This window comes from Dryobates pubescens, chromosome Z (assembly GCF_014839835.1).
Source record: "Dryobates pubescens isolate bDryPub1 chromosome Z, bDryPub1.pri, whole genome shotgun sequence".
In the NCBI taxonomy this organism is placed as follows: domain Eukaryota; kingdom Metazoa; phylum Chordata; class Aves; order Piciformes; family Picidae; genus Dryobates; species Dryobates pubescens.
This window is the reverse complement of record NC_071657.1, coordinates 45,024,706-45,313,063: the sequence shown is the minus strand read 5'-3', so window position 1 is coordinate 45,313,063 and position 288,358 is coordinate 45,024,706. Positions and strand designations below refer to the sequence as shown.

The 288,358-nt window shown below is 42.3% G+C and overlaps 5 protein-coding genes across 6 annotated transcripts; 4 read left to right on the top strand and 1 right to left on the bottom strand.

The window, feature by feature from the left end:
- Positions 1 to 65,629: 65,629 nt before the first annotated feature.
- OSTF1 (osteoclast stimulating factor 1) lies at positions 65,630 to 99,168 on the bottom strand. Its single transcript, XM_054178836.1, has 10 exons — positions 99,044 to 99,168; positions 81,799 to 81,845; positions 81,125 to 81,175; positions 80,978 to 81,041; positions 70,747 to 70,800; positions 70,236 to 70,343; positions 69,732 to 69,781; positions 69,537 to 69,615; positions 68,964 to 69,062; positions 65,630 to 66,151 (listed from the first exon to the last, which is right to left on the bottom strand). Exons 1-10 carry the CDS (start codon positions 99,075 to 99,077, stop codon positions 66,093 to 66,095), a joined length of 645 nt encoding a protein of 214 aa, XP_054034811.1. The 5' UTR covers positions 99,078 to 99,168; the 3' UTR covers positions 65,630 to 66,092.
- Positions 99,169 to 101,917: 2,749 nt separating this feature from the next.
- Positions 101,918 to 108,114, top strand: NMRK1 (nicotinamide riboside kinase 1). Its single transcript, XM_054178045.1, has 8 exons — positions 101,918 to 102,074; positions 102,465 to 102,555; positions 103,094 to 103,142; positions 104,474 to 104,642; positions 104,731 to 104,802; positions 105,931 to 106,037; positions 107,080 to 107,169; positions 107,530 to 108,114. The coding sequence occupies exons 1-8, from the start codon at positions 102,046 to 102,048 to the stop codon at positions 107,547 to 107,549; spliced, it is 627 nt and encodes a 208-aa protein (XP_054034020.1). The 5' UTR covers positions 101,918 to 102,045; the 3' UTR covers positions 107,550 to 108,114.
- Positions 108,115 to 111,283: 3,169 nt separating this feature from the next.
- On the top strand, positions 111,284 to 130,346 carry CARNMT1 (carnosine N-methyltransferase 1). Of its 2 annotated transcripts, none has more exons than XR_008463095.1 (8): positions 111,284 to 111,704; positions 113,991 to 114,186; positions 115,233 to 115,396; positions 122,587 to 122,727; positions 127,270 to 127,448; positions 128,964 to 129,073; positions 129,888 to 129,991; positions 130,242 to 130,346. XR_008463095.1 is itself a non-coding variant. In XM_009901876.2 (8 exons), the coding sequence occupies exons 1-8, from the start codon at positions 111,370 to 111,372 to the stop codon at positions 130,341 to 130,343; spliced, it is 1,335 nt and encodes a 444-aa protein (XP_009900178.2). In that variant the 5' UTR covers positions 111,284 to 111,369. The 2 variants fall into 2 exon arrangements, 1 of the variants encoding a protein (XP_009900178.2); XM_009901876.2 differs by having other exon boundaries at positions 128,964 to 129,077; positions 130,242 to 130,343.
- Positions 130,347 to 134,645: 4,299 nt separating this feature from the next.
- On the top strand, positions 134,646 to 137,830 carry CZH9orf40 (chromosome Z C9orf40 homolog). The gene is made up of 2 exons (XM_009901879.2): positions 134,646 to 135,010; positions 137,362 to 137,830. The coding sequence occupies exons 1-2, from the start codon at positions 134,684 to 134,686 to the stop codon at positions 137,518 to 137,520; spliced, it is 486 nt and encodes a 161-aa protein (XP_009900181.2). The 5' UTR covers positions 134,646 to 134,683; the 3' UTR covers positions 137,521 to 137,830.
- Positions 137,831 to 157,247: 19,417 nt separating this feature from the next.
- TRPM6 (transient receptor potential cation channel subfamily M member 6) lies at positions 157,248 to 267,275 on the top strand. Its single transcript, XM_054177767.1, has 40 exons — positions 157,248 to 157,253; positions 158,446 to 158,529; positions 168,183 to 168,262; positions 169,086 to 169,124; positions 180,460 to 180,640; positions 180,995 to 181,208; positions 182,001 to 182,125; positions 182,897 to 183,068; positions 184,315 to 184,489; positions 185,050 to 185,173; positions 188,420 to 188,492; positions 188,613 to 188,713; positions 205,516 to 205,650; positions 206,152 to 206,205; positions 208,253 to 208,393; positions 211,230 to 211,364; positions 211,897 to 212,177; positions 212,927 to 213,155; positions 213,706 to 213,861; positions 217,141 to 217,275; positions 218,221 to 218,349; positions 223,215 to 223,466; positions 224,409 to 224,583; positions 225,798 to 225,912; positions 228,174 to 228,373; positions 231,507 to 231,639; positions 233,376 to 234,514; positions 235,219 to 235,331; positions 236,662 to 236,788; positions 237,585 to 237,682; positions 239,022 to 239,080; positions 240,575 to 240,600; positions 244,334 to 244,384; positions 246,579 to 246,644; positions 255,044 to 255,330; positions 255,560 to 255,642; positions 256,174 to 256,379; positions 258,260 to 258,311; positions 263,938 to 264,044; positions 266,909 to 267,275. Exons 1-40 carry the CDS (start codon positions 157,248 to 157,250, stop codon positions 267,028 to 267,030), a joined length of 6,180 nt encoding a protein of 2,059 aa, XP_054033742.1. The 3' UTR covers positions 267,031 to 267,275.
- Positions 267,276 to 288,358: the final 21,083 nt, after the last annotated feature.

Here is a 288,358-nt window from a genome sequence, read left to right as displayed (position 1 = left end):
TGTAGAAAGGAATCAAAAAGGAATCAAAAATTTGAAGTGCTTGTCTCTGGTTTATATTTAATAAAAGTAACATTGAATGGTGGCTGTGTTGACATGAAATATCAAAATACTGCCTTGAAATCTGCTTTATTAAATAGCTTGCATGTGGGCAGGGTGTATGTAATTTTTAGTGTTTTTAAAGAATTTTCTTTCTATTAAATTTTTCAAGTACAATAAGATGTGTCATTATGTTATCATTTTCAAGTAATGATAGCCTCTTTCCCTTGGGCACTAGTGGTTCATAAAACTCTTAAGCTAAGACTTGATATATTTTCATAACTAAGGCCCTATCCTATATTCTTTGACATTCTCACCTCAAATTGCCTTTGGTAAGAATTTTAGATACATGGACAATCTGCTATGGAGCATATAGTAATAGTGAAAAATGTGAGGTGGCTCTTTCCTTATCTGCAGCTGTGTACACCATTAAAACAAAGTCTGAAAGGTGCAATTTACTTAGTCATGGATTATATGTTTAGTGTTTTATATGCTTTATATATATATTATAGAAAAGTATAGTTCACTTATATTAAAGACAAGCATATAGAATCATAGAATCAATAAAGTTGGAAAAGGCCTCAAAGATCATCAAGTTCAACCTGTCACCCAACACCTCATGACTACTAAACCATGGCTTCAAGTGCCACATCCAATCCCTTTTCTCACACCTCCAGGAATGGTGATTCCCCACCTCCCTGGGCAGCACATTTTAATGGCTAATCACTCTTTCTGTGAAGAGCTTTCTCCTCACCTCAAGCCTAAACTTCCCCTGGTGCAGCTTGAGACTGTGTCCTCTTGTTCTGGTGCTGTTAGCCTGGGAGAAGAGACCAACCCCCTCCTGGCTAGAACCTCCTTTCAGGTAGTTGTAGACAGCAATAAGGTCTCCCCTGAGCCTCCTCTTCTCCAGGCTTTAGCCAATCCCAGTTCCCTCAGCCTCTCCTTATAGGTCTTGTGCTCCAAAGCCCTCAGGGGCCCAAAACTGGATAGAGTACTCAAGGTGTGGCCTAACCAGTGCTGAGTACAGGGGCACAATGACTTCACTGCTCCTACTGGCCACACTATTTCTGATGCAGGCAAGGATGCCATTGGCCTCCTTGGCCACCTGGGCACACTGCTGGTCTATGTTCAGCTGGCTGTCAATCAGTACCCCCAGGTCCCTTTCTGTTTGGCAGCTCTCCAGCCACTCTGACCCCAGCCTGTAGCACTGCATGGGGTTGTTGTGACCAAAGTGCAGCACCTGGCACTTGGACTTCTTGAATGTCATAAGGCTGTTGGGCTCTACCCATCGGTCCAGCCTGCCAAGGTCCTTCTACAGAGCCCTTCTACTCTCTAACGGATCAACACCTGCTCCCACCTTGGTGTTGTCTGCAAATTTAATGATGATGGACTCAAACTGAGGGGCCCAGAACTGGACACAGGACTCAAGGTGAGGCCTAACCAATGCAGAGTACAGGGGCACAATGACCTCCCTGCTCCTGCTGGCCACACTATTCCTAATGCAGGCCTGTGGTGGGTTGAGAGAGGGCCTAGCTCTCCCTCCCCCACAGAGTAAGAAACCACGGCTAACCCAGTCGGAGAAGCAAAGCTATATTTACAAGCATATATAGGAAGCAAATTATATACAACACAATATATACAGGTATTTTATATATATATATATATATATAAATATATATATATATATATAAATAAATATAAATATACAGCAAAGGAAAATAACACAAGATTCCCTCCTCGAGAGGAGGGTTTCCCTCCCTGTAACCCCCCTCTGTCCCCCCACTACCTCCCTTTTTTCCCAAAAAGGGGTTAGAGAGAAAGAAAGGCATGTTATTAAGGAAAAGAGTTGTTATTAAGCTTCTAAAGCCCATGCAGGATTAGTTTTTGCTTATCTCAAGGTCAGCTCCAGCTAGTTTGCTGAGAAGCAGGCAGGCAGAACAGGCTGAAACCCAGACTCCCAAACTGAGAAAAAATTCCAACTGCCCTACAGTTTAAAGTTGCATTCTGCCCCTCCACCAATGAAATTTGTTAAGAATATCAGAGTGTTTTAGTTCTAGTACCGAAAACATTCAGCCAGTGTCCCCGCACTGTCTGTTTCTTAAAGGCACAGCGTCAAAAGGTCACAAGGCCAGATGCCATTGGCCCTCTTGGCCACCTGGGCACACTGCTGGCTCATATTCAGCCTACCATCGACCAGCACCCCCAGGTCCCTGTAAGAGTCTACTCCTGGTGTGACTCAACAAAGATAAAATCACTTGCTGCTTGCCCAGACAGTACCAATCCTGGATGCAAATCACCTTGTGATTGCATAGTGATAACACTGGACTGCAGCTGGCCTATAACAATGACCCAAGGACCCAGCCATCACGCCTTCAAGACAGCTATCAGATACCCCCAGGAAGGGAGGGTGATGAGTCAATGGACTCTCCACCCGTCTCCTGATGTGTGATAAGTGGGTAGGCAGGGAGATGGAGAGGAAGGAGGCGGAGGCCCCCCCCCACTCCATCCAGACCACTGTCCAAACTCACATGAATACACAAAAAAGACTTCCTGGGGAACGATATCTGGATACTTATGATTTCCTGGCTCCTGAATTCCTGAGGGACAATGCTCGGTCACATACCTAAGGACTAAAAACTGTATAAAAGACTTGACCACTACTGGCTCTGGAGGAACAAAACCGCAATGGAAGGAAGAAAAATACAGAGAGAAAAATGCTGAAGGAGGACCATGCTGCTGAGAAGGAAGGAAGCAGACTGAACCCTCTCTCCGTGTCCCAAGTCCCGCTTGCTGCCACTCATGGAGCTGACTCACACTGCCCAGAGGGACCTCATCTGTTCTCCAGCCAAAGCCTCAGCACCCTTTCTCTACAGACCCAGGCTGCCCAGAGGGATCACATCGCATCTCCAGACAAAGCCTCAGCACCCTTTCTCTACAAACCCAGCACCTTTCCTCCACAGACTCAAACTGTCCTGGGGTGGGTGAGGGGTGTGGTAATATGATTCCTTTCCTCTTCTCTCTCTCTCTTCTCTCTCTCCCTCTCTATCTTCTCCCTCTCCCCTTCTTATTTCCATTTTCTCTATGTAATAAATAGTCTAGCTGTTGATATTTTGGCCTCGTTTGTGCCTATTAATTTCACAACACAGGAATATTCAAATGAACTAGTCTCCTTCCCTCTCCGGACCAAGACATTCCCTCTCTGTTTGGGAGCTCTCCAGCCACTCTAACCCCAGCCTATAGCTCTGCATGGGGTTGCTGTGGCCAAAGTGCAGCACCCAGCACTTGGTCTTGTTAAATGCCATGCCACTGGACTCTGCCCATCTGTCAGTCGGTCGAGGTCCCTCTGCAGACCCCTTCTACCCTCTAACTGACCAACATCTGCTCCTAACTTGGTGTCATCTGCAAACTTGCTGATGACTGACTCAACCCCCTCATCCAGATCATCAATGAAGTTGTTAAAGAGGATGGGGCCCAGCACTGATCCCTGGGGGATGCCACTGGTGACTGGCCACCAGCTGGATGTGGCACCATTCACCACCACTCTCTGGGCTTGGCCCTCCAGCCAGTTCCTAACCCAGCACAGAGTGTTGTGGTCCAAGCCACGAGCTGACAGCTTAGCCAGCAGTTTACTGTGGGGGACGGTGTCAAAGGCCTTGCTGAAGTCCAGGTAGACCACATCCACAGGCCTCCCCACGTCCACCAGATGGGTCACCTGATCATAGAAGGAGATCAGGTTGGAGAGGCAGGACCTGCCCTTCCTAAATCTATGTTGGCTGGACCCATGCCCTTGGCCATCCTTCAAGTGCGCAGTTATTGCCGCCAGGATAATCTGCTCCATCACTTTCCCTGGCACTGAGGTCAGGCTGACTGGCCTGTAGTTTCCAGGTTCCTCCATCCGACCCTTCTTGTGGATGGGGACCACAATGGCCTTGGGCCTAGCCAGGCCCAAAAGGCCGTGAGCCAACTCCCGCAGCGTAGCAGCGAGGGAAGAAAAGAGGAAGTGCAGGACCCCCACTGATATCTTATAGGAGAGCAGGGCATTATAGGATGAAATACCTGGCTTCCTGTGTCCACCCACTGGGCTGGACTCCTTTGTGACACAGGAGGTGTTTCTCATGTGGACACAGCAGGGGGCATCTGGCCCAAATTGCTGCACAGTTGCATCAAGAATCTGTCCTCCATACATTCTAAGAACGTCTGGACTGCTTCCTCTCTGCTGAATTAAGTTCCCAGCAGATATCTGGCAGGTTAAAGTCACCCACAAGGACAAAATCTGATGAGACAGCCTCCAGTTGCTTGTAGAATATTTCATCTGCCTCCTCATCCTGTTTGGGTGGTCTATAACAGACTCCAACCAGGATGTCAGTTTTGTTAGCCCTCCCTTTGATTTTAACCCACAGGCATTCAATCCTTTCATCTGCAACCTCAAGCTCTGAGCCATGAAAAGATTCCCTAATATACAGGGGCACCCCTCCTCCTCTTCTCCCTCACCTGCCCCTCCTAAAGAGCTTGTAACGCCCCAGTGCAGTACTCCAATCCTGTGAATCATCCCACCATGTTTCTGTAATGGCAACTACGTCATAGTTTTCCTGGTGGACCAAGAATCCCATTTCCTCTTTTTTGTTACCCATACTGCGTGCTTTGGTGTACATGCACTTCAGCTGGGCTGCTGATTTCTCATCTAACTAGTTTATGTCCTTCTATGTCCTCTCCAGAGAGACTGGTTTCCTCACCCCCTTCAGACCTAGTTTAAAGCCCACCCAATGAGCCTTGCCAACTCTAGTGCTAGGTGCTGCAGGAGATGTTGGGTTTGTAGAGAACGGGTGCTGAGGCTTTGGCTGGAGAAGAGATGTGGTCCTCTGAGCAGCCTCTTCAGCTCCGTGAGCTGCAGCAGGCCGAACTTTGGACACGGAGAGAGGGTTCAGTCTGCTTCTTCCAGGCTCCACGGCCTCTTTTCTCCGGAGCAGCATTGTCCTGGGCTTTTCCCTCTCTTGTGTTTTCCTTCTCAGTGGCATGGTCCTTTTGTGTTTTCCTTCATCTTCGTTTTTCTTCTGCCAAGCCAGTAGTGGCTCAAGTTTTTAGTCCTTAGGTATGTGTCCAAGTATTGTCCCTCAGGAATTCAGGGGCCAGGAAATCATCCTTAGGTAAATATCCAGGTATCGTTCCCCAGGAAATCTTTCTGTGCATTCCTGTGTCTTTGGGTAGGGGTCTGGATGGAAGGGGGGGGGGGGGCTCCGCCTCCTCCTTCTCCATCTACATGCCCCCACACTCATTACACATCAGGAAACAGGTGGTGAATCCATTGTCTCACCCTTTCCAGGGTACTTGATGGGTGGAGATTATCTTGTTTTATGCATATTCCCAAAGGTGGCCTTGGTCCATTGTTGTGAGGCCAGCTGTGGTCCAGTGATTGATGTTATCTTTGCACCTTCATTCCAGTGCCTCTGCCCAACACATATCAGCTATTGTCTGGGCAAGCAGCAAGTGATTTTATCTTTGTTGAGTCACACAAGGAGTTTAGTCTCTCACAGTACCCTCTTGCTCTTTCTAGATAAATTCACCCCGTCAAGGTCCAGCAGTTCAGGTGCAGTAAAAGTTGCCACTTGATCAAAGAACCCAAAATTCTGCTGCTGGCACCATCCCTTGAGCCAATTGTTGATGGGATGGGCTCTCCTGTTCCTCTCAATGTACACCCCTGCCACTGAGGGAACTGAGCAGAACACCACTTGAGCTCCTGCCCCACCAATCAGTTGTCTGAGGGACTTGAATTCCTTTTTGATTGTCCTGGTGCCCTTCTTATCAATCTCATTACTTCCAGCTTGGATTACCAGCAATGGGTAATAGTCAGAGGGCTGGTATGGGTGGCAGAGGTGATTGGAATCAATACAGCTGATGAAATATGATCTAGTATTGATCCTTTATTGTTCCAGTATTGCAGGCCTATGGCACAGGCCTATGGTGAGTATAGCACAGTAAAGTAAAGCAAGAAGAAGAGGGGATAGGAAAGGCAGAAGTGCATAGCAAGGGAACTTCCACAACTTATATAAACTCAGAGTGCCTTGTTGGCATGGACTCATTGGTTCCCTATGAGTGACCACACATCACACTATTATAGATTATTGGTCCAACTACTGATGACACGTGAGGTTTGTTGATGCAGGTGCATGTCCTGTTGTCCCAAGATAACTCACTGTGTTTATAGCTACCAGTGCCTTGTTTTAGTTACATGCTGCAAGACAGCACTGTTTGGTACACTGATAGCTGGCTCTGCATTTATGCTGATCATGGCCTACCACCATGTCAGGCTCTAGGCCTGCACTGCCAGATTGCTCACACTGCTCGTCGCTGGCATTGCCACAGGCTGGATTAGTTTTGGTAGCCTCCTGGTGATGTCCCTTATCCAGGCCCCAGGTAGGCATCAGACTTCCCTTTGGGATGGGTCAGGATGACCAATAAGACCCTCTGTTCCCCTCAGGAGAGAGTCTCCAACAACAATTACCCTCCTCTTTCTCTTTATGGCACTAATCCTAATGGTTGGTGGGGACTGCTTTGCTTTAGGCACCTCCTTAGGTGGTTCCTCTTCAGTCATCTCATCCACACTGCCCTCAACTGCCAGGGCCTCATACTTACTATGCAAGGGTAATGGGGGAGGGGAAGAGGGCTGGGATGGATTCCCCATGCTTCTCCTAAGAGGGACCTGTATCCATTCTCCCCTGTTTCTGAAGACACTTCCCTTAAGAGGGTTGGTCTGTAAAGCCTGCTCCCACATATCTAACTCCCTTTTTCATTCCCTTATACTCCTGAGCCTTGCTACTTCATCCTTTAGCTCAGCCATTTCATCCTTAAGCTCAGCCACTGGGTTGAGGAGATAATTCACCTGGTCATACCTGACACAGGTTTTGTCTCCTTCACCCTCCATTCGAAGTGCTGGGCTCCAGCACTCTCTGCAGCTAGCAGCCTGGTCACCTGTGTGCTTGTGCACCAACTCTGTTTGGGTGCCTACTGTTTTGTAGTAGCTTTGGTCAAGTTGTTACCATGGCGAGATCCCTTAAGTTTAGATTAAGTTTAGGGGGTTTATTGTTTGTTGTTTAAAATACATATTCCACCTAACTACTATATTTTGTCCAAGTTACCACAGAGGCCTCTGTACTCTGTTGGCTGACCCAGTACCTGTGATCGGGTGAGAAGGCTCTCTAGCCACAATGGCATCGCATGGCTCAACCCTGCCAGGTTTTAAATTTCCCGTGGCTGATGTCACAATCTCAAGCAGGCACACGGGAAGATGACTCTGATTGCAGAGGTTCTGCCATCTTAAAAAAACCCAGAAAAAAAAAAAAATAGAAAGGTCTCAGCTCAAGCACACTGGTCCCAGTGGCAGTCCCGAGTCAGCTCTCTAGCCAAAATGGCCAACATAAATAAACAAGAAGAGTATAAATGCTGCATAAGTAGTTCAACAGGTTTGCAACATTGCAAATATCACTCGTTTCAACTATTCTGAGTGTATGTCATGGATTTGTGGCAGATTTTTGTTCTTGGCCCCAAGCTTTCTTATGCCTGGTTAAATTACTCTTGAAAGAGAATCATGATGCGTCTTTTGTGTACACTGTCTTTTGACTCAGAGGTGGTTTTAAATCTCAGTGGTTTTGTTTAAGACTATCTTATCAAGGGAAAAAGCTAAATTTGCTTTGACGTTTACCCACTCTGTGAAGTTCAGGGATATGACACAGGCAAAGGAGGACACGTTCATCAAACCCATACAAAGCAACACCAACTTCATGCTTGCACAATTCCTGCCAGAGACAGAGAAAGCAACTATTAAATGGGTTTTTTTCTGAAATTTCTCAAGCAACTGTGGTCTCTAAAAAACCACATCTTATCTAGATAGTCACTGAGTCTTTTCATCTTTAACTATTCTTTAATGATCTAATTTCTTTGAAATAGCTAATTCTGTAACAGACTTTTATGTCATCTTGTCACTTTCACATACCTATGTTTGGACTGCAGAGCAGACCAAAAGACTAAGATACATAAAACTATTTGTTGCAGTTCACAACATTCATTCTGTACTTGCAGGTCTTGTGAAGTGGAGGAAATGCCAGTACACCAAATTCTCAGTGGAAAAAACAACACTGTGAATTGCAGTTCAACAGTGACCATTAATTCAGAATGTTACCACCACTGTAGCATCTACTGTGCTGCTTGGAAAGCAAGCAACCAATTTTGCTTTTGAATAGTCCATGTCCAGGAATATAAAAAATTCAGCTGAAAATAATTCCTGAGACATTAAGATGAAGAACAAAAGACTGAAATAGGATTAGAGTATTCATCTCTGTAGGCATCCAAACCCCACACGGCCATGTTCCTGTGTGATCCTGCCCTGGCAGGGTGTCTCGGTGCAGAGAGGGAAAGAGACTCAGTTCTTTTGAATACTCCTGTGTTATGAAATTAGAGGCACAAACAAGGCCAAAATATCAACAGCAAGGTTATTTATTAACAGAACAACAAAAGGAGGAAGAGACAGAGAGAGAGGGGGAAGAAATAGAAACAGGGAGAAGAGGGAGAGAGCAGGAAAGGGATTATATTACCGACAGTCAGAGGTGGAAAGAGAGTTTTTGGAGTCCAAGATCTGTTGTGTTGCCCCGTGATGTTTCCAATGTGTGGTGTCATCTTCTTTCGTCTGTCTTGCCAGTATCACTCAAGTCTTTTTATACAGTTTTTTATTGCTTAGGTATATGTCCAGGTATTGTCCCCCAGCAAATCATTCTTAGGTATGTGTCCAGGTATTGTTCCCCAGGAAATCTTCCTGTATATTCCTCGTGTTTAGACAGAAGTCTGGAGGATGGGGTGGCCTCCACCTCCTCCTTCTCCATTTACCTGCCTACACACCCAATACACATCAGGGGCCAGGTGGTGAATCCATTGTCTCACCATCCTCCCTTTCCAGGGTACCTAATGGGTGGAGATGATCTTGTTTTATGCATATTCCCAAGCAGTGGTCTTGGCCCATTGTTTTCAGGGCATCTGCAGTCCAGTGGGCAATCTTTATCCTTTGTTGGGGCATATCTCAATTCATGATACAATCACAAGGTGATTTGCATCCAGGATTTGTAGACAGGATTCCTACACAGGGGAACTGGAATTGATGATCTTCAGAGGCCCCTTCCAACCTTTAATATTCTCTGATCCTGTGATTTAAATCAGCCCCATCAAACAGAGCTAGATGAATAATTTTACTTCAGCAAATAAGAGCTCACCTCTGATGGGCACAGTTGCCTGCACTGTGCCAACAAGGGACAGCTCTGCTCGTCCTGGGATCTTCTGAAGACCATGTTGAACAGCATCCATTGGTGGTGTGGTGGGTTGAAATTTCCCCAGCATTAAAATTCAGCCAGACCAACTCAGTTAGAAGCAGATGAAGCTGTATTTACAAGCAAAAACTACACTCTACAATGGAGTTCAATAAATATGTACAAAATATACAGTATTGACAATATTATACAAATATTTAAAATTAGCAAACAACATGAAAAAACATGATATAAAGACCAGAGAACCCTGTTCCACTGCTCCCCCAAATCCCGCTGTCCCAAGAGAGAGAAAGGAGTTGAGAGAAAGCAGTGGATTAGACTTTTCCCAAGGTCAGCTAGAAGCACGTTATCCCAAGGCCAGAAGAGAAGTGAAAAGGAATGGGAATGGAAATGTGAAGAATTGTTATGATACAGCTTCTCTTATCCCAGACATTTATCCAAAGAATTTCTTTAGAATAATATTTTGTTTTCCTTTTTACACCCAATTTTATTTATATTCTTCTACTTTTCTGCTCAAAATCTGCAGCTAAATTTTAAAGGCATAACCTAAAACTACCACAGGAGGACAGGCCCTGAAGGCATAACCCTATCTGGAAGGTGGATTTTAAACCTTGTTACAGACAGATAACCCATTTCTTCCACTGAAACCGGCCTTGCTGGAGTTTTTCGTTGTACTCATGTGTCATTGAGTACAGTGGAGCACAAGGAAGCAAAGCTTCTTTCTAACACAGCCAACCAGACTGCTTGGGATGGATTGAGGTGGTGTTTCTCTGGATATCCAGTTCAGAAGCCAGGAAACTTTGTCAGTGTTTCTCCTTTGCTCATTTTGCTGTTGGATATAGTCCTTCCCCCAAAGCCCTTATTACCTTGAGTCTCCTCTGGCCACAGCCTTGAATGCTTTTGAACTGCCCTGAGCAGCAGAGAATAGATGAAGGAGAATGATTCCATTTGGGTGAGAGTGGAGGCTGCCACAGCATGCTGGGGAGATGAGCAGTATAGTGCAGTGATGGGTGTGGTTCCTATAGCTTGTCCTGTGCACAGTGAGTATGCACATGAGGGTAACAGAGTTGTGAAGATTGACTGAGATATCTTGGTAGTTAAGACATTTGTCGAAGAGCTGGGAGATGATTCAGAGTGAGTGCCAAACCCAGGGTTTTTCTAAACCCATTGTAGCTGACCTGAAAACCTAGGCTCTAATTGGTGTTCACAAACTTTCCTAAAAGGAAGGGGGTTTGTTTTAAGTGAAATGGAACGTCTGTTTCAACACAAAATACGTTTCTCTCTCTCTCTCTTTTATCCTTTTTTTTTTTTTTTTGGGGGGGGGGGGGGTGGGATGGGGGGGGGGGGGGTTGCTGTTTGTTGTCATTGGTTGTGGGTTTATTCCCTTCATTTTGTACCAGGGGTGGAAAAAAATTACCTCAATGTAAATGTAGAGTTTTCTGTGGTTTTCTCCTTACCTATCTGTTTCAGAAAATAAACCTAGAAATAAACCTAGAAAATAAATTAATTTATTCACAAACCCCTTGTCAAATTAAGAAGCACTTGCCATATAGTTCCTTGCTGACAGGAGAATAAGGTGACTTGGTTTAATCCCCTTTATTGTTTTATTTAATAGTAGTGGTACATTTTTACCATTAAAGGAGACAAGAAGAATCCTTAAAGATATGCTGCAATTGTGGGATAAAAGTAATTCTGATCAGTCCTAGGATTTCCTGCTTCTGATCTGAAATAAACAATTGCTTCTGAGCAACAGAGGAAGACAAAAATGAAAGCAGAGAATATGACTCTAGGAATAAAAATAAACTTGCAAAAATGAACCAGTATCTTCATTGACCTGGCACAACCCACAGGAGTCTAGGAACTTGTTAACAAGGCTGTCAGTGCTCCAAAGTTTGGACATCACTCTTTATAAAATAAAGTAGGTGGAGGTATACGTTCCAGAATCAGAACAATTGCTGATATGTGAAAACAGCCCTGGGTAGTTCATAACTCCTGGTTTATTACAAAAGCTGTAATTCAACCCAGAGGCATAACTGTAAGAGCACACGTCAGAGGGCCACAAAAATTAAATTGCAAGAAACATTCCTGAGAGTACATCTTAGTTCTTTCTTTTCAGTTGACAGCAAAGATGATGATGATGATGATGATTATTACTACTGTATTGATATTTATGAGGACCTCATGCAGCAAGGATAGATTATTGCAGAGGGAGATAAAAGTGACAATAACTTGAAGAGTGTAGTGATGACAAATCCACATTACAAGCAATGAATCAAAATTTTGGACTGTAGCAGAAAATGAAAGTACTCTCAGCATTTTATCTGCAATTAAAGCTACAATTTTTCCATATATATATTTTTTTTTAGATCATGGGTCATATTTCTTTGTCATTTTGGGCATTCTGGACACACCTGAACAAACTTTTTTTACAGGCTGATGCCTCCAGGGATCAGCCCCTGTTAATTTCAGGCCCCTGCACGAAGCAACCAAACTGCAGCAAAACCACTGTAAGGCATTTTCAGCCTAGGCCAACCATTATCATGTCTACTAACCTCATCCTTGGAAATTGCTGCCCAGATTTCAGTGCAATGTTACAAAACAAAACAACAACAAAAAAAAAAACACCACCACACACAAACAAACAAAAATCCACCCCCCCACCCCCCCAACCCCTCCAAAAAAAAACCACCAAACAAACAAACAACAACACTTTGGCCCCATGCAGAGACCTAGGTCAGAAAATTTCGGCTTAGAATGCTTCAAATACTGCCAAATTAAAAGCAACTGAAAAGTGGATCATATAACCAAAAGTTCTTGGCAGTGTTAAATATAAGATTTGATGCCATTACCCATAATAGAGGCATGGCTAAATATTTAATTTTGGCAGAAATTTCTCACATGACTGGCATGCAAGACAAAAACTTTTTCCTTCCAAACATGGGGTGTATGCTCAAGAAAGACATCTGCTAAGTTAAACCAGTGGTGACTGAATACAGAATACAAAATTAACCAGGTTGAAGAGGACCGTCGAGATCGTTGAGTCCCAACCTATCACCCAGCACCATCTAATCAACTGAACCATGGCATTAAGTGCCTCGTCCGGTCTCTTCTTGGGCACTTCCAGTGATGGTGACTCCGCCACCTCCCTGGGCAGCCCATTCCAGTGGCCAATCTCTCTTTCTTTGAAGAGCTTCTTTCTAACATCCAGCCTAGAACTCCCCCGATGCAGCTTGGGGCTGTGTCTTCTTGTTCTGGTACTGGTTGTCTGGGAGAGGAGACCAATCCCCACCTGGCTGTGGCCTCCCTTCAGGTGGTTGTGGACAGCAATAAGGTCTCCCCTGAGCCTCCTCCTCTCCAGGCTGGGCAGCCCTGGCTCCCTCAACCTCTCCCCTTACAGGGCTGTGATCCAAACCCCTCACCAGCTTTGTTGCCCTGTATGCAAACTGTTACACAAGCTGAGTTTTTTACATTGCTTGAAGTTCACCAGTCTCTTCATTGAAGTGTTGTATGGTCCCAGACTGAACCCACCAGTAGTGGATGCATTGGTGAGATAAGACATCAGCTTGACCCATGGTGAAAAGCCCCATGAGGAGAGGCTGAAGGAGCTGGGGTTGTTTGGCCTGGAGAGGGGGAGGCTCAGATCTTGTTACTGTCTACTGCTACCTGAGGGAGGGTTGTAGACAGGGGGGGTTGGTCTCTTCTCCCAGGTGGCCAGCACTGGAGTGGGAGAATGCGGTCTCGAGCTGCATCAGGGGAAGTTTGGGTTCGAGGTGATGAGAAAGCTCTTTGCAGAAAGAGTAGTTGGCCATTGGGGTGTGCTGCCCAGGGAGGTGGTGGAGTCACCGTCCCTGGAGGTGTTCAGGAGGGGATAGGATGTGGCACTTGAAGCCATGGTTGGTCATGAGGTGTTGGGTGATAGGTTGGACTTGATGATCTCTGAGGTCTTTTCCAACATTATTGATTCTATGATTCTATGATTCAAATAACTTAATGGCAAGCATTTTGGCAGCTTTGTTGTTGAAGGCAGAGTTTCATCAGTGATGCAGAGAAGAGGACATTGATACTGGATGCATATTGGGAATGTAAACTGGGTGACTCATGTTAGTATAAAGCCTAACCAAATTATGGCTCAATTGATGCAAAAAGCTAAGCATATTGTAGCATGGCCAACAAACTTCCAACACTCTATCTGCCATGAAGTTTGAAAAGAAATAAACTATCAAATAGTCTATGAAAATGAAATGTAAGGGGACTGTGTCTCTGACCCAAGAGCTCATTATTTTTCTAGGTGACCTTGAGCTGAAGCTCCACCTGTGTGTGCCAAAGTGATAGAGGGATCTGAAGGAGATGGAATTATGTCAGGCTTTTTGAAGTTGCAGTTTTTCAGCTAAATGCAAATACTGCTTAAATTTTTCCATGTTTGATAACACTTATCTTTTATTTCTTCTATTTTTTTTTTTTAATATTTCTTTCTTACACCAGGCATGTATTCTTTATGTCCACATGCATGGATCACTGTGCTTAGCCATATATTCATGTTATGGAAGACAAAGATGCTTGGTATGGTAGGCTTGTTGCCTGCTAACACATAGTGCCATGTAGAGTTACAGCCTTAACTCCTGGAAGCAGCATTAAGACATCATGGACTGTCATGAAGACATCTTTGAACTGTATTGCCTCTGTATTTGGAATGACTAGTTATTCTGGTGGCAATGGTAAGGGCCAAGCTGCTGCTTGTTGGCTTCAGGACTGGGACATAAATGTGTTCCCTGGGGAACACATCCAGTAACACCATCAACATCAAAATGCAACAGCAAGTCAAATGCACAAAAAAGACTCAAGATTGTGAAAAGAGATCAGTGTGCATGTATTTAGCTAAATAAATGATACTAACCTCAAAGGAGTGATATCACTAGCACCATCTTCATACTGACTCATGAAAATCATATTTAGATCAAAACTGAAGGTAGGCAGCTGATATTGGCAGTTTTCCCTTGCCGGCTCTACACTTGTGTTTTGGGGTGCACACACGTGCATGCACACAACCCACTATATTAATGCATGGGCATCTTGTGTAGATCCTTTTTCATTCCTGCAATATAGTGGATGAACTGGAAAACTTACTAAACTACACAAGTTTCACTTTTCCTGAAAATATCTTTTACCTTGAAGTTACTGAGATTTTTGCTGTTGTCAGCCTGAATCTGCTCACCAAAAATCCAGCACAAAAAAGGGTGTTTCTTTTGTGTAAATTCATTCACATGAATGAGTGAAACATACATACCACACAATAACTGTGCTCAGTGACTGAAAGAGCCATATCCTGCTAATGGAATTGCACACAGAATCATAGAATGGTAGGGGTAGGGAGCGACCTCCTGAGATCATCTAGTCCAACTGCCCTGCCAAAGCAGGATCACCAAGGGCAGGCAACAGATGGGTCTTGAAGGAGACTCCACAATCTCTCTGGTCATCCTCTTCCAGTGCTCCAAGAAATGTCTTACAAGAAAGACATTTTTCCTGAGGTTAATGTGAAACTTCGTGTGTTCCAGTTTGTGTCTATTGCCCCCGTTCTATCTCAGTATGACACAGAGTAGCACTGAAAAGAAACTGGCCCCTTCTTTTTGACACCCACCTTTCAGATAGTTGTAAAAATTAATAAGATCCCCTCTCAATCTTCTCTTCTCCATACCAAGCAGCCCCAGGTCTCTCAGTCTTTCCTTGTAAGACAGATGTTCCATTCCCTTAATCATCCTTGTAGCTCCCTCTAGCATATCCCTGTCCCTCTTGAATTGGGGAGCCTGGAACTGGACACAGTACCCCAGATGTGGTTTCACAAGGGCAGAGCAGAGGTGGGAGGAAAACCTCCCTTGACCTCCTGGCCCCACTCTTCTTAATGCACCCAGTATACCACTAGCCTTCTCAGCCACAAGGGCGCATTGCTGTCCCATGGATAACTTGTCGTACACTAAAACTCCAAGGCCCTTCTCCACGGAGCTGTTCTCCAGCAGGGCAATCCCTAATCTGCACTGGTGCATGGTGTTGTTTCTGATCCATCAGGAACAGTCTCCTCATCAGATGCTAAGCCCTGGCATATCTGATTTGTATATGTTTTAAAAAGTGGCATAGTTTTAGCAATGAGAAGCAAACTACTCATGTTCTTAGTCCCAAAGTTTCAATTACAAGATGACATACATTTTCTGACTCATTCATGATAAAAGATCATTTGGTTGATGTATATGCACTATATACAAAACACTGGAGTTGGTTCTGCTCTAATTTTTAAGGAGAGATGAAAGAAAATGCAAAGATAAAATACAGGATTGCTGTCTCTAACATATTTTGTCAATTTGTCATGCCAGAAATTAGTGTACAAATCACCTTGTAGCAGTGCTGTGCTCTCAGCTTCATACTGTGCAGCCCTTTTGGTATCAGTAGTGCTGCATGACGTAAGTCAAGGAACAGTTAAAGTGCTCTGGGAATGTGATGTCCATATGACTAGGTACAACACTTCTGGTCCTAAAACTTCTACATTCTGCAGAGTGATGGTACAGATTAAGCTGACTGGAGGATGCCTTTCACTAGCTCAGACTTGTGGGTGAAGAATCTGGAAAACATAGTTCAAAGTAAAAGAGATAAGTTTTAAATTAAACATATTGAAAGTCAGCCACCAAACATTCCAGCACCTTCCCAGCATCAGGGCCTTCACTGACTCCTTTGCCTGAATATATTACTGCTCAATGCAAAACAATCTTGTGTCTTCTTGGGGACAAATAAAACCCTTGCTGGAATGGAAGGAATGCTGCAGTTGGCTTCCTGTAGGTGTAGAACAAATGTGTCACTGAGTTAAGCACCCACCCAGGCCAATAGCTATTTGTTGAATTTTTTTGCATCCACAAAAGTATTTAAAGTATTTTGTATTATGGAAGAAAATTATAACTGCCTTGTTTGTTTTGGTTTGGTTTGGTTTGGTTTGTCTGTTTGTTTGTTTTTAACATGGCAAATCAGAGTGAAACTTCTACTTTTCACAAGCATGACAGCTGAAAATTGGACTTTTTGCAAGGCATGCACTGGGTAGTACTAATAGATCATCAACATGTTGCCTAGTCAAACTGAAAGTATCTTTTTGATTTTTGTTTATTTGTGTTTGGTTGGTTAGTCTTGGTTTTTTTTCTGCTAGAGTTATACCAAATTGTTTCACAAACCTCACCTAGTACAATCTGATGATCTGAAATGGCCAGAAAGGGAAGGGATTCTTCATTTGTTACATTTGGTATTGTCCTTTGGACAGTTGTAGATGCTGATCTCATTCAACAACATTAATTCAGTTACTGTGACCTTTTTCAGAACCAGAACTGGAGGTGATCAACATTTTAAAGTCCTGTAGAAATGAAGATGCAAATTATTTACATTACTCATTCCAACTTTTTATGACAGAAACAGAAGCTAGAATTTTACTAGCTGAAATAATCAGCCACACATTTAATAGGACATTAGCTCTGTTTTCCCCACCAAATGCCACAAGTGTAAAACAAAATGTACATTCCAGAAATGACAAGTTTTATTGGATATGTCAAAATAACATCTAGAGAATAAGTGTGTAAAGGGGGAAACAGAGAAAAATCATATCCACTTCGTATGATCATGCAAACACTTAGAACACTATATTTTGTAAATCCACTCTGTCTCCATTCAGAACACTGAAAGAGTTCCGTCCACTGAAACTGGGAGAGAAATTTGGAACAGAAAGTAAATGTGAAGTTATATAATAGAACAACTGAGGTGGCACAGCTTTTAACAACATTTACTACCTTCAGAACACTACATATCTTGGCTGTCAGGAGTTATTCTTCAAATAAAGAGGGGTAAGATGGGAAATTAATAAGAATATAAACTATTTATTAATTTAGTTTTGCCACCTATGTACCTATATACAAAAGTTATTAAATATTATACAGGTTCATGTGTTGAGTTGAGAATATCTTCAGAATAGAAGAATGGTTACAAATAGTTTGAGAAAACAGCATTTGGAAAAGATAAATCCAAAAGGGGTATGTTACCCCTACTAGCAAAAAGCTGGTATTTCCTGGAGGCTCTAGGAATATTCCAGTTTACTCACAATGCTGCTTGCTGATTATGGGAATTTCTCTGGTGTCACCTTTTATCAGAAAATGCCCCTGGAACTTCTCCTGCTTATAATCCATGTGTGGGGTGTGTGTGTGCACGCACGCGTGAAAAACCCAAGATAGAGCGTGGGCAAGAGCTCTGCAGTTCACCCATTTTATACATCCACTTTAATTTGTGTTGTAGAAGTACCAGAGAGAATGTCACAAAAGCTGAAAAGGGCAGAAGACTGATAATCATCAGTTCTCTGCTTAAACGTACCCAGGCTTGCCCTGGCATGAGGGTCTGTGCCTGCCACATGACTTGGGGTGAAACCCCATGTGCACCCACCAACCACAGCCTTGGGGAGGAAGAGGTACTTCCCCTGCTCCCTCATTCCACACTTCTCTGCTTTTCCCCCATCTGAGCTCTGGGGAATAGAGGACGGATTTTGGATGTACTGCGACAGTTACAAATTGAATATTCCTCCTCCCCACCCCACCCTGTACTGCAGAAAGTGAAAAGCAGAAATATGAAAGAGATGTTGAAGATGATCTAGAGAAGTGGAAGAAGAAATTAGAAATCGCAAGTTCTTTTGCCTGTACTTGGATTATGGTCTCCATGTGAGACATAGTTACTTGTGAGGTACAAACAAAACCAATATAGTCCATTGGTTCAAACTACATGGGATTTGTTTGTTTCTGTATTTTGGGAAACCTATCCAGTTTTCATGTAGTTAACACACAGTGAAGGCACTTACTGAGACAGTAGAGGAGTAATGAATTAAGGACAAACAGCAACAGAGAAACAGAAAGGCTAAATGAATGCACTTCCAGATGCCTTCTTTGGAGAAGCCAATGGTAATTAAAAAGCATTTTAACTAAAAGATGTGTGCCTTGTAGATGTTGTTGAAGATAAGAAACAAGTCAAATACAAATAAGGAATAAGGTCAGAGGAAGTTTTCTAATGTGACTACAATCCCAATGTCTTACCGATAACTAATGGGGTTTCAGTTCATTAACACGTAAATATCTGGAGAAAGCGGGGAAGGAGAGAGGAGAGGTGGGGTATTAGAGCAAAATAATGGGGGATGAATGTCCTTATTTCCTCTATGACAGTTCTAAACCAATTTGAAAATCGTGCCTGGAGTCTGAATGGACCTGCAACTGGTAGTTCAGATGAAGTTGCAGTGTATATATAGCACATACAAGGCAAATTGGAATGAACAAGAGGATGTATGAAACTCACCCTTAATGACTGACTGTATGTGGTGGAAATGAACACTTATTTTGCAAGGGGCACTGAGCCAGAAGAAATAGCTTGGTAATCAAAGGTTATGGGTCCTCTTCAGAAGTGAAAGAGGTTAAATAATTTCCCACTTATTGTTCTGCTGATTTCCTCGTCATGCAAGACATTGTGTTTGTTGAGACAAAGCAGTTTGTGTGCAGGTGTACAGTACAGTTCATAACTGCATTACTTGCCCTGGGGGCAGGATCTGTGGAAGCTTTTATGTGGCTTGGGTAAGAAAAATCTGCAAATACTCTCTTTGGGAGTTCAAAGTCTAGACTGAATCTCATCTTCCAAATCAGCTTTTAGAAGATCTCCTTTACAGACAAAACCTCAAGAGCTTCAGTTATAGTCGTGCAGTTTAAACTTTCATCCTGATATGCTGACAGCATTAGTAGCATGTGTGAGCAAAAACACTTCTGGGGCTGGTAGCCTGCAGCTGCCAGAGCTGATGCTGAATGGCATTTCACAGTATCACAGTATCACTAAGGCTGGAAGAGACCTCGAGGATCATTGAGTCCAACCTGTCACCACAGACCTCATGACTAGACCATGGCACCAAGTGCCACATCCAATCTCCTCTTGAACACCTCCAGGGACGGTGACTCCACCACCTCCCTGGGCAGCACATTCCAATGATGGACGACTCGCTCAGTGAAGAGCTTTCTCCTTACTTCAAGTCTAAACCTCCCCTGGCGCAGCTTGAGACTGTGTCCCCTTGTTCTGGTGCTGGTTGCTAGAGAGAAGAGACCAACCCCTGCCTGGCTACAACCACCCTTCAGGTAGTTGTAGGGGGCAATGAGGTCACCCCTGAGCCTCCTCTTCTCTAGGCTAAACAATCCCAGCTCCCTCAGCCTCTCCTCATAGGGCTTGTGCTCAAGGCCTCTCACCAGCCTTGTTGCCCTCCTCTGGACACGTTCAAGTGTTTCAATGTCCTTATTAAACTGAGGGGCCCAGAACTGGACACAGTACTCAAGGTGAAGCCTAACCAATGCAGAGTCCAGGGGCACAATGACTTCCCTGCTCCTGCTGGCCACACTATTCCTAATGCAGGCCAGGATGCCGTTGGCCTTCTTGGCCTTCTTGCTTGTAAATACAGCTTTCATTAGTTTCCAACTGATCTAGTCTGGCAAATTTAATGTTGGGGGGGAATTTCCAACCCACCACAGTGAGGAACAGTCTTCTGAAAATCTTTTGGTTGGGTGGGGTTTTTTTGTTGTGTTTGTTCGGTTTTTTGTTTGCTTGTTTGTTTTGTGTTGTGTTTTTCTTGCCAGTGCAATTCAGAGCAAAATAATACCAAAGCCAGCTGCTGGTTTTCATTGTATTTAGGTGGATTACTGATAAACTTCAAGCAAACTCTGAAAGCACCTAACTGTCCTCTTTTATTGATGCCTGGTCATTACTTTTGGTAGGAATATTTGACTGTAACCTTATGAAGAAATGTTGAGGTTGACACTGTGTGGGACCACAGCCTTAGAGTTAAGTACGTTATTGCAGGAACTTGGATAGTTAAGGCACTCTGAGGTCTCTTCTTTCCCTTTTCCTACTTTTCAGCCATTGGAAATTAAGAATGATTGAACTAATCTCCTGAGCATGAAAGCAACATAAAGCTTCCATCAGTCTTCTAAGTCGTGTACCACTGATACTCTGCAAGAATTAAAGACTGCTATCCAAATCTAGAGCATCTCCAGTCTACATTTTACTAAAAACATGAGAAAAGGTTTGATGATTATCCACTGCCTTGGTAGAAGCATTACTGGAAATACATAAGTGAATGGACATTGAAAGAAATAAATGCATGCCACTATTTAAGGGGTTACACATCAGGTTTGTTTCTGACTCATCCTTCCTGGCCCTTCTGAACCCCTTCAGCAATGCTGTGATACAAATATCAAACAAGTAATTATTCTGGGGACTTCCAGGCCAATTCACAACTCTGTGAATACACTTTTCTACAAAAGAGTATGTAGAAATCAATTCATGAGTCTTCTGTCAGCTATTCTGAAAAATAATTCTTGCATATAAGAATCAAGTATGATATTAGCTGCAGCCATCTCAGTCGTAGTGAAGTATCATCTTAATGGAGATTATACCAGTTAGACCAGGCATGTAAGTATCAATTTATTTATTTTATAACCTCAAGGGAAGAGAAGACACCTTCCAGAGGGAAATTACTTTTTTCTCTCCACACTCTGCATGAATATCAAAATTATCAGAAGGGAATGTGAGATCACAGAAATAGGGAGAATTTAAATGCCACAAAGCAAGTAGAAATTTGACAGAGGTGAGAATGAGACATGACAGATTGAGGCAGAGATGCAATATATTTCAATAAGCATATGCTGGCTTTGTCTGGGATAGGGTTAATTTTCTTAGTTTGTATGGTTATTTGTTTTGGAGTTGTTCTGAAAACAACATTGGTAGCACAGAGATATTTTCATTAATGCTGAGCAGTGCTTACACACAGCCAGAGACTTTTCTGCTCCTCATACCACCTCTTCAGCACACAGATGGGTGTGCACAAGAAGATGGGAGAGCACACAGCTGGGACAGCTGACCCCAGCCAACTAAAGGGACATTCCATACTTTATGATGTTATGCTCATAATGCAAAGCATTTGTTTTCCCAAGAAACTGCTACTTCTGATGGAACCCTGCTTTCCTGGAGATGGCTGAACACCTGCTGCCTGATTACAGGTACTGGGGCCACTCTCAGTAAGTTTGAAGATGACACCAAGCTGGGTGGCTGTGTCAATCTGCTAGATGGTAGGGAAGTTTTGCAGCAGGATCTGGACAGGTTAGACTGATGGGCCAAGGCTAATCATATGAAGTTTAATAAGGCCAAGTGGCAGCTCCTGCACCTGGGTCACAATAACCCCATAGCAAGCTACAGACTTGGCAATGTGTGGTTGGAAATCTGAAACTGGGAAAGAGACCTATTGGAGCTATTGGGTGGTAGTTGAATATGAGTCAGCAGTGTGTCTCGCTTGTATTAGAAACATAGTGGCCATCAGGAACAGGAAGCTGATCATCCACCTGTACTCATCAGTAATGAGGCCACACTTCAAGCACTGCATTAAATTTTGGCCCCCTCACTATGGGAAGGATATTGCAGTGCTGGAGCATGTCCAGAGGCTTGTGAAGGGTCTGGAGCAAATATCCTATGAGGAGAAACTTCACAGTGAGAGTGAAAGTCCCCTGCACTAGAGTTGGCAGGGCTCATTAAGAGGGCTTCAAATTAGGTCTGAAGGGGGTGGGTGAGTAAATCAGTTCCTCTGCAGAGGAAAGAGTAGGGCACAAATTAGGGTTAATTGAGAAGTCGGGAGCCCAGCTGAAGTGCATGTACACCAATGCATGCATCATGGGCAATAAGCAAGAGGAGCTGGAAGTCCTGGTCCACCAGGGTGACTATGATATAGTCGCCATCTCAGAAACATGGTGGGATAACACACGCGATTGGAGTGCTATGCTGGGGGGTTACAGGCTCTTTAGGAGAGACAGGCGAGGGAGAAGAGGAGAAGGGGTGGCACTATATATTAGGGAGTCACACTCTGCCACAGAACTTGAGGTGGAAAATGGAAGGATTGAGAGCCTGTGGGTTAAAATCAGAGGGCAGCCTAACAGATCTGACATCCTGGTTGGAGGTAGATGAATTATTCTATACGCAACTGGAGGCTGTCTCAAGATCATCAGGTCTTGTCCTTGTGGGTGACTTCAACCTGCCAGATATCTAATGGGAACTAAATTTAGCAGAGAGGAGGCAGTCCAGAAGATTCCTGGAGCAAATGGAGGACTGCTTCCTGACGCAGCTGTTAAGTGAGCATACCAGGGGACAGGCTCTGCTTGACCTGCTGCTCTCCAATAGGGAAGGGCTGGTGGGAGATGTGACCGTGGGAGGCTGCCTAGGGTGCAGTGACCACGAGATAGTGAAGTTTTCAATATGCAGGGAGATAGGGAGGAGCACCAACAGAACCTTCACCTTGGACTTCCAGAGGGCAAACTTCAGCCAGTTTAAGAAACTTATTTGTAAAGTTCCCTGGGTACCAACCCTCATGAACTGAGGGGTCCAGGATGGTTGGACCTACTTCAAACAGGAGCTCTTGAAGGCACAGGAACTGGCAGTTCCCATGTGCTGAAAGATGAGCCGGCGGGGAAGGCGACCGGCCTGGATGAGAAAGCAGCTCCTGGAGGATTTAAGGGAAAAAAAGAGGCTGTATCACCTTTGGAAGGAGGGGAAGGCTTCTTGAGGTATGTTCAAGGAAGTGGTTAGATTATGTAGGAATAAAATTAGAGAGGCAAAGGCCCAGTTGGAACTGAAGCTGGCCACCTCTGTGAAAGACAATAAAAAGCATTTTTACAAATATATTAACACTAAAAAAGAAAGGCAAGAAGAACCTGCACTCCTTATTGGACCTGGAGGGGAACAATGTGACTGAAGATGAGGAAAAGGCTGAGGTCCTGAACACCTTCTTTGCCTCAATCTTTAACAGCAAGGCAGGAGTTCAGGACGAGTGGCCTCCTAAGCTGGGCGATGGGGTCAGGCAGCAGTGTAATGCCCCGGAAATCCTTGAGGAATTAGTTCGGGACCTGCTGAGCCACTTGGACACTCACAAGTCCATGGGACTGGATGGGATCCATCCTAGGGTGCTGAGAGAGCTGGCAGATGAGCTGGCCAAGCCGCTCTCCATCATTTTCCTCCAGTCCTGGCTCACTGGAGAGGTCCCAGATGACTGGAAACTGGCCAGTGTGATCCCCATCCACAAGAAGGGACGGATGGAGGAACCCGGAAACTCCAGGCCAGTCAGCCTGACCTCAGTGCCAGGGAAAATTATGGAGCAGATTATCTTGGCAGCAATAACTGCGCACCTGAAGGATGGCCAAGGGCTCAGGTCCAGCCAGGATGGATTTAGGAAGGGCAGGTCCTGCCTCTCCAACCTGATCTCCTTCTAGGATCAGGTGACCCACCTGGTGGATGTGGGGAGGCCTGTGGATGTAATCTACTTGGACTTCAGCAAGGCCTTTGACACCATCCCCCACAGTAAACTGCTGGCTAAGCTGTCAGCTCGTGGTTTGGACCGCAACACTCTGTGCTGGGTTAGGAACTGGCTGGAGAGCAGAGCCCAAAGTGGTGGTGAATGGTGCCACATCCAGCTGGCGGCCAGTCACCAGTGGTGTCGCCCAGGGATCAGTGCTGGGCCCTGTCCTCTTTAACATCTTCATTGATGGTCTGGATGAGGGGATTGAGTCAGTCATCAGCAGATGACACCAAGTTAGGAGCAGATGTTGGTCAGTTAGAGGGCAGAAGGGCTCTGCAGAGGGACCTCAACTGACTGGACAGCTGGGCGGAATCCAATGGGATGGCATTTAACAAGTCCAAGTGCCGGGTGCTGGACTTTGGCCACAGCAACCCAATGCAGTGCTACAGGCTGGGGTCAGAGTGGCTGAAAAGCAGCCAGACAGAAAGGGACCTGGGGGTGCTGATTGACAGCTGCCTGAACATGAGCCAGCAGTGTGTCCAGGTGGCCGAGAAAGCCAATGGCATCCTGGCCTGCATTAGGAATAGTGTGGCCAGCAGGAGCACTTGAATGTGTCCAGAGAAGGGCAACAAGGCTGGGGAGAGGCCTTGAGCACAAGCCCTGTGAGGAGTGGCTGGGGGAGCTGGGATTTTTTAGCCTAGAGAAGAGGAGGCTCAGGGGTGACCTCATTGCCCTCTACAACTACCTGAAAGGTGGTTGTAGCCAGGAAGGGGTTGGTCTCTTCTCCCAGGCAACCAGCACCAGAACAAGGGGACACAGTCTCAAGCTGCGCCAGGGGAGGTTTAGGCTGGAGGTGAGGAGAAAGCTCTTCACCAAGAGAATAATTCGTCATTGGAATGGGTTGCCCAGGGAGGTGGTGGCATCACTGTCCCTGGAGGTGTTCAAGAGGGGATTGGATGTGGCACTTGGTGCCATGGTCTAGTCATGAGGTCTGTGATGTCAGGTTGGACTCAATGATCTTTGAGATCTCTTCCAGCCTTAGTGATACTGTGATACTGTCTCTTGCCATGCCAGGTGCACAAGAGCACCTCACAACCTTACCAGCTGATATACAGCAGCAGCACCCACACTACTTGGGTAGAACTCATTTGTGAGTAATTGATTTATTGCCTTCTTTGTTTCGAGGTTTCATGTTAGGTCTCCCCCTATGGTTGTATTGTGTCAGGGATTCTCTTTCCATTAGTCTTCCAGTTTGCTCAAAATGGTTTAAATTGTTAAATATTGCCTAAATAGCATACATATAAATATGTAAATATATATTCCAGCAGTACAATGAACCTATTTGATATGTTTTTTGTAATTTTCCATATTAATAAAAACCCAGCCAGCACAGTTTCAGGAAGGGCAGGTCCTGCCTCTCCAACCTGATCGCCTTCTATGATCAGGTGACCCACCTGGTGGATGTGGGGAGGCATGTGGATGTAGTCTACCTGGACCTCAGCAAGGCCTTTGACACTGTCCCCCACACCAAACTCCTGGCCAAGCTGGCAGCCCATGGCTTGGATGGGAGCACACTGCGATGGGTTGGGAACTGGCTGGAGGGCCGAGCCCAGAGAGTGGTGGTGAATGGTGCCACATCCAGCTGGCAGCCAGTCACTAGTGGTGTGCCCCAAGGATTAGTGCTGGGCCCCATGCTCTTTAACATCTTTATTGATGATCTGGATGAGGGCATTGAGTCCATCATCAGTAAATTTGCTGATGACACCAAGCTGGGGGCAGGAGTTGATCTGCTGGAGGGTAGAGAGGCTCTGCAGAGGGACCTCGACAGGCTGGACAGATGGGCAGAGTCCAACGGCATGAGATTTAACACGTCCAAGTGCCGGGTTCTGCACATTGGCCACAACAACCCCATGCAGTGCTACAGGCTGGGGTCAGTGTGGCTGGAGAGTAGCCAGGTGGAGAGGGACCTGGGGGTGCTGGTTGATGGTAGGCTGAACATGAGCCTGCAGTGTGCCCAGGAAGCCAGGAGGGCCAATGGTATCCTGGCCTGCATCAGGAACAGTATGGCCAGCAGGAGCAGGGAGGATATCCTGCCCCTGTACACTGCTCTGGTTAGGCCACACCTTGAGTACCATGTCCAGTTCTGTGCTCCTCAGTTTAGGAAGGATGTGGACTTGTTGGAGCGTGTCCAGAGAAGGGCAACAAAGTTGGTGAAGTGCTTGGAACACAAGCCCTGTGAGGAGAGACTGAGGGAGACGGGGTTACTTAGCCTGGAGAGAAGGAGACTCAGGGGTGACCTTATTGCTGTCTACAACTACCTGAAGGGAGGTTGTAGTCAGGCAGAGGTTGGTCTCTTCTCCCAGGCAACCAGTACCAGAACAAGAGGACACAGTCTCAGGCTGCACCAGGGGAGGTTTAGGCTGGAGGTTAGGAGGAAGTTTTACATTGAGAGAGTGATTGCCCATTGGAATGGGCTGCCTGAGGAGGTGGTGGGGTCGCCGTCGCTGGGGGTGTTCAGGAGGAGAATTGACAGGATGCTTGGTTTCATGGATTAGTTGATTAGGTGGTGTTGCATGATAGGTTGGACATGATGATCTTGAAGGTCTCTTCCAACCTGGTCTATTCTATTCTATTCTATTCTATTCTATTCTATTCTATTCTATTCTATTCTATTCTATTCTATTCTATTCTATTCTATTCTATTCTATTCTATTCTACCTGATTAATATTTATAGATCCATAAATTCATATCAGGGTTGTGGAATGTCCTTCTCTGGAGACTTTCAAAACCCACCTGGATGCATTCCTGTGTGGACTACCGTAATTGATACTGCTTTTGGCAGGGGCTTGGACTTGATGATCTCTGAAGGTCCGTTCCAACTTCCAACTTTCTGTGATTCTGTGATTCTGTGTCAGAGGGAGCTGTGGTTGTTCAGTCTAGAGAAGAGGAGGCTGAGAGGAGACCTTATTGATCTCTACAACTACCTGGAAGGAAATTGGATTGAGGAGGGGGCCAGCCTCTTCTCCTTGGTGGGAAGCAACAGGACTAGAAATTATTTCAGGCTCCGCCAGGGGAGGTATAAGCTTGAGTATTAGGAAATGTTTCTTCACTGAAAGCATTATCAAACATTGGAATGGCCTGCCCTCAGCAGCGTTGGAGTCACCTTCCCTGGGGGTGTTTGGTGTCAACTCTTCAGTGCTGGGTTGAGGGTCGGGCCACATAATGTTCAAGGTCTCTTCCAACCTCAATATTCTGAAATTCTGTGATTCTGTGTGAATGGGTGAATGAATCCCTTGTATTGCTTTGTTTGTTCACATGGCTTTTTCTTCCCCTATTAGACTGCCTTTATCTCAACCTACAAATTTTCTCACTTTTGCTCTTCCACTTCTCTCCTCCATCCCATTGACAAGGAGTGAGCAAGATGCTGTGAGGGGCTTAGCTGACAGTTGGTATTAAACCATGACAGATCATTATCATGCTGCTCTAAAACTAGAAATATAAAATTTAAGTTTCCCCCTGTGGAGTGACACAGTGAGCAGGATTAGATCTTATATATGAACAGTGCACTAATAGATGAGGTCTTAGGTATATATATATGTATATATTGGGACTCTGCATGTATGTGTACATGCTCCTTATGAATATGATGCTGCAGATACCTTCTGATGTACTAGTGATACAGCGAGGCTCAGGATCCCTGTGCCATCTGCTACTCCTATAGGCAGACAAGTCCCTCAAGGTATTCCATTTGATTTAGACAAATAACTCATTTAAAGAAGAGCATGGACACCAATGACATATGCACATATATATGTGTATGGACAAAATATACTGGCAGTTAAGTCACTCTCTGTGATCAGAGGGGTGAGGAACAGAAGAGTGGAAGGATTCACATGCTAACAGCATTTAAAGTCTACATAACTAGCAGCCTAAATAAAGCTACCTTCATCCTTAATGACTGATAGGAAGACAAGTGCTGCCTGAGTTATTCCATTTTCTGACATGACTTCTCCACAGACAGAAACATACTCAGATACATATTTTATCATAGTGCCTACCTCTCAGATGCATGTTGGGGAAAAAAAATATTGGCAAAAGGGGATAACAGCATTGGGTATCTAGCTATGCCAGTAAAACAATTGCACTAGAAAGCTACCTTTGACAAATGCAGCAGGATGGTTATTCAAGGAAGGAATACATGCAATACAAACAGGGAAAGTAATGTGGCACCAAGAGAATGAGGTTCACTTTGTTCTGGTTTTGGTCCCATGCTCTCTTTCTCTGTAGCTGAAGCGTTCCTATTAATCAAAACATTCCTATGTCATTCTTTGAGAAGCACTCAGCAGTTGTTTAGCCAGAGGCTATGGTTACTCAGTCACTTCAATTCAATATAGATCCTAGAGTTCTAGGAGAAGCAATGCTGCTTCACCGCCACTCATTGCTCATTCTGACCCAGGCACTTGTGAGGCCATGTGTCAGGCAGAGTTAAGGAAATTATTTGTCTGAAAATGATTGGTGTGTGACAGCCAGGACAGCCAGGGCTAAAGCTCTGGTCAAACTGGGGTTCAGCTAAGAAATGTTCAGTGTATGGACAAGAGTACAAGGTAGGGAATTTAACCATATAGACTTAGCTGTGGGTGCTAGGTGACAAACAATAGCAAGAAAAATGCCTCTGCCCAGAGACTACATTTTGCCATGTGGAATAGTCATGGATTTCTACAAGTCTTGATGGTCTCTCAGCAGTCTCACACATCCAGTTGGGAAGTGTGTCTTAATTTTTGCTTTAATGCATGCAATTAGTAACTGTAACACATGCAATGTGTGCAAAGGGATTAATTATCAATAAACAATATAATTATTTTTTTTAATGGCAATGAGAGAACAGCAATAGTTGCTTGAGGAGACTATTTACTTTTTGCCAATATTTTGTGGATTACAAAAATACTTCCATGTTTTTACTTTTAAAAATTATTGGCAAATAAATACCATTTTTTCCCGTAGTTTTAGCTTTAGGTTTGTACTTTTTCTGCTTTCCAGAGGGTTTTTCTGTTATGAGGACTAGAAATGTCTGAAGTCTCTATAAAACATGCACTGAGGTTCTTATATAATATTTTGATTTCTTGCAGCCCAGGTGTAAAAGCAAAAACTCCAAATAACACAGAACTTGCATTAAAATTAAGATATCTGACAAAGTTATAAGGGGTGTCATCATTGTATTTTTCTTTCTGGTTTTCTATACTTCTACTTGCAGTTTTTTGTGGATTTTTATCTCCCATCTGCAAACTTATTTCAAAGAAATAAACCATATTATTAAAGTGAAAGAAATAATGGGAATTAAGAAGAAAATTAATAGGAAAAGATAGGACATATGGGATTGTGATTTAATAAAGGAGTTAACAAAAATTAAATTCTGTCTTAGAAAACAGTGATTCAGAACAAGCCAGAATATAGCTTCAAATCCTCCCCCAGGTTATGTTTGTTTGTGTGTTTGTTGCTTTGTTAGGATTTTTTTGTTTGGTTGGTTTTGTGGGTAAAGTAATTTTAAATGTATCTGTTAAACTCTTGACCTCTGGTTGTTATCAGGTAAGAATCTTATCAGTCACCATGAATGTAATCACACTGCTTTTGATATTAGGCAGAAAATAACACAAAGCAAAACTTGTGCTTCTTATCTACTTCTAAACCTTGAAAACAGATTTTTTTCCCCTTTTTTTGTCTGTAAAGACAAAGAATGCTTAAATCCTTTTTTAGAAAGGATTTAAGAACACTCAGTATTATTCCTGATAAAAGCTTTTATTCCCCTTTTTCTTTTTTTCTTTTTTTTTTTTCTTATTTTCCATCTTCTCCCAGGAGAAATGCCTGCTGATTTCTTTCCTTGAAGATTAACACTTTAATATTCTTAAATGATTGTTGTTATTTTAGTTGAAAATAAGTTTTGGCTATCATTCAATTCACAGGATCAAGCCCTGTTGATGTATTCACAGAGGGATTTCCCTGGTCTCTCTGCTGTGTCACAGAGAGGGAATTAAAATCTTAACCAAATTATGCCTCTCAGTTTTTCCAGATTTCACATTTCAGTCTGACATGGTCTTCTTGTTACATCTAGACACTGTCTTTAACCTGTTATCTTGAACCTTATTCAGGTTTCTGACCCAGGAGCAGCTTTTGTGGTCATTTATTTACTGAAAATATCAATCTGACTAGGCATAAGAATGAGATCTGCTCTTTATTAATTATCTAGGTGTTGGCTTAATGTTGGACTCTGTTCATGGTTAGCTACTACCTGTGCACTGCTCTGAGGTTTTCCATTCTACATTGCTAGTTTCTGGTAGTAAACTCTGGCCCAGGTAGTTCTGTCAGGCCTTGTACTGTGTTGTTCTTCGTTTTCACAGTTGAATGCATGATTTGTGACATGTGACTTGTAGATAAAAATTTAAATTAATTTTCTGAATTATATAAAAAAAGAAATCTTAAATTAATTGACTTGACTGTACTGAGTAAAACAGAGGAAGTTTCCTCTGAAATTGCAACAAAAGATCTTTACCTGAATCTAGGTGAGGCAAAGCCACTGCTAGAAACTTTTCTATGAGCAGTGCACTGCCCTTACTGCCTTTATTTTAATCCTCCTTAAATTTCAGATATATAGAGAAAGTATGAATCAGTTGTCTCATAAGAATTGGGAATAGAATGTTCTCACAAAACTAGAGTTTCTAAATCTCTTAGTGGTCACATTGCCTGGGCAGTTGGATGGTTTCCAGTGAGGACAAGCTGATGCTCTGTCCAAAGATTTGAGGGCATCAACAGGGAATCATGTGCCAGTTTTTTGCTAACACTTTGCTCATGCAGAGGTAGCAACTGCCATGACATTTCCCCTCCCCCACAAAAAAAGATCTTTTGCAGTATTAAAGTAATGTTTGCGTTTATCTTTTACAGGAGAAAAAAAGCATTAGAAAAAAACTCTTGAACAGGAATCTTTGTTATCTGCTACAGTATCATGAAATTAAACTGCTGGGTATTAAATTGGTAGCCCAGCTGTTATATTCCAAACAATTTGCTACAAGTCACAAAGATGGTAAAACTATTGTTTTACCTACCCAACAAGCAACAATGATGGACTCTGGAAAATTCTTTGTCAGTCTTACCTAAGGAACCTTAGAAATGCTTATTAAAAACCAAATAAAAGTAACATGGTCAAAGAATCATAGAATCATAGATTTAATAAGGTTGGAAAAGACCTCAGAGATCATCAAGTCCAACCTATCACCTAACACCTCATGACTAACTAAACTCTGGCTTCAAGTGCCACATCCAATCCCTTTTTGAGATTCGGCGCTGCAGTTTCCCCACGTGGTTGCTGCTTGGCATTGCTCGGGCTCGCTATGTTACTGGCCATGGCGCTTTTAAAGCCGCCGATCGCTCACGGGGGGCTTCATCTCAGCCTGGCTTCTCGCTCAGACACGCGCGCCACCGTACTTTTCCTAAAACTTTGTCCAGTAGGTCTCGTGGGCAGGGCTGGCCATGGTGGTAACTCAGTGCAATAACTCCTTTAAAAAATCAGTCTCGACTCAGACTGAGGGGGAATATATGCAGGTAGGAAGGTGCATAAGCTGCAAAGAGTGCTGGAGCCTGGCACTTGAGATGCAGGGCAGTGGGGGCAACACTTGCATAAGGCGTGAGCAGATTGACTATCTGCTTAACCTGGTAGCCAGACTGAAGTATGAGGTTGCTAGTCCTAGAGATGAAAGGGAATGTAGGAAAGAGATGAACCAGAGGAGGGAAGAGATGAACCAGGGGAGGAAAGAGATGAGCCAGAGTAAGCAGGCTCTGCAGGCTCCCCCAGCAGAGGCTGGTTATCCAAAAAGCAGAGGGGAATGGACGCAGGTTCCTCTCAGAAGACACAAAGTAAAAACCTCCTTGCCTCCCCTCACCTTCCCCACTGCTCTTGGAAAACAGGTATGGAGCACTGGAGATCAAGGGTGAGGTGATCCTGATGCCAGAGGACACACCATCTGGGGTTCTCCCTGAGGCCAAACAGCCTAAGGTTAAACAGCCTAAGGCAAAGCAGGCTAAGGTTAAGCAGCCTTCCCCTGGCATCAGGACCTGCTCCCTCAAAAAAAAGAGGAGGGTAATTGTTATTGGTGATTCCCTTCTGAGGGGAACAGAGGGCCCCATTTGTCAGCCAGACCCATCTCATAGGGAACTCTGTTGTCTGCCAGGAGCCCAAGTTAATGATGTTACCAGAAGGCTACATAGCCTCGTGCAACCCTCTGACTACTACCCCTTACTAGTTATGCAGTTAGAGAATGATGATGTTGCAACCAGAACTCTCGGGGCTGTCAAAAATTACGTCAGGGCACTGGGGGATCTGGTTGAGGGGTCAGGCGCACAAATAATTTTTTCTTCAATACCTTTAGTTGCAGGAGGGAATACCAGAAGGAACAGGTCAGCAGCCACAGTCAACAAGTGGCTTAGAGGCTGGTGCAATCAAAAGAATTTTGGTTTTTTTGATCTTGGTAAACTTTCTACTGCACCAGGTCAGCTGTCAACAGATGGAGACCATCTGTCCCAGAGAAGGGGAAAGGTCACAGTATATGAGAATGGCCTGTCCCTCAAAGGTAAAAAGATTCTGGGGAGGGAACTGGCAGGGCTCATTGACAGGGCTTTAAACTAGTTTCGAAGGGGGAAGGGGCTGAAACTAGTCCCCTCAGGCAAGAGTCTGGGGGCAGTAAGCTAGGGTCAGAGGCCAAACCAGCAGCCCAGCTGCAGTGTATGTACACTAATGCACGAAGCATGGGCAACAAACAAGAGGAGCTGGAAGCCTTGTTGCAGCAGGAAAGTTATGATGTTGTTGCCATCACAGAGACATGGTGGGACGACTCACATGACTGGAGCACTGCAATTGACGGCTACAGGCTCTTCAGGAGAGACAGGCAAGGAAGAAGGGGTGGAGGGGTAGCCCTGTACATCAGGGAGGCACTAGATGCCATTGAGATGGAGATTAGGGACGATCAGGTTGAGTGCCTGTGGGTAAGAATTAGAGGGAAGACCAGCAGAGCAGACATCCTGGTTGGAGTCTGTTATAGACCACCCAACCAGGAGGAAGATGTTGATGAGTCATTCTATAGGCAGCTTAAGGCTGTCTCAAGATCTCCTGACCTTGTTCTCATGGGTGACTTCAACCTGCCTGATATCTGCTGGGATCGCAACACAGCAGAGAGGAGACAGTCTAGGAGGTTCTTAGAGTGCATGGAGGACAGCTTCTTATCCCAGGTGCTGTGAGAGTCTACCAGGGGCAAGGCTATGCTTGAGCTCCTCTTCACCAGCAGGGAAGGGCTGGTGGGTGATGTGGTGGTCGGAGGCTGTTTAGGGTCCAGTGACCACGAGATAATTGAATTTTCAGTATTCAGTCAAGCTAAGAGAGGCAGCAAGAAGACCTCCACTCTGGACTTCCGGAGGGTGGACTTCAGGTTACTCAAGGAACTAATTCAGAGGGTTCCTTGGGATAAAGCCCTTAAAAATAAAGGGGTCCAGGAGGGCTGGACCTGCTTCAAGGAAGAATTGTTGAAGGTGCAGGAACAGGCTGTGCCAATGTGCTGGAAGATGAGCTGCTAGGGCAGATGGCCAGCCTGGATGGGTAATGAACTTCCAATAGAACTAAGGGGAAAAAAGAAGGTGTATCATCTTTGGAAGAAAGGTGAGGCAACCCATGGAATGTTTAAGGATGTTGCCAAATCATACAGGAAGAAAATTAGGGAGGCAAAAGCACATTTGGAGCTTAAACTGGCCTCTGCTGTGAAGGACAACAAAAAGTCCTTCTACAAATATATTAATAGCAAGAGAAAGGGCAAGGACAACCTCCACTCCTCGGTGGACATGGAGGGGAACATTGTAACAAAGGATGAGGAAAAGGCAGAGTTACTTAACACCTTCTTCACCTCAATTTTTACTAGAAGGACACATCTTCCAGACAGCTGGCCTGCAGAGCTGCCAGAAGGAGTCAGGGACCTGCACAGTTTCCCTATGTTCCATGAGCAGGTTATTAGAACTCTCCTCAGCCGCTTGGATCCCCACAAGTCCATGGCACAAGATGGGATCCATCCTAGGGTGCTGAGAGAGCTGGAAGATGAGCTGACCAAGCCACCCTCTATCATTTTTCAGCAGTCCTGGCTCACTGGAGAGGTTCCAGAGGACTGGAGACTGGCCAATGTGGTGACCATGCACAAGAGGGGCCAGTTGGGTGAGCCAGGAAAATGTGGGCCTGTCAGCCTGACCTCAGTGCCAGGCAAGATTAGGGAACAGGTCATCCTGAGTGCAATCACACAGCACTTAGAGGATGGCCAAGGGATCAGACCCAGCCAACATGGATTTAGGAAGGGCAGTTCATGCCTGACCGACCTGATCTCCTTCTATGATCAGGTGACCCACCTGGTGGATGTGGGGAGGTCTCTGGATGTGGTCTACCTGGAGCTCAGCAAGGCCTTTGACACTGTCCCCCATAGCAAACTCCTGGCCAAGCTGTCAGCCCATGGCTTGGATGGGAGCACACTGCATTGGGTTAGGAACTGGCTGGAAGGCTGAGCCCAGAGAGTGGTGGTGAATGGTGCCACATCCAGCTGGCAGCCAGTCACTAGTGGTGTGCCCCAAGGATCAGTGCTGGGCCCTGTGCTCTTTAACATCTTTTTTGATGATCTGGATGAGGGCATTGAGTCCATCATCAGTAAATTTGCTGATGACACCAAGCTGGGGGCAGGAGTTGATCTGCTGGAGGGTAGAGAGGCTCTGCAGAGGGACCTCGACAGGTTGGACAGATGGGCAGAGTCCAACGGCATGAGATTTAACACATCCAAGTGCCGGGTTCTGCACATTGGCCACAACAACCCCATGCAGAGCTACAAGCTGGGATAAGTGTGGCTGGAGAGCAGCCAGGTGGAGAGGGACCTGGGGGTACTGGTTGATGTTAGGCTGAACATGAGCCTGCAGTGTGCCCAGGCAGCCAAGAGGGCCAATGGTATCCTGGCCTGCATCAGGAACAGTGTGGCCAGCAGGAGCAGGGAAGTCATTCTGCCCCTGTACACTGCTCTGGTTAGGCCACACCTCGAGTACTGTGTCCAGTTCTGGGCCCCTCAGTTTAGGAAGGATGTTGACTTGCTGGAGCGTGTCCAGAGAAGGGCAACAAAGTTGGTGAGGGGTTTGGAACACAAGCCCTATGATGAAAGACTGAGGGAGCTGGGGTTGCTTAACCTGGAGAGATGGAGACTCAGGGGTGACCTTATTACTCTCTACAACTGCCTGAAAGGAGGTTGTAGACAGATGGATGATGGTCTCTTCTCCCAGGCAGCCAGTACCAGAACAAGAGGACACAGTCTCAGGCTGCACCAGGGGAGGTTCAGGTTGGATGTGAGGAAGAAGTTCTATACAGAGAGAGTGATTGCCCATTGGAATGGGCTGCCTGGGGAGGTGGTGGAGTCGACATCATTGGAGGTTTTCAGGAGGAGACTTGATGGGGTGCTTGGTGCCATGGGTTAGTTGTTTAGGTGGGTTGGATTGGTTGATGGGTTGGACATGATGATTTTGAAGATCTCTTCCAACCCGGTCTATTCTATTCTATTCTAGTCTAGTCTAGTCTAGTCTAGTCTAGTCTATTCTCTTTACCCCAGGGATGGTGACTCCACCAGTGGATAATATCAACAGTTGGTTAAAACTTGCTACACCCACGACTGGCCTCCAAGGGCTCGCGCTTGTTTTTTCCCATTCAAAGGGCCTGGTTGGTCACTCTGAAGCATGATGTTGTGATGCCAGTGGGGATCAGCTGTGCTAAAGAATTCCAAAGAGTAACAGTGAATACCTGAGACTGAAAATCCTATGTTTTAATGAAACAGAAAATGCCTTACAGTCATTGATTAATTCTGGCTATGTGCTAAGGAAAGACTGATAAAGCAGAGTTTATGCAGTCACAAATTCAGATTTGGAGGACAGAATAGATGTTTCAATTACAAAGGTTTTCACATTAAACCTAACAGGTGTTATTTTAAGACTTTAAGATTATTTTAAAGCATAATTCAAACAAATCAGAAGCAAGGTTTGAAAGATATTGTAGGTCATGCTACTGCTTTTTAAATAAAACATAGTTCTAACACATTGGATTTCCACCATACCATGCATATAAACTTCAAACTCCTATGGTCACAGACTTTGGAATCCTGATGTTTCTGCATCTGAATCTGCACTTCCACGAATTTCAATACTCTAAGCATCTACAAGGGAGGGAGAGGAACCTTGTGATATATAGTGCAATGTCTACATGAAGGCTGAAATATGTGTTATTTTGGAAAGGAAATTATCTTCCAGATCCATAACTTGCTATTTCTCAAAATTAAAGGTGTTAAGATTTTAATAGAAATTAGTATTACCACTTTAACTGAATTATTTTCTCTCCCCCCAAAACTGACATTGAATGGACTGTATGTTAAGCCAGCTTTACCAAAAAATGACATCTTTCACTGATCTTGTTTTATATTTTTAATATTGTATTTTGCAGAATGAATATGCTCATTGCTCTTATATTTTGTCAGACAAACATTTCCAGTCAAATCATGTTTATACGTGTGCCAGAAGTGTACGTCTAGTCAGTGTTGTGCTGTATGTTGGCACACACGATGTTCCAACTTTTAAACAGGATTTTTATATCCTGTGGAAAGAGGTATCATTTAACAGCTGGATTTTTTTGCTATTCTGTAGGGATAATGAAATTTGGTGTGCTTTTTTTTTTTCATCTGATACAAGAGCTGTTTCAGGCATGCAAAGACTGATTTGTTCAAAATACGTTAGCATTAGAATAGAAAGAGCAACTCGAGTAGTTTAGTTCCACCAGCATATTAGTGCAGTTTGGTTGGTGGCCTAGTCATCTACAAGAGATGCTGGTCCTACATTTGGTTAGTTATGCAGTGTCAGAGAGTACACCTTGTGAGGGAGACCAGCTCCTTCCTAATCTCCCTAATAATGAATGTATCCTTCTGTAACAATGATGTAGACCCAAACAACTGGGGTTTACACTTTACCTGAAATTTTAGATCCACTTTATACTTTAGCATTCAAAACACCCTCCATGTTGGTTTTGTTTTATTTGGCTTTTCAATACAATTGCATGTAGGAAGCTGACTAAGCTGAAGGAGCATTTGTATATTCAAGTGAACCAGTCCACATCTCGCAGTGAACAGACAAAAGAGATTGAAGAACAACAAACAGAAGACTACAAAATAAAACAAAACAAACACAAACAAACAAACAAACACAAACAACCCAAAAAGAGGACCTTGATGGTTTTTTATGGTGCTATAGCTGAGTGGAAGATCAAAACATAGTTGGTAACAAATTGAAGTGCTAATCTGTATATGGTAAGCATCGAGTATTTCCATAAAATAGATTTTGGGTGTTCTTGTACAGCCTGAATCATGATCATGTACTATCACCAGTTCTGTGGCTTTCCATAGCATGAATATTGCTAGAATAGCATATAATTTGGACTGAAGAGCATTTAGCAAAGGTATTTCAAAATAGTTCACAGGATCACAGCTAATTTTATTAGTGGAAATCTCCTTTTAATGCCTATAGCTAATTCAGAAATCTATGGAAAGTGAATTAGTGTTTCACTCGGGAATGTGAATTTGTGCCATAGGTTAAAAGAAGCAACTAATATTAAAAATAGCTCTAGCAGCCACATAAACTTGTGATTTTTGTTCTAAGCAAGCAAATTTTCAACCATAAATTATGATCAGCTTTGAATCATTGCTGTGTGTATTTACAACATGTGGTGGGAAAAGCCTGCCTTAAAGAACTTGTTGTTCACTGAGGATATGTTTGTGAAACAATTTGTGGTGCTTCCATGTTAGGGAAAAAAGGAGCTGTGAGAAGATAATGGAATTAGAAAGACACTCCCTTCATCTCAATTTTCTCTATAGCTTTCATAATAATTCCAGAGCATAATACTTCTACACTTTGGATTGTGTCTGTGGAGCAATGCTAAAAATAGGCTGACGCAGCAGAAGAATTCCAGGTGCAGTGAAATATATCCACATGTGATTTACCTAGTAAGCAGACCTAGAGATAAATTGAACTATGTTTCAGCTCTTTCATAGCAATGCAACCGTTTTCAGTTTATATTGTGCCTTACAGTTCATACTTGCATTTGCAGATTTTGCCAGACTTATTTGTAAAGAAAAGTATAAAATGTGGTTAAAGCTTACACACTCAAGTCCTAAAGAAACACAGGTGACAAATAGCATCTACATCTTGTCATTTGTCCTAATGAGACTCTTAATAGATTACTTGGTGACTTCAAGAAGTGGGTTTTCCTTCTGGGTCTTCCTCTCTTTCCAGGGAGGTGGTGGAAGCCCCATCTCTCGGTGCTTTTAAAGCCAGGCTGGATGTGGCTCTGGTCAACCTATCTAGTGGAAAGTGTCCCTGCCCATGTCAGGGGGGTTGGAACTAAATGATCCTCTATGTCCCTTCCAACCCTGACAATTCTGTGATTCTGTGAAATCATACTGTTGGTAAATCTGCCTGCTCCTTTCATTTCCCACTCTTTGAACAGAGATAAGAGCAATTCCCTGGAATTCATTCCTAGCAATAAAATTTCTGATGACTACTGAGCAGGAACATGAGGGACAGATAGGACTAGAAATCAGTGTGCACAAAATATCTGGCATCCAGCCACATCCAGCTGGCAGCCAGTCACCAGTGGTGTGCCCCAAGGATTAGTGCTGGGCCCCATGCTCTTTAACATCTTTATTGATGATCTGGATGAGGGCATCGAGTCCATCATCAGTAAATTTGCTGATGATACCAAGCTGGGGGCAGGAGTTGATCTGCTGGAGGGTAGAGAGGCTCTGCAGAGGGACCTCGACAGGCTGGGCAGATGGGCAGAGTCCAACAGCATGAGATTTAACACATCCAAGTGCTAGGTTCTGCACATTGGCCACAGCAACCCCATGCAGTGCTACAAGCTGGGGTCAGAGTGGCTGGAGAGCAGTCAGGCCGAGAGAGACCTGGGGGTGCTGGTTGATGGTAGGCTGAACATGAGCCTGCAGTGCGCCCAGGCAGCCAGGAGGGCCAGTGGCATCCTGGCCTGCATCAGGAACAGTATGGTCAGCAGGAGCAGGGAGGTCATTCTGCCCCTGTACACTGCACTGCTTAGGCCGCACCTTGAGTACTGTGTCCAGTTCTGGGCCCCTCAGTTTAGGAAGGATGTTGACTTGCTGGAGCGTGTCCAGAAAAGGGCAACAAGGTTGGTGAGGGGCTTGGAGCACAAGCCCTATGAGGAGAGATTGAGGGAGCTGGGGTTGCTTAGTCTGGAGAAGAGGAGACTCAGGGGTGACCTTATTGCTCTCTACAACTACCTGAAGGGGGGTTGTAGTGAGGCGGAGGTTGGTCTCTTCTCCCAGGCAACCAGTACCAGAACAAGAGGACACAGTCTCAGGCTGCGCCAGGGGAGGTTTAGGCTGGAGGTTAGGAGGAAGTTTTACACAGAGAGAGTGATTGCCCACTGGAATGGGCTGCCTGAGGAGGTGGTGGGGTCGCCGTCGCTGGGGGTGTTCAGGGCGAGGCTTGACAGGATGCTTGGTTGCATGGTTTAGTTGATTAGGTAGTGTTGGATGATAGGTTGGACATGATGATCTCGAAGGTCTCTTCCAACCTGGTTAATTCTATTCTATTCTATTCTATTCTATTCTATTCTATTCTATTCTATTCTATTCTATTCTATTCTATTCTATTCTATTCTACTCTATAATGAATTGTAATGAATTGTTGTAGGACAAGGTGGGGAGGTGAGGACAGCTAATGGTTGCAAAGACTGTGATGAAATGCACTCAGCTAAAGCTGATTTAGAAATGAAAGCAATCTGATGCATATGAAGGAACATGAAGACCTTGTCTAAGGACATTTCTACCACACTTACATGTACTCTCATTTTCTTTCTAAGCCTGAATTTCAATTGTCCATCACCACACAATCATCTACTTTTAAATTATTACTTTCTATGCTGATGATACAATAAAATCTGTTTGCTACATTTAAATCTTCCCTTGCTTTCTTCTTAAGACTACATGTATGGCTCTAGATGTGACCAACAGGCATTGACTCTTATTTTGACTCTCAGCCTCAGCACAAGCAGTATTTACAGGTCTCCATGCTCTGTTTATGTTTGGTTTACAGAAAGGAAATACTGTTTCCATCTATCCAGTAAGATAAGAGAGATTTAATAGTTTTCATGCACTTTATCATAGATTTTGCTTTTCTCTAATTCTTAAATCATTGTCCAGTTTCCTATTATAATAATTTTGAAGCATTTACACACTTTAGTGAACCTTTCATAACCAGTCCTCCACCAGCTTTGGATCTTTGTGTTCAAGCTTTTAAGAAGTTCAGTAGACACCTTGTGCTTTACCATGTTTTCAAATTTCCTTAAAAGGAAGTTTCAGGAAAAGTGATCTAAGAGATCATGGTAGAACTGTGTCTCTTTGGCAGGCTGTTGTCCATCTCACATGTCATGACAAGATTCCAAGGCATCTCCTTTGCATTAGATACAGAAAACTCATTAACAACTACTGTCATGATTGCTTGTTCAAATAAAATCATCACTTCAAAAGTGTGCTCTATGTTTGGATGGCAAGTTATCTCTATTGTCACAGTCTCTTCCCATGCCTGGGGATGGGAGAAAGACAGAAGACAAGTTCACAGAGCCATGTCTGGACTTGAAATGTTCGTAGCCAAACTAGAATTGTTTTTTATTATTTCTCCTTGGTAAGAAAATTAATTCCTGCATGTTTAAAATTGATAAATTGAGATTATTTTTCAAGGTAACAGAGCAGAAATAACTAAAGCTGAAATGACAAGAGATTTGAGAAAACAAGAGTATATTCAGGTAAGAAAGTGACCCGAGTCAGAGCCAGTGAATAGCTTCCTACTTGCTCAGTATTTTCTCTCCAGGGAATGGGGCAAGTACAGAAGGGAGAGTTAGGAAGAAGGAAGAACTATGATGCCAGAAGGAGCATGAAAAGATATTTTTTTCCCAGACCAAGTTCCAAACAAAATTAACTTTTTTCTTTTCTTATTTTCTTAATGTCATTCTGTGACAGTTTTAGGTATGCCTTTAAGAAGGACAGCTACTGAAACAGTCTGGCTGAGTGTTTTGGTGTAAAAAGGAAAACAAAGATAATCCTAAACGAATTTCAGAGGGAAGGTAACTTTAGGATTTTTAGTTTTAGCACAGTCTGTCTGTTTCAGTCTTGGTCTGGACAGCTGTTTCTCCTTCTGCTGTGCTTGGCGCTGACCTTGAACTAATGAGGTAAGTGTGGTGGGTTGAGAGAGAAGGCCCAGCTTTCCCTCCCCCACTAAGAAAGAATAACCACAGCTAACTCAGTCAGTGAAGCAAAAGGAATGCTGTATTTACAAAGCAATATAGGATGCAGGGAATTTATGTACACAAATATACAAAATTTACAATATATACAGAAATATACAGCAAGGAAACAAGAACAGAAACAAACCCCCCAGAAGAGGGGGTTTCCCCCTGCACCCCCTTCACCCCCCTACCTCCCTGTTTCCCCAAAGAGGGTTAGAAAGAGAAAAGGGGAGTTAACGAGGCAGAGGCCTAGTGCAGGATTAATGCTTATCTGTTATTTGGCTAGAAGCCCAGAAGAAGACAGTGAAGAGGAGCACACAGGAGCAGGAACACACCCACACTGACTGAGATTCTAACTGCACCAAAAACTTAAAACTGCACTCCCACCTATCTACCAATTAAATTCGTTTAGAATACCAATATATTTACAAAACATTTAGCCAGCACTGTCCCTTTCTTAAAGGCACAGCCTCAAAGGGTCACAATAAGAAATAATTATTTTCTTCCCTAACATACACTTTGAACTAACAGAACTCTCCTTAATAATTCCTTTCTCTCTCTAACCCTTTTTGGGAAAAAAGGGAGGAAGGGGGAAACGGGGAGTTTGGGGGGAGACTCTCCTCTCTCAAGGGAAGGGGCAGGTTTTTCTGTGTTACATTCCTTCCTGTATATTTTTGTATATACTGTAAATACTGTATATTGTGTATATATTCATTGCATTTCATCCTGCTTGTAAAATATAGCCTTTTCCATCTGCTCCTCCAACTGAATTAGCCATGGTTTCTCTGTGAGGGGGGAGAACTGAACTTCTCTCACCAGCACACAGTTCTTCAACCTTTCTGGTACTGAAGAGATACCAAACACCTTAGAAGACATAAGTCATCCAATGGACAGTGGTCTTGTGGGAACAAAGATGGAAACTTGTTTGCAGTTTTAAACCACTGTATCAGATTGGCACCTGACAAAGCGTACTCACCAAATCTTTGCAATAAAACAATACCACTGCACACGTTGGACCAGGCTTTGCCAAAACATTTGCAGTGTCATTTAGGAAAGGTTTTCAGAAGTGTCATTCCTTGTAATCCAGCTTCTTTACTTCAGTTGCAAGGTTCATAAGAGAGTAATTTATTTGAACAGGTGGATTTTTAAACAGAAAAATGCAGGTCTGATTTTATGAAGGATTTTTTTAAATTGCAATTCTTCTCCACTTTAAGAGTACAAAAAAGGCCCCAAAAAGCATTATTACTGCTTTGTGCATGCTATTTGTTAAAATAGAGGGTATTTTTTCAATCAGGTTTTACACCAAGAGCAAGATATAATAAAAAATTACACTGTTTAGTGTGGCACTGTTTTTTGTTCTGCTTTGTCACTCATGTAACCCAAAGAATGTAAGTAGATCTTAATATAAGGGATTCTATGATTCTATGAATGGTCACAGTAACTTAATGTGAAATTAAAATTGCAGGTATGTCCCTTAGAGCAATTCTAAAACATGATAGAAATCTGATACCATTAAGATAAATATGTTTGAGATCAAAAAGGACATCTTCTCTTGCAGTACTTAAGCACTGCTGAATGCTCTTCAAATGTTCAGAAAATAATTCTAAAGTCACTTTAAAGTGTTGCAGACATCAACTTCTAATTTGACATCAACTTTTAATTTTACAGAGGAATTCAGTAGGCTACACAGCTCTGAAAGGAAACTTGTCTTTCAGATCATTCATATTCAAGTTATCAAGTTTTCAGAAGCACATCAGCTCTTGCAATAAGGCAAAAAATGGAATGGAATGGAATGGAATGGAATGGAATGGAATGGAAAAGAAAAGAAAAGAAAAGAAAAGAAAAGAAAAGAAAAGAAAAGAAAAGAAAAGAAAAGAAAAGAAAAGAAAAGAAAAGAAAAGAAAAGAAAAGAAAAGAAAAGAAAAGAAAAGAAAAGAAAAGAAAAGAAAAGATAAAATAGAATTAACCAGGTTGGAAAAGAACTTTGAGAGCGAGTCAAACCTATCATCCAACACTATCTAAACAACTAAACCATGGCACAAAGCACCCCATTCAGTCTCTTTTTAAACACCGCCAGTGATGGTGAGTCTACCACCACCCCAGGCAGCCCGTTCCAATGGCCAATCACTCTTTCTGTAAAGAACTTCTTCCTAACATCCAGCATAAACCTCCCCTTTGTGCAGCTTGAGACTGTGTCCTCTTGTTCTGGTGCTGGATGCCTGGGAGAAGAGACCAAGCCCCACATGGCTACAACCTCCCTTCAGGTAGCTGTAAAACAGCAATAAGGTCTTCCCTGAGCCCACTCTTCTCCAGGCTAAGCAACCCCAGCTCCCTCAGCCTCTCCTCACAGGGCTTGTGCTCCACAACCCCTCACCAGCTTTGTTGCCCTTCTCTGGACATGCTCCAGCAAGTCAACCTCTTTCCTAAACTGAGGGGCCCAGAACTGGACACAGTACTCGAGGTGTGGCCTAACCAATGCAGAGTACAGGGGCACAATGACCTCCCTGCTGCTGCTGGCCATACTGTTTCTGATACAGGCCAGGAAGCCATTAGCCTTCTTGGCCACCTGGGCACACTGCTGGCTCATGTTCAGCTGGATGCATCCTGGCCTGTATTAGGAATAGTGTGGCCAGCAGGAGCAGGGAGGTCATTGTGCCCCTGTACTCTGCATTGGTTAGGCCGCACCTTGAGTCCTGTGTCCAGTTCTGGGCCCCTCAGTTTAAGAAGGACATCGAGACACTTGAACGTGTCCAGAGAAGGGCAACAAGGCTGGGGAGAGGCCTTGAGCACAAGCCCTATGAGAAGAGGTTGAGGGAGCTGGGATTGTTTAGCCTGGAGAAGAGAAGGATCAGAGGTGATCTCAATGCTCTCTACAACTACCTGAAGGGTGGTTGTAGCCAGGAAGGGGTTGGTCTCTTCTCCCAGGCAACCAGCACCAGAACAAGGGGACACAGTCTCAAGCTGTGCCAGGGGAGGTTTAGACTTGAGGTGAGGAAAAAGTTCTTCACTGAGCGAGTCATTCGTCATTGGAATGGGCTGCCCAGGGAGGTGGTGGAGTCACCGTCCCTGGAGGTGTTCAAGGGGAGGTTGGACGTGGCACTTGGTGCCATGGTCTAGTCATGAGGTCTGTTGGGACAGGTTGGACTTGATGATCCTTGGGGTCTCTTCCAACATTGGTTATACTGTGATAGTGTGATACTGTGATGTCATCCAGTACCCCCCCAGTCCCTTTCTGCCTGACCACTGTCCAGCCACTCTGACCCCAGCCTGTAGCACTGCATGGGGTTGCTGTGGCCAATGTGTAGAACCCAGCACTGTGATGCGTTAAACTTCATGCCGTTGGACTCTGCCTATCTGTCCAGCCTGTCAAGGTCCCTCTGCAGAGCTCTGCTACCCTCTAACAGATCAACTCCTGCCCCAAACTTGGTGTCATCAGCAAATTTAATGGTGGTGGACTCAATCCCCTCATCCAGATCATCAATAAAGATATTGAACAGGATGGGGCCCAGCACTGAACCATGGGGAACACCACTAGTGACTGGCTGCTAGCTGGATGTGGCACCATTCACCACCACTCTCTGGCCTCAGCCTTCCTGCCAGTTCCTAACACAGCACAGAATGCTGCTGTCCAAGCCATGGGCTGCCAGCTTGGCCAGGAGTTTGCTGTGGGGGATGGTATCAAAGGCCTTGCTGAAGTCCAGGTAGACTACATCCACAGCCTTCCCCAAATCCACCAGGTGGGTCACCTGATCATAGAAGGAGATCAGGTTGGTCAGGCAGGACCTTTCCTTCCTAAATCCATGCTGTCTGGGCCTGATCCCTTGGTTATCCTGTAAGTGCTGTGTGATTGCACTCGAGATCTCAAGATGACCTGTTCCATAATCTTGCCTGGCACTGAGGTCAGGCTGACAGGTCTGGAATTCCCTGGCTCATCCAACCGGGCCTTCTTGTGGATGGGCATCACGTTGGCCAGCTTCCAGCACTCTGGGACCTCTCTCCAGTGAGCCAGGATTGCTGAAAAATGATGGAGAGTGGCTTGGTCAGCTCATCTGCCAGCTCTCTCAGCACCCTAGGATGGATCCCATCGGATTCCATGGACTTCTGGGGATCCAAGCAGATAAGGAGGTCTCTAACTTCTTCCTCTTGGATCACAGGGGAACTATACTGACTCCATCTGCCAGCTCAGGAGGCCAGTTGTCCAGAAGACAACCTCTCCTGCTATTAAAATTTGAAGCAAAGAAGTGTTAAGTACCTCTGCCTTTTTCTCATCTTTCGTTACTATGTTTCCCTCCTTGTCCACCAAGGAGTGGAGGTTGTCCTGGATTATGATTCTTTTTATTTTTACCCCTGTTGTGTTTTTTTTTTTATAAATTAGTTTCTACTTGAATGCTTAAACCATGTACTGTAATGCTGGAAAGTTTGTTTGTTTTATTACTAAAGCATTTTTGTTATTTTAAAAATTATTATTTTTCAAACAACACATTGTAGAAAATGAAATTCTTATACATGTTTGGAACTGCAATACTATGGCAACTAAAAAGCCATTGAGCAAAAGGCACAGTATCACAGTATCACAGTATAACTAAGGCTGGAAGAGACCCCAAGGATCAGAGTCCAACCTGTCACCACAGACCTCATGACTAGACCATGGCACCAAGTGCCACGTCCAATCTCCTCTTGAACACCTCCAGGGACGGTGACTCCACCACCTCCCTGGGCAGACCATTCCAATGATGAAAGACTCGCTCAGTGAAGAACTTTCTCCTCACTTCGAGTCTAAACCTCCCCTGGCACAGCTTGAGACTGTGTCCCCTGTACTGTAGATACTAAATAAAATATTGGTAAACATATTTCAATCATCTTCCTGAGCAGCTTTATTTTTTTTTTAATGACCACTGATGTTGTGTAAGTAGATAACAAATTTAATATGAAAATAATGGCTGCTATGAAATGTGTCATAGTTCTTCTTTCTGTCTGCAATAAGATGAGAGAAAACTGTTAGTCTTCTTCCACCTTTATTTTTTCTAAGGAAGTTATTAATACTTGGTCAAGGAATAAATTCTATAAAAACTGAAAAGGGCCCTCATAGATAACAGCAGTTCAAAGAGAATATGCTTTAAGTCTAAGAAAAGTGCTAAAATTGAATTATGTCAACATACTGGACGCGATGATCTTGAAGGTCTCTTCCAACCTGGTTTATTCTATGTATTCTATGTATGTATGTATTCTACTTATTCCTGCTCCTTTATTGCTGCTGGAATTTTGTACAAGTCTTGACAGAAAAAGTCACTTCCAGAAGTCTGATTTTCTCATAATTAACTACATTTGTAAGCCTTTTCTGACCTTGTAGGGATCAATTTCATAACACCTGAGAACGCGGTTAGCCTAGAAGCCTTGGAACTCAGCTAAAGGAGAAAACTAAACATTTGTGCTGTAACATTTAGTGCTGGGAAGAAGAAAAACAAACAACAGTTGTGAAAAGGTCACAAGAACTAAAACCCTTCAGTGAGGGCAGAAAACTTCATTTCTGAATTGAGACAGATGTTAAAGGATGGGAAGTGAAACAGGGAGACAGGAAAGATGCCTGCCCATCACAGTTATAATGATTGAGCTTTCTTGAGCCAAATACATATAAACATATGAAAAACAAGAACTTCTGAAATTAGTATTTTCTTTGCTGCATTACCAGCAGGTGAAGAGGACAGAATGAGGGAAATTTCCATTTCTTTCCTTACTACTGAGCATAGTGAGGGCGCACAGGGCCCTCTTAATAGGTCAAGTTCAGGTCTAGCTAGACAAGGAGAGCAAAAGCCAAGTCGCTCACAGAAAGTAAATTAATAAATTCTGTATGCCAGAGGCTTGTTAAGCAGATCATTTGGCTGTATTTTTTTTGAGAGAAAGTTTTCAGTATGTTTGAGCAGTGAAAACTAGAACATCTAAGGAAAGATTTGTTGCACTTTAAGCTGCCTTGTTTTTATGAGACTGACCATGGACATGCAAGATCACACCTTCCCACAAGTGTGTTAATAATACCTACAATGTAGCAATAACTGTCTGAACCTTCATTTAGAAGGATGAATGTGCAGACAGCACACTTGGAGTGTGTGCTCTTAGGAAGACCAGAAAAGTAGGGAAAGAGCACGTGATGGACATTAACACATGCGACCATCAGAATAGAAGCATTCAAAAATGCCCACTTTACCAAACAAAAATATTCTGTAAGATGTCATTAACATGTCCTGACCTAACACCTCAGAAATTTTCCATTTTCTGACACCCTTCATGTTCTAGACAGTAGTTTTCTTTGTTTCTTTTTAACTAGTATTTAACCAAGTGTGTCTTCAGTAGTGCACAAAGTTTTAGTGTCTTCTCTCCTTCATACAGCAGATAACAGCACTTGCAAATGGGAACAAAACATGGTAAATGGAAAAATGTTAAAGCAGGGTGGAAAATGTTACCCTACCTGTAGCCTGGGTTGCCATCAATAAATAGCAACTGCTTGCAAAGACAATTGAGTATGCATGGATTTATTAGCAGGACAAATGCATTTACATGGTCCCTACTGTCACTCATGGTGATTCCAAATGTCAGGTCAAACCAGAGGCCCATACCTTAGCTGGCACAAGCACTCCTGAAGAGTGTTTGGTTCACCATTTCTCCTGGCTCAGTCAATAAAGGTCATACAGGTGGGAAAAATTTTTTGCCTTCTGCTTGTAGACTGCTTTAGTCAAAATAGAGCATCCTGCAAAGGCTTTCCAGCCTGTTGGAATGCCAAAACAGCCTTTTCCCCCACAGCCTTCTGGGGCCTTCTGGGCCCTTCTTTTTGTCAGTTCACGTGAAAATGATGCATATTAACATTATTTACCCATCTTGAATGAAAGGGATGTAGTAGTATAACTATAAATTCACTCAGAACTTATTTCCTTGAAAACAAAGAAATTTAGATACCACCTTGGTAAGCTATAAATAAAAAAGACTTTTATTCCTTGTGTACAGTTGTATACATTTCAGTGATCATCTATTTTGCTTTTCTTTATAGTTTTTTTATAAGTAAGCATAGCCCAATGTCAGCAAGGGATTTTAGAATAGAATAGAATTAACCAGGTTGGAAGAGACCTTCGAGATCATCATGTCCCACCTATCATCCGACACCACCCAATCAACTAAACCATACAACCAAGCATCCTGTCAAGCCTCGCCCTGAACACCCCCAGCGTTGGCGACCCCACCACCTCCTCAGGCAGCCCATAACAGTCAGCAGGTTTAACAGTGTTGATATTCAATGAATAAGCTCAATGAATAAGCTCATCTACTACACCTTAGGCTTCACATTTGACCAGAAGTACCTTTGTATTGCTTTTAATAGTCTATGAATCCTCTTGTTTGCAAAATTTGAATCTTTAAGTTTTGTTTTCTTTTTCTTTACTTTTTTTTTTTCTCTCCTGTTTTCTTAATCTTTGGGCCTTTAAATTTCCAGCATGTACAGACACTGTAGTCAGTACAATAAACATTCAATTATCATTACCTACATGCCCTTGTAAGTACTCAGTTATACAAGATCAGTTTCTAACTCTGGTTTACTTCATATACAGCAGAGATGTTTAAGAAGAGCAGAATTAAAAGAATTGACATTTTTAATTCACTGTTGAATGAAAATAAAGTTGTCTGAGTAGAAAGGCTTTGCTTCAGCCAAACACATGTAGTATTAATAAAGCTGAGGGTAACAAAGATAGAATTTGGGTTTGTGGGTAACAAAGATAGAATTTGGGTTTACATAGGAATGCCAGTAGATCAACATCTAATTTGAAGAAAAACTCTAACAGCTCTGTGCTGTTCTTTCAAAGAGCTCATAAAATAGAATGAGAACAGACAGGGAATCTGATCTACAAAATACATAAGGACATACATGTCTGCTGCCAAGAGTGAAGCATAAAGATGCACAGTTTCTCAAACACTGTAACATCTTGCTCAACTCAACTGCCAAGCACTCAAAATCTTGTCAAAGTAAGTGATGCCTGTCCATGTAAAATGATGAGCTGCACAAGAGGGAGCACCCTCAACTTTCTTAAATCATTATTTTAGTTTTATTCCTCTATCGCATCAGGCATCTGGCTGTACATTCATGTGCAATTCTGAAAGTGGCAGGGGAGACTGCTTACATGTCCTTGCTGCTACATGTATGGTGCTGTCTCTTTGGAAACCTTATTCTCACATATTTTGCAGTATAAAGCTAGAGAGCAAAGTCATGTTTGTTCATTTGATTTCTTATTTTTCCTAAAAAAAAAAAAAAAAAAAAAAAAGTTTCATTTCCACATCCATTTATTCCTAGCACCTCACTGAAGCTTGGCCTGTGATATGTTGCTGTGGTATGTTACAGGTGTTACAGTAAGACAAATGACAAATCAAGCACTATGTTAAAGTCCCAGTGAAGCAAAGTGGTTTACCATATTCTCATACCTAGGATACTTTTGAGCTTGTTTCTATGATGGGTTAGTGATGGGCAACCAAACATTTTCATGTAACACTTTTTGTACAACCTGGCTTATCTGGTTGGATGAGGGCACTCCTGATGATACACTAATACAAATTATAGCTTGTAAAAGGTAATGTTGCCAGAGTACAAGGTTATCTGCAAAAGACAATATTTACTGGAGAAAAATCAGTTTTGACAAGTACTTGCAGAGAAGTTTCATAAAAGTGTGTCTTTCTGTCTATTCTTGGTAAAATTTTGTCAGGTGATGGGAGCCCTATCGGGCAGAAAGGCTAACTGAAAATCAACTTCTTACACTTTATATGTAAGTGCTTTGAGATTAAAAACCAAACTAAAACAAAATTTAAAACAAACAAACAAACCAAAAAAAAACCCCACCTTTAGCTCTTCCTCAGTTAAAGAGGAAGAGATGAGTGCTGGGCCAGGGTTTTCATGCTGTGGGTCACCCACATCATGTTCCTGTTTTCTGAAAACATATCACACAGTATCACAGTAACTAAGGTTGGAAGAGACCCCAAGGATCATCAAGTCCAACCTGTTCCAACAGACCTCACAACTAGATCATAGCACCAAGCGCCACGTCCAGTCTCCCCTTGAACACCTCCAGGGACGGCGACTCCACCACCTCCCTGGGCAGCCCATTCCAATGACGAATGACTCGCTCAGTGAAGAACTTTTTCCTCACCTCGAGTCTAAACCTCCCCTGGCACAGCTTGAGACTGTGTCCCCTTGTTCTGGTGCTGATTGCCTGGGAGAAGAGACCAACCCCCACCTGGCTACAACCACCCTTCAGGTAGTTGTAGAGGGCAATGAGGTCGCCTCTGATCCTTCTCTTCTCCAGGCTAAACAATCCCAGCTCCCTCAGCCTCTCCTCATAGGGCTTGTGCTCAAGGCCTCTCACCAGCCTTGTTGCCCTTCTCTGGACACGTTCAAGTGTCTCGATGTCCTTCCTAAACTGAGGGGCCCAGAACTGGACACAGTACTCAAGGTGTGGCCTAACCAATGCAGAGTACAGGGGCACAATGACCTCCCTGCTCCTGCTGGCCACACTATTCCTAATACAGGCCAGGATGCCATTGGCCTTCTTGGCCACCTGGGCACACTGCTGGCTCATGTTTAGGCGGGTGTCAATCAGCACCCCCAGGTCCCTCTCCGTTTGGCAGCTCTCCAGCCACTCTGACCCCAGCCTGTAGCTCTGCATGGGGTTGCCGTGGCCAAAGTGCAGCACCCGGCACTTAGACTTATTAAATGCCATCCCATTGGACTCTGCCCATCTGTCCAGTCGGTCAAGGTCCCTCTGCAGAGCCTTTCTACCCTCTAACTGACTAACATCTGTTCCCAACTTGGTGTCATCTGCAAACTTGCTGATGACTGACTCAACCCCCTCATCCAGATCATCAATGAAGATGTTAAAGAGGATGGGGCCCAGCACTGATCCCTGGGGGACGCCACTGGTGACTGGCCGCCAGCCGGATGTGGCACCATTCACCACCACTCTCTGGGCTCGGCCCTCCAGCCAGTTCCTAACCCAGCACAGAGTGTTGCGGTCCAAACCACGAGCTGACAGCTTAGCCAGCAGTTTACTGTGGGGGATGGTGTCAAAGGCCTTGCTGAAGTCCAGATAGACTACATCCACAGGCCTCCCCACATCCACCAGACGGGTCACCTGATCCTAGAAGGAGATCAGGTTGGAGAGGCAGGACCTGCCCTTCCTAAATCCATGTTGGCTGGACCTGAGCCCTTGGCCATCCTTCAGGTGCGCAGTTATTGCCGCCAGGATAATCTGCTCCATCACTTTCCCTGGCACTGAGGTCAGGCTGACTGGTCTGTAGTTTCCAGGCTCCTCCATCCGACCCTTCTTGTGGATGGGGACCACATTGGCCAGTTTCCAGTCACCTGGGACCTCTCCAGTGAGCCAGGACTGGAGGAAAATGATGGAGAGCGGCTTGGCCAGCTCATCTGCCAGCTCTCTCAGCACCCTAGGATGGATCCCATCCGGTCCCACGGACTTATGGGTGTCCAAGTGGCTCAGCAGGTCCCGGACTAATTCCTCATGGATTTCTGGGGCATTACACTGCTCCCCGACCCTATTACCCAGCTCAGGAGGCCACTCATCCTGGACTCCTACCTTGCTGTTAAACATTGAGGCAAAGAAGGCGTTCAGGACCTCAGCCTTTTCCTCATCTTTGGTCACCATGTTCCCCTCCAGGTCCAGTAAGGAGTGGAGGTTCTTCTTGCCCTTCTTTTTAGCATTGATATATTTGTAAAATTGCTTTTTATTATCTTTCACAGAGGTGGCCAGCTTCAGTTCCAACTGGGCCTTTGCCTCTCTAATTTTATTCCTACATAATCTAACCACTTCCTTAAACATACCTCGAGAAGCCTTCCCCTCCTTCCAAAGGTGATACAGCCTCTTTTTTTCCCTTAAATCCTTCAGGAGCTGCTTGTCCATCCAGGCCGGTCCCCTTCCCCGCCGGCTCATCTTTCGGCACATGGGAACCGCCAGTTCCTGTGCCTTCAAGAGCTCCTGTTTGAAGTAGGTCCAACCCTCCTGGACCCCTCGGTTCATGAGGGTTGGTACCCAGGGAACTTTACAAATAAGTTTCTTAAAGAGGCTGAAGTTTGCCCTCTGGAAGTCCAAGGTGAAGGTTCTGTTGGTGCTCCTCCCTATCTCCCTGCATATTGAAAACTTCACTATCTCGTGGTCACTGCACCCTAGGCAGCCTCCCACGGTCACATCTCCCACTAGCCCTTCCCTATTGGAGAGCAGCAAGTCAAGCAGAGCCTGTCCCCTGGTAAGCTCACTTAACAGCTTAACATGAGAGAGGTTTCATTTAGATTGTAGTTCAAACAGAGGAAAAGTTGAAATAAGCAAAACTCTAATAAAATTAAGCTTGCTTTCCAGATAGTTTCACTGAAATCAATATGGCATCCTTGTGCTGAAAAGACTTTGACCACTGCTAGCATTTTACAAATAAACATCTGAGGATTTGCAGAAAGGCTGCTTGCTGTGTGCCCACTGTGGACCTGTGCACGGCTCGCTCCAATGCTAACAGGAGCACACAAGGCATGCTTAGCTTCATTTTAGGCTGCGGGCGATGCCCAGCTACTGAAAGCACAGGGTATAAGAGGTAGAGGGAGAACATGGAGACTGGAAACCTGGGCGCTGTTTTAAGCACTGTTACCAGTGACCTCTTGTGACTCAGATACTGCTGTGTAGAGAGTTTGTTCCGCCTGGACCAAGATGGGAATCTGCACAGAAACTGTCTTATCTGTTGCTCTGCATATGTTGTTGCCTGCTTCCCCCACTCTGTCCTCCAGCGACAGCATATGAATTGTAAGCTTGCATGTACATTGAATCTCTCCTTCTAAGCCACGACTGAGGAGAAAGAGTAAGTTACATAGGAGATAGATTTATATGCTACTAAAATTTTGGGATTTCATTCTACCATGGTTTCTACCTAGACACTTCTCAGTCAGTCCCTTCTGGAGGCTGGTGGCTTTTGGCCACCATAAATTCAAACCACTGCTGTTAACAGAATTTTTCCATGAAGCCTGCCCCAGTTTATGTACCAAATTTCTGGAAAACCATGTGAAAGAGACAGAGAGTTAGTTGTTGGGTTTTCTGTTTGGGTATTTTGTTTGTTGGCTAGGTCTGATCCCTTGGCCATCCTGTAAGTGCTGTGTGATTGCACCCAAGATCACCTGTTCCATAATCTTGCCTGGCACTGAGGTCAGGCTGACAGGCTTATAATTCCCTGGCTCATCCAACCAGCCCTTCTTGTGGATGGGCACCACATTGGCCAGTCTCCAGTCTTCTGGGACCTCTCCAGTGAGCCAGGACTGCTGAAATATGATGGAGAGCAGCTTGGCCAGCTCATCGGCCAGCTCTCTCAGCACCCTAGGATGGATCCCATCTGGTGCCATGGACTTGTGGGGATCCAAGCGGCTGAGGAGATCTCTAACTACCCCATCCTGCAACAGTGGGAAACTATACTGCTCCCTGGCTCCATCTGCCAGTTCTGCAGGCCAGCTGTCTGGAATACAACCTATCCTGCTATTAAAATTTGAGGCAAAGGAGGTGTTAAGTACCTCTGCCTTTTCCTCATCTTTTGTTGCAATGTTCCCCTCTGTGTCCACCAAGGAGTGGAGGTTGTCCTTGCCCTTTCTCTTGCTATTAATATATTTATAAAAGGATTTTTTGTTGTTCTTCACAGCAGAGGCCAGTCTAAGCTCCAAACGGGCTTTTGCCTCTCTAATTTTCTTCCTACAAGACCTAGCAACATCCTTAAACATTCCATGGGTTGCCTCACCTTTCTTCCAAAGATGATACACCCTCTTTTTTTACCCTTAGTGGTTTTAGAAGTTCATTGCCCATCCAGGCTGGCTGTCTGCCACAGCAGCTCATCTTCCAGCACATTGGCGCAGCCTGATCCTGCGCCTTCAAGAGTTCTTTCTTGAAGTAGGTCCAGCCCTCCTGGACCCCTTTAAGTGCTGTTTCCCAAGGTACCTTCTGAGTTAGTTCCTTGAGTAACCTGAAGTCTGCTCTCCGGAAGTCCAGAGTGGAGGTCTTCTTGCTGCCCCTCTTAGCTTGACCGAATACTGAAAATTCAATTATCTCATGGTCACTGGACCCTAAACAGCCTCCGACCACCACATCACCCACCAGCCCTTCCCTATTGGTGAAGAGGTCAAGCATAGCCTTACCCCTGGTACGCTCACACAGCACCTGGGATAAGAAGCTGTCCTCCATGCACTCTAAGAACCTCCTAGACTGTCTCCTCTCTGCTGAGATCCCAGCAGATGTCAGGCAGGTTGATGTCACCAAGGAGAACAAGGTCTGGTGATCTTGAGACAGCCTTTAGCTGCCTATAGAATGATTCATCAACATCTTCATCCCGGTTGGGTGGTCTGTAACAGACTCCAACCAGGATGTCTGCTCTGTTGGTCTTTCCTCTAATTCTTACCCACAAGCACTCAACCCGATCGTCCCTGATGTCCAGCTCAATGGCATCTAGTGCCTCTCTGATGTACAGGGCCACCCCTCCACCCCTTCTTCCTCACCTGTCTGCCCTGAAGAGCCTGTAGCCGTCAATTGCAGCGCTCCAGTAATGTGAGTCGTCCCACCATGTCTCTGTGATGGCAACTACATCACAACTCTCCTGCTGCAACAAGGCTTCCAGCTCCTCTTGTTTGTTACCCATATTTAGTGCATTAGTATACATTCACTTCAGCTGGGCTGCTGATTTCATCCCTGGCTCCAGCTTATCACCCCCAGACTCCTGCCTGGGGGGACTGGTTTCAGTCCCTTCCCTCTTCAAATTGAGCTCCAACCACCTCCCTGGGCAACCTGTTCCAGTGTTCCACAACCCTCATAGTGAAGAACTTGCTCCTGGTATCCAATCTAAATCTGCCCTTCTCCAGTTTAAAGCCTTTGCTCCTTGTCCTGTCACCACAGGCCCTTGTAAACAATCTCTCTCCATCCTTCTTGCAGGCCCCCTTCTGGTACTGGAAGACTGCTCTTAGGTCTCCCTGGAGCCTCCTCTTCTCCAGGCTGAACAACCTCAGGTCCCTCAGCCTATCCTCATAGCAGACGTGCTCCAACATCCTGATCATTTTTGTGGCCCTCTTCTTGACCTTCTCCATCAGGTCCATGTCCTTCCAGCTCAGGATGTGATTTGCCTTCTGGGCTGCAAGCTCACACAGCCTGCTCATGTCCAGCTTCTTCTCCATCAGCACCCCCAAGTCCTTTTCCACAGGCCTGCTTTTTATCAACTCATCCCCCAGCCTGTACTGATAGTGGGGATTGTTCTGGCCCAGGTGCAGAACCCTGCACTTGCTCTTGTTGAAACTCATGAGGTTCACCTGGGCCTATCTCTCCAGCTTGTCCAGACCCATCCCTCTGGTGCATCAACACCACCGCTCAGCTGGTGTCATCTGCAAACTTGCTGATGGTACACTTGATCCCACTGTCTATAAACAGTGATATAGACAGTCCCAGTTACAGATCCCTGAGAGACACCACTTGTCACTGCTCTCCATCTGGACTTCAAGCCATCAAGCACCACCCTCTGGAAGTGACAATTTAGCCAATTCCTTATCCACTGAAGAGTCCACCCATCAAATCCATATCTCTCCAACTTGGTGAGCAGGATGTTGTGGGGGACTGTGTCAAAGGCCTTGCAGATGTCCAAATAGATCATATCCATAGGTTGTTCCTTATCTACTGATATAGTTACTTTATCATAGAAAGCCAGAAGGTTGGTCAGGCAGGATATGCCCCTAGTAAAGCCATCCTGGCTGTCTTAAATCACCTTCCCATCCTCCATGTGCCTCAGCATGGCATCTAGGAGGATCTGTTCATCTGTTCCATGATCTTCCTAGGCATGGATGCAATGCTGACAGGTTGGTAGTTTCCAGGGTCCTCCTTTCTACCCTTTTGAAAATGGGTGTGATGTTTCCTTTCTTCCAGTCCCCAGGGACCCCACCCGACTATCAGGACTTCTCAAACATCATGGAGAGTAGCCCAGCAACCACATCAGCCAGTTCTTTCAGGACTCTGGGATGCATTTCATCAGGCACCATGGACTTTTATATCTTCATATTCCTCAGATGATTATGTACCTTGTCTTCACTTAAGAGTGGGATGAATCATGTCACCCTGGTCTCCAACTTGTGGTCTATCAACATGAAAGCCATGGGGAGAGGGATTGCCAGTGAAGACCGAGGGAAAAAGTTGCTGAGAATCTCTGCTTTCTCCTCATCTATTGATACAAGTTCCCCACTGCTGCTCATCAGGTGGGTTATTATTTCTTTAACCTTCTTGTTCTGGTTAATGTACCTGTAGAAGCCTTTCTTGTTTTTCTTTACATCCCTTGCCAAGTTCAGTTCCAGCTGAGCCTTGGCCTTCCTGACCTCATCCCTACACAGCCAGGCAATGTCCTTCTGCTCTTCCCAGGATGCCCATCCCTCCTTCCATTTCCTGTGTAGTCGCAACTTGCCCTTTAGTTTGACCGAAAGGTCATGACTCAGCCATGGTGATCTCTTGCCTTCCTTGCCCTATTTCTTACAACTGGGGATTAAGATCTCTTGTGCTCTATAGAGAGCATCCTTAAAGATCTGCCAGCTCTGTTCCACTCCCTTGACTTTGAGGACTGTTTCCCATTGGGTCCTCTCTACTAACTCCTTGAAAAAATAGAATTTCGCTTTCCTAAAATTTAGGGTCCTAACTGTGCTTCTTATGGGCTCTGTACTCCTTAGGACAGTGAACTGCACTAGCACATGATCACTGCAGCCCAGGCTGCCTTTGACTTGGATATCCCTGGTGACTTCACTTGCATTTGTGACCAACAGGTCCAACAATGCATCTCCTCATGTAGGACTGTTAATTTCTTAAGAAATTGTCATCTAGGCACTCTAGGAACCTCCTGGATTGCCTGCAGCCAGCTGTGTTGCTTTTCCAACAGATGTCAGGGTGATTAAAATACCCAAGGATAAGAGCCTATGATCACAATGTCTCCTTGAGCTGGGTTAAGAAGGCTTCAATAGGCACCACTTGATTGGACAGCCTGTAGTAGACTCCTACCACAAGGCTCCCTTTGTTGTCCCAATCCCTAATACCTACCCATAAGCTTTCAACCTGCTCATGGTTATTCTTTAGTAACAACTCTGCACTCTATTCACTTCTTTACATAGAGGGCAACACCTTCACCTGTCCTTTCTGAACAGCTTATAGCCATTGACAATTCGTAGGATTCAACCCATCAAGTTTCTGTAATTGCCACCATGTCATAATTTTCCTGTAGCAGGATAGCTTCCAACTCCTCTGGCTTGTTGCCTATGTTGTTTGCATTGGTGTAGAGTCACTTCAGCTGTGCTGCTGGCCATGTCATCTTCTTAGAGGGGCACCCCACTGTTCCCCCAAGGCACTTTGTGGCAGTTACCCTCCTGTGTCCTCTTACCTCAGAGGCCCTTGGTCCAGCTCTGTAAGACCTTGTTGCAGTGTTCACAGCATGCTTCAGGGCAGCAGGTTGAAGGCACTATCACCCTACCCTTCCAACCCTGATGTGTCATCCTGCCACTTGCCACAATTTTGATATTGTCACCATCTCTCACCTCAAGTGAAATGGCAGACTGAAGGTTATCCTTATTGCATGTGTTTTTAATCTACTCTCTTTGAGCCTAGTTAAAAGCCCTTTCAATGAGCCCTGCCAGCTCATGCATCAGGATCTTTTCCCTGCTTTGAAACAGATGTACTCCATCTGTTGCTAGCAGACCTGGTGCCATGTAAAGTTCCCCAACATCAAGAAAACCAAAATCCTGTTGTTGCCACCAGCCTCTGAGCCACTTACCATACCTGATTTCCTGTTCCTTTCAGTATTCCTTCCTGCAACTAAGGGTATTAAAAAAATCACCTGAGCCCCCCAATCCCTCAACTAGTTTCCCCAGTGCCTTGAAGTGCCTTAAAGTCCCTTTTGATTGCTTTTGGACTTCTGGTTTTCACCTCATCACTTTCCTGCATAACTAGCAAGGGATAGTACTCAGAGGACTGTACCAGACTAGGCAGCCAGAAAGGCAGCAGAATTCTCTGTTGGAAGGATCAGGCTGACATAACTTGCCTTTAGATGATCCCTCACACTCTAGCCTAATTACAGCTTCTTGATGAACAGCATAGCATAGAATAGAATTAACCAGGTTGGAAAAGACCTTTGAGATCAAGTCCATCCCATCACCCAACACCATCCAATCAACTAAATCAAGCGCCCCATCCAGTCTCTTTTTAAACACTTCCAGTGATGGTGACTCCACCACCTTCCTGGGCAGCCCATTCCAATGGCAAATCACTCTTTCTGTGAAGAACTTCCTAACATCCAGCCTAAACCTCCCCTGGCACAGCTTGAGACTGTGTCCTCTTGTTCTGGTTGCCTGAGGGAAGAGACCATCCCCCACCTGGCTGCAATCTCCCTTCAGGTAGTTGTAGACATGTGAGAGTCTAAATTCCTTGTATGACTCAACAAAGATAAAATCACTTGCTGCTTGCCCAGACAATACCAATCCTGGATGCAAATCACCTTGCGATTGCATCGTGGTAACACTGGACTGCAGCTGGCCTACAACAATGGCCCAAGGACCCAGCCATCATGCCTTCAGGACAAGATCATTTCCAGGAAGGGAGGATGGCAAGACAATGGGTGTAATGGGTGTGTGGGCAGGTTAGATGGAGAAGGGGAAGGTGGAGGCCCTCCCCCCCTCCATCTAGACCCCTACCTAAACACACAGGATTACACAAAAAGATTTCCTGGGGAACGATACCTGGATATTTACAGGAGGATTTCCTGGCTCCTGAATTCCTGAGGGACAATGCTTGGACACATACCTAAGGACTGTACAAAAGACTTGACCACTACTAGCTCAGGAGGAAGAAAAGTGCAGGAGAAGAAAAACGCAGAAGAAGGACCATGCTGCTGAGGAGGAAGGAAAAGCCCAGGACAATGCTGCTCCAGAGAAAAGAGGCCGTGGAGCCTGGGAGAAGCAGACTGAACCCTTTCTCCATGTCCTAAGTCCCGCTTGCTGCCACTCATGGAGCTGAAGAAGCTGCCCAGAGGGACCTCATCTATTCTCCAAAGCCTCAGCACCCTTTCTCTACAGACCCAGGCTGCCCAGAGGGATCACATCTCTTCTCCAGCCAAAGCCTCAGCACCCTTTCTCTACAAACCCAGCATCTCCTGCAGCACCTTTCCTCCACAGACTCAAACTGCCTTGGGTGGGGGGTGAGTGGTGTGGTAATATAACTCCTTTCCTCTTCTCTCTCGCTTCTTTCTCTCCCTATCTTCTCCCTCTCCCCTTCTTATTTCCATTTTATTTATGTAATAAATAGTCTAGCTGTTGATATTTTGGCTTCACTTGTGCCGTTAATTTCACAACACAGGAATATTCAAAAGAACTGAGTCTCCTTCCCTCTCTGGACCGAGACAGGCATTCAACAAATCCAAGTGCCAGGTGCTGCATTTTGGCCACAACAACCCCATACAGAGCCACAGGCTGGGGTCAGAGTGGCTGGAGAGCAGCCAAACAGAAAGGACCTGGAGGTGCTGATTGACAGCTGCCTAAACATGAGTCAGCAGTGTTCCCCGGTGGCTAAGAAGGCCAATGGCATCCTGGCCTACATTAAGAATAGTGTGGCCAGCAGGAGCAGGGAGGTCATTGTGCCCCTGTACTCTGCATTGGTTAGGCCACACCTTGAGTCCTGAGTCCAGTTCTGGGCACCTCAGTTTAAGAAGGACATCAAGACACTTGAACGTGTCAAGAGAAGGGCAGTGAGGCTGGTGAGAGGCCTTGAGCACAAGCCCTGTGAGGAGATGCTGAGAGAGCTGGGATTGTTTAGCCTGGAGAAGAGGAGGCTCAGGGGAGACCTCATTGCTCTCTACAGCTACCTGAAGGGTGGTTGTAGTTAGGAAGGGGTTAGTCTCTTCTCTCTAGCAATCAGCACCAGAACAAGAGGACACAGTCTCAAGCTGCACCAGGGGAATTTTAGGCTGGAGGTGAGGAGAAAGCTCTTCACCGAGAGAGTAATTCATCTTTGGAATGTGCTGCCCAGGGAGGTGGTGGAGTCACCGTCCCTGGAGGTGTTCAAGAGGGGATTGGACATGGCACTTGGTGCCATGGTCTAGTCATGACGTCTGTGGTGACAGGTTGGACTCGATGATCTTTGAAGGCTCTTCCAATCTTTGTGATACTGTGATACTGTTACTTTTCCAATGGATGCTGGGGTTGTTGAAATCCCCCAGCATGATGAGGGACTGTAGGTATGATGCCTCCTGCAGCTGGAGTAAGAATGCTTTGTCAGTAGGCTCTCCTTGATCAGGTGGCTTGTAGCAGACGCCAATCACAAGGTTCCCATTGTTTACTTCGTCTCTAACTTCTACCCATAAACTTTTGACTTGCTCATGGCTATTCTTTAGGGACATCTCTTCACATTTTATAAATTTCTTAACAGTAAGCATCACCTTCTGCCCTCCTTTCTCCTGTCCCTTCTTAGCAGCATGTATCCATTGATGAGGTACACTCCAGTCACAGGATTCATCCCATCAAGTTTCAGTAATGGCCACTATGTCACAGCTTTCTAACATCACAGTAGCTCCTGTTTGTTGCCCATGCTGCTTGCATTTCTGTAGAGGCACTTCAACTGGGCCATGTCACCTTCTTACAGAAACACCCATTAATGTGCTTCAAGGATCTTTCTCTGAAGGCTTCTACTACCTCAGGAGTCCCTGGATCAGCTCCTTAGGACTGACTGTGCTGCAGCATTCCCAGCATGGTTAAGCACAACAAGCAGAAGACCCTTACTAGCACACAATCCTCTTACTCTGGTGTGTCATCCCACTACCTGCCACAGGAAAGTCTGGTATTGTTATTCCCCTCCCCCTTCACATTGATATTAAAGCCTTGTCCATCAGCCCCAAACTCTTAAGCTAAGACTCTCTTCCAACTTTGAGAAAGGTTTCTTCCATTTGGTGCCAGCAAGCCTGGTGCCGTGTAGGCCATCCCATGGTACAAAAAACCCAAACCAACCATCCAACCAACTGAAAACCCAAACCAAAGTTGTGGTTTAAACAGAAATCTTAGGGAAAAGTGTAAACTAGCTTTAGTAGAGAAGCAGAAATTTATAGACTGAGAAGGAAATGTCCTACTCTGTCATGAACTCCAGATTGTGTGACATGTGCTGTAACTTTACCTACATCTGGGAAATTATATGAGAAGACAAAATGAAAAGCTTAAATTGAAAAAGGCTGGAGTATATTACTGAGACCCTGGAACCTCCTGTCTTATAGAAATCTGCTGAACAGGAAACACACACTAAAACTGGATGCACATTTTGAGGATTTAATTATGATTTTATGATTAATGTTTCCAAAGATGATTAATTTCAGTATGTCCAGATAGACATGCAATCAATAGGAGCTATGACTGCAAAAACACAAGGTATTAAGCAACATGAATCACGAAACCAAAAATAGGTTTCCACTGAGCTTAAAGACAGAAGTCATCCATTTCCCATATATCTTCACTGATTTACAGAGGCTGTCTTCACACCTTCTAATAAAATTACAATACTTTTGAACACCCCATTTGCATGTGGTACTTGAGGTCTTCACATCTGTTTTATGTTAAATCTCATGTAAGTTCTTTAAGAGTTAGTCATTGGAGAGAAGAGGAAGAAGAAATATGGAGTTTCAAGTTAAGTAGAACATACTTCAAATAATCCATCTCTAGAAGGAAAAGCTCTCAAGTGATGATGGAGAACAGATCCTTTGATGTGTGCTTCAGGGTTTCAGTGAAAGACGCAACACTTAGGAAGAAGATAAATTATGGAATGCCTAAACCTAATGCTCTTGGAACAGATGGGTACTGGTACATCGATTTAAATTACCTTTGCAAGAGGCTCCTTCAACCTCTGACCTTAGGAGTGGCTCCACAGCCAATTGCCTCTACTTGTTTACCCGAGGGTGAACATTGGCTGGACCACACTATTTTTCCCAGAGAAGCTTCTTGTGGGTCTGCTGAAGATTTGTCTCACGTAACTCTCTCTTCCAGCATAGCTCTCTGCTCTGCAGAGCCCGAGGGAGGGCCGCTAAGCCTGACAGAAGGATAAAGTAGTCATGAAGCTTTCTAGGAGTGGCTGCACACTGGATACATCATTTACAGCATCAACTGGGGAAGAGCAGCCAACAGGAAAATGGGTACCTGGTAGATTTTCCTTCCCCTAAACAGACACTATCACCAATCCAGATTCTGCCCCAGAACTTATGATGTAGTTCTATTTTTATGAACAGGTTTAGCACTATTGGTTTTAGTTTCTCTGCCATTTTTTAAAATTGTGTAGCTTTAAGAAAAGAAAAAAAAAAAAAACCAAACACCAGCTGTTGACTTTTCATCTCTTCAGCAAATGAGTATACTGGTTTTGTGCCAAATTAATTTCTGTGGAAGAATCCTGTTTCAAGTTCTTCAAGTCTATTTCTGCTTGCTTCCATCTCCTGATATGATCAAAGTACAGTACAACTAACCATGTCCTGAAACACTATTTGTAACTTCAAGAAGCAACGGATTGATGGCCTGGTAAATTTTATTCTGTACTATGTTCCATTTCAGTGTCTTTGTTAGAAGGTGGCAATGGCTGAAACTAAATCTTTACTTCAGTGACGTTTGCTACATGCTTAAACATCTGACTTTGCAGCACCTGACTGAAACAATGGCAAGGTCAAGCTAACATACTTTTGGCAATCTTTGGTCCTTGATATAAAACCCAAAGATGAGAAACATGATGCTGTCTTTAGAAGTCATGACACAGGGGGAGGGAGGGTTCTCTGTTGGAAAGTGTGTCAGAAAATGGGTCACAGGAATTTAAATATTTAATGTGACCTGAACTGTTTTAAGCAAAGTACATTTCAGGTACTGGGCTATGCAGGAGTTGCATATAGTAAGCTGGGTTTTTATTTAGTAAAACAGTGTAATAATTTGCAGATTAGCCATAGGAACAGTCTATGAACTATAATGAAGTTAGTTTAAGAAATGTCCCACTTTCTCTTCTAGAAAACAGAAAATTTATTGGTTTAGCTTGAACAAGCCTCAAATAAATCAGAACAATTTATGTCTCCTAACAGTACAGCACAACTGACTTCCAATAAAAGATATACACACAATTCAATCACAAGCAAAAAACTATTTTTCTTATTGTTACTAGATTGAATATAGCTGTCTTTGGAAAGAGTCTTGAATTTATCTAAATGACTGTAGTGCCACATGCACTGGAGAAAAGTAATGGCAGTAAGTTAGTTTGTGTAACTAGTAAGATACAGTATCATCTTACTCCAGCTCTAGTTCCTTCTAGCTGTGTAAGACTTTCATGCTGTTTCATTTTTGGATGGATTTTGTGGTTTTGTTTCTCTTTCTTTTCTGTTAAATCAAAACTTAGCATCTGCAGTTAGACAAGAAGTAATTTATTGCCCCAGTTTTCACAGTGGTTTGTATTTCACAAGGTGAGTAGACAATTGCAAGAAGAAAAACAAAGCTGTGGGGGGGAAAACCCAAACACCAAACAACAGTATTTTTGGTTGTAGAAGTAGCAGTAGCTACCTGCCTTTCAATGTAAATGTGCCTCCTTCAGGACACTGCAGTAAGAACTGCAGAGGCAATCTTTGGGCCCAGCTTGCACTTCTCTGACCATTCTTCCTTGCAAGACCTACATCTGTCTGCAGAAGAACACAAGGTCTTCTGGCAGTAGCTAATTCCACAGATGTGAGGATAATATTAAATTTTTAAATCAAGTATTGCAATTAACTTGCAGGATGTTGAACCCATGGCAGCAGAAGATAGCGCATTAAAACCTACTTATGAACACAAACTCTGCCACCAAAGCTTGGTAAGGGAAAACAGTGACTTGGGAAGAGTTTTCTCCATGTTCTGTGACACTGAAGAATTTTAAGCTTGTGAGCTTTGTGTATGAAGGGAAGAAACTCATGTAACAGATGTAAGAATCTCCTTGCTTCTCTGGCCTGTTACAGGTCCTTTCTTGCTTGCAGTGTGAAATTGCACCACATTAACAGCATGAAGCATAAATATGTGGCTTGACTGTGGTGAAAGTCTGAGCGAGCAAAAATAACTGACTGCTAAAATGCAAAGCAAGAGCCTCTGTTTATTATGAGTCATGTTCAAGAGCTGTTCTAATGAAAGCTTGAAAGAAAAAATTTGGTGGCTTTTTTTTTTTTCTTCCAGTCTAGGATCTTCAAGTTCACACAAAATAAAATATCAGTGCTCAGTTGACCGTAGTATTTCAAAGGGATGAAAGATTTGTTTGCTGGTTTTAATATTTTAACTGTTCAGAATTCTATCTACAGATGACTGTGCAATGCCTCCAGCTTAAAACAGTTCTGGGCCATGAAATGCTATCTTCTTTGGTGAGTGCTCATTGAAAAAGCCTTAACAGTATCTGTTTTTTTCCAGGATAGTAAAACTACAAAAATGTAGTTTGATGTGTTTTTAAAAGGGGGAACGCTAGGGTGCTCTAGATTTCATTTAATCTCCAGAATACCTAGTGTGACTTTCACTTATCCCCAATCTTTTCCAAGAGCTTTTCATTTATCCCCAGTCCTTCACAAGAGCTTTACACTTATCCCCAATGTTTCATAAAAAAAGTCTTTGTCTTCTCCCTGTTTCCCGCCTCCCCTTTCTTCTAAGCATGATAGTGACTGCTGTGTTGGGGCCGAATCTAAGCTGCTACTAGAGAGGTTAGCAACAAAATTCAGAATGAGATTGTACCTCAAATATTTGTAACATTTTCTTACCATCAAAGGAAGGAAGAGTCAATCCCTCAGTAGGGTATAATATTTGATTGCAACTATTTGAGCAATCTGAAGAACTATTTCTTTAACCCTGGTAGGGAAGCCTGAAAGTGTCTCTTTTTTTTTTTTTTTTTTCAGTTCTCTTTAATTCACAGGAAGAAGCAGTGTGTTTTTAAAATGGTTATTAATCTTCAGATATCACTTCTAAAGACACCAGTGCACCTTGTGTTAATTTGATGTACATCTTCCCTCATTCCTTCAAACACAATTAAGCTTTGAGGTAACTCAGGACAAAATACAGAACACTTGTTAAATGTAAAAGCAAGAGATATGTAAAAAAATTTAGGCAGGATAAATAGAAAAATAGTCTATCTTACCTTCAATATGAATAGTTTCAGCATAATGGACTTCAAAAAGCAAAATAATCAAGTCATTAAATCCAAAATGGAGTGTCTTTCTCAAGAAAAACTGACTTAAACATTTCACCTGAGTTTACATTTCAGGGATTGAGCCCATAGCAATAGAGAAGACAAAGCATGGAGGGCCGATTGTCCTATGTCATTCTACCCCTTAGAGTGGTACAGAAAGAAATGAAGGTAAACAAATTGTCAAAAAAATACAAGAAGAATTATCAAATCAAACCCTGTCTTGCTGGCTTCATGTGGGCAAAAGATGATCACCCTACCCTGCATGACAGCACTTCCATTCATGCTTGTCAGACAGTACTTACTCTGCCAGTATTATTTGCACAAAGTAACCTATATCCAGGGAGATCTGGAGAAATGTTAGCAATGGTGTCCTGCTGTTGTAGAGGAAGTTTTCAGTTTGAGGAGCAGATATGTAAGGCACTTACTGAGAAGGCCTGAGAAGAAACCCATGAGTTTCAAAGACGGTTCTCTGCCCATTCAATGAGGAGGGTCATACTTCCTCTCCAAAATAATTCCAAAGGAACTCTAATTTAAAATATGACATCTTCTGGCATACATAAAGATTATTCCTTTGGAAAGCATGATTTCACTCTCAGTCATTCATATGCCACATTGGAAGACTGCAATACTCTAAGTAACACATTTTTACAGTTGTAAAGGTATGTTTTGGGAATGACATAGGCAACGTAAGTTATAGTTCTTTCAGCTAAACAACAAAAAAAAACTAATCGGAGTCTTCATCATCAAGGTACTCCTCTGCATTACTTAATGTTCGGACTGTACCTGTAAAGAAACAAAATTCACTCTTAATCCAGGATAAAATCAGAAAAAGCCTCACACTTGCAATGCTTGCAAACCACAGAATCACCAAGGTTGGAAGAGACCTCAAAGATCAAGTCCAACCTGTCACCACAGACATCATGACTAAACAATGGCACCAAGTGCCACATCCAATCCCCTATTGAACACCTCCAGTGTCTAAGAAACTTCATCCTCTGTCATTTAGAGAAGTTAGAGCTACACAGATGGGGCTGTAATACAGATCTCAAAGGAAGGGCTAAACCAGTAATCACATCTCCTACATGAAAGATTTTGTCTTTTCATGAACTGGAAAAGCCATCTTCTGGCTCCTTGGAACCTGTACAGAAAAGCTGAAACTCTTCAGTTGTGTATTCTGTATATGTTACCTTTAAATTGAAAGGAAAAGATGGGTGAGTTAGTGGAAGAGTCTGTATGGTTTTATTCTGAGTGCTTAGCTGGCTGCCGTTTTCTGCTGAAAATCAAATGTAGTCTCTCCTCTTACTAGTTTCTCATGAATAAGTATTATTTAAATCTAATTAATGAGCTTCTGTAAGACAGTAATCAGAAAACAGGAGTAATACGATATATCCACAGATGTGCAGCAGCATCTGGAGATCTGCATCTACTTTTGGGACTAAAGATAACACAGTGTATGCTTTTTGTGATAGGTGATTATTGAAATCTGTAGCCAACAGATTTTCAAATATATGGGAATGGGAATACAGATGTATGTAAAGTATACTACACTGTACTGCTGAGATCCACAAACCGTAAGATCCTTGTCAGTCATAGCCTTGCAGTAACATATTAAAACAAAGTATTAGAAGTATCGGATGCAGACATAGTAAGACTGGCACAGAAGTGACAGCATGTTATCCTAGACTTCTGGAAGGACAAAAAGGAGTAAATTTCAAATTGTATTCTGGTAAAAGAAATGCAAGAGGACTTTTTTATCCTTTTTGAGTAAAGAAGCAACAAAAGAAGAAAGGAAAGAAAAGAAAGACTTTTTAAAGCTCTGTGTTTAAGGGATCGTAATTTGAGAAAGGCTAAATCCTGTTTCTTCAGTGTAACAATTGTTCCCTCATTCAGGAGCACAAATAACAATCTTTTTGCATTTATATGACAGGATTTTAATAACTTTCATTTCTTTGAATACACTTCAGCAATTGTGACATTTCAATGTGTGAGTACAAACATAAACCACAAAATTAACATTCAAGTGAGGAACAGTAAGCTTCCTTGGCAAGATAAAATGTTTTATAGATGGACTATAATATAAGACATCTCTCAAGAGGAACATACTTGAAAATAAGGATAAAACTACTGAAATGGGACTGAACCTCTGAAAAAGAAAACCATTTAAGTCACAGATATTGGAAATACTGAAATCTAGGATCGGTTGACATAGATTAATGAAACTAATAAAAATAACAAACAAAACAAAAAAATATAAGGAAAGTATACAGATCAGTGATGTCTGGGAGACTATAAAAGGCTAAATTAAAACAGAAAAACAAACAAGAAAGCTAACACTGAAATTGCAGTTAGACTGAGAAAACCAGCTCTGGTATGAGGGCAAACAAGAAAAAATATTGTGCATTATCAAAGACTGGTGATAGCTTGACTAAAGATGAAAAAGCAGTCAACTATGAGACAGAATTTAGAGAGAGGGAAGCAAATGCACCAGAAGTGATAGTTACCTATTATCAGAAAATATGAAACATTAATGCAATTATTAGGGACATTACAATAGGGAATACTCTTGAATTGGGTGACAGGCAAAGATGAACAAATATACAGAAAAAGGATAAATTCTGCCTTTTGTTGCAACTCTCTTCTTCAGAGTCAAAACTGATGGGAAAAAATTGTCAATTTTCTGTTAAGTCCTGATATTACCTGTTAGACAGTATTTTTGCTTTAACTGCTCTTCTTGGCGTTCTACAGCTGCAGTCAGCTATTCTACCATTTAATTCCCACAACCACTAACCACAGCATTCCCTCTGTTCTTGCTACCCCACTAACAATACAGCTGCTAGACTGCACATCTCACGCGTATAAGCAGTAATTCTGCCGGTTAATAATTTCTCCTTTCCTGTCTAAGTCATTTAGGATTTCCACTCTAACTGCAGCCTCCTGAAAGCTTAAGGCAGCACTAATTATGTGATACTAAACATAAGCACTTCAGTCTTGGATCAGCTTTTTCCAATAGCCTGGTATCTCTAACCCTTTTGTTTAAGGACACTGTTATTAGTGGAGATGGAGGTGTGAGACAGTCAGACAACTTTCATAAATATCTGAGAACATTATTTCCTTGTTTCTCTAACAGTCACTCAGAGAGATACAGGAGTAAGAAGTTTTTAAAAATCAGTATCTGTTGGTGTTTGGCTTAGTCTGAAGGAAGTGACAGGAGTAAGAGGGAATGTACCGTATAATTTTACTTTCATACCCTGTCTCTTGTGAGATTCTGTTCTTAAAGTAGTTTCCACCCTTGCTTTCTTTCTGTCTCTCCACTCTAAGGGGCCTGTTTTCCATTTCCTTCTCTTCTGTTACTATTTCCACATCTTCTGAACTCTTTTGCCTCTTGCTGACAGAAGATGGCATTTCATGTGGAGCTCAGCTACACTGAATGTGGTAAAACACTGATGTCTACTAAAGCTGTGCTGAAACCCTCCAAATATAACTTCTAGTCCATGTAGCTCTCAAGTGATTTTTATGCCTATCAGCACATTGGTATTTGATATAACTATTAAGTTTCCTCTAAAAAATGAAATATATATTAGCATAAGAGAAATACCTGCACTCTGTTTTTTCTTCAGGAGGGAAGCACAAGCTGCATTGGTTGCCATGTCTAAAGCCAGCTTCTTCTCATTGTTCTTCAGATCTATTCTTGCCCCTTTGTAATACAAAATTTTCACCATGAATCATTGTCCTGGCTATTCTGGAGCAATAGTATTATGATATGAATTTCAGTAGCATGGGTACAAAAGTAATGGACAGGGGAATCTCATCAATGGACTGCTATGAAGCAGACTAATAATTATGGATGTTCTCACATAGCTACATTTGGCTATGAAACATAGTGGCTGCTCTCCCTTTCCAGGCAGCAGATGTTATTACTTTTCTGGGGTTAAGTGCCTAATTTTATCTGCAAAGCAGGATGAAATTATTCTTGAGCAGGTGAGAAGTCTACTTTCCAAACAGCTGCCAAAATTTTTTGCAAGGCCTACAAAGTCAGGCAGGTGAGCAGGCTAAGGACTGCACATGGGTTATAGGAAGACATTAAAAAAACCCCAACAAAATAGATTAATAAACATTCAGGAATCTAGCCTGTCACACAAATTGTTGAAATCTTGGTGAAGATCTTTACCCTTTGCCAGCAGCACCTCTACAATATCTGCATAACCTTTCCATGCAGCAGCATGCAAAGCTGTGTCTCCCAATTTGTTCTGTGGAGTTAGAGGGAAAAGCAACAGGATTAAAATACAGCAAAAACACCTTTCAGCTAGTACCAAGGATGACTAACACCACACCTTTACTGATAGGGCCTGTTAGTTTAACCTACCTGCTGGTTTAACTCAAGGTTTGCCTGGGTAAACAGAACATCCACTATATCTGCAGAATACAAGGTTGGGTGGGGTAGGAGGAACAAAGAGAAATAATTACTGGAAACATAAAAGGCTTTTTTTGCATTGTAGTATAAGTTTTGTTTAATATTTAATGAGGGACTGATCCAATTGGTTAATGAAAGTCTGTAACAGTGAGACTGCATTGAGCAAACCACCACTAGTCATCACAAAGGAATGCTACTGCATAAAATATCCAAAACAATACAAGACTTCTTTTTGGTTTGTCCTTACTCCCACTCAGCTTCTGACAGTTACATTGGTTAGAATTTCTGCTTCAACAGCAACAACAAAGCAGAGAGCATCTGATAGAACTTAACATCCCTTCTATCTTTATTTTAAAATGACATTTAAAAAGTCTGGCTTTATTATTTAGTACTGCAATTTTATCAGTCTAACACACAAATCTAGAGAACAGTCATTTTACATTAATCTCTTGATACCTTTATGGCCTCCATGGCATGCCCAATACAGAGCTGTGTTTCCAGCTTTGTCTAAGCCATTGACCCCGACCCGATTATCCAAACACTCTCTCAACCAGCTCAGGTTGCCTGAAAGGCAAATTCAGTTTTTATTTAAGTTAACAGAACCACATAGTTCTTTCTGATGACTGTCAGTCCTCCTATGAACTCACAAGAAGAAAAAGTGATTAACAGCAACACTTGTAATTCATGAAACAACCAGCCCAAATCATACTGCAGATCTTTTCTTATACTCCCAGAAGATCTTTAAATCTCTGGATAGTACCAATACTTTTTTCTATGTATACAGAGATTCTACAGGCTTGTAAACCATCCCAGCTTCTGAAAGCTACAAAACTTACTAGATAAACTTGTTCAAGACACCAGACAATCAAGAACATGCAGAACATCTTCATTCTAAATATATTATTTTGCCAGAAAACAAAAAAATAATCTTTCAGCATTACACAACTAAAACCCACTTCACACTCACCACGTTTGGCAGCTTCGTGCAGTGGATTATCAATAGATTCAGCTTGCTCTGCCACTGAAATGGAACAGAGAGTTAATTCTAACTACTTCTGAACAGATATTTGACACCTATGTGTAAATAAGTTTGATTTATTCCAGAAGAACCAACATGTATTTGATTCTGATATGAAAAGGGAGTTGTGAGTGATGTCAGATACACTTCAATTCCCTGTGTATGGAAAAGCATTTCCAAGGACAGCTTGTGAAAATGACCAGCGGCTGCATGCCACTAGGAATCGGATAATACTTCATCTTGGTTGTTACTTCCCTTTATAAACTTTTAAGATAGTTTTGAGCAGTTGTGGGTGGCTAGATTTTCTACGTAGAGCTTGCCATGTGTACTTATGAAAGAATTACTGTCAGCAGACTTCCTATTTGTTTTATAGAGACTTTTTCTTTTCTCTGGAAGACTTACAGGAGGTCTGCAAATCAAAACCAGTTAAACAATGAACATAGTGATGGGCATATTGAAGTAAAAGCTTCTATAGACCTTTTCTTCATATTGCAAGCTTTAGGTTTTACCAGACAGTAGCAGCAAGTAGTTTCTGGTCACTGTGCTGTTGCAACAGCAGAAATATAGAACAGTATGGCATAGAACAGGTGGAAAAAAAACTTTGAGATCATGAACTCCAACCTATCACCCAACACCATCCAATCAACTTAACCATGGCAATGGCACCAAGCACCCCACTAAGTCTCTTCCTGAACACCTCCAGTGACGGTGACCCCACCACCTCCCCGGGTAGCCCATTCCAATAGCCAATCACTCTTCAGTGAAGAATTTCTTCCCAACATCCAGCCTAATCCTCCCCTGGCACAGCTTGAGATTGTGTCCTCTTGTTCTGGTACTGGTTGCCTGGGAGTAGAGACCAAGCCCCACCTGGCTACAACCTCCCTTCAGGTAGTCGCAGACAGCAATAAGGTCTCCCCTGAGTCTCCTCCAGGCTAAGCAACCCCAGCTCCCTCAGCCTCTCCTTATAGGTCTCGTGCTCCAAACCCCTCCCCAGCTTTGTTGCCCTTCTCTGGACACGTTCCAGCAAGTCAACATCTTTCTTAAACTGAGGGGCTCAGAACTGGACACACCACGCAAGGTGTGGCCTAACCAGAGGCAGAGCCTTCCCTGCTCCTGCTGGCCACACTAATCCTGAAACTGGCCAGGATGCCATTGGCCTTCTGGGCCACCTGGGCACACTGATGGTTCATGTTGAGCTGGCTGTCTAACAGTACTCCCCAGGTCCCTTTCTGCCTGGCCGCTCTCCAGCCACTCTGACTCCAGCCTGCAGCACTGCATGGGGCTGCTGTGACCAAAGTGTAGAACCCAGCACTTAATGTGCTAAAACTTACACTGTTGGACTCTGCCTATCTGTCCAGCCTGTCAAGGTCCCTCTACAGAGCTCTCCTACCCTGTAACAGATCAACTCCCACACCCAGCTTGGTGTCATCTGTAAATTTAATGATGATCGGACTCAATGCCCTCACCCAGATCATCAGTGAAGGTATTAAAGAGCATGGGGCCCAACACTGATCCCTGGGGGACACCACTAGTGCCTGGCTGCCAGCTGGATGTGGCACCATTCACCACCACACTCTGGGCTCAGCCCTCCAGCCACTTCCTAGCCCAATGCAGTGTGCTCCCGTCCAAGCCATGGGCTGACAGCTTGGCCAGGAGTTTGCTGTGGGGACAGTGTCAAAAGCCTTGCTGAAGTCCAGGTAGACTACATCCACAGCCTTCCCTACTGTGACCGTTTGCGGCTCTGCCTTAAAGAAAGGGCCAGTGCTGGGACACTCTAGAATACCATATTTACAAAACATTCAGCCAAACTAATTTCATTGGTAGATTGGTAGAATGTAGCTTTAAGTTTTAGTGCAGCTGGAATTTTCCTCAGTTCCTGTGTGTTCTCTTCGCTCACCCTTTCCAGCCTGTCTGCTTCTGGGCACCTAGCCAGAACGATAACAGATAAGCACTAATCCTGCACTAGGCCTAACAAAAAGTTTCCTCCTTATTAACTCCCCTTTTCTCCCTCTAACCCTCTTTGGGGAAAAAGGGAGGTGGGGGAGTGAAGGGGGTACAGGGGGAACCCCCCCTCTTCCAGAGGTGGGGGTCTTGTTCCTGTATTTTTCCTTGCTGTATATTTCTGTATATATATTGTAAATACTGTGTATGTTCTGTACATATATACCCAGTGTCTCACATTGCTTTGTAAATACAGCATCTCCTTTGCTTCTCCGGCTGAGTTAGCTGTGGTTTTTTATTTCTTCTTAGTGGGGGAGGGAAAGCTGGGCCTTCTCTCTCAACCCACCACACCCACATCCACTAGGCAGGTCACCTGATCATAGAAGGAGATCAGGTTGGTCAGGCAGGACCTGCCCTTCCTAAATCCATGCTGGCTGGAGAGGTTTAGACTGGATGTTAGGAAGAAGTTCTTCACAGAAAGAACTGGAATGGGCTGCCCAGGGAGGTGGTGGAGTTGCCATCACTGGAGGTGTTTAGGAGGAGACTTGATAAGGTGCTTGGTTGCATGGTTTAGTAGGTTAGGTTGTGTTACATGATGGGTTGGACGCAGTGATCTTGAAGGTCTCTTCCAACCTGATTTATTCTATTCTATTACACTCAAGATAATCTTGCCTGGCACTGAGGTCAGGCTGACAGGCCTGGAATTCCTTGGCTCCTTTATCAGGCCCTTCTTGTGGATGGGCACAACATTGGCCAGCTTCCAGTCTTCTGGGACCTCTCCAGTGAGCCAGGACTGCTGAAAAATGATGGAGAGTGGCTTGGCCAGCTCATCTGCCAGCTCTCTCAGCACCCTAGGATGGATCCCATCTGTTCCCATGGACTTGTGGGGATCCAACTGGCTGAGCAGGTCTCTAACCGCTTCCTCCTGGAACATAGGGGAACTATACTGCTACGTGACTCCAACTGGTTCAGAAGGCTGGTTGTCCAGAATACAGCCTATCCTGCTATTTGAGGCAAAGAAGGTGTTAAATACCTCTGCCTTTTCCTCATCTTTTGTTACGATGTTACCCTCCATGTCCTTCCCCCTCCTTTTGCCACTAATATATGTGTAGAAGGATTTTTGTTGTCCTTCACAGCAGAGGCTAGTCTAAGCTCTAAATGGGCTTTTGCCTCTAATTTTTTCCTACATGACCTAGCAACATCCTTAAACATTTCAGGGGTTGCCTCTCCTTCCTTCCAAAGATGATACACTCTCTTTTTTCCCGTTAATTCATTTGGAAGCTCAGTGCCCATCCAGGCCAGACATCGACCCTGTTGGCTCATCTGGCACACTGGCACAGCCTGTTCCTGCACCTTCAAGAATTCTTTCTTGAAGTAGGTCGAGCACCTCCTGGATCCCTTTGTTTTTAAGGGCTGTTTCCCACAGTTAGTTACTTGAGTAACCTGAAGTCTGCCCTCTGGAAGTCCAGAGTAGAGGTTTTGTTGCTGCCCCTCTCAGCTTGACTGCATATTGAAAACTCAATCTCATGGTGACTGGACCCCAGACAGCCTCCAACCACCACATCTCCCACCAGCCTTTCTCTGTTTGTAAAAAAGAAGATCAAGCAAAGCCTTACCCCTGGTAGGCTCTCACAGCAGTTGTGATAAGAAGCTGTCCTCCATACACTTTTAGAACCTTCTAGACTGCCTCCTCTCTGCTGTGTTAAGTTCCCAGCAGATATCTGGCAGGTTAAAATCTCCCATAAGAACAAGGTCTGGTGATCTTGAGACAGCCTCTAGCTGCCTATAAAATAATTCATCAACCTTTTCATCCTGGTTGGGTGGTCCATATCAGACTCCAGCCAGGATGTCAGCCTTGTTAGCCTTCCTTCTAATTCTCACCCACAGGCACTACCTGAAGGGAGGTTGTAGACAGACAGATGTTGGTCTCTTCTCCCAGGCAAGCAGTACCAGAACAAGAGGACACAGTCTCAGGCTGCGCCAGAGGAGGTTCAGGCTGGATGTTAGAAAAAAGTTCTATACAGAAAGAGTGATTGCCCATTGGAATGGGTTGCCTGGGGAGGTGGTGGAGTCGCCATCACTGGAGGTTTTTAGGAGGAGACTTGACGGGGTGCTTGGTGCCGTGGGTTAGTTGTTTGGGCGGTGTTGGATTGGTTAATGGGTTGGACACGATGATCTTGAAGGTCTCTTCCAACCTGGTTTACTCTATGTATTCTATGCACTCAACCTGATCATCCTTGATCTCTACTTTCACGGCATCTAGAGCCTCCCTGATGTACAGGGCCACCCCTCTACCCCTTCTCCCTCACCTGTCTCCTGAACAGCCTGCAACCACTGATTACAGTGCTCCAGTCACACGAGTCATCCCACCATGTTTCTGTGATGGGAACTACATCATAACATTCCTCCTATAACATTGGCTTCCAGTTCCTCTTTTGTTACCCATGCTGCGTGCATTAGTGTACATGCACTTCATCTGGGCTGCTGGTTTCACCCTGGACTCCAGCTTACCACACCCAGACTCCTGTCTGGGAGGACTGGGTTTCAGCCCCTTCCCTCTTCGAATCTATTTTAAAACCCTGTCAATGAGTCCTGCCAACTCCTTTCCTAGAACCCTTTTACCTCTGTAGGATAGGCTATTCTCATGTATCTTTCTCCCCCTCTGGGATGGATGTACTCCATCTGCTGCTAGCTGATCCGGTGCTATGAAAGTTCCCCAAGATCAAAAACCCCAAAATTCTGTTGGTGGCACCAACCTCTGTGCCACTTGTTAGTTACACCTGCTTTCCTGTTCCTTTCAGTATTGCTTCCTGCAACTAAGGGTATCGATAAAAAAAATTATCTGTGCCCCTGACTCCTCAACCAGCTTTCCCAGAGCCTTGAAGTCCTTTTTGATTGCCTTTGGACCTCTGGTTTCCACATCATCATTCCCTACCTGCATAACTGTCAAGGGATAGTAATCAGAGGACTGTACCAGACTAGGCAGCCTTCTGGTAACATCTCTGACCTGGGCTCCAGGGAGGCAGCAGACTTCCCTGTGGGAAGGATCCAGACAACATATGGGGTCCTCTGTTCCCCTCAGGAGGGAATCACCAATAACAATTATCCTCCTCTGTTTTTTGAGGGAACAAGTCCTGATGCAGGGGGCAGGCTGTTTGGCTTTAGGCAACACCTCAGATGGTGTGTCTTCTGTCTTCTCATTCACCTCACCCTCAACTTCCAGTGCCCCCTATTTGTTTTGCAAGGGCAGCTGGGAAGGTGAGGGGAGATGTGAAGGTTTTACTTTGCCTCACCTAACAGGGACCTGTATTCATTTCCTGCTGCATCTTGAGTCACCTCCCTCTGCTAGGGGACCCTGCAGAGCCTGGTTCCTCAAATCCAACTCCCTTTCACTTTCCCTTACAGTCTTAAGTCTAGCAACTTCTTCCTTCAGTTCAGCCACTAGATTAAGCAGATAATCAAGCTGCTCACACCTCATGCAGGTGTTATCTCCATTGTCCTCCATTTCAGGTGCCAGGCTCCAGCACCCTCTGCAGCCAGTTGCCTGGACACCTGCCTGCTTAAGTTCAACCTCAGTGTGGGTCAGCACAGATTTTCTGAAGACAGCTTTGCGGCGAGTTGCCACCATCCCCGTCCCTGGGCACGAGACCTAACTGGAGAACAATTCAGGAGTGAGTGCACGTGACTCAGCACCTCCCTCCCTCTGGTGAAAGCACCACCACCGCAGCAGTCTCCGCCCATGTCGTGCCACCCCCTCAGGAGAGAAAAGACTGGCTCAGAGGGGTGGGGGGGACATGCCGCTCCGCACGGTGGGTGCCTGGGTCCTGCCTCGGTGCGCTGCAGTTGCAGCTACAATTGGAAGTGGGACCATGATCTTTAAACTCTTTTTGAAAATTTCATTCATAAAATGGAAAACCCTGTGACTGCTAAGGGTTCAGGCATGAGACAAGTATGGTCTCTGGGCCCTTTCACTATGACTTGTTACAGGAAGCAGGTTTCATCAGATCAAACTATTACTGTCATGAGTCTCAAGACTCTTGTGGCCTATCTATTCTTCTCTTCAGTGCATATTCCTCCCATAACACCTGTAATTGCAAGATTTCACAACTTCAGCTACCAGCAAAACAAAATGCAAACACTAGGTTCTGATATTTCAGTTTAAAAAAAATAAAATTGTGCTAACAGTGAACAGAATCTTAAAGGCCAGCTGAAGAAGCCAGTTCAGTGTAGTCACCCATAACATAAGCAGGACATGTAAGCCACTTTGAGCAGTGCCTGTTTTGCACAGCAGAAAACATTCATACTAACATCTGTCTCAAGAGCCTAAAAATAACTTTGTCTTTTAAAAATTGTCAGAAGTTCAACAATAAGTAATTTTAATGCAGGTAACACTGATTCTGTGCTCATTAGCATTTCCATTCACATTCTAAAACATGTTCCTTTAAGCCCAGCAGATGGAGCACAAGACCTGACAGGACACAGTAGTTTCAGGTGTCTCTCCACCTATTGCAAAAAGGTTATAGAAGATCACAGGAGACTACAGTCTTTCAATAGCTAAGACAGAACCTAGGCAGTCCTAATGGTGGCAACCAGCATAAGACGATCTCTGGGGATTTTGCACTTTGTCTAAGTCAGAAGACACGTTCATGGCAGTCTCTGTTTTTAAGGTATGCAGAGGCTTCTCTTCTGCTTACATGTGAAATTTCTGCACATGTGCAGGCAGAACATCACTGACCCCTATCCTCCCACTTGGCATAAAACAGACATTACAACTGTTGCTCAGATAAAATTTCAGTAAAGCACTCTAGAAGCAATTTTTCCAAATTATCCCACAGGGAACATAAACTGAACTAGTAAATTGCTGCATTTATTTTGCATAGAACACATTTCAATGCTTGAAAGAAACCTAAATGTAGGTAAGCATATATAAGTTACTCTCTATTAATATATGTAAGTGACCACCTCTTGCACACTGCAAGAATAGAATCAGCCTGAAAGTCACAAATTAAAGTGAAATTTGATGTCATGGTCTCAGTGGCTGCACTGAAGGCTCTAATTCATGTATTTCTACTAATTACATGTCAGGACTGGGAATCACACCATAATGTGCCCTAGTGAAAAAGGGACAACATGGAACAAGCACAGTTACTAATGTACTAGCAATCTGTATGTGATCTGTCATGCGATGCTGCTACTCTGCATACATTTCACAGAATGTCAGGGGCTGGAAGGGACCTTGAAAGATCCAGTCCAACTGCCCTGCCAGAGCAGGTTCACCTACACCAGATTACACTGGAACTCATCCAGGCAGGTCTTGAATGTCTCCAGAGAGAGACACTACAACCTCCCTGGGCAGCCTGTTCCAGTGTTCTGTCACCCTCACAGGGAAATAATTATTCCTCCTGTTTTCATGGAACTTCAACTTCCATCCATTGCTCCTTGTCCTGTCATTGGGCATCACCAATAAGAGCCTGGCTCCATCCTCTTGGCACTCACCCTTTATGTATTTATAAATATTAATGAGGTCATCCCTTAGTCTCCTCTTCTTCAAACTAAAGAGACCCAGCTCCCTCAGTCTCTCCTCATCAGGAAGATGTTCCATTCCCCTAAGTGTTTTTGTGGCTCTACACTGGACTCTTTCAAACAGTTCCCTGTCCTTCTTGAACTGAGGGGCCCCAAACTGGACACAAGATTCCAGATGTGGCCTCACCAGGGCAGAGTAGAGGGGGAGGACAGCCTCTCTCAACCTACTAACTACAGCCCTTCTAATGCAATCCAGAACGGCATTGGACTTCTTGGTCACAAGAGCACATTGCTGGCTCATGGTCAACCTTCCATCCACTAGGACCCCCACGTCCATTATTCCTTTGCTGCTCTCTCAGCAGCTCTGTCCCCACCATGTTGTGATACCTGGGGGTGTTCTTTCCTATGTGCAAGACTCTACACTTGCCCTCACTGAACTTCATTAAATTTCTCCCTGCCCAGCTGCCTAGCCTATCCAAGTCTCACTGAATGGCAGTACAACCCTCTGGTGTGTCAGCCACTCCACCAAGTTCAGTGTCATCAGCAAACTTGCTGACAGTGCTCTCTGCTCCCTCATCCAGGTCATTTATGAATATATTGACTAGTACTGGTGCCAGTATTGACCCCTGAGGGACTCCAATAGAACAGAGCCTAGCTGAAGGCCTGTGTCTAGTGACCACAACTCTCCGATTTCTTTCCTTCAACAAGTTCTCAGTACACCTCACTACTCGATGCTGTGGGAGACTGTCAAATGCTTTACTGAAATCAACATAAACCACATCCACTGCTCTACCACCATCTATCCACCTGGTTATGTGCTCATAAAAGGCTATCAGGTTGGTCAAACATGCCTTCCCTCTGGGTAAGACCATGTTGACTGCTCCTAATGAGTCTCTTGTCCTTGATATGCCTAAGCACAACACTGATGATGAGTTGCCCCAATAGCTTTCCAGGGATGGAGGTGAAGCTGACTGGTCTGTAGTTACCTGGGTCCTCCTTCTTATGCTGTTTGAAGACTTGAGTGGTATCTGCCCCCTCCAGTTTCCAGGCACCTCTCCCATCTGCCATGATCTACCAAAGATGATGGACAGTGGTCTGGCAACGACCTCTGCCAGCACCCTCAGCACCCTTGGGTGTATCCCATTAGGACCCATGGCTTTTTGGATGTCCAGATGACTTAACTGCTCTCTAAGCCAGACCTCATGAACCAAGGAAAATTTCTCATTTGCCCAGCCTTTCTCTGGGGCCTCAAGCTTCCGACGACAGCTTCCAGCAGTACAGACAGAGACAAAGAAGGCATTTAGCAACTCTGCCTTCTCTATTTCCCAGGAAGACTTGGGAAAACTGTGCCATCTTGTCTGTACTCGTGGCTTTTCAAAGTGATTTTAGTTTAATATGAAAAAGCAATGTCTATTCAGTCCAAAAATGCATAAGAATGTGATGAAAACCACTGGTTGATTGCTAGTGATTTATGCTTCTTTTGTGACATATGTATGACTACCAGTGAAAGATGTAGCTTAAACAAAATATAGTTACTAGTGAGGATGAAATGCCATGAATACATTCTCAGTTTTCCTTATTTAGAGGTAGACCATCAAAGCCATGAAGCCAGATGTCTGGCCTTGTGAAGGTAGCATGTGGTCAAAGCCAAACAGATAGAGACACTCCCTTGGATTCTCCCTGACCCCCAGCCAGACTGTGGGGAGAATCCAAGGAAGACGAAGTCAGATGTTTGCACATATGAAGTCACAAACTAGTTTATTCAAAAATACAAAGAGCTGGATGCTCTTGCAGTGACTTTGGAGACCACCTACAGGTGGACACACTGTGCAGGCTCTTCCAACTGCTGGGAAAGATTCTCTGAATCCTCTAGTGGGGTCAGTCAGCTTAAACTAATACACAGGGGCTCCCCAGTGGGCAACTGGTGATGTATCTTTCTTAATCACTGTATCTCGCCACATATAGTAATGATAAGGTGCATTACCTTACTGTATTATTGTTTTGTTTATTCTTCTAAGTCTTTCACTTGGATATAAAGCAAAGTTTACTAATTTAACTTGGCATTTGTGTCCCTTGCACTGACCTTGTCAATTTGCAATGCAGATATTTAATGTGGTGCCATCCCTAAGAAAACAATTTTATGTACCTGAATATATTAATTCAAAGGTAACAAATAGCAAACAATAGTCCCATGTCTTAAGAGAAAAAGATTATTTAAAAAAAAAAGAAAAAATCAAAGGAGGTCTTCAAAATTGCCCACAATCTGTTTTAGCTTCCTGTTCCTGTGCAGACTTACTTAACAAATCCAGTATTGATTATCTGTTGCTGTAAGAAGCCACCTCACCCTGTGTCCAACTTCTTGATCTCAAAGATACTAAATGCTGGCGAATCAGTTTCATGTCCCATCTGTAAGATCGTATTTCAGTGAAAGTGTTCTTTCCCTCAAAACTGAGAACTGTTTGTTACATGCAGATCCAAAAGTATGAATACTCTGCAAACTCAAGACACCTCTAGCTTATAAAAACATACAATAGCCTGCCCCCTGCTGGTGTACACTGATGACTGATATTCCACACATTCTGAAATGCTATGGTTAAGGCATGTTCAACGCCAATATTGCAATCAGTTTTTGAAAGTAAGTGTATTGGTTATTTTCATTTAGTGATTTCCTGCCATTGTCAATGATCATACAAAATGAAAATATTCCAGAAATTACCATAGTTGCTTGGAATTAGTCCAGTTCTCCCTTTGCAAGTTCCTTTCCACCAATTTGTGTCGCTCTACAGAGAAAATGGAAAATATTTTAGAAGGGATGTGCTGCATCTGAGAAGTATTCAGTGTGTATGGGATGTCTTAGACTCACCATGTCTGAAATGTAAATGATATCTCCTTCCTCAAAGTACAGCTCATCTGGCTTTAAAAAACAAACAAACAAAAACAAAACAAAAGCAGCAGAAACAAAAACATGAACTTGTGTACTTAGGTAAAACAAATACCTGGATAAAGCAGAATACATGCAGCTCTTCTCTCAAAAGAGTAAAACAATAAAGAACAACAATACAGATTCTCTAGCAAATACACAACCACCTAAGTCTTTCATACCAGAGTTCGACTTGCCTGCAACTACCTTTTCCAATTGGTGTCCTTCCGGAAACTAAATAAAAAGATTGCGGCATTTCTAGTAGAACACTGTGCAACAACAGCAGTGAAATACATCTTATGTTTGTTAACCTCCTCCCCTTTTCGGGTGGTCCCAGTTCATCAAGTCTCTTAGTTCTCAATTATCTTAGATTGCAGGTGAGACTGATACTAGAGATGAAAGCATGCTGCTTTTTAGAAGAGCTGGACTTGAAAAATGAGAGTGATGACTAATCAGGCAGTTTTAGTCTCATTAAGAACTGATAGCCATCAATAAGCTTTTTCACTGTAAACACTACAGTAAGTCTAATAGGCCAGCCCTAGCAGAACTGACAAAATTCTATTATAGATAGCATTATAATTAAGCTTCTCAAAATCCTAAAATCTAGATGTACTTACCGTTCTGGGCTCAAATGTATACAGGGCCCTGAACACTTTAACCTGCCCTAAAAAAAAAAAAAAGAAAAAAAGGGGGGGTGGGGAAGAAAAAAACAAAAGCTATCAGTATCATACCTTCTAAATACACCACATACATACAGCCCCAAAATCCAAATAAATTCCTTAAACCTTAAAGCAGCATGCTCAATGAATTTGTGCTATGCCTGGGTAAATCAAAATCATAATGAGAAGACTCAAAGCAGAAGCACGGGCTCTGAAAGAAATGGACCAACTGATAATCTAAATATAAGCTGTCTCCTGTGCAAATTTAACATGGCATGTAGAATATCATTTCCTGGCACAGTTGGTGAGCTGGACAGGTGCCTTCCTGGACATGCTGGATAGCAGAGGAGGACTTGTAGGAGAGTTAAAAGTTGCAGGCCATTTTGGGCTTAGTGATCATGAAATAATAAGAGCATTCAATTCTCCGAGAAGTAAGAAGGGGCTTAGAAATGCCACCTTGGACTTCTGTAGGGCAGACTGGCCTGTTCAGAAGACTGATTGGCAGTGTCCCTTGGGAGGCTGCATTGAAAGACAGAGTTAAGAAGGGCCAGGCACTCTTCAAGAAGTAGTTAGACAGTTAAATAATAGTTGGACTTGAGTATCTTTGAGGTCTTTTCCAACCATCGTGATTCTGTGATTCATAGTTCCCTGTGTTAAGTCAACTAAGTGCTGCGATGGATTTCTAAGGTAAATTACAGTTTCAGTCATATACACACACCCCTCAGAGTCATGTATGTAACAGATACCATTAATAGTATCAGATTTGACAAATGATATTGAAGTAAAAAAAAAAAAAAAAAGATATAAAACTATGACCAATGCCTGCAACATTCTCATACTTAGTTGTAGTCATTTCCAATTAAGAATAATGCAGCAGCAGTCATTGCACTTAAGAAAAAATGAGAAATGGTCACCAAGCTCTATTTACAGAATGCACAGCTGACAGTGTTCAGTTCAGATGTCTAAAATAGGATATAGTGTTTACAATTCCAGTAAGCGTACAAGGTTTATTTTCATAGTGCAGTTTTAAAGACCGTCAGCAGCACTCAAGCCAAGAAAAGATAACCTTAATGCAGAGACGTGCAATTGCATAAACTAAAACACAAAAAGCAACAGAAAACAAGACCTCAACAACAAAAAACATCCACAAAAAACAATAAAAAACACCCCAAACATCCCTACATGCATTTTTTTAAAAATAAAATGGGTACATTTCAAGAACACCTAGTAGAAACCAGAAGATGACTACAGGAAAAGAAATGTGTATCTTACCTAATCATAATCCTCAGTAAGTTAAAAAATCTGCACTTACACTGTGGCCAGCAGGAACACAGAGGTGATCACCCCCCTGTACTCAGTACTGGTGCGGCCATACCTCAAGTATCATGTTGTTCTGGTGCTGGAGCACGTCCAATTGAAGGGCAATGAGGAATGTGAAGGGCCTGGAGCACATGACCTATGGGAAGTGTCTGAAGGAGCTGGGGTTGTTCAGTCTGGAGAAAAGGAGACTGAGGGGAGACATTACTGCATTCTACAACTACCTGAAGGGAGGTGAAAGCAAGGAGGACAAGCAACTAGAGGAAATGGTTTCAAGCTGCAGGGGGGGTGCAGTTTAAGATACATACCAGGAAATACTTCTTCACTGAAAGGGTTATCAAACACTGGAATGGTCTGCCCAAGACAGTGGTATAGTTACCGTCCCTGGGGGTGTTCAAGCACTGTGTGGACCTGGCACTTAGGGATATGGTTTAGTGTTGACCCTTCAGTACTGGGTTGAGGGTTGGACTGCATGATCTTCACGGCTCTTCCAAATAGACGTATTTTGGAATTCTGTATTAGTTGAACTGCTGAAGTCCACTGAACTCAGTGAAGAACTATATTAAGTAGACTGCCCTGTATTGCTCACTTTTAATCATAGAATCAATAAGGCTGGAAAAGATGTCAAAGATCATCAAGTCCAACCTGTCATCCAAGACCTCATGACTACTAAACCATGGCTTCAAGTGCCATGTCTAATCCCTTTCTGAACACCTCCAGGGACAGTGACTCCACCACCTCTCTCCGCAGCCCATTTCAATGGCTAACAACTCTGTGAAGAACCTTCTCCTCACCTCAAGCCTAAGCCTCCCCTGATGCAGTTTTGAGACTGTGTCCTCTTGTTCTGGTGCTGGTTGCCTGGGAGAAGAGACCAGCCCCCACCTAGCTACAACCTCCCTTCAGGTAGTTGTAGACAGCCATAAGGTCTCCCCCAAGCCTCCTCTTCTCCAAGCTAAACAACCCCAGCTCCCCCAACCTCTCCTCATAGTGCTTATGCTCCAGACCTCTCACCAGCCTCATTGCCCTTCTCTGGACATGTTCAAGAGTCTCAATGACCTTCTTAAATTGAGGGGCCCAGAACTGGGCACAGTATTCAGTGTGTGGCCTAACCAGTGCTAATATCTGAAGTCTTAAGTATGTAGGTTTCTTCACTTTTAAATATCTAAGTATGCAATTAATTTCATGTTCTTACACTAAATTTTACATATTTGTATAGATTAACTTGTGACTGAAGCAGCATTTGGTCCAACAGGACATCACATTACTTAAACACCTAGCCCAGTTGTATCCTCAGAGAAACTGATGACCTTACTACCAAAGGTTCATGCTGTACAATACAATGTGTATATGTAAACTCTTGTCTACTGCATTATATGGAAAGAACTTAGTAATGAGAAAGTAGGTTTCCCTATGTCCTTAAGCCTTTACCTTTCTGTAAATAACTATTGCTGAAAAGTTTTTTGCCAGATGTTATCTTTGTTACCCAAAAGCCTACCCTAAACAGCAATCATTTCAGAAAGTTAATGTAAGAGCTTTAGAAATGTCTGTCTAAATGTACATATGCTGACAGTCTTGAGAAAGAAGGATTGTGCTCAACTATATTAGCTGCCATTTTGCAGCATACCCCACAGTCCTGTGGTGGTTCTTAACAGATGTTTTCAAATCCTTCTGGGTATTCTGTAGCAAATGCCCTGCCACAACACTTGTTTAGAAAGCCATATTTACCAAGGCATAACAACTAAGCAAAATAATTTTGTAGTTCTGTGTCTCAGGTTTTTCTGGGGCTATGGCAGGTTGAAAACTCCTCCCAACATAAAACTATGGGGGGGCTAAGTGTATGTAGAAGTATAACCATAAAATTAACCTGTGTAAACTTTCCAGATTGCTAAATGCATGCAGACACTGTATACATGAGTTTTGTTCCAGTTTCTAATTGTATTCCATGCTTCTCCCAGGTCTTATTTTTTAATAATACCTTAGAATTTCAGTTTGGCTTTACTGGTTCTCTCTCACACACAGCAGCCATTTCCTACACCTAAAAAGTCCCAACACTTCTCAGACCTTTCTCTCAGAAACTAAATACCTGCATGGTGGCAACAGCTAAAAAGGATCAAACCTCTGCCATTACCCACACAGAAATGATGAACTAGGACAGCAGACAGTAATGTCCTAAGAGTTTCAGAATGAAATGCCTGAACTGCAGCTGGGAAACAAAAGAAAGAAAGAAATGGAAATAAAAAAAGAACAAGAAATAACAAAACAAGATGTGTGACAGATTACTGTCCCTTCTCTTTAGATTTCTTACAGAGATGACAGAAAAATGCAAGACAAAACTGCACACTGACGACTTTGGTGATTCTCATCATTACCCAGTAATTTTCAAGTTTTCATGAAAGGAAAAGGAGGAAATGGGCAATAAGAGGGAAGAGTAAGAAATATTAAAAGGGGAAATGAGAAGATGTTAGAAGACAGGGAAAAGCAGGAAATGTAGATTTGTGTCATCAGTGTTTCCTGTTGTAAGGTACTGCATCTCTGTCAATAGTTTCTAAAGCTAGCACACCCTAAGTGGAGAGAAAAAATGGAAATACTGATGCCAAGGAAAGTATTGCTGACAATGTTCTTTAAACAAAAGGCAATTAATGGTTGCACATTTTAAATTTAAGGTGGGGTTGTTCATTTTGTTGTTTGGTTGTGGGTTGTTTTTTCTCAATTCTATACGACTGAAACAGTTACTTCCTCAGATGTCAAATTGTGGTGTCACACACAGCACAACACGTTCTAAAGCATTTTCCTGTGATGCAATACAAAGTACAGACTTCAGGGCCTGGTTAATGTTACATTTACTGCGCTTGATTGAGGGCCTGGTTAATGTTACATTTACAGCACTTGATTAGTGTTTAACTTCTACATGATTAGTCACAAACTTTTAAATATTTCTTGATAAACAGACATTAAGCTTGGTTATGTTGCTGCATTTAAGAAGCACAAGCAACACAATTCCAGCACTTGGTGAGGCAACAAAATATAAACATGCAAAGGGAACATAAAATTTGGATTCCTGTTCTGCAAATACCGACAAACTGTATTTCACTAGGCACCTGAGTACTTGCAAATACTCTTAAGTACTTCTATCTAGCAATGCCCATCCCTCGGCATGCAGACTTAAGCTTGCTTACATTGGCTGGTGTCCTTTGGAACAAGCATTAAGTTAGTGCCCAAGAACCTCTCATGCTTCCCTTTACTACCACCTCTCCACTACAAATCACAACATTGGGACTCATGTAGGGTGAATTAGTTTTTCAAAACTGACTGACTGCACCTCCCTACCATGTACTTCTAGAAACAAAATAACTAGAACACCAAAGATGCATGTACCTTTTCAAGATTTGGAAGCATTAGGCAAGTATTATTAATGACTTTGCTCTTAGCACAAGTAATGAAAGGACTACCCCTTTTCAAAACATAGGAAATGAAGGCACAGTGCAGTGACATGTCCAACAGTAAATGTTTTTCTAAACACAGGGAGAAATTTAAATATTCTTTTAAAGCCTACACTTCAGCCACAAGGCTGTCTTTTCTCTTGTGGAATTTGCATTAAACATCTGCAAAACAAGTATCTGAGAAACAAAGAACTTATTACACATACTAAACAGACACAACAGGTATTTTTAGCATACAAACTCTAACCCACAAAAATCTACCCCAGTAAAAAACAGGATAAAGGAGTCAAATTAACAAGTCTCTCTAACCAACATCAAACAAACAGCTTTACTAGACCGGGCTAACATTACAGTCCTCAAATTAGTCTCAGTAACTTTTCCTATGAGCTTCTGCTTTTATGAGCAAAAGAAACAGGCAAATCAGATTTCTAACATGACCCTTTCCCAGCTAAATGTATAAAAGTAAAGAAACAAAGGTGTAGTCAGTAACATCTTTAAAATGCAGCTTTTGATACGTACTGAACAGAAATGAGATCATTACTGTACTTTGTAATACAAAATAATAAAAAAATACTTAAAAAAAATTCTTTAGACTAGAAGCTTTTTGTTTCCTCTGGCAGTTTTGAAGTTTATTTCTAGTGCTTTCGCAACAGGGAGTTACTGTTTAACGGTGACAATTTCCTACACCCCCACACACTCTTCCTTTCTGTTTTTACCCCAGCTTCCCAATACCTCCTTAGACATTAGAATTAAAAAAACCTCTTTTATTCAACTTACCCTCAAACCATTCTCTGCTTTCCTCTTACTTGCTTTCACTCATTGAAAAACAAACAAACAAACAAAAAAAAATTAAAAAGACCCACCCCTACACATTATTACTCATTTAGGTATTTCACTTAGGCTGAATTTCCATCACTAAAGGGGAAGGAAAGTAATTTTAGAATCTACCAATTCATACTGCTTCCTAGACAAAACAAACAACAAATGACCAAAAAAAACCCCAAACCCAGCAACAAACGAAACAGAACATGCCAACAAAACAGAAAAACCACCCAATACTTGGTGCAAGAGCCATTTCTTTTAGTTAAAAAAAATAATCAGGTCAGTAAGCCAATGTTCACAGGAGCTACTAAGGCTGGATCCCAGTGGACTATCTTTTGCTAGAATTACACACCTTGCTTGCCTGTCATAGACAACTAACTCTCACTGATGCAAACATGCATCACAAATGCTTCTACAAATCATGACCTTTCATTAGCTAGATTTGGAATGAGCAGCTCCAGGGTAGCATAAAAATCAGAATAAATAACATAGTTTAGATCATGTCCCGGTTTGAGGCCAGCCAGATCCTCTCTTGCCACTGAAAGGGGCAAAAGAATGACACTCACACAAATGGATTGCAGAAGTTATGGAAAGTTTAAATGGAAAAGCAAGTAGTGTTTTACAGAAAGCTACAAGCACAGTGACAAAAGAAACCCAAAGCACACAGAGTCCCCTACAGTGCACCCAAAAGCCTCCTAACATTTCCTTTTTCCACACCTGAGGGTATACCCAAAACCCCCAGGGCTCTTCCGTCCCCTCCCTGCCTCCACCCTCTACCACTCTGGCTAGCCTAGTCTCAGCTGGCCAGGTTTGAGAACGCCCCTCTCCCTTCTCCTCCTGGCATTAGGCCTAGCCAGGCCTAAGAGGCCTTGAGATAACTCCCCCATTACCCAATAGGGAGCATCTCCCACGACAGCACTGAGGGAAGAAAGAGGAAGTGAAAGACTAACCTATGTAGCAGCAACTCAAGGCACCCAGCCTAAACTGCCAGAGATCAATAGACTCACTGGCTGTCAAAAAGCATTGTTAGTGCCTAGAATACAAAAAAGAGGACAATCCCTGTGCTCCAGAAAATCAGGATTGGCCACAGTCATCTATGGAAAAATTAGAAAACTTCATGTCTATCAACTAAAATCCTGGGCTGTCATCAGACATCCTCCTCCTTCAGGCTGCACAACAGCTGTTGAGAATTGGGTATTCTCTTTAGCACCAACCTGATAAGAAACAACTAATTTAAATCTTCAGTGAGAAATGGCTCAAAAAAAAAAAAAAACCCAGAGAAAATATGATTAAGAACTGGAATGTAAGGAAGAAAAGGACAGTTTTCATGCTTCAGGGTCTATGGTGGTTTTAGAGTCTCCTCCCAGAACATACATAGCTAGAAATACAAATTTTCAAAGTATCACTAAGGTTGGAAGAGACCTCAAGGATCATCAAGTCCAACCTGTCTCCACAGACCTCACGACTAGACCATGGTACCAAGTGCCACATCCAATCTCCTCTTGAACACCTCCAGGGACGGTGACTCCACCACCTCCCTGGGCAGCCCATTCCAATTCCAATTCCAATGACAAATGACTCGCTCGGTGAAGAACTTTCTCCTCACCTCCAGCCTAAACCTCCCCTGGCGCAGCTTGAGACTGTGTCCCCTTGTTCTGGTGCTGGTTGCCTGGGAGAAGAGACCAACCCCTTCCTGGCTACAACCACCTTTCAGGTAGTTGTAGAGGGCAATGAGGTCACCCCTGAGCCTCCTCTTCTCTAGGCTAAACAATCCCAGCTCCCTCAGCCTCTCCTCATAGGGCTTGTGCTCAAGGCCTCTCCCTAGCCTTGTTGCCCTTCTCTGGACACAATCAAGTGTCTTGATGTCCTTCCTAAACTGTGGGGCCCAGGACTGGACACAGTACTCAAGGTGTGGCCTAACCAATGCAGAGTACAGGGGCACAATGACCTCCCTGCTCCTGCTGGCCACACTATTCCTAATACAGGCCAGGATGCCATTGGCCTTCTTGGCCACCTGGGCACACTGCTGGCTCATGTTTAGGTGGCTGTCAATCAGCACCCCCAGGTCCCTCTCTGTTTGGGAGCTCTCCAGCCACTCTGACCCCAGCCTGTAGCACTGCATGGGGTTGCTGTGGCCAAAGTACAGCACCCGGCACTTGGACCTGTTGAATGCCATCCCATTGGATTCCGCCCAGCTGTCCAGCCGGTTGAGGTCCCTCTGCAGAGCCTTTCTACCCTCTAACTGACCAACATCTGCTCCTAACTTGGTGTCATCTGCAAATTTGCTGATGACTGACTCAACCCCCTCATCCAGACCATCAATGAAGATGTTCAAGAGGATGGGGCCCAGTACTGATCCCTGGGGGATGCCACTGATGACTGGCTGCCAACTGGATGTGGCACCATTCACCACCACTCTCTGGGCTCAGCCCTCCAGCCAGTTCCTAACCCAACAGAGTGTTGTGGTCCAAGCCATGAGCTGACAGCTTAGCCAGCAGTTTACTGTGGGGGACAGTGTCAAAGGCCTTGCTGAAGTCCAGGTAGACCACATCCACAGGCCTCCCCACGTCCACCAGACTGATCACCTGATCATACAAGGAGATCAAGTTGGAGAGGCAGGACCTGCCCTTCCTAAATCCATGTTGGCTGGACCTGAGCCCTTGGTCATCCTTCAGGTGCACTTGATGTTCAGCTTAATTCTCCAAAGGAAGTGAGAGGCATCTTCTGCCTGACCACAAAGAAAGTGCATGTGATAGCAAAAGGACAGTGTCCCTGTTTTCTCAATATTGGCCTGAGAACCTGCCAAGGAATTGTGCAACCTGGCAGTGCACACCACCAATATTGAAGTGACAAAGGCAGACTGCAAATCAGAATAACTTTGATATGCTTGCAGCTTGCTTCAGTAAACAGAAGCTCCTAAGACCTTACACAGAGGCACACAGCATTTAAGTATTGCCACAACTGACGCCAAGAAAAAGTGCAGTCCCCACCCTTAGAGAACCATCTTCCACTTCAAAGTACTGCCTATTAGAAAGGGGAACACAGGGCATACAAATCAGAGGGGAGGAAGCAGGGGAGTGTATTAAACAAAAAACCTTTCAATCTCTTTAGGGACATGTTTAAAGGAATGCAAAGTGTAGACTGGTGCCAGTGTAAGTGAGAAGCTAAGGCAGCCCAGTAAAAAAAAAAAAAAAAATCACAAAATATACCAGCCAGTATCTGGAGTGAAAGTAACAACCTTTTGTCTACAGGAAAGCAGAACTAAGGATATTCTTACAGAAGATGCACATGAACAAAATTTCACATATTGATTTTGACCAGTACAGTTTAATGCTGTCATTTTCTACTTCTTACCAACTTTATCTTTGCAAATACAAAGAATGCCTTCACTCATATAGAAGTTGTTTATGGCCCCAACAGCTTGCAGTAGAGAAAAGTGCATTTGGAAGGGACCTCTGCAGACCACCTAATCCAACTTCCCTGTCAGAGAAGGCTGACCTAGACCAGGTTGCACAGGAATGCATCCAGGCAGGTTTTGAATGACTCAAGAAATGGGGACTCCACCACCTCCCTGGGCAGCCTATTTCAGGGCTCAACACCCTCAATGTAACGAAGTTCCCCCTCACTGGGCACCACTGAAAGAAAGACTGGTCCTATTGTTTTGATGCCCACACTTCAGATATTTCTAAGCACTGGTAAAATTCTTCCTCCAGTCGAAAAAGCTCCAAGTCCCTCACCCTTTAAGAGAGACATTTTCATCACCTAATCTTCTTTGCTGCCCTTTGCTGTACCCTAACTGTTCCTTGTCCTTCTTGAACTGGGGAGCCCAGAACTGGACTTATTACTCCAGTAGAGGCCCCACCAGGGCAGAGTAGAAGGGGAGAACAACTTCCCTCAACCTGCTTGTTGCATACTTCTTGATGTATCCCAGGGCATCATTGGCCTTCCTGGATACAACTGCACGTTACTGGCTCAAGGTCATCTAGTTGTTTATTAAGAATCCCACAGAGCTATTCCCCGCCCGCCCCCGCTCCCCCCCCCCCCAAGTTGTTTTCCAGTAGGTCAGCCCTCAATTTGTACCGATACATAGGATTATTCCTCCCTAGGTTAGTACCCTACACTTGCCCTTGTTGAACTTCATTAGGTTTGTCCCTGTCCAACTGTCCTGGTCACACTGGATGGTAGCACATCCTTCTGCTGTGTCAGCCACCCCTCCCAGTTTTGTATCATCAGCAAGCTTACGGAGCATACACTCTGTTCCCTCATCCAGCTCATCAATGAACACACTGAACAGGACTGGGCCCAGTACTGACACCTGGAGAACACCACTTGTTACATGTAGGAAAGCAGAAAGTATCAATGGAAGGTTTCAGGACAAGAAAGAACAACAGGCCACTGATACTGGAAGGATGGCTTGATGGTAAAGAAGAGCTGACCATGGTAAACAACCTGAAGTGCGAGACAGGAGGACACTTGCCTTCATGCTGGAGAAGATCAACCTGATAGGGGATGAAGATAACAATGGACAGCTGCATATCAAAGGAGAAAACTCAATTAGCAGCAGTGATGCAAGAATGTCAGGGAATTGCTTACCCTGCTTGATTTTTCCTATATAAGCTGCTTTTCTGTACCAGTAAACGATTCCTGCTTCACCAACAAGGGAGTCCATACATGCTTTTCGACAGTTACAGGCCAACTAGACTGTGTCACTGGCCAGAACCTTCTGAGCTCTACCTTTCAGCCAGCTTTAAATCAATCCCACTGTCTGTTCATCTAACCTACCCTTCCTACACTTGCTTACGAGGATGCTGTGGGAGACAGTGTTGAAAGCTTTGCTGAAGTCAAGGTAGACATCCTCCTGTAATAGATTGGGATGAATCCCCTCCCCACCACGTGCAAAAATAACGACTCGAACAAACAGATTGCAAATTGATGGAAAGTTTAAATAGAGAACAGTGAGAGTGTACAAAAAAGAAACATAGTGACAAGAAAGAGACCAAAACAGACCCAGAAAGACCCCGACCCCACCTGAGGGTGCACCCAAAACCCCCAGGGCTCCTCCTTCCCCCCCATACTGCTAGGCTAGTCTCAGCTGGCCAGATCTGAGACTGCCCATCCCCCCGTGGCCTTCGGCCTAATCAGGTCCATGGCCAGGAGACCTCTCCCCCAGTTACCGGGTCTCGGAGATAGAGCCAGCCGCTGCGAGCAGCCGAGCCAGCTCCCGAAACCCTGGGGGGTGGATGGGGACCCCAGCTGGAAAGCCGTTTTCAAGGGCTCTGAGAACGTACTTATGGCTTTCGCTGGGGAAGCCGTTTGAGTGTCCGAGGGGTGGAGGTGATTTTGATTCTGTGCTGCGGCGGCAGAGGTGGGCGGAGCCCTGCTGTATGCCGAGTGGTGGCGGCGGCGGGCCCAGCTGTGCGCTCGGAGGAGCGGCGGCGGTGGCCCTGGCCATGCACTTGGGCTGCAGTAGGGCCGGCTCTGATCTCTTTCCCCAATTTTCGGATGAGTTCCGAAAACGGTGCCGAGCGCCTGGTTCCATCTCCCTTCTCAGTGGACTGTGGCGCAGGCCCTCCCCTATTCTGGGGGGTTGTGCAGCCAGATGCTGTCATGCCTCGGTACGCGAGCGCCCAGTGGGGGGGCAGAGTGCCTCTGACACATCCGTGCAGTTTCGGACTGTGGATGGAAGCGGTTGGTTGCGGCACCCTGGATGGATCGGAAAAAGGCAGTCGTGGAGCTGGGTTGTTCCAACTGGCTTGCCCCAGGGGTGGAGAATATGCCGCCGAGTATGAGAATAAAGGCTTGGCTGAGAAGTTGTGAGGCTTTTCCAGGTGACCAGGATGTCCAATGAATCCATGGAGAACTTGCACCGCAGAAGAGTGAACTCTGCATCGCTGGGATGTTCCATTAGATGAAGAAAGAAGAACTGGAATGGATAGACACTTGAGCCTGAATGAGAGACTATTTGGGTGGATGCCCAGATGAAGATACAGACTTCGCCAGACATGTCATCAGAAGCTTTCTGATTTGAAGATATGTTTGGGTGCAGGGATTATGGTATGAAATAAGGGGTGGCTCCTGTCATAGTTTGGGCTGGGTGCCCTCTGCTACAGGGGTGTTTCCTGTGTCCAGAAGTTCAGCCCAGTCGGTGGACACAGGAAATTATGTATTTCTACCATAATCCCTTGCACCACTATAAATTTTGCGTCGGGGTCTGGCACTTCCTCTTCTCTTTCTTCTCTGGGGGAGAGATCTCCCGGCCATGGACCTGATTAGGCCCAAGGCCACGGTGGAGGGGGAAGGGGGGGGGATGGGCAGTCTCAGATCTGGCCAGCTGAGACTAGCCTAGCAGTAAGGGGGGGAAGGAGGAGCCCTGGGGGGTTTTGGGTGCACCCTCAGGTGGGGTTGGGATCTTTCTGGGTCTATTTTGGGTCTCTTTCTTGTCACTATGCTTCTTTTTTTTTTTGTACACACTCACTGCTCTCCATTTAAACTCTCCACCACTTTTGCAATCTGTCTGAGCCGTTATTTCTGCGCATGGTGGGGAAGGGGTCTGCCCCAACCCATTACACCTCCACTGCCCTGTCTTCCTCTCATCTATCTATATATAGACAGATGCATGGAATCATGTAATTGCTTCAGCTGACAAAGGCCTTTAAGATCACTGAGTCAAACCATCTCCCTGGGGAGCCTATTTCAGTGTTTGAAAACTCTTTCAGTGACTTTAAACTTCCCCCAGCATAACTCGAGGCCATTTCCTCTCAACCTGTCACTTGCAAGGTGGATACTGGTATCTTCTCCCTACTGACTACAACCTCCTTTAAGACAGCGAGCACTGTTCAAGCAGACAGCTACTAGAAGCCAAGTAAGTAACTTTTGTAAAAAAGTAACATCTGACACAGCGTGTTTAACAAGTTTGAGTTACACAAAGAATAATGTAATTTGGAGACATCAATACATTTTTTTGAAAGATGGAACACAACCCCTATATCATATCCCCTTATCATGCACCAGCCTCTGGGAAAAATGAACAATACAATGGATTGTTAAAGACTACATTGAGAACAATGGAAGGCTGGAACCTTCAAACACTGCAATTCCCATTTAACAAATGCTTCCTGATCACAGAATCACCAAGGTTGGAAGAGACCTCAAAGATCATCAAGTCCACCGGTCACCACAGACCTCATGACTAAACCATGGCACCAAGTGCCACGTCCAATCCCCTCTTGAATACCTCCAGGGATGGTGACTCCACCACCTCCCTGGGCAGCCCATTCCAATGGCTAACGACTCTCTCAATGAAGAACTTTCTCCTCACCTCCAGCCTAAACTTTCCCTAGTGCAGCTTGAGACTGTGTCCTCTTGTGCTAGTTGCCTGGGAGAAGAGACCACCCTTCAGGTAGTTGTAGACAGCAATAAGGTCTCCCCTGAGCCTCCTCTTTTCCAGGCTAAACAATCCCAGCTCCCTCAGCCTCTCCTCATAGGGCTTGTGCTCAAGGATTAGTCAACACTTAGAGGATCTGTAAAAGAAGCTGGTCCTGCCCAATAAGAACTTTTACATACTGCAGAAAGGGATGAAGTACCTGCAGTGCACAAAAAACATACTAGGAAAACCAGTTTGGATTATTCCTGCCTTGGGCCAAAGCAAATCCATTAGTCAGATCAGTTTTGCTCTAGGATCTGGGTGCACTTGGTGGGTGGTGCGGAAGTCCAATGCATACCAAAAGGGCATTTGATTTTTGGTGAGAATAGCCAGTGATTTGATATAACCCTGCCACTCTATGTCATCATTACTTTAATTGTTGTACGCTGTATCAACAGTACTACAGTAAGGACCACTTAAATGAAGAACTAACTTTGCTAAACATGAGCACAGGTGCAGTAATGATGGAACAAAAAATTACTTCAGCATGTAACAATCCAACACCACACACCACCCCTCAGCTGCACCCAACGCAGCTGCCTGCTGCACCATACCAAAGCCTGATTCTGCTCTGCCAATTGAACAGACCGTTGTAACACATGGACAGACACTTTATACCCACAGACTACAGGAATGGTATGTGTGCAAGTATTAAGAAACAAGAAAGGTATTAGTGATGAATCGGGAACTACTGGGCAGTGTGGGACCTGGGCATGATGTAAATGGTATAGAATAAAAGGTGGATATTATCCTGGTTTCAGCTGGGATTGAGCTGGTAGAGTGTTGAGCTTTATGCTCAGTGTGATAACACACTGATATTTTAGGTTGGTCCTTATCCCAAGTTAAGTTTTTTTTCAGTTTCCCATGCTCTGACAGCAAGCAGGTGCACAAGAAGCTGGGAGTGGACACACTCAGGACAGCTGACCCAAATTAGACAAAGGGATATTCCATACCACAGAAGATAATGCTCAGTACATAAACTGTGCAGAGCTGACTGGGAAGGGCTGACCACTGCTCAGAGGGTGGCGAGCAACTGCATTATGCATCATTGTCTTTTCTTGAATTTTATTTCTTTTTCTAATAGTTAAAATACAATAATAATAGTAAAATAAATAACAGTAAAATAGCTTTTCATTAGCTATTCAACCATTCTTATTTCAGCCCCGCCCCAGTTCTCTTCCTCATCCCACTGGGAGCAGGAAGTAGTAATTGACTGTGTGGTGCTTGGTTGCTGGCTGGCGTTAAAATACTGACAACACTCTGACAGGGAAAAAAAAGTTTCTGCTATGTTCAATTTCATCTCCCCTACTTGTATCTTTGACAGTGAGTCTTGATAGAAAACACACAAGAAAACAATACTAATACAGAGCCCCAGGAGAAGAGCAAAGCTAGGCAGTTGCTTAAAGACTTCAAAGAAGTCTCAAAACACTAGAAATTAAAACCCTTCTAAAGCCTCTAAAAATAGTCATGACACCTTACTCAAGGGCTAATTACAGAACCCAAAATACCGGCTCAAGTGTTGACAAACATTACCAGGTGATATTCTAAAACATATTTACACCAAAACCACATTTAATGTTACAGCTCATTAGTTTTTCTTCCTTTGCACCACATTCCCCCCATTTCTTAAAGCATTATCTAGCTATTGAACTCTAATGTCCAATTGTGATGAACAGTGAACACTGTTTTAAAGAGGAGTATTTATTTCACAAAATATTTTCACTTCCCTGTTACCTGCTATATCTCCTTCCATCTCTATCTAGCCTGCATCTTCCCCTCCCCCCCCCAACTCAAAGGCAAAGGCTACAGCAACTGAAGTCTTGTATTGTCTTCATCTGTCTTAAACTGTAACAATTCAACAGAAAGGCACGTCGGTTTGCTCTCCCCTGACACAGTAAGCCCATCTTATAGCCTCGACACTTGGTAATAATGAAGAAAAATTAACGCAGCTTGACCAAATGCACTAAGATTCCACAAACTGCAAACTAAAAGGCATGAAAGGAGGCAGATTTATGCTGCTGAAGCTACTGTTTGACCACATGCAGCCCATTTTAAAATTGGTTACCCTGTGAGATGTAATTACAATACCACAAGCATAATTGATAGAACAGAACAACTACAGAAATGTCTTTAAACATGCTGTAAGACAGTCCATTCCTGAAAATGCTTTGGGAAAAATTCACTGTAACAGCCTCCATAAGGCTTTCTCTCTTAAAAAAAAAACAACCATTAATCAGCCCTGAATGCCACTACCAAGAGTCTTATACACTTCCTCTTCCTTCTTCAGACGATTATTTCTATCCATTTCCTTTTGCTGTGTCAAGCACTCACGCGGTAAACCAGCTCAGCAAGGTCGTTAAGCATAACATAAGAAGTCAGAGCACCCATTCAGCTTCTCTTGTCACTAAATGGATTGGAAAGGGGATAGTGGAGGTGTGGAAAGGGGAGGGTACCTGTCCGTTTTGACAGCAATCTGCATTTTAACCGATCAAGCATGCTACAAAACCACACCCCAACAATCTAGTTAAGAGACACCAGTATTAGCCATAACAGCTCATGCAGGTTACACAGGGCTAAAGCCTCTAACTCCTTGACAATCTTTGGTTAAATTTAACTCATCTTTTGCAAATCAGAAGACTGAGTTACCAACCTCATTGGAAAATAATCTACTCTTCTTATGTATTTGGCTGTTAAGAGTGATGCCACAGCCTTCCACAAACCTGCAGGTTTCTACAGTAGACGTTTTCACCAAGAATTTACAAAAGCAGTACTTCTACTACTGTTATTTCTTTCAAGTAAGCAGATTTCAAAGAGGCTTAGCAAACTGCATGGCAGAGAACATTGCTTCAAGGATGAAATTCTACATTCAGTGATCTTTAACAGATTTTGCTTCTGTGGGTAGGTTGAGACTGATGGTTTAAATTGTCTAAATTGGGGCTCTGTTTACTTGACTTGAAAATAAGAACTTTTTTATAAGCAGCCTAGTTACACTATTCAACTAGGTTATGTGTTTAAATATTTCTAAAGCCTATGAATGTTACTAAGTGTAGAAGTCTGAAGTATTTACAGATCAGATAATCGTATTTCAGGAGACACCAACTACTGCTACCTATTAATTACATTCACAATGAACTTTTAAATGCTAACAATTTAACCTTTCATAATGCAAGATATGTGAACATGACACATAGGAACTATATCTTCCAGATCAGTTACTTATTTAAAAAAACCAAGATCCTAACCCTAATGGCTTAAAGTCCGGCAGAATAATGTTTAACTGAAAGGTGCCATTTCATTGCTAGATTTAACACTCTGCAACTTCCAAAGTTTTTTCAACATACTTCTAGAAAAATCTGTGACTGGTATCAATTTATTGAAATTAACTTATCTGAAAGGAGTTCAGGAGCAAAAATTTATACATCAGTCATTAAATGAACTAGAAGGGGCAACAAACATTCACACTAGAATGCTGAAGGACACTTTGCAAGTTTGACTACTTAAGAGTCTTACAAGGGGAAGCAGTGGAAGTCATGGAAGAACATGACCGTAGCACAGGACTATACCATAAAACTGCATCAATATATTGCTAACCCAAGCAATCACAAGGCAAACCCCGGAGTATTTCAATGCCTGTTAATATATTAACAGGTTAAAAGGTGTTCCTTTCAATAGCAGCCGCTGGCTAGGCACACCATCAAGTTTTGCACTGTAAGGCACAGTGGCTCCTAGGCCTAGACCACGCGTCAGAGCAGGAAAGTTGGGCCGAGGGGCCTTTGCACAAGCCCGTGACACTGGAGGCCCTGCCCCCAGGCCACGACTTTAGCCCGAGGGCATTCTGGAAGCTTCTTCCGAGCTAGAGCAGGTGCAAGATCCCACCCACAGTCGAAGCCTGCGCACGGAGCGCTCCTTCGAGCGGGGCCTCTGGCTCTTGAACCGCGGAAGAGGCAGCCCCGCGTGCCCACACCGAGCAAGCGGCACTAAGGTTAATGGCGGCAGGGAGAAGAAATGAATGCAGAGGCGCCCCTGTTCCATTCCCCCCCGGCCACTCTCCACCCTCTGACAGCTCAAACCGGATTCGCAAACCGTCCACGTGTCAGTAGGCATAGGGCTGCTCCGTGCCCAGCACCGACTTCGTCCGGTGGGCGCGGCCGGTGAGGCTTGTCAGGAAACGGCGAGCCGAGCCGCCGGCACTCTCCCTTACCTGGCTTGGCTGGTTTAGGTGGCGGCTTGGACATGACTGCGGCTGGGGAAGCAGCAGGGCGGCGAATGGGCCCGCGGTGCCGGGCAGGACGGACGGCGGCGAAAGACCAGAGCGAACTCCGAGCACAGTGCACAGCGGCCAGCGCCGGGCTGAGGGAGGGAGGGAGGAAGGAAGGAAAGGCGGGCGGAGTAAAGGGGAGAAGGAAGGATGGGTGCCACGAGCGGCTGCCCCGAGCGGCGGCCGCCGGCACTTACGCAGTCTCAGGCCTTAGCCGGCCAATCCCCGCGCGCGTGAGGCTGCGGCCCGCCCCTTGCTGCCGCCCTCCCTTTGCTCTAGTCTTCCTCTGCTCTAGTCCTTCCCCGCGGGTCACGCCACGGGAGGGGCAGGAGGCTGGCGGAAAGCGCCCTCCGGAGGCAGCCAATGAGGGCGCGCAGCGAGAGCGGGGAAGCGGCGGGTTTCGTGGCCAAAGGGCTGTTGGTAGCAGCGAGGTGGCCCCGGTGGGTTGCGAGGTATCCCGTCTCGAGCGCGCGATAGGAGCCCCGTGCGCGCGGGGGCCTCTGTCTGGGTGATAGGCGCGCCTTGGACAGTTTCGTGGCTGGGCATGGGAGGTAGGGTCTCCGCGTACGTGGAAGCCAATCGGCTGGGAGAGTTTCTTCTGCGTACCCTGCAAGTGTCTTCATGCAGTGGGTGAAGTTGCATGTTGACTCCGGAGGTGTTACGAGCTGTGAGGATAGGTGTGGGGTTCTGCAGCGGCCGGAACGCACTCTCCTTTACCCATTGGCCAGTCCAGGTGGCCGGGTTTGGTGACTGGGAGGGACATTTCCTACCCTGGTACCCAGAAGGAAAAACATGCTTCGGCTGTAACGGTGTGCTTGAGCTTTGTCATGCTATGCCATTAAAAACAGGGTGATGACAATTCTATGTTAAGTTCATCATGGGGTTAAGTTCTGTTTTAAGATGCTACACTGAGCCCACGTAAAGTAGTTGAGGATTTTTGTCTGGCTAGAACGGTTACAAATTTGCCTCTGTAATTACACATTACACATTACTCGGGGGAAGGGAAGAATTGGTGGTCTTTGCCATAAAATGGGATTAACTTTCATATACACTGCGACGTAAATTAGAGTGCAGAGCTCAGCATATGTGTCCAGACGTTATTGAGTTTGTTACACAGCTTGCTTTTTTTTTTTTTTTTTTTTGTGGGACAAAGGCTAATCCTCAGAACTACAAACCGTGTTGATGATTTTTAGAAAAGAGGTGGGATTTTTGCATGGTCTGTTTATTTGTTTGGGTATTTTTAATAGACTATCATCAGTTCCTGAGAATAATTAATCTGTTGGCACTCTCTGAATAGATAAGCAATGCCATAAACATGTGATACTTCTTTGAACTCAAGAATTACAATATTGCTAGAAAATCCTCACATGTTAACTTGCAAAACTTGCCAGATGCAACTACTGTGGGTATGCAGCAGTACTGCAGAGCAATGGCTATCATACTGATGATGATGTGGACTAGTCAATATTCCTTTAACCTTTTTAACAGAAAAAATGTATAAAAGAATGGTGCAGACATCACATCACAGAACTGTGGAACAGTAAACTTTCTACCATTGCACCAAATGCAAAATTATACTATTATTTCAGATTTCATATGCACGTCTGAAACTTACTTTCACAAAAATAATGGGGTTTTACTTTCAGGCTGATACCCTGCAGCAGTCTGGTTTGTGGTTTTTTGTTTTTTTTTTTTTTTTTTTTTTTTTTTTTTTTTTTTTTGTTGTGTTTTGTTTTTTTCTGATGTAGAATACATACTTGTTTGTTGGGGAGAAGCAACTCAGTTACCTACTCAGTCCTGCAAGGTCATAGGTGTCATAGGTCTTATCTTCTGAAATGTGACCTAGAAGGACAGAGCAGGTGAGAAACACAGGGTGTTTGCATGTGATTAAGTAGTTATTAATGTGAGTGTCCTAACAGAATGCAGTGTTTCAGAAATACTGAACTGGTTTTGACAAACTTTGTATACTAGTGCTGCTGCCAGGAGAGGCAACATTTCTACCTTCACAGGTAACTGGATTGTAAACTGGAGGGAATTTATTGAACTGCAAACTAACATTCTTCCCCTCCCTCATGCTTTGCAGAACTGTTCTCCAGCTGGAGTAGTTTTCCAGTATAGTTCACTATACTGGCAATACATGCAAGAAACTGGAGAATTTGCAAACACCTAATCCAGAAGAAGGTTCTGGTAAAAAAATAGTCAGGGAAAGACAGGAATGTGTCTTCTAGCAGCTCTTGACTGCTAAAGGTGTGCAGCCAGTTGGAGCCTCAGGGTTGTTTTTCTGGCAGCAATACAGGGCAGGGATACAGGTGGACAGATGTAGGCTTTTTCAAAGTTTCAGCAATCATCTTTTTTCTGGAGAAGGTCAGGTACTGTCTAGTACCTCTCAGTGCTATGTCAGATACAAAAGCTTAAACTGCCTTACAGTAGTTTTAATGACTCCAGATTAATTAAGCTTTGAATATACTTTGTTGTAACCTTTAATGAAATTTTTAGAGCATCTTTCTCCTCAGCATGTCAATTTTTTTTAAAAAGGTTTTTGTTTTGCCATCACAGCTTATGTTTACCTAGTGCTTTTTATATAACATAAAAGGTTTTAAGATCGTGCTTTTCTTAGGGATTTCTGTGGTATTAATACCAGTACAACTGAATCTCTTAGAGTTACCCCACAAATGAATAAAACTGAGTTTAAGGTAAAATGTATTGAAATGTATTATTTGCTATGGATGCTGCAAGGCATTTGTTAGCATTGAAACAAGCAGTTGAGGCTCTAATAGTGCTTTTGCAAAAAGAAAAAAAAGAAGAGAAAATAAAAAAAAAGGACAGGAAGTCTTATCCCTAACTGGTATTTCTAAATACAATAGCAGCTTTTCTTGTTCCTGAATTAAGAGTTTGTATTGACTATTTTTGACAGTGAAAAGGAAGAACTACAGAGAAAACAAATTATGAGAGTATTGGTTATTGGCCTTGGAGGGTAAGTATTAGCAAATTAAATTTCCTTTACAACTCATGACCAGTGTTGCTTTCAGTATGAAGTGATGCCATTTCTGAAGAGAGTTGTGTTTATAAACAATACATAATTGTCTCATGGCATCCAACTGAAGAATTTGTTCTGTCTCTGTTAGAGATCTTATGTGCCACCTCTCTCTAACCTTCTTGGCGCTATTAGATTTATTGTCTTAAAGCTGTTGGAACCTGCTGTAAAACTTATAAAGGGAGAGAGTATTTAATGTAAATAAAGATTTGGGGAGTTTTGGATCCTGTCTTCACATACATGGAAATGTGTGTGTGAGCTTGTACTGAAGATAAAAAGTTCAGAATATTTCTTTTGTCTTGATGCCATTTTTACTGTTTTCTAACTCAGTGTAACAAATGGGGGGAAAACGACGCTGGCAGAAAAGCTTAAGAAAATGCTTCCCAAGTGTGATATAATCTCTCAGGATGACTTCTTTAAGGTAACAGTATTGGTGGAAAGATCTGACAGGTAAAGGTAGGCCTGAGTAGATTTTAGTATCATTTCTTCTGTTTTTCAGTTCTCCTATTGATCAACTTTTAAAAATTGATGCTGCTTAAAATAACATTAACTTCATGGCAAAGAAAGTAAATGAGCATTGGGGTAATTGAGTTTTCAGCAGCCAGAACCATTGAGTGTACACAGCACAAAGAATTTTACTGTCTTCTTTGATAACCTTATACTAAATCTCTTAAACTGATATTAGAGTTGATTGTTAAAGGAAGCAAAGAAGCTCTCCTGAAGTAATGCTCTGATGAACTTAAAGATATAATTTGAAGAATTTGTTATTTTAGATTAAATAAACTTTGTTGCAGTTTAACCATTGCATATAGCGGTTTAAGGTTTAAGATAAGCATAATCAATTGGGATGTAAAAGTATGTAACTCTTATATTTGTAACTGAAAAGTATATGTCTGTATTTGTGGTCATAAAAACAGCCTTGAAAATCTTTTTTCATTTTAAATCTTTTCCCTTGTCAGCCAGAGTCTGAAGTAGAAACAGATGAACGTGGATTTAAGCTATATGATGGTCAGTGTCTTTGATACATTGCTTTTGAATGCTGTACTGAAATTCTTTCATGCTGAACCTGGAGACTTTTCTCTCCACTTTTTGCCCCCACTTCCCTTCTGGGCAAAGCAGTAAATAAATGGTTGTTTCAGAGCAATCCTTTCTTCTTTCATCTCACAAAATACATAATAGTATTTGCTGAAATAGTAAAAAGCTCAAGCTAGTGCTTTACCTTTCCTTTCCTCTTTTTAATCTTTTCTTTCTGTGTTTGTGTCTGGTGTGGTAGCAAGTGGTACTGTGCAGTGAAGACTTGGCTTGCAGTACTGGCATAAGACTTTCTATGTAATGATGGATTTTGTTTTTCCTCCTTTAATAACAAACTCCTGGGATACCCTTGAGTCTTTTCCATTTTCATATTCCAAATCAGTCACACTTGTGACTGAACATGATGCCTTTTATTTCATGTCAGATCTTGCATAGAGACCAAGTGTTCTGAGGTTCATAGTGCTGGCTCAGTGTGCCAATTTAGTCTTAGCAGACTTCTGGATGCAGAGCCATATCTGGCCAGTGCTTTGGTACAGCTTACATCTAGTTGAGAAAAGTTGCCTACTAGCTAATCTCTGTTGATAGTTGTTGATTGACCCAAACTTTGTCTCTGAAAAATTACTCCTATTAGTTATGCAGTCTTTGGCTCACTTTCTAAACTTCATGAAACCGGAATGTGAAACTGGAGGAATAAGTTGGGTGTTCTGGTTCAAATATCTGGGTTTCACGATGCTCTTAAGAGAAAACATTTTAGAGGAGCTTGCTACCCAAAGGCTTCCTTTTCTCTACCATTCAGTACTTAGCTCAGTATCTTCTTAAATCAGGTGCTGCATTGTGCTTTTTGCTTTGTATGCCATCCTTCTTTCAGTCCATCCAACTTCACCTTCCAAATACCTAAACCTAATAAAAAAGGGGGAAAAAAGTGGAGCTCATGCTCTTTTCACCTGTGTCAGTGACAACTGACAGAAGGGGGGAGGTCTCATGGTAAGTAAGTTTTAACAAGAAACCTGCAGCTTCTATCATCAAGAATAAGGCTGTGAAGGGAGTCCTCACACTTTCTCGCGTCACAGAATTCAGAGAAACCACATCCACCCAGTCTTGGCAAAAGCTTTATTTTCAGGGTGTCTTAAGTTGCAAATCTAAAACTGCTTATATGCGTGAGAGAGAATATTTGGGGTAGTCCCGTTCCTTTTCATTTGGCCTTGGATATAAATTACTTTGTTGTTACTGATTAACCTAGCAGTACCTAGGGGCTCTTGTTTACTTTTCTTTTTTGAAGTGGTGCCTAACTTTCTGTTTTCGTCTAGTTCTTGATGCTCTCTATATGGATGAATTGGTGAAAAGTATTCGCAATTGGATGAAAAGCCCAGCAAGCTCAGGTGTTTCAACAGAGCTGCAGAGTCCATGTGACAATCTGAAAAATACAGATGATGTTTATATTTTGATTGTTGAAGGCTTTCTTCTATACAATTATGAGTAAGCAGTAATATGTAACCTGGAATATTAAAAGCTGTCCTAAGAAGGAAGAGGGAAGTATATGTATTACTATTGTTATTGTTCTTAGGCCACTTAATGAACTATGGAATCGAAGATATTTTTTGACGCTTCCTTATGAAGAGTGCAAAAGGAGAAGGAGGTAAGATTAATTCAGTCACTGCTCACAGAGGGTCACTGTACTCCCTAACCTAGAGTCATTCTTTTGTACTAGCTTTTCTTTGGTGCTTGCCAAATGTAAGCTATTCAGATCATCTGTCCTCTGTGCAAGTATTTAACTAATATTAACAAAAGCATGCAGAGATTTGTGGGTTATTTGGTTTGTTTTGTGGTTGTTTGTGGTTTTGTTGTGTTGGGGTTTTTTTTGCTTGGGGTTTTGGAGGCTTTTGTTTGCTTGTTTGTTTTGTTGTGGTGTTATTTTGTTCTGTTTCTTTTCTTCATTTTAGATCACAGGGAAATTACTACATTGTATTTTTTACAAACATGGAAAGGAAAATTTGTTGTCTGGGTAAATCACGTAGATTACTGACTGCATATTGGAGTTAAATCATGTTTAAAATGAGAAGAAGTACTAAGCAGTCTTATCCTTGGTTGAATACAGCTACATTATTATTGTTAAAATGGGGTTTATGTATGCTTTCTTTAGACTATGCATTAGTTGTACCATATATCTGATTCAGATTACTGAGTCAGTGTCTGACTTCCTCTAAATTTGGAACAATATTGTGTGCTTGGAGCAATATTGCATGTGCATGAAGTGAGAATCTGCTGAGTAAGGAATTCAACTTGCTTTGGTTGATTCCACTTTTCTTGGTTTCTCACTAGACTTACTTTTAAACGGACTTCAGTGTTCAGGCTGGAAGTGACTAGACAAAAAACACTAGTTATTTAAAACTTGAGAAATCTGTCTGCTCAATAAAAAAGCAATTTGTTGGGGTACTACTTTGAGTGCAGCCTAATTTATATGTTTATACCTTTTTCTATTAACAAAAAATCCCAACCAAACAAAATAAAACCAAACCCAAACAAAACACAACAAAACAAAAACAAACAAACAAACAACTTTTACATTAAATTTGATTGGCAGAAATAGGTAAGTTAGCAAGAATTCTTACCACAGATTATATTAAAACAGAAGAGCCCCCTTTGTTCCAAAAGTTATGCAGTCTGCCAGTCATCTTTAATTTTGGATAGATACTCTTATTAAAACCATCTGACATTAGAGGTAAATGTAAAACTTATATGAGAAAGCAAATATGTTTTTGTGCAGCACCAGAGTCTATCAGCCAGCAGATACCCCAGGTTACTTCGATGGACACGTATGGCCTATGTATCTAAAATACAAAAATGAACTGGAAGAGAATGCAAGTAACATTGGTATGTTGTCCTTAAACCATGAAATGCTGAAGTGTGGCATTGGTGCAGTTTCTGTTGGATTGTGTTTTTATAGTTGGGTTTTTTTTTTGTTACCATTGTTGGGGCCTTTTTTTTGGTGGTTTTTTGGGGGCAGGGGGTGTTGGTTAGTTTGGGGGTTTGGGGTTTTTTTTTGGGTTGGGTTTTTTTTTTAATGGGACAAGGTTTTCTTCAGTTGTTTTTGTGACACTTGGACAGTAAGCTTCAGCTTTTTGTTGGTTTAATTTCATAATTTCCATTATTTTAAAAGTCCTCTAGAATTGAAAAACAAAAAAGTTCTGCTCACCAAGTCCATTTAACAAGCAAGTCTGCATGTGCATGTGGGCTAAATAGGAAGCTTCCAAGAATGATGCACTGCCAGAATTCTTCTGACTATAACTTAAATCCTGCATGAAGTCCTATAATAAACTGAAGACACTTCCTAGGTGCTGACTGTACACACTAGACATCACCAGTCTTGCATGAGCAGTGTAAAAGCTGGGCCATCTGATTGGGTGCTGCCATGAGCTTGTTTGATATTTGCACTTCTAGTAGTTTACTACTTCTTGGACTGACTACTTCCAGAGTGGGGGCCAGAGGAAACAAGAATTCAGGTGGCTGCTTTGTCAGCACTTTGCTTCTTACTGTGCAGTGAGGATGGGCACCACAGTGCTCTTCCCTGACTTGCTCAAAACCTGAAGCTGAGGAAGAACCTGTGGCCTTTCTCTGCATAGGAGCCTTTCTGCTGAATGATTCCATTGTTCTGCTGCCCTAAAGTTATTACCATTACCCTTATGAAGACTTCTATACCACAGAAAATTGTAACTTAATTCTTAACTGCAGTACTTTTTAATTAATTTTTTAACATGTAAAATGAATCTGGAAAAGAACAAAAGGGAGGTACTGTTACTGGTTTTTATTTTTTTGTCTGTTTTGATAGCACCCATAGGAATACAGAAAGCTTTGCCAGCTGCTATTACAGTTAACTGGCATTGAACTCAAAACCTTTTTCTTTCATCTTTCTTAGTTTACTTGGATGGAACAAAATCCCAAGAGGAGCTTTTAACCAGTGTGTATAGTGATATAATACAAGAACTAAAAAAACTGATGGAAGGAAGTAAGTAATATTACTGGAAATTGAATCAGTTTATCCCATTCCAAGTTAAGTAGAAGCTAATCTCTTTGTATGAAAATACTGCAAGGATTAGATAGATCCACATCTCTTTACATATTACAGTCCTTGAACATGTTTGTCCATTATTCCAAGTCCCCATAAGCTATAACTTTAAAGTTCCTTGAAACTGGATGTTCTGAAATAATAGATGGATTCACTGTTACCTAATTACAAAGAGAGGAACAGGTGTATGGTGCAAGACAGTGAAAGCAGATGTATTAGTTTCTAATATAAAGTGATGTTGTGTGCAAACAGAGCAATGATACCTATGGGTTAAACAGGTGCTTTTTATTTTTATTTTAGGTCCGCAGGTCACAGAATGATAATTTAGGAAGCCTGGGTTCCATTTGATACCAATTGAAAATCCCAAGATTCAGACTTAGTAAGCTGACCAACTGAGCAGATGCTGCGCGTACACACAATGCAAGTGGATGTATAGCACCTATTGACTAAGCCTCAGATATTCCTGAATAGTATCAACAGTGCAGTTCCTTTAATCAGTCATGCTTTTGTCGATCTTTAAATCTGATTGAATGTGTACATTTTCAAGAATATAAACATTTTTTGTGTACAAAGATGCAGCTCTGTTGGATTAATAATCCTGTTCAAGCACGAATGCAATTTGAAGTGTTCATATAGGAGTGACAGTTATTACATCTAATATTGTTACAAGCCTCTAATCACTGATAGAGGAACTAGCTATATGCCTTGACAAAATTAAGTGTAAGGTTGTATAAGCTGTTACACCGCTTACTCAGTAAGTGAAGCTGGTACTGAATACATCAGAATTGACCTTATTTAGACTTGCTAAATACCTCTGTGGTGAATGTCAAGTAATCTTTATATGGTGAACTGTGTGGAACAGTTCACGACAGACACTTTAAAATAATTTTATAAAATGTGGGAAAGTCAGGTTGTTGGAAAAGGTAAGTGAATAAGATGTTGGAGAGAATGCAGATGCATCAGTTCACAAGATGAAGTACATGTATTGTGCTGAGATCGAGAATCATGATGGCACAGACTACTAGACAATGTATGCTTCAGGGAGGAGGAAGGAAGACAGAAATATTCATAGCCCAGGCTGAAACTGTAGTAATGAAGCTGTTCAGAAAGTGGGTATGCTAGATGTATGTTGAAACTTCATTATAGGATTTGTGTACATAGGTTTAGATAAACTTAGGAACTGGGAATTTGAATCTTATTTAGTTACTGAATAACTGATGTACTAACTTTCAGCATTTTCTATGCAATATCTCTCATTTATCAGCCTGAATAAAAATGAACTACAGACATGAAAATCAAAGGATGGAAAGTACTTACTATGGGAAAGCAAAGTGCTTACCATGTGTTAGTTACACTGATCATAGAATCACAGAATGTTAGGGGTTGGAAGGGACCTTGAAAGATCAAGTCCAACCTGTGTGCCAGAGCAGGATTACCTAGAGTAGTTCACACAGGAATGCATCCAGGTGGGTTTTGAATGTCTCCAGAGAAGGAGACTCCACCTCTCTGAGCAGCCTGTTCCACTGTTCTGTCACCCTCAGTGAAAAAGTTTTTCCTTATGTTCACTTGGAACCCCCCATGCTCCCATCTTTCTCCTGTCATTGGACATCACTGAGAAGAGCCTGACTCCACCCTCTAGACGCTCACCCTTCATATATATATATATATATATATATATATATATGTGTGTGTGTGTAAACATTAATGAAGTCACCTTTTAGTCTCTTCTCCAAGCTAAAGAGACCCAGCTCCCTCAGCCTTTCCTCGTAAGGGGGATGCCCCTCTCCCTTGTTAACAGTATTAAAAGGCCTAAAACTGTGTGTAAGCCAAAGGTGCTAAACTGACCAACAAGGGATTCCATCCCATGTACATCATCTTCAGGATAGAGCTGACAGATCCCAAAGGTTAAGTTCTCTTCATTGGAGGCTGGCATCTAAGGAGTACTCTGGCCCTTCTTCTGACTTTGATCCCAGTCCATGCATTCTTGAATGCAGTTTTGGAATCCAGCTCCTGAATCCAGTTCCATTCTGCCACCAAATCCAGTCCAGGACATCCCCAGTGCCTGCCCCACAGCACTAGTGGTGGTGTATTCGCCACCAGGAGTGGGTGGTGGGTGCATGTGTTTCTTCTAGTGGTCAGCCCAGCATGAACCCTTGACAAGGAGGGCATGCTCAACTGTTGTCAAAGTGGAAGCGTGTTACTGTGGGGTGACATCTACTCACACATTACTCGACACTGCTTCATTTGCGTCCTTGCTTTTTCTTCCCTGGAGCTGGTCCTCATGTTAGTTTTCAGGAAACGTAGTTCAGCTTTACTGTGGTACAGATCTTCCTTTGTGGTGTCTGCCTCAGCACTGCTACCTTGCTGCTTGAGGCTGGCTGCTGCATTGGTTGTATGTTGACCTTATCACAAGCAGGAGTAGCCAAGCAGGCAGAGTTCCTTGCCTGCTGAGCTCGAGCAGTGTTTCCTACTGAACTGTGCAAGGACTCTAGAGGAGCTAGGCACACAACTTCTGCCTGCTTGGCTAGCAGCGAAGTTTTTCTCCCTCAATCTCACACATATATATGCACAGGTACATATAAAGGTAAATACCAGCTCCAGGAAGGGCATTTTCAGGAAGGGCAAGTCCTGCCTGGCCAACCTGATCTCCTATGATTAGGTGACCTGCCTGGTGGATGTGGGGAAGGCTGTGGATATAGTCTACCTGGACTTCAGTAAGGCCTTTGACACCGTCCCCCACAGCAAATTCCTGACCAAGCTGTCTGCCTGTGGCTTGGACAGCAGCACTCTGTGCTGGGTTAGGAACTGGTTGGAGGGCTGAGCCCAAAGAGTGGTGGTAAATGGTGCCACATCCAGCTGGCAGCCAGTCAACTAGTGGTGTCCCCCAGGGATCAGTGTTGGGCCCTATGTTCTTTAATACCTTCACTGATGATCTGGACAAGGGGATTGAGTCCATCAGTAAATTTGCAGATGGCACCAAGTTGGGGGCAGGTGTTGATCTGTTAGAGGGTGGGAGAGCTCTGCAGAGGGACCTTGACAGGCTGGACAGATGGACAGAGTCCAACAGCATGAGATTGAACACATCTAAGTGCTGGGTTCTACACACTGGCCACAACAACTCCATGCAGTGCTACAGGCTGGGGTCAGAGTGGCTGGAGAACGGCCAGGCAGAGAGGGACCTGGGGGTACTGGTCGATGGTAGGCTGAACATGGGCCAGCAGTGTGCCCAGGTGGCCAAGAAGGCCAATGGCATCCTGGCCAGTATCAGAAATAGTGTGGCTAGCAGGAGCAGGGAGGTCATTGTGCCCCTGGACTTTGTGCTGGTTAGGCCACACCTTGAGTCCTGTGTCCAGTTCTGGGCCCCTCAGTTTAGGAAAGATGACTTGCTGGAACATGTCCAGAGAAGGGCACAAGGCTGGGGGGGGGTTTGGAACACAAGCCCTATGAGGAGATGCTGAGGGAGCTGGGGTTGCTAAGCCTGGAGGAGGCTCAGGGGAGACCTTCTAGCTGTCCACAACAACCTGAAGGGAAGCTGTAGCCAGGTGGGGGTTGGTCTCTTCTCCCAGGCAACCAGCACCATAACAAGAGGACACAGCCTCAAGCTGTGCTAGGGGAGGTTTAGGCTGGTTGTTAGATAGAAATTCTTCATACGGTGATTGCCCTTTGGAAAGGGCTACCTGAGGAGGTAGTGGAGTCGCCATCACTGGAGATGTTTAGGAGGAGACTTGATGGGGTGCTTGGTGCCATGGTTTAGTTGATTAGGTAGTGATGGATGATGGGTTGGATGTGATGATTTTGAAGTCTCTTCCAACCTGGTCTGGTTCGGTTCGGTTCTATTCCTCCCTGTCATGGATATACTTTGCCACAGCCCTGATGAAGAAAACTGAGGGGCTGCCTGCGCGTTACGCCAAGGATTATAAACTTGGCGATTAAGGCCTCGCGGCTCCACCGCCCGCGCAACTCTCCCTGTCCCGCGCCGCCAGCAGCGCGCAGGCGCTTGCGACCGCCCTTATCTCGCGATACTCCTCCGTGCCTGGACGGGCAGGATGGAGCGCGTCGGGACGCCTCCCTCTTCCCCGCGCCGGAAGTGAGGAGAGAGCGTGAACGCCGGACAGATAGTTGCTGGTGGCCGTTGCGGGGATGTCGGCCACGTGCGCCGTGTCCCGTAAAGCACAGCCGCCTCCGCCAGGGACCCCGGGCGAGAGGGATCCGCCGGCCAAAGCGATGCGCAGGGGACTGCGGCAGGGTCACGAGGAGGAGCGGGAGCAGATGCCATGGCCGAGAGAGAGTGCCAGCGGCGGGAGCGGCGAACTCGACTTGGAGCAGGCGGCCTCACTAAGTGACGAGCGGCGGAGGCGGCAGCCGCAAGAGCCGAGGGCTTTGGCGGCGGCTGCCACGGCAGCCAGGGTGGAAGAGGAGGAACGTCTGGAGCGGGAGCACTTCCGGAGGATCATCAACGCCTTCCGATACTACGGGTAACCAGGACCTGCCGCCTTGTGTGGGGGGCCCTGCGAGGGTCACCAGCCTTCTGCTGCGTCCTCTTCTAACCGACCTGCCTCCACAGGGGTCAGGAACCCGCCGTCCATGTGGGCTGCCCCACCGCGTTCCGGGCGCCTGCCTCCCAGAGCTCTTCGCTCTTCTGTGCGTGCCGTGTCGCCGCTTCCCTCGGTCTGTACTCCGTGGTGAGCGCTGTACCTGTAGCGGGTGCAGAAGCCCAAGTCGGGAAAGGATCTCTGTACCCCTTTATTTTTTGCCTATGCCCAAAGTATCCTCGATGTAGTTGTTAGCTAGGAGGCATAAAAGGCGGGGGGTAAGTCTCAAAGTTCGACGCACCTGGCAAGGATGTAAAAGGTCTCTTTTTATACGATAACATACTCCAAGATACTTGAAGTGCTCAACAGTAACTTTTTAAAGAAATGAAGAGTGTCTTTCAGTTACTAGGGAAAAATTTGAAAGACGTTAATTTGCACAGCAGATGATAGAGCTGGTGGATGGCTTCTTTTTTTGTAACTTTAGTCTTCTAGACATTTGTTGAGGCAGAAGAAGGATTCATGGTTCTATACGAATGAGATAAAGGGAGAAGGCCACCCGACTTTGTATCCAAATTCCTTGAATAGAAGTCAAGATGAAACTTACTCAAATTGCTGGGGGTGGAAAGAAGTGGCTGAAAAAGTCTGGTTCTCTACAGTGTATTAGTAAACTGTCTGCTTTGGGTTTGGGAAGCAGATAGGGGATGTAGGTATGCTACGTAGTTATGTACTTGAGTTGATAAAACCACGTGATAATTTATTTGTTGTGGGCTGGATCCTTTTCTCAGTGTTATACATGCACAATTTTTCCATGACAGTATCCTTCTTGGAAGGAGTAGGTGATATTCAGACTATTTATTCTGCTTGCTGTTTTTATGTTTCAGGGTGGTTTGGGGTTTTTTGGTTTGTTTTCCAGGGCTACTATTTGAGCAGAAGGTTGGTGTCATTGATGCTTTAATGTCTCTTCTGGACTGAAATGGAGAATTCAGTACAGAAGAGACATCGAAGTATCACCTACTCTGCAATGTCATCTACATTCATCAGCTGAATACTCTAACTCCATTTGACCACGCCAAAGACTTTATGTTAGTATTAGCACAACAGCCAACAGTAATTTACTTATCAGCAATGTAATTGTATCCTCGGGCATTAGAAGCTGGGAACATCTCTCTCAACTTCATGTTAAGCTTTCACATTTGAATACTTAAGTTTCATTAAACATGTAACAAAAGGACATGATTTAACTTTTCAACACAGAAATTGAATTAAATTTCCTTTGCCTGAAAGGAATCATCATAGAATTGTTTTAGCCGGAAAAGGATTTTAAGATCGAGTCCAACCATTATCTAGCTACAAAGTCTGGCTAAACTGTGTTCTGTAGCAACACATGTATGCATCTTTTAAACACCTCTTATGACTATGCTCAGTCAACTTCCTAAACTGACAAATCAAATACAGTAAAATCTATTTGGGTCTCTTCAGATTTTAGCAAGCTAAACAAGTTTATGTAAGGCCTGGTGAGTGCTAGAATGAGGTGAGGCCAGAACTGTTCTGGCTAAGAAGGAAGACAAAGAGGAGAGAAAAAAAGCCAGACTTCTTTTCTCATAGTGGCAGGTTAACCTTTTTTTTTTAATGGCATTTTTACTTTGGGGAAGTGGAAGACATATTTTTTTTATTAGATCTGTTGTACAATCAAATTAGCAGTAGTTGCATGTGAGGGAAGTATGCTGTTAAAAGAAGGTATCTTAGTTTGATTACCAGAATGCTGATGTGGTCCAGCTGTGACTTCTATGGTTCTTTCAGAAACAATTGATCTTAAGAATCCATGTTCCCAGTTCACATCTCGTCAGCTAGTCATTGTGAAACAATCTAGCTGGGTTTTAATGAGTTTAGGGGCTGGTTGTTTATTAAATGTTGTAGATCCATGTATTAAGGTAATAATCAACATATGATGGAAATGAGAGGCTGATGATGAAACTACAAAAAAATCCCAAACCCGACAGTGATTCTCCTAAATGGCAACATGTTAACAAGCACAGTGAGGTAGAACTAGATCTTAAAACATTATGCTCCAAAAAAATTATTCATAGCTTGTTCTCAAGTAAAGAATTACAGAGTGATCACTTTCTGTACCTAAAGAAAAGAATAATGGTAGTTAGAGCTGTTTAGATTGAATTATTTAAAACTGCCATGTGTTTTGCTTCTAAATACCTTACACTTTCTGCTTTTTAGAACGAATATGCATGAACGAGTCAACAGAACAGAGAGGCAGTTTAAATCTCTCCCAGCTAAGCAACAGAGTCTTCTTCCTCAATTCCTTCCTCATCTTGACAAGATTCGGAAGTGCATTGATCATAATCAACAGATCCTGCAGACCATTGTGAATGACTGCGTTCATATGTTTGAAAATAAAGCCTATGGAAATGACGTATGTTAAAATGGACTTTTTCATACACCAAGATTAATTTCTGAGCACTTTAGGATTTTCTACATTTGTTTTTCACCCTTTAGGGCTTCAGTTTTCTTTCCTTTTGCCTTTGTTTTCTCCTTTATGACTTCCTGTTTGCTTATATTTTCTCCATCTTGCTTTTCATATCTTCTAGAGCTCATGTTTAATAAAAACTATTTGTTGTTAGGCCTTGTAGTTACAGATACGGAATCTGGACAGCAATAATTGCCAGTTACTGTAAAAAGGCGATTTCCCCCTCTGGAATTCTGGCTCTAGGCTGGTTAAAATTTGAAGTTACTTTTTCAGTTAATGATGTGGAGCATAAGTTGTATTTTATGTTATACTGTGGGTTATTATATGTTGCATCATTCTCTAAATCAGTTACAATTTTAGATAGGCCAAGTATTTTTGATGTTCTTATCTGTAAGAACATTTTCATTACTGACCTGCTCTTTCAGTGTGGCATCTCTGTGAAACAAATTTGCACTCAGCCTTAAAATACTGCCAGGGATGAAAGCAAAGTCTTTTGGGGCAGCTCTAATGTGAGGTTCTCAGTGTTGCCTCATCAGTGCTTAAAGTGTTCTTTTTCCCAGGGTAAGCAGTTCAGCCTCTACACTAGCTAAGCCCTGTTCCTGTCCTGAATGAGGACTACCAGTTGTGCTCTGCTATGCCATACTACTGCGTTTTGGTTTTGTGGGGTGGGTTGGGTTTTTTTGGTTGGTTGGTTTGTTTGTTTCATTTGTTGTTTTTGTTCATTTGGTTGGTTGGTTTTTTGTTGTTTTTTTTTATTGTGGAGCCTGATCTCTTGTGTATAAACTTGGTTTGTATGGATTCTGAGCCCTGGATCCAGGAGCGAAAGGCAAGTGCTTTATTAGCCAAAAGTCCCAGCAGACCATATAGCATGGCTTTTGCCTGTTTATGATTTGTGTTTTGGTTTTGTTTTTTTTTTGTTTTCTTGTTTGAAAAGACTAAAGATACTTGGTATATTTTTCACTAACTTGTTTCCCCCCCCCCTTTCTAATCAGGGAAGTGGAAAGATTACGCCGGCTTCAACATTTGACATGGATAAATTAAAATCCACTTTGAAACAATTTGTGAGAGACTGGAGCGAAGAGGGAAGGCCTGAGAGAGATTCCTGCTACCAGCCAATTATTAGTGAAATTGTAAAGAACTTTCCAAAAGAAAGATGGTAATAGTGTTTTAAGTCTTTTTCTTTAATGTGGGCACACATTGTTGCATGAATCTAAAGTTACTATAAACAAATGAAAAGATACAATTTAAAAATACCTAGGTTGCTGTGAAAGCAGTGGAATTTGGGTTTTTTAGTCTAGATTTTTTTTTACTTCTAATACGAGGTATTAGAAAAAAAAACATAAACTTCAAAAACCAGTATTTTTTCCTGCAGCTGGATGTAATGAGTTTATCAATTAACTTTTCAAGTAAGAGGAGGTTATGAGGTTAATTTAGTTGCACTCAGTGAAGTAACTTTTGCAGTTCAGTAGGTTCTTGGTGTGCATGTGGCATATAAAAGGAAGAATCCCTGTGACCACAGGAAGCATGAATATTGCCCTTTGTGGTGTAAAGAGGGAATGAGACTGAACTTCTAGCAGAGTTTTATTGCACTAAGAATTTATCCTGAAAGTTTTAAATTCTAGTCTTGATTTCAAACAGATGTTACAAAGCAAATCTGAATAAAACCTTGCTGCATACGTGAGGGTAGCTTCATAACTGTGTCAATTTGTTAACATCGCTACAATAATCATCAGTGTATGGGGTTCTAGGGAATACAGATATAGTGGTAGAATGTCAGAAGATATTACTACTGTAAGAATTCTGTGTGGAAAAAGTTTGTGAATTTTTTGTACTCATAAATGTACAGGTCAGAACTTAGGTTTGATATAGCTAAGTGTTACTGTGGGTTTTCTTCTCAGTGATTACTAATAATGCATTTGTACCGATTTGAAAATGCCTTCCACTAGGTATCTTTTCATTTTCATTAGTAAAGATTGTTAATGCTGGCAGAACATGGTGTGGATGTGGTTGCTTTCTTTTTTGCCTTGTGCTAACTTATCTCAAGGTGGGTGCAACACTAAAGATGTTTTATCTGAAGGTAAACTTTGCAATTTTTTTTTTTTAGTGTTAATAGTGCCCTACACAAGTCAAAAATGCATGAAATGCTACAGGTTACCTTATGTACCTGTGATATGCAGGAAATGTCATAGTTTTGAAAGTAATCTTTAAAATGTTCACGGTGGCAGCTCACCTCTTTCTTTGTATGCTAGTTTTTAAAGCATTTCCATTGTGGGGCATGTAACTTAAGAGATACAGGAGTTTAATTAGAAAGTCTTGACTTTTACACTTACCGTCAATTTTCTATTTTAGAACCTCCGTTTGGTATTAGGAGACAACATGTGGTAGCATATCTGGTAAATATCATGTTAATGGCTATGTGCTTTTTCACCAGGAATTCTGTTTTCAAACACACCTAATGTGGCGGTGCTGCTGTCCCTCTTGTGATGGTTCTGATACACCAGTTGTCTTCTTTCCAGAAACCTCAAAACATCACTGTATAGATCAAACATTCCTGTTACTGTTTGGAGTTTGTCAAATGAAACTTTTATTTTTACTTGTAAAATGTGTATTATGTACATACCTATTTAAAAGTTTAATGATCATTATGGATCTGTTCTAGCTTTTATGTAAATTTTCTCTGTTCACTTGCTGTTACATGTTGTGATCTGCTTGCTCCTTCACATAGTGACCAGAGGCTCTCCAGGTGTACTTGCCTCTTCGAGGAGAGAATCAGTGTCATTCGGAAGGGCCTGTTCTCTTTCTTTATATTATTAGGCCAAACTGGCAGTTCCTCTTTACCCTTGTGTGAGAACTTCTCTGGATGATCAGTCTGGTTCCTTTATTAAAATGTTGGAGGGGGGCTGTTGTTTAACTTTGAAAATGTGGACAACTGAACTGACCATAGTGAAACTATTCGGGCTGATTTGTATAATGCATCCAAAGTCCTTTTCCTACAGGGAGTTCTACCTTTGGGTGCTAATGTGGAAAAACAGGTTGTAGACGGAACCTCGGTGTAGGTTTGCCCTTTTCTAGGACAGAGTGGTGAAGTTTCCTGTGATGGTGAAATCAAAGTGCTACAGAAAAAGTGTATTGTTAACACTGGGTGATGAAATCAGCTTTGTCTAGATTCATAGAGAAATACAATTGTTTTGACTGGAAGAGGACTTTAAGATCATTGAGTCCAATGATCAACCTAACACCACTAAAATATGTCCTGAAGTGCCACATCTATACAGCTTTTAAATACCTCCAGGAGTGATCACTTATCCACTCCCTTGGGCAGCCTATTCCAGTGCTTGACAATCCTTTCAGTCAAGATATTTTTCCTAATACCCAACCTAAACCTCCCTTGATACATCTTGAGGTATGTTCCTCTTGTCCTGTTCCTTCTTACTTGGTGAGAAGAGACTGACACCCACCTTACTACAGCCCAGCCTCCTTTCAGGTAGCTGTAGAGGGTGATAAGGTCTTCCTTCAGCCCCCTTTTCTCCAGACTAAACAACACTAGTTGCTTGAGCTGCTTCTTATAGGATAGGACTTGCTCTCTCAACCCTCTTGACCCTTCACAAGCTGTGCTGCTCTTCTTTAGGCATGCTCCAGCACTTCGATGTCCTTGTAATGAGAGACCCAAAACTGATCCCAGTATTCAAGGTGTTTCCTCACCAGTGCCTATTACAAGGGCATTATCGTATCTCTGGTCTTGCTGGCCGTGCTGTTCCTGATACAGGATGCTGATGGCTGTCTTGGCTACCCTTGCACACTGGAGGCTCACATTCCACTCTCAGTCCATACCTGCATGTCCTTTTCTGCCAGGAAAAAAAGATCTTAATGTATTTTGCATCATAAAAGATTGAGAAATACTTTAAATTTAAAACTGTTGTACAAGTCACCATTTACTTTTTAATGGCTCCAATGGAATTGCACATTCAGGTTTTCATTAATGTTACTAATTCCATGCATGAGAATCATATGAAAAAAAAAAATTTTTGAGACTATTCAGTCAAGTTTCACTGCATGCATGCACAAGTCGTAGTGTTTCTCTTTGCAAAACCATTCTGTATTCTGTTAGTATGCAAAGGAGAAGAGGTGAAATGCCCTATATGCTTGCTCTTCTGGGAAGCAGAAGATACACAAGCAACCGCTAAAAGCAGCTATAAATTACAGTGGTATTGTGAGTAGGCGCTACTATCTTGTGTTTCAGTACAGTTTTCTGACAAGACTGTCACCTAAAGATGTCCAAGTGCTGTTCTGCTTCCCATTTTTCTTCAGAAATAATTTCTTCTTTCTGCTTGGCACTTCAACACAGAATCTGTTACCAGGATAACAAAACCCATTTAAATGAACTCACATGAGATAAGGTCTTCCTGTGGAACTGGTACATTTCCTGCATTATTCATATTGGAATTTGTGTTTCAGCTCATGCGATCTCTATAATATTGTCTGCCTTTTGATGAAGCCATTTAAATGTCTTGGATCTGAACAAACCAGTTTTGTGCAGGAGAAAATAGTAAAACAGAGATACTTTTTTGTACTTGATGGGATGTTTCATTAAAGCATTTTTATAAGGAAACATTTAAGTTGAAAATCTAAACAAACATACCAATATACTATTTTTTTTTTCTAATTCCTCTTTTGTGACTTTGGTTTTCTTTCACTTACTACTGTTTCCCTACACATGAGTAGATGTGAAAGGTGATCATCAGCTCTTCTCCAAAAGGAATCAAATAGTTAACCTTTTAGTTAATTACATTTCATTGCTAGGAACAGTAACCTTAGGTATTTTCTCAAAACTTATATGCATTAACATGGCCTCTGGAACCACTTATAACTTGAAATTTAAATACGTCATTCTGTTCAACTATTGATGCATTTTCCAAGATACTGACAGGATAGCCCAAAAGTCACCAGAGCTTATTTTCCTTTTTATGTGAAAAACATAGTTTATTAATCCCAAGCCTGAACTTGGCTATACTTCATGCACATACTCCCATCACGTTTATAGTTGTCATAAAATCTCCCTACAGTTTTCTTTAACTTATGTATAAAAAAATCATCTTGCATGGGTTTTAAAGTCATCAAAAATTGTCTTTCAACTTTGCTTTAAACATTGTATTTAAGTACAGGTTGTAACTTCAGTATTACTGCAGTCCACTGAAAGCTTTGCAGGGCTTGATATGGAGTATATAAACCTCAGTTGCTGAGTTTGGAAAATAGTGCTTCAAATAATTGTTCTTTTTAGCTATCTTTATTTGAAAAGTAGTCTTTTTTGGAGATTTTTTTTTTAAAAAATGTAGTGAAAGTAAAATAATGAAAAATACTAGGCTGAGAATTGGACCTGTTTACTATCTAAATTTACAAACATTACAGAGATAAGACATTAGGAAAAGAGGAGTCCCACAGACCAATTTTATGCCACTCTTCTGAGTGGGCTGTGTATTTCTTACCACTTCCTCTTATTTGGTAACACTGAATTGCAGTGCTCAGTTTATGAAAAGGAGGTTTTTGTTACATCACACTCTAATTTTGCTGCACTGCTGTTTCCCACTTTAGCACCATCATTTTTTTTTTTGTTAAATAGGCATAAAAGTAAGAACCCTCCATTTTTATCATGTATATTTTCCCTTGAACCAAAGTACACCAGTTAAAATCTTCATTAATAGCAAATAAATTCCTAAAAGCTGCAAAATTCATCACACTACAAAATGCAGTGTAATAATGGCATGACAAGTTTTAGTTGTTTCTCATATTTCTTCACTGTCTTTTTAGGAGACTGCTGCAGTTTCAATAGTTGATATAAACTACCACACAGCCCTCCTTCCCTGCTCCCCACACCTGTTGCTCTAGTAGGCCAATGTTTCTTCCCTGGTGCTCCACACTTTTTTAATGGATACTTGTTGGATACTTATTTATGTTCCTAACCAATACTAGATATGTGTCATAGAAATGCCTGCTACTGGCTGATTGAAGGCTGGTTTCACTAGATAGACCTTTGGTTTTTTTGAGTTACCACAGTTCAGGATTTGAGGTTTTCCATTGTCTTTGCTCCTGCTGCATTTACATATCCACCAAAGGAAACCAGGTTTTTCTAGCCTCCTAAATTAAATCCTGTAACCATTAAAAATGTAATTTCTGTGCAAGTACACATTTTTATCTGTTCTAATTATTCAGAAATTAGCATAATATACTGCACTGGAATGCTCCCACTGGTTGTACCTTTTTTTTTTTAGTTCACCAACAATTTATCACTAACGATTCCTTTTAAGCCTAGAAAAGCATGAAGATACTCGATCTCGTTTGGTTTTGGGATGGTTTTGATAGCAGGACACTGTCCAAAATTACTAGATTTATTTTGCTTTGTTTGCCATGTACCTAATTTCTCTAATTATAGATTTATTTATCTTTTTAAAGTACTCTTGAACTTTTTTGGAAGTCTTGATTGTATTGCGCCCTACTAGCTGTGCTAGTAACTACCCTACTAGCTGTGCTGAAACAAAATCAGTGACCAGCACCAGTCCCTAGCAACTCACATGAAAAGGATGAATAGAAATTAAGCAGCTAACAAGTTTCCAGGCAGACTAAAATCTCTTTAATAGAGGTGCAAAGGAAAGAACAGTTAAAATCAACTATATTCTAATAGAGAATGGGAAAAAAATTAGGTCAGAGATACAACAGCATTATATTGTGAATAAAAAAATTGATCAAGACAATTACAATTTCTGATCAACTTACTTGTTAGAGGCTTTATTTTAGGATGAATAAAGGTGCGGATTTCTAAATGTGGTAGCACCTGCACATCTACTTGTTAATTGGTTTAAAAGTCTTTTCTAAGCAATGTATGATATAATCTTGGAAGTTGTGTAAGGCTTTTCAACCCACTTGCAGAAGTGTCCACATGAGAGTGCAAAAATCTCTGTAGATTTAGTCTAAATATATAATTTTAAAACTGAAATGGTACGGAAATTAAGAAATAGGCTAGGTTAGAAATCTACGTGGAATGAGAGTGTATCACTTGGCTTGTTTTCTGCTGCTTCTTGTTCAGGAAGCAAAGAATCAGAAAGTCTAATCGAATGGAAGTGAGAGTCAGGAGGCTTAAGATACAAAAGATACTGTTGAAGTGGCTTTGTTAGTTTGTGTGGCCCTTTAGAAAATAACAGTTTCTTCTTGTTTTGGCTAATAATATTCACAAATGTCCTACTTTCCAGATTTTACATTCATTTTCAAGCTTATGCAGCATGCCAATTCTTTTGAACCCTTTTTGGCATCCTGATTTTTTTAATCTACTCAAAGTATTCACATTTTGTCTTCTTCCATCATATGTCTGGAAGTGCTGATTTTGGCTTCCTTCATTTATTTGCTTATATTTATATGATACACATATGCTTTGTCTTTGGAGGTGACCTGCAAAAGCAAGGGTAGTTGGAGTGTTCACTTGGGTTTTTTTTGTTATATGCAATTGTGAAGTTCGTGATTTGAAACTGCAGAATTACTTATTTTTAGAAGTATGCGTTCTGTTTGACTTTTTTATTGTGTTTTATGACTGAAGGCTGGATTGCCTTGTGATGAAAGTCTAATGGCTAGAATATGTATATATTGCCTTTTCTGGCTGAAAGAAAATTGAGATCCTTAGCTGCTGAACTTGGAAGACAGGAGAGCTTTTTCTAGACGTGTCATTAGAGACACACTGCTGGATATCATCCCATAATCTTGATGCCTCGTTATGGGAAGTGATTGGTTAGAGAACTGCAGTGTTCTTAGATTTGGGAAATCTTACATCACTTTCAGGAAATCAGCTGGCAGCACATATAGAATCCACAGTTGCTGAGATGGTAACTACTTTTAAGTTTCTTAGAGATTGAACTGAAAATCAGCTTTTCTGTTTGTTTTGGGTTTCTGGTGTCAAAATACTTGTTTATTTATCACTCTGCAACTAAGATTTCTAGGCTATTTAATAGTTATCAGTAGACCTCATAGGAAAATAAATGGTGCTATATCTTAATGTTCTTTCTTAGATTCATGTAAGAGATTTTTATCTTGATGACTGTAAAAGTTTCCAGGACTGAAAAATTTGTTCAGTAATTATGCTCTGTATTCTGGGGGTTTTATATCTTTTTTTGAGTAATTTCTGTGAATTATTTTAGCTGTATATTTGATTAATTAGATCAGAACTGGCTCAGTTTGAATTTAAAAGTATAAAGTCATACAGGAAATACATTCTAAGTATATGCATGAAAAATGTTTAACTGGACCTCTAAGTTTTGTTAAGAGGTATCAGATAAAGACTTAACTGTTATTTTTGTTCTGTTGCAGGGATTTCTCCAAAGTTAATATCCTGGTACCTGGTGCTGGGCTAGGTAGATTGGCGTGGGAAATAGCTATGCTCGGTTATGCTTGCCAAGGAAATGAATGGAGCCTCTTTATGCTCTTTTCTTCTAACTTTGTACTCAACAGGTACATAGCTTATGTTTTACTTACTGACTGGTAAGGGAGGCAAAATTCTCAAACAGAAAAACATGAATCAATAGAATTCACAAGAATAGGTTTATAAGTCCTAACATAGGACACATAACTGCTTTTTAGAATGTTTTAATAAAAATAAATCAGTGGGATAAACAAGAGAGGGAAACATCATATCCGAGTCATTCAAATAATAGCAGGAAGCATGACTTAAATTATGAGACAGATTTTCTGCATAATTTTGAATGGATTTTGATATTTATTTCACATCTGTTCCTATAAAATGCATACCTGTCTCACTGGCGTCAAATACAGAGGAGTTAATAAGTGCATATTACTTAATGGTTTTGATTAGTAACAGAGGAAATCTGTTAAAGGAAATGTTAACATTCCACGCTAAAATTTTAGGCCCCATTGTACATAAAAAAACGCCCATTGACAAACACGAAACTATTTCTTAAAGCTAAAATAACATTGTTAATAGTTCTACAATTACATTGAAATACTACATTTCATTGTAGTACATTTCACTGTGTGGGCTTAATTTACAATGACACTTCTGCATTTGTTATTTTGTCACTTGCTTTGGAAATTACTGGTTTCATAATGAACAGAAGGCTGCAAATGCAAGTGTTCTTTTCAGAAAGAGGGTGGGAAGACCGCAAGTATGAAATAGGTTTGGGGAAGTTGGTACCAAGTTCAGAGAAACAGAATTTGCCAGTTTATTCTTCAATTTTAAATGATACAACTTTACTGAAAATACCTAAAGTGTTTTTTTGTAATCTGTATTACCATAATGTTTCAGAGCCTTGTTTGCAGTCAGTCCACAGTGGACTCTGATTTCAAATCTGTTACAACTTAATCTGCAAAAACAAGAGGAAAACACTATTATGGCTGCTGCATGTCTACTCAAAGCAGTAGTGGTCAATGTAATGGAAACAGATACTTGCTAGAGATTTATTTGTTGTTTTTCTTCCATTACTCTTAAATGACTCTCACCTAGTGATAAAACTGCATATTACAGTTAAGCTGATCTAATACCTTGCAGCTCATGAAAGGAGGCCACATTGTTCTTGTCCTTAACTATAAAGCTTTACTGTCTCTTAGCACACTGGAACTTCTGAAATTATTCAAAGCAACATAAAAGTATTCATTTGCTATCTCTGGGAGCACTGGCCAGCTATCATAGTGTTTCAGATGTGAAAGTTAACTTAACCCTTACCCATCTTTGACATTTTCATCTTTCTTAAATATTGAGTCTTTGGCCTCTGTGTGAAATTCTTCTGAAGATCCATGCTGAACATACTCATTCTTTGCATCTAATGCTCATGTGGTGTTTCCTGTTTGTATAAGCTATTTAGTGAAGAAATGTATAAGCATTAGACTTACCAATAGCATTATTTTTTAGACAGAAAAATTGAGCATTGCTCAGCTGCTGTAATCTTCATTTGCTGAGCAAGTTACCAGTTGCAAGTTTTCTTGTTTGCATTAAAGAGAATACAGCTAATATGACTGTGTTTCAGTCAGTTAAGTCCAACCATTCCTTTCTGCAAGATCTAACTGTAGGCTTGGGATATTCAATAAGATTCTAGGGACTTTTGGGGTCTTCATTTTAGTCTCAAGTGGTTGTTGCCAGTTAGCTTTTAAATCGGACATGTTTGCTTTCCTGGAACTGGAAGAAATGGGAATAATTAATATAAGCCCCAAATACTAGTTAAGAGTGGTAAAAAAGAAAAATTTTAATTATTTTTTAATGGCGGTAGCACATATTTACAGTTTGGATATACTGTCTGACCTTGGTTTATTTTTAGGAAGACAGAGTACTGTCCTGAGTGTGAAGTCAGCTCCTAGATGGAGTACAATGACTTAGGTCTTCTGTGAATAAAGTAGTATCTGCTGATTTTTACAGATTAACAAACTTAATTCTCTTAAATTGTGAACTTCTGTTACTGTGGTTACATTTGCATAGCATGCTATATAAAGTGTGTCAAGGTGTATCTGTGTTTAGTCACTATAAGTATTTGAAGTTAATTAGAAAGCAATTACCCCATGGCAGAAACTCTTGATTTGAAAGTAAATTTACCCTGGAGCAGTTAAGCTACAACTCCAAGGCTGCTACAGTCCTTGCATGGGAAATGGTGCTTTTTCTTGTGTGAGTGAGGTTCTTATGGCTGTATTTTTCAGGAGTTTACATGAGTCATAGATATAATGACATGTGACAGAAGTGACTATTGGTGATGTATAGACACACTTAATTTCTTAAATGTTGTGGAAGAGCAAGAACTGTGAAAAGCATAATTTGTTTTTCTTAGCTCTGGAAAGCATACCAAAATTTTCAGGCAGTTGATACCCACAGGACATGTGTTATTGCTCTTCAACATCTGACAGGAAGGGGAAACCACACTAGGATGGTATGTATGTGGAGAATCCAGGGTCAGCTAGTTGCTGACTTGTTTGCGGCAGTTGGAGGTTCAGAACAAAAGGGTCAGCAGCCTTGCACCAACAGCCAGCCCTTCAGTAGCAGTAATCTGACAACAATATTTGAGAAAGTTCAGTTGAAGTAATACAAAATCACTTTGTACCCCAATCAGAGTATGGTTAGTTTAAAAAGCTTTAATACCCAAAGAATTCATGCTTAATTTGGTGTCTTTATATTCTGCAAAGAATGTAATTTTGGATAAATCGTGACACTTTTGAAGGCTGCTTAATTGTATTTATGCATGCCTATGAATGCCTTAAAATGAAAATAGGTAAACCATTTTATTTATAAATCAGTGGTAAGAATTGAGATTTAACCTACCTATCTTTTCTAGAACCATCTTTTTGACTGAATATTGAACAGTAAATGCCATGCCTCTATGGGAAACAGTGACATGCATCACAATTAAATGTGTTTTATAACATGCATCATATTTTCTTGGAAGGAGGGATTGTATAGGAGTGCAGTGCTTAGTTTTGAAGTATAAATTGCAGAATCTGGAAAGGGAGGCTTTCAAGCTTCAAATATGAAGGGAACTGTTCAAAAGATTACATGAATGTACTTTGTGCTGGGGCAAAAAAACCCAGGAAGGTGTGTTCCTTTGTACCTTAGAAAAAAATTTAACCTACTCAAGATTTTTTGGTTTCGTTAGGGTTTTTTTTCCATTGCTTTTGGTGATATTTTCATTGTTAAGAATATTCTGAGGACAGTACAAATTGACTGGGAACATCAATAAATTGCTGGAAAGGTTAACATTAAACTCTTGTTGGCCAACAAGGTGGGGTTGTTTCACTGTTCTTACAGCTGAGCTTTGGTCGATTCGGTTTTCAGTTGGATGTTTGGGTTTTGTTTAGTTTTTTGGGGGTTGGGGGGGAGGAGAAGTTGATTTGCTTGGGGTTGTTTTTTGTTGCTGTTTGCTGGGGGTTTCCCCCCCCCTTTTTGTCTTCTGTAACCAAAATAGAAATGCCTTTCTTGAAGAAAATGATGACCATGTTATCAGGGGTTTTTCCCTGCTGGCTTTTTGCCTTTGCCTGACTGCATATATCTGATTTATTTATTCATGATGTATGGAGACAGTTGGTGAGCAGAGTGTACTGCTGCTCACATACAGGTTGATTTTATATTTTTTGTTCTACTGATAAAATGAAATATGACATGAAGGTAAAAGATGTTACTTCAAAGACTACCACAGGTGCTTTCTATCCACCAGCCAAAAGAGTGCACTTTGTATAACTCTTAGGTTGCCTGTAATTTAGGAACTGTGTATGTCTTATGGGGCAAATGTATTCTCTGTTCTCTCTAGAAGAAAATGGCTTAATTTTTAAATTACAAACTGATTTTAGTGGACTGTGGGAGAAACTGCTTTTAATATTTTAATGCTATACTTGATCACTTTTTAAAATAAGAGTTGAATTAGTTGATAATGTCAACTCACTAATTTTATTTTACAAAGAAATGTTAGCATAATTGCAACACCACTACACTTTGCAAAATGTTACATATTTACTAACAGCATCCTTTCAGCTAGCATCTGAAAAATGCTTTTGTTGTGCTATGCTTCAAAATCCCTATAAGTATGGTTCAGAAAAGACAGAAAATGTATAGCATGAGAACAGATATTTCCAATAAAATTAATGGAACCAATGTTACTTACTGTCTTTGTGGTTAGGTTTTAGTTGGGGTTTTTTGGGTTTCTTTTCACAAAAAAATGCTTCAGAAAGGCTTAGCTTTACTGAATATACTAAATCATAAATTTCATTAATCTTACAAAAGAATCTTGGTCATTTTCTTTTCAGTGGGGGTAAAAAGTCAGGGGAAATAGTAAACTATGTGGGGGGCAAAAAAAAAAAAGACAGGCTTTTGTTTGCCAATAATTTGTGTTTCTGAGTAAGAGTGGTGGGTTTGGTTTTGGGTTTTTTAGGCCATAAACTGAGCTTTTAAGAGCTAGGTAAAAGACTGTTTAAAAAAGCTTAGCTTTTGTAAGAACTTATAAAAAAAAAAATCCAGTAAAAATGTCTAGCCAAAACTGAATTTCTGCTGATTTCTCTATTTTGCAGATGTTCTAAAATTAATTCATGTAAGCTTTATCCCTGGATTCATCAATTTAGCAATAACAGAAAATCTGCTGATCAAATACGTCCAATTTATTTCCCTGATGTTGATCCTCACAGTCTTCCTTCTGGTTCAAACTTCTCTATGACAGCAGGAGATTTTCAAGAAATATATTCCGAGTGCAGTGAGTAAACACAAACTTTTGGGCTGCCTGTGTAACCATATCTCGAGAGTATGTGTTAGGGAACAGTTATTTATGAATAAAAGGGTACGCTATCTACAAGCATTCAAGAAAAAGTACTAATTATAGAGGATTGTTCTCATTCGAAACTGTTTTTTGTAGTTACCAAAAAAAAACCCAAAAAACCAGATACCTGCTTGCCTAAAAGATCTTAATTACAGTGGTCTTTTTCAGCATAAGACGGCATGGTAGTGTTATGGAAAGGTTTACATGTTTAGAATCTTAGAAAAATTTAGTGTAAAGAAAATATAAAATTTTTTGGTAAATTATATTTTTTTATTTTGGTAAATTATAAGTTATTATAAAAAATACATACTTACTGATTGACAATCGAAAAACACTGCGGAGGCACGTTCAAGGGATAATAAATGTGAAAAAACAGAGTTTTGTCAGTCAGTACAAATAACTTTAGGTGACAGTTGTGCTGTCCTGGGTGCAGCTATAAAGTAATGTTTTATGACAAACCTAACATAAAGTTAACCAGCAGAAGACTGTTACTTAGTGCCTGCTGTACCAATTACATATTCAGAATTTGATAAGGGGTAGCACTTAGTTCTCCTCTATGTAATCTAATATTCTAATATATGCTGAGTCAGTATTTTTTGCTTATATAGTATTGGCTCTGTTTCCTGTTTCCACCTTCCTGTCCCTACTAGACCCAAAGCCATTTTTCACTAGAATTACATAGGTATTGGTTTGCCTGTTATTGTGCAGGTAAACTTTGAGATACTTTCTTGCAGCAGCCTCCTTTATAGTTGCTTAATTTTCTGAAAGTTCTGTCTCACAGTAGCACATCTGATACTTGCATAAATTAAGACTTTTAAATTTATTTTTTATTTACAAAAATAAAACTTCTGCAATTTCAAGGATACATTAGCAGAGAAAATCAAGGAGGCTCATGCTTTAAAAGGTAGACTTTAAGATATACTGTTGGTTAACTAGTAAAAAACAGCTAGAGAAATATTTAGATACTGAAAAAAAAGTTTAAGAGCTATGTGATTTGTGAAAATGCACTTTAGTGTACAGACGTGTATAGCTGTAGATATTAGTTAGAGGCCCAAAATCACGAGGTATTTTTAAGCTGTATTTTTAACAGTGGTGGTAAAGAAGTTCATAGTACACTTGGGCCTTCATTTATATAAAATGTTCTAATATTTAAAGTTTACAGTATATAATAGAGATCTCATTTATTATCTATTTTATAAAATTATTCAAACACAATATATATGTATAATATTTTAGAGTCTGTATGCATATATATAGATACATGTATATATCTGTCACATGGACCTACATATCTCTTGTTAACATAAAGCAAAATATTTTATTTACTAGTAAATAAAAGTAAGAAACTTCAGATGTTGTTTTTTGAGGGGTAATGCTGACTGTATAAAGAAATGCTGGCATTAAATGATGAATTTTTAACTGATCTCTCTATACTTCACTCTCTTTATGCAGATACATGGGACTGCATAGCAACTTGCTTTTTTATAGATACAGCACATAACGTTATTGATTACATTGATACTATATGGAAAATACTAAAGCCTGGAGGAATATGGATAAATGTAGGCAAGTGTGACCAACCCCTCTTCATTTTAGCCCTGACTTACAGGCATCTAGTTCTTTGAAAGATTTGTGAGCATGAATTTGTCTGTGCTGAAAATTCTGTAGAGGCAGAAACATCTAGAGCTTGGAAATTCCTCAGATGTTCAGAGCACATCCAGATGTTTGTTAGTTATAGCCAACACCATGTGATTCCTAAACAGAGAATTAAGTCTTCACAGTGGCATCAAACATTTGACAGATGTAATATCTTACATTCTTTTTTGCTGTTTGTCTAAGAAAACGGTGTGTGTTCTCTGTGTTTTTTGCTCATATTTGCATTTTTTTCTTATCTCTTGTCTAGTTTGTATTGCACCTCAAAGCAGAATCTTCAGGATTAAGAGTTATGTATGTCTTGGCTCAAAAGAAAAGAGACAATTTAAGTCTTCCATGGTGAATGAATGGCAGACAAACTCAGGAGTTAATCATTTTGTATAGGAGAAACTGGTCATCACTGGCTAGACGGTGACTAGCCATCCCTGGCTAGTCACAGAAGGCAAGCAGAGCCTTGTGTTCTATAGGGACAGTAGTGATGCTGAACTGAAGAAATTTTAAGGGAATGAGCCTTCATTGTTAAATAAGTAGATGAACTATTTTGCTTTCATTTTGCATTGACTCTGAAATTCTTTATAAAAAGCATACTCTCATGAAAAATTCTTTTGTCTATATTTGAATGAGTCTCAATGTAAATATTCTTTGAGCTTTAGTATGTGTTACAGATTTTTAAAGCATGTTTGTCTTTTTGATCGGCATTTCTGTTGTGTCTTTCTACTCCAGGTCCTCTCCTTTACCATTTTGAAAATTTGGGAAATGAACTTTCTATAGAATTAAGCTATGAGGACATAAAAAATGTTATACTGCAATATGGATTCCATATAGAGGTAAGAAGATGCTCTAGTCTGCAATAAGTAGTATTGGTATAAATGAGACAATCTGCTTTAAATATATGCTTATCTTAAAAGTAGTTTGGCATGTACTAATAATTTGTAGAATTAAATGCGTGTATTGCAAATACTTAGTATTGTCACATTTTTTGAAAGATGGTCCTTGAAATCTAGAAGTTTCTTTCTTAAGAGAAGTATATAATTTTTGTAGAGAAGGTGTTTTGAAAACTGCTGGTTTTTTTTTCAGGTGGAGAAAGAATCTGTACTGTCAACTTACACTGTAAATGAACTTTCCATGATGAAATACTACTATGAATGTGTGTTGTTTGTGGTGAGAAAACCAGAGTAAAAGTAGATTAATCAGAAAACAATACTGGCTTGAAAGCTAGAAATAAGAATAAAATGGACTGGGTGATGTCTGGACACAACCTCAAATCAGTGGTGCCTTCTTATTCTTGCAGGATTTAGATAGTGTCTATTTTCTTAATATCTCTATTGCTATCTGGACATGTACTATGCCATGCATATTTGTAATATACTTGTGGAAATGGAGGAAATGTTCATATACGCTTTGTGCTTTGGAATGCATCAAGGATAAAAGCAAAAAAAATTTTCTTGAGAAAAAAATGTAATGTTTGCCATAAATAGGCTAATTCTTTGCATATGCTGCATTACCTTTCATAGATTTTTCAGTATTTTCTGATGTTAGGGATGCATAGAGGTGCTTACTGTACTAGCTGTATCACTTTTAGGGGGAAGTATTTCTAAACATACACTTAATTGTGATGTCTGAAATGGTTGGAAAATGATAACATTGTTCTTCACAGGTATCAGAATTGTTAGAACATCTTCTGTGGAACTGAAGCAAAGTAGATTATTACACAAATTCTCATCTTTGTATCACTGCTACTGATTCAATCCAAACACAGAACCTATAGGCAACTTGAAATACAATGTGAAAGCAGAATTTTCAGTGAAGAAAAAGCAGCATGTCAGAGAAGCATTATGTTAATTTGTGTTCAGGAATAACACCAATTTTGATTAATCTCTGAGGGTTGAAACTGAAATATATTAGATCCTTTGCCATCTTAAAATATATTGAGTTCACCTACTTACTGCTTAGGCCAAAACAGGGAAGCAATGTTTTTTTGTTAAACAGTAACAGAGCTCTTTTCTGTTTTTTAAAGCGGGTAACATAGCTGAGTTATCTATGCTACATCTAGGTAGCACAATGGAGAAACACCCTGTTTCTTGTGGGGGATTGGTGTAGGGAGAAAACTACATGTAGTTTTAGATTACAGTAGGTGCTGTAATCTCATCATTTCTACCTGAGTCAGCATATGCAGGGCAATTGGTAGACTATTTCCTTGTAATTTCAGGCATGTTATCATTATGACTTAGTGACTTCTTGGTTCCTTACCATAATTTTTTAGATGTAGGCAAGTACTTAATCTACAAATCATGACACTATACAAGAGGCTGAATCTCTTGCCACTTAGAAGTACATGAGAAAACAATAATCACTGTGCTGAGAGATGTCACGCTAGCCTTTTCAATTTTAAAATATATTTCTTACCTTAAGTACCATTTAAATCAGTTTAAAATTTTTCCTTTAAAAGAGAAAAACAGTACGATAAGGAGCCAAGAGGCCTTTCAAAATTGCTCATAGTGGCCCTGGACAGCAGCTTATTTATTTCCTATTATTTGTTTGCCAATGACACCAAGCTCTGTGGTGTACTCACTTGAGGGAAGAGATGCCATCCAAAGGGGCCTTGACAGGCTTGGGAAAGGGGCCAGTGTAAACTGCATGAGGTTCAACAAATCAAAGTGCAAGGTCCTACACCTGGGTTGGGCCAATCCCAGGCACAAATAGAAACTGGATACAGAGTGGGTTGAGAGCAGCCCTGAAGCAGAGAACTTGGGAGTGTTGATAGATGAGAAGCTCAACATGAGCTCATGTAGACCAGAAGGCTCGGTTGCATCAGGAGGAGTGTGACAGGCACATCAAGAGAGGTGATTCTCCTCCTTTACTCTGCTCTTGTGAGACCCCACCTCAAATACTGTGTCCAGTTCTGGTGTCCCCAGAGTAAGAGGAACATAGATTTGTTGGAACAAGTCCAGAGGAGGGCCACAAATATGATCCAAGTGCTGGAACACCTCTGCTATGAGGACAGGCTAAGGGAACTGGGATTGTTCATCCTGGAGAACAGAAGACTCCTGGGGGATCTTATAACTGCCTTCCAATACTTGAAGGGGAAACTATAGTAAGGCCATAGGGGGACTTTTTACAAGAGTGTCCACTGATAGGAGAAGGGGCAATTAATTTAAATTGAATAGGTTTAGATTAGAACATGGGAAGAAATTGTTCACTATGAGGGTGGCAAGAGTCTGGAATGGGTTGTCCAGAGAGGTTGTGGATGTCTCTTCCCCGGAGATGTTAAAAGCCAGGTTGGATGGGGCCTTGAGTAACCTGTTAGAATTAAGAGGCATCCTTGCCCATGGCAAGGGAGGCTGGATCAGATGACCTCTAAGGTCCCTTCCAGACTAGTCTATTCTATTGAAGCAGAGAGGCTTACTAATTGATTTTCTTACAGTTAGAAACTCCCGGTAGTTAGAGTAGCCTCTAGAATTCTAGACATAAGGGTGCAGCCTTGAGCTGGCTAGAGTGAAGACAAGGTACAGCTGCAGTGAACAAAGGGACTATGATAAAGATTTACACGCTGAGAAGGTGGCCAGAACATCAACAAGAGACTGCAATGTTGTTGTATGGTCAAAAAGTTACAGCAGACACCAAGAAGTAATAGAACTATTTAAGTAATTTCATGCATATGTAAACAATTTCCCAGAAATTTAATGAATATGTATTACTGTAAGTGTACATAAAGCACATAGAGAGCCTCTTTGGTTACATGAACTGGGAGGGCTACCCCTCCACATCCGGTATCATTAATAAAGTCAATACCTGGCTTAATAGCTATTGGCTACTAGGTTTCTACTGATCTCCCCATGTCACTATGATTCTATTGTATTTCTAGTCCCTTTTTTCATGGTGATGTCGCAGCCACATCTCTTAAGTAGACCTGCTGCTGGCTTTTGGATTTTCCCTATTAAGAAATGTGTGCCTTGTTCCTAAATTGAAAGTCTGCAAGGAGGGAAGTAAGGCTTTAACACTGCAGGAGAGACCACACAATTGAATATATTTCAGTACTGTGTCCCTTTCTGCTTAGAGTCCTTATATAGAACAGACTTCTGGTCTACAGAAGACTTAAAGCATTGTTTAAACTAGAATTATTTGAATTCTGTCTTCTTCCTAGAAGTGCACTATGAAGACTTAACTCTGCAAGTGAACTGTCAAAATCTATCCTAATCCAAGGATGTGTTTAAAGCTGAAAAACTGCCAAGAGTAGTAGCAAATTAAAAGCCCTTGCACACCTACCAAAAAAAAATTGCTTTAATTACCTTATTGTACTATTTATTTTTGAGGGATGTTATGATTCTTTGCTTTAATTGTTTTGTTTTTCTTAGATAGCATATTACTAGTATTTTACTTGATTTTCAAGCTCTTTGAAATAAGGTTAGGTAAATATCCATTATGCTGTTGTTGAGAAGAGTATACATATATCTGTGTGTAGTACTGCCCAATTTCTGCCTTCCTACCCAGTCTGTAGTTACACTTGAAATGTGTTCTTGTGTTTCACAAATAGAAAATAGGACTCTTGCTTTCTGGATTAATGTCAGTATCTTTTGTTCTGATAGTATTGTTCTTTGCCACCCCATGTTGTTGGAATTGCTATTTTTTGTGTTGTTTTCAGGAAATATTCTTTACTTACACAAGGTATGTTGTGATGTAACTTCAATTTCTGTTCTAGAAAGTGCTGGTTTTCCCCATTGTTGTTTTAAATTTTAACAGTTACTAAGAGTTGTAAACAGAATAATCTTGTGAATAACTTGTACAAATTAGTAGTTTTTAACCTGCAGTCCTATTGATGAGCTTTTAAAATTCAACACATATTTTTACGCAGAGGGGATAATTGTGTGTACTGTATGTGTTCACATTCTTTTATTCAATTGTATACATGGTGGGGAGTGCTTAAGGTTTTTGTCAGCTGAAGCCACACAACCATTTAATTCAGGGCACTATTAAACTATACATGGTATTGGATGTAAAATAAAATGCTGCATAAGCTTCAGTGTAATATTTCTTTATATGGAGTAAGTTTGACAAATGTATCGTCCTGTATTTTTATTTTCATGTAGTATCCTCCAAGGTAGGAATGGAAAGTGTCACATCTCTGTGAACTTCCTATTTTCTGTGTGTAACGGACTGGATATTTCTTGGCTATTAAAAGTTTGCAGTATGACGTGATCTTACTCGTGTTTTATTATTATCCTTTACTGCTATTCACGATTCACTTTTTGACTACTTCTAAGTGAGGACGGCTGGGTCAGCGGCCCCATGCCGCAGGCCGCACAGAGTCTCCGAACGGAGCGGCGACACAAGCCCGTCGGTGCCTTGGCCGCAGGTCGTCCTGGGCGGGCCCAAGCGCCGCGCAGAGCCCCACCCTCCTTCAGGGGCCCTGGTGCCGGGGGCGGTGGGGGACTGTGCGCGCACGCGCACCACCTCGCGTGGTTGGTGTGAGTGACTCCGGGGAACGCGCGGTCCGTGGAGCCGCCGGCGTTTGGCCCCTCATGGCCAAGCGGCGCGCAGAACCGTTACTATGTCACGTGGCCATCAAGCGGCTTCTGCGCGAGCCGCCGCCGCTGCTCCGTGCTGCCGCACCCGAGCAGCGTCCCCGGGGCGAAGGGGTGGGTGCCTACCCTGCCGCTCCGAAGCGGAAGCTGGAGGAGACTGAGGTGCCGCCGGGAAAGCGGCCCGGGCTGCAGCGGAGCAGCCCCCGCAGGGAGAAGGTGGATGCGGAGGGCAGTCGGCGCGGCGAGACCACGGCGCTCGAGAACGAGCGGACGGCAGAGGGATGCGTCGGTGGCCGAGCCAAATTGCAGACCGCCTCCACTGAGGTAATGGAGTGGGGCTGGGACTCTGGGAGGCCTCCTGGGAACGAGGCGTTGTGAAGCCATGGATAGGCCTGGGCTGTTCACCTCCGGCGAGAGAAAATGATGAGCTGAAGGGTTGTGCTGGGGGCAGCTGAGGCCTTACCATGGGGTCGCGACCTCACCCCGGCGCGCCCCTGTGGTGCGAGTGTCACTGTGGGAAGAGCGGGCCATGCGGCCGGTGGGTCAGCAAAACGTGTGGGCTTAGACACGGTAGAGCGCTTGAGTCTTGTAGGCCCTCGTTTGTGCCTCCCACTGTGCATCGGCCGTGGGCCTCTTAAAAGTTTTTATTTTTTCATATTTCTTACAAAGCAAATGAAGTAACATTTCTAGCTGCTTTTTTTTTTTTTTTTTTTTTTTTTTTAAATACTCCACTTACAAACTAAAGTATGTGAAATAGGTTGTATTCTGCAGTTAATTTTAATCAAGCACATCTTCAGCCGCATCTCCATCCAAAAGCATAGTGGATGCTTGGATGGTTTATCTTCATAGCGTCTTTGTTATTTGAGGTTGTGGGTCCGGCTTCACTGACAACTCCCTTTCTTACCCTTTTTTTCAAGGTAGTCTTGTAGTAGCAATACCGGCTATCTTTTAGCCAAAACGTTGAGTGAAGGTCGTGGTCAGAGGAAAGGCATCACGTATTTAAGGATCAAGATATACTGAAATAGGCAATTGACTTCAGAAGTTTCAAACATTCTTCTTTGGCCTTCACTAATAGAAACTGAGCTTAAGGAAAAACAAGCTTTTGCATCTCTGAGGTTGTTTCATGATACAATAATAAAATTTCTTCTCAAAAGCTATGTTGAAAGATACTGGGGTGAATGTGACAATTTCATATTTTATTTTGCATTTCATATGTATGAATATTTTGTGTTAGTGCCTGTCTTTTGTAGTTTTAGTGGTTCTTTTTTGCACTGGGTATTTCTAAGGGATATGAATGTACTTAAATACTAGTACTCTAGACAAATGAATGCTCTTGAGATTAATCCCATATGTAGTCTGAGTCCAACATAAAAAATATGTGTTCCTTTTGTGGTTATGAAATTTTAAAGTCTTTGAAATAGTATTGCAGAACTACAGAACAGTAAGGTTTGGAAGGGACCTCTGGAGATGATGGAGTCCAACCTTGCTGCCAAGGCAGATTCAGCTAAACGTCACACAGGGACACATTCAGGCAGGTTTTGAATGCCTCCAGAGATGGAGACTCCCCAGCCTTTCTGGGCAGCCAGTTCCAGTGCTACATCACCCTTAAATTAAAGAAGATCCTCCTCATGTTTAGATGGAACTTCTTATGTTTGTGTCCATTACTCCTTGTCCTGTCACTGTATGCCACTGGCCCCATCCTCCTGATACCCACCTTTCAGGTATTTATAAGCACTTATGAGATCCTCCATCAGTCTTTTCCAGACTAAAAAGACCCAGTACTCTTCAGTGTTTCCTCGTAAGAGAGATGTTCTAATCCCCTCATAATCTTTGTAGCCCCTTGACACAGTATACCAGCTGCAGCCTCACCAGGACAGAGGGATGATAACTTCCTGTGACCTTGCCACACATTTCTTGGTGCATCCCAGGATGCCATGGACCACCTGTTATCACTATGGCATGTTTGTAAACAAGCATTGTTTTCCGAAAGACTTAAAAGAACTCAAACTTGTGCTGCCATACTGAAGTAGTAGATAAAAACATGTTCCTCCAAGGTTTTTCTAGTACTACTTCTCAGTTCTTAAACTTCACCCTCTCTTCCCTAGAAGAGATTTTAATCACTGTCATCTCTACTTGAATATAGAATGTAGATACAGAAAACAGGAAATGGAGTGTGGTAGAAACGCTACCAAATGCTTTGTGTTTACTGCAAATAATTGTCCTTTTAGTTGATGTAAACTATCTAAATATGTACTTTTGAACACCAGCTTATAAATGCTCATGAAATTTATATATTGTCATGAAAAGGAAGAGTACTGAACACTTAATGTGCAAAGTTCAAAAATTGCACAACGTTTATGGTATTTTTCTGTTCAAAGACTGTAAGTAGAAGAAATTGGTGGACTTGTGGAAATACCTCTCAGATGTTGTGCAGTAGTTCTTTGAAAGAATATTGGAAAAGAGTAAGTAACGATTTGATGGAGATTTTCTATGCTGTATTGCTTAGAAGTAGCTTTTTATTTTCTGTATAAAATTATAAGAACCATGAATACAGAACAGCTGAATAACTGTCCCTTGATTCAATATTTTTTTATAAAAGTTCCTATTATCATGTAGTGCTGTAATGGACATTAATAGTCTGTTGAATTTACGTTTTTTTCTGTTTCTTTTCAAAGCAGAAGGAAGAATTCTGTCAGTATAATTCATTCCTGTACTGGAGAGCACCTTTGCCCACTGTTGATTTGTCTGATATTCAGAACCTAGATGGAGAGTCTCCACCAGAAGCTAAAATTCCTTCAAGGACTGATACCATGGAGACTGAAATGGAGACCTGATCAGTTATTTCGTAGTTGTACATCTATTTGCAGGAAACTTGTTTCTGTCTGGATTCAGGTTTTTCTACTGGGGATAAAAATTAGCATGGTTCTGCCTTCTTGAAAAAAACAGTGTTATGTCAGTCTGCAAAAGCAAGTCTTGAGTTGTCTGAGTGGATGCAATAATCACTGTTACGTACTTATTGTTAAGATATCTGGAGGTGTGCAGTGTGAAGGAAGCTGTGACGTCCAGCAAGAATGCTTGAAAATGAAGATAGGCTAAAAGAAGAGTACAGAAAACTAGAACTTTGGGATGCAATTAAAAGAAATGTGTGATGTCACATGTCAAAAGGAACATAATTTTGCCTGTTCCTGGAAAAAAAAAATACAACTATGGTACCTGAAAGTGAAATATTTACCATGTGAATTTAGCACAAAGCACACAAACTACAGTGATTTTTAATGTGATTTTTTTCTTCTGTGTAATAGCTAAACCAAAAAATAACATCCTACCAAAACCACAGAAAACGTTCCATTTTCTATGCAAACCAAAAACAAGTGTGGCAGGAAGGGGTGAAGGAAAAGGACTTTCTGTAAGCTGCTACTGTTCTGAAAGTTTTTTACATTCTTGTGAAAAATTTATTTCTCCTCACTTTCACAATATCTAAAACAGTGGGCAGCCAACTTGTTGTTTTTTAGTCCATTCTCAGGTTAATGCTGTTCTTAACTATTTGGAATGTTAGCTCTAAACCAGTTAGTAGCGTTGAAATGGCAAGTATGCACAGATGTGTCAAGAAAGTTAATGCAGTATAAAATGACGATATACCACATTCAAACTTAATTATGTGAGGTGTAGTTTTTGCAGAGAGTGTAGGTCTTTCAAGAAAGTTGTTGCAGAAGTTCATCGATTTAGTGGGCTTTGCTGTGAAACTTAATGCTTGTCTTTGGTAATTTATTTACTAGTCAAAGTACAATTAGAAATACTTGTTTTCACTAATAGATTGAAGTTGTATGGGAAGACTGTCAGACTTTGAAAATGTGATTTGTCTTTAAGGAGAGCAAACACTATTTTTGCTGGAATCACTGAAGAAGGCAACTTGTGAATTTGTAAAATTTCTTCGTATTTGCATATTGATATTTAATAAAGTTTTACCTGTGTGCATTTTAAAACTCTCAGACTATTACTCTGTCAAGTTTCTGACTTTATGTAGTTGCTTCAATAACTTTATCATTTTAGTAGGTCTTTTTGCTTAAAATAGTCAGCTTGTCAGCCTTCTTCATAAACACAAGGAGACTTCTTTAGTATTTATTTGTCCTGTTGGGTATGTCTGTTCATTGCTTGCTCATTTAGGTGGTGAGGGTCTCTTAGTACCCACAGAAGAAGGGAGGTGGCTTACTAACCCAAGCATTTCCTGGTGCTTGTTTGGGTATGCTTGTGCCTGCTATGAGATTTGCTGGATACATTTTTAAACAATATTTCTTGCACATTTTAAGTTAATTTTTTTTAACTCCAAATAACTTGTCTCAAGTACTTAAAAATAAAACCAAACTCCTTATCTGGCAAGAATTCAATTGCTATTTCCTGTTTAACAAAAAATAGGAGGAAATAGATTTAATAATTTTTTGAGCTGTTTGTTTTGGGGTTTTGTTGTTGGTTTTATGTTGGTGGGGTTCTTTTACCCCAGTTAATACACGTATTCCTATATTTGTGTTCTCTTTCCCATCATCCAGTATTCCCAGGATCCTGTGTTTTGCATTATTACCTTGTATTTTTGGAAACAATCACTTAAACTCCGCTTCAAACTTCATACATAGTAGCTATGTCTGGGTGATAGACCACATTTTAGTATTCAAATCTGTCTTTGCAACATTCACAGGACAGGAGATCTTACTGTCTTTAACGTTTAATTTTGAGCTCTTCAATAACAAAATAAATAAACAAGTTAAATGAAGCTTGCACTGTGTTGTAGGCCATGTTTATTTTATTTGCAATTGTGCTGTAGGCTAGCAGTTTTCCTTTCAGCTTGTTCCAGTCATGGCCTCAGGGTTATGGGTTGGAATGTTACAGATGCTTTCAAGTGTACTTGTTGAGCTGATTAATTTTTTTTTTTCCATTCATCTGTTTGCAAATAGAGGCAAATTTAAAAGCGTTGGAAAACTTTGAAATGAGTCTGAGAATTTGGGTTATACAAAAGGCTGGGCAAAGTAGGGCAGGAGTGGTAATAGTTTACATAAACCTTGCCTTAGAGCTGTCAAAAGTTACATTCAAGGCATGCCATTGATCAGCGTCTGGTGTCTCCAGGTACCATGTATTGCTGCAGGTTGCCAAAACACTGCTCTTGACTTCCAACTCCTTTCTAAACAGCTCTTGTTCAAGGGTTGTACATAAAATGCAAGGAGGCTAAAGATGTTCTCATTTGCTTGTGCATTCATATCCAGTGAGAAGAAAATGGTCTTTTGAAGTAACACACTTGGCACAAATTCAATATAACTTAGGAGTAGTACAAAGCCTACCAACTGATAATCTTCATTTGGTATGTTCTTCCAAAAAAATAGTAATTCTCTTTAGCTCAGTTTGCCTTTCTCTAAAACATTCTTCCCTAAAAGGAAGAACCAGTGTCATGAGAGTAAGAAAATGCAGTGTAAACATAGAAATTATCTATACATTACCTAGGCTGGTAAGAGTTGCATTTGGAAGTATAGTATGGGTATGGGCATACTCATGAGAGAGAAAATTCTGGAGTTAAACATGTTTCCCCATGTCTGCTTTTGTACATCTTCACAGTATCACAGTATAACTAAGGTTGGAAGAGACCCCAAGGATCATCGAGTCCAACCTGTCTCCACAGACCTCATAACTAGACCATGGCACCAAGTGCCACATCCAATCTCCTCTTGAACACCTCCAGGGATGGTGACTCCACCACCTCCCTGGGCAGCCCATTCCAATGATGAATGACTCGCTCAGTGAATAACTTTCTCCTTACTTCAAGTCTAAACCTCCCCTGATGCAGCTTGAGACTGTGTCCCCTTGTTCTGGTGCTGGTTGCCTGGGAGAAGACACCAACCCCTTCCTGGCTACAACCACCCTTCAGGTAGTTGTGGAGGGCAATGAGGTCACCCCTGAGCCTTCTCCAGGCTAAACAATCCCAGCTCCCTGAGCCTCTCCTCACAGGGCTTGTGCTTAAGGCCTCTCACCAGCCTCGTTGCCCTTCTCTGGACACAATCAAGTGTCTCGATGTCCATCTTAATCTGAGGGGCCCAGAACTGGACACAGTACTCAAGGTGTGGCCTAACCAATGCAGAGTACAGGGGCACAATGACCTCCCTGCTCCTGCTGGCCACACTATTCCTAATACAGGCCAGGATGCCATTAGCCTCCTTGGCCACCTGGGCACACTGCTGGTCCATGTTCAGCTGGCTGTCAGTCATCACCCCCAGGTCCCTCTCTGTTTGGGAGCTCTCCAGCTACTCTGACTCCAGCCTGTAGCTCTGCATGGGGTTGCCATGGCCAAAGTGCAGCACCCAGCACTTGGACTTGTTAAATGCCATCCCATTAGACTCTGCCCATCTGTCCAGTCGGTCGAGGTCCCTCTGCAGAACCCTTCAACCCTCTAATTGACCAACATCTGTTCCTAACTTGGTGTCATCTGCAAACTTGCTGATGACTGACTCAACCCCCTCATCCAGACCATCAATGAAGATGTTAAAGAGGATGGGGCCCAGCACTGATCCCTGGGGGACGCCACTGGTGACTGGCCGCCAGCTGGATGTGGCACCATTCACCACCACTCTCAGGGCTTGGCCCTCCAGCCAGTTCCTAGCCCAGCACAGAGTGTTGCGGTCCAAGCCACGAGCTGACAGCTTAGCCAGCAGTTTACTGTGGGGGACGGTGTCAAAGGCCTTGTTGAAGTCCAGGTAGACCACATCCACAGGCCTCCCCACGTCCACCAGATGGGTCACCTGATCATAGAAGGAGATCAGGTTGGAGAGGCAGGACCTGCCCTTCCTAAATTCATGTTGGCTGGACCTATTGTTACAAGGCCTGGTTTATGTGATCTAATTTGTATCTATTGAAGGCCTGCACTGTAAGCCTCTAGGAGAAATTTAAAGAGCAGCAATGCAGATAGCATTGATGACCATGTCTTGAGTGAACAGACTCTGGTAGAAAGAAAAATGGGATAATGGAAGATAGGTGATGAGGATAAAACAGAGCAGCAAATGACAAGAAGTAATATTTTTAGTATTGGCTCCATCTTCAGCACAGCAACATTTACAATAATTTGAATATGGTGGTCAATAGTACATTTATTAGGTTCCTCTCTGTTTTGACAGTTACTGCTTAATGCTTGCTTTCTGTTGTAAAGGCCAAGAATTCAATGGCCTTAAAAAAACCCCATGTGCTTATATATATAGGTATTTGGAAAATCCACAGGATTCTTAATTAGAAAATGTATGTTTCCAGGTGGCAACAAAAACAATTACTGTCCAGCATTTGGCAGCTAGTTCTGGTTATGGCAGATTCACTGTGAGAAACTTGTGTATTTTCACCGTGAGAAACTTGTGTATTTTTGTGAAAGCATCTGGTGGCAGCCACAGTAAGAGGTATTATATTGCACTGTTTGATATGGCAGAGCTCTTAAAGAAGTATTTCAAAATAGCTAGTGTGCTTGGGCTTGTTTAATTATTTCCATGCCTACAGTTATAACCATGACACTCTAGGTGGCAATGCACATACACAGTAAACTATAGCATATCTGGAGAAAGTTTTGGTTATGCTTTTATTCTGAACTGCTACTGAAAATTCAAGCAGTGACATCATGACTGTTAATCATTTCCTTACCATGATACATAAATAAAGGCAGATCAAGTCACAAGTTCCTGATTATAAGGTGATACAAGGTCTTCAGCATAACTGGAGTAAAAAAGTTTTGTTACAAGCTTACAGGTCATCTCATGGTTCTCTCTCCACCCTACCCTTTCCCTCCCCAAAATAAGCTATCAATTTAACACATGGGAATTTGTTCCAGCTGCTTGTTAGCACTGTTCCCAGTAGTTAACAACTGGATATCAAGCTTTATGCGATTGTATGTTGGATAAAAACCTTGCTTGATGGGTGAAGGCTGCTTGAGATGAGGAAGGAAAAGGTAAGTGCTAATTCATGTGAAACCAAGTAATAAAGTAGTAGTTATATGTTAGTATATAGGTAACAATATGTTTTAAATGTATGAGGAAATTTTTAATAGGTAATTTCAAGTATTCTTATTAAAAGGTTGCTTTTTAAAACTTATTAGAGAATTTGATGTTGATGCAGAAAACTGTATATTTTAATTACTGACAATTCATTTGTAAGTAAACTCATTAAGAAGTATGTTCTAAATGCTCTTGGTCAAAAAATCCCAGTATTCATGGCTTTTCTTAGTCACTTCTAATGACTTAAAAATCATTGCTCTTCCCTTAAAGCCACAGAGATCAAAACTTTTTGCTGTGGAAGTTAAAAATACTTTTCTTGCTACTGATGTATTATCATTCAATTCCCAGGGGGAAAAAATTGTGGAAGGAAGAGGGAAGCAAAGTCATTTTTGTTTGTAATTTTCTTTTACTTTTAAGAATGATTGTGGTGGATGCAAGTTTTCCTGGTTTTGTTTTATCTTCAATAGTGGATTTTTGAGACATGGGATATGAACTGGCTAAAACAATACTTTTTTTTTTTTACTTTTTTTTCCTTACATGAGTAGCCAGGGTTCATGTTTGGATTGGAACAGGATAAAATAAGTGACTTACTGAGTATGAAATTAAGAAAAATAAACAAAAATGGTACTGTACTGTCTTTAATGAAGCGTAAGCCAGAGGAAAGTTTCTTAATGCAGAGCTATGAACGTAAATGAGCTACATCTATTCACTGTTCTCTTGCATAGGTGAATTTTGTAATTTGCTTCATTTGAGCAGTGCACAGTGCTATTCTAGTTAAATTGGAACACACAATAATTCCATTGGATCTGTCCTAAGTGTAAAATACCCCTTCTCTGAAGCCTGATGCTGTATAGTAGATACTTCCTTATATAGTAGATACTTCCTTTTGATGCTATAACCTGTAGAATATGAAATTTGCTTTCAGGATTTTTTTAGTTCCTGGCTTTTTGTAAAATTAATTTTGCTTCTGATTGCATTAAAAGTAATTCTTATGTAAGAACTACCTTGGGCATAAAGTAAACCAGGTAATTCTCCATTTTCATGATTATCAGTTATAAACCACAATGTTTTGGTTTTTTTTTATCAAATATTCAGAAAAGGTAGCATCTGTCTATTGTGTATTAGTTAGTTTTTCTGCTTTCACCTTTCCAGAATAGGAGAAACTTGTGATTCAAAAGATGAAAATCTACTTCAGGCAAACCTCTGTATTTCCAACTGTGTAATGTACAAATACAGAGATACCAAAGTAATCTTTTAGATTGAACCTATAAAAGTGATTCTGAAGTACGATGTGAAACGTATGAGAGGAAAATGTATGACCAACAAGCAAAAAATGTTGATGCTTTGAATGTGAATAGCACTATCAAACCTGGACTGTAAATACCAAAGTGCTTTCATTTCTGTGACACAGCAAAGCTGCAGCGAGAAATTGTGATGGTTTTGATGTCCAGTATGTTGGGTTTTTTTCCCCTTACATACAAGGCACATATGTCCAAAGTGTTTTAAGTATGTCCCTTGATCAGTGGAGTCCCTTTGAGTCAATCTGACTCACCAAAAGTGGCTACTTGCCTACTTGGTTTTATGCCAACAATTAGCATTAGAATAGGCTCCCCATTAGCTTTCCTCCTCATTATTTTGAACTGTGAGACAGATTCTGGTACCTGGATTTAATGCATTCTTTTCTTTCCTGTTTATGTTGTGCAGTTTATCTGTGAAAATCCTGGATTTGTCAGTGCTAACTATTCCAGTCTCAAGTTGTTTCTGTTTTAGCTTTATTGGACGGTCTTGAATTATTGTGAGACTGAATTGCTGGTTTAAAATGATTAGCCATTTTGAGTTCAGCAATCAAAACACTCGTACTTTGGCATGGGGGTTGGAACTGATGATCTCTGGAGGTCCCTTCCAACCTCTAATGTACTGTGATACACTAATTCTTTAGACCATATTATACAGTGATAGCCGATGCCTATCATTGGTATCAGTTATTGGACTTTCTTTTTCAGTACAAAAAAACAGAATTCTTTGCCTTTTAAAGATACAATTTTGAGGGATCGTGTATTTCAATAGTATTGTTTTACTACAGGTTAGAGAAGTGGAATTTGATTTTTTGAGGTGTTTTATTATGAGGTACATATTTAAGAGAATTATTTCAGTTGCCAATACTGATTTCCCTGGCGTTAACTACAGAATGTAGCAATTAGCAAACACATTGATGTAAAAAGTACATAAAGGCTAAGACACTGGGTCACAACAAAAGAAAGTGGTTTTATAAAAGGATGAGCAGCTTAGAGAAGAAATCCAAAATCAGATTCTTAATTTACTGAATAGAAGTATGTTTATATTTGTCTTGCTTTCTTCTTAGAAATCTAGGTACCTAAAGGTGAAATTAAGCAGCCAGTAACAAACAGCCAAGTTAGTACGTTCGAAGGTTCATGATATGGCATATTTCTATCATTCAGTATATATGGCATATTTCTATCATACAATACATATTTCTATCATTCCTCAAAACATAGCCTGAAAGCAATAATAATGAAAACATCACCCTGCTTGACTGATACTAGCATCTCAATATTTTTATGTGGGACTTCTGCCTGCAGTTGACTGCCAGCTGCTTTCAGTGGAGAGTGGTCAAAGTGATGCCCTGCACACCAAATCCAGCTCATGGAGTGAACCCATATGGTCACTTGCCTCTTGTGCCATGGCCTTACCATGGGGTGAGCCCTTACCTAAACCCCACAGTTGCTACGACAATCTGTGAAATCCAGCAGCCAAGTGTCTTCAGATTGCCTGCAGAGCAGTCAGCAGTTGTATCTTAAGGGCATAATGTCACAGGAACTGACAGGGATGTGGGTGTCCCCAGTCTTTAGAAAAATGGTCTGAAACAATACTAAGCTCCATGAATCAGCTCATCTTTTTACATGAAATAACCTGGTGTTACCTTAAGTCTTCTACACAGGCATATTCTACGGAGATCACTTGGACTCAATGTACTTAAACCCTAATGACTGTCATCAGGTTATCCTCTTGCCTCCAGTCATGGGTCACTAAAGGACCAATTTCTTCCTTTGTGAAGCACTGTGCACCCTGTACATTCATTGCTGTTGAACTCCTAATTTTTAAGTAAACAGTTTTAAGTTACTTCAAAAGGAAGAGATCTTCTTTTTTTTTTCCAGTCTCAATCAGGAAGCTTTTTGTCTCCTTTCCTCTAAAACTTGAATCATTTACTTTGGCATGTCTGTGAGTGTGAATGGCCTCAAAAACCTCCAGCCTCCAAACTCTACCTTCTCTGTAATCCCTGTGAGAAAGACATATTGCACCTGGCATGGAAAAAGGTGGGAAAGAAAAGAACAGAATTTGAAATTTTTTAAAATAAGGATTTGAAAGCTCTGAGGTCACATCTGGAGAAAGTCTTGCTGAAGGATTTGTATGCCTGTGATTTCACCCAGGTCAGGGAGCTTACAAGTCAGAGTTCACCTCTTCTAGAAGTATTCTGAAATATGCCAAGTTTGAAAAATCTATTAAGCAGGCTAAAGGATGTAAGAAATGACAAAACAAAGTGAAGAGAGGCAACCTTCCCTGAGATTATCCTACAAACCCCCAAAGACTTCTCAGAAGCAGATATTGCTTTAATGCTCAAGAAAGGCTTCCCAGAAACTTAGAAGATTTTTAGGGTGTTACTGTGTAGTTATACACACCATCACAGTATCACAGCACATTAGAGGTTAGAAGGGACCTCAAGAGACCATAGGGTTCAACCCCTCTGCCAAAGCAGGATCACTTAGAGTAGTCCGCACAGGAATCCATCCTAGTGGGTTTTTGAAAGTCTCCAGGGAAGGAGACTCCACAACCTCTCTGGGCAGCCAGTGTTCCATCACCCTCACTGTAAAGAAGTTTCTCCTCATGTTGAGGTGAAATCTTCTACATTCAGGTTTGAACCTGTTGTTCCTTGTCTTATTAGCACACACCACGGAAAAGAGCTTGGCCCCCTCCAGTTGACACCCAGCCCTCAGATATTTATACATGTTGATGACATCCCCTCTTAGTCTTCTCAAGACGAAACAGCCCCAGGATCTCAGTCTCTCTTCATAGGGGAGATGCTCAAGTCCCCTAATCATCCTCGTGGCTCTCCGTTGGATTCTCTCCAGCAGTTCTCTGTCTTTCTTGAACTGGGGCCCCCAAAACTGGACACAGTATTCCAGGTGTGATGTCACCAGAGCAGAGGGGTAGAAGAACCTCCCTAGACCTGCTGGACACTTTTCTTGATGCACCCCAGGATACCATTGGCTCTTTTGCCCACAAGGGCACATTGCTGTTACATGGAGAACTTGCTGTCCACCAGCACTCCAAGGTCTTTCTCCATGGAGCTGCTTTCTAGCAAGGCAGCCCCTAACCTGTCCTGGTGCATGTTGTTATTCTTCCCCAGATGCAGGACCCATCACTTGAAATTATAGAACGAGTACCCCTGTGGCCGTTTGACGCTGTGCCTTTAAGGAAGGGGCACACTGGCTAAATGTTTGTAAAATATTTTGGTACTCTAAACGAATTTCATTGGCCAAGGATTGTGGGAGGTGAGGTTAGACCCAGGGTAGCTGGGACTTTCTCTCAGTCTTCCTTCCTTCGCTGTCCCTCTCGGCTGGATCTGCTTCTGGGATTCTGGCCAACTAAGATAAGATATTAACTCCTGTGCCAGGCCTTTCTTCCTCTCCTGCCCTGTTAACCGTCCACATCTCTTTTCTACCTCTTTTGGGGGAGAAGGGAGGTAGGGGGGTGAAGGGGGCACAGGGGAAGCCCCCTCTGTGGGGGGTCTGGTTTCTGGTTGAGTTCATTTGCTGTATATTCCTGTATATATTGTAAAATACCTGTATTTGTTGTGTTACATATAATCTGTTTCCTTGTAAAATATAATCTCATTTCTCCGACTGGGTTTAGCCGTGGTCTCTTTCTCAGTGGGGGAGGGAAAGCAGAGCCTTTCCTTTCAAACCACCACAACCCCCTTGCTGAGGGTACTCTCAATCCCCTCATCCAGATTGTTGATAAAGATACTGAACAAAATTGGAGTCAGTTCTGTTCCCTGGGGAACACCACTGGCCACAGGCCTCCAAGTTGACTCTGGGCAAATGATGACAACTCTCTGAACTCTGTTGTTGAGTCAGTTTTCAATCCACCTCACAGACCAGCTGTCTATGCCACATTTCTTGAGCTTTTCTATGAGGATATTATGGGAAACAGTATCTGAAGCCTTAATGATGTCAAGATATATGACACCACTGCTCTTTCCTCATCTGCCCATTTGGTCATGGTCCTCACTATCTGAGGAGTGAGCCAATACTGAATCACAGAATGCCAGGGGCCAGAAGAAAGCACGAATAATCACCTAGTCCAACCCGCTTGCCAGAGCAGGATCACCTATACCAGGTCACAGAGGAACCCATCCAGGCAAGTCTTGAATATCACCAGAGAGGGAGACTCCACAACCTCCCTGGGCAGCCTGTTTCAGTGTTCTGTCACCCTCACAGGGAAAAAAGTTTTCCTCATCTTTCCATGGAACTTCCTATGCCTCAACTTCCACCCATTGCCCCTTGTCCTGCTATCAGGCATCACCAAGAAGAGCCTGGCTTCATTCTCTTGGCACTCACCCTTTAATGAGGTCACCACTTACTCTTCTTCAAGCTAAAGAGACTGAGCTCCCTCAGTCTCTCCTCGTAAAGAAGATGTTCCTCTCCCTTAAATGTTTTTGTGGCTCTGTGCTGGACTCTTTCAAACAGTTCCCTGTCCTTCTTGAACTGAGGGGCCCAGAACTGGAGACAAGATTCCAGATGCAGCCTCATCAGGGCAGAGTAGAGGGGAAGGAGAACCTCTCTCAACCTACTGACCAAACACCATTGGACTTCTTGGCCACAAGAGCACATTGCTGGCTCATGGTCAACTGTCCATCTACTAGGACTCCCAGGTCCTTTTCCCCTTTGCTGTTCTCCAACAGGTCAGTTCCCAACCTATACTGATACCTGGGGTTGTTCTTTCCTAGGTGCAAGACTTTACACTTGCCCTTTTAAATTTCATTAAATGCCTCCCTACCCAACTCTTCAGCCTGTCCAAGTCCCATTGAATGGCAGCACAACCCTGTGGTGTGTCAGCCACTCCACCCAGTTTTGTGTCACCAGCAAACTTGCTGACAGGTCATTGATGAATATATTGAATATTATTGGTCCCAGCACTGAACCCTGAGGGATACAGGCCTCCAACTAGACTCCATCCCACTGACCACAACTCTGACTTCTTTCCTTCAACCAGTTCACAATCCACCGCATTACCTGATTCTTACTGAGGTAAGAATAGCAACTGAAGTGATAATCCTTTAATTTTGCATCTTCCTTGTGTTTGTCTCCATGATTGTTACCCTACAAAAGTGCATTGTGCTTTCCTGTCACTGTGAAGGATTTAATCTCAAGAGATGGAGACTACATCTTAAAGCTGCCAAACACACTCCTACACTGAGTCCTCTTCAAGTCACTTTCTCTCAATTTCCTGCCTCTGTTCAAGAGTTGCAGAGACTAATGACACCATCTGAAATTGTTTCTCCATCTTGGACTGTGATGTGCTGCTTAAGGAAGCAGTGTGCTAGGTTCCATGGGACTGTCACTAGAAGCACAGAAAGTATTCATGATTGTAATGAAATTAAATGGTACTGTCATATTTTGTTCTTTGGGTCTTCATTGACCTCAAACGTATTTACAGAATGCATTGCAGGAGAATTAAAGGTTGGATATTTACAACTGTAACCATGAAACAGAAAAAAACTTACCCCTCTACATTCCTGGCAACTCACAAACTGTAATGAAAACTTTTTAAGAGCCTATTTTTCTCACAGAATAAACTCTGTAGACAGTCCTGCTGACTTTGGATGATTTTTCATTATTATACAATGCTGAACTCTCTTGAAGGATTTTAAGCTGCATTCAGATGACAGTTACTACTTGTTGCAATCAATGAATTGTCTGTTTAAAAAACACCAAAAGAACACATGGCATCCTGTTGGTCTATATTTCAATTTTCAAGACCATCCTAATTTTTGACTCCTGTTGAAGCATACCTATCACATGAACTACTAACTGATGGACACTTATGTGCCTGCCTGGGTTCTTTAATCAACTTTAATCAAATGATCAGTGTATTTGTGATGATGGAAATCATCAGTTCTCCTTCTTGGAGAAGGGTTTGTTGGCAGATCAGTGTCTAACACCAGTTTGTAGTGGGCAGAAGGAGGGAAGATTTACTACAGTCAGACCTGAAATGATCATTGCATATTCTCATACTGTGAAATAAACAAGAAAACACGACTTAACTCACTCTAGGTTGCCTCTGCACAGAGTTGAAGAAGCAGAGACCAAGACAGAAAATTCTGTTATATTGTAGTCCAGAATCTGCATTGTAGAAAAAATAGTTTTGTTTTGTGCTGTAAAGAAAAATAATCTGCTGCAGAGCCTTTCCACAGCTTGCTAAATCAGTAGGTGAAACAGTAATCACCTGATGAGCATGTGTTCAATGTATCTTCTGCCAGCCTTGGGTATTGAACTAACTTTAGAGACCATGCTAGAAGATAAAGGTAAATAAGCCTAGTAGCAGGCTGAATTATTGAGGATGATATGGAACAGGGGGAGAACTCTAGAAGTGGTATTTACCAGTTTCATTCCTTGGTCCTTTCTTTGCTGCTTCTTCAGCTCTTCAAGACCTGCTAGGACAGTAAGGCAAAGGTAAAAGTTTGTAGATGGTCTTACAAAACAGTGTCTTCAGTGTGTTTGGAGATGATGAAACAAAGAAACTGGGAGTTTCCTCTAAAGTGTATTAGTGCATAAAATGTAGATTAGTTTTGGCTTTTTAATTCCAAAACAAGGATACACCTTTAGTGGATCTTGCCTGATTAAAGACAGTTGGTGGAAAAAAACATTTTAATATTTTTGCAGGATAGGAAGCATGATCTAACAGAACATAGTGAACACAGTGGGTATCTGGATGCTTATGCCTTTACAGGCACCCCAAGGAAGCAACAGAAACAAAGCCATTCCTGCTTTGGTAGAAGTTCTTGTTAAGAGTATTATCCTCCGTTAAGATCGCCTTTTGGTAGGAGATTTTCGGACTTTGAAAACATTGGGAGGTTACATGTGAATTAATGCAGACATACATGTCTGCATTCCACTTAATTAGGACATGAAAAGCAGGTGGTGTCATGCATTGTTCCTAATGGGCATCCAGGAATGGAGCTGTCTGCACTGCTATTGAAGTGACAGCTTAGACACTGGGAATATAGGACTTGTGGAAAAAGAAAGCCTAAAGGATGGAGAAGAAAGACATTGCTGATCTTAAGGTAAGTTTGTAGAAAAAGGATTGATATTCTGCAGGGGGACTGCAGGAGAAAACATCTCAGAAGTTTTGGGTTCTAGAGATAGTAGCATAAAAAGTACAAGATAGTTATGTGAACTTTGAACTACTAACATCTCTTTTATGAAACATACTGCCTGTGTTTTCTTATCAGTGAAGTGCACTGGAACTGGGTGTGAGAATTTGCAGCATAGGAATTGTGTGGCTTTGCAGAGTAGATTTTTAGGCATTCATGTTGTATTACAAATGGCAGTTCTCAATTTCTGGTAAGACTGAGAATTTCTCATGTCTGAAATAAGATGCACAACTTGGAAACAGCAGAAAATTGGAATTAAGAAAATGCTTGCAATCAGAGGGGTATTTGCACTTAGCCAGGTTACAAAGTCCAGAGCATCTACATGTGCCGGAATACATGTGTTTGAAGTTTCATAGAGGGTTCAATTTCATGTGAGAGTGGGTCTAGTAACAGTGACTGGTATGTCCTATTAAAAGAGCTTTTTTTTATTATTTATAAACATTAGAGGAACTAGCAAAATGAGATTATATTTTCAGGATGACTTGGAGAAAATTTAATTGAAAATAATATCTCAAAAGGTGTAGCTAGGAAAAGAATGAACATGCTGTCATCACCTTCTAAAATTCCTAGCAATGCATTCTGTTATTGGAATCTGTAATGCTTTTTTAAGGCCTGCTGAGTAAGACATGTAGAGACAAAATTGAAGCTTGAATTTGGCATGATGCTGGAGGCAGTTTTCTTATCTTTCTTGTGTTTGAAATAAAAGCTTATGTGAAACTACTACTAAGTTTTACAGCTGAAGTTTCAAAAGGCATGCCCTGGGGCTAAGCAGATTTTTCTGTTCTGGTTTTCAGGGTGCTGATGAACCTGGATGCTTGACAGTCATAGAATCATAGAATGGAGGGGGTTAGAAGGCAACTCTGGACCTCTTGTCCAACCCCTCTACAAACACAGGTACACCTACATCAGGTTGCACAGGAACACGTCTAGGAGGGTGTAGATGATTCAGAAGTAAAAAAAAATCAGGAAACAAGAAAATGGAAAACAGTTTGTCTCTTTGCAGATGAAGCGAAGAAAAGGGAAACAGGAACACAGGGACTCTCAGTTGACTCAGGGTTCTCAGGGTTCGTGCACCGTAGATTCCTCATGGATTCTTCCTTTGGGCGTGATGTATCTGTACAACACTCTGAAATTAAACTCTCTCAGCTAAAGTCAGATTTCCTTGTGAAATACACTGAATTTCACCATTCTCTTGCATTACCCAATAAGTGTGACCAGGACCTTCAGCTGAAACCACCCCTCGGACAGGTTTAGCCTCTCCTGAGGGAGAAAATACCCAAATAGTTTTACCTAACAGATTCTTTTCTCTAACAACAGAAACTCTATCACCTCCTACTTTCTGTAGCATATCTGAGTGTGCAGGTCCAGCTTGATTCACTGAACCTCTACTATTCACCAGCCAGGTTGCTTGTGCTAAATGTTTTTCCCAGTTTTTCAAAGATCCAACCCCCATGGCTTTAAGAGTGGTCTTCAACAAACTGTTGTAGCGTTCAGTCTTCCCTGCAGCTGGTGCATAGTAGGGAATGTGGAATATCCACTCAATGCCATGCTCTTTGGCCCAGTTCTTTACAAGGTTGTTTTTGAAATGAGTTCTGTTGTCTGACTCAATCCTCTCTGGAGTTCTGTGTCTCCACAGGATTTGTCTCTCCAGACCGAGAATGGTGTTGCGTGCAGTTGCATGTGGAACTGCATAAGTTTCCGACTATCCAATGTTTGCGTCTACCATAGCAAGCATATATTACTTACCAGATTGAGAATGTGGTAGACTGATGTAGTCAATCTGCCAGACTTCACCATACTTGTACTTAGACTATCGCTCACCGTACCACAAGGGCTTAATTTGCTTTGCCTGCTTAATAGCAGCACAAATGTCACAGTCATGGATGACTTGTGTGATAGCATCCATGGAAATGTCTATGGATCTGTCACAAGCCCACTGGTAAGTTGCATCTCTGCCTTAATGTCCTGATGAATCCTGAGACCCCGAGCTAAGAATATCTCACCTCTGTTTCCAGTCAAGATCAAAATCAGAGTCCATGCCTACTTGAGAAACTCTTGCAGCTAGATCTGCCTGGTGGTTGTGTTGTTGTTGCTCAGTAGCTTTGCTCTTAGGAATGTGAACATCAATGTGTCTCACCTTCACTGGAATTCTCTCCACTTGATCAGCAATGTCCTGCCACAGGTCAGCTGCCCAAATAGGTTTTCCTTTTCTCTGCCAAGCATTCTTTTTCCAGTCCTGTAGTCAACCCCACAGAGCATTGGCTGCCATCCATGAGTCGGTGTAGAGATGAAATCCTCCAGAGAAGGAGACTCCACAGGCTTTCTGGGCAGCCTGTTCCAGTGCTCTGTCACCCTCAAAGTAAAGAAATTTCTGCTTAAATTCAAGTTAAACCTCCTGTGTTCCTTGTCCTGTTATGGGGTACAACTGAAAAGAGCCCAGCCCCAACCTCATGACCGCCACCCTTTAGATATTTATATGCTTTTAGAAGATTCCTTCTCAGTATTCTCTTTTGCAGGCTAAAGAGCCCCCAGGTCTCTCAGCCTCTCTTTGCAACAGAGATGTTTCAATCCCTTAATCATCCTAGTAGCTTTCCATTGGACTTTCTCCAGTAGTTCCCCGTCTTGAACTAGGGAGCCCAGGTCTCCACACAATAGTCTAGGTACGGCCTCACCAGGGCAAAGGAGAACTTCCCTCAATCTATTGGCCACACTCTTCTTAATGCACCCCAGACTCTTCTTAATGTACCTCACTGAGAGTATCTTGACCCTGGTACTCCTGGAGGCTTTGCTCCTGGGTTCCTGTGGTTGAACCAGTGTGGTCAGAAGACAGGGCTCTGCTGTTGGTTAATACTAGCTACAAGCAGCTGTAACTGATGCAGGTGCTTGATTTGTTCTGATGGCTGTAGTCCTTGCTGCATTCAAGGGCTCCAAGCCTGAAAGAGACAGTAATTGAGGATGAGCTGCTGAAGTTTCTTTTTGGAAGTTTCTTTGTTAGTGTGGAGAAAATGGTACAAAAGGTATGAAAACAAGAATAGGGAGATCAGGAACCCAAGCATATGAAAGTTTGCATTTATATCCAGAGTTCACCACTTACTGAAGAATCCTGTTTTTGTACACTGGATGAGTTGGTCATCACTGTGAGCTGTCACTATGTTACTGGTTGTTTTTTTTCACCTTTGTTTTCCAAGTGTGTTGATTACACATGAGTAAAATCTTCGTAATTCAAGAGAGAATTGTTGGTTTCTTGGCCCTTCCCTTCAGCTTTATCATGAGTACTGTAACTGACGTCATTAATTTATTTCCACAACGCCCTAAAAAGTGGCTAAAGCAAAAATCTCAGGTTTTAGAGGAGGTAGCTAAGGCGCCGACAAACTCAAGCCAAACCCTGTATGCGGAGTTTGAGGTACATGTGAAACGGTTTGCGATGAAGAACCTGTCAGGGTCGATGTAAAGGCTGCTGGCCGCAGGGCTGCGAAGCGGGCGCTCAACCCAACTGTCGGGTGCCCAGGAGGCCGGCAGCCAGAGACTCTCACACGGGGAAAACCTCGCTTGCTGCCGTGCGGCAGCATGCAGCTTCGGCACCAGCGAAGGTAACAGCCGAGACAACAACCAAGGAAACCGACGGGGGTCAAGGACGACGCCCCTGGAGCCGCCGCGCCCCGCGGAGGCGCCGCCTGCTCGCCCCGCCGCCGCGGACAAGGGCTACCGCGGGCATGGCGGCGTGGCAGGACGTACTCTTCTCGCAGCTGGATTCCGTCTGCCGCAGTGGCCGGGACTGGCGCGCGGGCGGCTGGCGGCACTCGCCCCGCCAACGCGTTTCGGCGGAATGCCGGCCCTGCCGGCGCGGCCGCGAAGCCGCGTCCCCGCAGGTGAGGTGAGGGCGGTACAGGCGGGAACGTGGCGCGGGCGGGGGCCTGGCGGCTCTCTTCACAGGAATGCTCTGTAAAAGTCCCCCGCTGAGGGCAGCTGCCGGAGGGCCAGAGGTTTGGGCTAATCATCATTGTCCTCATCCGGGCCAAAGTGACCTCCGCTTGAGAGAGGCATCTCCGCGGTGAGTGGGTGACAAGCCGGCCCGCTCATCGGAGTGCAGCATCCGGCTGCAGCTCTGCTTTGTCCAGCGGCGTATCTTGCCCTTGCCATCTCCTGAGTGCTGTTTGGCACTTGGTAAATGGCATTAGACTTCATCTGAAAGTCCTGGCGGCTCGGGGGCAGAGCAGATCTGTTGGACTGCGGCAAGGGGGAAACCTCAGGCTGCATCGGAACTCTTGCCAGTGAGCTGTTGTCGGCGCTTTATCCCCAGTTGTTCTGCAGATGTGGACTTGAGTGATTTTATATGCACACACCTGCTTGTATTCTAGAGGCTTCCAACAAAAATATTGCCTGCACCACGTGCAGGACAGCGCACAGTTTCTGTGATATCCATGAGGTTTGTGATAGTTAGACTTGACATGTAAGAGAAATGCCTCTAGCTGCAGTAATTTTTTATTCTTTTTTCCCCCATGAAGCTGACTGAAGCCTTTTTCAGGAAAAAAAGTATAAAGATTATATGTGTGTGATTCACATGCCGAGGTTTTAAGAACAGAATTCTGCTACTATAGATAAAATAGACTGCATGGTATTTAACAGAGCATTATGCTGGAGCAATGTGTCTCATGCATCCCTTTCTGATACAGTTGCTAGTATAAGAGATATGTTTACAGTGGAATATTCTTCGTGAGTGCTTCTGTTTATGAAATTATTTGAAAATATTCAGTATCTGCTTGTTTGCAATACCTGCTAAGAAAAAATTAGCAAGTGTTTTAAACCTCAAACTTATTTTCTTGGTTCCAAAAAGGAGTGGCCAGTTTTCAGATTTAGTGTATTTTGGACCTCCTGGAGGAAGGGAGTGTTACCTGTAAGACTAAGCTTATACTGGTATGAGGTTAAACTGAGTTTTAGGAAGCAGCATCATTGGTATTTAAATTACATTGTGCTCTGAAGCTGTGAAATCAGTTTACAGGCTTTGGTAAGTTTGTATTATAACAACTCTTGTTAAAGTAGTAGCAAGCTTATTTAGTATTATTAAAACCCACGATAAGCAGCAAATGGGCTAGGCTATGTATGAACACATTTCCTTAACAATTTTGTGGCTTTAGAAGGGACAAATGCTGAAGCTTTCTTGGCTGTTTCAAGGTTGGGGCACAGAAATAACCCAACGATGAATGTGATGAAGTATTGTGATCCCTGTAATCATTTTGGGAAGAAAATGTAAAAATTGTAAAGAACCATACCAGAGAGACATTTCTGTCTGAGATGCACTTTAAGTGGTTTTTGTTTGTTTGTTTTTTATGTTACAGGAGCAGGGACCAGAAAATATATTTGGGTTTTTTCCCCCCTTTTTTTTCCTTTTTTTTTTTCTTTCTTTCTATTTTTGACTACCTAAATGAAAGGCAAAAGGTCATGTAGTAGCTTTAAAAGAGCAGAAGGTAAATGAATTTGAAATTTCTACAGCTTGTGAAGAAAAATGAGGTTTCAGTAAACATCTCTGTCCACAAATGCCCACAACTGTGCATTATGTACACTCTGGACTGCAAGCAATGTTTTCAAAATTATTGAATTATTTATGTTTCTAGGTCCCAAGTTTCAAAAATGTAGAGACACATGAGCGTGTATTTCCCTCAGAGACCAGTGGAACTTTGTGCTATTTCTCTGTCTGAAACAACCTCCTGTGTTACAAATAGGATGGCACAGTTCCAGCTGGACTGCTGTATCCCATCTACAGTGTCCATCAGTGTATATCTAATTTGGCTACATCTTCTGAATCTAAAGGAAACCTTCCTAGGAGGAAAATCTTAAACTATGTGCAATACTCTTTCTGATTCTTCTACTAAATAGTTCACTCCTTCATCATGTGTTTTCATGGTTCAGTTAAATTTATTTTTCACTCAGTAGCACTAAGTCATCTGAAGAAGTGGGTTCCCTCACATGTATTCCCACAGCAAGCCAATCTTTAGGCTTTTGGGTGCTATCTGGGAAGGTGGTGAAAGCTGAAGAATACATTTTTTTTTGAGAATTGCTGTAATGACTCTTGAGGCATTTCACATCACAATGAAAAGCCGAGATGGCTGTGAGCTAGCAAGTGCTGTGTTCAAACTGGCTCTGTCAACTATTGTGTAAAACTTCCCTGGTTCTTGTAATATGTAAACACACATACTGTGTAACACACATACTGGGTGAACCCCGTGGACCACTCTCTATTCTTGGAATTACCTGTTCTTTTGCTTTACATTCTCATTTCTAAGATTTCACCTCAGTTTCTGAGAGCTGGTTACACCACCTTCTGCCAGTCCTGAAAGAAAAGAGGCCCCTTTGAGAGCCTATAGCTCTGAGTAAAGAGCTTAAGCCTCAAGAAAGGCAGAATTTATGAAGCACTTTTCTTCCTTTCTTTGAGGCTGGCATTGTTTTGTGTCTGTGCCATAGTGCAGTTCTGGTACACACTGTTCTGAGTTGTCCAGTTCCCTCTGTCCATTGTATGGGAACAGAAGGAGGCATCTAAAAACCGTTTTCTTGCTGTTCTTTTCACCATGACAGAAGCTGAACACTTGTGCAGTGTTTAAAAATGCAAACCAGAAAGGATGTTTTTTTTTTAAAAAAACAAACTACTGGTGGTGGTGTGACATCTTGTCACTGTTTCTGGATCAAATGTTCTTGGGTTGGTGATGTAATAAGTGCATCTGTTTTTCCTAATTATTAGGACTCAGTAATGAGAATTGAGTTCAGTGTTGTCAGTAACGATGGAAGTCTGCACAGGAACTGTGACAGGGCAGATGCCTTCTTCCTAGCCTTTGGTGGTTTCAGGTGTAATGGTCTGGAACTTGGCAACAGCCATGGTTGTGTCTTGGTGCCAGCCCTAGAGTGTAAAAAAAACACAGCATATTTACATTATAAAAGCAGTTTCCTAGCTGTTGTGTAGTGCTAGGGATTACACAGAGGTGATGAGGGACTCAGTCACATCTCTTAAGGGTTGGTAGCGTTTTGTGGCTAGTGTCAGTTGGGTTAGGTTGCATTGCTGAATCTGGACTGCCGATAGATTTTTTTTCTAAATTCATAAATTTTAGTTTGATCATGTGAGGAAAAATTCTCTCTGCTTAGAAGTTCCTGTTCACAATGGTGACAGAGGAGTTCAGTAAGGCTTTATTTGAATAAAGGGAGAGTCAGCAGGACAATTCGTGATGGGGGTCTTTCAAATTCCTGGGAGAGACAGCTCCCCTTTTATCCTAAATTCCCTGCCGCAAATTTCCCTCTCTTTTTCCCAATAGGCTAAGGTACTCAGGATTTACAGTCTTTCGCAAAACGCCTACTACCTGTCCCACTTCACATTCAACCGCCCTCCTACATATATCGTATGTTCATTTAAATTAGGTTCTTCACGACTCTGGGTGGAGAAGTTAATATTTAGTAGTCTATTAAGCCTGTGCTCTGGTCTGAAAGTTCAAGAGTTTAGGCTGTGTTCAGCGACTCGTCAGCCTCTGACAGACTCCTGCTGATTTACTGTGATTTGTGAGACAAGGGTATTTTGCAGATGCCCCTTTGTTGTTTATGCACATAGATAAGGAGAACTGTCTGTTTCCCCCCTTCCTCTACCTACCTCCTTCAAACAACTATCCCTTCGTAAAGGCACTAATTACTTTTAATCCCATCAATGACATTCCTACTGCTGTAAACCACTGCATTTGTTTATGTAGTATTTAGAATAGAATAGAATAAACCAGGTTGGAAGAGACCTTCAAGATCATCATGTCCAACCTATCATCCAGCACCACCCAATCAACTAAACCATGCAACCAAGCATCCTGTCAAGCCTCGCCCTGAACACCCCCAGCGACGGCGACCCCACCACCTCCTCCTCCTCGGGCAGCCCATTCCAATGGGCAATCACTCTTTCTGTGTAAAACTTCCTCCTAACCTCCAGCCTAAACCTCCCCTGATGCAGCCTGAGACTGTGTCCTCGTGTTCTGGTACTGGTTGTCTGGGAGAAGAGACCAACCTCTGCCTCACTACAACCTCCCTTCAGGTAGTTGTAGAGAGCAATAGGCACAGTTTGACCCCATAGAGGATTAGAAGAACTTCTGTTAGTATATCCTCAGTGCTTATGAAATACATCTCTCCCACCAATCACTGGTTTATCAACATTTTGGAAAGGCTGTGACTTGGTGGGGCACTTCCTGCTTTCTCCAGGTGAATTTCACAAACTGCATTTGTTTTTCACCTGGGATGTTTTGGGTATATCCTCTCTTCAGATACATCTCTAGTCAGTGTTAATCCCTGTGTTTTGAAAATTTAAAACAATCAAAAGAAAGCTCTGAATTTACTAGCAGGTAATTTTCTTCTCGTCTTCCTCCTCTTGGTTCAAACTGGGAAGAGCTTTGTGCTGTATAATCTTGAATCCTTTGATGAAGAAATGCATTTCACAGAATATTAGGGTTTGGAAGGGACCTTGAAAGATCGTTTAGTCCAACCCTCTGCTAGAGTGGTTTGTAACAGAAGTGGGTGGTTGACCACTGTTATCATTCAGTGCTAGGTAGGTGAAACCCAATTTCAAAAAAAGCCAGGTGATTAGATTTTTACTAACATGAAGGACTGAACAAAGAAGCAACACTGAATTCTACTGATCCCAAAATGGAAGTCTGGATGTCACTGGACGTATTGTGTTGACACTCTGAATAACACACCTGAAGCATCATTTTCTTATGGCTTGCTTATGGATTTTCACTTTAAAATTATTTGCAATAAGATAATTTCAAAGGGCATTGGCTAATAAAAGAAGGCCAAATGCTTGATTTTCTTTGGGGCATAAGTAGTACTACTGACTTCCAAAATACTGCCAATGAGACAAGCAGAAATGTTCACTAAGGAAACCCTGTGAAGAGGCACAGTAAAACCAGGCTATTCTTGTATGTAATAATTTATAATAATTTGTAAATACACTTTGAAATAATTTACTATTCCTTGCTCTATTACAGGTTCCTGCACTTGTTTGCCCCAAGTTTTGTGTCTTTTATAATTTATTCTGAATTTTGGGCTGGTTTCTACCAATTAAAATGTTTAGAAAACATCTTTCTGCATCTCTATATATGAGTAACTTGTTCAGTAATCAACATTCTATGTGGATCATTGAATTTGCTTTATAAGATGAGGTGATACACAGTATTTTATATATATATTTTTTTCCCCTGGTAATTTAAGACAAATGTCAGCTTTAGCAAGGTAGCGGCCATCAGCTCTAAGCACAGATTTTTTTTTTTAATTTGATTTTTTTTTTTTAATTGCCTGTGTGGGCCACTGTTATGAAACAGCCAGATCCAAACTTTCTCAACAATTGCCATACTTCTAGAGCAGTGGGGTTTGGAGTGGCCTGTTTTAGATAAAAGGCAGATTTATGTTTCATGACATGGAGAGTTTTTGTTGTTTCCATTTGGGTAAAGAACCAGGTAGTTTGCAGATTTCTACTACACAAATATTTTTTTTCAGCAACATTTTTTTAGGTCTTTTTCAAGGATAGGGCTGAGGAAAGTGTTGAGATTTCTTCCCATTAGCTCATTAGCAAAAGCCTGGACTGTTGGCAGAAATGTTGTGGTGAGGGACATATTTTGCCTTCCCACTCTGGTCTAGTGCCATGGCTGTGCAGGAGGACAGAAGAGGCTGTTTGGACCCTCTAGCTGATACTAAGACACTCCATGAGCACCTGTACCCTGACCTGGGCACACCCTTGGGATAGAGGTGTTTGATGTCTTTGTCCAAAATACTACATATTCAGGGACAGCAGAAAGGCTTAATTATTATTAAATGAATAAATTAATAAACTGAGCTACAATTATAGACTGAACTAAGATGGCTCTGTGCTCCAGGGCTTAAGTTTGAGCATATTTATAAGGAGAGGAATTTATTTTTAGTATTTCCTGTGCTTTGTTGTCATGACGCCACTGCTATTTGCATTCAGAAGTATTCTTCCAATTGTGTTGCATGGTCCACTTTGAAATCAGAAGCAAAATGTTGGAAAGACCATTAAATTCAAAAAGGAATTTGTTTATTGACTTAAGTTTGGAATAAAAATACTGGAAACATTTTTATGAACCTTTGATGTGTGCCCCCAACCTGCAAAAGCACTGAGGCTTACATACTTAGCTTTTAAGGGCAGTTGATGAAATGTGAAAGTAAATGTCATATGCTGTTGCTTGAAAATGGACTATATATTTCTGAAAAGCTGAAATGCGCCATTTTTGCTAAGAAAAAGAATCTAAAATCTCTCTTTAGTATGATTGAATAGTTTTTTACAAATTCTATCATCTGCTCTGACTTGATTCTGCAGTTGCCCTGCTAACACAGGTGATTTCTGTTAGTGTAGATTGGGGGAAATTGGGGGGGTGGGTGTTTGCAGTTTGAATTAATTACTAGGGAATAATCAGAAATTCTTCTGTGACCTGAAATGGTATGTTACCTTTAAAATGGCAAAATAGAGAAACTTTTCAGTGCTGTTGAATCTACACTCTTGTCTACAAAGGCAAAATGGTAATTGTCTTACATCATTTGGAATGTAAACAGCAGTGGAAGCATTCAAATGAAATTATTTGCACAATACTTTTGTAAGTGTTTTGGAAATGTGGTGATGAAAATCTTGCAAAATCAATTACTTATTATAATGCAATATTTCCATGGAAGTACTGAGTCCTGAGAACTTGGGCAAAGGAGTAAGTAAGAAAGATGCTGGTTAGTAACAGATGTATTGTAGTGATAAGGGAAACCACAGCATGCTGTGTTAGAAAGCTAGGCTGTTGTCCTCTGACAGGGTGGCCTGAACACAAGGAGATTCTAGAAGACCAGAGAGCATGTCGGAAATCTCACACTGGGTTCATATTTTATTGTACATGACCCTGGTGTTTTACAATGCACTTCTACCCTATGTGGATCTGAAGTGGTGTTACAATCAGTTGTTATATTACTTCATACCATAAACATGCATGTAATTGATTCTGAACCAGAAAGTTCCTGCCCTAAAAAGCTTATGTAAGACAGCCAGTTAAGTTGGAAATCTCTTTAATGCTGGCAGTAATTTACCTGTTGCCATGGGATGCAGAAATACTGCTGAGGTCTTGTTTTTCATTTAAGAATTATGGATGAAATTATGACACCTGCAAATCCATGTTAGCTTTTATAGCTCAGAAGAGTTTCCAGGGGTAAGAGTTCAAGAGATACCGTTGTGCTTATATGCTGAGCTCTTGTGAAATAGTCTTGAGTGCTCACTTGCAGGGCTGTTGGCTGCATTTCAAGTAATGTTCTTGCAAGTGACTTGCTCTATGTGTAGTTAATTTTTAAAAGGGTTTAAGATACTTTAGGACCCTGAGCCTGTATTCTTGCAGTGGCTGTAATAAGTGGAATATCTTCTTTCCCTCCATTTGTGTATTTAAATAGGAACTGGTCACATGCTGCACTATACTGACTTCTCGTAGGTATGCTTTTAGCTAAAAATGGTGTCTCCCTCCTTCCCAGGCACAGAAAATCAGTTCTGCGTCTTTTGGGTATTTCTTATCATTGCCATCAGCAGTAAAAGCTTTTTACAGGTACTGTATACTGGAGTCCTTCTGCAAATCCTTTAGTACTAGACTTACCTGTTGGTAATGAATACTTGCTTTTATCTGCTCATTTTGAGGATAACAAAAAATTTCTTAACTGGAAAAGAGTTATATGATCTATAACTATATGCTTGGTTGTTGGGTTTTGTTGTTTGGTTTTTTGGTTGGTTGGGGTTTGGGTTTTTTTGGTTGGTTGGTTGGGGTTTGGGTTTTTTTGGTTGGTTGGTTTTGGTTTGGTTTGGTTTTGGCTACTATTCTGCTGACCCTGCTCAACAATGCAAAAATATTGTCTCTAATAGTTAATATATTCAGAAAAACCCAAATTCTTGAGCAGTTACATAGAGATATGTAGTGGATTCGCTACACATAGCATGAGCTGAGCTGAGGTATAGTGCTTGGCAGCACTTTCCTGCTCTTGAAGTAATGTTTTGGCTAAGACACCAGATAGAATTATTGCCCTCTTATAAATGTAAATTTATTGCAGTTTCTGTAAGCAACTTGCAGCTTAATTGTTCTGGCTAGTTTCCACCACAACTGTACTTTGCTTAAATGAAGTAATCAGTTACTTAAACTGGGTAGTCATTGTATGATATCTCATTATCTCCCCTGTCTGGATCTACGGTGTGTCATTAAAGGCATTTGCTTCTCTTTTGTCCAGTAAATGGTTGTATTTCAATAATGGATGAAATTATTCTCACATAGAGTTGTGTGCCTTTTAATTTCCTGTTTCAGGGAACTAAGCAGTGTCTGGAGCAGCATGCTGTTTCATTAGAAAGTGTGTGTATCTGTGCCTTTCACACCAAAGGGAACATAAGTATGGCTAATAGTACTACAAAATTATTGTTTCATGTCGGCAGTGTAACCTAGTTTTCCTGAGGTTCTCAGCCAATGAACAGTGCTTACTGTCTGGTCTTGAAGGGGCTGAATATTTCTTGCAGGTCTTGGTTTAGTAAAGCTAATTCCAGAGCAGAACAAATGCACATTAGCCCCTACCTATCAGTATTTATTTGGTGCAGAGCCAAACTCTTGCCAGTTCATTGACTAAATCAGTCTAGAAATCTCTAAAGCCTTTTTGGTGTCAGGGAAGTATGAGCAGCAATCCTAATCCTCAGACTGGTGAGAAACGAGAAGGCAAAACTCCCAAACAAAAGTCTCAGGACATTACTGGAAGGAAAATTTGAATGAAAAATGCAGTATAAAATTGGCTTTAAGTCTTCTTTATATCAGAACAGAAATTTGCCAGTCAAAAGGAACATGTAGATGTATTTTTGTATCCTTTAGGGTTTGACGGTAGGAAGTATATGAAATGATGTAGTGATGGAAGAAATGTTAATTTGGTGTTGAAGTTTAATTAATTGATAACAGCTTTAAAATGCTAGCCAGAGTTTTATGAAAGGAGATACAGATGTTACAGAGGTCTTTTCTTTTACAAGGCTGAGAATATACAAGCGTATACAAACAATGGTTCAGATACCACTTTTCACTTTCACTTGCCCAACCCTGAAGTCATGGATGCCTGTAAAGAGCAGGGAGATTTAAACATCTTTCCCTGTTTGTACAATTAGTTTAGAAAGCTAAGTAAAGCTTTCAATCAAGAAATGAACAATATTGTTATGGTGTAAATTGTACATACCGACTGAAGATTTCACCAAGATTAATGGTAAATGTGTTACATCTCACAGTGTTTCAGTTTTGAAATGTGTACTTTTCAAGATTAAATACAGTCATGTATTTTAGTTTTTCATCTCCTGTATTTGATGTTGTAACTTCAGCTCCTGCAGTGTATCATCACTGAGCTCAAGGGAAGCTACCTGAGACTGTGTGATGCCAGCAGATTGCTCAAAATTAATTTGAACTATTGTTTAATTTACTAAATTAAAGTGACAGCAGTTTGATGTTTTTCTCTCACATGGCTGAGCACATTGCCTCAGCAAATACTGTAGGGCTTGTCAGCCACTTGACTTTTATGTAACACCTTTTTCTGTTAATGAAAAGTTTAGGAAAGTTCATTCTTATCCAAGGCATCCCATAACATAAGAAGATTTTTTGCTCTCTGGTTCTGATTGAAAACCAATTAACAGAAATAGTAATGGATTTGTGAAAAATTAGAGTCTCAGGGTGTTGTACTATTAGAAACTTTTCCCTGTTTTGCTGTGTAGCTCAAAAAACTTAGAATAAAGTGGTTTAGGAAGCATAAAAAAATATTGATTACTAACAAGAATGCTACCAAGAAGGTTTTGAAAGTAGTGTGTGCTTGCCCTCAGGTAATGAATTTAGCTTCCCCGTTTCCAAGATTTTTCTCTGGATTTAATTTTTGCAATTTGTCTTCACCAGGTCTCTTTCTAAGATAATTAATTTTTTGTCATACCCATGCTCCATTCAGTCCTGATAATATTTCATCCCATTCTTCATTTGAGCTCAACCAGACACAATTCAATTTGTTGCTCACAGAAGAAATCATACGCATACCAATACCAGAACAGTACACCTGCGTACCAATGCCATCAAACTGCTTTTAATGATATCTTTCATCTTTGTCAGTGGGGGTCTGTTTCAGTGTACGTTAAAGCCAAAGGTAGGACTCCCATTAGATTTGCTGGAAGTTAGGTCCCCACCTCCAGACCAGCCAGTAGTTTACTCACTTGATAACTGCCTGACTACCTGGGATATTGTGTGGTAGCGTGTAGATAGGTAGAAAAAAAGAAAGATAAAATCAAATGGACCTGCTTTGTTAAGGCTCATAATACTGTTCAGGAGAAAACTCTTTTATACGAGTTATTGAAGAACATCTGTAAAATGCTTCCAGCAGTACCATTATTAAGTTATTGACATTCTCATAAATTGCCTTCTTTTCCAAGTCATTAGATGAAGGACATTTTACTTACAAGTCAGGGACAAGTACTTACTCTAAGTATTTTTACAGGGTAGGCATTTTGCAGAGTAACAATTGTTTTTACGCATATGAAAAATGTTTTATTACTTGATTACTGTTTGCCTTGTATGCCTAGTCAGAAATGAGGACTATGCTGTGCCCAGTACTGTACTGTGCCTAAAGTGCTTGCTGTCTTTCTATAAGGCAGCAAACAAAGAGAGCATTGGATGCACATGAGAAAAAAATGGTCAGTATACTTGTATTTACTCTTTCTGATACCTGTCCATTGGCTGTCTCACTGTGGGTGTAGTTCCCTTTGATAACAGAAAAAAAATAAATAGTTTGTTCTAGTATGTACTAAATTCAGTATCAGACGTGTCAAAGTTCTTCATCAAAATCTGTCATCAAGGAAGTTGATTCTGATAGGCTTGAAGAGAAAAAGGTTCAAAGACTCCCAGTGACATTATTTGAAAAAAATCTGTCTGCCACAGTAAACAGCTTCAAAAGACAGTTTTCACAGTGTCCCAGGAGATGAGTGGGAAAGACACATGTAATACATGCTGTAAGTGATAGAACTATCCGTTGGTCCCTGCTCTTGCATTTCTCTGTAGTCCTAGGTCAGCAAACATATAACCAGGTTTAATTATTCTTAGCTCTGTTAGGAATAATAGAAGAAGGAATGAACTGTCAGGTAAAAAGAAAACCTTACTGGTTTTGATGCAGCTTTAGTAAGATTTGGCAATGTTTGCCAGTCTTCTGTCAGAATGGAAGTACATTTCAAGGTGAGGAGAAAGCTCTTCACTGAGAGAGTCGTTAGCCATTGGAATGGGCTGGCCAGGGAGGTGGTGGAGTCTCCATCCCTGGAGGTGTTCAAGAGGGCATTTGACGTGGCACTTGGTGCCATGGTTTAGTCATGAGGTCTGTGGTGACAGGTTGGACTTGATGATCTTTGAGGTCTCTTCCAACCTTGATGATTCTGTGATTCTGTGATTCTGTGACTCATCTTTACCACTTCCTCTATTGTACCTGTGTTTTACAGATCCTCTAAGTTGTTTTCATGTTTATTAGTGAAGGATGTGAATAAGATCAGGCCCAGCCAGCATGGGTAGGAAGGACAGGTCCTGCCTGACCAACCTGATCTCCTTCTATGATCAGGTGACCTGCCTGGTGGATGTGGGGAGGGCTGTGGATGTAGTCTACTTCAGCAAGGCCTTTGATACTGTCCCCCACAGCAAACTCCTGGCCAAGCTGTCAGCTCATGGCTTGAACAGCAGCACTCTGCACTGGGTTAGGAACTGGCTGGAGGGCCGAGCCCAGAGAGTGATGGTGAATGGTGCCACATCCAGCTGGCAGCCAGTCACTAGTGGTGTCCCCCAGGGATCAGGGTTGGGCCCCATCTTGTTCAATATCTTTACTGATGATCTGGATGAGGGCATTGAGTCCATCATCAGTAAATTTGCAGATGACACAAGCTGGTGGCAGGTGTTGATCTGTTAGAGGGTAGAAGAGCTCTGCAGAGGGACCTCAACAGGCTGGACAGATGGGCAGAGTCCAATGGCATGAGATTTAACTCATTTAAGTGCTGGGTTCTACACTTTGGCCACAACAACCCCATGCAGAGCTACAGGCTGGGGTCAGAGTGGCTGGAGAGCAGCCAGGCACAAAGGGACCTAGGGGTACTGGTTGATAGTAGGCTGAATATGAGCCAGCAGTGTGCCCAGGTGGCCAAGAAGGCCAATGGCATCCTGGCCTGTATCAGGAATAATGTGGCCAGCAGGAGCAGGGAGGTCATTGTGCCCCTGTACTCAGCACTGGTTAGGCCACACCTTGAGTCCTGTGTCCAGTTCTGTGCCCCTCAGTTTAGGAAGGATGTTGACTTGCTGGAATGAGTCCAGAGAAGGGCAACAAAGTTGGTGAGGGGTTTGGAACACAAGCCCTATGAGGAGAGACTGAGGGAGCTGGGGCTGCTTAGCCTGGAGAAGAGGAGGCTCAGGGGAGTCCTTATTGCTCTCTACAACTACCTGAAGGGAGGTTGTATCCAGGTGGGTGTTGGTCTCTTCTCCCAGGCAACCAGCACCAGAACAAGGGGACACAGTCTCAAGCTGTGCCAGGGGAGGTTTAGGCTGGATGTTAGGAAGAAGTTATTCACAGAAAGAGTGATTTGCCATTGGAATGTGCTGCCCAGGGAGGTGGTGGAGTCTCCATCCCTAGAAGTGTTTAGGAAGAGAATGGATGGGGTGCTTGATTTAGTTGATTCGAGAGTGTTGGATGATAGGTTGGACTTGATGATCTCAAAGTCTTTTCCAACCTGGTCTATTCTATTCTATTCTAATTTAATTACTGATCTTTCTCTGGATCTGTCTAAAGCTTTGACATGAATGGCTACAATTTTAAAAAGATGTAGCTTCAGCTTGCTTCTGGTTTCATCTCACCCTGTGATGAGGGTATTTCTGATTTATGTTATGTGTATACAGCCATGTAGAAGTTGTAGTGCAACTTTTAGCATTATGTTCTTAAGTTCAGGAATACAGTTGTGTTTGAAATGTCCTTTCAGTCTTCCAAATCTTGGATCGAAGAAGTCTTCAGTAAAAGAGAATGTGCACACATCATTCCCAGTTCAAAAGAACCTCACAGGTAAAATAATGGAGTTCACTTTCTTTTTGTTACATTTGGAAAGAATCATAATAATTTTTAATGGATGTTGTACATGGCTTGAATTAAGTTCTTTTCAATTTTGCAGCATGTCAGTTGGTGACTGGTGGTAGTTGCGAGTTTTCATAGGTGGTATCACCAGGCTGTGAATTTTAATTAGAAATTGGCACAACTGACATTCCTAGGTTTCCCAGCTGTGTTGTTCTCAGTCCAATTACCAAAACTGTGGTACGTCATACAGCTGAGAGATTGAGTTACTTGAAGTTACTGCTACATGGGAATTCCTAATCCTGCACCACCATTTTCTTCCTTCCTCCAAATTATGCCCACTGCTGATCACAGTCTTTTAAGATAGAGGCTTTGGCTGGTGTAGAGCATGAAAGGAATAAGGAAAAAAATCAAATCCTCAACCTATGTTTTAGGACTTGAGAAGCAAACATAATTTGGCATTTCAGATTGTGTGTCTCACAGATGATGTTGCCTAGGTAAACTCAATGAGATCATATTCTGATAGTGTAGACTAGTAATTTTGATCATATTGTATTGAAAACATGGATAGGGTAGAAGAGGTAAGAAAAATAATTCATCTATAAAATGCAATGATCTTACGGATAGTCAGATGTAAAATACCAAACCAATGACTTAAATTACCCGGAAGTTACATCTTCCAGGGGTGACTGCAGAACTGCACAGCCTTTAATGCTGTTGATGAGAATTTTTCACAGGTGAAATGATACGTTATGAATAGCATTAGAGATTTTTTCTCTTGTACAAGCATGTATTAATTTACCATGTTTTATCGCAGATGTCCTGCAGGATGTCAGGTGTGCCAGAATTTAATAAGGTAAGAATGCATAAATATTTATCTATAATTTTTATGTTAGAGATAGGCATTCCTAGTCAAGGAAGTAATGACTACAAAAATATCTTTCCTCCAGTATTATCAAAGCAGCATTTCTAGGGCTGTGCTGGAGAATGTTTAGCATAAATCTGTGTAAAATAAATTATATGATAAACTTTAATTCATTTGCAATAGAAAATTTTGTCCAAATACTTTGTATGGATGTATTTATCTTAATCTCCTGAGAAAAAAAAGGCAGAAATGTGCCTTTAGGTGGGAGACAATTCCAGTTATATCACAGGTCATCTGAAGGAGAGTGAGATGAAATCAATGGTGAACAGTGCCTACTATGGAAAGAGGAAGAACAAAATAAAAGATGAATAATGCAATGTAACTGAAACAAGCACTCGGTCCCTGAGGCAAACAGCTCTGATGCTAGCATGATCTGCAGCAGAGTACACCAGTGTGGTGCACAACGTTGATTTCTGAAGCAAAGGAACCTTGGGGAAGCCTAGAGAGCTGCCAGGAGCCAGCATCTCATATCACAGCAACTGTTGGAACCTGGGCAGGGGCAGGAGCAATGGCAGATTTAAACATGGTGTAACAGAAACTGGAATGGCTCCAGGTGTCAGGGTGCAGGGTGTGCCCTGTTCCTACACCAGTACAGGCCAGCAGCATTAGCACATCTGTGGGTGGTGTGCACAGATAGAGGAAGTCCTGTGCTCAGCAACAGGGCTCCTGGAGGAGGTCACTAACCTGAGAAGTGTCAGGCATGCAAAAAGAGAGAGAGTACTGAAATTTTATCCTGCCTTCTCTTGGACACACCCAACAGGCAGACAGGATGCATGACACAGAGGATTCTCTATCCTGTCCTCTCTCCATTTAGCTGAACACAGTGATTTAAAAGACAGGGGACAATGGCAGCAAGTTCCTGCCCATCATAGCAGTCCTGTCTCCTCTGTGATGACCCATGCATAACAGGTATAAGGTTCTGCAAGTGGAACTGAGCAATAATAAAGGACAATGGTTTCTGATATATTTCTGAGGTTAAGCCCAACTATACTCTTCATAAAAACTGCTTTCTTAAATCTAAAAGGACAAGGCATTGCAGCAGGAGACTCTCCTGAAGGGAAGAGAGGCCTAATATACAATATGCAAAGTGGAGCCACTTTTTTTGGAAGTCTGCTGTCTCACTGGAGCCCAGGTTAAAGAAGAGAAAGCTTCCTACCCTAGTACAGCCCTCAGATTACTATCCATATTAACTTTTCAGGTAGGCAGAAATGAAGTTGTAAAAAGAATTTGAGGACAATCAAGAGAGACTTGGCCTTGGGATGACTGGTTGAGGGATCAGGAGCACTAGTGTTCTCCTCTCTTCTTCCCGTTGAAAAAACATGAAGAGCCAGCAGATCAGTACCTGGCTGTGAGTCTCATGTCTCTGTCAGGACTTCAGGTTTTTTGATCAAGGATCAGTTTGAATAATATTAGGCCTGCTGACAATAGGTGGAGTCCCAAAAGGGTAAAATGGTTTTTGTATAGGAGTTAGCAGGGCTCATTGAATGAGCAGTAAACTAGATTTGAAGAAAGGGATAAAACCAGGCTCACTGGAGATAAGCCTGGGGGCAGCATGCCAGTGTCCTTCTTTGACAAGGTGACATGCTTGTGGATGAGGGAAAGGCTATAGATGTCATTTGTCTGTAATTTATCAACGCCTTTGATAGCATTTCCTACAGCATTCTCCTGGGGAAATTGGCTGCTGATGGCTTGGACAGGTATCCTCTTCAGTGGGTAAAGTCTGGTGGATGGCTGGGCCAAAGTTGTGATGAATGGAGTTCAGTCCACAGAACACCACAAGTGGTGTTCTCTAAGGCTCTGTATAAGGGCAAGTTCTGTATAACACTTTTCTCAGTTATCTGGGGTGGGGGATTGAGTGTACCCTCAGTAAGTTTGAAGATGACAGCAAGCTGGGCAGCAGAGTTGGATATGCTTGAGTGTAAGCAGGTTTTACAGAGCAATCTGGGCAGGCTGAACCAAGGGGCTGAGGCAAATGGTATGATATTCAACAAAGCTAAATGCCATGCCCTGCGCTTGGATCACAACAATCCCATGAAATACTGCGGGCTTGGGGAAGAGTGGCTGGAAAGCTGCCTAACAGGAAAGGATCTGGGAGTGTTGGTCAATGCAAGAAAAGGAGACTGAGAGAGACCTTATTGCTCCTTGCAATTACCTGGAAGGAGGTTGTAAGAGAGTTCAGTGTTGGTCTCTTCTCGCAAGGAACAAGTGGTAGGATGAGAGGAAACAGCCTCAAATTGCACTGGGAAGGTTTAGGTTGGAGATTGGGGAAAATTTCTTTACCAAAAGCATTGAAACAGGCTGCGCATGGAAATGGTTTGACCGGCCATCTCTGTATGTATTTAAAAAATGTCTAGATTGGGCACTTAAGTTTCATTTGTGACTGTATAATTCTACGAAAGAGGATAATACAAACATTCCTGTTTTCTGAGTATTTTTGTAGCTTCTATCTAATAGGTGTTTTGAGTCCTTGCTTTTGGGAAGGCAAGGAACAACAATTACAGCTCGTTGGTGTTTTTTAACTCATGTGGGTGTTTCAGACATTATTTTGTGGCTTGAATTAATTAGTGGTTTGGTTTTGGTTGGTTGGTATTTTGTTTGTTTTTTTCAATCAGACATTTATTGTTCAGCTGGCGTTCCCAAACAGGCTTCAATACTGTATGTTCATGATAATAAATTACCAATTGTTGGAACAAAACTTTAACTTCCATTGACATTTATTTTGTGGAAAAAGCCTCTGAAGGCTGAAAGAACGGAAAACAAAGAATTTCTGATAGCTAAGGACTAGCAAGATGGTGCAAAATAGTCCTGTCACCTGCGTGAGCATGATTATTTGCTTTTTCATTTTACTAGGAGCCAAGTGACTTCTTAGAATCAGATCACTGTAAAGAGCTGGTATACAGAATGGTGTTAGCCTTGTAAGGCAAATGATCTGCATGACATTCTGCTTAGAAAAGGTCAGTTTTCTCTGAGGGAATGGTCCTGGGTATATTTTCTTTTAGAGCAGAAAAAGAGAGACTCAAAGATTTTTGCAGGTATTCTGGAAGTAGAATGTCAAGGAGGATTTTAATGCTTTCTGCTAACCTGCAGATAGCCAAGTAGGTATCTAAATTGAAGTTAATTTATGGTTCAAAATATAGTGGTTTAATCCCAGGTGAATTGAGATTAAAACAGTCCTGCAGATCTCCCACACACATCTCAGAGTGACTGTGTTGTTGTTTGAGCTGGGAAGGTCACTGGTATGAAAATTAACCTGAGGTTGTGGAAAACCAAACCAAGATTAGTTTTCCAGGGTTATCAGCCTCATAATCAAACACAGTTTAGCTGCATAAATGTGACTACAGTGGAGAGGAAAAGAAGCTGGGAATGTACACCCCACAGGGTAGGTTTGTTTCTTTCTGGTAATTGTTCTTTCACTTTTTGTCCAGTATTTTCATGCTGCTTAAATTAATGTGAATCCTATTTATTGGTCTGTCATATGCAGAATGTATGTAGGTGCTCATTTCAGTCAGCCATTATCTTGCAACATCTTCCTGAACATTAACTGTTCTTGTCCTCTTGTGTACACAGAACTTTGTTCTAGGAGGATTTTTGTGTTCCTAAGAAGGGGAAATGATTTTCATATGGGTGTACAGTTGTATATATTAGATCAGCAATGAAACCAGTTTTGGGCCTCCTGAGATCTGTAATTTTCCACAACAGTCCAAAAGTCATGTGAATGTACTCGATGCCTACTATAATTTGACCTAATATTGTAGGCAAATTGAATCTGTTAATGATTTCTTACTTGCAGGGAACTTCCAAGGTTTGCAAACAGTTTATAAGCAGGTTATGCAACTATTTGCTACTTCTAAGTAGAATAACTCCATTTAGTAGTTGCTAATTAAATTTGAGTACTGTCATCTTTGTCCATTTTTCCCTGGTGTGTTGAAATGGCATTTATCTGCTCTTCAGTACAGTGCTCACAGACGCACCCCAGAGAACACCTAGACCAATCTCACTGCATGAATATTTGGGAATGTGGTGCCAAAATTCTGCATCCTTTCACATCTGAGATGTTCCCACAGACTGTCTCTATATCTGACCTTTTAGACTTATTTTGTGGACACAGTCTCTAAAGTACAGCCTACTAGGGCACCAGATTTTTGTAATCTAGCTACTGCACTTACTTTTACCTCAGTGACAACCTTCCATATTTCACCTTGTTGCTCAAAGTGTAACGTACTCAGAGGTTGCTTTTGTTTTACTGGCATTGCTCCCTCCTTTGATAGTAGCTTAGTGAGCTTTTGAGGTAAAGAAGTCATTGCAAAGATTCTTTGAATCAATCCATATAACATATTAATAGGATCACAGATAACTTAGGCTAGCAGGGACCTGGGGAGGTCTCCAGTCCCAGCCTCTGCTTAGAGCAGGCTCAGCTGAGGGTCGGCCAGGGCTTCTCAGGATTTCACTCATTTGGAGAGTGACACCACCAAGGCCAGAGGAGCCCACATCCTCCAGAGCCCCACTCCACCACTGGAGTGTCCTCATGGGCAAAGGGCTTCTCCTTATCTCCATCCTCAAGCTTCTTGTGTTTCAGCTCTTACATTTTGCCCTCCTGCCATGCTCCTTCCGTCACTGCTGAAGATGCTGTTGGATGTCTCTGAAACCACCCCTTCTTACAGCTGAATCATCCCTGGTCCTGCTGCCTTCTCTCAGAGGACAAGGGCTCCAGCCCCACCACCTGTAACCAGGATGGTCAGTCTTCCCTGAAGTCCTGATTTGCTGGTCTCTTCTGTGCTGGGGGCCCAGACTAGAGACAGTATCCAGACAGGGTCTGACAAGCACCAAGCAGAGGGGACAGTCCCTGTCCCCTCCTGGTTGTCAGAGTCATGTCCTGCTTGCACAACCTCAGGCATCTCTGGCCCATGTTGCTGTGTTGCACATCAGTGGCCCTGGTTCAGCTTGCTGCCCATCAGTGTCTGGGGTCAGGCCTCAGAACTGCCCTCTGTCCAGGGCTTCACATGCCTTCCATTCCCTCATCGTGGTCACTGGTGGAGATGCTGAATGGATCAGGACTTCTGGCCTTCAGGCGCCACCCCCCCACCAAACCGCTACCCCGTGAGCTCAACACCCATCTAAGTCCTCACCTGCCAATGTGTCTTGCCTCCCAGACTGTAATGTCACAGTCCATATACAAGAATACTGGGGGAGACAGTGTCAAAAGACTGTCATAGCAGAGGAAGGTGGCATCTGCTGCTCTTGCCCCCACAGTTTTGTCACAGAAGGCGGTCAGGAAGGTCAGGCATGATTAACCTTGGTAAATCCTTGCTGACTGCTCCTTGTCACTGTTTTCTTCCTGCTGTGCCCAGAAGTGGGTTGCAGGAGGACTTGCTTCTTGATTTTACCTGGGCCTGTTAGGACAGCCAACCTGCTGCTCTCCAGGTTTGCTTTTGCCCTTTTTGAAGGCCAGTATGGTATTTGCCTATCTACAGTGGTTGGGTACCTCCTTGATCTCCATGACCTTTGAGAGCTGGTGGAGAGCAGCTGCACAAGGACATTGACCATCTTTTTCAGCACCTTGGGGTACAGCCAGGCAGATCTCAGGGACATATGTTGGTCAGATGCTCCCAAGCAATAAGTCATCATTCCTGGCTGATAGTTTATCTCCTCCTTGAGCCCTGTCACCTTGCACACAGCACACAACTTTACATAAAAAAACCCCTTAAACTTCTGTATGTAATGTTCTGCTTTGGTTCCCTCAGCCTTTTTTTCTGAAATCCTCTTAGTCTTGGCTTTTGACCTAGATAGCTCAGGAGTGCTTAACACCTTATCTCTTCATGCTAGATGGCCAGAGAGAGAAAGAATGCCAGCTTGAAGCAGAGCATGAGGTAAACGTTAAACATGTAGTGTAAATGATGTTAATTACTAAAATTAACAGAGGTTCAGTGTTCATTTGGCATCTCAGTTTCAAAGTTATTGCACTGATTTGTCTTGTCAGATTGTTAGTTTCCTTTCCACAGGATCTCTGCTCTGAAAAGCTAGGTTGCTCTGCCTCTTGGTGGCTCTAGGAGGGAGTGCTGACATGGCCTTCTGTGAAACAGTAATATATGAAATAGACAGTTATTCTGTGCTAGTATTTTGATGGTGGACTGAAATTAATTCAGATTTTAGAAAATATAATCCAATGATGATGAGCCTGATTGCTCTTCAGAGCTGTCCTTCCAAGCACTGTTACTTGCAAGTCAGACTCATACTGCGGCATGGTATCTAAGTGAATAATGCAAGGTATCGTAGAATTTAGTTGGGATTGCTTTTGGTTCTCTATCTTTTGAAACAGCTTCTGGATGAAAGAACACTGCAGGAGCAGTAGAGTGACTACAAGGTATTTTCAGGACTAAAGGACAACAGGGCATCTATGTGTTTTTTTTTCTCATCTTTCATCTAAAGATGAATTTTTTTCTCAACATTTGCTGTCACAGAAAAAAAATGGAGCAAGGATGCTAACAACTCATCCATAGAGAAATTTTTCCTCTAAAGACCAATTAACAACATCAAATCTCTCTCTCACTTCTGTTCCTTCTTTCGAGTTATTCAGAGTCAAAATCAAGTATCTGCTCTTTCTGAACGGATTTTATCCAAACCTGCCTCCCTTGTGCTATCTGCTTTGAAACTACATTGTTCTGAAACACTTTTAGTTATGGCTCTGTAATGACTCTTGAGTGTAGATTCTGAGTCTACATGTTATTTGGTGACACAGTATCAGAAATTACCTTCCACCCTTGCTGATCCTGCCCATTCTTCTGAAATAGTAATTTAATTGTATATCTGTAAACAACTTAGTGTGACTAAGTCGCTTACAGATATACAATAGTGTGACTTAGTGTGATTCTTTTAAGTTCCAGTTTGGATACTTTTTGTTTATTTCATGGGCGTTGACCTGCTTGTCTTGGTTTGTCTATGAGAAGCCAAAATTACAATGGCGTTTTGCTTTTCAAGTCAATCAAAATTGCCACACTGGACAATACTTCTGATTAGATTAGCTTTCAATAAAACCCCCTGTGTGAGGCTTTTCCCCATCTAGATTGTTCCCTCTTCCTTTTTCCAGGATTCAGTTGTGAGCACATTCCTAACTTCTTTCTGTCAAGTTCTTGGTTTTCTGTGGTAACCTATTTGTCTCCATGAAGGAAAAGGTGTAGGGAATATAGTTTATCTAATTCATATTGAATTGTCTTGACAAAAATGTGGGTATTTTGCTTTCTGACTTCTAGCTAACCATTATACATGAAACAATAGAGCTCAAGTCTTTTGGTCAGTGCTAGGCTTCTGCAACTCTCCACTATGTAAGGTAATTTAATTGACTTATTAATTCCCCAAGAGACTGGGAGGCTTCCTTCTCCAGTCTGCTTTTGCAGAGCATTGAATCGGTCAAGTGTTATTTGCCTGTGTTGGAAAATTGAAGTGCAAACATAATATCTAGGAGTGTTGCCTCTGCAGGATTTTGCAGATGTTTACATCTAACTTGTCCCTAAATCCACAAGTAATGCCCAAGTAACACATCTGAGTCCCAAAGCAGTCATTGAATTTGGGTTGTTGAAGGCTGTTTGCTATCTTAAAAGAGCAAAAAAGGTAGAATTTATATCCATTTCCCAGGATCTGGTAACTCCTGAAATGTCTGAAGTAAAGCTAGACTGTCAGATGTCACAAAAAATTATACTGAAGTTAATCCTGCAGAAGAGACTGGAGCCTGTTGAAACTTGTATTACAGTAATACTGACTGAATTTGGAATCAGGGTTATTCATCCAATTGCAAACTTTTAATGCTAACTAAGCTTCTGCTAACTTCTCTTTATATTGCACTTCAGTCTGTTTATTTTGTATATTCACTTTGCTGATGTCCAGGGTTCAGAGATCACCCTGAATTTCTCTCTAGACTGATGATTGCTTCTTTCTTCCTGATTAATGATAGTAACTCCTAGATCTTTCTTCAGTACCTAGAATAATATGTGGTGATACCCAGAGCAAACCTGATGTCCTGAGATGGTCCTCTGAAATGTTACACATGAGACCAGTAAATCTAAGCTGTGTTACTTAGGTCAGAGTTGCTATATGGGACTCTCAAACTTACAGAATCATATAGAACCATAGTATGGTTTGGGTTGTCCAACTCCTCAGCTGTTATTAGTGTTCCTCAGGTAGAGAACAAATTTGTATCCAACAAAATATGTTTATGATTTAATTAAATCTCATTCTGCCATTGTTGAGATTTTTTTAAGCTATTTTTATTATATTCTTTGTCAGCTACAATATCACAAAACGATTTGTGCTATTATGATCCTAGATCCTAGAGTTGGTCACAACTGTGTTTGTGTCCTGGGTTTGGCTAGGATAGGGTTAATTTTCTTCACAAGACACTGAGAGGGGCCATACTGAGAATAGCCAGCTGAACCAGCCAATGGGGCATTCAATACTGGAATGTCATGCCTGCTATATAAAGGAGAAGGGAGGCTTTCATGAATAGCAGCGGTAGATGTCTGGTGGTGAGTTTTGGCACGGTCAGCAAAATATAGGCTGTGTTGGGTGAATACATTGCATTTTGTATTGCTCATTTTAAATATAATTTAATCTACTGTTGTTGTTACTGTTTATTCATTCTTTGTGTTGTTCTTTTAAACTCTCCTTATCTCAACCCTTAGGGATTTATGTTTTGCTTCCATTTTTTTCCTTCCCATCCTACCATGCGGAGAAAATGGTAGGGGGGCACTTGTGTGAGTGACTGTATGTGGCTTAGCTTTGATGTGGGGTTTGGCTTTTTCTGGGCTTAAAACCATAACTGTCCTTTTTTTTGCACCCAGTGTGGTGGGCATGAAGGATTGAGATAACAAAACATTGACTAAAGCCTGTTAAAACAATTTCTGACATGCAATTTTTGTTATTAGTTAAATAGTCCATGTTCACATTGTGGGTCCATCTGTTTGCATGGTGGTATTATACAAATCCTTTGATAATGTTTGTTATCTCAGGGAAATGGATCAAGCCTGTAATGTTGCTGTACAGGATATTGTCAGTGTGTGATGTGATTAAAGCACTGGGCATGGGGTTAAGCTGGTATTTCTATGTGTCATGGCCATATAATCTCACCCATTTTGTGGGCAAGACAGGAAGAAGTATTTCTCAGCTTTTAAGAAATGTTGAATATCCTTGGGATGTCCAAGCCAACATTCTCTCGTTGCTGTGTGTCCTGAATGTGTCCCAGGTCTTAATCAGGGTTATGCAAATTTTTTCCAATACCACTCTAAGGCTTGATGGTTGCCACTGTTATACCAGCTTCAGAATGGAATTGCTGGCTGAAGCAAAATATCGTGGGGCTTGAAATTCAGATTCTAACATGAGAGGCTCCCTGTTTCCTGTTTCTGCTTCTGCTCTTTTGGGTGCTGGCCTTTTCAACTGGGCTGTGTGCTTGGATGAGGGAGCTGTTTCATTGCTGGCTTCTGCTGCTGCTTTTTTCATTTTGTGTGCTGTATTTTCTCAGTAAATCCCTCATCTCAATCCAGGGTTTTGTTTGTGTTACTTTCCCTCCCATTTGTGTGGGGAGAGGGAGGACTTGTGAGAGCAGGCTGTGTAAGGACAGGTGGCCAGTGCTCTATCTCTGTACCAACTCATGGATGGTATAGAGATGTAGCCACCTGTTTGGGTAGCTACAGCAACGGTTGAAAACCAGTTGGCAGTGCAGAGGTAAATCCATCTGGGCTGCTGAATTACAGAAAGTTATTGCTGCTTGGGGTGGAGAACCTAATAGTGAAAGTATGTCATGTGGATGCACATGTACTCAGGAGTTAGGCCACTGAAGAACATCAAAACAGCCAGTGAGTAGTTCAGGCTGATAGGACTGAAGTGGCTCAGTTGGATGTAAGGGTGAATTATTTGTAGCTTAGTGGGTCCATGACATCTCAGGTCATCCAGGAAGGGATGCAAACTATAGATGGTCCTGAGATCAGGGGGTGGATGTAACCATGGACATTATTGTGCAAGTTATTCATGAGCATGAAACATGCTGCAGTGAAGCAAACCAGGTGGTTAATGCCTCTGGAGGATGGAGGATGATGATTAAAATATAAATATGGAGAGGCCTGACAGACTGACTATGTTGCACTCCCACAAACCTGCCAAGGCAAGTGTCAATGGTGGAATCAACTGCCACATGGTTGGAAATGTACCTTTTGCACCATGCTACCCCGTGGAGCATTGTGGGCCTTGAAAAGCAAGTCTTATGGTGACATGGCACCCCAGCAAGAACTGAGTCAGACAATGGGAATTATTTCTGAAACAGCCTCATAGACACCTGGACCAAGCAGCATGGCATTGAGTGGATGTACTAGAGACCCTATCATGCACCAGCTGCCAGGAAAATCAAATGCTACATTGGAAGACTGGTAAAAACTACACTGAAAGCTATGGGGGGTGGGGCCCTTAAAAATTGGTACAATCTTAGCAGAAGTCACCTGCTTAATTAACACCAGAGGATCTGCCAGTTGAGCTGTCCCTGCCAAATCAAAACTTCCACATACCTTAGAAGAAAATAAAGTCACTGTAGTGCATGTGAAGAATGTATTAGGGAAGACTCTGTTAGTCCTGCTTCAGGCACAGGCAAACCCATCCACAGGATTGTTTTTGCCCTAGGACCTGGGTGCTGCTCTTGGGTAATGCAGAAGTATGGAGAGGTCTGCTGTGTACCACAGGACAATCTAATTTAGAGTGTGAACAGACAGTGAATTAAATTTTGTAATGTTAATTGTTAAATACATCTGCTGGGCAATGGATATTTCCATATCCAGAACTGGGCAATGTCCTGGGTTTGGTTAGAATAGATTAATTTTCTTCCCAGGAAGCTGAGAGGGGCTACACCCAGGACAGCCTGCTGAGCCAGTCTGTGGGGTATTCCATACCATAACAGTACCTGCTTTATAAGGGCTAGAGGGGGTGGGGGCTGGTGCTGGGGGTGATGATGATTGCCTGGCAGTGGGTTCTGGCATATGCTGCATATTATGTTACTGATTTTATGTATTACTTATTTTTACTATGGCTGTTATTCCACTTGTTCATTCTTTGTACTGTTCTGTTAAACTCTCCTTGTCTCAGCTCACGTGGTTTTGCATTTTGCTCAAAATTTGCTCACCCACCTAAGGTGGGTGGGGGTCAGTTGTGTGAATGGCCACTTGAGGCTTGGCTGCAGCTGGGCCTGAAACCACTACAGTTTGATATAAAATAATTTCTTTGTTTTTAATGTGAGATGTTGCTGTGGACGATTGATTGGAGACCACCCAGGAATAGACTGTAGCTGGCCTGCTTATCAGGTTGCTCCACAGAGAGATGGTGAAGAATGGTCTGTGCAAACGCACACGAAGACGAGTCCAACAGATGCATATGGTACAATCAATTTTCAAGATGGAGATCACATTTACCATGCCAAGGTAATAGATGCTGCATTTACATATCTGACTTTAATTATCATTTCAGTGTAAGAAAAGCAAAAAGTAGTTCTGGATGAATATCAGATTGTCTTAAGAAGGCAGGGGAATCTGAATGTAAGTCAGGTTATACTGTATTTTTACGCTAAACTTTACAGTGATTGGGTATAGTCTTTCTTGCTGCCTGTATTGCTCACTGATGTATTCTTGTACTATCATGTTAGCTGTATTGTGAAAGTTCTAATCTTGCACAAAAGCTTTAAGATAGTAATGCTAAGAACTTTATAAGATACTGCATTTTTTTTCCTCTTGGAGTATTTAAAGCATCTTTGTTTTATTCATTATTATTTCTTACAGTATATTAGACTCTCTTATGATAGCAGTTTGGATCAACTGTTGCACCTGATGGTTAAAGAATGGCAGATGGAGTTGCCAAAGCTAGTGATCTCTGTTCATGGAGGCATTCAAAATTTCAAGCTTCCATCAAAGGTCAAGAAGGTTTTCAGCAAAGGATTGGTGAAGGCTGCTGAGACTACAGGAGCATGGATAATTACAGAAGGCATCAACAGTGGTAGTGTAACTATTCTTTGTTTCTGTCTTCCTCTGTTCTTTCTCTGCACATGAGCATATACATACGGGGCAATATAATGATTTTTTTTTGATAGTTTATGATATTTTAACACAAAATGTTTTTTAAAAGAAACAATGCATAATTTGAAGAGTGACATCATGTTCTTTTGCTGCTGACAGGCATTCTCAATATTTTAATTATTTTTTCCATTAAAGAGCAGATTATTCTGCATGTAATAAGAAGATAGTAGATAAGCAGAATCTCTTTGCAGTCAATTTTACCTGCTTCATTAAAATATTTCAGTTCTCAGGACTGTTATTGGTGGTTTTGAAGCAGTTTTCAAATCAAAATTCAATTTGTGTTTTATAATAAAGTTTTTAATACAATTTTTAATTTGGATAATCCATTAACTAGCCTATTAGTAGTATCTGAAGTGCTGTGTAGACTGCTGTCGAAAACAGGGAGTCAGTAAGCTACAGAATGAAACAGTTTTACTTCCTTAGCTTTTATTCAGTCTGATGACTTTACAGGAGAATTGTCACTTGCATTTATGTAAATAATGAAGTTTTATGGAGGTAGAAAACACTTTTGGCAACATATGTAAGTGTTATTAATTAGAAATACGTATTGAGTTTGAAGCATCAGTGCATTGTGACAGCCTTACAGTTCTCGCAGTGTTTCTGGTTAAAACATAACCATTGAATAAAATTAGTTATGAGAAACCCTTGCATTGGTGTCCTGTAGCAGGTCTCCAAATGTAGAAGAAAAATTATGATTTGATTATCTTTTCAGGAGTGTCCAGGCATGTGGGAGATGCACTGAAAGGCTATGCCTCACCACACCTGAGAAAGATCTGTGCTGTTGGGATTCATCCATGGGGTGTCATTGAGAACCAAAGGGATCTCATTGGAAAAGATGTGAGTTGAAGATACGTTAATAATAAAAGCCTTCATGTTCAGAGGATGTTACAGCTTTCTTGCAGACTTTATTTTCTGCTCACTTAATTTTTCTGGTTTGATATTTTTTCTCAGTAATAGAAGCTTACATTTTGCTCAGCAGTAAAATTCTGTGGCACATTGAGGATCTGCATTTTGCTATTTGTACATAAATTAGAACTTCTAAAATATATCTTCTATTACAAGAAATTGTCATTACTTGTTGAAATACTGAAATTTTTTTAGGCAATTCTCTTGTGATTGTCAATGATTTGTTTCTATATTCATGTGGTTCAGAATAAGCAATCAGATTAATGGTGTACATTAAAAGTTTATTAGTATGAGTGATTTTTACTCATAACTTTATGTGAGTGCCAGTGTAAGGGCACAATCTGCATAACTGTCTAAAATCACTTGCCAACTGTTTATCATCCCAAATAAATGATAGCTCACATGTTTTTAATGAGAATACACCCAGGACAAATTTGCCATCGTGGATCAACTGTTGCATAGAAAGATAAGGCAGTGGCTATGACTAAGGACTGCAAGCCTAATCAGAAATACTTGCTGTGATATTAATTGTGGTTTTTGTTTTAAGAATCAAGGGAAAACCTGTGTTTGAATGGTTCAGCAAAAAAGTATGGTAGAGACTTTCAAAAGATAACAATATGATGAAGAAATACATATGAACAAGGCAACATAAATTTTTGTTATTATTATTTATTTTCTTTTTCTTTTTTTTTTTTTCTTTAGGTAGTTTGCCTGTACCAGACTCTTGGTAATCCACTCAGCAAGCTAAGTACCCTCAACAGCATGCATTCTCATTTTCTAATGGTAGATGATGGGACAGTAGGCAAGTATGGGAATGAAATGATGCTCAGAAGGAATTTGGAGAAGTACATATCACTTCAAAAAATACACACAAGTGAGTGCTGCTGTAGTCAGCTTTATGACATAAAAACCTATCCTGAAAGTTGTGGAGGTACTTCACATTTCATGTTACATGTTGTACATCTTCATTAGCCATAGATCTCACTGAGGTTGAAAGTTATTAATTGCAGGTGTTTTAAACTCTGAATACCAGGAAAGTGAAAAGGACTACATTTTTGTAAGTTATTATTGCATTTGGGCTAACTTGAGTTTAGGTTTCTCAGTTGTAGACACCTAAATCACTCAGATTATTTGGTAAGTATTGAGTATTTGCTCACTTTGCAATTTTGTACAGCCTCTATCGGCACTAGTTAGTTTCCCAGCATTTTGCTAGGTTCTTCCCCCATTCACTGCTTTTATTCTTATCAGTCTTTATATTGCAAGCCTATGATGTCCTTGGGTACAGGAAACAGACTGGTTGTGAAAGGAGTATGTTCAGTCAATGTTTCTTTGTCAGATGACAGAACTTCCATTGCTCATCCATAGAGTTAAAGGGTTATGATGTAGAAATCATGAATGAAATATTTATTACACAGGCAAGTATTTATTTTTTTACACTAGATTGTATAAATTATGTGTGGAAATTTACTTTTAACCTAGAGATTTTAATCATAAGATATGTTAAGAAGACATTACAGGGTTATGATGTTGAATCCTTGTTTCCTTTACATCCTCACATGATAGTATTTACGGACTTCATAACTTACAGAGTTTTTAATGTGTTCATATTTAGAGCTTTTTCCTTAGGCTTTTCTTGCTGCGAAGTGTACAAGTCACATTTTGTGTTGCTTTTCTGTTTCATATTGTTCAAAATTTTATTTATGATTATAAAAAAAACCCAATTCTGCTGCTGTGAAATTTTAGAATGTCTGCAAAGAAGTGTGTGATTACTCTTGTCTGTCTATAGATAAACAAATGGACACTGACCAGTTTTCATGCACTGTCAATATCTGTGTGTGTAAGAGTTTTCTTAAAGAACAGAGGGATATTTTGAAAGATGTTTCTAGCTTTCAAAGCTAGGGTAGCTGAAAATTTTATGAGGCGGTGTTCATGGTCTCTTTGATCTGGTTTCTGAAGTTCTGTGACAGTCTTCAAATGTGTAAGTCAAATTAGAGTTGGTGAAGCCATGATTTTCTCTTCATTGAATCATATATGAGAATTCTTCATGAGCATTTATTTGCCAGATGTTGTGATATTTTTGTATGTGACTGAGACCTGTTTGTAACTGTGTTTTGAAACAGGAATGGGCCAAGGTGTACCCATAGTTGGTCTGGTGGTGGAAGGAGGCCCAAACGTGATCCTAATTGTGTCGGAATATGTAAGGGCCAACCCAACTGTCCCTGTGGTGGTCTATGAGGGCACTGGCAGAGCTGCAGATATTCTGGCTTTTACCCACAAACACATGGATGATACAGGGTGAGTAGTGACATAATGCTTCTCCATCTTGGTCTGTTGTACTGGGAAGGACCTGAAAACACCTCTTCAAAACCACTGAGACAATTTCTGATGATTGTAGCAATTACTTCACTGTAGTCTTTTTGCTGGCTTTTACTTCAGTGAAGTTAGAGCAGAATTTCTTCCTGCCTTGCCTCATACTAGAGCTTAAAGAACTATTCTGCAGAATTTTTTTTCTTCATTTGGTTTTTTTTCCGTATCTTTGATCTTTTAACAAAAATAAGTTTGCTAAACTTTTAGTGACTTTCATCTTTATATTCAGAGACAATCCTTTGAAAATTACATTTTTCATTTATTCTATTTCCAACACTATATATGCATGGTCAGAATTAATTCTGTGTGAATTATTATTGTGGAATGCCTTTGCTTTGTTTTGTGGAAGGAAGGCAGGGATAGGTCAACAGAGAAGTAGAAGAGATTCTCATATGTCTTTGCTTTGCAAAAGTTTTGGAATTTTTTGAAGTGTCATTTCGGTTGGAAACTAAGTATATATGTATTCTTGCTTGTTTATCTCTTTTCAGGGAGCTGCGCCCTCAGGTGAAAGAGGAAATATTAGTGATGATGCAAAACACTTTTAGCTTGGGACAGAAACAGTCCAGCCATCTATTTCATATTTTGATGGAATGCATGGAGCACAGAGAGTCTGTGAGTGGAGTTCATGCTCTTGAGTTTAATATATCCTCATTTACTGTGATCATCTTCACAGTACTGGGCTGGTGTGGGCACAACAGTCATAGATGTAATGGTGTTATCTGTAATATAAGAATAATACAAAAGTGTCTGGGCTAGTTTATATATCGAGTAGATCCACAAAGTCTCTTCAGTTAACTTCTCAAGTCTCAAGTGGTTGCTTAGGAAATGACAGCCTTTCTGATTTTAGTAAAAGGCCAGACATCTTTGCTTTCACAGGAAAGATTAAATAGGTGGTTTTTTTGTTGTTGTTTGTTGGTTTGTTTGGTTCTTGCTCTGGTAGTGTCTTACTTGTAATTCAGAAATATTTTCATCTTTTCTTTTACTTAGAATAGTGCAAGAAACTGTCCCTGACTATTAAAATGTACTTTTCAAATGTACTGGCATGTTTAGAGGCTCAAGTGCTGATTTGTGAGTTGAATCATAGAATGGCTTGGTTTGGAAGTGGTCTTAAAGATCGTTTAGTTCCAACCTGCCTGTTACAGGCAAAGTCACGTTCCATTAGGCTTGGTTGCCAGTGTGGCCTTGAACACTTCCAATGATGGGGTACCGTTTCTTTAGGCATCCTGTTCTAGTGCCTTACCACATTCATAGTAAAGAATTTCTTCCTAATATCTAAAATAAATCCACTCACTTTACATTTAAAACCATTATCCCTCATCCTGTCAGTACACTCCCCAGGTCTTTACTGTCCTTCCTATAAGCCCCTTTAAGTACTGGATGGTCTCCCAGGATCTTTCTCTTTTCCAAAATGAACAACCCAAACTCAGCCTGTCCTAACATGGTTGCTGCTTCATCCCCCTGATCATCTTCATGGGCTGCTTGAGCAGGTCCATGTGTTCCTTGTGCTGGACTCCAGAGCTGGACACTGTACTCCAGGTGAGGCCTCACCAGAATGGAGTACAGTGACAGAGTCACCTCTCTTGATCTGCTGGACACACTTCTTTTGATGCAGCCCAGTATGCAACTGACTTTCTGAGCAGCAAGTGAACGTTTCTTGCTTATGGCCAGCTTTTCATCCACTAGTACCCCCAAGTCTTTCTCCTCAGGGCTGCTCTCAATCTGCTTATCATGTAGCCTTTATTTGTGCTTGGGGTTGCCCCAGCTCAGGTGCAGGACCTTATTCTTGACCATGTTGAACTTCACGATGGTTGTGCGAGTCCAACTGTCTTCTTTATTGAGGTCCCTCTGGATGGCATCCCTTCCCTCTTGAGTATCAACCACACTGTTCGGCTTGATTTCATCTGCAGACTTGCTGAGTGTGCACTCAGTTCCACTGTCCATTCCCTGGTGAGGATGCTGAATAATCCAGATCTCAATATGCACCTCTGAAGCACATCACTCATTGGTTTCCACATGAACATCAAGCTATTGACTACAGCTCTTTGAGTGTGACCGTAGAGCGTATTCCTTAATCACTGCATGGTTCACCTATCTCTCCAATTTAGATACAAGGATGTTACAGTATCACAGTATCATCAAGATTGGAAGAGACCTCAAAGATCATCGAGTCCAACCCATCACCACAGACCTCATGACTAAACCATGGCACCAAGTGCCACATCCAATCCCCTTTTGAACACCTCCAGGGACGGTGACTCCACCACCTCTCTGGGCAGCCCATTCCAATGGCAAATGACTCTTTCAGTGAAGAGCTTCCTCTCTGGGCTCAGCCCTCCAGCCAGTTCCTAACCCAGCACAGAGTGTTGCTGTCCAAGCCACAATCTGACATCTTAGCCAGCAGTTTGCTGTGGGGGACAGTGTCAAAGGCCTTGCTGAAGTCCAGGTAGACCACATCCACCAGGCGGGTCACCTGATCATAGAAGGAGATCAGGTTGGAGAGGCAGGACCTGCCCTTCCTAAATCCATGTTGGCTGGACCTGAGCACTTGGCCATCCTTCAGGTGCGCAGTTATTGCCGCCAAGATAATCTGCTCCATAATTTGCCATGGCACTGAGGCCAGGCTGACTGGCCTGCAGTTTCTGGGTTCCTCCATCCATCCCTTCTAGTGGATGGGGTCCACATTGGCCAGTTTCCAGTCATCTGGGACCTCACCGGTGAGCCAGGACTGGAGGAAAATGATGGAGAGTGGCTTGGCCAGCTCATCTGCCAGCTCTCTCAGCAGGCTAGGATGACTCCCATCCAGTCCCATGGACTTGTGAGTGTCTGAGTGGCTCAGCAGGTCCCGAACTAATTCCTCATGGATTTCCGGGGCATTATACTGCTCCCTGACCCCATCACCCAGCTCAGGAGGCCACTCATCCTGAACTCCTCCTGCCTTGCTGTTAAAAATTGAGGCAAAGAAGGTGCTCAGGACCTCAGCCTTTTCCTCATCTTCAGTCAGAGTGTTCCCCTCCAGGTCCAATAAGGAGTGCAAGTTCTTCTTGCCCTGCTTTTTAGTGTTAATATATTTGTAAAAGTGCTTTTTATTATCTTTCACAGATGTAAGGGACAGTATCAAATGATTTGTGCAAGTTCAGACAGAATCATAGAATTGTTTTAGTTGGAAAAGACCTCGAAGAGAGAACATCATTCGCTGTTCCTTTATCTACCAATGCTGTAACTCTGTTGTAAGAAGGCTACCAAGTTTGTCAGGCACAATTTACCCTGGGTCAAGCCAAGCTGCTTGTCACCAGCCACCTCTCTCTGCGCCATGTGTCTTAGTATGGTTCCCAGCATATCTGCTCTAAGATCTTACTGAGCACAGTAGTGAGCTTTTTGTTAAAAATGAGGGTTGTATTTCCTCTTTCCCAGTCACTGGAAACTTCATCAGTCTGCCGTGATATGATGGAGTACCAAATATTTGTCACAGCAGTGATGACATTTGTAGCAATGATCATTAAAATGTAAACTACCCAGCATCTTTTATTATTTTTCTTTGAGTGTTTGTTTTCTAGTAGAAAGCTGAGTAGATGTCAACCATATTCACAGACCATTTCAACATTTCTTAGATTTGAAGTCTAATGAAGAGGAAATAGATCTGTATGATTATGGAGTAGGGTGATCCTAGTTAACCCAGGATGCCATTGCATTAAAAATCAAAACTCTACAGTTTGTGTCTTGAATAACGAACCTTTGTCTGGCCCTTTGACATTGTGCTGAAATGTATGTGATTTAATTTGCCATGGCCCTTACCAAGAAGTAATAACTGCACACTTCTATGCCTTATCTCAAAATAGTATATTTCTGTAATTCTAACAGATAACCATATTTGATGCAGAGTCAGAAGATCAGCAGGATTCTGATTTGGCAATTCTCACTGCACTCTTGAAAGGTACCTATCTAAAATTATGAATCTGTTTTCATCTGACATAAGTCCCATTGGCTTACCTTTTCAAAGCAAAAGAATAACATCAATATGTGACAACTTCTTGGTATTTTACATGTTTCCTAGGTACAAATATGTCTGCTTCAGATCAACTAGATTTAGCATTGGCCTGGAACCAGCTAGATATTGCCAAGAAACAAGTACTTGTTTATGGACAGCACTGGAAGGTATTATGACTTTTTATATTTCGCAGTGGCTTTACACTTTATGATGATGACTAATTTCCCATGATTCACACTTTTCAAGCTCTAATTAAAGAATACTTTTACGCTTGTAGTCAGTGTTCTGACGTTATTGTCTTCCATTTTGCAGAGGTGTTATTCGTAAAACTGTGAAGTATTCAACTGCACAGTGCATCAGATGAGAAATCAAAACACATTTCTTAGTCCAGAGAAGAAGTGATATCTAAAATTCCTGTAGTTTTCACTGCTAGCTTTTAAAAATAGTTTCTGTGGTCCATCCAGATAGGTATTTCTCAAGCCTGTATTGAGAGTTACTGGTGGTCAAGGATATTTCATTGTAGCTAGAGTACTTTATTTTGCAAAGGAATAAACTCCAAAGGATTATTGCTTCTATTTTGCTAGGTATATAGGGAAATACAGAAATAACAGTCTTTTATGATGTTACCACATATTTCAGACATTGTCTTTTAGGAAGAGCTGAAATCAAAGCACGCCATGTTTTAGACCTACCTGTGTGTGAAATAACATATGGTAGCAGTTGAATCAGTCCTAGTATTTAAGTATAACCCTTCTTAAGTCAGTTTTTATGTGGAAAATGTAATTTTTATTGATGATAAATATAAAATTGTATGTGCCTCAACACATGCCATTCTCATTTGATATAAGATTTTTTTTTTTCAATAAATTATGCCTCCCAGAAGTACTTTAGAAGTTTTCCTTCACTATCATTTCTTTGCAATTGCATGAGAAATGTGGCAAGTGAAATTTGCTTTGGCTGGTGAATTAGTATAAATGATACAATAATAGAATCATCACATAATCATAGAGTCAGCCAGGTTGGAAGAGACCTCCAAGATTATCAACTCCAACTGATCACCCAACCCTAACTAATCAACTAAACCGTGGCACTAAGAGCCTCAACCGGTCTTTTCTTAAACACCTCCAGGGACATTTACTCCACCACCTCCCTGGGCAGCCCATTCCAATGGCCAATCACTCTTTCTGTGAAGAACTTCTTTCTAAGATCAAGCCTAAACTTCCTCCTGCACAGCTTGAGACTCTGTCCTCTTGTTCTGTTGCTGGTTGCCTAGCAGAAGAGACCAACCCTCTCCTGGCTACAAGCACCCTTCAGGTAGTTGTAGATGGCAATAAGGCCTCCCCTGAGCCTCCTCTTCTCCAGGCTGAACAACCCCAGCTTCCTCATCTGCTCCTCACAGGGCTTGTGTTCCAGACCCCTCACCAGCTTTTTGCTCTTCTCTGGACACATTCCAGCAACTCAACATCTTTCTTGAATTGAGGAGCCCAGAACTGGATACAGGACTCAAGGTGTGGCCTAACCAGTGCAGAGTACAGGGGCAGAAGAACTTCTCTGCTCCTGCAGGCCACACGATTCCTGATGTAAGCCAGGATGCCATTGGCCTTCTTGGCCACCTGGGCACACTGCTGGCTCATATTCAGCTGGCTGTCAACCAGTACCCCCAGGTCCCTTTCTGCCTGGCTGCTCTCCAGCCACTCTGGCCCTAGCCTGTAGCTCTTCATGGAGTTGTTGTGGCCAATGTGTAGAACTTAGATGTGTTAAATCTCATGCCATTGGACTCTGCCCATCTGTCCAGCCTGTTGAGGTCCCTCTGCAGAGCTCTTCTACCCTCTAACAGATCAACACCCGCTCCCAACTTGGAGTCTTCTGCAATTTTGCTGATGACGGACTCAATCCCCTCATCCAGATCGTCAGTAAAGATACTGAACAGGATGGGGCCCAACCCTGATCCCTGGGGGACACCACTAGTGACTGGTTGCCAGCTGGATGTGGCACCATTCACCACCACTCTCTGAGCTCAGCCCTTCAGCCAGTTTCTGACTCAGTGCAGAGTGCTGCTATCCAAGCCCAGACCCATTGCTTGGAATACTTCTTGCTTTATCTGGTCAAAGGCTGCTTGTTGTTCAGGTCGCCACTGGAAATTGTTTATCTTTTAAATCACATCATACAGAGGTTTCACAATCTGACTGTATCCAGGAATGTGTAGTCTCCAAAAACGTAGAGTTTCTTTCTTGTTCATGGGATTTGCCATGGTAGAGACTCTTGTGGTAGGTTGAGAGAGGTCTTAGCTCTCCCTCCTCCACAGAGTAAGAAACCACAGCTAACCCAGTCGGAGGAGCAAAGCTATATATTTACAAGCATATATGGAAAGCAGGTTATATATAACACAATATATACAGGTATTGACAATATATACACAGAAATATACAGCAAAGAGAAATAACACAACAAAAATCCCTCCCCCAGGAGGGATCCCCTCCCTGTAACCCCCTCTCTCCCCCTCTACCGCCCTTTTTTCCCAAAAAGGGGTTAGAGAGAAAGAAAGGCATGTTATTAAGGAAAAGAATCATTATAAAACTTTCAAAAGCCCATGCAGGATTAGTTTTTGCTTATCTGAAGGCCAACTCCAGCAGTTCGCAGAGAAACAGGCAGGGAGAACAGGCTGAAACCCACACTCCCCCAACTCCCAAACCAAACTGAACTGAAAAAAAAAAATTACAACTGCTCCACAATCTAAAGTTGCATTTTATCCATCCACCAATGAAATTAATTTAGAATATCAGAATGTTTTTGTTCTAGTACCGAAAACATTCAGCCAGAGTGTCCCAGCACTGTTTTGTCTTAAAGGCACACGATCACAACTCTGTTTACCACATCCACTGGAATGTGTCAGCATCCATCCTGCCACTGCACTCCCAGAAACTGGATCTCTCTGGCAGGTCCTTTCACCTTGTCTCACTTAATGGCGAAACCAGCTGTTAAAAGAATGTCAATGATTTTGTTACCTTTCTTGAAGACTTCTTCAGCAGTTTTACCCCAGATGATGATGTCATCAATGAACTGGATGTGTTCTGGAGCACCACCTTTCTCCAGAGCATCACGGATCACTGCATTACAGATGCTTGAGCTGTGGATTCAGCCCATTGGCAATCAGTTGAAAGTGTACTGGATTCCTCTCCAGGTGAAAGCAAACTACATAGAATACGTACATAGAATAAACCAGGTTGGAAGAGACCTTCAAGATCATCACATCCAACCCATCAACCAATCCAACCCACTTAAACAACTAAACCATGGCACCAAGCAGCCCATCAAGTCTTCTCCTGAAAACCTCCAATGACAGTGACTCCACCACCTCCCCCGGCAGCCCATTCCAATGGGCAATCACTCTCTCTGTGTAGAACTTTTTCCGAACATCCAACCTAAGCCTCCCCTGGCTCCCCTGGAACTGGCTGCCTGGGAGAAGAGACCAACATCCGTCTGTCCACAGACTCCCTTCAGGTAGTTGTAGAGAGTAATAAGGTCACCCCTGAGTCTCCTCTTCTCCAGGCTAAGCAATCCCAGCTCCCTCAGTCTCTCCTCATAGGGCTTGTGTTCCAAGCCCCTCACCAACTTTGTTGCTCTTCTCTGGACTCGTTCCAGCAAGTCAACATCCTTCCTAAACTGAGGAGCCCAGAACTGGACACAGGACTCAAGGTGCGGCCTAACCAGTGCAGTGTACAGGGGCAGAATGACCTCCCTGCTCCTGCTGGCCACACTGTTCCTGATGCCATTGGCACTCCTGGCTGCCTGGGCACACTGCAGGCTCATGTTCAGCCTACCATCGACCAGCACCACCAGGTCCCTGTCCAGCCTGTCGAGGTCCCTCTGCAGAGCCTCTCTACCCTCCAGCAGATCAACTCCTGCCCCCAGCTTGGTGTCGTCAGCAAATTTACTGATGATAGACTCAATGCCCTCATCCAGATCATCAATAAAGATGTTAAAGAGCATGGGGCCCAGCACTGATCCCTGGGGCACACCACTAGTGACTGGCTGCCAGCTGGATGTGGCACCATTCACCACCACTCTCTGGGCTCGGCCCTCCAGCCACTTCCTAACCCAACACAATGTGCTCCCGTCCAAGCCATGGGCTGCCAGCTTGGCCAGGAGTTTGCTATGGGGAACAGTGTCAAAGGCCTTGCTGAAGTCCAGGTAGACTACATCCACAGCCTGCCCCGCATCCACCAGGCGGGTCACCTGATCATAGAAGGAGATCAGGTTGTTTAGGCAGGACCTGCCCTTCCTAAATGCATGCTGGCTGGGTCTGATCCCTTGGCCATCCTGTAAGTGCTGTGTGATTGCACTCAAGATGACCTGTTCCATAATCTTTCCTGGCACTGAGGTCAGGCTGATAGGCCTGTAATTCCCTGGCTCATCCAACCGGCCCTTCTTGTGGATGGGTACCACATTGGGCAGCTTCCAGTCATCTGGGACCTCTCCAGTGAGCCAGGACTGCTGAAAAATCATGTAGAGTGGCTTGGCCAGCTCATCTGCCAGCTCTCTCAGCACCCTAGGATGGATCCCATCTGGTCTCATGGACTTGTGGGGATCCAAGCAGCTAAGGAGAGCTCCAAGTACCTGCTCATGGAACATAGGGAAACTATGCAGCTCCCTGGCTCCTTCTGCCAGCTCTGCAGGCCAGCTGTCAGGAAGACGTTCTGTCCTGCTAGTAAAAATTGAGGCAAAGAAGGTGTTAAGTACCTCTGCCTTTTCCTCATCCTTTGATACAACATTTCCCTCCATGTCAACCAAGGAGTGGAGGTTGTCCCTACCCCTCCTTTTGTTATTAATGTATTTATAGAGGGACTTTTTGTTGTCTTTCACAGCAGAGGCCAGTTTAAGCTCCAAATGTGCTTTTGCCTCCCTAATTTTCTTCCTGCATGATTTGGCTACATCCTTAAACATTCCGTGGGTTGCCTCAGCTTTCTTCCAAAGATGATACACCTTCTTTTTTTCCCTTAGTTCTATTAAAAGTTCATTACCCAACCAGCCTGGCCGTCTGCCCTGGCAGCTCATCTTCGGCACATTGGCACAGCCTGTTCCTGCGCCTTCATCAGTTCTTCCTTGAAGCAGGTCCAGCCCTCCTGGACCCCTTTATTTTTAAGGGCTTTTTCCCAAGGAACCCTCTGAATTATTTCCTTGAGCAACCTGAAGTCTGCCCTCTGGAAGTCCAGAATGGAGGTCTTCTTGCTGCCCCTCTTAGTTTGGCCAAATACCGAAAATTCAATTATCTCGTGTTCCCTGGCCCCTAAACACCCTCTGACCACCACATCACCCACCAGCCCTTCCCTGTTGGTGAAGAGGAGGTCACACAGTATCACACAGTATCACAGTAACTAAGGTTGGAAGAGACCCCAAGGATCATCAAGTCCAACCTGTTCCAACAGACCTCACAACTAGATCATAGCACCAAGTGCCACGTCCAATCTCCCCTTGAACACCTCCAGGGACGGCGACTCCACCACCTCCCTGGGCAGCCCATTCCAATGACGAATGACTCGCTCAGTGAAGAACTTTTTCCTCACCTCGAGTCTAAACCTCCCCTGACACAACTTGAGACTGTGTCCCCTTGTTCTGGTGCTGGTTGCCTGGGAGAAGAGACCAACCCCCTCCTGTCTACAACCACCTTTCAGGTAGTTGTAGAGGGCAATGAGGTCGCCTCTGATCCTTCTCTTCTCCAGGCTAAACAATCCCAGCTCCCTCAGCCTCTCCTCATAGGGCTTGTGCTCAAGGCCTCTCACCAGCCTTGTTGCCCTTCTCTGGACACATTCAAGTGTCTCGATGTCCTTCCTAAACTGAGGGGCCCAGAACTGGACACAGTACTCAAGGTGTGGCCTAACCAATGCAGAGTACAGGGGCACAATGACCTCCCTGCTCCTGCTGGCCACATTATTCCTAATACAGGCCAGGATGCCATTGGCCTTCTTGGCCACCTGGGCACACTGCTGGCTCATGTTTAGGCGGGTGTCAATCAGCACCCCCAGGTCCCTCTCCGTTTGGCAGCTCTCCAGCCACTCTGACCCCAGCCTGTAGCTCTGCATGGGGTTGCCGTGGCCAAAGTGCAGCACCCGGCACTTGGACTTATTAAATGCCATCCCATTGGACTCTGCCCATCTGTCCAGTCGGTCAAGGTCCCTCTGCAGAGCCTTTCTACCCTCTAACTGACTAACATCTGTTCCCAACTTGGTGTCATCTGCAAACTTGCTGATGACTGACTCAACCCCCTCATCCAGATCATCAATGAAGATGTTAAAGAGGATGGGGCCCAGCACTGATCCCTGGGGGACGCCACTGGTGACTGGCCGCCAGCCGGATGTGGCACCATTCACCACCACTCTCTGGGCTCGGCCCTCCAGCCAGTTCCTAACCCAGCACAGAGTGTTGTGGTCCAAACCACGAGCTGACAGCTTAGCCAGCAGTTTACTGTGGGGGACGGTGTCAAAGGCCTTGCTGAAGTCCAGATAGACTACATCCACAGGCCTCCCCACACCCACCAGACGGGTCACCTGATCATAGAAGCAGATCAGGTTGGAGAGGCAGGACCTGCCCTTCCTAAATCCATGTTGGCATAGCCTTGCCCCTGGTAGGCTCATGCAGCACCTGGGATAAGAAGCTGTCCTCCATGCACTCCAAGAACCTCCTAGACTGCCTCCTCTCTGCTGTGTTGCGATCCCAGCAGATATCAGGCAGGTTGAAGTCGCCCATGAGGACAAGGTCAGGAGATCTTGAGACAGCCTTAAGCTGTCTATAGAATGCTTCATCAACATCTTCTTCCTGGTTGGGTGGTCTATAACAGACTCCAACCAGGATGTCTGCCCTGCCGGTCTTCCCTCTAATTCTTACCCACAAGCATTCAACCTGATCATCCCTAATCTCCATCTCAGTGGCATCTAGTGCCTCCCTGATGTACAGGGCTACCCCTCCACCCCTTCTTCCTTGCCTGTCTCTCCTGAAGAGCCTGTAGCTGTCAATTGCAGCGCTCCAGTCATGTGAGTTGTCCCACCATGTCTCTGTGATGGCAACAACATCATAACTGTCCTGCTGCAACAAGGGTTCCAGCTCCTCTTGTTTGTTACCCATGCTTCATGCATTAGTGTACATGCAGTGCAGCTGGGCTGCTGGTTTCACCTCTGACTCTAGCTTATTGCCCCCAGACTCTTGCCTGAGGGGACTAGTTTCAGCGCCTTCCCCCTTCGAAACTGGTTTAAAGCCCTGTCGATGAGACCTGCCAATTCCCTCCCCAGAATCTTTTTCCCTTTAGGGGACAGGCCATTCTCATATACTGTGACCTTTCCCCTCCTCTGGGACAAATGTACTCCATCTGTTGCCAGCTGGCCTAGTGCAGTAGAAAGTTTACCAAGATTAAAAAACCCAAAATTCTTTTGGCTGCACCAGCCTCTAAGCCACTTGTTGACTATGGCTGCTGTCCTGTTCCTTATGGTATTCACTCCTGCAACTAAGGGTATTGATGAAAAAATTACTTGAGCACCTGACCCCTCGACCAGCTCTCCCAGGGCCCTGAAGTCATTTTTGATAGCCCTGGGAGTTCTGGTTACAACATCATCATTCCCTATCTGCATAAATAGTAAAGGATAATAGTCAGAGGGCTGTACCAGTCTGGGCAGCCTTCTGGTAACATCATTAACTTGGGCTCCAGGGAGACAACAGAGTTCCCTGTGAGATGGGTCTGGCCGACATATGGGGCCCTCCTTTCCCCTCAGAAGGGAATCACCAATAACAATTACCCTCCTCTTTTTTTTGAGGGAGCAGGTCCTGATGCCAGGGGAGGGTTTTTTAACCTTAGGCTGCTTTGCCTTAGGCTGTTTAACCTTAGGTTGTTTAACCTTAGGCTCTTTAGCCTCAGGGAGAACCCCAGATGGTGTGTCTTCTGGCATCAGGACCACCTCACCCTCGATCTCCAGTGCCCCATACCTGTTTTTCAAGAGCAGCGGGGAAGGTGTGGGAAGGCAAGGAGGTTTAACCTTGTGTCTTTTGAGAGGAACCAGTGTCCATTCCCCTCTGCTTTTTGGGTAACCAGCCTCTGCTGTGGGAGCCTGCAGAGCCTGCTTACTCTGGTTCATCTCTTTCCTCCTCTGGTTCATCTCTTTCCTCCTCTGGTTCATCTTTCCTACATTCCCTTACATTTTTAAGGCTAGCAACCTCATCCTTCAGTCTGGCCACCAGATTAAGCAGATAGTCAATCTGCTCACACCTTATGCAAGAGTTGCCCCTGCTACTCTGCATCTCAAGTGCCAGGCTCCAGCACTCTCTACAGCCAGATACCTGGACAGCTACCTGCTTGTGTTCTACCTCAGTCTGGGTCAACACTGACTTTTTTAAGGAGTTTTTGCTGTGAGTTACAACCATGCTTGTCCCTGGCCACAGCACCCACTGGACAAAAAACTGAGGCCTGCATTCCTCTGCTGTGGTGTGGTAGGTTGAGAGAGGGCTTAGCTCTCTCTCCTCCACAGAGTAAGAAACCACAGCTAACTCAGTCGAAGAGCAAAAGCTATATATTTACAAGCATATATGGAAAGCAGGTTATATATAACACAATATATACAGGTATTTACAATATATACACAGAAATACACAGCAAAGAGAAATAACACAACAAAAATCCCTCCCTGAGGGAGGGATCCTCTCCTTGGAACCCCCTCTCTCCCCCCCTACCTCCCTTTTTCCCCAAAAAGGGGTTAGAGAGAGAGAGAAAGGCAAGTTACTAAGGAAAAGAGTTGTTAGTAAGCTTCAAAAGCCCATGCAGGATTAGTGTTTGCTTATCTGAAGGCCAACTCCAGCAGTTCGCAGAAGAGAGAACAGGGAGAACAGGCTGAAACCTCCAACTCCCCCAACTCCCAAATCGAACTGAATTGAGGAAAAAAAAAAATTCCAACTGCTTCACAATCTAAAGCTGCATTTTTGTTTATCAACCAATGAAATTCGTTTAGAATATCAGAATGGTTTGGTTCCAGTACCGAAAACATTAGCCAGTGTGTTCCAGCAGTGTTTGTTCTTAAAGGCACAGCCTCAAACGACCACATGTGGGAATAGAGAAGAAAGCATTAGCAATGTCTATGGTAGCTCATACTGGAGTTCCGTCATGTCTGGTACTGCTGCACTCACAGGTGGAGTTACTTTGTTCAGAGCACAGAAGTCAACTGTCAGACACCAGTCTCCATTCTGCTTTCGCACAGGCCACACTGGACTGTTGAAAGGTGGAAGAGTTTTGCTGATAACATTCTGACTTTCCAAATGACAAATCAGATTCTGAATGGGCAACCAAGAGTCACAGTTGGTTCTGTATTGTCTTGAGATCCACCAGTGACTCCTAAAATAGTTATAGGCTCTGATTCCTGATAATTTGATGGCATTGTGGTGCACTGAGCTCCTGTGTCAACCAAGACCCTGTACTTCTGAAATTGTGAAGTGCCAGGCCACTGGATGTACACATCCCAATAGATTCTGTTATCTCCATTATCCCTCTCCTCCCCATGGTGGGAGGCAGGGCACCCCTAATTATGGGGAATATGTCCACATGTGCAGTTAGCAGAGTGTCCAGTGTTAGAATTGTGATCACTGTTGGAGCTATTAGCGTTGTTCTGGGAAACTGAAGAAGTAACAGCTACCCTTCTGGTATTGCTACCTTGGGTTCTGCCACTCGGCAGTTCCCTTAGTCTCCTGAAAAGATCAGAAGTTGGTTGACCATCCCATCTGTTCATGTTCTCACCAAACTGACCATGCAGAGTTATCCAAATACTCCCATGTTATTGCCTCTGTTGTTTGTTTTGGTTTGACCTGTTTTGGAATGAGCTCCCTGGATGATGTCTGTTTCAAACAGCTGAAACTTGTATCCATCTGGAGGAAGAATTGAAATTATCTCCTTGTGTCAGTTTAGAGATGGAATTTTTAAATTCCTCCTTCAGTTCTTTCATACAATTCTTTATCTCATCAGAGTTTCAGTTTCAGCTGAAACCAACGAAACATGTGTGAGACTATCCTCCAATTGTCTCATTTGATCAGTGAAATGGCCAACCATAGGAGGAGCTCCAGTATAATTTCTTGCCACAATTCTGCCTTCCAGAATAGTAGCATAATTAGGAGGAGCATGTTTGATGAGCTTTTTAGCAAGACCTATCTATTCCACTGTCCTTGGAGAGGGTGCCTAGCTGAGATGCTGACTTGTCTCCCACTATTGGAGTTGATGCACCTGTATCAAAATACCTAGCAAACCAAGTTAGACTTGGCTCATTCTCTGCTCTGATGTAATCCTTCCTCACATGCATTGTTTCCTGCCTGGGGCCACTGGTGGTCTGCATGTCATCCTCCTCGTCATCTGTGTCATCTTCCTGGAGTTGCTGTCCCCATGCTTCTGCTGCTACGCTCTTAAGGATCTCTTTAAGCTCAGAAGCACCTCCATTAGCTGCTGTCTTACCAGAACCTGTACCCTGTCCTGCATCTCCAGTATCCATTGATGGTCTCAATAACTCAGCTATGTCTTTAAGACAAACCTTCTCTTCCTCCTCAGCAGGATCTTTATTAACAGAAGTTCCCTCACCAGCAGAGGAATCTTCCTGCTCTCCCCCATCAGCTGCTGCACCTACCTTTCTCCTACCTCTCCTATCTAAAGCTGCTACTTGCTTAATTGGGGCTGCATTTAGATTTACAGCAGGCTTAACAGAAGCTGACAGGTTTTGAGACAAAGCAGCTGCTGCAGAGGCCACCTCTGGTCCTGCCAATGAAGAAGGAAATTATTTTGCCTCTCTAACGGCTGCCGAGGACATTGCAGCCGCCATCTTAGGAGCTGCTGCTGCTCCTGGTTGATAACCAGAATTACCGATAGCTCCATTCAGAGACGCCTTACCAATAGCTTCTCCCTTTCTATGTTTCACTGTTTCTGATTCTCTTATCTCCTCATCACTAGAAATCTCTGGATTCAAGTTAGAACTACTTCTCCTACGTCTAGGTCTGCATTTAAAGATGAAACAGGTCTTGGATACCCGCCTTTCACATAGCAGAGCTACTAACAACACATTACTGACAGTAGGATTACACACACCAAATAAATTACTTCTGGATCCTAGCCATCACTAAGAATGACCCTTTCACCTACTGGGATTTTGAACTCATGTATTTCAATAGGCAATGTTGTGGCAGTCACATTCCCATATTTCTTAAGCCAAAAGAATCCCAAAAATTGATTAGAGAATCAGAATTTTATGCTTAAACCAAAGGTACAATTTATACATCGGATATCTCCCTAATTTATCACACAGGAATCTGACAACATACTTGTAAACAATAACACTTAAAGCAGAAAGATCAGATGCTGAAGAATCCAAACCACCTTCATGTTCACTCCCCTGATCTGAGCAGAAATTAATCAAGCAAATCTTGCCCCACATCTGGAAGCTAATTATTGTGAGAGTTGAGGCTGTGCCTTTAAGAAAGATAGCTGCAAATTCTCTAGCTGAATAGTTGGGTGTAAAAAGGAAAACAAGAGAGATAATTCTAAACTAATTTCATTGGTCAGATGAGTGGGATGTAGTTTTACGATCTTACATTCTTATCTCATTCTCACTCCATCTCTTTCTGCTGGCATGCATGCTGTTCTGGACAGAGAGACCGCCTGTCATCTAACAAACTTGTGATAAGCATTATTAGCTTTCTAACAACGACTTTGAACTAACTGAAATTCCCCTAACATCTCTCTTTTTCTCCTTTCTTCTAATTAACCAGAGGGAAAAGGGATGGGAGAGGCTGGGGGGAGCAGTGCAGTGTCCTCCTGCCCAAGGGGAATTTCTATGGTCTTTTCTTTTTGTAAATATTTGTATGATATTGTAAATACTGTATATTTTTGTATATATTCATTGCATTCCATTATTGCTTGTAAAATACAGCACCTTCATTTGCTTCTCTGACTGAGTCTGTCCAGCTTTTGTTTGATGAGGGTGGGTTAAACCATCACGCTGCCCTTCCTAAATCCATGCTGGCTGGGCCTGATCCCTTGGCCATCCTGTACTGCTGTGTGATTGCACTCAAGATGACCTGTTCCATAATCTTGCCTGGCACTGAGGTCAGGCTGACAGGCCTGGAATTCCCTGGCTCCTTCATCTGCCCCTTCCTGTGGATGGGCATCACGTTGGATATCTTCGAGTCATCTGGGACCTCACCAGTGAGCCAGGACTGTAGAAAAATCATGTAGAGTGGCTTGGCCAGCTTATCTGCCAGCTCTCTCAGCACCCTAGGACGGATCCCATCTGGTCCCATAGACCCATGAGGATCCAGGCAGCTCAGCTGGTCTCTTACAGCTTCCTCCTGGATTACAGGGAGCTATACTGCTCCCTGCCTCCATCTGCCAGCTCAGGAGGACCAGTTTTCCAGAAGACAACCTATCCTGCTATTGAAATTTGATGCAAAGAAGGTGTTAAGTACCTGTGCCTTTTCCTCATCCTTTGTTATTACATTTCCCTCCATGTCCACTAAGGAGTGGAGGTTATCCTTGCCTCTCCTTTTGCCATGAATATAAAAATATTTTTTATTGTCCTTCACAGAAGTGGCCAGTCTAAGTTCTAAATGTTTTTTTTTTTTTTTTCAGGTCTTAAAGTCATCTTTTGGGACAGGCAGACCAGAACTGTGCCCAGTATTCAAGACATGGAGTCCTCCTCCATTGATATATTTAGTAAAATACTAGTATTAATAGGGTATTTTGTGGTCATCTAAGTATAAATCCTAGTATTCTGTTTGCCTTTTTTATTTGTTTCCAAATTATAGGCAACTTCCATTCAGGCTTTCAGGAGATATGTCTACTAACATTTTTTTTCTGAGTAGGGTAGGGCTGTTTCCCAAATGTTATTACACATTTACCAATTTGACCTGATAAGTGTTGTGGTGTTGTTTTTTTTTTTTTTTTCCTGGTTAGCCTGTACTGTGATAGTTTTCTGCACCTCTTCCCAAGTAGTTTTATTATAATGCATTTGGTGGGGTTTTTTTGTATCATCAGATAGTATTGCTAAGCAAGTATTCAGTATGTGGGATTTCCTTGGCCTCCTATCACTATAAATTTTCCCCTGCCATTTAATCAATGGAGGACATTTTGGCTTGTGACATCTTACTCCCTTTAGAAGTCCTTCAAGAAAGCCATCATCAAAAGCTTTTGTGGAGTTACACATGTACTGCATTGACTGGACAGCTTGCTGTCACTGGCACTGACAAAATTCTGGTAGAGTTCTGTTTTCATTCTGTAAAAAACCTGCCTTGCTTCCTCTTGACTGTATTTACCCATGTCACTATTATTTTTGCTCCATATTTTGCTCATTATATTTTCCCTTACAAAGTTCTAGCTGTATTGATATGTCAACTTGTACAGCCCTTTGGCATTTTCAGTAACTGGTATATTCTCTACTATCTTCCATTCTCCTGTTACAGGGGATGATTTCAGCTACAATTCAATTCCCTGGAACTCTTGGATGAATGCCTCCTGGTCCTGACAATTTGCTGTCACATTAAGGATGATTTCTGTAATCTTTTCTACTGACACTTCAATTTGACACAGTTCCTTAGATTTGTCTGACATGAAGAAAAGCTTTGATGTAGAACCTTTCTTAACACATTCTGTAGAGAGCAGTGAGGCAACGAATTAATTTATCCTTTCTGCAATAGCCTTGTCTCTTTTTGTGTTTCTTTTATACCTTGATCATCCTCTGGGCTTACATGCTCACTGGCAATTGCTCTACTCCTTTGCTTCTGGTATGTTTGAAAAATATCTATGTACCATGCATATCAATTTCAGTGCAATTGTTTAGCACCATTTTGAATGAAAAGTAATTGTCAGATAATGAGTATATTCTCTCCAAGTAGAATGTAAAAGCTTGTAATAAACAAGCCTTACATCTCTCGTGGAAATTTAAAGAAAAATAATAGGATGATATCTGAAGTCTGTGTGGCCATTCAGTGAGACTTGGACAGACTCAAGAGCTGAGCAAAGGGGAACCTAATGAGGTTTAACAAGGATAAGTGCAGAGTCCTACACCTGGGAAGGAATAATAAATTGCACCAGTACGTTCTGGGAGGTGATCTGCTGGAGAGCAGCTCTGTGGAGAAGAATCTGGGAGTCCTGGTGTCCAAGAAGTTATGCATGGCACAGCAAAGTGCCCTTGTGGCCAAGAAGGCCAATGGTATCCTGGGGTGCATTAAGAAGAGTGTATCCAGCATATCGAGAGAGGTTCTCTTCCCCTTCTACTCTGCCCTAGTGAGTACTCACCGGGAATATTGCATCCAGTTCTGGGCTCCCCAGTTTTGGAGAGGCAGGGGTCTACTTGAAGGAATCCAATGGAGGGCTACAAGGATGATTAAGGGACTGGAACATGTGCCTTATGAGGAGAGGCTGAGAGACCTGGGGCTTTTTAGTCTGGAGAAGACTGAGAGGGGATCCAATAAATGTTTATAAATATCTGGGGGCTGGGTGTCTACAAGGAAGGAACAGCCTCTTCTCACTTGTGCCCTGTGATAGAACAAGGGGCAATGGATGTAAACTACAGCACAGGAAGTTCCACCTCAACATGAGGGAAAACTTCCATACTGCAAGGGTCACAGAGCATTGCAACAGGCTCCCCAGAGTGGTTGTGGAGTCTCCAACTCTGGAGACCTTCAAGAGCCATCTGGATGTGTTCCTGTGTGTCCTGCTCTGGCAGGGGCATTGGACTCAGTGATCTCCAGAGGTCTCTTCCAAACCCTAATGTCCTGTGATTGTGTGACTTGTGTTCCTGACAATTTGTATTTTAACTAAGTGGAAAAAATAAATAGCAATATTTTCTTCATGCATTGCAAAGAGTTAAAAAATATTTGAAAACTGCACAAGCATAACTTTAGAGTTTGCTTTTGACTTGGTTTCTTTCTTAAGAGAAGTACCTCTCTGTCAGGGTCTGTCAGATGTGCAATAGTCAGGGTCTACAGTTTGTGCATTGTAATTGTGGTTGTGTTTGAATTTCAAATTAGGTATTTAAACAGCAGGTTTTTGGTAATTGTCCATGCAGTCTCAGTATTTAATTGTCTATTGAAATGTTTTAGGGAAATGTGTGCAAGTATACACAGTTTGTGGCCATTTCTTTTTAGAACTCTGCTGCTTGAAGTTCAGAAGCTAAAGATTGTAACCAGCTGTAGCTATGTTTCTGCTTAAATTCAGTTTCAAATGGACTTTACAATTGAAGAATGTATTTCTAATAGTTACCAGAGAGCATCTAAGCCTCTTTAGGTACAGTACCAGGGCAAGGAATGACTGCTTGAGGAAATTTAATACAGAAATGATCACTGAGATATTTCTGGAAGAAGTGTCAATCATTAGGAACAGTACACAAGATTCTTTTCACATGTGACAATTCTGTAACTTTACTGGTCAGCCAGAAAGTATTTCACAATCCCGTGTACTCTTCATGCATCCCAACTCTTGTTTGCAGCATAGTGGCTGCAACAAATGTGTACATGGAAAGGACTGACTTAACTGGCCGAGTTAGCACTAGCTCCTGCCCCAGTTATGTGCCACTGTCCTCCTTCTGTTCAACCCATTGCATGTTTTGTGCATATACATTCTGTAAACATTCTTTATATGGATTTATATAGACCTCATATGTCCAACTCCATTGCTACTTTGCACGTAGAAATCCTGCTGAACTCTGTCCAAGTGCCATAACTACAGTGCTGTCACTCTTTTGACACTTGTAGGTAGAGCTCTGCTTTGTGTGGTGTCTTTGAGAGAGTTTATCCTAACACAGATTCTCTCTCATATTTGAAAAGAAGTCTGCTTTAAAGAACTTCAAGTTCTATAAAAAGTTCTTGAAATACAGTACCTTGAAATTGCTTGTGTCATATGTCAAAAAAAGAAAGGCTTCCTTCCACTCCCTGCATTATCATACATTAGCTTCTGAAGTGAATTAAAGAGTAGAGAATGTATTACCAGTCTGGTTATAAAGGTAGATTTGTAGAAGTCTCTATAGATGTTGAGTGTATGGAGACTCCAGTGTCTGTTGAATTTTTTAAACAGGTGCCTCCTCCAGCATATTTGTTCCTTTTGTACTGTGCACTTTAAGTATATATAGAGACAAGTCATTGTGATAAAGTGACCTCTAGCTGGTCAGGGATGGTTTTTTTTTTTCCAAAAGACAATATTTTTCTAAGCTTTTCCTTCATCTCTGTCTGGAGGTTGGTGTTGTAGCTCCTCATTATCAGGCATACCTTGCCTTATCTTGGACATATATCCGTCCATAAACTCAAATATAATTAGTTCCTTGTTATCAGGCATATATCGCCTTATCTTGGATGTATATTGCATCCATAAATGCAAACATAATTAGCTTGTTATCAGGCATGCATCACCTTATCTTGGACGTCCAGGCAAATCAGGAAACATCACCGGCATAAAAGCAAATAGATGAATCTCACAGAGACTAACCTAATAGCCACCATTAGTGACGCTGATGAACACAAGCATCTCCACAATCCTTAAAAGTGAAATTTCTTCTTGATGGTGCAAGTTGGAGTCGTAATGAGTAGTTGCTCCAAGTGCACGTTGGGGTCACCATTTGTTGTAGTATAGATGTTTTAATTACCTTGAGCAGTGCTTTCAGGACCAGATGTAAGCAGGCAAAGACATTTATTATACAGCAAAGTTATGTAGTCTTATCAGAAGGCACATATGTCACATCTCAATTGGTCATTTTCTACTGGCATATGTGTAATTAAGGCATACAATAGGCCAAAATAACGAAACAATATTTTAACACATCCAACCAAATTCTGCCCAGTTTCTCTCCTTCAGTTACAAGGTATTTACATTACTCTCAGATTCGAAGACAAAACATAGCTTTCTGTAATTCAAGCAAAGGCAAATCTTCCCTATAGTCTTCTAAAGCTATCCGAAAACAACATCTTCCCACAGGTTGGAGCCTTGGAACAGGCAATGCTGAATGCTTTAGTGATGGATCGTGTAGATTTTGTGAAACTCTTAATAGAGCATGGAGTGAACATTCACCGTTTCCTTACCATATCTCGTTTGGAAGAACTCTACAATACAGTGCGTATTTGAAATCCCAGTTCAGATGAGAATGTTTAGAAAGAATACTGTTTTGTTTAGGAGATTTAATAATTAGGTCACAATTTTATTTGAAGATTGATTTTGATAATTTTTGATTGTAATGATGGATTTTTGAATTGATGTCGTAGGTTTTTTTATTCTTGATTCAGTGACATGAACTGCACTTGTACTCACCTGAAACTCATGAGAAATATGTTCTGATTTTAATCTGGTATGTGATACACGCTTATCTTGCTGAAAATCATGTGTCATTTAACCAAAGTGATACCAAGCTCATTCTAAAATATGACAAGATTTAAGGTAGTAGAGGTGTTGCAGATTGGTGTTGAAATTTTTTTTAAGAAGTTTGCAGTGAAAACTAAATGGGAAGAGTTTGAATCATGGTACCTTGTCCTGAAGATCTTCTAGCTGCTTTCTTGTACTGTATGGATTTTCTAATGTAGGCTGACATGTTTGTTGTCTTTTCTTTTCACACCATAGAAACAAGGACCATCAAATCTACTTCTGCATCACCTAGTCCAAGATGTGAAACAGGTAACAGATAAAGTTGGGAAAGCAAAATTGGTAGCCTAGAAGTTAATGTCTACTGGCACACTGCCATTAATGCAGGTTGCCCAGAGAGGTTGTAGATACCCTATCCCTGGAAGTGTTCAAGGCTGTAATGGATGGAGTGAGCAACCTGATCTAGTGGAGTGTGTCCCTTCTCATTGCAGGTGGGGTGTAACTACATGACCTTTAAGGTCCCTTCCAACACAAACCACTGTATAATTTTATGAATAAAGGGGAATTTTAGGGGTAGAAGTGTTGAGTTCATTACTATTTCTAGTAAATGGTTTTGTATTTATCCCATTGCTTCCCCTGAGCAATTAATTAGCATACTAGTACTGAGTGCACTGAGGGTCCTGTGCCTTAATTTCAAAGCCATGCAGTTTATGTAGATCAGACTCTCTTTCTCAAGTTACTAAAGTGACATTATGAAGTGGTTGAATGAAAGGCTTAGTGAATTAGTGCAGTAATTATTCTCATTTTATTCTCACTGCTTTAAGCTTCCCCCCCCCCCCAAGCTAAAGACTTTTTTGGTTGAGCCGTGGGAAAAAAAAGAGTTACTATGACAAGATACAATATGATTTTAATGTGCTGTGCTGTCTAGAACAGAAGGTGGCAGTGGATGACTACTGCATGGAGCACTGTCTCTGTTAGTAGTTTAATGTTAGCCTTGTTATTTAGCTACATAGTTAATTTATTTCATGTTTCTTTTATCTCTGGTACCTCACAGTCCTGCTTAGCTAGGAAGGAATGAGCAGTTCTGTCTGCATCTAGTCTCCACTGCAGGAAATGCCTAGATCCAAAGGTAGACTAATTGGCTAATTCTTTCCAGGGTATGAATGCTAAGATAAAATAAAATACAAGTCTGACTGCAGTGGGACTTGTATTGGTCTCACGTAGTGGGATTCTGGTGTGATTTTCTTATTGTGGGTGATTTCATGTGAGTACCATCAATGGTTCTATGGATAGGGTATTCTGTTATCCATAGCAAGCTATTTTCTGTGTTTTCCCTCAATGATGGACATATTTTAGATCTAATTTATATGACAGAACTGGAAGAACTCAGTGTTGAAAATATATCAAACTTTTCCAGATTGAGAATTTTGTCTTTCTCTTTGATACTGAAATGATTTGCTTCTTAGTGTGATCCCTCTTCTAAATTCCTCTTCTAAATGCCTGGTTATCTCTCAGGACACTGGGAAAATTGAGTTATGATCTAGAGGGAAGCTCTTGGCACTTTGAATAGCAGAATTTAGGTAGAAAATGGGTACATTTAAACACAAGTGGTGGAAGACTCAGAAGGTGCAGCTAATCCACATTCCGCTGCTGTCATGACAGTCTCAAGCCTCTGCAAGAAATTACCAGTCTTGAGAAATTGCTCTGCATTGTTAAATACTGGCTTCATTCACTTCTTCATTTTTTAAAACCATAGAATCAACAGGGTTGGAAAAGACCTCAAAGATCATCAAGTCCAACCTTTCACCCAAGCCCTCATGACTACTAGACCATGGCACCAAGTGCCATGTCCAATCCCCTCTTGAACACCTCCCAGGAAGGTGACTTCACCACCTCGTCTATTTGGCAGCTCTCCAGCCACTCTGACCCCAGCCTGTAGCACTGCATGGGGTTGTTGTGGCCAGCATCATGAATTAGTTAAGTGAGCAAATCATACCATAGTTTTCTCTTATTATGGGAAGAAGACGACTTTTATTGGTCTCTCTGACAGTGATTAACCTGAAGAACCATTATCCTCACAGTTAAATGCAGCTGGTCTTATGAACATTGTGATATTTGTCCTTACAAGTTGTGCGTGCAGTAGATAACACAAGATTTCAGGCTGAAAATGTTGGCTGTGCCTGTGTTCTCCTGCTCAGGGGAATTTGATATGACTAATGAGTGTGTACACTTTCCTGACTGATGCAGGAGCTCTCAGTAGTTCACTCTTCCAGACTGATCTCATAATGGTAGGGCTCTGATATGGTTGAATGATACATTTAATAGCATCATGAAATTCTTGTGACCATATGTGTTTCAGAATACCCTTTCCTTGGATTACAAGATATCACTCATTGATATTGGGCTGGTGATAGAGTACCTCCTTGGTGGAGCTTATCGGAGCAGCTACACCCAAAAGCATTTTCGAATTGTCTACAATGATCTCTACAGGAAACATAAGGTAACTTATGTGAAATGGCTATGACTGCTCATGAAGAGGTTGCAAATAGAACAGACTATTCTTCTCAAGATCACTGGTGATTAGTTCAGTCTGATAGCTGGGTTGTGTGCTTTGTCATCCATTGATAAAGATTGACACAGCTGTAACAACTACCATTTTCTGTTTTGTGAAACTGTTACATGTTTCTGTTGTTGCAACTTGCACTGCAAGTTCAGAAATACTGAATTCAACAGGCATTTAACTAGACTAAGAGCATGTCTGCAAGGCACAGTGATGAGCAATATGGAGATCCCTGACCCAAGTTTTGAGCAAATGTTTTACCCTTTAGAAGCAGCTCAGTGCTTCCTGCCCAAGTATTGTGGTTTAACCGCAGCTCGCGACTAGGCCCTGTAAGGCCACTTGCTTACTTCCCCACTGTCAGGATGGAGGAGAGAACTAGAAGGGTAAAAGAAAATCCATTTGCTGAGTTAAAGGCAGTTTAATAGAGCAAACAGAAGCCACACATGTAAACAAAGCAAAGCAAGGAATTCATTCAAGCAGTTCCCATCTGCAGGCAGACATTCAGCCACCTCCAGGAAACCAGGACTCCATCATGAGTGTTTTGGGAAAACAAACACCATCACTCTGAACTTTCCTCCATTGCTGCTTTTTCCTACAGCTTTATTTGGTGAGCGTGACATCATATGATACAGAATATCCCTTTGGCCAGATGGAGTCAGCTGTCCCAGCTGTGTCTCCACTCAACTTCTTGTGCACCCCAAGCCTACTCACTGACAGGGTGAGGAACAGAAAAAGCCTTGAATGTGTGTAAGCACTGCTCAGCAATAATAAAACCGTCTCTGTTATCAACACTGTTTTCAGCACAAATCCAAAACATAGCCCTATACTAGCTTCTGTGATAAACCCAGCACACCATGTTAAGCTGTTTGCCTTGCAGAGCTGTTTCTGTGACTCACTGGTCATCACATGGAAAGTCTTATGGGTACAGTGGCTTTGTGAATGCATGAAGTTGTGCTTGAATATGCATGCTGTTCTGCACCTTCTACACCAAAATGAGTGGGGAGGTTGATGCTCTAGAAGGGACAGTCACAATCCAGGAAGACCTGGACAGGCTGAATGAGTGGAATAGCAAGAACCTTATGATGCTCAGTGGGGACAAATACAAGGTCTTGCACCTGGGAACACATAACCGAGGAGTGCAGCTTAGGCTGGGATCCACCTGGCTGGGGAACTTGGTGAATAGCAAGCTCGCCATGAGTAAAGAATGTGCTGCAGGATGCTGGATTTCATCAACAAGGGTGTTACCAGCACAGGTAAAGAAATCATTGTCCCGCTCTACTCAGTGCTTGTCAGGCCACACCTTGAGTACTGTGTGCAGCTTTGGTCCTCACTGTACAAAACAGAAGAGACAAATGGAAAGTGTCCAGAGAAGGGCCAAGGCAATGATCAAGAGGACTGAAAGACCTGCTGTATGAAGAAAGGCTGAGAGAACTGGTTTTTTTCAGCCTTGAGATGAGAAGGCTTAGGGGAAACCTTATTAGAGTGTGCCAGTACATAAAGTGTGGCTACCAGGCAGATGGAGTCTCCCTTTTTACACGGAAAATACAAGGGGCAATGGGTGCAAGTTACTCCTGGGGAGATTCCAAATGGACTCCAGAAGAAAAATTTTCACAATGAGAACAAGTAGACATTGCAAGAAGTAGCAGATTCTTTTACATGGTCAGTTTTAAGACTCAGCTTAACAGGATTCCCGCTCGTCTTGTTTAAACTATACTAGTACCTTGAAAAATAGGGCCACATGATCCTTGTGGTCCCTTTCCAACCTGGCATTCAGTGGACAGCATAGCATTATGCCTTGCCTCCATATCAGTAGCATAACTTCTACAAACAACCCCCCAAACAAACTGACTCAGAACAGCATGAAAACATTTACTAAGACTCTGATTTTTATCCTCTTTACTTTCCAAAATCACTAACTTGAAAATAGTGTTAATTTCTCAATAAATTAGCCAAATATTGTTTCCAATATCACAGAGTGAGTGGATATACTGCATAAGATTTCTCCCTGGTTTTTGAAGTAGAAGCACTTCCATATATTAAAAAGCAGTAAAAAACTTCTCACCCCTTGTACTGATGCAACAATTAATAGAACCTTTGGATGGTGAGGGGAAATGAGAAGAAATAATGTAAAAATGTTAACTGGAGTAGAAACACAGAGCTGGAGCTTCCTGTAGTGATTAAAAATAGATACTTGAGCAGTTGTAGCACTCTTCATTGTATCCTCATGAAGTGATCTTCACTGTATCCTCATGAAGTGAGACCTTAACAGAGGTGAGTGAAACCATGTGACTGTATGTCTAAGAATAGCAGGAAGTAGTGTTACCAATTCAGATGGTAATATTCTTCCTTCTCAGTCAACACTGAACAGAATTCCCAAGTATGTTAGCAGAGGAAATGGTTCAGTAAAGAGTTCAGAGAACTTCAATCTTTTGAAGACCTCATAACACTCCTTAGAAGGATAGACATTTTAAAGAGCTTTCAGTTTGTGTGATTCCAATCTGGTGTAATTGGTGAATGCTATATAAATCAGTATTTGGAATTCAGAGATTAAAAAAAAAAAAAATTTAATTAGGCGTGAAAGAGGCTATTTTTAGTTTGTTGGGGAAAAAAAAATTCCTTATAAGCTTCAGTGGCAGTTATAGTGATTGCTGACTCACTAGTCTTTGAATAACATCTGTTTCTACAACCACTATTGCAATCAGAGATATGTGCAGACAAATTTGATTTCTAATTTGCCTTTCTCTGCTTGTGTTTTGTGGTATGCCTTTGGATATAGAGAGTGCTCTCCAGCTTTTCTCAGAGCCTCTCTCATTCCCTTCATCAGAGTAATCAGTCGGGTAGCAGAATGGGATCTGCTGAAAGTACTTTGCATTCTCAGTTCTTCAGAACAGCACAGCCTTACAAATGTAAGGTAAGGTAACTGTTTATTCTAGACTTTGCTTAGGATATAATAGTCTGGTCATCATTTTATTGACAGATTTTGACATATGTTGCTCAGGCTGTTAGTTACAAATCTACTTAAATTTCAGTGGAACTGATGTTTTACTGTTCACTAAGTGCAAATCCTGTAGTATAATATTAAAATCAAGCTCAGGCTCCTTCTGTGACCTTTTTTAACTTCCATCTATTTGTTGCTAAAGGCTTTTGTTCAAGGAAATGTAGGATCACCAAGTTTCTGACCATCAAGTCAAAGTAAGATCTTGGTATCACTATGAAATGGAAGGCTATAAATGGCATGGGTAGAGACAGGAGTGTTTTGCCACCACTGCTTCTTAGCATTGTTAATCTGAATGTGACACTAGCTGTGGTTTATGACTTAAATGTCTAAAATAATCAAGTAGTTTGCTCCCTATAATTCATATTTTCATGCAATTTAATGTCATGAATCTGAACTAAAAACACTCATCAAAATTTTCTTTTTTTAAAAAAAAACAAATTTATAGGAAAAATCCACTGCTTTCCCTAAGTGTAAGAAGAAATCAAAAGAAGATATAAACTTTGCTGAGAACTATGAGTCATCTGGCTTCATCTACCCCTATAATGACCTCCTAGTTTGGGCGGTGTTAATGAAAAGGCAGAAGTTGGCAATGTTTTTCTGGCAGCATGGAGAGGAAGCCATGGTCAAGGCTGTTGTGGCTTGTAAACTCTACAGGGCAATGGCACGTGAAGCTAAACAGAGCAACATGGTGGATGATACTTCAGAAGAACTCAAGAAGTACTCTAAGTATGAATTCTTAATGAAGTTCTGCAGTGCTTAGAATAGTTATATATTTTTTAAATCTATGAAGAGTTTGTAAATTTAGAGGTTGTATGTGTTGTACTTTTCAAATCTGTAATGTGGTAATGAACACAATGAAAGCAGTGCTTAAATCCTGCTCTGTGTAAGGCCTAAAGAAAAATGCACACTGAAATAACTGAGTGAGTGAGAAATGAAAAAGACCAAGAATTTTCTTCAAGTCTGTAGTTTCGTGTTAGTGTTTTCTGGTAGTTTGTGTTGTTAATGACATGTATGCTTTGTAGAAATCATGCCTCAAATTCAGAGTACAATAAAACATGCTGTCTTGTATTGCATGCAGCTCCAAACCTTAAGTTAAAGAAAGGTATAGCTCCTCATCAGTATTTATGAGTATGTAAAGGGTGAGTGCGAAAGGAATGGAGTCAGGTTCTTCTCAGTGATGCTTTCCCACGCTGGTGATGAGTAGTCAGTTGCTGAACAAAATACACAGAACTTCATTGGGTCCATTTTGTTGGATTAAGAACAAAACAAATATGCAAACAGGGATTAGGACTAAATAGTTAGATTTACTTCTGAAAATATTTTCTATTAGATATATTGACAAAAGAATGGGGAAAAGGGGAGAAAGCATACATAGTGATATTATTAGTTAATGGAGTTTTCAAACCAGCCTCTTTGGAGATTTTGAGTTTTGACTGATGTCTATTATGTTAACCATAAGTTGCCTTTTACTCTAGGGAATTTGGCCAACTTGCCTTAGATGTGCTGGACAAAGCATTCAAACATAATGAGCAGATGGCTATGAAGTTGCTGACCTATGAACTGAAAAACTGGAGCAACTCAACTTGCTTAAAACTAGCAGTGTCTGTGGGGTTGCGGCCTTTCGTATCACACACTTGTACACAGATGCTGCTGACTGATATGTGGATGGGACGTCTGAAGATGCGAAAGAACACCTGGTTTAAGGTAACATCACTCACTTTTTCTGAGCATTTAGATGCTGTTTGGATGCTTTAGATGTATCTTTACAGTTGTGAAAGTGTTTGATGCAGCTTCAGACAGATGTAATTAAGCGTGGATTGGAATATGCACATCTGGGAGAGAAAGGAGGGTGGGGAGGAAAGACAATACTTGTTTCTTATTTACTTCTTTGCAAAAGCAGCTGTGGGATGACATTGCATTTTGTGAGTTGGTTGTTTGTTTTTTTTTGCTTTTCTCATTCTCTCACCACTCTTCAGTCTTACCCCCTCTGCTCTCCCTGCCTTCAGCTTCTCTGAGCTACTGATGGGAGGAATGCCTTCCAGACTTAAGGAGTAGTATTTAAAGTATTCCCAGATACCATGACACTGATCAAAGCCACAAAACAGTCAAAAGCTTATTCATAGGCTCTAGGAGTATGACAGAGATTCCCTGCCCTGGGTTTGTGGTGGCATCATGCATCCCTGACTAGGACCTCGGGTCTATGCTATCACTTCTGAATTATTTTTTTGCCACTTTAATTATGTCTCTGTTTTAGGTCATTATGAGTATTCTCCTGCCTCCCACCATCTTGATGCTGGAGTTTAAAAGCAAAGATGAAATGTCTCATGTGCCTCAGTCTCAAGACTGCCACCAGTTCACATGGTATCATGGGGATCAGAGTCCAGCTAGCTCTAAAGATGCCTTGTCTCTGGTTAGTCTGTGGTAATCTGTCATTTGTGTGTCAGGCTTTGTGTGTTTATCACAGTATAATCCTGATGAATGAAGAGAAGGTGGTGAGCTGGAAGCGTTGGGGCCCAGTTCTCAAAAAGCAGGGGTTTGATCCCTGATTTGGATACAGACTGAAGTAACCTTGGACAAGTTACTTCATTCATCCTCGATGTCAATTCTGTACTTTGCAGAATTCTAACGAGATTATAATTATCTGTCCATTATTTTAGGGTACAAGGCTTGTTCAAGCTGCAGATATACAAGTTGCAGGACAACTTGTATACCAAGTAATCCAAGAATAGTTTCATATTGCATGAAAAATCACTTTCATAAAACCCAGTTCAGGTTTCTAGTCAAGCTGTCCAAAGCAGGAAACAGCGGAACTGAGGCAGTCCAGGTCCCATCCTCTCTAATTCACTCCTTCCTCCCCCTCTACCTGGCTTGCGGATTCTGCCCCACATCTCAGCCACAGCCTCACCCCCTCTCCAGGGCCATCTTTCACTCTCAGTCTCTCCTTGAGATTTTGTTACCCAAATTGGATCACAGTCCTTCCAGAGGTCTAGCTCCTGCCCTCCTTGTAGAAAAACAGGGTGACTCAGTTTTCTGTCACTTAAGCCTAGTAGAGATGCTATTTAAAGCACAAGAGAAGCACTGTGCTTTTGGCTTACTGACCTGAACTGAGTCCTGAAACACTCTGTAGGGACCTGTGATTGCGCAAATGTCCTTTTAGGCTTGCCTGTGGGAAGTTTCCAGAATAAGTCTTTACCTTTTAGGATCCGAATTGCCAACAGACCTCTGCTAAATAGAACTGCCTGTCCTTCCTTCTCCACAAAGCATTTCTTGAACAGAAAATTTCCTAAAGTTTTCAGTCTGAGGTAGCCAGCAGGTGCAAAGAATTTCCATCCAAAAGGGTAAATGTTGGTCAGGCACTAACCAATGAAAATAGCATTATCAAGTGAGAGTTGTAAGGAAATATTTTTTCATTGTATTCTGCTTATCTTAGAGTAGGTAAGCACTGTATACTGCTTGGGACCTTCACAGTTAACTTCCAGTTTGTGTACAAAGAAAGAGTGAATTATTGTAGAGAGATTTTGCAGCAGCATGGCAGGCCTGTTGATGTCATGCTTGTGTTTTCTCCCTCTGATGCAGAAAAGTGCTCAAAGCTACCATTTTCTGCAGTGCCTAATATAATCAGTTCAAAAATGTTTTTTATGGTGTTAGGCAACCACTGTGATACAGTGCAGAAGCCAGCTGTAATTATTTGCAGTAGGACCACCCCAGCAATCTGGTAGGAGGCAACACAGCAATGTGAAGAAGAACTCTTCTGACCTGCCTCTAGACAGGGCTGCTTCCTTTCTTTGTTAGCAATAAGTTTAACTTTTGATTTTGTCTAACATGGTGTTGTTTAAAGCAAAAAGCTTTTTCTTAAATATAGATATGTAATAGTGTAGGAAAATAAACAGAAAATTTCAACAGTATACATGTGCCATATAAAGCATCTTTTGCACACAGCCATAAATTCCAATGACCTGCTATAGCTGTAAATTGCACTTTTTCATGGAACAAATTATCTTCTTCACCTTTAAGGATCTGGTGTTAACACATCAGGATTATTCTGTGCATTGCATTCTCTGGTTTAGCACTTTACTGTGATGACCCAAGGAAATTTTGTGTAGTGGGGATAAATGTCACATAAAAAGTGCTATACTGCAGATGTCTAGTAGCAGTAACTAGTAGCAGTTTGGTTCCCTCAGCCTTGCCTAGCTATGAGCTCTGTATAGATTCCCCAGACCTCTATCCTTAATCTCTGAAAATTATTCTCATCACCTTCTGATCCTCTGTAGGTTGCTCACTGTTGTGTATCTGCAGCTCATCTTCAGTTTCAGTAGTAATCAGGTGTTCATACTTTTAGCGGGGTACTCAGACAGATGTCAAACTCTGAACAGAGAATCAAGCATGTTACCTGTAATTTTTGTAGGCGGATCTTCACAGAATCAGATAATTATTGAGTCTGGAATAGACCTCTGAGATCATCAAGTCCAGCCTATGACCTAACACCTCCACATCTACTAGACCATGTCACTAAGTGCCACATCCAGTCTTTCCTTAAACACCTCCAGGGACAGCAGCTCCACCACCTCTCTGGGCAGCCCATTCCAGTGTCTAATTACCCTTTCTGTGGGGAAGTGCTTCCTAACATCCAACCTCAGTCTGCCCCGGCACAGCTTCAGGCCATGCCCTGTTGCTTGGGAGAAGAACCTTACCACCACCTTACTACAATTTCCCTTCACGTAGTTGTAGAATGTGATAAGGTCCCCCCTGAGTCTCCTCTTCTCCAGGCTAAACAACTCCAGCTCCCTCAGCCTCTTCTCATAAGACTTTCCCTCCAGCCCCCTCACCAGTTTTCTTGCTCTCCTCTGGACCCACTCCAGTACCTCAATATCTTTCCCAAAGTGTGAGGCCCAGAACTGCACAGAGTACTTGAAGCGAGGCCTCACCAGTGCTGTGTACAGGGGCAGAGTTACATCCCCAGTCCTGCTGATACAGGCCAGGATTAGATTTGCCTTCTTGGCCACCTGGGCACACTGCTGGCTCATGTTCAGCCAGCTGTCAGCCAGCACTTCAGGTCCCTCTCAGCCAGGCTGCTCTCCAGCCACTGTAGTTCTGTTTGGGGTTATTGTGGCCAACATGTAGGACCCTGCACTTGGCCTTGTTGTAAGAACTTAACTGGTTTCATCCTCATCTTCTCATTAGGCATACAATACATGAAAAAATAGCATTTAAATTAAATTAAATTTTACTGTTTTGACATTTTCTGTGCAACTGTAGATGCAAGTGGAAATGCAGAAATTATTGTCTTATGTCGGAATGTGCCTCAGTTGTCAGTAGAGTTCTAGCTAACACAGTTATGTCATACTGGGAGTTGTGATTTATCTGTATTTCAGAGATGAGAAAAGTGAGACAGAGAGTATTTAAGTGATTTTGCTTACAGATTTACAGAAATGTGCAGCAGAAACAGGAGGGGATTTACATTCAGCTGACATTCAGTCCACTGCATGTAGTCATAAAAGCAAATTTTTAAAGTGTGCATGTTAATTATTGCAAATGAGATGTTTATAACCAGATGAAAGAAAGCTATAGTAGTGTTTTGTGTATTAAGGACAAAACTTAAAATCTGTGCCTGTCTTCCCTTTAATATGCCACGGACTTTGCAATTATAGACCATGTTTTCTTTATTTTAAAATGCTGTTTCCTTTTAAAGAAGGATTATGATGTGGAGAAGGTTGCTCAGACGTCTGAGGAAAGCCAAGTAGATGGTGGACATGGAAACCTGCCTGTCACTAGGAAAATCTATGAGTTCTACAATGCACCAATTGTCAAGTTTTGCTTTCATACGGTTGGTCATTACACTAGAACTTCAATTACCAAACCCTCCTCTTTTCCTTCAAATACAACTTGATACTGCTTTTAGTTTGTCTAGTATGGATTTGTAGACACTTAATGGTGGGAGTGGGTGGGAAGATGTTTGATTATTCTCACACTCGAGTGAAAAGTTTTACCACTAAAGTCATGCAGCTTCATTAGAAAAATCCAACAAAACAAAAAGAATGGTGATGAGGAACTAAAGAAAAATTCAGGCACAGCTTTTAACAGTGGTTAATATCATATGTAGAAGCAGATTTGAAGTTGGACTTAAACACCTTAAATACCTCACAGATACTTGTGTTCCTTTCTTAAGAAACTATTTCTGAAAGTGTGAATGTACTGTAGAGAAATATCCCTTTATTCAATCAATGTTAGCAACAAACCCTGTGTCAGTAGAGCTTAGGCTGTGTCAGATCATGCATAGGTACATAAATGTTAACATGGTATGGTTAACTGCTTTATAGTATGTTAATATATATTCCATGTATATCTATTTATAGTAAGTTTTGGTACCTTTAAAATATGTGCTTTCTACCTGATACTGCTCTTCATGTGTTTTGTAAGGAACTGATTAAACTGCAGTGATTCTTGTAGCTTTGAAAATGGTTACTTGCTCCTACAGAAGGTTAGGATAAAAGCAAAGCATTGCCTTTAAATTCAAGAAACACTGTGCATATAAAGTGGTGTGATCTTATACATGGATTTGTGGCCCAGGAAACATGCACTATGTGCTATAGTTCATTTTCTGTTCCCATTTTTTTCAGTGCTAAAGCACTAGTTTCCTGATAATGTATAAGGAAGGAAAATTTTGGTCTCAAAAATCTGATGTAGTTTGAATACATACTATCAGACTAATCACATGCAGAAATGTGCAAAGATTTTTGTACATGTAGGTTATATACTTTGTGTTTTGTAGATGGCATACATGGCATTTCTCATGCTTTTCACTTACACCGTGTTGGTGAAGATGGAACCAAGCCCAAGTGTGCAGGAGTGGCTTGTTATAATTTATATTTTCAGCACTGCTATTGAAAAAATCAGGGAGGTAAGTTTTCTCATTCACACTTCTTGTCCATAGAGGATATATTATAAAGCAGAGAATGTGATAAACTGAGGAATGCCAAATTCTGTGTTCTTTCAGTACAGACTTTAGAAGAGAAAAGAAGTACACAGGGCGTTTACATAGGAGGAGTATTTTATTTGAGGACCGGTACTTGGGCTTTGAAAATACATCTTAAATGTTTGTCCTTAAATATCTTATGTTTCTATGTAAAGCCATTGGTAATGTGCAGGTTGCTTTAGAGTGATTGTTGAGATATGAAGCCTCAATGTAGGCACCTCTTTCTTAACTTTTTTGAGTGGAGGATTGAGCCTGGAAAAATGATGTTCCAGTTGAAATTAAGAGCAATTATTAGATCCAATCTTCTGCACACAATTTGCATTCCAACCCTGAGGTTGGGGACAAGTACTATATGTTTCCTAAATTGTTGTACCTGATTGGGCATATCTTCACTGCAGAATCAGCACATGAACAATAGTAGTGTGACCTGTCTTTTGTATCACATTTGATATGCTGTACTTTTAGAGGAATAAAACCGCTAAAAATGAGTCATGAGTGAATGAGATGGTTTAACCCACACACATCAAATAAAGGTTGGCTGAGCACAATCTGGGAAGCAAATGAAGCTGTATTTTACAAGCAATAATGGAATGCAACTAATATGTACAAAATATACAGTATTTACAATATTATATAGATATTTACAAAAACCAAACAGCACAGAAATCCTCCTTGGGCAGGAGGATTCCACCTCACCTCCCCACAGCCTCTCCCATCCCTTTTTCCTCTGGTTGATTAGAAGAGGAAAGGAAGGATGTTAGGGGAATTTCAGTTAGCTCAAAAGCATTGTTAGTGAGTCAGTAATGCTTATCTCAAGTTTTACTGATAAGCGGTCTCTCTCTGTCCAGGACAGTATGCATGCCAGCAGAAAGAGATGGAGTGAGATTGAGAGGAAAGAATGTGAGAGATATTGCTATGGTACATTGCACATCTGACCAATGAAATTCGTTTAGAATAAACTTTGTTTTCCTTTTTACACCCAAGTGTAGATTTGCTCAGATTTTTTTTTAAAGGCACATCCTAAACTATCACAGTGAAGGATGCTGTTATCACAGTATCACCAAGGTTGGAAGAGACCTCAAAGATCATCAAGTCCAACCTGTCACCACAGACCTCATGACTAGACCATGGCACCAAGTGCCACATCCAATCCCCTCTTGAACACCTCCATAGACGGTGACTCCACCACCTCTCTGGGCAGCTCATTCCAATGATGAACGACTCGCTCAGTGAAGTACTTTCTCCTCACCTCGAGCCTAAACTTCCCCTGGTGCAGGTTGAGACTGTGTCCTCTTGTTCTGGTGCTGGTTGCTAGAGAGAAGAGACCAACCCCTTCCTGGCTACAACCACCTTTCAGGTAGTTGTAGAGAGCAATGAGGTCACCCCTGAGCCTCGTCTTCTCCAGGCTAAACAACCCCAGCTCCCTCAGCCTTTCCTCATAGGGCTTGTGCTCAAGGCCTCTCACCAGCCTTGTTGCCCTTCTCTGGACACGTTCAAGTGTCTCAATGTCGATCCTAAACTGAGGGGCCCAGAAGTGGACACAGTACTCAAGGTGCAGCCTAACCAATGCAGAGTACAGGGGAATAATGACTTCCCTGCTCCTGCTGGCCACACTATTCCTAATGCAGGCCAGGATGCCATTGGCCCTCTTGGCCACCTGGGCACACTGCTGGCTCATGTTTAGGCAGCTGTCAATCAGCACCCCCAGGTCCCTCTCTGTTTGGGAGCTCTCCAGCCACTCTGACCCCAGCCTGTGGCTCTGCATGGGATTGCTGTGGCCAAAGCATAGCACCCAGCACTTGGATTTGTTGAATGCCATCCTATTGGACTCTGCCCATCTGTCCAGTCGGTTGAGGTCCCTCTGCAGAGTCCTTCTGCCCTCTGACTGATCAACATCTGCTCCCAACTTGGTGTCATCTGCAAATTTGCTGATGACTGACTCAACCTCCTCATCCAGATCATCAATGAAGATATTAAAGAGGATGGGGCCCAGCACCGATCCCTGGGGGATGCCACTGGTGACTGGCCGCCAGCTGGATGTGGCACCATTCACCACCACTCTCTGGGCTTAGCCCTCCTGCCAGTTCCTAACCCAGCACAGAGTGTTGCTGCCCAAGCCATGATCTGACAGCTTAGACAGCAGTTTGCTGTGGGGGATGGTGTCAAAGGCCTTGCTGAAGTCCAGGTAGACCACATCCACAGGCCTCCCCATATCCACCAGAGGGGTCACCTGATCATAGAAGGAGATCAGGTTGGAGAGGCAGGACCTGCCCTTCCTAAATCCACATTGGCTGGACCTGAGCCCTTGGCCATCCTTCAGGTGCGCAGTTACTGCCGCCAAGATAATCTGCTGCATAATTTTCCCTGGTACTGAGGTCAGGCTGACAGGCCTGGAGTTTCCAGGTTCCTCCATCTTGTGGATGGGGATCACATTGGCCAGTTTCCAGTCACCTGGGGCCTCTCCAGTGAGCCAGGACTGGAGGAAAATGATGGAGAGTGGCTTGGCCAGTTCATCTGCCAGCTCTCTCAGCACCCTAGGATGGATCCCATCCAGTCCCATGGACTTGTGAGTGTCTGAGTGGCTCAGCAGGTCCCGAACTAACTCCTCATGGATTTCTGGGGCATTATACTGCTCCTTGACCCCATCACCCAGCTCAGGAGGCCACTCTTCCTGAATTCTTCCTGCCTTGCTGTTAAAAATTGAGGCAATGAAAGTGTTAAGGACCTCAGCCTTTTCCTTGTCTTCAGCCACAGTGTTCCCCTCCAGGTCCAATAAGGAATGGAGGTCCTTGCCCTTCTTTTTAGTGTTAATATATTTGTAAAAATGCTTTTTAATATCTTTTACAGAGGTGTCCAGCTTTAGTTCTAACTGGGCCTTTGCATCTCTAATTTTTTCCTACATAATTTAACAACTTCTTTAAACATACCACAAGAAGCCTTCCCTCTTTCCAAAGGTGATACAGCCTCTTTTTTTCCCTTAAATCCTCCAGGAGCTGCTTGCTCATCCAGGCCGGTCGCCTTCCCCGCCGGCTCATTTTTCGGCACATGGGAACTGCCAGTTCCTGTGCCTTCAAGAGCTCCTTGATAGAAGACTGTACAAAAGAGGCAAAGGATTTCATGGGGCAGCAGAAGTGCTTGGAATGTATTGAAGCTTGGATAAAAAAAATGTTATGTGGCTGCATGAGACAAAGTTGAAAAGGAAAATGTACCCAAGGATTACCTAATTGCAAGCACTTTGGAAATCACTGTTGTGCTGTTGCATCATGTTGATGATGAGACAATAGAAACATCAGCTCTTCTTTCTAGCATTATCGTCAAATTCACATCTTCTACTTGATTTTCTTTGTCCATGTACTAGTTCTGGTGTGGTGAGAAAAACTTTGTGGGACATCGTGTCTTACTTGTGCAGCTAATTAACTGTTGAGGGCCTTTTTATTTGTAACTGCAAAATCTCTGCTCCCCTAGATTTTATCAAGTGACAAAGCTTTAGGCCCCTATCCTGCAGCTACTTCCTCATGTGAGTTAGTTCAGCTGAACTGATCAGGATCACTTGTTTACATTAATCATAGAATCATAAAATCAGCTAGGTTGGAAGAGACTTCCAAGATCATCCAGTCCAACCTATCTCACCCAGCCCTATCCAATGAACTAGACCATAGCACTAAGTGCCTCATCCAGTCTTTTGTTGAAGATCTCCAAGGACGGTGACTCCACCACCTCCCTGGGAAGCCCATTCTAATGGCAAATCACTCATTCTGTGAAAAACTTCTTCCTAATATCCAGCCTATACCTCCCCTGGCACAACTTGAGACTGTGTCCCCTCATTCTGGTGCTGGTTGCCTGGGAGAAGAGACCAACCCTCACCTGGCTACAAGCACCCTTCAGGTAGTTGTAGACAGCAATGAGGTCTCCCCTGAGCCTCCTCTTCTCCAGGCTAGACAACCCCAGCTCCCTCAGCCTCTCCTCATAGGGCTTGTGTTCACATGTGTAAATTCTTGCAGGATCAGGGCATAACATTTCAAAATCTCTCCTTTGCTTGGTACTTACCAGTGTGACCTTACATACCACTACATAATTACCCTCATGTGTGCAACATGTAAAGGTTTTATTTATGGCCTCCCAAAGATTCCACTTCACACATTTGCTCAGTGATGCTTAAAATGCCTCTGGGAAACCTCGCAGTTCAAGGATCAACATTTCATTCCTTACCTTGCTACATGCCAGTACACCTTTTTTTAGCATGTCCTTGGTGGAATACCAGGATCTTTCTTTATAATTTCAGTCTGAAATAAAAGGCATTAGTTATTTTCCCATCACCAAGGTTAGGCTGGTACTTTCCATGACTTAGAGGCTTTTGAAAGGGCTGTTGCAGATCGTGACCATTCCTCTAGAAAATGCTTGTTAATTTATAATGATGCATATGCATAGGAGTTGTGTACTGGCTGATTTTTCCACTGAGGAACGTGCTCTTTAGTGAACAGGTTCAGGCTCAGAATACATTTCTCCTTAGAAAGAACTATCCTATTTTGTGTAGCACACTTGAGCAGTATGATACCATAGATTAAGTACAAATCTCAATTAACAGTGAAGGGCAACATACTGTACAGGCCTAGGGAAAAAAAAGGAAAAAAGGACAGAAAAAAAATATTCCCAAATATCACAAAATGATTCAGGCAGAAAAGATTAAAGAATTAATCTGTGACTTAAATGGAGTTCCACTGTCGTTTTGTTGTTGTTGTTGTTTTGTTGTTGGTTGGTTGTTGTTGTTTTTTGTTTTGTATTCTACTCAGGTATTTATATCAGAACCTGGAAAATTCCACCAAAAAGTGAAGGTGTGGATTTATGAGTACTGGAATTTTACTGATTCTATAGCTATCATCCTGTTTATGATTGGTTTTGGCTTGCGCTGGTCTGACCCCCCGGTTCAAACCACAGGGAGGCTACTTTACTGCTTGGATATAATATTTTGGTACGCTCGGCTCCTTGATCTTTTTGCTGTGAATCAGCATGCTGGCCCATACCTAACAATGATTGGGAAAATGGTAAGTATTATGCTTTGAACATTATTTTTGTAGTTAAGACATCATGTAAAGGTCAGTAGTGAGAGATGAGAATTAAAGACAAAGGAAAGGCCACTTAATAATTTGTAGTGAATGTATTACCTGAAAACATCATGTGCTTTTCTGGTTTTGAGTTGACCATAATCAGATTTCAGTTCTCTCTGATTTATTGATTACTTGAATGTATTCACAAAAGCCATATTACTTCATTACTTAGAGCAAGTTTGCATTTAAGGGTCTGATCCAGCTTAATGACACATCAAAAAAATCAGTTTCTTGAAAATAGGTTTACTACTATAGATAGTTCCCCTAGCTCTTGGAAACGGTCTCATTATTTTACATTTTGATTCAAGTAATTGTATCTCATTTTAGCAGGCAAAAATTCTCTCAGATCAAAGTTGCGTGGTTTTTGTTGTTGTTGTTGTTGTTTTACATTTCTTTTGGTGTAAGAACTGCTGCCTGGTCTTGAGGGATACCTGCAGATTCCCACTGTAATTTCCCTCAGTTTTGGAAGCTACCTTATTAATACTTTTATAGTCTATCCTGCATAATAAGTCCAATTTAGTGTTAGAAGGCAAAATAATTTTCACTGTTATTCCTTGCTCTCGGTTTGGAAGAACTGCCACTGAGGAAAAGCACCATCACTAGATCTTTGGATTTTTCAAATCTTGCTTAAGATTTTAAGAGGGACTGGGGAGGAAAGTAGGTCTTGTGGCCTTTTCAGTCCAGGATAACCTTAACCACTATAAAATACTTCGGTAGTCCAGATCACAGAAATAACGTATTTTTATTTCCTCCAGTATATTCCATTATTAGCCTTGGGTTTATATTCTGATTTGTAAAAGCAGTGATTGATACCCTTCCCTAAAATTGTCTCCTTTACATACATTTAACACAGCTAATTCTTTCATGCTTTTTTCCCAGACGGCAAACATGTTCTACATTGTGGTCATGATGGCCATAGTGCTGTTGAGTTTTGGAGTGTCACGAAAGGCAATCCTTTCACCAGAAGAGCCTCCTTCTTGGACTCTGGCACGAGACATTGTATTTCAACCTTACTGGATGATGTTTGGTGAAGTCTATGCTGGAGAAATAGATGGTACATAACTTTCACAGTACAGCTCCACAGCTTAAATTTAATATGTGCAGAAATATGTCCACTTTGGGCTTTTACAGTTTTGACTATGCATTGAGTCTGTTCTTCCTCAAATAATTTTGTTTCCTGTATATGAATTTCCATTGATTATGACTAATACTGCATGAATAAAGGTAGGGATATTAGTTTCTTTGTAAAAACAAATATTAAGTTTTAAAACCTTCAAATATAGCTTTTTGAATGAAGTATATTGCAAACCTCATAGGAACTAACACTGAGCTATTTCATGTTTAGGGGATCTGTCAGTCAAATGAAGTTTGAATTAGGTGATTCCAAAGCTGCTGATCTCTTGAAGAAAGGACTACAAAGTTCCCATAAATGAATAAACAATAAAAGAAAAACAGGAAAGTAAAAATAAGAAAGAAAAATTATTTTGTAATGTATGTCAAGGGTTAGAACTGGTCTGGCTACTAAACAACTGACAGATGCTCAACTTTCCCAAAAGCAAAGAGAACGGGATATAAGGGAGAGAGACTTGGGGGCTGGAAAAGAAAACTAACATTTAACTTCAATGAAATGTATACAAAACCAATATACACCTCCCTCCCACCCTGATGGCAATTACATCACTATCACCACTGATGCTGTGGGGCAGACACTGGGGAAGTCCCAGAGTATACTCAGTGGTACATGGGTACTGGGTGAAAGCTTTGACACTTGCTTTAAGATTTGGATTTCAGTTTACTTCAGTTTGTGCCATCTCTCAAATACATTTCAGCTGCATCATTTTTCCCTATAGCAAAATGTCAAAGTGACCAGCATAAGAACTCGTATGTATGAAATATCAGTTGGTTGAGGCACTGTCCCTGAAGACATTCAAATTCTGACTCAATTTGGCCCTGAGCAGCCTGATCTATTTGGAGGTGTCCCTGGTGACTGCAAGGGGGCTGGACAAGATGACTTCCAAACCAATGTGTTCTGTAAATCTGTGAGATAGTGTCAACAGCTTCTGAATTGCAGTGGAAACTGTGAGACAATACTATCACAAAGACATGTCAGATCTCCTTTACATGAAGGCAGATTTTATAGCTGTAAATTTAGTAATGTATCTCTGTGAAAGTAACAAGGACAATTCTGTTGCTGAGGTGAGTGAGGAGCACAAGCCATTGCTGTGCTTTGCTCATTTCTATACTAACCATGCTTTGTATGTCTTTCAGTCTGTGAAACCAATGAGGACTGTCCTCCTGGCTCCTTCCTCACGCCATTCCTCCAAGCTGTCTACCTCTTTGTGCAGTACATCATCATGGTCAACTTGCTTATTGCTTTCTTTAAGTAGGTACTATGGTATATTATTGCAAAAGCATCAAACAGAGATGTTCTGCCAACACTTCTGCAACATCCTTTCACCAAAAATGCCCCAGCAGGCTCATGTTGATGGCAGTTGTTACCTCCTCATCCATGGGGTTCTGGCAAATGGGACCAAGAGAGTGGGAGGAAGGGAATGCTGAGCAGACATCTAAATTGTTTTGCTGTTTAAACAGAATCTGACTGGGAAGGTGGACAGTTGCAGTTTGAAAAGCTGCAGTTTGAAAGCAATCAATATTCAGTCAGCTCTGAAGTAATTTACCCTGTGTATTAAAAGTTGTATTTGTTGGTTTGAGAGCCTATGTAATGTTCATCATAGGGATAACCCAGGATTTAAATTTGCAAATAAGTGGAGGAGGTATTCAAGAAAAGAGGATAATGACTTTGTAGAAGCATACCTTTAGTTTAGGAAATAAGTAGAAAATTCCTGTTGTTTGCTGCAATTTTATATATTCTTGACTGAAATCTAACTGTATTAAGTATCTGCTTTTCAATGTCTGATGCCAAAGTAGGAACGGTCTTTGCTGTAATTTTGTAGTAATTAGTAAGTGTCACACACACACAGTATCACACAGTATCGCCAAGGTTGGAAGAGACTTTGAGGAACATTGAGTCCAACCTGTCACCACAGACCTCATGACTAGACCATGGCACCAAGTGCCACTTCCAGTCTCCTCTTGAAGACCTCGAGGGATGGTGACTCCACCACCTCCCCGGGCAGCCCATTCCAATGACTAATGACTCTCTCAGTGAAGAACTTTCTCCTCACCTTGAGCCTAAACTTCCCCTGGTGCAGGTTGAGACTGTGTCCCCTTGTTCTGGTGCTGGCTGCCTGGGAGAAGAGACCAACCCCTTCCTGGCTATAACCACCTTTCAGGTAGTTGTAGAGGGCAATGAGGTCACCCCCGAGCCCCCTCTTCTCCAGGCTAAACAATCCCAGCTCCTCATAGGGCTTGTGCTCAAGGCCTCTCACCAGCCTTGTTGCCTTTCTCTGGACACGTTCAAGCGTCTCGATGTCCTTCTTAAACTGAGGGGCCCAGAACTGGACACAGTACTCAAGGTGTGGCCTAACCAATGCAGAGTACAGGGGCACAATGACCTCCCTGCTCCTGCTGGCCACACTATTCCTAATGCAGGCCAGGATGCCATTGGCCTTCTTGGCCACCTGGGCACACTGCTGGCTCATGTTTAGGCGGCTGTCAATCATCACCCCCAGGTCTGTATAGTCATTCTAAGCTTGCTGTTTTTAACAAGGAAACTTTTGTAGTGGATCAACTTCTGTAAAATGTTAGTAAAGAGCAGTTTAACCCAAGTACTTAATTACTAGTTCTAGTTTTTCTGGGGAAGAAGAAGTCAATTTAGGTTGGAAAAAAAAAATCCAAATGAAGAAATGTATTGATTAATATTAAAAAACCCAGAATGATTGAAAGTCATTTTATTCTCACTTCCAATTACATACGTCTTTCCTGAAATTGTGACAATGCATCAGTATTTTTTAAATTTTTTTTTCTTTTTTTTGGTTTAATACACATCTGTGAAATTGTAATTTCTAGACTTCAACTTTCAACAGTGGTGATATATAATTGTTTCAGAAGTGGGACCAAAAATGGGTATTTCCAACATATTTAATTATGCTCCCAGAAGCAAAGCTTTTGTGATTATATGCTGGGTGTGTAGTATGACAGTGCAACTGAAATTACAGTGCCAGAAACCATGAAGTGGCTTTCCTATACTTGTGGCTTTGATAGTAGATATGGAAAATCATTGAGTATCCTGCACAAGAATTGCTCTTACAGCTACTACTTCCGGCACGTATTTCATATAACTGGAGTATACAGGGTGTTAACATTCTTCCTTTAGCCTAACTCCTACGTTTAATCCAGTCCAAAGAGGAAGACAATATGGGATTCTCAGTGAGGCTATATATTAAAGTTTAAATAATCTGGCTGAGATTTCAAAGGCACTTCAGGGATATTCTTCTGCCCACTTGCTATTAATGTGAATGGAAATTTGATCTCCAAATCTGTTAGGCAGCTTTGAAGATCTCATTTTCAGTGCACTAGGAGCAGGAAAATACTGCTGCTTTGGTAAATGGAAGTTGCTAAGCTTATTTGCCTCACTGGAGGGATGGGTCTTCAGTGTCAAATTAGATCTGTAGACAGACATCTTGTGCTATATTGGGAGTATTCCTCACAGCACTCTTTTACTCTCTTTGTCTGTTTTCTCAGTAATGTTTATTATGATTTGAAATCCATATCAAATAAACTCTGGAAGTACAACCGGTATCGCTACATTATGACTTACCATGAGAAGCCATGGTTACCTCCACCCTTCATCCTCCTGAGCCGTGTTGGTCTTCTGATAAATCGCATTGTCCGCCACCAGCCCCGAAATGAGCTGGATCAAGAGGAAGGTGACATTGGACTAAGTAAGCAGGAAAAGCTGATGAGGAATGTTTTACCAGCCTTCCGTCACTTTGTAGATCAGTTCCTCAAATAAATAGATAACTAACTAACTAACTAGGATCTGGGTAGGAGGCTTCTTTTATTTGCAAATCAAATTTTAAACCTATTGCTTGCAAATTTTTGTAGGAAAAATGACCAGGGCAGGGTTTTGCTTTGTATTTTCCTTTTGCTGTGCTAAATATTGTGCATCAGTCAACATACATGAGAACTCTGAGCTGAAATGAAGTTATAGCAGCTTATTCTGTAGGAATTAATAGCCTTCTTTTGTGTTACGAGTATGAATTATGAAATATGAGTATGTAAAATATAGTAATAAAAAATCAAGTATTATTTATTAATATGAAAAGCTGCCAAAAACTTATTAATAGGTATGGGTGTACAGCTGTAGTATATTTACAATGGATATGTACTGTATATAGACAATATTAAGAATTTCAACAGTATTAAGCAAAATGGGAAAATAACACTAGGAAAGAGAATCTGTGGCAGGGTTATGCCACTTGTCCACCAGGGAGCAGGAACCTTGCCAGAACAGCAGCGGTTAAGAAAAACAGAACCTTTTACAAAGAGGCTTTATAGAGATAACCAATTACTCACAATATTATTTCTCCTGAGGCTGAAATATAGTCCAGGTTAGACAGAGCAACAGGAGTTCCACCCATGTGGAGAGGTGCTGCTGCTGTCCAGGTTAGACAGAGCAACAGGAGTTCCACCCATGTGGAGAGGTGCTGCTGCTGTCCATTAGCTGCTAACAGCTTCTGGGGCACTCTCAGGTTGCCAGCAGGGTTGTCTCACTGTCCCAATGGCTGGGCTAGCCTGGACGCAACAGCAGGCAGCTCTCAACATTTCCCAGGGTTTGCAGGCTGTCCCAAGGTTTCAGGCTCTCAACAATAGCCTGTTTCCCTCAGTGCTTTGCTGCAAGGTCTGGGTTTGAGAAGCAGGTGTTTAGGCTGGAAGTGACTCACTGCTGCAAGGGACGGTTCTCTGGATCTTGGCCCACCCTGGCTTTGTCCCTTCTGCCCAGCAAGACACTTCTGTCGGCTCCTGGGCTTTTACGACTTGGAAGAGGCTGATTATGGGTTCAGTGCAACTTGTGTGAAGTGGCTTCTGAGACATCACGAAGATTCTGAGTTGCAAGGCTCATGGTTTCTTTTCCTGGGTCTTAGGCAAGTCAAGTCAAGGCAAGATGATGCAAGGCACCTTGCTTACAATTTGGCTTTGCTTTATCATTTGCCCAAGAACCAATTTGGCCAATTGTCAATTGATAGAATGCGATTTCACCAGGCTGTGACCATATCAGGTAAAGACATCAGTCTAGTCTAGGTGAAGCATGGGCAATGCAGGTGCCTGTTTACCACACAGTGAGGACAATATCCCTTGTTTACCAGACTTTCTGAGGCCTGGGTTCTTTGTCTTTTTCCCACATTCCCTGGAACCCTGACCCTGGAGAAGGGAGGTGGAGAGAGGGGAATCACACCTGGACATGCCAGAACTTGTTCTGGGTTTATGTTGGGCCCATTTGGCTCTACCACCACACTGAAGGTGTAGCTTTCCATGTATTTGTACAATACCAGAAATTCCTTTTGTAATTTCTCAGAGAAAGTAGCCATGGAGTCCAAGGACAGAGGAGATGCAGAGGAGGTAGGGGCCTCCCACCTCTTTGCTGCATACTTCCCTTTGTGCACATTCTTAATATCACCTCCTTCACCCTTCACCTTTTCCAGGGTCCCACTGTTGCCAGCTTCTGCAGCTTTGCCCAAAGAAGCCCTAGCCATTGTGGGGAGAGTACCACAAGATGTTGGGATGGAAATGAATACTCAATAGGAGGGCTTGTTGGTTGGATAATAGATAATAGTTGATAATGGTTGATAATACATAATAGATAATAGGTGAAGCAGTGGGATGGGGAGGATGAAAGGCTGGTGGCTGTAACCTTCTTTGAGTATGAGACTTTTTTCTTGTTTATGTACCTTTGTATCCCTTTTCTATATTTCTATGCATTGCTTGATAAATTTATTCTACTTAAATTTTGGTGTGGCTATAATTAACTAGTTTTAGCAGTGAGAAACCATTGCCACCCCGTGGAAGATCAGTGAAAATACCAAGATGCAGAGAATAAAATTTTGGTGGTAAGAAAACAGATGAATTAGGGAGGAAAAGAGCATAGTAGATGATCAACTCTCATTCACATTGAGAGGGGTACTCCAGCACACTGAGGGCAGAGCTTCCCTGTGGAGCTGTGGGTTGCAGCTGAGTATTGCATGTGTGTAGTAAACACTGCTATGTTGCTTGGCACAGATACTCCACTAACAAGTGTAGTAAGGACTCTGATATATAAAAAATGAAACAAAAATAGAGTTTGGAGGATGTGAAATTTGGATTAGAGAAGCAGTTTTCCACCATACTCATTTCTTTCCACCATATGCATTTCTTCCTATGAACTTAAAATTGATCTTTTCTCTCAGAAGCTTAGGAGCTAGAATATTAGCGTTTTAGCAGCCCAAGCAGTGTAGTTTAAAATTTTTGAATGTGTTTTCACTCAGTAATCTTGCTTAATGTTTTATATCTATGAATACATGAAGCAATTAGGTGAAAAAAACCTTTTTGTAACTCTGAGTACTTGAAAGGACTGTAACTGTTACAGGTGACTAGCCTAAATGAATGCCTGGACCAAATTAGAAGAGAAATCTTTCTAAGTCATACATATCTATATCTAAGGCTTGTGAATCATACATGTATAACAGAACACATGAAATAGTTTGGGAGAAAATACATCTTTGTGCTCAGTCATTTGGATATGTACTTTTGAGGCTTTAAAAGGGAGTGCACTGCAATTTTTATCAGTGTGTATTTGCTCCCTGCCTAAGGAAAGATAAAACCCATGTTCAGATCTATTTGGCTTCTTGAATGTTAATACATAAACCTAAATTAATGGAGTTAGGAATGATTCATTCTTCTTAAGGAAGGAGGAGGAAATAATTTGGACAGTTTTGTTTGGTTGGTTGGTTGGTTGGTTTGGTTATGGTTTTCACTAATCCTTACAAAAAGTTACATTTGTCAGCATGTTTCATACCAAATTCTGCCTTTTTTGTTCAGAGTTGTACCTGAGTGATGAAGAGTTAAAGAAACTCCATGACTTTGAGGAACAGTGCGTGGAAAAATACTTTCATGAGAAAAATGAAAGCCTGAGTTCCAGCGACAGTGAAAGGATCCGTTTGACAGCAGAAAGGTGTGCTTTGATGCAGATTTGTGCTCTTTTTATAAGTTTGTCATATAAAAAGACGTTAATAAGCTAATGCTTTTGGAACATATTATGACCACTGTGAATATAAGGTGCAGTAACATGCATAAGCCTTGCTAATTTTAAAATCTGATGTATCTATTTGAACTGCATGGCAGGCCTGGCTAGGAAGCCTTACTCCCAGAACTGCATCTCTTTGTGTGCAGTGGATGGATGTTGCTCAGATTCAATCTTGCAGACCAGGTAGAACCACAAAAACCATGCCAGACTACAGTGTACAACCCCTATTTTTATTTATAGGTGTGGCAGTGTAGGAACACTATGGAGAGTATTGCTTGTGATTGAGTATAATGTCTGTTTACAGAAATAACCATATAACCATTGTAGCATTATCTGCAATGTGGTGTCTTGGTTTGCAAAATTTCAATACACACCAAAACTCTATATGTTATCCTATTTTAGCTTCCTATTGAAATTTGTGGCAAAGCTAACATTAAGTTACTGGTCTTATCCAATAAATTTGTTTTGCCTAGAGCAAGATAGCTTCTTAATCTTTGCCCACTCATAATTTTGTTTTCTGCATACTAAACCAAAACACACTAGCAAAATGAATGTCCTCTATAAAGGAAATAAAAAGAGTGGCTTTGTTCAAAAGTTGCAGAATTGATTACAGCAAGAAGACTTCATTTAGTGGGTAAATACAGATCTGGAAAGGAAATTTTTCAGAGTGCAAAGGTGAGACACTTTAGTGAAGCATTGCGTAACATTAATACAAGAAATTTATTTCTGTGAATAGAATACTTTTGAACACTGCCCTTTGATTTTTTTTTATTCAGCTATGAGATGGGTGTTAAGGCCTTTAGTGACTTAGTGACAAAGGAAAGCAGCATCTTTTGCATGTTGCCTGCAGCTAGTTTGTCATTGTCTTAATGGCAGAGCACCAGAGAGTATCTTCAGGAAATGTGAAAATAATGACTGTGTTAGAAGTAGATCATACCAGGCCAAGAAGCTTGGACTGTTCACAGGAGGTTTGAAAAGCATAAAAAATACTTTGCTTTTTGAGCATCTGAATTTTACCTGAAAATAACTGGTGGCATCAGACTTGTAGAATCTGTTCCAAAACACCAAATAGATTCTTGGGAAGACCTCTTTCCCAGCAGTTTCTGATACCTGAAAATGCAAGAGTATATGTATATTTTGTTTGAACCTTGCTCTTCTGATGCTTACACAAGGATGCAGAAATGCATGATGACTGGTTGACGTGCATGATGTCATGTGTGTCTTAGTGAAGCATGAAATACATGATGACTGTATCAGTACAGGTTTTGGGCTGACCTGATAGAAAGCAGCTCTCTGGTAAAAAAACCTGGGGAGTCCTGGTAGACAGCAAGATGACCATAAGCCATTAATGTGCCTTTGTGGGCAAGAAGGCCAATGACATCCTGGGATACATCAAGATGAGGGTGGCAAACCAGTTATCCTTCCCCTCTAGTCTGTAATCTGAATGACATGTTGTAAGTCTGGATAATGAAAGACACCATTAAAAAAACCAAAACCAACAACAACAACAGCAACAACAACAAAGCACAAAACAAAACAAACCCCACAAAACTGTTTGAAACACTGACTTTTTATAATGTGTTGGTGGCTCCCTTTATCCTCTGGCAAATAGAAGTAAAGATACTTGGTTTGGGTTTGTAATAGTATTTTCTTTTTCCTCCTAGGGTGGAGGAGATGTTTCTGCAGCTCAAAGAAGTGCATGAAAAGGTATTTTATATCAAGGAGTCTTTACTCTCCCTAGACAGCCAGCTAGGACACTTGCAAGACCTGTCTGCCTTAACAGTGGACATACTGAAAGTGCTTTCAGCTGTAGACACCTTGCAAGTGAAAGAAGCCTTACTGACTGACACGAAACAGCAAACCTGTAGGAAGCTGCCGCATAGCTGGAGCAATGCACTCTATTCAAAGACCTTGAGCAGCCTGGAGTGTTTGTATGACAGAAAATACCACTACTACAGCATGCCACCCTCTCTCCTACGGAGCTTGGTAAGGAGCCAGTGGCCATCAGAGTGCAAAGATCACATTTCAAAGACTGAGAATAGAAAGGTGGTGGAAGACAGCTCTCAAAAGACAGAAATAGAAAGTGACACGCTTACTTCAGGAGTATCCTCTGAGACTAAGTCAACCCCTAGATATGGACAATTTTTGCTGGTGCCTCCTGACCATCAGAGAGGGTCTTTTTCTGAGGATGTCACCTTAAATTTCTCCTTCTTGAACACTCCTTCCTCGTACAGAGATGAGACATTCAGAGATGAACTACAAAGTAGCATCGCAGTGCAGCAAAGCTTGCAGGGTGTCAGCCTCATTGATGAAACCCCAGAAAATTACCAGTGGAGGCAAAGAGACTTTGTTTTTCATTTGCCATCAGAAAATACTAATGACAAAGAGATTGATCAACCTCTTGGTCTCCAGCCATCCCTGACTCTTGCAGAGAGTGCAGCACCCTCCTGCAATGACAGAGAAGAAACTGAAGGTGGTTATGTGAACTGGGGATTCTCTGAAGGTGATGAAAAAGGAGTTTTCAGCACAGAAACAAAAAAGAAGACCCTGTGCATACATTCCACTTACAAGAGTGACTGCAGTTGCATGGGTAGCAGTCCCAGGCATATCCAGATAAGAGAATCAAAGTCTTTCTCCTACAGCTCTGACTGGTCATGTCACAGCGGCTTAATCTCTCAGAACAAGCTGAAACGCACCACCTCCTGGATCAGCCCACTCTGGAGGGACTGGAATTTCTACAGGAGCAACACCTTAGAGTCCCCTAAGAAAGAGAAAAGAGGAAAAACCTGCAAATCCATAGGTGGTAATTATAAAATCCTGCATCAGTATGGTATCTTGTGGTTAGCCCAAAATATAAAAATGTTTGCTTTACACCCAAGGAGACATTAGCTTCAGTGGAGGGTGGTAAATAGAGAGCACTGAGTTACTTGTTTCCTGTCTCTGTGCTGAGTCTAACTGCTGTAGTGAAATGTTGTGCTTTATATCCTAACTGCAACACACTTGAGTGTCAGCTGCCATGATTCTCCCCCTCTTGTGGGATCCTTACAGCTGAGGCTACAGAGCTAGGTTGACAGAGGGACTGTGTTCACTCTGGGGAAGTCTCCTGTCCTGAGGATGAATGCAAGAATTGAGGGAGCCAAAGTAAATTACACAATCCCTAAGAGATACATTAGCAGTATCATGGGTCATACGGGGGCACGGAGAATGATGAGGTATACATTTTTATAGTTGGTGTCAAACTCTACCTTGTCCACCACTTTTAAGTTTGCTTAACAACAACTAAAATATAGCAGATTCCTGTTCTAAGTATGAATAGTAGGAGATGATGTATCTAATTTGTTGGTTTGTGTCTTGTGATTATGCATATTTTTGCACTGAGCTTCATGAGTATTGGTTGTGGGTGCTACAAGTTTCTCTCAGCTTGCTTTGGAAATCTGCTGAGTCTCAGTCTTATCTTAGTAAACAAAAGCTCTGTAGCTTAATGGCCTTTGTGACGCTTTCCCACAGAGTCTTTAAGATCCAGTGAGCTACACCAAGCTGAGGCAACAAAAGCAAAACAACAAAACCAAGACAGAAAGTCTGGTAGAGGAAAGAAGAATCAAAACCACCTTCAGGTGCCGGTATGTGAAGAGGCAAGAGAACCACATATCCCATATCTGTCTTTTCCATTCATTAAGAGCACTTCTACACTGTGGCTTAGTTGAAAATTTATACATTTAAAGCACTGCACACAAATTGGGTCATCTTTTTTTAGTGTGTGTCTGGCTTTGGTTTAACTTTCATTTTGTTTGAATATGTGGGATTTCAGTTTTTATTGTGCTGAAGTCTATGGACTTCACTAGATAACAAACCAGGGGTCTTACTGATTTTACACAGAACATAATAGGCCCTTGCATTTTTGCTGACAGGAGAGCTTGAAGAGGGTTCATATGATCTAGGATTGCTGAGCCATATCCAGACAGTGTGCAGGCTGAGGGAGCTGGGATTGTTTAGCCTGGAGAAGAGGAGGCTCAGGGGAGACCTTATTACTGTCTACAACTACCTGAAGGGAGGTTCTAGCCAGGAGGGGATTGGTCTCTTCTCCCAGGCAACCAGCACCAGAACAAGAGGACACAGTCTCAAGCTGCACCAGGGGAAGTTTAGGCTCAAGGTGAGGAGAAAGTTCTTCACTGAGAGAGTCATTCGCCACTGGAATGTGCTGCCCAGGGAGGTGGTGGAGTCACCGTCCCTGGAGGTGTTCAAGAGGGGATTGGACGTGGCACTTGGTGCCATGGTCTAGTCATGAGGTCTGTGGTGACAGGTTGGACTTGATGATCTTTGACGTCTCTTCCAACCTTGGTGATACTGTGATGCTGTGATTCTGTAAACAAGAAGACAGGCCCCATAATGTTGTCTCCTGCATACAAGAATCTCAGTCTTTTCTCTGAATCCATCAAACATATAACACATTGAAAACAGTACATTGATTGTGTAATATGTGAGGCAACTTTCCTGATTGTATATATATGTGTATATATGTATATGTATATATATGTGTGTGTGTGTATTTAGAAAGAGATTCCTGGGGTGTTTCTAATCTGGAAAGAGGTATCTTTGTTTAGTGAGCTGAAAGCTGGAGGCTGATTTGCTTACCTAAGATACTCAGGTCAGCAACAGATCTTACACTTTAACTTTAGGACCTAATACCTCTGAAGGGATTCTGAGGGACTTCAAACTTTGTTTTAAAAACCTGTAGTGCTACGTCTTTCATCAATAATATTTACTAGACAAAAACAACATACCTTGTACAATTTGTAACAAAAATGGGAAAATCTGGGTTTTGGTTGAGGACGAGTTTGGTTGTTGGCATTTCAGTGAAGCTCTGAAAGGCCATGTTATCGGGTGTCAGAGAAACTGCAGAGGTGCTAGTCGTCCTGTAAATCATGTGTTGTTTTGTCTATGCCTTGCCAGGTGATTAGAGTGGATGATTGTCCACAGAACACCCAAGTAAGCTCAGAGCCTGCAGAGATCAATGTCTGGGATGAGCAAGAGAAACACAACAAGAACTGGCTCACTGTGTCTAATTTCAGTCAGCTAAGTATGTGATACTTTGCAGATGGTGAATATCAGAACAGCTTTTAAAAAATTCACAAATTCACCCACCACTTTCATCTCATGGTATAATTTTTGCAGAATTAGACTAAAGTTGCAGCCATGATGACTTGGTTATTTGTTGTGTTGTTGCAGAGTCAAAAGGTTAGATGAGAAGTCAATTAAAGCTTTCCATGAGTGTTGCCTGTCTCACTTGGCATATAGTACAGTACTAATCCTCAGGAATAAGTGGGAAGCAAGGAGGACGATATCCTTGTCTCCTCTCCTGTGGTGTCTTCCAAAGTGAAAAAATAAACTCTTGCAAATTTCTCAGGGCATTTAGACTCACAGCAGTGCTTCAATACTGTATCTGCTGGCAGATCCTCTACGTGCGTTATTCATTACTTGCCTCTCAGAAACACATCCTCCAAAGGGGAGAAATTATTTCTGTATTGTCTGTGTTGGAATGAAAAGGGAATGGCATTCCTGCTCTTCTCATAGTAATTTTCCAACTTTAATTCTCAGAAGTCCTTTTCATATTTCATCTTTCAGCACCATGGAATGAAGTGACTTAGCATAGCATGGTCTGAGAAGGGTTGTGCTCCTCTAAAATCATCTGACAGAGAATGGAAACAGTCAATTTTAACACTGTGAAATTCTGTTATTGTTTTATGGCCCATTATGCTGGGCCAATAGAATATATAGGTTGTTTATTTTGTAGAATTGCACAGATATTTAGTTTGTAGCAGCAGAGGTCTTAATTTACACTATGGAAATAGCTGACACCTGCTTTTTTTGGCTAGGTTTGGAACGTCTCAGTTACATGCACCAGAAAATTAAAAATCAAGATATCAGTAGACATACAATACCATTCTGTGATTATCTGAAGTATTCTCAAAAGGTAAGACCTCAGATTGCATGCCTAGTCTATAGTTTTGGCTGGCATGAGCCCAAGGTGGCTTTAGTGATGTTCCTGGACTTGCTGCTAAAGATTTTTTTAACATATTAGAAACTTTGTTGTCTGCTTGCACAACGCATGTGTGTGTGTAAATGAACCATATAACTGCTGTTAACATCCCATTAATATTATTGAAGTAGTTTATTAAATTATTGAATCACAGAGTGGTTCTGAGTATGAAGAAGCTGGTCAGAAGTTACACTTATGCTGATGTTTTATTAATCAAGAAGCAAGCACACAACTTGGTCTTGAACGTGTTGGCAGAATTGGTATCAGAGTCAAGTAAATTTTGGAAAGTTAGCTACGAAGCTCTTAATCTGTTAAAAAGAGGTAGTTATTTTTTACAAAGCAGGAGGTAAGCATTGATAATAATTGAAAAACCACTGGCATATAAACATTATACCTTATTATTTATTAGAATTAATTTGCAGCTCCATAATATAAATGTCCTCTGCCTCTGTAGCTTAACATAGGTTCATTGACTTTGATTGACTTTATATTTCCTGAAGATTGAGGGCAGTAATCTGGATTATAGAAGTGTTATTCTTCTGAATATTAGTCAATTTCTGACTAACGTATTAGGAGGAACCAGTTGGACCAATCTTCTGAAAGTTAAAAGACTGTTTGAGTGTTTCATTAACTACAAGACATGTGGAATATGTGATCTAAATATCACAGGAAAGATACTCAGTGTGTTACTTTCTTCTGTGATAGAAATTTAGAGTGTATTTTATCTTCAGCAACTGTAAAGACTACCCCTAAATTGGAATTTTCCAATATAAGGAGAGTTCTCTAGTATTGTCCATGTTAGAAGACCTTTAACACATCTTGATAAGTGCATTGAGATATAGATGGCTACCTTAGTATTTTATTCAAATGAGTGGAGACAGCACAGAAAACTGTATTGTGAACAAATTAGTTTCATTTTGTGTAAATATGGCAATGCTGTAATGCAGTTACCTCTCAGTGTGATTCATGCTAACAATAAGCATACCATTCGCCCAGGGAGGTGGTGGAGTCACCATCGCTGGAGGTGTTCAAGAGGGAATTGGACATGGCACTTGGTGCCATGGTTTAGTCATGAGGTCTTTGGTGACAGGTTGGACTTGATGATCTTTGAGGTCTCTTCCAACCTTGGTGATTCTGTGATTCTGTGATTTAAGTATTTTCAAGACTGTACCTTTCTGAGTTTTGCAGTGTCCATAGGACAGGAAGTTCAGATTTTTACCAGTAAAAGTATCTTTTTTTTTTCTTCCCCCCCACCCCCCTTTTACCCCCACAGGATTTGAGTAATAACATATTTGGAACCACCAAGAAAAATAATCTGAACAGGAGCTCCTTGTATGTATTATTAGTGTATTAAGATATTCATCACATGCTTTAGAAAAGAGACGTGTACTTTGCAGGTTTCTACTTCAGTACTACAGTATACATAAGAGGAGAAATTGATGTGAAATGAAGAATTAAGGCAATTCAGTCAAATTAAGTTTCTTTAACCCTTATTTATGGAGAGATAGGAGACACATTTAAACACGTAGAAACAAATACATTTAAACTTGCTATTACTCCATTCTAGTGAGCATGAAAAGTTTCATTTGCTTTTGCTGTGTAAATTGCATGTTTCCTGTTCTACTAATTTAAATGCTAGCAGCTCCTGAAAGCTTCTTTTATTCTCTGATTAATATCTTTTGTACTGAGTCTGTACATTTACAAAATGCTTAGCTTGGTTTTCTTAATGGGTTTCCAGTAGAAATTAAGGTTTGGTTATGTTAGTGAAAGTATGCCGATTTCAAAACTGTTTTCAATTTTACTGTGCTTTTTTGCTTGGTTGTTTGGTTGGTTTTGGTGGTTTGTTGGTGTTTTTTGTTTGGTTTGGAGGTTGTTTGTTTTGTTGTGTTTTTGTTTGGCTGTTTTTTTCAGCCTGATTGATTTGTATTAGTACTGGGTGTATTTTTTCCACATGCATTGCTGCCCATATATTCCTCTTCCTTTTCTTTTATTTTCATCTATTTATTTTATATCTGTCTTATTTGGTAACACAGTAATGTAATAAATAAAAGACAGTAGAAAGCTGTCACATCCCATGTGATTTCATCATGGGAAAAGGAAAAAAGATGCCATGTTTTTTGCCCATTCTGTGGTTGTTGTGGGAGGTTGGTTGGTTTGTTTGTTTTGGTGGGTTTTTTGGTGTGGTGGTTTTTTTGGTTTGTGTTTTTTTTTTTTAACCCAGTCATTTATAGACAGTAGGGAAACTGCATACTTAACCACAAGGACTTACAGGCCATTGAGTGGCCTGATTCTGTCACTCAGTCTCTTGTCTTCAGTGTGAACTCTCTGGTCTTTGAGGTGAATTATAGCCACTGTCTTCGGTAACAGAGACTTTCCAATGCTGATGGTGTAGTCTTTCTGCAGCCTTGCTAATCCAAAGGACCATCAGTTTAAAAAGTCAATGGTAGATGCAGATGAAAAGTATCTCTGAATACATCTCAATATTGATTGAAAAATGTGTAAACAATTGTGTATGTGATTAAAGTGGTCATTAATTGATACTGTTACTAGAGTGTAAACAATGAACACAGTGCAGATCATAAGAGCAATTCAACATAAAACAGAAAGAAACATGCAGAAAAATGTGGCTGTTCTTCAGTAACTGAAGATTATTTGCTGATTGTTGCAATGAACAGAGTTGTGCTGGGAATTACTTTGTTCTGTTTGCTAATCAAACCTTTGCGAGGTTTGTCTTCACATAGATCACCTTTTAAAAAAAATATGTAACAGCATTAGCATAATGATAGAAATGTTCAAGTAAAATATCAAATGCTTTCTTTTAAACAGGTTGAGAACTTCAGAGGAAACTGACAGTAAGTTTTTGATTGCTTGTCACTCATTTTAATGAATCTTCCCAAATCTTACTTAAAATTTGGAAGTATAGAATCCAAAAGTTAATAGTTGGTGGGTTATTAGAAAATGTTCAGCTGCTCTTTCATATGCTAGTTAGTATTTTCTACCTTAAGTGAAAGATTTTTTTATGAGGAGATGTTTTCTTCTTGGTAACTGTCAAAATCTTAAAATTAAAAAAAAGAAAACAAACATTTTTACTTTAGACTGCCCAGTAATGTTGTGCTTTTCACCAGGAAGAAACTCTTTAAGATGATGGTGCTGCTTGTATCTCTGGCAGTCTAAGGAACCTCTTGAGTTAAAGCGGAGTATATTCTTGAGGATGGATTTTGATGTAAAATTTTTAATATATGCTAGATTTTTGAAGTTGCAGGTTGGTGTAATTCCTTTGTGTGTCTGATTTCCCTGAAATTATTAAATCAGTGAAAGACTGAATTTTTTATGAAATGCTCAATGAAGAAATCAGGATTATAGCAAGGAATTACTTTGTTCCACGGAAGTTGAGTGCCTGTTAACTTCACTTGCATGTGTTGTCTTTTTTGTCTATTTTCCAGTTTTCCTAACGTGCTACTTAGCTGTAAGAGGCTGAGCAGCTCAGCATGAGTCATTCTGAGGCTAGCTGTACCACAGAAATGAGTTGCTCTTAGACTTACTTCCTCTTCAAGTGCTGTTCTTTTTGGGTTCAGATATGCACTAAATGCTGCAGTGCCAAAGCACACTACTGCAAGCATAGTGAGTTGTGGGGCTGCTCTCTAGAACACATAATTACTTTGATTAAAATCCAGTTTTTCCATCCCCCAAAAATAATTGCTTGGTTTCTGCACCTCTTTTCATGTTTATTGTTTTACATCACATGAAATACAGTAAGACTACGTGGGTCCAGCAAAAGGGAGATTGAAACACCAAACACACTCGGTGGAAACACTGGCCTTTTGCCTAACAACTCTGTGCTTCTTATTTAAGATCTGTTTTGCTAGAAAAGGGAATACAAACAAATAAAATAGACCAAGAAGAAAAGCATAACATTCAAATATTTTGGCAAAGATTCAGTGTGATTAGGTCATTTTTCATCATTAAAATTTGCACAGTGTGCTTATTTCCTGAAATCTGACATTTTGAAGGATTGTTTTCTAGTAGAATTGTTAGTAGATTGTTTTCTGGTATTCTAGTAGATTGTTTTCTGGTATTAGATGGCAGATAACTTGCCAGATATCTGCTGGGAACTTAACACAGCAGAGAGAAGGAAGTCTGGGAGGTTCTTAGAGTATATGGGGGATAGCTCAAGCTGCACCAGGGGAAGTGTAGGCTCCAGGTGAGGAGAAAGTTCTTCACAGAGAGAGCTGTCAGCCTTTGGAATGGGCTGCCCAGGGAGGTGGTGGAGTCACCATCCCTGGAGGTGTTCAGGAGGGGATTGGACACGGCACTTGGTGCCATGGTTTAGTAGTCATGAGGTATTGGGTGACAGGTTGGACTTGATGACCTTTGAGGTCTTTTCCAACGTGATTGATTCTATGATTCTGTGGTAGCTTCTTGTCACAGATGCTGTGTGAGCCTACCAGGGATGAGGCTTTGTTTGACCTACAGTTTACAAATACGAGATGAGCTGGTGGGAGATGTGGTCAGAGGCTGCCTGGGGTCCAGTGACCATGAAACAATAATTTTTTCAATATGCAGTACAACTGGGAGGGACATCAACAAAACCTCAGCTTTGGACTTCCAGAGGGCAGACTTTGGCTTATTTAGGGAACTAATTCAGAAAGTACCTTGGGAAATAGCTGTTAAAAACCAAGGGGTGCAGGAAGTGCTGGACCTACTTCAAGAAAGAAATCCTGAAGGCACAGGAACAGGCCGTCCCAATGTGCCAGTTGCTTGAACATGTCCAGAGAAGAGCAACAACGCTGGTGAGAAGTCTGGACCACAAGCCCTATGAGCAACAGCTGAGGGAGCTGGGATTGTTTAGCCTGGAGAAGAGGAGGCTCAGGGGAGACCTTATTGCCATCTACAACTACCTGAAAGGTGCTTGTAGCCAGGTGGGGGTTGGTCTCTTCTGCTAGACAACCAGCAACAGAACAAGAGGACACAGTCTCAAGCTGTGCAGGGGGAAGTTTAGGCTTGATCTTAGAAAGAAGTTCTTCACATAAAGAGTTATTTGCCATTGGAATGGGCTGCCCAGCGAGGTGGTGGGGTCAATGTCCCTGGAGGTATTTAAGAAAACACTGGATGAGGCACTTAGTACTGTAGTCTACTTTATTAGTTAGGGTTAGGTGATTGGTTGATTATGGGTGATTCTGTGTGTGATTAATGGAAACATGCCCATTTATTTTCATTTTATTAAAAAGACATTACTAAGTAAAGATTTTTTGACCAAATTTAATTTTACTATGTCTGTTAAATATGTAACTACAGAATAGAATAGAATACATAGAATAAACCAGGTTGGTAGAGACCTTCAAGATCATCGCATCCAACCCATCAACCAATCCAACCCACCTAAACAACTAACCCATGGCACCAAGAACCCCATCAAGTCTTCTCCAGAAAACCCCCAATGATGGCGAATCCACCACCTCCCCAGGCAGCCCATTCCAATGGGCAATCACTCTCTCTGTATAGAACCTTTTCCTAACATCCAACCTAAACCTCCCCTGGTGCAACCTGAGACTGTGTCCTCTTGTTCTGGTACTGGCTGCCTGGGAGAAGAGACCAACATCCATCTGTCTACAATTATTGGGCTGTCTATAATTATTGGTCTGTTTTAATTTTAACAGTACTTTAGATGCTGTGGGTTGATGGGACAGTATTGTTATAACTTTGGTGTATAGTAAATGGAATGCTTAATGACTGAGAATGAACTTTGAAATATTGTGCCTTTGGGAGGTTGTGAATCATGAATGACAGGAAAGAGCATTTAATATTGCAAGGTGTAATTGGCTTAGAGAAGCTACTTGTCCTTGAGGTTAATATCTCAAGTTTCCCACCATTTCCCTGTGTAATGGGTTGGGGCAGATCCCCTCCCCACCACAGGCAGAAATAACGACTCAGGCAAATGGATTGCAAAAAGTGATGGAAAGTTTAAATAGGAAAACAATAACAAACAACAATGAAAGTTTTACAGAGACCCACAAGCACCATGACAAAGAGAGAGATCCCAGAACATACCCAAGAACATCCCATCCCCACCTGGGGGTACACCCAAACCCCCCCCAGGGCTCTTTCTTCCCCCCCCCCCCAACCCAGCCTTGGGCCTGAGCAGGCCCAAGGGAGGCAGCTCACGCCATGTTACCTAGGCAGCAGCAGGGGACGAAAGAGGAAGTGAAGACCCCGCATGGCCTTTTTATAGGGGAGCAGGGCATTATGGGAATGGAATACCTGGTCCCTGTGACCACCCCCTGGGCTGGGCCCACCCCTTGGGACCTCCCAGGTGTGGCCTGCGCAGTGGCATCTGGGCCAGCACCCAGCCTAAACCACCACACCCTGAATAAGTAATCTGGCTATAGTATATTGATGACTGAAATCTGCCAGTATACTATGCATTATAATGTAGCTAAAGATTATTAGTAATTCCCCTGTTTAGAATGCTGAGACAGTAATTCTGATTAATCTGTTTCATGACAAACTCTGGGATGGAAGGAATTAAAAACATTATGCACTTATCTCTGCTATAATAAAATAATGATTCTTTAAACATTATTTCAGATCTCTTCACCTGCTTGAAAACATCTCAAGATCTGCATCATCACTACTCAGGTAAAAAGGAGGTGCCAGAATAATAGCTAAATAATTTAACAAATTAAGTATAATATTAGTTCTTCCCTTCTCCCCTACTGTGATTTTAATTTTGAAGAGTTGCACAACTGCTGACTGCTAAGGTTTTGCATTAACTTGTGTTTAACACTCTGGTAAGGAAATTATGGATTATTTTCTAGATGCTAATTGCTCCATTCTGGCTATTTCTGGCAAATACAGAGCAGAATGTGGAAAATAGCTTTCAAAAATATTAGTGGAAACAATGTCTAGAGCTCCCAATCCTAGGGGAGCAGAAGAGGCATTCATTCGTTTGAGGCTGTCACATCCCCTCATCCCTCCCACATCCGCCTATCTGCTTGCCGGCACTGGTTTCTTCAATTAATTGGTCCTGTACTTAATCTGTGTTTATATACCTATGGACTCCAGGAAATCTGGCAGGAAATAAATAATTTCAATGCTAATTGCCAGTAGTCCTGTCTTTCCCTCAACTGAGTATGCACAGATTTTCCCACAAAGCCTGGATTTCGCTTTCTTTTCCTGAAGGAGAGCAGATCAGAGTTTGCCAGTAGATGTCTCTATTGCCCACAGGACCTGGCCTCTTTGAAGTGAAGCCTAGGGTAAATAGGAAGCATTAGCAGCCTCCTGAATTTCAAAAAGAAGCAATTTTCATTGGGAATAACACCTCCTGGTTTGTAATCAGTGTACAGGAGTAACTTCTCTGACATCATAGCGTTAATGCAATGATTAATTTGTCTCTTGTCAGGCACCCTATTTAAGATTAGATAGAGCATTTTAGCACAGATGAGAATGGTTCCCTTGTTGACAACCATCTCAAGATGTTTTAATGTAGGCTTTCTTTCCTCAGGAAGATTGGGATGTAATTTAGCCAACTAAGCCCAAAAGGTTGGTATTAAATCCTGCACCGTATACAGATTATGCATTGTTTTTGCTATCAGATTGTGCCAGCAGATGCAGTTCTGCCTCTCATTACACCCAAAAGAATTTGAGTTTTTACCCAAGTTCAGCAAGTGGTGCAAGTCCACTTCAGATTGTTTCTTGACACTCTGAGTGCTGGCAGAGTCTGACTGATGCACAGGTCTGGCAGCCCCCCTGTTCAAATCATTGTTCCTGCTAATTTTTGTGATAGGAGTATGTTCCTTGTTAGGAGGCATCAAAGGAGGACCTTGATTTTCAGTCCATGCTCCAAAACTATTCAGGCATGTTAACCTATGTCTGATGAATTTGGAGTATGTAAACAAACCTTGGAGTCTGAAATGTAAATCTTCTCAAATGAAGACCCTAATTCATGAGGTGACATGTCATGGGTCCCCTTTGATCTCTCCTTTTGGGCTAAATAATCTCTAATTAGTTTCTGCTCAGAGAATTAATCTTAAAAAGAACAGACAATGTCTAAGATCTGGAATAGTCTGTTGTCAGGGCTTTTTGATTTGGACACTAGTTTTATCTTCAGCCATTGAACAGAAAAATTAGAAACTATAGCATCCAAGTTTCCTTCCTATTCTAGTCTCACCCACTTTGTGGCTTGCTTCACACCTTTCTCCCCATTCTTGATAACTCAGTCATTGTGAGCACAAATCCATAAACATTTAGTTGGCACTCTGAAGTTTTAAAGGTGTTTGCCTGAGAAATAAGCTGCTAATTAGGGAGATATAATAGTGTTACTAACGTTGTTTGGCAAGGAGCCCAGATAAGGAAACAGAACAAGGCAAGCCTGGATTTTCCTGCGATGCCTTGCTAAATATCCATGTGCTTCTGAGCCTGATGAGACAGGCAGTGAGAGCAACTGGGTCCAGTGCATCTCATTGGCACAGTGTAAATGTTGCTGCATTAGAGCCAGTGTGAGTGGGAGGTAGTGGCAGCTCTTGGTGGGAGGATCAAGAGTTAACAGAAGCAGTCATGCTAGCTGTGGTGCAAGGGACTTGTCCCACAGAGCATATTTTCTTGGAAGGCTGGAATCAATGAACATAAGAAAGAACGGAGGCTGATGTTTGTAAGATACAATGGGCCTTCAAAGGGAAATTCAGGCTGGTTAGAATGGTGATCATATGTGACACAGGACTGCACTGACACCACTTTGGCTTTGTACATTACAGTGAAGTGCTGCCAGATGCTTTTGAAACTTAGCCAGCTTGTTGTTTATTCACTATTATAGTGAAATCTGTGTTGTTTGCAGCTGTTGAAAGAAACAACTTAATGAGACTTGCTCAGACCATACCATTTACACCAGTCCAACTCTTCGGTGAGTACCAGCTTCATGGTTGTGGGTTGTTTTGGTTTTTTTTTCATTCCTTTATAAATAGTATGTGCATTATTCTTCTTATGACTGTGTTTGAGAAATTTCCTGATTCTAATCCTTCTATAACCAATTCAGATCAGGTTGCTGAGGGCAATTTTGTGTCAGTCCATAAATAGAGATTCCTCAGATTTGCTGGACAACCTCTTGCAACGTTTGACTGACTTCATTGTGAACCTAGTATTTTTCCTAGTATTTGTTGAGTTTTCCTTTGCTGTAGCTTGTATCCATTGTCATTCATGTGATTACTGTCAACCTCAGAATTGAATCTAACTTCATCTTCCCTATACCTGTTAGCAGGTGTGACCGTTTGACGCTGTGCCTTTAAGAAAGGGGCACACTGGCTAAATGTTTATAAAATATTTAGGTATTCTAAACAAATTTCATTGGTGGATGGATGAAATGCAACTTTATCGGGCAGCTGGGACCTTCTCTCAGTTTCTCTTCCTTCGCTGTTCCTTTCGGCTGGACTGCTTCTGGGCTTCTGGCCAGCTAAGATAAGATACTAACTCCTGTACCAGGCCTCTCTCTTTCCTTCCTGCCCTGTTAACCGTCCTTGTCTCTTTTCTACCTCTTTTGGGGGAGAAGGGAGGTAGGGGGTGAAGGAGGCACAGGGGGAAGCCCCCTTTGTGGGGGGGTCTGGTTTCTGGTTGAGTTTATTTGCTGTATATTCCTGTATATATTGTAAAATACCTGTATTTGTTGTGTTACATATAATCTGTTTCCTTGTAAAATACAGTCTCCTTTCTCTGACTGAGTTTTAGCCACGGTTTCTTTCTCAGTGGGGGAGGGAAAGCAGAGCCTTTCCTTTCAACCCACCACAGCAGGGTAGCTGATGACAGCAAAAACATTCCTTTTAATTTTCATTATCTTCATCATCTCTCTGTTTCTCTCTCTCCCTCTCTCTTTTTCTCTCTCTGCCTCATGCACATGCATATATACATATGTGTAGCATATCCAACTAAGAAGAAAACAAAGTACTGGCTGAAAGGGCGTTACTTCTGTACCTGGTACAGAAGACTAGTAAAACAACTGTGCTGTAACTAAAGAGTGAGGAAATAATACATAAATACTGAAATTAGTGGGCAATATTGCCTTACAATAGAGAATTTCTGCCTCTAGATAGTTGAGATCCTTCTGTTCAATGGGTAGAATATTTTGTCTCACAGCAACTAATTGCTAATACGTGCAACATAATAGGATTTATTCAACTAGATTTGAAGGAGTCTGAGGGTGGTAAACTGGAGTCAGGGGTGAAACCAGCAGCCCAGCTGAAGTGCATGTACACTAATGCATGAAGTATGGGCAACAAACAAGAGGAGCTGGAAGCCTTGTTGCAGCAGGAAAGTTATGATGTACTTGCCATCACAGAGACGTGGTGATATAACTCACATGGCTGGAACACTGCAATTGACGGCTAAAGGCTCTTCAGGAGAGACAGGCAAGGATGAAGGGGTGGAGGGGTGGCCCTGTACATCAGGGAGGCACTGGATACCATTGAGCTGGAGATTAGGGATGATTGGGTTGAGTGCTTGTGGGTGAGAATTAGACGGAAGACCAGCAGGGCAGACATCCTGGTTGGAGTCTGTTATAGACCACCCAACCAATATCACAGTATGACACTATCACAGTATAACCAAGGTTGGAAGAGACCCCAAGGATCATCAAGTCCAACCCGTCCCAGCAGACCTCATGACTAGACCATGGCACCAAGTGCCATGTCCAACCTCCCCTTGAACACCTCCAGGGACGGCGACTCCACCACCTCCCTGGGGAGCACATTCCAATGACGAATGACTCTCTCAGTGAAGAACTTTTTCCTCACCTCGAGTCTAAACCTCCCCTGGCACAGCTTGAGACTGTGTCCCCTTGTTCTGGGGCTGGTTGCCTGGGAGAAGAGACCAACCCCTTCCTGGCTACAACCACCTTTCAGGTAGTTGTAGAGGGCAATGAGGTCACCCCTGATCCTTCTCTTCTCCAGGCTAAACAATCCCAGCTCCCTCAGCCTCTCCTCGTAGGGCTTGTGCTCAAGGCCTCTCACCAGCCTTGTTGCCCTTCGCTGGACACGTTCAAGTGTCTCAATGTCCTTCTTAAACTGAGGGGCCCAGAACTGGACACAGGACTCAAGGTGTGGCCTAACCAATGCAGAGTACAGGGGCACAATGACCTCCCTGCTCCTGCTGGCCACACTATTCCTAATACAGGCCAGGATGCCACTGGCCTTCTTGGCCACCTGGGCACACTGCTGGCTCATGTTTAGGCGGATGTCAATCATCACCCCCAGGTCCCTCTCTGTTTGGCAGCTCTCCAGCCACTCTGACCCCAGCCTGTAGCTCTGCATGGGGTTGCCGTGGCCAAAGTGCAGCACCCGGCACTTGGACTTGTTAAATGCCATGCCATCTGTCCATCTGTCGGGTCGGTTGAGGTCCCTCTGCAGAGCCTTTCTACCCTCTAACTGACTAACATCCGTTCCCAACTTGGTGTCATCTGCAAACTTGCTGATGACTGACTCAACCCCCTCATCCATATCATCAATGAAGATGTTAAAGAGGATGGGGCCCAGCACTGATCCCTGGGGGACGCCACTGGTGACTGGCCGCCAGCCGGATGTGGCATCATTCACCACCACTCTCTGGGCTTGGCCCTAACCGACCAGGAGGACCAGGAGGAAGATGTTGATGAGTCATTCTATAGGCAGCTTCAGGCTGTCTCAAGATCGCCTGAGCTTGTTCTCCTGGGTGACTTCAACCTGCCTGACATCTGCTGGGATGTCAACACAGCAGAGAGGAGGCAGTCTAGGAGGTTCTTAGAGTGCATGGAGGACAGCTTTTTAACCCAGGTTCTGTGAGAGCCTACCAGGCCTAAGGCTATGCTTGACCTCCTCTTCACCAATAGGGAGTGGCTGGTGGGTGATGTGGTGGTCGGAGGGTGTTTGGGGGCCAGTGACCATGAGATAATTGAATTTTCAGTATTCAGTCAAGCTAAGAGAGGCAGCAAGAAGACCTCCGCTCTGGACTTCTGGAGGGTGGATTTCCCATTACTCAAGGAACTAACTCAGAAGGTTCATTGGTAAACAGCCCTTAAAAACAAAGGGATCCAGGAGAGCTGGGCTTACTTCAAGGAAAAACTCTTGAATAGAAAAAATAAAATAGAATAGAATAGAATAGAATAGAATAGAATAGAACAGAATAAACCAGGTTGGAAGAGACCTTCAAGATCATCGTGTCCAACCTATCATCCAACACTACCTAATTAACTAAACCATGCAACCAAGCACCCCATCAAGTCTCCTCCTGAACACCTCCAATGATGGCTACTCCACGACCTCCCTGGGCAGCCCATTCCAATGGGCAATCACTCTTTCTGTGTAGAACTTCCTCCTAACCTCCAGCCTAAGCCTCCCCTGGTGCAGCTTGAGACTGTGTCCTCTTGTTCTGGTGCTGGTTGCCTGGGAGAAGAGACCAACTTCTGCCTGTCTACAACTTCCCTTTAGGTAGTTGTAGAGAGCAATAAGGTCAACCCTGAGTCTTCTCCTCTCCAGGCTAAGTAACCCCAGCTCCCTCAGCCTCTCCTCATAGGGCTTGTGTTCCAAGCCCCTCACCAACTTCGTTGCCCTTCTCTGGACACGCTCCAGCAAGTCAACATCCTTCCTAAACTGAGGGGCCCAGAACTGGACACAGTACTCAAGGTGCGGCCTAACCAGTGCAGTGTACAGGGGCACAATGACCTCCCTGCTGCTGCTGGCCATACTGTTCCTGATGCAGGCCAGGATGCCATTGGCCTTCTTGGCCACCTGGGCACACTGCAGGCTCATGTTCGGCCTACCATCAACCAGCACCCCTAGGTCCCTCTCTGCCTGGCTGCTCTCCAGCCACTCTGACCCCAGCCTGTAGCACTGCATGGGGTTGTTGTGGCCAATGGGCAGAACCCGGCACTTGGATGTGTTAAATCTCATGCCGTTGGACTCTGCCCATCTGTCCAGCCTGTCGAGGTCCCTCTGCAGAGCTCTCCTACCCTCCAGCAGATCAACTCCTGCCCCCAGCTTGGTGTCATCAGCAAATTTACTCTGGAGGGACTCAATGCCCTCATCCAGATCATCAATAAAGATGTTAAAGAGCATGGGGCCCAGCACTGATCACTGGGGCACACCACTAGTGACTGGCCACCATCTAGATGTGGCACCATTCACCACCACTCTCTGGGCTCGGCCCTCAAGCCAGTTCCTAACCCAACGCACTGTGCTCCCATCCAAGCCATGGGCTGACAGCTTGGTCAGGAGTTTGGTGTGGGGGACGGTGTCAAAGGCCTTGCTGAAGTCCAGGTAGACTACATCCACAGGCCCCCCTACATCCACCAGGCAGGTCACCTGATCATAGAAGGAGATCAGGTTGGTCAGGCAGGACCTGCCCTTCCTAAATCCATGCTGGCTGGGCCTGATCCCTTGGCCATCCTGTAAGTGCTGTGTGATTGCACTCAAGACGACCTGTTCCATAATCTTGCCTGGCACTGAGGTCAGGCTGACAGGCCTATAAATCCCTGGCTCATCCAACCGGTCCTTCTTGTGGATGGGCACCATGTTGGAAGGCACAGGAACAGGCTGTGCCAATGTGCTGGAAGATGTGCTGCTGGGGTAGACGGCCATCCTGGATGGGCAATGAACTTCTAAAAGAACTAAGGGAAAAAAAGAGGGTGTACCATCTTTGGAAAAAAGATGAGGCAACCCATAGAATGTTTAAGGATGTTGCCTGGTCTTGTAGGAAGAAAATTAGGGAGGCAAAACCACATTTGGAGCTTAGACTTACCACTGCTGTGAAGAACAACAAAAAGTCCTTCTATAAATACATTAATAGCAAGAGGAAGGGCAAGGACAACCTCCATTCCTTGGTGGACATGGAGGGGAACGTTGTAACAAAGGATGAGCAGAAGGCAGAGGTACTTAACACCCTCTTTTCCTCAATTTTTACTAGCAGCAGAGAATGCTTTCCAGACAGCTGGCCTACAGAGCTGGCAGAAGGAGCCAGGGAGCAGCCTAGTTTTCCTCTGTTCCAGGATGGGGTAATTAGAGATCTCCTCAGCTGCATGAATCCTCACAAGTCCATGGGAGTGGATGGGATCCATCGTAGGGTGCTGAGAGAGCTGGCAGATGAGCTGGCCGGGCCACTCTCCATCATTTTTCTACAGTCCTGGCTCACTGGAGAGGTCCCCAATGACTGGAAGCTGGCCAGTGTTGTGCCCATCCACAAGAAGGGCCGGTTGGATGAGCCAGGGATTTATAGGCCTGTCAGCCTGACCTAGTGCCAGGCAAGATTATGGAACAGGTCATCTTGAGTGCAATCACACAGCACTTACAGGATGGCCAAGGGATCAGGCCCAGCCAGCATGGACTTAGGAAGGGCAGGTCCTGCCTGACCAACCTGATCTCCTTCTATGATCAGGTGACCTGCCTGGTGGATGTGGGGAGGCCTGTGGATGTAGTCTACCTGGACTTCAGCAAGGCCTTTGACACTGTCCCCCACAACAACCTCCTGACCAAGCTGTCAGCCCATGGCTTGGATGGGAGCACACTGCGTTGGGTTAGGAACTGGCTGGAGGGCCGAGCCCAGAGAGTGGTGGTGAATGGTGCCACATCCAGCTGGCGGCCAGTCACTAGTGGTGTGCCCCAAGGATCAGTGCTGGGCCCCATGCTCTTTAACATCTTTATTGATGATCTGGATGAGGGCATTGAGTCCCTCCAGAGTAAATTTGCAGATGACACCAAGCTGGGGGCAGGAGTTGATCTGCTGGAGGGTAGAGAGGCTCTGCAGAGGGACCTCGACAGGCTGGGCAGATGGGCAGAGTCCAACAGCATGAGATTTAACACATCCAAGTGCCGGGTTCTGCACATTGGCCACAGCAACCCCATGCATTGCTACAGGCTAGGGTCAGAGTGGCTGGAGAGCAGCCAGGCAGAGAGGGACCTAGGGGTGCTGGTTGATGGTAGGCCGAACATGAGCCTGCAGTGTGCCCAGGTGGCCAAGAAGGCCAATGGCATCCTGGCCTGCATCAGGAACAGTATGGCCAGCAGCAGCAGGGAGGTCATTGTGCCCCTGTACACTGCACTGGTTAGGCCGCACCTTGAGTACTGTGTCCAGTTCTGGGCCCCTCAGTTTAGGAAGGATGTTGAGTTGCTGGAACGAGTCCAGAGAAGGGTAATGAAGTTGGTGAGGGGCTTGGAACGCAAGCCCTATGAGGAGAGGCTGAGGGAGCTGGGATTGGTTAGCCTGGAGAGGAGAAGACTCAGGGTTGACCTTATTGCTCTCTACAACTACATTAAGGGAAGTTGTAGACAGGCAGAGGTTGGTCTCTTCTCCCAGGCAACCAGCACCAGAACAAGAGGACACAGTCTCAAGCTGCACCAGGGGAGGCTTAGGCTGGAGGTTAGGAGGAAGTTCTACACAGAAAGAGTGATTACCCATTGGAATGGGCTGCCCAGCGAAGTGGTGGAGTTGCCATCATTGGAGGTGTTCAGGAGGAGACTTGATGGGGTGCTTGGTTGCATGGTTTAGTTAATTAGGTAGTGTTGGATGATAGGTTGGACACGATGATCTTGAAGGTCTCTTCCAACCTGGTCTATTCTGTTCTATTCTGTTCTGTTCTGTTCTATTCTATTCTATTCTATTCTATTCTATTCTATTCTATTCTATTCTATTCTACCATATTGCTGCAGATAATTAATATACCTATGAACATATCGAACATCCTAATCTTGAAGCTCCCAGGAGACACCTTTCTAGGTAATAAACTGTCAAAAGACAATAAAATGAAGAATTAAGATTAAAACACATGTCTCATTATAGTATCTTATTCATGGTCTTTACCATTGCTTTATTTTAAATTAAAATGTGTGCCAATTGTGATATTTGACATCATCTGCAGCTGTAAAGCATCTACTCATGAAGGTAGGCTTGGGAGCAAGGAGAAAATCTACTAGTTGATGCTTCCTTGTGCCATGTTTTGCCATTTTGCAGTTTAGTTATCGCACTTGCCAGTGAAAACCTGTTTCTTGGAAATTTGTATTACAAAATATACGAGCTACAAGAAGGAAATCCAGGTGTAAAAGAATGGTCCACTTTTCTGTTTAAAATGATGGCAACAGTGATTGCACATTGGAATGGGCTGCCTGGGGAGGTGGTGGAGTCGCCATCACTGGAGGTTTTTAGGAGAAGACGTGACGGGGTGCTTGGTGCCGTTGGTTAGTTGTTTGGGCGGTGTTGGATTGGTTGATGGGTTGGACGCGATGATCTTGAAGGTCTCTTCCAACCTGGTTTATTCTATGTATTCTATGTATTCTAACAGAAAGCTAGTTGTAGAGGGTGATGAGGTCTGCCCTCTGCATTCTCTTCTCCAGACTAAACAATCTGAGTTCTCTCAGGTGCTCTTCGTAAGATTTATTCTTTAGACCCTTCTCTGGACATGCTCCAGCAATTGCGTGTCTTTCTTGTAGTGAGGGGCCCAAAACTGAGCCCAGTATTTGAGGTGTGGCCTCATCAGTGATGAGTACAGGGGCATGACCACCTCCCTATTTCGGCTGGTCACACTATTCCTGATACATGCCAGGATGCTGTTGGCTTTCTGAGCCACCTGGGCACACTGCTGGCTCATGTTTGAATTTATCTTCATTCACCAGAACTTTTTGGGCCTGGCCATCTTGCCAGTTTTTCACCCAGTAAGGTGTATGCCCATCCAGGACATGAGCTGCTGCTAATTTGCTTTAGCTTGTTCTCCTAGGATTCCTTCTCCAAAGACAGTCATGTCCTTTATAGTCTAATTTCCCACACTCATCATGACCAAGTCACCACTTCTGAAACAGATTGGTAGTCTATGTAAAAAGGTGGTGCTCTCCAGCCCTTTAATTTTGTGGTTCATAATAATTGTAAGTTGTGTGTGGCTTGTTTGTTGTTGTTGTGGTGGTTAAACACTGTTACATGGAAAATAATGCAAATGTTTCATGGATCTTGATTAACTTAAAGCAAGTCTTGTTGAAAATGACCCTACTACATAAGTACGCAGAGGGAGCCACACTAAGAATATTTAAAATTCATACATGGTAACCCTGTAAAAATAAATACTTTAAAAGTTCAGTGATTTTTAAGTATTTTTAAAAACTGTGGTAAATGAGACTGGTTTACTACATGCTCTAAGTTTAGGCTGGGAAGGTTTTCACACAGATGAAAAGTGATGATAAAAATGCTCTCAGCTTATAAGGGTGTGTAAAATGGAATGTTATAAGACATGAAATCAAAATGCATTTCTCTTTTGTTTCTGCAATGGTTAACTTCTGCTAACAAAAATTCCTTTTATCTAAGCTGGAGAGGAAGTCACGGTCTATCGTCTAGAAGAAAGTTCACCTATGAACCTTTCTGAAAGCATGTCTTCCTGGTCCCAGCGTGGTATGGCTGCAATGATCCAGGTCTTGTCACAGGAGGAGATGGACGGTGGTCTACGAAGGGCCATGAAGGTGATTTGTACTTGGTCTGAGAATAACGTGCTGAAGCTGGGACAAGTATTTATAGTGAAGTCTTTTCTGCCAGAGGTTGTTCAGACTTGGCAAAAGATCTTTCATGATGGCACAGTGTTACATCTTTGCCTGAGGGTGAGTACAAATCTGAAGGCACAGTGATGTGCCTTAAACATTACACTGCATACATGTGAACATATTTAGCATAGTTGATGTGTGGTTTGATGTTATCTTTTGGAAAGCAAAAAGGTTTTAAGGAAGGTATGCCTCTCATTTATAAACAGTGTGTATATTTGTTTTGACAAATTCACAAAACCTCTCTTCATGAAAATGAAAGTGATCTTTGTAACAATAATTTCTTCAGGAGATCCAACAGCAAAGGGCTGCCCAGAAGTTAATCTATACCTTCAATCAAGTGAAGCCTCATACTATCCCCTATACTCCAAGGTAAACCCACTCCTTTTAAGTATTAGGTGCCAAAGGTTTCTCTTTCCAGCTGTGTCCCAGGTCTAGTGCCACCTTCTTTCCTATAGTGGGTTGAAGTAGCTGCTGCTTAGACAGTCTAATGATAGTTAACTTTTTGAGAGGAAGGGTAGGCAGCTTTGAACTTTGTCTTTATGGCTACCTGTGATAGCAAAATCGACTTCTTCATAATGCTGTTCCTTAGACTCAAGTAAGAATTGCCTTATGTGCAACTAACATGAGACAATTTGATGCAGCTCATTTATGGTCCGGAGTAAATCAGATTATGTTGTTTGTCCATAAATTATACTTTCTGATCAAGTGCTTTGTTTTGAGAGTTATGAAACCAACAATGCCTTTGTGCTGTCTTCTATTTGGTACATCCTGCTGTTCAAAATGCTCAAGCTAGGGAAGATGTATCCTCCTTTTGTTGTATTTGCTTTGTGTAAGACTGTGTACTGACTGAGGATGTTCATTACTCTGCAGGCTCCTGACAGACAGCATTTTTATCTACAGGTTCCTGGAAGTTTTGCTTATCTACTGCCATTCAGCGAACCAGTGGCTGACCATTGAGAAGTACATGACTGGAGAGTTTCGGAAGTACAACAACAACAATGGAGATGAGATTAGTCCCAGCAGCTTGCTTGAAGAACTGATGCTAGCCTTCTCTCATTGGACCTATGTACACACCCGTGGGGAACTCCTTGTCCTGGATTTGCAAGGTGATTGCTAGTGTGGTATCACTATTTGAAACCCAATGAGAAATAATTACCTCAAAAGATAATTTAATACCGAATTCTGTTCTCATTTACGTATTGGCAAAGCCAAGAAAGCCCTGCACTGAGAAATGAGTGTCCACAAAAATCATTAGGTTATAGATCAATCACAGGTTAATGTAGGTGTAATGGGAAAATAATTTTACTTCAAATACATCTAGCCTGAATGGGCAAAGGAGCAGGCAGATGAATTGTGCGGGAACATTTCAGCCAGCTCCAAAAATACACTCCATAGTTAAGGTATTTTTATTCAGATATATTAATAATACAGAGATTTAAGGGTACCTATGTATAAATGCACATTTTATGTATGTGCATACCTGTCAGAAGAATGTGCTGCCATCTGTATTTCTTTATTTTTCATATTAATAAATCAGTAGGCAGTATATATAAGCTGCAAGCCTGAATGCTGTTCACAAAGCCTGGTTACTCCTTTAAGGAGCATGTGATCACTTTATTGTACATGTCTAAGTGGTAGCACAGTATATTTTAAAGAGATAACATGGCTGACAGTGTTCAGAAGATGCTCATCGCCCATCAAACAGTATAAATACTGTTGTATGTCATTTCTGTCAAGGGAAATGTGTATGAGTAGACAGAGACTTAACATATTTACATTTTACAGTATTCAGAAGTTGTGAATTACAAAAATGCATGCTTGTTGTGCAAAATAGACCTGTGATTACTTCCTTGCCTTCATTTGGTTTTAGCTGCACGTGAGAAAAAAAATACAGAGAGAGTAAGGTTGTCTTCACCATCGCCTATGAGAATTTGTCTGATGTTTGCTTTGGTTTATTGTACATCTCTTGACAGTTCTAGACCAACTGTGTTGGCTCAAAGATGGAGAGTTTTAACAATCTGTGTAAATCTCATCAAACAATCTGAAATCTGCTTTAGTTTTGGGCTTGTGTTTGTCTTGTTCTCTAATCTGTAGTTCTGGAAAAGTGCAAGGGCTGCCCCTCTTGCTTTGATAGAATTCATCTATATCATAGTCTACTGTGTAATACCAGCACCAGCTCCACACACATACACACCACATATTGTCTAATTTACATCAAGCAAAATGATCTTCATTAAGGAGCATTGCATTTTGGGAGTGTTTCAGTCACAATAAGGTATTTCCGTATTCTACTGGTTTAGTTTGCAGAATATGTATTTATGATCAGTGGCCTATTGAAATAAAAATAGTTGCATGTCATATGGTCATAGATTTTTTTTCCCTTTATATGAAAGCACAACAATTTCCTCAGATAGTGAAAAAAAAAAAGAGAACTTTTTTGGTACAATGGTACTACCTCATTAGTTTGGAGAAAATGGCAATGTAGGTATCAGCATTCAAGTATTGAAATGAAATTATTTATTTAATATGTACCTGTGACTGCCCAGAAGAAAAATGAGATAACACACCTAACCATTTGCAAATTATGCAGTTGTGGCTTGTTGTGTTTGTGTTTGTTATCTTGAAGAGAAGATGCATCTGAGGGTAGAGCTATTGATACCAGTAAGATCCATATCTTTACTCCAGTTACAATAGCAGTCTTATGGTTGGTCACATTTTTTGTAGTTGAATTTCTGTGTTTGCATAAGCTTTCTGTCTACATAGAAATAAACTTCAAAGCAGATGAAGCCAAGACTCTGATAAGAACTCTGCAGTATAGTTTGCCAATGTTTAACAGATTTTTATACTCCCAACATTTTCTTTTCAACTCACAACCACTTTAACTGTGTTACTTTATCATCTTCAAAGATATTTAGTAATTTTTAAGTCCAGATTATGAAATTGTAGCTACCTATCTTTGTAACACACACTGTTGATTTTGTTGTAGGTGTTGGGGAAAATCTTACGGATCCATCTGTGATCAAACCTGAAGACAAAAAGTAGGTTTCTTTCTGATGTAATTATAATTCACTTCAGATATTTTGCCAATTGTCCATAGATTTAGGTTATTTTTTAATGTTTTGTTTGAGAGTTTTAATTACTTTTCACATGGCATTTGAGTTAAATGAAGGTGTTATGGCAACAGAAAAACTACATTCTCAGCTGTGCTTTGGAGGGCTGTGGACTTGGGGTCTATAAGTGTCATAGCTCCCAACATGTGGTGAATGATGTAAGAAAGGTGGGGAGAATCTGTGTTGCTGTGCAGGGAGCACAGGGTTTTTCCAGGGCTATGCAGAGGGAGAACACAAATGGGAGACAGAAGACCCTGTAAGTCTCTTCACAAATGTGTACCAAAGGAGGCCTTCAATAACTTAAATGTGTCAGACCAGATTCCCCTGGTTCATGGAGCACTGTTTCATGGACTATGAGTCATATGAGCCATTGGGCTTAAGAAGGATAAGGAGAGGACGTCTGGATATTTCATCTTCCTAGTGGTGTGTTTAAGTGTACTGCATCTTACAGTCTCAGAGCTCATCTATGAAAAGTTGGAAAACTCGAAAGCCTACACATAAGTAGCAGTCTGCTTTCATGCATCAAAATTTAAAGTCAGAACCATGGCCATTTTCCCATCCTGCTACTACTTATAGCAGATTATTTATGTTTTGCTTAAAGAAGATTCAGTAGCTCATGTCGTTGTCCTGTAATGAGTCTTTTCTTTCATGCATTCTCCATACTGTCTTGAAATGGACTTATTAATGGCAAAAATTGACCTCTAGCTCTGTGATAGTGCATTGTGTCTTGGTTTTACATACAATACCAATAACGGAACTGTTTGGAAAGTATGCTTTATCCTGTGACATCTCAGAGCCTAAGCTGATGTAAATTGGTGTGAGTTCATAGATAATTAACATCAATTGAAGATCTGTCCATGTGCATTGAATAGGATGTATGAAGAGATGAAGCAAATCATTAATGAATAATGTTAATGAAAATATTTCCTTCAAAAGCAGAAGTAATCAAGGTAGAGGAGTAAGTGCATGACACAGTACAGTCACTGCAGACTACCATACCACCCAAATGCTGGGAAGAATTGCCTCATAAACAGTACTCTGGATGCACTTTTTAGTGCGTATTGCTTGCCAAATTCACAACAAAGTACATGTGCTTTCATAGAGACTAGGTGCAGAGTGTCTGCAGTGCATGATCAGATAGAAGGAAAATGGTGAGCTGAGTTTCAAGTTAGAAAGAACCAATGCATTAGGCATTCTGAGAGACATAAGAAAAACAGTGCTAGCCATCAAAAAATCTCTTTGCAAACATGAAGAGTCAGAGGTGCTAGAACTTCTTCCTAACACCCAGCCTAAACCACCCCGGCACAGCTTGAAACTATGTCCTCTTGTTATAGTGCTGGATGCCACGGAGAAGAGACCAACCCCCACCTGGCTACAACCTCCCTTAAGGTAGTTGTAGACAGCAATAAGGTCTCCTCTGAGCCTCCTCTTCTCCAGGTTAAGCAACCCCAGCTCCCTCAGCCTCTCCTCATAGGGCTTGTGCTCCAAACCCCTCCCCAGCTTTGTTGCCCTTCTCTGGACACGTTCCAGCAACTCAACATCTTTCCTAAACTGAGGGGCCCAGAACTGGACACAGCACTCAAGGTGCGGCCTAACCAGTGCTGAGTCCAGGGGCAGAATGACCTCCCTGCTGCTGCTGGCCACACTGTTCCTGATACAGGCCAGGAAGCTATTTGCCTTCTTGGCCACCTGAGTACACTGCAGGCTCATATTCAGCTGGCTGTCAACCAGTGCTCCCAGGTCCCTTTGTGCCTGGCTGCTTTCCAGATACTCCAACCCCAGCCATGGGGTTGTTGTGGCCAGTGTGTACAACGCAGCACTTAGATGCATTAAATCTCATGCCGTTGGATGCTGCCCATCTGTCCAGCCTGCCAAGGTGCCTCTACAGAGCTCTCCTAATCTCTAACAGATCAATACCTGCTCCCAACTTGGTGTCATCTGATGATGGACTCAATCCCCTCGTCCAGATCATCAGTAAAGATATTGAACAGGATGGGGCCCAACACTGCTCCCTGGGGGACACCACTAGTGACTGGCTGCCAGCTGGATGTGCCCACTCTCTGGGCTCGGCCCTCCAGCCAGTTCCTAATCCAATGCAGAGTGCTGCTGTCCAAGCCATGGGCTGACAGCTTGGTCAGGAGGTTGTTGTGGGGGACAGTGTCAAAGGCCTTGTTGAAGTCCAGGTAGACTACATCCACAGGCCTCCCCACATCCACCAGGCGGGTCACCTGATCATAGAAGGAGATCAGGTTGGTCAGGCAGGACCTGCCTTTCCTAAGTCCATGCTGGCTGGGCCTGATCCCTTGGCCATCCTATAAGTGCTGTGTGATTGCACTCAAGACGACCTGTTCCGTAATCTTGCCTGGCACTGAGGTCAGGCTGACAGGCCTATAAATCCCTGGCTCATCCAACTGGCCCTTCTTGTGGATGGGCACCACACTGGCCAGCTTCCAGTCATTGGGGACCTCTCCAGTGAGCCAGGACTGCTGAAAAATGATGGAGAGAGGCTTGGCCAGCTCATCTGCCAGCTCTCTCAGCACCCTACGATGGATCCCATCCAGTCCCATGGATTTGTGGGGATCCAAGTTGCTAAGATGTTCTCTAACTACTTCCTCCTGCATCGCAGGGGAACTATACTGCTCCCTGACTCCATCTGCGAGCTCAGGAGGCCAGTTGTCCAGAAGACAGCCTGTACTGCTATTAAAAATTGAGGCAAAGAAGGTGTTAAGTACCTCTTCCTTTTCTTCATCTTTTGTTACTATGTTCCCCTCCATGTCCACCAAGGAGTGGAGGTTGTCATTGTCCCTCCTCTTGCTATTGATATATTTGTAGAAGGATTTTTTGTTGTCCTTCACAGCAGTGGCCAGTCTAAGCTCTAAATGGGCTTTTGCCTCTCTATTTTTTTCCTCTATTTTTTCTTTCAAAGATGACACACCCTCTTTTTTTCCCCTTAATTCACTCATTGCCCATCCAGGCTGTCTGTCTGCCCTGGCTCATCTTCCAGCACATTGGCACAGCCTGTTCCTGTGCCTTCAAGAATTTTTTCTTGAAGTAGTTCCAGCTCTCCTGGATCCCTTTGTTTCTAAGGGATGTTTCCCAAGGTACCTTCTGAGTTAGTTCCTTAAGTAACCTGAAGTCCACCCTCTGGAAGTCCAGAGTAGAGGTTTTGTTGCTGCCCCTCTTAGCTTGACTGCATATTGAAAACTCAATTATCTCATGGTCACTGGACCCCAGACAGCCTCCAACCACCACATCTCCCATACCAGCCCTTCTCTTGGAAAAAAGAAGGTCAAGCAAAGCCTTACTCCTGGTAGGCTCACGCAGCAGCTGTGATAAGAAGCTGTCCTCCATACACTCTAAAAGCCTTCTAGACTGCCTCCTCTTGGCTGTATGGAGTTCCCAGCAGATATCAGGCAGGTTAAAATCTCCCATAAGAACAAGGTCTTGTGATCCTGAGACAGCCTCTAGCTGCCAATAGAATAATTCATCAACTTTTCATCCTGGTTGGGTGGTCTCTAACAGACTCCAACCAGGATGTCAGCCTTGTTGGTCTTCCCTCTAATTCTCACCCACAGGCACTCAACTTGATCATGCTTGATATCTAGTTCCATGGTGTCTAGATTCTCCCTGATGTGCAGGGCTACCCCTCCACCCTTTCTCCCTCACCTGTCGCTCCTGAAGAGCCTGTAGCCATCAATTACAGTTCTCCAGTCATGTGAGTCATCCCACCACGTTTCTGTGATGGCAACTACATCACAACTTTGCTACTGTAACAAGGCTTCCAGCTCCCCTTGTTTGTTACCCATGCTGCATGTATTAGTGTACATGCACTTCAGCTGGGCTGCTGGTTTCACCATTGGCTCCAGCTTACCACCCCCAGACTCCTGTCTGGTGGGACTGGTAAATGTGCCTCATTATTCTTGAAATATTTTTTTCTCGAATCTAAATGTGGTATTCCTCTTGAACATGAGGAATGATGGGGAGAGAGAAAGGATTACTTCATATATGTTGCAGACAGTATCCCTGTTTATTGCCCAACAATGCAAGGAAATTATCAGTCTGTCTTGTGCTATTTAATGCAGACTTCATGGAATAACATTTTGATCAGAGTGGTTCTGTTGCCTTGGAGTTAGTGACTGTCTTCTCAAATTTTTATGGCTGCCCAAGCAAATATTTCTGTTCTTGTATTTTGCCAGATTATACCAAGGGATGGAAATGGCTATATAGCATCATGCAGCCTTTAAATTATAATTCACTTCTTGCCTTATTTGATGTACTAATTCGCAGTAAAGGCTGATTAGATGAGTCTGTCAGATGATCCCAAAGACCTTTAGAGTTGCCAGAAATTGGAGAGATACTAACTTTTCTATAGTAGTTTTGGCTAGTCATTGCTTTTCTCCTGTGTGAAAAGGGAGAGTGCCTTAGTTGAAAAGTCTGTTGCTGGGGTTTTTTTAAGAGAGTATGTTTTGTTAGTGTGGATTACAGATAGATTTGTGAGAGTAAAAGTCTTTTTCCATAGCTTGTCTGAGCTATAATTGATTTCAGATTTAAAATGTGTTGTCTTCACTCTGCATTCTATTAAAATTCTAGCATTCATGAAGTGTCTTTGGAAGCGTTTCTTGTGTGCTGTGTTCTGTGATACCTAGAATGTCAGTTAAATCCTTGAGAATAATTGTTGAGCACTATTAAAATTAATGAATGCTGGTCATAACTATGTGGTATTCACAATGCATGTGTGGGTGTGGCTTGCTTCTCTTAGTAATTGTGTCAGCTTCATTCAGAATATGCAATGCACTTCTGCAAATGGATCCCGTGGTAAAATTGCTGAATTGGACAGCATGCAGATGCATGAAAATGAGCATAGGATGAAGCCAGAAAAATTTAGTGCTGTACTTGGTTGTTGTTTTCTTCTGCTGCATATTGATGTGAGTAGCACTCAGCTTGCTTTTGGCTTTTGGTTCTAAAGTAAAATTAAATCCTTGCTAGCTCTGGTTTGTTTGTTCCCAGAGCTTGTCTCATCAAAACTGGGACCAAACCATTTGCTTGATGAGAACGAGCAACGGCTGCTATGGAGTCACTCAGATTTTGGCATATGTTGTCTAAATGTCACTATGCCCAAATGTCTTTTCAGCGTTTTAGTAGCAACTGCTGGGTTTGTCTGTATCACATTAGAGCACTTCTGAGTTGCAGCTGGAAAAACAAGTAGTGTGTGGTATATGTAAGGATGATGGGTTGGATGTGATGATCTTGAAGGTCTCTTCCAGCCTGGTTTACTCTATTCTATTCTATTCTATTCTATTCTATTCTATTCTATTCTATTCTATTCTATTCTATTCTATTCTATTCTATTCTATTCTATTCTATTCTAATTACCAGAACTGGCAGGTTTCTTTTGTCCCAGAGCTAAGAAATTTGTGATGTTTGCTAAGCTTTAATTATCTTTATACCACAGACTAACTTTTCTCTGATTTAAAAAGTTAAAAACTCCATCATCTCACTCCCCTACAATTGCTTTATTTTGAGTTAATCGGTTATTTAATAATATTTATTTTAGATCTGGAAAGATGGTATTTGGACCAGCAAACCTAGGAGAAGGTGCAATAAGAAACTTCATCACAAAACATCGTTGTAACTCTTGCTGCAGGAGGCTGAAACTTCCTGGTATGAAAAATAAAGATTAATTTTTAATCTATGTATACCCTATTAAGTGCAAGGAAGTAAAGGCCTGGGTGTGATGTAAATACAAGCAAAATCCTGTTGAGCTGAAAGATTTTGGCAGGCACTTTGACTCTGTGCTAAGGCAGATATGAGAATATTGCTCTTTTACCTCGTTCTTTTTCCCAGCAGCCATTTAATGATTGCAGCCTATCAAACTGATGTTAGCATTCAACACAAAATCTTCTACCCATTTAACTGTTTTCCTTGCTTTGCAAAATAGTAGCTCACTTATTTCCAGGGTCATTAGTACAGATAATATGAGCAATACTTTTTAGAATTAGAGAGTAACAATCTAAAAATTTGCTATATATTTGCAGGGGACTCATGGTCCCCATCCACAAGAAGGGTCGGATGGAGGAGCCTGGAAACTCCAGGCCAGTCAGCCTGACCTCAGTGCCAGGGAAAGTGATGGAGCAGATTATCCTGGCGGCAATAACTGCGCACTTGAAGGAGGGCCAAGGGCTCAGGTCCAGCCGATGTGGATTTAGGAAGGGCAGGTCCTGCTTCTCCAACCTGATCTCCTTCTATGATCACGTGACCCATCTGGTGGATGTGGGGAGGCCTGTGGATGTAGTCTACCTGGACTTCAGCAAGGCCTTTGACACCATCCCCCACAGTAAACTGCTGTCTAAGCTGTCAGCTCGTGGCTTGGACCGCAACACTCTGTGCTGGGTTAGGAACTGGCTGGAGGGCTGAGCCCAGAGAGTGGTGGTGAATGGTGCCACATCCACCTGGAGGCCAGTCACCAGTGGTGTCACCCAGGGATCAGTGCTGGGCCCCGTCCTCTTGAACATCTTCATTGATGATCTGGATGAGGGGGTTGAGACAGTCATCAGCAAGTTTGCAAATGACAGCAAGTTAGGAACAGATGTTGGTCAGTTAGAGGGTAGAAGGGTTCTGCAGAAGGACCTCGACCAACTGACAGATGGGCAGAGTCTAATGGCATGGCATTTAACAAGTCCAAGTGCCAGGTGCTGCACTTTGGCCACAGCAACCCCATGCAGAGCTACAGGCTGGGGTCGGAGTGGCTGGAGAGCTCCCAAACAGAGAGGGACCTGGGGGTGCTGATTGACACCCGCCTAAACATGAGCAAGCAGTGTGCCCAGGTGGCCAAGAGGGCCAATGGCATCCTGGCCTGTATTAGGAATAGTGTGGCCAGCAGGAGCAGGGAAGACATTATTCCCCTGTACTCTGCATTGGTTAGGCCACACCTTGAGTCCTGTGTCCACTTCTGGGCCCCTCAGTTTAGGAAGGACATCGAGACACTTGAACGTGTCCAGAGAAGGGCAACAAGGCTGGGGAGAGGCCTTGAGCACAAGCCCTATGAGGAGAGGCTGAGGGAGCTGGGATTGTTTAGCCTGGAGAAGAGAAGGATCAGGGGTGACCTCATTGCCCTCTACAACTACCTGAAAGGTGGTTGTAGCCAGGAAGGGGTTGGTCTCTTCTCCCAGGCAACCAGCACCAGAACAAGGGGACAGAGTCTCAAGCTGTGCCAGGGGAGGTTTAGGCTCAAAGTGAGGAGAAAGTTCTTCACTGAGTGAGTCGTTCGTCATTGGAATGTGCTGCCCAGAGAGGTGGTGGAGTCACCGTCCCTGGAGGTGTTCAAGAGGAGATTGGACGTGGCACTTGGTGCCATGGTCTAGTCATGAGGTCTGTGGAGACAGGTTGGACTCGATGATCCTTGGGGTCTCTTCCAACCTTAGATATACTGTGATACTGTGGGACATTTCCTGTTTCTTGAGAGACTGTCCTGTACACTACAGCTCTTACTTTGGCTTAATTGGATTGCCTGTTGTTTGTGTTGGATTTGATAGAATGTGATTCTGTTTGATGCGGGGCACATTTAAAGGGTTCAAAGCCAAACCAGATTGTTTTCTGCATGAATTTGCACCTGCCTGTTATGTTCTTTTTCTTCTTCTTTCTTTTTTTTTTTTTCCTCTCTTTTTTTTTCCTTCTTTTTTCTTTTGTTTTCTAGGGGAAGACTTTCATAGAATCCTTTTGGTTGGAAAAGACCTTTAAGATCATTGAGTTCAGTCATTATCTAACTCTACCAAGTTTACCAAGGGAATCGTGTCCCTTAGCTTCACTACTAAACATCTTTTAAACACCTCCAGGGATGATAATTCGACCACTTTCCTGGGAAGACTATTCCAGCGTTTGATAACCCTTCCAGTAAAGTTTATTCTGATATCAAATCTAAGCCTCCCCTGGTACAACTTAAGACCGTTTTCTCTCATCCTATAACTTGTTACTAGGGTGAAAAGACCAACCCTCACCACTCTACAACCTGCTTTCAGGTATTTGTAGAGATCAGTGAGGTCTCACCTCAGCCTCCTTTTCTCCAGACTAAGACTCGGTTCCCTCAGCTGCCCCTGTAAGACATGTTCTTTAGTGCCTTTACCATCTTCCTTGCCCTTCTCTGGACTCTCCCCAGTACTTCAGTGTCTTTCTTGTAGTGAGGGTCCCAAACTTGCAGTGAGAGTGCCTTTTCTTCCAGTGCCTACATGGAGTAATGTTGCTCTGTTATTCTGAAACAGTGTTACTAGTTTTGATTTTGTCTGTGGCAGCTAGAGATAATAAAGGGGAAAATGAGTTGAATGAATGCAATCAGGGAAGGTTCATTCATATCAGCTTACACGATTTTGAGTCCCTCCAGGGCTCTTACACATTTATCTCTGATTTGCCCCACTGCTCATTTTCTTCCTTCTGGAAACATCTGATAGACTGCCACCAGTCTCTGGATTGGACACTGCCTGGGGTGCTTTTCAGACACTTACTTTATTATTAAAATTATTTTCTTGCTATAGATTTGAGACGAAATGACTGCACACTGGAAAGGGTCAGTCCAGCCTTCAAAACAGAAATGGAGACGAGCACCAGAGGAGCTGATGATACAGATGAGCTTTCGGAGTATGACACACAGCTGTGAAGCAGTGACTGTGAGCAGAGCCCATGTGTTTACATGCCTGAAAACTGTTCCTTTCATCAGAGCCATGGGTCAGTCTGAAAGAGCAAAATGCAAGTGTCTGAGTGCAGCATCTGCCTTTGACAGGCTGTATAGCCAAGAAATAAAACACATTGCCTTTATTTGCTCTCCTTCCATGCTCTTCTGCAGGTCTTTCTCATACAGTTCAGTGAATGACAGGAGCAGGTCACTCCTTTGCTGTATGAACTGTCCCACCAGTGCTTTTTTGCCCTTTTATTTTTTTGTTTAAATGTTGATTATGGTTCCAGGCTCTGCTTTCTTGAGAAAATCACTGTGACAATTGTATTTTCAAAGGAGAAGGATTTTATGTTTCTCTGCTCTTCAGTAACTTGAATGTACACACACTTGAAAATTACTCATTTTCAGAGGCAGAGCTCACTCAGCTGCATGCTCACTGTTCCTTGGGCATAGGAGGCTCTCCAGGAAGTTGCAGAAATAATACCTTTTTCTTTTTTTCTTGATTTTTATATAGAGGCAAACAGATGAATAATGAAGTAGTGGTTTAAACAATAGTCACTGATACATCAGGTAGACTGGAAAATATTATGAGAGCTTCATCTTGTTATTTTTTCACATACCAAAAACCAGCTGAACAATGAAGGGTTAGATTATTTGGCCTACAAGAATCATAGACTTTTCTCATTTGGGGATGATGAAATTGATAAATCAGTGAACTTTAATCCAAACAAAAATCCATCTTTTCACCAAGACCTGCCTTACTTTGAAATATCTTAGTTTATGAAAGTTGCAGTTGGAAACAAAGATTTTAGAAGTCACAAATAATTGTATGTTCTGTTTGGTACTTAACTTCTTCTTGTCAATGTCAGGCTGCACGCAGAACTTTTGTCTAACTGGTACAATTATATGTATGCTTTTGCAGCATCTGCATCTGTTTCTGTTGATGCATCTGATTTCAGAAGAAGGTCACAAAACACAAATATAATGTGCAGCATGTTTGTTTGTTTGTTTGTTTTTAATAAAGACTGATATTATGTGCTCCCTAGAAATATCTCTAATACAACAAGTGTCATAGCACAGATCACATCTATCATTAAACTGTGTTCTTTTGTAGTGAGTAGAATTATTAAACAATGAAATGCAAGCCAGGAGCCACTACAGCTGGTAGTAAATTTTAATGTGTAAGGGGGATATTTGTTATAATTTATCATTTATTTGGTATATTCAGAAAATGCCTATGTACAAAATAGGAATTATCCTCATTTTTTATATTGATTATGGCATTGAAGTAATCACATTGCTATGTTCAGCTGAGATACATTCAGTTCCTGAGAGCATCTTGGAGAGATTCTTCATGCTTCTTATACTTTAAAAAAGTTTTAGAAAACTATTTGTGTGGAAAACACCCACTTTTGTCCTATTAGATTATACTATTCATTTAGCAAAAAACCATAATTCCCTTTGGCTTTTTTGGGAAACAATTAAGCATGTTGGAAAGCTTGGCATGCCTGTGAAAGAGATTTTCTAATTGCATTTCTACCAAATGAATCTGAACCCTTTGCTGTAAAGTAGTTCTGCTTCCAGTGATTATCATCTTAAGATTGGCTTTAGGGAGATATGGGCTTATGTGTATACATGTATACTTTCAAGATGGAACTTTCTCTAAAGTATCTCTAACTATTGGTATGCCTTTAAATTCAGTTGAGTTTAATGATACATAAATATGTCTTTAAAGACAATGGCAATTTAAGTTGTGCTCTGATAGTGTTGGTTTCCTCATTCATTGCCATAAATTCTAAACATATATACACTGGACACAAAAAAATGAACTCTCTGCACCAGGTTGAGCCTGAGCTCCTTTTACTTCTTTTTAAGTTTTGAAGATGTGCATAAGTTATACTTAGATGATCTTTACTTGAAAACCCTCCTGTTGCCACAGAACTGAGCGGTTTCTGCATTCATAGTAATAGTTGGGAGAATTATGGTATACAGCTCACTGTAGATTCATCTAATTCTTTCTTGTTAATATCCCTTATGGTACATAGTACCTTCCCTCCACATTTGGGATCCTTGCAAGATACTAATCTGCATTAAAATATAGTTGATATATAATATTTGATATTTAGTTTTGATCGGTCTGAAATATTAAGGTGATGAAACAAGAAAAGGAGATATTCGAAACTATTCCACTGTGTATCTTCCCCTCCAAATTTGTCATAATTCAGTAATAAATTAGAATGAAAATAACATGGTTTAAAAAAACAACAACTTTTGAGTCCTTGGTGTCTTTCTCAACACAAACTTTGTAAATTCTTTAAATTGCCTTTTGATGTCTAAATACTGACCACAAATTTAAGCTCATGCCCACTGAAAACATGAGAAAAAACCAGGAATCTTTACTGGGGACAGCAGTAAGCCCCACACCAAAACTATGGTGCATGTGGAATAAAAGCTATGCAAGACAGAGTTCTTCCTCTAGCTGCTTAACAACTACTGTGGAAGTGGAAATCTTGTTTGTCAAACTACAGGGTTTTCCGACTGTTAGTTTCAACGTTTGTTTTTGCTTAAAAGAACATACTTCTGGTGAATTCACAAAAGAAAAAAAAAATCCCAAACCAACCATCCAACAAACAAAAACCCAACCAAACCAAACCAAACAAAGAAGTCTTGATTACTTTGCTCATGTAAGTTAGGCAGCAAAGTTAAGAAAAAAACTCAACCAACCAAAACCAAAAATTGAAATGATTTATAAGCTCACATTTTAATATGAGCTTAAAAGAAGCGTACTTAAGAATTCAGTTGAGATTACTTAAAGTAAAATGTGTTTCTGGCAAATACAGCACTGGAGTTGTAGCTTAAATAAGAAACATGAAAAATACTCAGAAATTGCAAACTTCATTCTCAGGAAGGTTTTTTTATTTTTTTTCCATGGTTGTGCATTTATTGTTAGTACAATAAATACAGAGGGGATATTATATGTATATTTTCTAGAAATGAATTTGTATTGTGATTTTGTCAATCTATTTCTTTCTGCTTCAAAACAATAAAAACAGATTTTCAAAATGTTTCTGTTCTTGATATGTGTAGAAAGAAATAATATGGTTTCAAGCAGTAGGGGAAACAGGTGAAAGTAAGACACAGAAATAATGCAGTTACTTTTATTTCTAATCTCCAGATAATAAAATTATTTATTCTATATTCATCATCTGGTTTCCAGCTCATGTTTTAATGGTGTATCACCATTAGTTGCTATTCTTATGGTCAATATGCTTGCAGAAAGAATATTTCTTCATCTGCACATATGTAAAAATGTCTCTTTACAGAAGCAGAATGTAGATACTTTATTAGATCTTTTATTTATCAGATATTTATTAGATGTTAAATAACTTCTGGTTGTGGGGTTTTGTTTGTTTGTTTGAGTTGAGGTGCATGCTCAATTCATAGAAAACTTGGTAGCTAGTAAACCAAATCAACATTACTTATTTAAGAAAATAAATATTATCACCTTATTATGATAGCCTAATTTTTCACTCTAATTCTAGATCTGTGATTTGGAAAGCCTGTAAAGCCACTGGTGCAAACAAGCTTCTGATAGAGACTAACGGCTTTCCTTTGACTTCATTGTCAAATGAGTTGCATCAGCTACCTTTTATCTGTTCTGTCTTCAAAGGATGTTGATGGCACTCACTTTTGGCTTGAAAATGTGATATTAGAAGTAAAGAGAAGCCAATCTGGAGAAATCCAGGCCTTCACATTAGCTCTGATCACACCAGAACTGTCACTACTTTTCCTTGTTGTTGGATCTTTTACAAGATCTGTTACTACTGTTCAGCTTTACTGTATTTGCTGTGTCTCTAATTATTCTGGGAGAAAGTTTGATATCCTAATTTGTGTTAACTTTTGCAGGAAAAGAAAAATTTCAAACTAATAGCAAACAAAAGTGATTTTACTCTATGATATTGAAGAGTGTGTAAACAGATGTGATGCTCTGTACATTTGCCTACCTGGCATCAGTTCTGTTTTCAGGGACAGAGCAAATAAACTCATCTTTTAAAATAGCATGTATCAATCTAGATGTTGCTGCTCTTATGACAATGTTCTAAAGATTAAAGATGAAAAATCAAGAAAAGTCCTGCAGAAAAGCAGTAATTTGTTGCCTAAAGACAAGAACATGGACATGTTCTTTGTGTCAGGAATTCAGGTAGGTGGCAAAACCCTTCAATTTCTCAGGCTGTCATTGAACAAATAATTTGGATTTTGACAATATGCAAGCAGTCCAGCGTAGCCACAACTTGCAAAATGGAGGAGGAGGTGAACAAACAGAAGGGAGAGAATAGACAGGAGGAAGAGGAAAGGAGGTTGAGACGCAGCAGTCTCTGACACCTGAGCCTTTCTCCTCCTGTTTTTTTCTGTGGTCTGTAGCATGAGGCAGGCTCTACTATAACATGGCATTTGTGTGTGTCATGCATCCCAGGTGGCCTAGGTTCAACAGGAAAGTGTCTCACCTGATGATGAAACAAAAAAGAGGCTTCCCCTTGTTTCATCCCTGCTGATTGGACCTCTGAAAATGAGTAAACTGTCATGTTACATGAATAGAATAGAATAGAACAGAACAGAACAGAACAGAACAGAACAGAACGGGTTGGAAGAGACCTTTGAGATAATCGAGTCCATCCTATCATCCAGTACTATCTAATCAACTAAACCATGGCACCAAGCACCCCATCAAGTCTCTTCCTAAACACCTCCAGGGATGGTGACTCCACCACCTCCCTGGGCAGCCCATTCCAATGGCCAGTCACTCTTTCTGGGAAGAACTTCTTCCTAACATCCAGCATAAACCACCCCTGGCACAGCTTGAAACTGTGTCCTCTTGTTCTGGTGCTGGTTGCCTGGGAGAAGAGACCAGCCCCCTGCTGGTTACAACCTGCCTTCAGGTAGTTGTAAACAGCAATAAGGTCACCCCTGAGCCTCCTCTTCTCCAGGCTAAGCAACCCCAGCTCCCTCAGCCTCTCCTCATAGGGCTTGTGTTCCAAACCCTTCCCCAGCTTTGTTGCCCTTCTCTGGACACGTTCCAGCAACTCAACATCTTTCCTAAACTGAGGGGCCCAGAACTGGACACAGGACTCAAGGTGTGGCCTAACCAGTGCTGAGTCCAGGGGCAGAATGACCTCCCTGCTGCTGCTGGCCACACTGTTTCTGATACAGGCCAGGATACCATTAGCCTTCTTGGCCACCTGAGTACACTGCTGGCTCATGTTCAGCTGGATGTCAACCAGTACCCCCCCAGTCCCTTTCTGCCTGACTACTGTCCAGCCACTCTGACCCCAGCCTGTAGCACTGCATGGGGTTGCTGTGGCCAATGTGTAGAACCCAGCACTGTGATGCGTTAAACTTCATGCCGTTGGACTCTGCCCATCTGTCCAGCCTGTCAAGGTCCCTCTACAGAGCTCTCCTACCCTCTAGTAGATCAACTCCTGCCCCCAGCTTGGTGTCATCTGCAAATTTACTGATGATGAACTCAATCCCATTGTCCAGATCATCAATAAAAGTATTGAACAGGATGGGGCCCAGCACTGCTCCCTGGGGGACACCACTGGTGAGTGGCCGCCAGCCGGATGTGGCACCATTCACCACCACTCTCTGGGCTCAGCCCTCCAGCCAGTTCCTAATCCAATGCAGAGTGCTGCTGTCCAAGCCATGGTCTTACAGCTTGGTCAGGAGTTTGGTGTGGGGGACAGTGTCAAAGGCCTTGCTGAAGTCCAGGTAGACTACATCCACAGCCTTCCCCACATCCACCATGTCAGGTCACCTGATCATAGAAGGAGATCAGGTTGGTCAGGCAGAATCTGCCCTTCCTAAGTCCATGCTGGCTGGGCCTGATCCCTTGGCCATCCTGTAAGTGCTGTGTGATTGCACTCAAGAGGACCTATTCCATAATCTTGCCTGGCACTGAGGTCAGGCTGACAGGTCTGGAATTCCCTGGTTCATCCAACAGGCCCTTCTTGTGGATGGGCATCACATTGGCCAGCTTCCAGTCATGGGGGACCTCTCCAGTGAGCCAGGACTGCTGAAAAATGATGGAGAGAGGCTTGGCCAGCTCATCTGCCAGCTCTCTCAGCACCCTACGATGGATCCCATCCAGTCTCATGGACTTCTGGGGATCCAAGTGGCTAAGGGGGTCTCTAACTGCTTCCTGCATCACAGGGGAACTCTACTGCTCTCTGACTCCATCTGCCAGCTCAGGAGGCCAGTTGTCCAGAAGACAGCTTGTCCTGCTATTAAAAATTGAGGTAAAGAAGGTGTTAAGTACCTCTTCCTTTTCTTCATCTTTTGTTACTATGTTCCCCTCTATGTCCACCAAGGAGTGGAGGTTGTCCTTGTCCCTCCTCTTGCTATTGATAGATTTGTAGAAGGATTTTTTGTTGTCCTTCACAGCAGTGGCCAGTCTAAGCTCTAAATGGGCTTTTTGCCTCTCTAATTGAGGCAAATGAGGCTATGTGGATGAACATATATGATCCCATGAAATCAACAGTGAGCTTTAACCTCACAGTACACTGGAGAGTGAAATTTAATCAGACTGTAATATTCCACTCAGTAAAATAGGTGCTTAGTCAGTTTCAGATAACCTCTGCAGAGCACCTTTGATTAGTAGCTAGTTTCGTACAGCTTTGTATATTCACCTTCCACAATGCAAAGAATGGCTGTCAGCTGAGATGAAATGTAAGCATAATATAAATGCTGAGATTAAACTCAGGCTTAACCTAAATCAAACCAAGAGCTGATCTCACTTGAACAAGTGCAAGGTCCTGTACTTGAGTTCGGACACAAGCACAAATACAGGCTGAGAGAGGAGTGGCTTGAGAGCAGCCTCGAGGAGAAGGACTTGGGAAGGGCATTTGATGAAAAATTCAATAAAAGCTGGCAATGTCTGCTTGCAGCCCAGAAGGCCAGCACTATCCTGGGCTGTATCAAAAGTGTTACCAGTAGAACCAGGGAGGTGATTCTCCCCCTCTATTCTGCTCTTAGAAGACTCACCTAAAGTGCTGTGTCCAGTTCTGTTGCCCCCCCAGCATAAGGACATCAGACTGTTGGAGCAGGTCCAGAGGAGGGCCATGAAGATGATCGGAGGGCCATGAAGATGTTCAGATGGCTAGAGGATCTCCCCTATGGAGACAGGCTGTGAGAGTTGAGGCTGTTCATCTTGGAGAAAAGAAGATGCTGGGGAGACCTTATAGTGGCCTTCCAGTCCCTTGAAGGGGGCCTGCAAGAAAGCCAGAGGGGCCTTTTCACAAGGGATTGTGGAAAGACAAGAGGGAATGGGTTGAAGTTTGAGGAAGGTAGATTTAGACTAGGTATTAGAAAGAAATTCATTACAGTGAGGGTGGTGAGACACTGGAACAGGTTGGCCATGGATGTGGTTGAAGTCCCATCCCTGGAGACATTCAGGATCAGACTTGATGTGGCCCTAGGCAGCTTGATCTAGTTGAAAGTGTCCCTGCTCACTGCAGGGCAGTTGGACAAGACAACCTTTGAGGGTCTCTTCCAGCCCAATGCAATTTGTGAATCTGTGACCCCAGGCATCAAATGAGAGCATCATTGGTGAGACTTTTAATTAATTTATTAATGTGCTGACCTTAGGTCAGCCTTAGGGCTCAAATAATAGGACCTTAAGTGATCCCCATAAGTAACTTAAAGGCTTCTTTACCTGGACTGACCTGTGCTACTACCATGAGAGTTGCGTGAGGGTTGACTTCAGATGACCTTCCAGAGAGAGTTCCATCTGAGATTGAAATCAGATGACCTCAGACAGAACAAAAGGACTGTGAATCACCTCTGATGACCTCTTGACACAAAATGAGTACCAGGTTGACCTCAAATGACAAACCAAGGAGTTAACTGTGTCACAAATTTAACTTAAATGACCTCTGGGCACCAAACAAAATCTTCACTGACCTCACACGAACCCTAACAGGCTCTCTGGTTGATCTTAAATGAACTTTGTCTTCTTAATTGGATCTCATGCTGACCTTAAATGATGGCACTTCCTCTGAATGAGAACAGTGTTGACTTAAAGGACCCCATTGTAGGGAATATTACTTCAAGTTGAACTCAGATGATTCTGGGCTCCAAACATGAGCCTAGCTGGAGAACACCTTGCATATGCCTGGGTCTCATGATGATTAATAATAATAATAATAATAATAATACAGGTTGGAAGAGACCTTCAAGATCATCGCGTCCAACCCCTCAACCAATCCAACACCACCTAAACAACTAACCCATGGCACCAAGCACCCCATCAAGTCTCCTCCTGAACACCTCCATTGATGATGACTCCACCACTTCCCCGGGCAGCCCATTCCAATGGGCAATCACTCTCTCTGTATAGAACTTAGAATACATAGAATACATAGAATAAACCAGGTTGGAAGAGGCCTTCAAGATCAACTTCTTCCTAACATCCAGACTAAACCTCCCCTGGTGCAGCCTGAGGCTGTGTCCTCTTGTTCTGGTGCTGGTTGCCTGGGAGAAGAGACCAGCCCCCACCTGGCTACAACCTCCCTTCAGGTAGTTGTACACAGCAATAAGGTCACCCCTGAGTCTCCTCTTCTCCAGGCTAAGCAACCCCAGCTCCCTCAGTCTCTCCTCATAGGGCTTGTGTTCCAAACCCCTCACCAAACTTCATTGCCCTTCTCTGGACACGCTCCAGCAAGTCAACATCCTTCCTAAACTGAGCGGCCCAGAACTGGACACAGTACTCGAGGTGCGGCCTAAGCAGTGCAATGTACAGGGGCACAATGACCTCCCTGCTGCTGCTGGCCACACTGTTCCTGATGCAGGCCAGAATGCCATTGGCCCTCTTGGCTGCCTGGGCACACTGCAGGCTCATGTTCAGCCTACCATCAACCAGTAACCCTAGGTCCCTCTATACCTGGCCGCTCTCCAGCCACTCTGACCCCAGCCTGTAGCACTGCATGGGGTTGTTGTAACACTACCCCAGACAGGTTAATTTGCCCTCAAGTTAACCTCAGATGACTTTCCCGGGTTGAAATCACCTTCAGTGAACAAGGGCAGGTCAGTTGACTCTAATTTAATCACAAATTACCCATGTTCACTTCAGATGACATTTAGAGCCTCTAACTGTATCTCCAAGTTTATTTCAATGACCCCTAAGAAGGAAATGAGGGCTTATGATTTGTCTTAATTGAGCCCCAAAAAGCTGTATTTCTCTTTATTGATGTCAAATGACATCAGTTGCAAAAGTAAACCCATCTGGCCTGAAATGATGTCTAGGAAACAAAATAAATCTCAAGTTTACTTCAAATGACTCCTAGGTAGTACATTGCTGATCACAAATGAACTCTATGTCAACTGCCTGCACCTCAAGTGAATCTAAGATGACCCCTGGACAAAACACGTGGGCTGTTTTCACCTTAATTGATACCAAGGTAGACCTCAGATTAGCCCTGTGAAATTCACTGGGTTTAAATTAGAGTTTAAATGACCTGCTGGGCAGGAAATAAGGATTGTGATTGACCTTACATGACTCCATGCATAGAAAATTTGCTCTAAGGTTGACTTGAGATGACCCCTGGTCAGGCAACAAAAACTGGCTGACCTTGAATGACCTCTGTGCAGCCAATTGCATCTTACATTGACCTCATATGATCTCCATTGAGCAAATGACAACCAGGACTGTCCTCAAATCATATAAACATAGATTAGCCCAGTTTGTAAGTGTCCTCTGAAGTTCACCTTGCCCCATTCTGTGCACAAAGCAGCTACAGTTAGATCCTACTGGTCATACCCTTTCCCAATTAATTTTCCCTTTTTTCCAGCACAGGAGATTTCACAACTTTTCTCAGCACCTTGTTTGAGTATTTGATCACTGTTGCTTTTTTCTGATGCTTTTAAAATTGTTTCTTTAAAAGACATCCTGTAATTTCCCTTGTTTCAGCCTGAATCCCCTGCAGATCTTGCTGTGCTGCTACTAGAAGACCCTGGCTACATTTTTTTGGTGGCTTCCATCAGTGCTCCTGTTTACATGTTCCTTGCTGCTGATAGGTCTGATGGCCAGTCTGTGTTGCAGTGATCAGGCAGGTCTGATGTCAAGCAATGAAGTAGAGAGGCCTCAGATCACGGTCTCGCTAGGCATACAGCAAGCACAGGCAAAAAGCAAGCTTGAAGGCCTCAGCTCCCAAGAGAAAGGACAAGGTCTTCCACAAAGCCCCTTGTCACATAGCTCTTTCACAGTGATCCAATGCCAGACTGCAGCTATGCTGTGTCAGAGGAGATGCAGCATAACTGAACAAGTGAGGGAAAGACATCACAGAACCTGCTGATGCACTGAGAGCCCTGATACCTTTTTTACCACATAAGCACTCTGTTAACCTCTGTTAGCTTTTTTTGATTACTAAAAATGCAGAATCATTGATTTTTTTTTCTTTTTTCTTTTTCTTCCCACTAAAAACATCAGGTGTTTTTCTGCAGAGCTGTTTTTTAAATCCAGCTGGCATTCAGCCTATACAGCTGGATGGAGTTAGTCTGTCTCATGTGCAGGATTTAGCATTTTCTTTTGTCACACTTCACAATGTTCCTGCTGGCTCACTTGTTTCCCATCCTGTCTGTGCCTGTCAAATAGCTTGTGCATGAGATACTTATCTCAATTTGTTATCCTTCACTAACTTGCTAAGAGCATACTTTGTCCAAGCCTTCTGTTTGTCTGTCTGTAATTTTACTTCATTTTTGACAGACTTTCTAACATACCTTGATTCCCAGCTTCCGTGTTTCCTCAACAGTGTCAGGTGACACCACGTGCCTGGGTCTTGGACCTATGGTTCAGAGGCAAACTGGAGCTAGGTCTGACTTCAACCAACCTCTGAGTGGCAGAAAGTTAGTTGTTTTCTGCAAAGGACCACAGTGTTTCAGACTGAGGACAGTATTCTACTTTAAGTGACTTCTGATCAAGAAAACATGTGCAGTACTTAAACTAAAAGGACCACTGACTGATAAATCAGTGTGATATTTGAGCTCCTCTGTGCAATGTATTTAAGAGGAAAACAGAAACGGAACTTATGCTGGTCATGAATTCCAGGCTGGTCTCAGGCTTCAGGTAACAGCTGCATTCAAAGAAGACAGTACCTTTCCATTTCTGTGGTTCTTGCTCAAGATTGTGCTTGACTGCAGCTAGCCACCACCTCAGATAACATAACTCACCTAGGTTTGATCTCTACTGATCTCCTCAGCAGAAGATTGAGGGAGTATTTGACCCAAATATATCTTTAAGTATGAATTTTTTCATTTGCTGAACTTCATTAACCTCCACTACCAAAGTGTGGCTCAGTAGTTGATCTCAGATCTGAGAAGAATATGTAGATCTGTATCTGTTGTATCTGACAAACAGTTTGGAGCAGCAGATAAATTATATTGACCTAATTAAAAAGTTCTGGGCAAATGGTTTTAACAGTATGTCTGCCTATGAAAACAGGGCAATAATTGCCCCTGCTTGGGCTCTGCACATATGTTAAGGAATGTATTGTTCCTTAATTGATAAACAATATGGCAAATATTAATAAAAATATTAATGACATTTTATTAATATGGAAAATTGCAAAAAACATATTAAATGGGTTAGATATACGGTTAGTATATATATTTGCAGTGGGAATGTACAGTATTTAGGCAATATAACACTTTTAACAATTTTATGCAGGCCAGTAGGAATATAGGAAAGAGAAGATCCCCAGGAGAGAAATGGCTCTTGACCACATGGCGGGAGACTCAACAAGAACTGTTAAGCCAAAGAAGCAATGAATTAATTACTCACAGCTAGTTCCACCCAAGGAGGGAGTGCTGCTGCTGTGTATTGGCTGCTGAGGTTTTGGGGTGCTCTCATGTACCAGGCATGGCTGGTTGCTGTAAGGAATGCCATGTGGCCTTCGATAGCTGGTCTGGTTTCAGCAGATGGTTGCTGTTTACGACGCTTCTTGCACCAGGCGCTTGCTTTTTCCTGGGGAAACTGAGGCATGGCAAAATCCTGGTTGCAAGGGGAAGCAGGCTTGGCTCTGACTCCTAAGCTCATGGCTTCTCTTGTAGCTTGCAATGTATAAGCTTGTGGCTTTATCCCAGGCTCTGGACCAAGCACTCGAGGCAATGCAACTTGAGGCAACTTCAAGCCAGACAGGTCCAAGCAGGTTCAAGTAAGGCAAGGCTTAAGCAAGGCGAGGCTTAAGCAAGGTGAGGCAACTAGAAATCAGTTTGTATATAGATCTTGCCTGAGATTTGATTGGGCCAATAGGGCAACTGAAGCCAGCACATAGTTACCCAATGAGAAGGGGCTCTGCCAGGCTGTGGCCATAAAAGGCAGAAACACAGGCAGGTGCTGTGGCCAGTACATGTGCTCTTACCATAGATACAGGGTTGCTTACCAGACACACAAGGTCCTGTCCCCTTTGTTCCTTTTCCTGTGGTACCCTGACTTTCTCCAGGAAGAAGGGGGGAGAAGGGGACCACATCTAGACACATTAGAGTCTGTCTGGGCTTGTGCTGGGGCTCATTTGGCCCTACCATGACAACATATTTCTTGGGTATCATAAACATTTGGATATCCTGATTCAAGAAATTGGGTCAGCAATTGATATTCATTGACCATTAAGCCATAAACTAAGGCTGCCATTGACTTCCAGCCTTGGCCATAGATGACCTCAGAAGGTCCAGTGAGAAACATCAGTGGGATTTTATGTGATTGCCCTAAAGTTGGCTAGTGATAGTTCATTTCAGCTAAACTGAATGTATTAATTTTAACCAGTGTTAAACCTGAGTAGCAAATTGGGACAATAACTGATCTTTGGACTCATGATTCCGGAGCCCAAGTGTCAGACGTACAATAGTATTTAATTGCACACTGTCTCTGAATAATTAACTGAGGGAGTAATTTAACTCATATGAGTCCACTGAATAGAGAAGTAAATGGGTCTGTAGTATCCTTACAAACAAAACAGTGCAGTGACCCAACTGTAGTCTGCATCCATAGCTAACCTTACCTGGCTCCATTAGGTGCTGCCTCTCTCACGTCTGAATTTTGAGATTCAAATTAGGTCAGCACATTGAAATTTATTGGCATCTGAACAGTAATCAGAGGCAGCTACTTCAGGAGATTTTGAGCACCAAGGCATCATGGGCCTAAATTCAAGTTTGTACTGATTTGGACATACAGTCTTATGAAAACGAGTTGGGAAACTGGACCAGGCAGCTGCAATTCCTGAGGTCACACACTACTAGCTTTATGCAACTGCCAGCTCAATACTTCAATCTTCTGTAGACTCTCAAAATGTTATTCCTAGTACTACATTTAAAGACATCACTTTTACACAATTCGCACTAAAAAGCAAAAAGTTGTGAAGGAAGCCCACAACTTTGCTGCTGACTTAATGGAGGCAGGATTTAAATCTAGACTTCAGTGTCCACTAAAATATCTGTCTACTTAACCATCTAACACTCTCTCTGAATCATTCCTACTGATTTCTTCTCCTTAGGACCCATCTAGATCTATAGCTTTTGAGCACTATCAGAACTCACAAAATTCAAACTGCCATTCATTCAAACAATTGAATTCCCAATGACATGTAGTGGTCTCTTAAACAAGCATATATCATGCTCTTCATTCTACAGTGTAAGATTATCAGAATTATTTATGCTTAAAATCCCTACGATTTGTGTGTGTGTGCGTGTTTAATACACCTTCAGAATCCACACTAAATCTCAGTATATTCATACTATTTTTCCTTTCAAGCCACACACAAAATTAATTTAATACTGGATGGTGGAAGTGTTTGCTGTGAAATTCTATGCCTCTTTCTTAGAGCACTGGATTACTTTCCATCAGGTAAATTCCTCAGAGTTAAATGTGACATGAGTATTTCTAGTAGGATCACTTGAGGTTGCTTACTTCTTAGTCTTCTAATCACACAGCATGTCTATTCTGTGCAATCCAGCCCACATAGGCTTCAGTGGCCATCTTTGGTGATCTGAAGCTGACCCTTTTTGCTTGGAGACCTACATGATTCTCTGAATTGTTTTGATTTTGAGATTAACCAAATTTAAACAAAAACTTTTCTCACCACTGCAGACTTTTCATGAGTAAAAATGGTCTTACAGTAATAGACTGGCACCACAGAAAATTCCAAACAGCGTCAAGCAAAGATATTGTCCTTTGCTGCTCCTTCATTATTAGTTTAAGGAACCTGTACATATTTCAGCTATGAGAGATGATACCCACCAGGAAGGACATTAACAGTACAATCAGAGTACATAAAATAATAAAATATTCCATATTTCCAAGAAAAACAGCCCCAGCTTTATGCTAACTTAGGTTTGTTACCTTGCTTTGTATCAGAAATGGAAATGTTTTCATCTTCTGCATCCCACAACATGCCAAATACTTTGCCAGATATCTTGCCTTGTGTGTTATGCTTTCACATAGACAGAAAGAAAAGTTTCTGCTTCATGGCCTGCTAGAAACTCAAGCTCTTGTATGTGTTATATACTTGGTTAATCACAGGGTCACAGGATCACAGGATATTAGGGTTTGGATGGGACCTTCAGGGATCATCGAGTCCAACCCCCTGCCAGAGCTCTGTGACCCTCACAGTGAAGAAATTCCTCCTCATATTGAGGTGGAACCTCCTGTGCTGTAGTTTATATCCACTGCCCCTTGTCCTATCAGAGGGTGCAACTGAGAAGAGCCTGTCCCCTCCCTCTTGACACCCAGCCCTCAGATATTTATAGTCATTGATCAGACTCTCACAAGCATTCCAGACTTGTTCCCAGCGAGCATGGGTTTTGCCCTTCCTCCCTTCAAAACTAGTTTAAAGCTCAATTAATGAGCCTAGCCAACCCCTGTGATATGAACCTTCTCCCTCCTTGAGAGAGATGCACCCCATCTGCCACCCGCAGATCTGGCATCATGTGAGGTGACTTGTGGTTAGAAAACCCAAGATCCTGTTGGAGGCACCAGGCTTGAAGCCAAGAATTGATCTGGTGAGACCTCCTCAATCTTTCTATTTTGGACCCTGTAGCTGGGTGTGGTGGGTTGAAAGGCCGATCCTTCCTTCCCTCCCACCACGGGCAGAAAAAAAATGAGACTCAGACAAACAGATTGCAGAAGTGGTGGAAAGTTCAAGTGGAAAAACAGTGAAAATTTTACAGAGAACCACAAGCACAGTGACAAAAGAGATCCCAAAGCATACTCAGAAGCATCCCAACACATCCCTCTTCCCACCTGAGGGTACACCCAAAACCCCCAGGGCTCTTTCTTCCCCCGCCTCTTCCACTGTTAGGCTAATCTCAGCTGACCAGTTCTGAGATTTCCCTTCCCCCTTCTCCTCCTGGCATTAGGCCTGGCCAGGCCTCAAGAGGCCTCAAGATGACTCCCCCTCCATTACTGGACAGGGACCATCTCCATAGCAGTGGTGAGGGAAGAAAGAGGAAGTGCAGGACTTTGCAGGTGGTTTTTGTAGGGAGCAGGACATTATGGGATGAAATATGCAGCTTCCTGTGTCCACCCACTGGGCTGGACCCTCAGGACACCGGAGGTGTGTCTTATGTGGCAGCAGCAGGGGGGCACCCAGCCTGAACCACTACACTGGGGGATAGAAAAGAATACTACCTGTGCTCCCACTCCCTTGACCAGTTGACCCAAAGCCCTGAAGACTCTTGATAGTGCTTAGCTTTCTTTTTTCAAGGTCTTCATTACCTATCTGGAAGGTTAATAATGGGTAATACTATGTGGGCTGTACCAGGGTAGGAAGCCTTACCACATCCTTAACCTGGACACCCGTGAGACAGCAGACTTCCCTTTGAAGTGGGTCAGGTCTGCATATTGGGCTGTTTGTTCCCATCAGAAGGGTGTCACCTATAACAATGACTCTTCTCTCTCTCTATCTTTTTTTTGATAGAAGATGTTTGTATGCTCTTCTTGAAAGTTTAATGTTTCCTGTGCTTTACTAAATTTTGCATTTGTGGAATACCAGTGATGTTTCCTTGCTGGTTCTGATAAAATATAAATGCGTAACCACTGACAATGCGTGTAGTTACTTTGCTCCAACAAGAATATTGTAATTGGAGATCAAACTAGTCTCACTGCAGAAAGTGCCTGTGCAGAAAGGCACTAGTGTGCACTACTGTGCACCAGGGTGTATGGCAGCATGTGGAGGGGAGAGTTTGAAAAGGGTTGGGACAGAAGACTGGTATTCCCTTGACAGGCAGAGCTGAGGTGATGATGAGCCACTCTCCATCTTTTTCCACCTGTCCTGGCTCACCGGAGAGGTCCCAGATGACTGGAAACTGGCCAATGTGGTCCCCATCCACAAGAAGGGTTGGATGGAGGAAGCTGGAAACTGTCAGGCCTGTCAGCCTGACCTCAGTGCCAGGGAAAATTATGGAGCAGATTATCTTGGCGGCAATAACTGCGCACCTGAAGGATGGCCAAGGGATCAGGTCCAGCCAACATGGATTTAGGAAGAGCAGGTCCTGCCTCTCCAACCTGATCTCCTTCTATGAACAGGTGACCTGCCTGGTGGATGTGGGGAGGCCTGTGGATGTGGTCTACCTGTTGCCCAGGGATCAGTGCTGGGCCCCATCCTCTTTAATATCTTCACTGATAATCTGGATGAGGGGATTGAGACCATCATCAGTAAATTTGCAGATGACACCAAGTTGGGAGCAGATATTGATCTGTTAGAGGATAGAAGGGCTCTGCAGAGGGACTTTGACTGACTGGACAGATGGGCAGAGTCCAATAGGATGGCATTCAACAAATCCAAGTACTGGGTGCTGCACTTTGGCCACAACAACCCCATGCAGAGCTACAGGCTGGGGTCAGAGTGGCTGGAGAGCTCCCAAACTGAGGGGACCTGGGGGTACTGATTGACAGCTGCCTAAACATGAGCAAGCAGTGTGCCCAGGTGGCCAAGAAGGCCAATGGCATCCTGGCCTGCATTAGGAATAGTGTGGCCATCAGGAGCAGGGAAGTCATTGTGCCTCTGTACTCTGCATTGGTTGGGCCGCACCTTGAGTACTGTGTCCACTTCTGGGCCCCTCAGTTTAAGAAGGACATCGAGACACTTGAACGTGTCAGAGAAGGGCAACAAGGCTGGTGAGAGGCCTTGAGCACAAGCCCTACGAGGAGGGGCTGAGGGAGCCTGGAGAGGAGGAGGATCAGGAGAGACCTTATTGCTCTCTACAATTACCTGAAGGGTGGTTGTAGCCAGGAAGGGGTTGGTCTCTTCTCCCAGGCAACCAGCACCAGAACAAGGGGACACAGTCTCAAGCTGCACCAGGGGAGGTTTAGTCTCGACATGAGGAGAAAGTTCACTGAGAGAATCGTTTGCCATTGGAATGTGCTGCCCAGGGAGGTGGTGGAGTCACCATCCCTGGAGGGGTTCAAGAGGGGATTGGACATGGCACTTGGTGCCATGGGGTCTGTGGTGACAGGCTGGGCTTGATGATCTTTGAGGTCTCTTCCAACCTTGGTGATTCTGTGATTCTGTGTGATTTGCCTGGAAATATGCCAGACTTACTTTCTTAATTTAGTGAAATTCTATCATGGAATAGATATTGATCTAAAATTAATAGACCTATTGGTGAACTACATAGAGCTGTGATGTTCAAATTACATTTCTGCAGATACATCTCTATTATTATCCTTTAACTACATAATAGGTCATTATGAAACAAGTTGTATGGGATAAGTATCAGCACAGAATGGATTTGCTGTCTTTTTCCTCCGCATGAACATGTACACTAATTGGAAACCTCAAGTATCCCAAGAGGGAAGTCAGGCAGTTGTCTGCCGTCTGTGTGCCAGCAGATTTCAGAAAATTACTTTCATCCACCTACATTCTTACTTTCATTTAACTAATATAAATCAATTATTTTTAGGAATAAGGATGAGATGGTGGCTTTTGTGGCCTTTAAATGTAGCAGTGTTGATCCATATCCATCAAAGTACCAAAGACACTAACACAAGAATAGTTTTAAGTTTTATATACTTTTGTGAATGAATAATGTTTCATTGCTAGATGGAAGAACTGGAAAGCAACACATCAGGGATATGCAATATTGATTACTGGACAGATAATAAAAATTTTGATGTACCACTACTGATTGCCTTTAGGTGGCATCAGACTGCAGTTTTCTTAGGGCATGGCATGTTTATGATGTCAAGTAATTTTTTTAATTACTTGATAGCTTTCAGCCTTCTTCTATTCTCTAATCCTATAGCCTCCTTTAGCAAGCACAGAAATTCAATACCAGTCTTCTTCCTTGGGCTATACTCTCACTCACAATCATCATTTTACACAGTCTATACTACCATTGCTCACCTTTTGCTCCCTATCGCACACTCTTATTTTGGTTCTTTTGGGAAGCAAGCTGAAACTTTTTATCATTACAATAACATTTTTGTTCTTCTCTCAATAGACTCTTTTTCTAGAAAGCCAGATGAAAGGTTTTGTAGCCAGAAATGGGCCACCATGTTGCGTGTGGGTGATAAAAAAAGGAATGGATATCTTAGCAGGCAGTATGATTTTCTTTTTCTCTTCTGACCCGTCCTTCACTGGGATTGTTATTTTCCAGTAAATACATTCTGTCAGTACCATAACTACCATTACAAGAAGTTCATTATTATTTTCTTGAGCTAACTGAACCTTAATTCTCTCTCAGTTGGCTGAATGGCCTGTTGGCTTCTGTGAAACAGAGAATAATTTAATATAGGTATGTCTACACACCTCCAAACTCCATGTTCTCCCCCTGCCCCAATATTCCAGGTACAACCAAAAAATCTATTAACTATCAAATATATGCATTAGTTTGGCAGATATCAAACATCCTCTCAGTGTCCTTCATGGAATGGTGTATCTTAAACAGAATTCTTTTTATTGGACCCCTTAAGCCGAAAAGTTCAATCTAAAGGTAAGCTTTATAGTACCATGCAGTGGAGTGCCAACACACCTCTCATGTTTGCCACATCTTGTTGTTTCTTTCTTTGTCACTGTCCTTCCTCTGAAATTGTTGTAAATAAGGCTAAAGGACCAATCTCAGCCCTTCATGTATGTGAGGCAGGAGTGGTATAGTGTTCTCTGCTTCTTGATGAAAACTAGTAAAAATACGCTGTACTCCTCACCATAGGTTGCATCTCAGTGCTGCATGAGGCAATTCCTACATTCAGACATTAATAATTTTGCCAAATGAATAAATTGTGTTCTGTTGGGTAGAAAAACTAAATAAGCAACTGTTGAAATAATACAGACACCCAAACTCTGTATTATTTTAACTCACACTATTATCTAGCAATGATTATCCTTTTGATTATTTGGGTGCTAAAACAGTTTATACTGTTTTTAAAGGGAGGCACATCATTTGCACAGCAGTTGCACTCATCTTCTCAATATTGCTTCTTACATGAGGTTGCACTTGAACTTTAAGAAACTTGTATTACTTTTTTGCAAAGCTCATATCCACTAGTTATTTGGCACTGCTTTTATATAACCAATTACACCAATAACATGAGTGTGCTGGATGAGGTATTACCAAGACAGCTAAATCTGTCTTGAGCCACTGCCCCTTTCTCCTGCCTCTCTGTTACAGGGTCTGGATTGTGGTTGAGCAGCCTAATAGGCAGGTGCCCTTAAGGCTGCCTGGAGGGGATTGGAAGCTGTACCCCGAGCCTCGTATTTCAGAGACGCGACTGCACGTGTCAGACGCCATGAGAGAAGGCGTGTGCAGTTTACTCCCCACCTAAACATTTTGAATTGATTGGCAGGATTTGAATGGCTGATGTGCCATTGGGCTGTTCTGTTTTCAAAAAGGGAATTTATAGAGCAAGACCTCCTATGCTCGCCCGCACCTTTCTGCCCTGTTCGTTAATGGCATTCAAGATGGTGACAAGCATCCTACTTGCTCTTATCTCCAGAGCAATTAGCTTCTTTGTTTAGCAGTGTAGTGCTAAAGTTGGGCCTTCACCGCAGCAGCGTGCTCCCTCTCATTTCCTCTAAATCTGTGGATACTGCCCGGCGGTTCATGAGTCAAATATGCTATTTTACCTGGTTATTTCTGAGGTTTATAGCTTGTTACCTCTTAGAGAGCTCTGTTGTGAACTCAATGGTGGTTCGTCTATGCCACCCGAGGCAGCAGTGCTATTTGGTTTCGCATGTGCAGGGGGATTCTAGTTTGTTCCTCTGTATTCCAAGTTCTGATTGTTCTAGACTGTTAATCTACTGTTTATTAGCCTTCTACCGTGTGTAATTAACTTGTTATCAACCGGGCAAACAAACCTGAATAAATTGGTGTGGGAAAACAATTTTTGCTTTTTAATAAATAATATTCATATTTTATCATATTTCTGGCCAATAAATTCATAAACTACAACGAGTTTAGATTTTTAATATTATTTTCTTATAAATAGGGAGCATCAAATGACATACAGACACAAAATAATAATAATAATAATAATAATAATAATAATAATAATAATAATAATAATAATAATACCCAACAACCCCCCCCAATCTAGCAAACAAAACCCATCCCCCCAAAAAAAAAACCCCAACCCCCACCAAACACTCCCAAACAACCAAAAAAATAAACAGTATCACAGTATCACTAAGGTTGGAAGAGACCTCAAAGATCATCGAGTCCAACCTGTCTCCACAGACCTCATGACTAGACCATGACACCAAGTGCCACGTCCAATCTCCTCTTGAACACCTCCAGGGATGGTGACTCCACCACCTCCCTGGGCAGCCCATTCCAATGATGAATGATTTGCTTGGTGAAGAGCTTTCTCCTCACCTTGAGCCTAAACTTCCCCTGGCGCAGCTTGAGACTGTGTCCCCTTGTTCTGGTGCTGGTTGCCTGGGAGAAGAGATCAACCCCTTCCTGGCTACAACCACCTTTCAGGTAGTTGTAGAGAGCAATGACTTGCAAACAACTTGTCAGAAGGAGTGTTGGAGATTGTCCTGCCTGTTGTCAGGAAATTGGATTATAGACTGCAAAATCTGCACCTGTATTTGGCATCACTCATGTTGGGGTGCAAATTGCTTCCTTGCACCTACATGCCTGAACACAACAAAGGAGTCTATGGCAAATGGGCTTGTAGCACAACCGTGGAAAGGTTACAAAAAGATTCTTCCCCTCTTTTCCTCAGAAAACTGAAATCAAGGGTATGGCAATGACATCTAATTGTATCATGCAATGTCCATAACATTGAAGAAATTATAGACAGTGATGGTGTCAGCTTTCCAATTAAAAC

Coding starts and splice junctions, on each gene's coding strand:
- TRPM6 (XM_054177767.1), top strand. Junction 181,209..182,000: donor TACAGAAGGCATCAACAGTG/GTAGTGTAACTA, acceptor TTATCTTTTCAG/GAGTGTCCAGGCATGTGGGA. Junction 246,645..255,043: donor TACACCAGTCCAACTCTTCG/GTGAGTACCAGC, acceptor CTTTTATCTAAG/CTGGAGAGGAAGTCACGGTC.
- NMRK1 (XM_054178045.1), top strand. CDS start 102,046: ATGAGAGTATTGGTTATTGGCCTTGGAGG. Junction 104,803..105,930: donor GAGTGCAAAAGGAGAAGGAG/GTAAGATTAATT, acceptor GTTTTTGTGCAG/CACCAGAGTCTATCAGCCAG. Junction 107,170..107,529: donor AAAAAAACTGATGGAAGGAA/GTAAGTAATATT, acceptor TTTTTATTTTAG/GTCCGCAGGTCACAGAATGA.
- CZH9orf40 (XM_009901879.2), top strand. CDS start 134,684: ATGGCCAAGCGGCGCGCAGAACCGTTACTATGTCACGTGGCCATCAAG. Junction 135,011..137,361: donor TGCAGACCGCCTCCACTGAG/GTAATGGAGTGG, acceptor TTCTTTTCAAAG/CAGAAGGAAGAATTCTGTCA.
- OSTF1 (XM_054178836.1), bottom strand. CDS start 99,077: ATGTCCAAGCCGCCACCTAAACCAGCCAAGCCAG. Junction 69,063..69,536: donor AGAGGTGCTGCTGGCAAAGG/GTAAAGATCTTC, acceptor TGTATTACAAAG/GGGCAAGAATAGATCTGAAG. Junction 66,152..68,963: donor GAAGAAAAAACAGAGTGCAG/GTATTTCTCTTA, acceptor GTTTCTTTACAG/GTACAGTCCGAACATTAAGT.
- CARNMT1 (XM_009901876.2), top strand. CDS start 111,370: ATGTCGGCCACGTGCGCCGTGTCCCGTAAAGCACAGCCGCCTCCGCCA. Junction 111,705..113,990: donor AACGCCTTCCGATACTACGG/GTAACCAGGACC, acceptor TCTGCTTTTTAG/AACGAATATGCATGAACGAG. Junction 115,397..122,586: donor AACTTTCCAAAAGAAAGATG/GTAATAGTGTTT, acceptor GTTCTGTTGCAG/GGATTTCTCCAAAGTTAATA.